We start from the raw sequence: 284,355 nt of genomic DNA, 5'->3' as shown, positions 1-284,355 counted from the left end.
TCAGGAGCTACTTTACAGTCATTTCTGTTGGATTAATGAGTGTGTTCATAGTACTTTCGTGTTCATCATACAATGTCAGTGATTTAAGAACAGACCCCCATTTGGGTGAGATTCTTGGGCTGGTACAATGATTTATACACAGACAAAATAGTCATCAGGGGTGCATGCATCAGAGGGATATGTAGTTTGCATATTTGTGTAACTAATCACTAGAATAGACATGGCCTGAAATCCCCAGGGTGAAATTCACTTGTGGTGGAGAGGGGAGACTTCAGGCAGACGTCTCTCATGTGTGAGGTGCTGCACTACCTGAATGCCTCCGAGGACTGCATGCCAGCTCTGAACAGGCTGGCACATAAGGCAATATTGAGTTGGGGCAGGGACACAGGATTCATGAATACACACATCTAGAGTGTCCCTAATGCCTAGCAGCCACTCGTACAATCTATGAACTGGAATGACTGTGCAGGAGCTGCCCCGCCCAGCCACTCGTGCCTGTTGGGCTGTGGAGGTGGTTGCCAGACTCCCAATGTAGTTATTTGTTTAGGTTCTCTTGTTGTCAGCCCAGCCCAGCCGTAGTTTCCCCAGTACTACTTAGCCACCAGCCGTTCTTACCCCCCATGATATAGTCTCCACAGGCTGGAGCTCCTTCGCACATGGGGGAACTGAGTCAGGTCTTTAAGTCCAAGAAGTCTGGCTTGGACACCTTGCCTAGTCTCTCCTCTTTTTCTTAAGACTCTCATTAGGCTGGAATTTGACTTCTGATCAGTGGGTACTTGTCGTTGAACACCACAGAATTAGCCCTTGTCCCCAGAATCTGTGCTATTTTACAGAGTGTAAGAGTCTGGAATTCAAACCCAGACACCCCTCTTTTGTAGTACACAGTGTCTCCACCAGGCTCTTATGTTCAGGCATGATGCCTGTTAACCCTTTCAGACACATTTGTTGCTAGTTTTATTCCGTTGTCTCTCACTTTGGGACTAGGGAGAGAGGCCACGAGAATCTTTGAATTCCCTCTTCTTTTGGGTCTCTACCCTTTAGGCTCTGCTTTTGGCTCCCAACCTTCTGGCCAAGGACAGCTGCATCAAATGAGCTGCTTCTTCAGCGCCAATTCGGCCGCGGGTCCTTCACTCTCTCTCCTCTTCTTCGGCGGCACTTTGGCGGCAGCTCAAAGAGGAAGAGAGGGAATGAGGGTCCTACCACCGAATTCCTGCCGAAGAACTGGACATGCCGCCCCTTTGAATTGGCCGCCTCAAGCACCTGCTTCCTTAGTTGGTGCCTGGAGCTGGTCCTGCTGTTAAGAGCTCCATTTGTAGCAGTCTCACCTCCAGCAGCATGGGACTGCTACAAGAGGAGACTGGGATTCCAGTACAGGATTCATCTAAAGGCACTGGTGAGCATTAGCGACTTTGGCTACTCAAATGTTGGTCTGGATCTAGCTTTATTACCTCTCAGATCAGCTGGGAGTTGAAGTGTCTGGTAAAGGCATATCTGTACTTCTGTAATTCGTTGGATTCCTTGTGATTTTATTTGTTTAGACTGAAGCCTGTAAGAAGACTGGGTGTCAAAACCCTGACCTCTGCAAGTCTCCTTTCCCTCAAAGAACGGCAAAGGAAAGGAAGAGATCTTGACATGGTGACCTTCTTGACGGTTTGCTGGTGGACTAGCCATGTGCCCAGCCAAGTGCTGTACTGCAGGGATGCAAACAGACTACTGTAAAATGGGCAAATGCTTGTGCCTTCTGGGAGTGAGGAGGGCTAAGGACTTTGCTTTTAGGGATAGCACACAAATGCCTCTGGGTATATAGTTCCCAGCTCATGGATGGATAGAGGGTGGTGGAGGGAGGGTGCTCACTCAGCCCCAGGAAGAGAGGTATTGCTTCATGTTGCTCCACAGCAAATGACCAAGCAGCAGCATTGCCATATTCCAAAGATGTCCCATTCTGCTGGGACGAAGACGCGAATGGGGATAGGGTTAAAGGCAGGATAGTGGGGGGTGTAGGAAATCCCAACTAATCCACTGTGCCTCATCAGCTCTCCTTACTGCACACAATGGTATTTAACTGGCAGCTTGCTTTTTTAAAAACATGTGTTCCGCAATAGTTCCCTTTGAGGAGGCACTGTCTTCACTTTCTTCATGTTTCTGGTTGGATCACATGTGCATTACACCATCCTCTTACTTGATGGGGGTAAATGCCTCTTCTATTGGTTGAGAATCAAAGGCTCGTCCTCCTGGCTTCTCCCACTGGGAAACATTTCTACTAGAGAGAGGTCAGGAAGGGCTTTTAGACATGCCAGGAGAAAGGGCATCAGGGCATGTTTTACTCTTAGGTCTGTATTTCACTGTAACTATTCTGCTCCCCAGAAGAGAAAGAAGTCCAAGAAGGTCCCTTCAGGAGGTCAACCCTATCAACTACTTACAAACAGGAGTCAGAAAATTAACTTGGTGACCAAAAAAATAAAATCAATCCCAAGCCACAGAGGTGACAGGTAAGTCTTTTCAATTAGAGCACAAAGCCTGCCCCCAGGCCACTATCTCTAGCCCAGTGCGCAGCCATGCAGGCTGGCTGAGCTTCTGTCTCTTTCAGGCCACTGCTGTTGGCCCAGCACAGATGCAGGCATTGCCGAGGTGACACTGCTTTAGGGGAGGATCCACACTCCTCCACTAACAGCCCCTACTGCTCCCTTTGGGGTCAGAAGCAGAGTTCCAGCACTCTGTTTCGATTCTCTGTGCACTGGGGGAGGTTACATGTGAAAATCCAAAGAGAGATTTACAGTGGCTTCCACTAGCATGGCATCCTGGGGGCCAGGAAGACTGCAGGCTAAGGAGTGGTTAAAGGGGGAACAATGGCAGCTTTTCATGCTGGTCCTTTGCCCCAGCTCCAAGATCTTTGTTTTCTCTTGGGTATGGCCAGCTCAGAGGAGGCCCAGCTAGAGAAGGGAAAGGACACAGTAAGGTGGTAGGTATATGTAGTAGCAGAGGAGACCTCAAAGCTGCATAGGAAGGGTTGGTCAATCCCCCACCTCCTCAAATGGAGATTTATTTTATGAGTCTGTGGCTTTAATTGAGTACTAATATCTTTCCAGCTTTAGCAACATCAGCTACAAACTCTCCCCTCTGAAATGATGCAATATTGACCCTTTTGCCTTGTTTTGTCTTCAGTTCTGCAACCAAAGAAGGGAAGTCAAAGGATAGTCAGATAAAAAATAGGTATTCTTCCCCCAGACACCTGCAGACTGCTACAATAGTGGAGCTGCAAGATCAGGGTGCCCTGCAGCTGGGGAACTGGAGAGTGGATGTGCCTGATGCTACAGAGAAGCACACGCGTTCTTTGCTTGTGCAGAAGGTACCCAGTTTATACAAACAAATCAACACGATGAGAGCCTGACTGGCCCTAAGGCCAATGTAGATCAGAAAGCTACGGTAGCTGGTTTTCAGGCTGAGCCCCTCTTTGCTAGCAAAATGAAAGATGTGTCTCTGGAATGCCCGCTCCATCTCTACAAGGCCTCTGCCATTCATGTCACTCTTCCATAGGTCACTCTCTCCAGCTCATGGCTTGTCTGAAATGTCCTTCTCTTACAAAGGCTTCTGCTTCTCTACCACTACCTGTGTGCATCTGACTACTGGGATGCTGGGCTTCTCCTCTCCTGGTCCTCCTGCTTCCCCCTTCCTACTCTTTCTCCTCTTGACAGCAGCGTGGAGGGAGAGTCAGAGGCAGTGCTGTTCATCTACTCACTGCTGAACTGCTCCTCCTCAGCCTTCCTCTCGGCTTTCCACTCCTGGCTCTCCTCACCATCTCCCACACTCACTTATCCTTGGTGACTTCACTTTCTATGCTGAGGACCCAGCCGGCCACTTAGTTACCCATTTCCTCACCTCTGCATTTGACCTGCAGCCCTGGTTCATCTCTCCCACTTGCCAAAAGGGTGCTCACTTGACTTGGTCTTCAGCAAACACTGCTCTCTCTCTGTTGTGGCATTTCCCCTCTCTGACCATCACCTGGTACCACTCAGCATCGCCAGTTAGTCTCCTCCACTCCCACCCATGCCCTGTCACTTGGCCTTTCAGTGACTATTGCAGTGTTCTGTGCTCCTACAGCATCTAGCGCAGTAGGGTCCTGGTCCATGACTGGGGTGCCTAGGTACTATAGTAATTACCAATTAATTATTTATTTAATAATTTAAAAGTGTTTTCTCCAGTATCTCAGTGTCTAAAAGTTCTTTACGTGGGGGGGAAAGCTGGACAGCTGGGGCATTGGCAGGTGGATAAGGAGCCTTCCTATGGTTTCACTGACTCCTCAGCCTGGTTAGCTGAAGGGCAATGGTGATACTATTAATTTGATATTGATAATGTACAGACCATATGCTGTAAAGAGCTACAGCTCTAGGGAGGCGCTACTGGGTGTTGAAATGAAAGGAAGGATAATTAGATTTTGAGACATAAGTCCGTTCTCAACAGCCCACTTTTGAAATCCAGCGTAACTGCCCCTGGAAGAGGCCAGGGACCAGGTCCCATCTGGGCACTGCAGGGAGTTGAATCATGGCTGTGATGTCACCCATCAGCTAATCACGGCATGGCTTGGCAATGAGTGTCCCCAGCTGTACTCTAATGGGAAAGGCTTCCCCAGGCCACCTGGTATTTATAGCTGTACAACACTTCACAGCTTCCCCAGCATTTAGAGCCTAGGGGCTTGTCTACACTGAAAACACTGCAGCTGTACCACTGCAGCGCTTCAGGGACAACACCGCCTGCACCAATGGGTGGGGTTCTTCCATAGGTGTAGGTACTCCACTTCCCCGGGAGGGAGGTCTGGGGCAGCGTGGTGTGGATTTGTCACACCCCTGAGCTGCATAGTTAATAGACTAAATTTGCTAGGATAGACCAGGCCTTACAGCTTTCTTCCCAGCATCCCCCTACTACAGCATGCAGCTGCCCTGCTGGAGAGAGGCTGATATTGCCCCAAGCAATTTCCACAACTGTTAGTGCTTTAAAGCTGCAAGCCTCCCTCCGCATGTGCACTTGGGCTTCCTTGCACATTAACTCATACACCTTCTATTCAAATAATAACGAGATAAACACTCCTGGCTGTGAAGGCTGAAAGGGGCAGATGTGGGATGGGGAAGAGCATGTGTTAGGTAGGAGGGGTGAATAAACTGATTCTTTATTAAAAATGCTGATTGAAGCTACCAGGTTAAACTGTGATATTTGGGCTGTTTCTTTAGATTCCAGTAATGAGTTTGAAAGAACAAGGCCTGGAAAGAACGAGCAACAGACCTTATCTGAGGAAACCATTTGAAGGTGAAACTGGACTGGATGTTAAAACTAAAGCTTGCCTTTAAACCCTTCCAGGTGCATTTCGCCACTGTAACAGGGTTCACTCACCATTGATGAGGCCTCCTCCTTGCAGCTCTGGGATTCGTTCTCTACCAGTCTGACACTCCCTTCTGTCAGTTCCTTGCCCTCTTTCTCTAGGGCTCAGGATGCCCCTATTCGTGACTCAGCTCTCTGGCCAGGTCACTATAGTTCCCCCCTTCCCAGGTATGAAAGTCCCACTGGATCAGTGACCTGCTTGCCCTTCCCATCAACCTTCCAGTCCCAGGTCAGATCCAGTGCCGCTTTCCCAGCAGCTGGTAAGGGAATCTGGGCTGGCCCAGTTCTCTGTGTTCCAGTCCAGGAACTCTATATCTGGCAACTATAGCTTCCAGACTCTGTTGCTATTTCCCTGGTCTCCTCCCTAACTTCTGGGCCTCCTCTGAGTTTAGCGGCCCAAACTGCATTCAAAAATAAATCAATGTAAATTTTTAGAGCCTGCAGTACATTCAGTCCTACTAGTTCAGCCAGTCACTCAGACAAACAAGTTCGTTTATATTTGCAGGAGTGAGACAGAACAGGACTCACCCCTGCAGCACCTCCTGCTGGTCTCTCAGGAAATTAGCTCATGCAGCCTCCAGAGCACCCTCTGCAGGCCAGTGGCCCACTGCTGCTGGCTCCCATGTCCCTCCCAGGACCCAGTGCCCCCTGTCTTTGAAGTGCTACCCCCTGGCAATACCCCCACAGTCTCAGGGTCTCTCCACTCAGGGGAACCCCCAACCCTCTATCCCCATCTTGCCTCAGACATGGGCTACTGCCAGTCACCAACTAACCCCCACTCCCTAGGGCAGACTGCAGTATAAGCCACTCATCATAGGCAAGGGGGGTTTGGACCTGCTGCCCCTGCCTAAGCTTGGGCTGCCTTTCTGCAACCCCAGTACCTGCCTTAGGCCTTCTGTTAGGCCCACAGCCTGAGGGTTTTCCAGGCTGGAGCTCCCCAGCTCCTCTAGCCTTCCCCCAGCCCTGTTCAGCTCCCCAGCAGCCAGGCCCTTCTTTCTTGACAGAGATAGACTGTGTCAGCTCCTGGCTCATTGGCCTTTTATAGGGCCAGGTGTGGCCTGATTGGGGTGTGGCCCAGCTGCAGCTGCTTTCCCAATCAGCCTAGTAGCTGCTTTCTCCCAGCCATAGCCCTCTCCCGCGCTGCTTTAAGTCCTTCCAGGCAGAGAGATAATGCTGCCCTCTTCTTGTTTACAATGTCACCTGAAAGTGAGAACAGATGTTCGCATGGTACTGTTGTAACTGGTATCACAAGATATTTACATGCTAGATGCACTAAAGATTCATATGTCCTTTCATGCTTCAGAGGACATGTGTCTATGCTGATGACGAATTCTGCTTGATAACAATTCAAAGCAGAGTGGACTGATGCATGTTCACTTTCATCATCTGAGTCAGATGCCGCCAGCAGAAGGTGGATTTTCTATTTTGGTGGTTTGGGTTCTGTAGTTTCCACATCGGAGCATTGCTCTTTTAAGACTTCTGAAAGCATGCTCCACACCTTGTCCCTCTCAGATTTTGGAAGGCACTTCAGATTCTTAAACCTTGGGTTGAGTGCTGTAGCTATCTTTAGAAATCTCACGTTGGTACCTTCTTTGCATTTTGTCAAATCTGCAGTGAAATCTGCATGGACAACATGTGCTGGGTCATCATTTTACACCACTGTAACATGATCTATATGGCAGAATGTGGGTAAAACAGAACAGGACACATACTATTCTCCTCCAAGGGGTTCAGTCAAAATTTAATTAACACATTATTTTTTTAACAATCACCATCAGCATGGAAGCATGACCTCTGGAATGGTGGCTGAAGTATGAAGAGGCATACGCATGTTTAGCATATCTGGTAGGTAAATACCTTGCAATGCCGGCTACAAAAGTGCCATGCAAATGCCTATTCTCACTTTCAGGTGACGTAAATAAGAGGGCAGCATTTCTCCTGTAAATGTAAACAAACTTGTTTGTCTCAGCGATTGGCTGAACAAGAATGAGAACAAGAAAGAGTGCAATTATATAACAAAAAAAAATCTACCTTTGTAAACTGCACTTTCACAATAAAGAGATTGCATTATGGTACTTGTATGAGGTGAACTGAAAAGTATGATTTATTTTGTTTATCATTTTTACAGTGCAAATATTTGTAGTAAAGATAATAATATAAAGTAAGCACTGTATTCTGTGTTGTAATTTAAATCAATATATTTGAAAATGTAGAAAAATATCAAAAATATTTAATAAATGTCAATTGGTATTCTATTGTTTAACAGTGTGATTAAAACTGTGATTAATCACGAATAATTTTTTTGAGTTAATCGCGTGAATTAACTGCGATTAATTGACAGCCGTAATACTAATACACGTAACTCTTTGATGTTCACCCACAAGTGGATTGACCTATGGCACTGGCCTGAGCTAGTCTGTTGGCGTCACAGTGTTCATGTATGAAAGTGTTGTTAACTTAAAAAAAAGAAGTTCCAAAACTCATAACTATGTTAAAATTGAGTTAAAGTTGAGAGTAATTTATCAGTAATTTAAGGGTGAAAAACAATACACAAATGCTATAATTATCCCAAAACCAAGAGTAACAAATCCAGCAATTTCAGAGTTGTGGTTACACTTAAACATGTTAAGAGCTACAGATGCATTTAAGGCTCCCAAGTAACATTAATTCTGTCCTGTAGCAACACCACAAGGGGGCAAAATAATCTAACATCTTTGAAATTCAGTGTCCCTTCATGCAGGATTAGAGACGCTAAGCTGCTTTCCTCATAATGGTATGGTAATTGTCTGGTGTCACTGCAGGGTGGAGTTCAGGTTGGGTGCCTTAACTGTATTTCCAGATCTTAATATGTGTGGATTTTTTCAACGTAATCTTAACTCTCTATTTCCTTAGCTTATTATGTATGTTTGGGCATAATCACAACAACAATTTGCCCTTAAATGACTAATATTTATTCTCAGCCTTAACTTGATTTTACCATAGATTTTTGTCTGGGTTCTTATGTCCTACAGTGATGGATGCTATAGAAATCCTTGAGAGATGCATATACATTTTGGGGCTCAACCATGGCTGACAGACACCACCCTGAGTAAATGGTGTGGATCTGCATACCCCAGTGGGAGCACCAGGAGGACCGTGCCTTCCAGACCACAGGCTGCTGTGCCTTTCCAGGGATGCAGAACATACTTGCATGTTTGTCCAGCTAGCTCAGCAGCTGGGTGGTGTGGGGGAAGGAACTGAACTGTGGCTGCAAGGCCGGCTTTAGGCCAATTCCACCAATTCCCCTGAATAGGGCCCCGCGCCTAAGAGGCTCCTGCGCCCAGTGGCAGGGCCACCCAGTGTGAGGGGCAAGTGGCCAAGAATCCCTTCCCTGGCTAGAGGCGCCTTTTTAATTTTTACTCACCCGGCAGCGCTCCGGGTCTTCGGTGCCATTTCGGCAGCGGGTCCGTCACTCGCTCTGGGTCTTTGGTGGCACTTTGGCGGCGGGTCTTTCAGTGCTGCTGAAGACCCGGAGCAAGTGAAGGACCCGCTGCCGAAGACTCGGAGCGCTGCCCGGTGAGTACAAGCCCCACGTTTTTTTACATGATTTTTTTAGTCATCCCTGCTGGGGCCCTGTCAAAACTGTTCAAATTGGGCCCCACACTTCCTAAAGCCGGCCCGCATGGCTGCACCTCCTGTCCATCCCCTTAGTACTGGCTAGTGTACAGAGTGGTAGCAGGAGGGAGAAGTGCTTGTGCTTGAGGAGCGTGGAGACTGCCATGGTGCTTGGCTGTTGTACAGGGGTGCAAGTGCTCTTGTGCTCTCCAGATGCATCTGCTGCAGGGCAGTGCAAGGGCATTTTCTGTCCCTTAACTCACAGGTCACCTTTAAGACTGTACTGTATTCAGGCTGTACACTTGTCTCCTTCTCTCCAGTTTTTCCAGGCTGAGAGCTCTGACAGCCTGTTGTTCAGATGGTTTTGTAGAAAGGCTAAGTTGTCTGCTCTGTACCCTCCTGTTGTAGGTTCCTTAGGTATGAAGAGCCATGAGACCAAACTAGAACAGCAACCTGGCTATGCTGAAGCAGGGCCAATAGTACTCACCACCCAGTCTCTGGAGTCCTGCATGCTAGATGGCACAGAGGAAGCATCTACAAACAAAAAACAACTGTCACAAAAACCCGTAAGTCTGGGTAATTCAATGTCTAGCAACAGGTCAGAAAGACTAGGCTTCCCTGCCAGGAAAGGGACCCTGGCACTATGGTTAACAACAGTCGTCACCTCAGCCCTGCATAGGATGTGCCACAGATCCCCTGCCTGTGTGCATTTCCTCTGCCAAGCAGCAGCAAGTGCAGGAAAAGAGCCAACCCTTCAAACCATCAACAAAACCCTCTGTCTGCACTGAGTCTTCTGAGCATATTCACTGTCTGCTCTCTTTGAGGTCCCAGGCCCCTCCTTAGGTTACATCCTCTCTGCTGGGATAAATGGCAGGGTGACAAGGGTTAACTGCCAAGCAAAGCCTCTTGTTTATCCCCTGAAACAGATTCCAGTGCAGGGGTAGCATGTTTTTCTTTCCATTAACCAGCACAGAAGAATTCTTCTCCAAAGGCCAACTGTACAACAGAGCCCAGAGAACAGCTCTGTGGCTCCAGCATTCATCCGTACACAGTCACAGACTTGAGGAGTATCACTGAGAAGATCCAAAACCAGGAACATGGATAGTCCATGTTCTCTGTTCCCTGATAATCACATCATGCTGCACAAAGCAAGCTCCTGGCTGTGGGTGACCAATGAGGTTTCATTTGTCTCTGTCTTGATCACTTGCATGCTCAGTAATTATACTATTGTAGAGATGCAAATGTTGACATTAATCTATCACAGTGGTTCCCAAACTTTAACAACCTGTGAACCCCTTTCACTAAAACGTCAAGTCTCACGAACCCCCTCCTAAAAATGAATATTTCCAGGGATTTTCTCCTTTACCTGAGTATAAATTATAAAAGCAGTGATCTTGCAAATATAACATTTGTTTTTATGACTTGCTTATTACACACTATTTATTATTAATTATTATTTATCATTACAGTATTTTTATTACATTATGAAAATGGCAGCACTCATCCAAGATCTCACATTCATAGCTTGTATCACTTTGAATAAGCCTGTTATAAGACAAGGCTCCCATGTTTCATCAAGGAGTATCAGATGTGAAATAGCAGGAAGGTATTTAAGAAGCCAACTCAAAGAGTTCCTCCTACACAAGCATTCAAGTCTTGAGCAGTCCAGGCAAACAACGCACATTACAACAAAGCTTAAACTTGTTTTTCATAGTAATTTTAAAAACAACACTAGCTGCCTGTTTAATTTTGAAAACAGCAAAAAATATCCACTTCCCTTTCCATTTCTTATAAGGAGTCTTTAAAGTTTGATAGATATGCTTGCTTGGATCTGCTTAGCTTTGGGAAGTCCAGGGGCTCCGGGCTGCTGGCCCCGTGCTGCACAGGGTCCCTAGGGACAGCTGTGTCCGCCATTAGGGAGTTTTTTCCTGAGAACCCCCTGTAACATTTTGCAAACCCCCAGGGGTTCACAAACCCCAGTTTGGGAACCACTGATCTAGCATCAGACTCCACCTGGTCACTTGTATTGATCATGAAGGGGTCAGCACAGTGGCTTTGCTGAGGGAGACGGGTTTTGGATCAGCCTTGACACTCTCCAGAACACAGGTCTCCCTCAGCCTTGACACTCCCCTTGCAGTAAAGAACATATATGCAGAAGCCTTCTTGTTTGTAAAGAGTAGGGTTAGTTGAAGCTACCCTAGGCAAGCTGGCGAGCTGTAGGGATGCTCTGTGTGCAGGGACAAGAGGGAAATGAAGAGTGTTATGGGGGGAAATGAAAACTGATTCTCCTTTTGATTGACATGATCTTCTGGGATCCTGACTCACTGAGCCTAAAGCCTATTACCATAGGTCCTGGCTGCTGCTGAATGAGTGAGGAGCAGAAGTGTGCTCAGCTGCTGAAATGAAATAATCATAGAAGGTTAGGGTTGGAAGGGACCCCAGAAGGTCATCTAGTCCAACCCACTGCTCAAAGCAGGGCCATCCCCAGATTGATTTTTACCCAGGTTCCCTAAGTGACCCCCCCTCAAGGATTGAACTCACAACCCTTGGTTTAGCAGGCCAATGCTCAAACCATTGAACTATCCCTCCCCCTCTAAAGGGGATGGGCCCTCAGCCCCTCTTGAGAGCGGGGCGAGCATTTTGTAGGGGAACTAACCACCTCGTGAGACAGGGACACAGCCCCCACCGCGAGCCCCCAGGTGCGTGCGCTGGGGGGGGGAGGGCATCTTGAGAATCTCCCCTTTTATTTGATATCCTCGTAACCCATCTGCATTGTCTGTGAACCTTTTCAGTCTGCAGAACAGGAATTCCAGGAAGGGGAAGGCCCCACACAGCAACATGTGGGACTTGGGAAAAGAAGGTCTTCGAGGATGTATGTGCTGCACAGGAGCAGCCCGGCAAGCCTAGTCCTTGAGGGTGAGTGATGAGAACGTCTCCACTGTACTGTAATGACAGCGCATTAGCCATTTCTTTGCAGTGTTGTTATGCATTCACCATGTCAGAATAGTGCAGATGGGCGTAGCAGGGAAGGCACTTTAAATACATGTGCCAAGGGGACTGCCCCATTGCTGATTAGCTGCATTCCAATTGGCTTAGTGAGAAGAATGTTGTAGTTAGGATTGTAAGAGTTGCCACAGCATCTCAGACTGTTGGGCCACCTAGTCTGATATCTGCCTCTGGAAATGGCCATGCTGGATGCACCAGAGGGAAGCGAAGCACAGCTTATGGATCGAAGCACATTTGTTCTTAAAACACACTAAACTTTTACGAATAACCAATTGTTTGCAAATTCACTCCAGAAAATGCAGTGAAACCCCTATTTAAGAGACCTCTCAGAGGACTATAAAAAAGGGGACACCGAAGGGAGGTTACTCTCTGAATGAAGGTGTTTAAGGCTTGCTCTTTAAAATCTGAGGTGAATACCATAGATGACTCAGTTTTTACCTATCTGATACCCAGGACTGGCGCCAGTGCTTTTGGCGCCCTAGGCACACGGCCATTTCGCCGCCCTGCGCGCAGCACCTGCGGCTCCGGTGGACCTGCTGCAGGCGTGCCTGCGGAGGGTCCGCTGGAGCTGCGGGACCAACGGACCCTCCACAGGCACGCCTGCGGCAGGTCCACCGGAGCCGCCTGCCGCCCCCCAATAATCCTGGCACCCTAGGCGATTGCCTAGGTCGCCTAAATGGAAGCGCCGGCCCTGCTGATACCCAGCATAATCCGATTGGTTATCACAATGTTCAAAATAGAAACATGCCATTTCAAAAATAAAATACTTGAAATACAAATATTTAAACAGATTTTTAATGTCTAAAAGATCATCTGTAGCTGGAGGGCACCAGACACAGGTGGAATAACAGTGTAACATTTATTCTATTGAATGACTGTTGAGTGTTTGAGTGTAAGAGGCAGTGGCAGAAAGACATGGAATTGGAGCTGGGAGACGTCACCATAGGATAATAGACTGTTCTACCACATGGGGCCAAACCCACCAGTCCTGACTCAAGCAAAACACGTGTTGAATTCAGTGAGTGTTTTGCCTGAAGAAGAGACTGTGACATTTGTCCCATGGTGTTTTGTTTTGGCATATATCCCTCAGAGACGTGTTCCTGGGCACTGTTTGTCAGAACCCAATGGAGAAAACCAAAATACAGAGCAATGCTACAAATGGTATGTCCTTATCTCTCATTCTCTGCTCAGGTGTTGGAGAAAATGGGTACCTGCTGTCAAGGCCAGAAACACAGTATGAAATGTACTGCAAGCATCTAGCAAGCAAGAAGGAAGCAGCACAGGCACTGGGCTATCTTCAGGGAGGGAGCAGCCAGCGGCAGCCAAGCCCAGCTTCTCTGACACCAGACAATGATAAACATGAAGCTGACTCTTACCCTAACCCTCCTCCCCCTTCCCCTTCTCCTTTCCCATTGAGGGACAATGACAAGCCTTCCCCAGACATAGAATCCCGTCTCTTCAGAGAGGACAGCACTCTAAGGGCGTCCAGTGAAGAAGGCCACGGTTTTGATTAACCCTTCATTAGACAAATGCAGTGGAAACCTGATCCTGTAATGTGTGGCGATTGTAAATGAATGTGCAGGTTAAGGCACAGTATGATTGATGCCAGGTGCTCTCCATGGGTGCCTGCTCTTGCCATCGACAGCTGCGTCAAAAGACCAAGAAGGAGGGCAAGTGAAGTAACCTGCCTGCTCCAGGGACCTTTGAATGTACAGGACAGGTTGAATGCTCTGTGCTTTGTAATTAAAACCACAGCTTTCCATCCTCCTGCCTGGGTGTCTGTCTATCCTGGCTAGTCTCTCCAGGAGAGGGGCCAATTTGTGGGAAGAAAAGAAGGTTCCCCACCCAGCTCTGCATTGCAGCACTCCCCTGTGGCTCCTGTAACCTTATACATGTGTGTTCCCAATGAAATAGTTACAATAAGGAATAAAACCAAACTGAATTCTTTACAGTTCCAGCCTCCAGCGTGGTTCCAGGTCATCTAAATTAGTGGAGGAGTGTGAATAACATGATGAGTGATGCAATGAAAGAGTTTATTTAATAGAAAATAGTAACGCAAACAGACATTACACTATAACCTACACTGAACTGATATTTAGTCTAACGTGAACTGATACATTTAGGGGTGATCAGTCCCTAAATCAGAAGTGTGGGTATAAAACGTTCTCTACGGTGCCTTGAGGGTGAATGGCTGCACCTAATCTAAAATTAGCCTGCTACCCTTTTTATAATCAATTATAATTATGCCCTTTAATTAATGTTAAACCCATCTGTTACCATATCTATATTTCCACAACCATAATTAAATATTTTCTACTTTCTCATTGGCTGTTCAACATTAAACATCCTCTTAATTAACGTTTACATAAATGCCATGTCAATAACTATCAATACAGATAGCATTTTCCAAAACATGAACATTTTATCGAAAACATTTGTAAAAACTAATTAGGACTAATTACAACACGGATCTGTCCTGACTTATCTTCAACTTGCCTCTGAATTGTCACTTTACTCATATTTTTCCAGACCTCGTGTGACTATTTTTAAGAAATAGATTTTGGGCCTATTTACATTTCAACCCTTGTCTACATAAACATGAGCCACTCTCCTTATGGCACTTCTGCCCCTGCCAGCCAAGGGCCCAGCTGTGGTTCCCTCAGGCGGCAGGGAGCACCAAGGCAGTAACCGAGGGACAGTATTTATCCTGGAGGGGTGTAAAGCTCCGAGTTTGTTAATGTTTCTGCATAGTAAAGAGCTCTCCTGAGCTCTGCTCCTAGACCAGCCCCACTGCCCTGGCATAGGGGATGGCATCACCCCTGCCTCTCACTAGAATGCCCAGTCTGTCACCAAGCAGCTGGCAGATGCTGAAGGCTTTAACTTCCCATATATACAGGGCCTGGGGTCTCTGCAGAGAGAGAGAGACACACTTCACAAGAAGTAAAATTTGGGCAAAAAAACCTGCTCTGGACACTGTAGGCTTCTGTGACTCCAGAACAACTAATGCAGGCCAAAGCCTGGCAATACTTCCCCAATGTGGAGAGCCATAGTCCAGATTCAGCAACCAAAACAAATCCAGGTCCTGTTCCAACTAATTAGCACCAGAAACCACCCAGGACAGATCTGCTTGTCTGTCTGTTGGAGAAGTGCTGCTTTCATGGTTCATCAGAATTGGCCTTGCTAAGTTGAGAAGGTCACCTCCACTGTCTAGGTGAGTCACCACTGAGGTTCAGCTGCTTTCCATCAGCCCTAGATAAGATGAAGAGGGAGGGATTCCCTCCCTACTCATGAGACCTGTCTAAACTATGGTCAGGAGTCAACGGGGATTCGTCTGGTCCCCTGGGAACATTGGCTGGCTTCCTGCTGAATGGCTTATAAAATAACCATTTTAAGCTCTCTTGCAAGCCTTGTGCCAATTTGACCCGGACTGTCCCTGCATGGGTGTGCAAAGTGGGGAGGATGCCCATAGGCTGGCTACAGCTGCAGTCCTTGGGGCACTGGCCAACCCAAAGAGAACACAGAGGAGGGAAGGCCATGGAGAGGAGTGTGCTCCCCTGGCAAGCAAGGGAGCTTCTTTCTCAGGCACCACAAAACCCTGAGCTGGAGTCCTTTTGGCCTATGGTTCCTAGGCAGGCCTTGACTTAAACCCCAGTGTTTGTTGGGAATTGGGGTGAGTGAGGTCTCAGTTTCCCCAGAATGTCCTGCAAGGTGGCCATGGCTTTAGAATGAAGAGCCGCCCCTTTTACTCTTCTCCCGCTCAGTGGGGAGTGCCCCTTCTGTGACCTCTGTTCTGTTCTCATACACTCGCCTCTTCTCTCAGGTGCAGCATTGCCAGCCCCAAGCATTCAAAACTCACAGGACAGATCCCCCAAAACAACAGGTTTTAAATAACGAGAAGAAATGCTGGGTTCTTTGCTTTGCCTTCGGGGGTTTGAATTGGTAGATTGCACTTGGGTCACATTTTGAAGCTTTTCTCTGCAAATCATGAGGGCTGGAACCTTTTTCTTTTTTGTGAGGAAAGCTGAAATTCTTACCTAGTCACAGATGCTGGGGCTTTAAGAAAACTACTGAAGAGTAAGAGATTTGTGATAAAAGGGTGAGAGTTAGCAACATTGTAGCAGTGTGTTAAAGGCTGCTCGCTACCCCCCCCCAAACACCAGCTCTGCAGGTCTCAGTTGGCTGGGAATCATGGCCAATGGGAGCTGCGGGGGTGGCACCTGTGGACAGGGCAGCTCGCAGAGCCGCCTGGCTGCACCTCCATGTAGGAGCCGGAGGGAGGACATGCTGCTGCTTCTGGGAGCTGCCTGAGGTAATCGCTGCCTAGAGTCTGCACCTCTGGCCCCCTCCCATGTCCCAGCCCCCTGTCCCAGCCCTGATCCCCCTCCCGCCCTCCAAACACCTTGATACCAGCGCGAAGCACGCTCCCACACCCCAAACTCCTCATCCCCAACCCCACCCCAGAGCCTGCATCCACAGCTGGAGCCCTCACACCCCTCCTGCACTCTGAACCCTCAGCCCCAGCCTGGAGCCCCCTCCTTCCCCTCAAATCCCTCATCCCCAGCCCCATACCAGAGCTCACACCCCTACCCCAGCCTGGAGACTCCTCCAGTACCCTGAACCCCTGATTTCTGACCCACCCCGGAACCAGCAACCCCTGCCCAGAGCCCATACCCAGTGGCATAGCCAGGTGGAGGAAACGGGGAGCAATCAAAAAAAAGGCGCCACCTGCTGCAGCACTTTTACTGATGGGGTGGTGCTTTTACTCACCCGGCGGTGCTCCGGGACTTCAGCGGCACCTTGGCAGCGGGACTGCCACTTGCCCCGCGGGTCTTTGGCGGCATTTTGGAGAGTGAAGAGCGACAGGCCCGGAGCGAGTGAAGGGCCCACCACCAAAGTGCCACCAAAGACCCGGAGCGCCGCCGGGTGAATAAAAATTATAAAGGCGCCAAGAAATTGACAAGGTACTGTTACGGAGTATGGGGGAGTCAGGCCCTGCACCCCTCTTCCTGGGACTCACAGTGACTCTCAGCCAGCCAGTAAAACAGATGGTTTATTGGACAATAGGAACGCAGGTTACAGCAGAGCTTGTAGGCACAGCCAGGACCGCTCAGTCAAGTCCTTCTGGGGGTTCAGGAAGCTTAGCTCCCAGCTTGGGATTCCCTGAATTCCAACCACCCAGCCCAAAACTGAAACTGAACTAACTCCTTCCAGTTGACCCCTTCCTTTGTCCAGCTTCCCAGGCAAAGGTGCTGACCCCTTCCCCCCGCCTAGCTCAGGTTACAGGCTCAGCTCCTGTCCCTCACCTAAAGTCATCCCCGGCTTTCCCATCCCCCACACAGATAGTCCCTACTCCATCACATCTCTCCCCCCTTCTAGACTGAACTGAGCAGGGTCAGTCTTGAAGGGGAAGTTCAGGGCCCCCTCTCCGGGACAACGCGTCCGCTATCAGGTTGGCACTTCCCTTCACATGGACCACATTCATGTCACAGTCCTGCAGGAGCAGGCTCCACCTCAGGAGCTTGGCATTGGCTCCTTTCATCTGGTGCAGCCAGGTCAGGGGAGAGTGGGCGGTGTATACGGTGAAGTGTCACCCAAAGAGATATGGCTCCAGTTTCTTAAGGACCCACACCATGGCCAGGCATTCCTTCTCGATGGCCGTGTAGTTCTGCTCCCAGGGTAGCAAGTTCTGGCTCAGGTACACGATGGGGCGTCTCTCCGCCTTTTCATCCTCCTGCATTAACACCGCCCCCAGTCCCGTGTCTGAGGCGTCGGTGAACACCATAAAGGGTTTGTCAAAATCTGGGTTTGCCAGAACTGGGCCACTAACCAGAGCCTCCTTCAGCGCCCGGAGAGCCTGCTGGCACTGCTCTGTCCAGACCACCTTGTCTGGCTTCCCCTTCTTGCACAACTCAGTGATGGGGGTGGCTATGGCGCTAAAGTGGGGCACGAACCTTCGATAGTACCCCGCCATCCCAATAAAGGCCTGGACCCGCTTTTTGGTTTGGGGAGCGGGCTAGTCTCTGATCACCTCCACCTTGGCTGGTTCCAGCTTTAGGCAGCCACTCCCCACCCGATGGCCCAGATAAGATACTTCAGCCATCCCCACCTTGCCCTGCTCAGCCTTTACGGTTAACCCAGCCTCCCGGAGTCGGTCCAGGACTTGTTTAACCTGGGACACGTGGTCCTCCCAGGTCTGGCTAAAGACGCAGATGTCGTCAATATACGCCACGGCAAAACTCTCCATCCCCCTCAGTAGCTGATCCACCAGGCGCTGGAAGGTGGCCTGCGCTCCCTTGAGGCCGAAAGCAGGGTCAGAAACTCGTAGAGCCCCAGAGGGGTGATAAAGGCCGATTTCAGCCTGGCATCTGCGTTCAGCGGCACTTGCCAGTAGCCCTTTGTAAGATCCATAGTGGTGAGGTACCAAGCGCCTCCCAGCTTGTCTAGGAGCTCGTCAGGCCTGGGCATGGGGTAGGCATCAGATACGGTGATGGCATTGAGCTTTCGATAGTCCACACAGAACCGGATTGACCCATCCTTCTTGGGGACCAGCACCACTGGCGAGGCCCAAGGGCTGGAAGACGGCTGGATCACCCCCAAAGCCAGCATGTCCCTGACCTCTCTTTCAAGATCCTGGGCAGTTTTTTCAGTGACCCAAAAAGGGGAGCATCTTATAGGAGGATGTGACCCGGTCTCCACCCGGTGGACAGTCAAATTAGTGCGTCTGGGCTGCTTGGAAAACAGCTGTCAGTATAGATGTAGCACCCCTCTGATCTCAGCGTGCTGGGCCAGGGTCAGGTGATCAGAGAAGGGAATTGCCTCCAGGGGGGAACCATCTTTTGTCCCAGGGAATAGATCCACTAAGGGGTCATCTCCCTGCCCCTCCCAATGTCCACACACGGCCAACACCACATTCCCCCTGTTATAGTATGGCTTCATCATATTCACATAGTACACAAGGCGGTGGTGCACCTGGTTCGACAGCTCCACCACATAGTTTACCTCATTTAGTTGCTTAACAACCTTGAAGGGCCCTTCCCAGGCAGCCTGGAGTTTGTTTTTCCGCACGGGGATGAGAACCATCACCTGATCCCCGGTGGCGAAGGCGCGGGCCTGCGCCGTGCGGTCATACCAGACCTTCTGCTTCCTCTGGGCTCGGGCCAGATTCTCCCTGGCCAGGCCCATGAGCTCAGCAAGTCTTTCCCGGAAGGTCAGGACATACTCCACCACTGACTCTCCCTTGGGAGCGGCCTTCTCCTCCCATTCATCTCTCATCAGGTCCAGGGGCCCCCTTACCCGCCTTCCATATAACAGTTTGAAAGGCGAAAACCTGGTAGATTCCTGGGGTACCTGCCTGTACGTGAACAGCAGGTGAGGTAAGTACTTGTCCCAGTCCTGCGAGTGCTGGTTCATAAATGTTTTTAGCATCATCTTCAGCGTCCCGTTGAACCTTTCCACCAGCCCGTTGGACTGGGGGTGATACGCTGAGGCCCAGTTGTGCTGGACCCCACATTTCTCCCACAAGCACCGGAGCAGCGCCGACATGAAGTTGGACCCCTGGTCCATTAAGACTTCCCTGGGGAACCCCACCCGGCTGAAAATTGTCAGCAGCACATCTGCCACTGTGTCTGCTTCGATAGAGGACAAGGCCACCGCCTCGGGGTAGCAAGTGGCGAAATCTACCACCACCAGAATGTATTTCTTCCCCAACCAAGTCATCTTGCTGAGAGGTCCCACTATGTCCATGGGCACCTTCTGGAAAGGTTCTTCTGTGATGGGTAAAGGCCTCAAAGCCGCTTTCCCCTTGTCCCGGGCCTTCCCCACTCTCTGGCAGGGGTCACAGGATTGGCAGTACTGTCGGACATGGGTAAAGACCCCAGGCCAGTAAAAGTTATCTAGCAGCCTTTGCCTGGTGCGCCGTATCCCTTTGTGCCCTGCGAGAGGGATGTCATGGGCCAGGTACAGTAGCTTGTGGTAAAACTTCTGGGGAACCACCAGCTTCCTCCTGATCCCCATGACTTTACTTCCCCTGGGGGAGCCCATTCTCGGTACAGGAACCCCTTCTCCCACAAGAACCTCTCCTTGTAACCTCTCCTCATGGTCTGTACTGCACTGAGGTCAGCCCGGTCCCTGGGCTTCCGCAAGGAGGGATCTTTCTGTTACTCGGCCTGGAACTCAGCAGCTGGGACAGGGATGGGGTCCTGCTCTCTCTCACTGGCTGGGTCTGAGGCCGCAGCCTCTCTGAGCCGTGTTCCTGGGCGTTCCCTCCCCACCAGGTTAGGGTCCTGCGCCTTAGGCAAAGTACCTTCTCTGCTGTCAGGGCGCAGTGCCCTTCGCTGACTCTGACTACGGGTCACGACCAGGGCATCCCAGGCATTGCTTGGCCAGATCTCCAGGTCTCCCTCATTAACACCTCCGTGGGCAAATGTGGGTGTACCCCCACATCCTTAGGGCCCTCCTTGGCCCCCCACTTCAGGTGTACCCTCGCCACAGGCACCTTGAATGGGGTCCCGCCCATGCCCATCAGGGTCAGGTAGGTGTCAGGCACTATTCGATCTGAGGCCACCACCTCGGGCCGGGCCAGCGTCACCTCTGCGCCCGTGTACCAGTACCCAGTGACCTTCCTCCCATTTACCTCCAGGGGAACGAGGCACTCTGTCCGGAGGGGCAGCCCTGCACGCACCCTGTAAACCAAAACCCGGAGTCTGGAGCATCCAGTCCCCTGGAGGAGCTGACCTGGGGCCCTCCTCCCTCCTTCACAGGAGGTACGCGGCCAGCCCCCCTTTCCTGCGAACGCTGCCCCTCGTCCAGCTGGGTCTCTACCAAGTTAACCCTGTGTGGGGTCGGTCTGCTCAGTCTGTCCTTGAGCCTGGGGCACTGGGATCATACGTGGCCCCTCTGGCCACATTGATAGCAGCTCATGTCCCGTTGGTCCTCTCTAACCAGTCGGTTGTCCCTGATGCTGGGCATTCCCCTTGGGAGGGGGTTCTCCCTATTCCCCCTTTGGGAGGTCCCAGGATGACTCTCTCTCTGCATCGCAATGGGCCTGTTCCTTTGGGGCTCCTCCCTGCCACCCCTCGTCCGGCTCTTCACAAACTCATCAGCCAGCCGCCCTGCATTTCACAGGTTCTCTGGCTTTTGGTCCCTCAACCACAGCCTCAGGTCGGATGGGCACCGCTCATACAGTTGCTCCAGTACCAGCAGTTTAACCACGTCCCCCTTTGTCTGGGCCCCATCTGCCCACTTGCTGGGGTATCCCTCCATGCGGACGGCTAGTTGCAGATATGAGACCTCAGGGGTTTTATACTGACTCCGGAACCTCTCCCGGTACATCTCAGGAGTCAGCTCAAACTCGCGCAGCAGGGCCTGCTTGAATAGTTCATAGTCCCCTTTCTCCACCTCTTCCAGTTGGCGGTACAATGCCACGGCTTTGGGGTCCAGTAAGGGGCTGAGAACCCAGAGCCTGTCTGCCGGAGCTCCCTGGTGCAGCTCGCAGGCTGTCTCAAAGGCATCCAGGAAGTCATCCATGTCCTCCCCCTCCTTATGCTGGGCCAGGATGCACTTATCAAAGCTCTGCACAGTCCTGGGCCCCCCCTCACTCCCTGCAGCCGGGGGCACGCAGCTCCTCAGCCTCGCCAGTTCCAGCTCATGATGGTGCTGTCGCTCTTTCTCCTCCAGTTCCCGCTGTCTTTGTCTCTCCTCATGTTCCCTCTGTCGCTCAATTCTCTCAGTTTTAGCTCTCTCTCTCATTCCAGTCACTTCCGCTCCACGGATGCCGAGCATCGCCAGGACGATCCCCTGCTGGGGGGACGAGCTGCGCTGGGAGGATCCCCTCCTGGCCGGGGGTGTCACGGTGCCCTCGGCATTCGCTGGGCTCCTCCCCGCCCTTCCCCAGGCGTAGGAATGGGGGGTCTCAGGAAGCCCTCAGCCACTTGCTGCCCACTCCCAGCAGGGACAGACACTATTGCCTGCGCTGCATCTGCCAGGCTGCTTCCCTCAGAGACAGGGATTAGTTCGTTCGAGCAATCTCCCTCCTCCAGCTGGGCAATCAGCTGGTCTTTGGTGAGCCTCCCTCTGCGCAGCCCCTTCTGCTTGCACAGCTCCATCAGGTCACACTTACGCCACCTGGCATACATCTTCCTGCTGGCCACTCACAGGCTGGGGTGCTTGCCGCTCCCCACAGTTTCCAGGGGGCCCCTAGTGCACCAGCCCTTCTTGAGCTCACCACCTGTCTGCCAGGGTCGAGCTGCAGACTCCTCCACCCCTGGGACCGCTCGCTGCAATCCCCCGGGGGACCCTAGTACTGCAAAGTCCTTCTCACTGGGCACACACTCCCAGGGGTTAATCACCCCTAAAATCATCCCTTCGTTTTACTGCTCCCCAGTCACTTACTGCAGGAAGCGCCGTCCACGGGGTGCAGTATCTCCCGCCGCTGCCACCAGTTGTCACGGAGTGTGGGGGAGTCCGGCCCTGCACCCCTCTTCCTGGTACCCACAGTGACTCTCAGCCAGCCAGTAAAGCAGAAGGTTTATTGCACAACAGGAACACAGGTTACAGCAGAGCTTGTAGGCACAACCAGGACCCCTCAATCGAGTCCTTCTGGGGTTCAGGAAGCTTAGTCCCCAGCTTGGGATTCCCTGAATTCCAACCACCCAGCCCAAAACTGAAACTGAACTAACTCCCTCCAGCTGACCCCTTCCTTTGTCCAGCTTCCCGGGCAAAGGTGCTGACCCCTTCCCCCCGCCTAGCTCAGGTTTCAGGCTCAGCTCCTGTCTCTCACCTAAAGTCATCCCCGGCTCTCCCATCCCCACACAGACAGTCCCTACTGCCTCACAGCCGCCACTTGTGCTCAGTGGGGTAGCGGGCGATGCCCCGCTCCCCCCCCAGCTACACTACTGCCCATACCCCCTCCCACACCCCTGCCTCAGCCTGGGGCTCCCTCCCATACTCCCAACCCCTCGGCTCCATCCCAGAGCCCCCTCCTGCACCCCAACCGTCTTGACCCCAGAGCCCAAACCCCGAGCTGGAGCCCTCACCCGCTCCCACATCCCAACCCACTGCCTCATCCTGGAGCCCCCTCCTGCAGCCCTCACCCCTTCCCAGCCCCCACCCCCCTGAGCCAGCCTGGTGAAAACGAGTGTGTGAGTGAAAGAGGAGAAAGCAAGCGACAGGGGCAGGGGAATGGAGTGAGTGGGGGTGGGGCCTCAGAGAAGGGGCGGAGCCTCAGCATAGGGGCGGGTAGAGGGCAGGGCAAGAGAGTTCATCAGTTTGGTGGGAGTAGAAAGCTGGCAACTCTAACCAGAACTGGCAGCTCGTATTCAGCTGATTATCCACCATGACCCCTAAGTCCCTTTCAGAGTAACTGCTTCCAGGATAGACACCCTCAGCCTGTCAGTGTGGCCCATGGTCCTTTCATGTATTTATGTAACACCCAGCAAGGTCCTCTCCTCAGACCAGGGTGGACATGGCCCTTGTTGAGCGCAGGCTAGCAGCCCTGCTGGGGCTCAGAGGGGCAGGAAGCAGGGTCTGCTCCAGAGGGAGGCCTGGAAGCAGAGGTCCATGCAGGCAAGGGAGAAGCTGGGAGACCCCTGGAGCCCCAAATCTGTTTCTCTTACCTGGAAGAGAACTGAGTCTGGGGGATTGCTGGCTCCTGTGGCCCCCTTATAGGGTGTCATCCTTCTGCACCTTGAGGAGAGAGCTCTCGTGCTTCTGGTATCTCTCACCTCACCCCAGCAGTGGGTCCCTCCTGCCCTGGAGGGCTGGGACTCTGCTGGCTCCTGAGTCACCTGGGGTTTACACAGTACCCAGCACTACCATGTCAGAGCCCCTTCCAGACTCCAGGGCTGGGATTCTCCTGAATCCTGGCTCACTCCTCTCTACCCCACTGCTGGTTCTCTCTCCTGCCTACCTCAGCGACTCAGGGTTTGTCTCTAGGAGGCTGGGGTAGTCAATTATTTGTTGTCAAAGGCCAAATTTCTTGGCCAAGGTATAGTCAAGGTCTGGACTCCAAAGAAACATTTTTCATACCGCAAGTGCCGCTGTTCAACAAGCACATACAATGCTGTGAAATGTACCTGGGGACTATTGCTTATCTTTTTAGTGCATTAAATGAAAATTAAATCAAACCACTGTACAACCGAAAAATAAGCTCCAAGAAAGATGTAATAAATTACATCTAAGAGTTTGAGAAAGTACTTAGACAAAATGTCAAAGAGATGCAAATATTAGCATTAGAACACTTTCAGACAATTGTTTTAATTTTGAATGAGTTTTGTCAAATACAATTGTTGGCATATCTGTATATAGATAGATAAACATTCAAAACTTTTCAGTCTTTTGTGGTTTATTTAACATAATTATCAGAGTTTGAAAGAAAATAACACTCAGTACACATGAAGTCTTTATCTTTTGTGATTCAAGTCTTTCCAATAACAAATACACACCCACTTACGTGTAGAAAGCAAAAGAATCATGAATAATTACTGTGAAATGCCTGTTATTACTGTAGTATTACTACTGCAAATGTAATTTTATACAGCAATACACATTTAAAATAAAATATGCGTGAATAATATATAATTATACTACTCGCCATCAGTGGGAAAAGTGACAGGTCCTTTGCTGGACAAGGGTCTGGAGGTTTTGAGTGAGTTCAGTCAAGACAAGACAGAGGCAGTTGCACATGAGAACGGCCATACTGGGTCAGACCAAGGTCCATCTAGCCCAGTATCCTGTCTACCGACAGTGGCCAATTCCAGGTGCTTCAGACAGAATGAGCAGAACAGGTAATCAAGTGATCAGCCCTGTTGTCCATTCCCAGCTTCTGCACAGATGATTATCAGTCAGAATGGAGCGATTATGCGATTTAATGTTGTTCATTATTGAGAATGCTGACTCACACACAATCAAGCCAAACATAGTCAAAATGTTAAATGCCATCTTCCTCAAGTGTGGATAAGTGGAGTCCAGCACAAGGGTTGTCCAGAAAGTTTCAAATGTAGTTTCAGTGTGTCTCATCTCAAGCACTCCATCTGATTGTAAATCAGTAAGCTCCAGTTGTAGTTTTGCTTTTTCATCATCTGGAACGAATGCTTTTGCTGGATCACACCAAGTGCCATTTGGTGGTACCACAAATGGGTTCCTTACAAACAGGAAGATGTCGTTAACACTTGCAAATTCTTGAAATCTCTGCTGGAAGTTTTGAAGGAGCCTATTCAGAGATGATGCCATCTGGTTCACATGTGCAGTGTCCTGGCAGCTTAGCAGTGTTGGGAAAAGCAGTATCTCTCCAGTTTCCAAATAACTTTTGTAAAGACTCAGTTTGGTTTGAAATGAAGTGACACTGCTGTGGAGATCAACTACGTGATTTTACCTCTGTAGCTTTAAGTTGAAATCATTTAAGTACATAAGAACAAAAGAATGGTTGTGTTGGGTCAGACGAAAGGTCCATTTAGCCCAGTATCCTGTCTTCCACCAATGGTCAATGTCAGGTACTTCATAAGGAATGAACAGAACAGGTAATCATCAAGTGATCCATCCCCTGTCACCCATTCCCAACTTCAGGCAAACAGAGGCTAGGGACACCATTCCTATCCTCCATGAACTTATCTAGTTCTAGTAAATCAACAAAGAAATCCAGGATGCTCATATCTGTGAACCTCTCAAAAATGCATGCAACTCTTCTGCCTTTTTCCATGGAATGTTATGTTGATATTCTTCACATGAACTTGAATTTCCCACAGCCTTCTTAGTACCTGCCTGTGCTATGAACCAACAGGCCATTGTAATTGGCAGATACTGCTGAAAGAAAGCTTTTGAACTCTCTGTGTTGCAGTGATGACTTGAACTGACGGAAGTTGACAAGTTTAATCACCATTAACATTGCATCATGAAGCTTTGCGCAAAGTGCAGTTTGGAGGATTACAGAGTGATACACACAATCAAATTGGGGTCCAGATCTTGCAGAACCCAGCCATGGCAGTGAGAGCGCGGAAACCTGACCACTAAACCACCAGGGAGGAGGGGGCAAGAGGCTCCCTCTGCGCCCAGGTCCGAGACTAACTAGGAACATGTGTGAGACAGATGGCAGCATGAAGAGAGGCAAGAGGACAAGTCAAAGGCCCTTCAAAAGTAGGCCCTGGAAGATGGAGTTTGAAAGGAACGATGAAGGAAGGAGAACGAAGGAGAAACAACAAAGACACTTGAAAAGGGGAGACAACAAACTGGGTTCCCCTGGCCCCAGTAGTGAAAACACCAAAACCTGACCCCTAGACCATCTGGGATAAATCCCAGCAATGTTTTGGGCACCTTCTACTCATCCATGTGGGCCATGCCCACCCCCAAGCACCATAAATGAACCTCTGCACTCCAACTAACCACAGGGGACAGTCAGTCAGCTGGGGCCAGAGCCATGACCTCAGCTCACCTTCTCTGAGGATTGAACTTGGAATCATCTGATTATGAGACTGATATGCTGCCGGATATGCCAAGAAGGTGCCTTGCAAAAGCTCCTGCCACTGCCAGCTCCCTCTTCTCTGCCACCTTACAGGGCCATGAGTGAGACAGCTGGCAGTGCCAGGAGCGGCCAGAGGACAGGTCAAAGGCCCTTTGAGAGCAGGCCCTGGAGGACATTGGAGTTTGAAAGGAAGGCCGGGGGAAGGAGAAAAGAAAGAGACACTTGAAAAGGAGAAAGAAGACTTTAGAATACACTAAATTGAAAGGACTGGGCAGTGCATGAAAATGGGCTCTAGGCTGCCAAAGGGGTAAAGGTTCCCTGATGGGGAATTAAACCTGGGTTACAGAATCCTGACCACTAGACTATCAGGTAGAAGCCAGGTATAGGCCCTTGGCACTTGCTGCTCAAACGTTTGGGACTCACCCTGCCCACCATGTGGTAAAGTGCAGCACAGGCACCTCTGCACTCCATCTGACTGCAGGGGATGGTCAGCCAGAAGGGCCAAGGCAAAAGGCTCAGCCTGCCTTCTCTGAGGATCAAACTCAGGACCTCCAGATTACAAGACTAACACTGTGCTGGCTGCACTAAGAAGGTTCTTCACAAAAACCCCTACCCCTGCCAGCTCCCTGTTCTCTGTCACCTCAGAGCACACTTCAGTTCATCTGCAGGACAGCGCGTCACATCACCTGCCTGAAGGCAGAAACAGCCCACCTGGCTACCCCTGCCATCGGCCCCTCCAGAGAGGGGACAAAGTGGGTCAGACCAGTGCTCCACCTGCTGCAAGAGCCTCTCTTCTCACAGTGTCCAGTGCCAGAGACCCACGAGGGGACAAAGAGAAGAGGGCAGTTTTGACTGAGTTGCCCCCTCCCCCATCTTCTGGCAGCTAGAGGTTTTGGGACCCACAGAGTATGGGGTCCCGCCCCTGACCTTCTTCACTAACAGCCATTGAGGGACCGATCCTCCATGAACTCATCTTCTTTTGGGAACCCACTTATGGGGTTGATATAGTGGCGTTCTGTTCATTTCTCCTTTATTCTCTATCCTTCTCCTAATGCTTCCTAACATGCTTCTCTGAGCTGTTTCTGCTGCCGCTGCCCATCGAGCGGATGTTTCGGAGAAGTAGCCACAGTGCTCCAAAACCTCTTTCTCGAGCGGGAACAGCTAATTTAGACCCCATCCTTAATTGGGAGGCGCGCTGGGACTCGCGGGCTTAGCCCTGTGGGTAAGGGAGAAAGGAGCTTCAGTCCCAGTATACCTGCCATGGGGCTGAGTCCCAGCAGGGCTGATGCTCTGAGTCCTGGCATGCCCAGCTGTCCACTAAAAAGGCTCTGGTGGTCCTGATTTGGACTTCCCCTGGCGTAGGCTCTGTATCTGCCATGCAAGTTTCTTTGGGCAGCTTTTTCCACAGTGGGTTAGTTCAGGGGCCTCAGCAAGCCCTTGGGCGATAGCTGGATACATGCAGCCTCCACACATGACCATGGATTTGTCACTCCCTGGCATTCCCCGCTAAAGCTCCTAAGCCTGTGGCTAAGTATAGGATTTCCTTCCCCCTTAGGAGCTGGACTGAGCCGTTAAACTCAGAACCATTCAACTCTGTCTCCCCTGCCTGTCCCAGAGGGAACTCCAGGTTCCTTTATCCAAAGAGAGTTGGGCGCAGGCGTGGAAACAGCTCCTCTTTGCCATTTGATAGGGAAAGGGGGCCTGTACCTTTAAGACTGGTCGATTTCTTTCCAGACTTTCCCAGGCAAGTTCACAGAGCCTCTGAGCTGTCTGGCGTGTGCTGCTTGCAGGTGAGCACCAAGCTTTGCCATTGAATTTCGCCCGCTAGACCCTGTTAATTTAGGAGGTAACTGGTGCTGGTTACTGCATCTCCCACCCTGGGGATTGTCTGGACTAGTGCTGCTGAGATTTATTGTAAACTGACCCCCCGTTAAGGGTGGAAGGAGTGATCAGTGTAGAACGGCAGCAACTGGGGGCTGAATGGCCTTGCTGGGAAGGTGCCGAGACCCTGCCACGTTTTAGCTTGGAGGCTGGGGTGAATGGAAGTGGCTTTGCCTGGACCCAGGAGAAGGGAGGTCAGGGTTGCACATTTTGATAGTGGGCAGCAGCAAGTCACTAGTATTTGCAAACCCAGCATCAGTGCTGGTTTAAATCCCATCCCCAGAGGTAGCAGCATTCAGGGGCTAAGACTTCGCAGGTGTTAGGGGCTGCGGTTTGTCCAGGGTATGAGGTGAGACAGCAGCTGGTGGAACTGCCGCTGGGACACCATTGTTGGCATTTGGGTTTGGGGTCCATCGTGGACCCATACGTTCTCCATGGTCCAGTCTGTGGCAGGCCAGAGCAGTGGCACCAATGCTCCCTTGTGTTGAAAGACAGGGTATTTGTGTTGCATGGCTGAAGGGAGATGCATGAGCTTCTTCTCTCTGTCATGGCTTGGAGATGCCTTGTGCCAGTGGCACATTTAGGACTGACCCTGGGGTCCTGTCCATATCATGCCCCAGAGGACAGTGGCTGTGATTCTAAGTGACCAGGTGAGGCCAGAGCCACCTCTGGTGCCAGTTGTGGTGCAACTCAAGCTTCCCTGATAGAGGAAACGTGTCAACGATGCTCCCCATCATCAGAGCTCCTGGCAGGAACCACGTTCCACCAAGGCTGAGGATCTGTGGGAGCCCCAGGGGTGCAGTGGCTGAGAGGAGGGACCCAGTGTGCCTCCGGCCATACCCACTTCCCCTACCCCCTCCCTGCATGACAGACCTGTGCCAGGGCCTGCACCTGCAGAGGGGACAGCTTGGACTCTAGGCTGCAGTGGGTTGAACGCCTCCTTTGGGTCAAGCTAACCTGGCATCTTTCAGCTGCGTCCTGCCTGTGGCTGATTTTCAGTGTTTGCTGTGTCTGCTAAGGGCATCATGCTGGCAGCAGTGCAGAGCCCCTTCCCCCTCACTATGCTTAGGGGGTTACACCAGCAGTGAGCTTGGCCCAGTGTTGCTGTTCCAGGCTGAATGCCTTTACTTATAGATGTAATTTGATTTGATTAGAAACTAGAATGATCTCAAATCAACATGGCACATGTTAAATGGATTAAAACTTGGTGACTGATATATATGAAAATGTAATTGTAAGTGGGGAATCACCTCCCACTTAGAGCGGGTGTGTTTTTAGTGTGGTCCTGCAGGGTCCCATCAGTTCTTCGCTCTATGCTATTTAACATTTTTATCAATGACTTGGAAGAAAACATAAAATCATCGTGGATAAAATTTGCAGATGGCAAAAAGGTTGAGGTAGCGGTAAATGATGAAAAGGACAGGTCACTGCTACAGAGCGATCAGAGCCCAGCAGTGGGACTAGGGTCCCGTGGGCCACACAGGACCCAAGATCATAACAGTGGCAGTGGGTAAAATGAACTTTTCTGTGGGTGGGATGTGTGTGTGTGGGGGAGAACAGACTGCAGGGAAACACTGAATCTCTCATTGGTTTGTCATAAATCAAATTTCAGCACTGTCAAGCAAGTTTTTCTTTTTTTTAATAAAGGTTTTAATATTTACATTGAAGTGAGGGATAGAAAGAGGTTTGATGTCTATTATAACAAGAGTTAAAGTATTTTTACGTTATTTAAGCAAGTTTTGTATTCTTTTAGTAGTAAAATTGTGTCTGAATTCCATTTCTATACATAATATATTAACCAACTGTTTTTTGTTGGTTTTTTTAGTAACATGGGGGAATCTGTCTCTCAGGATTTGTGGAATCTAAGTTTTCTGTGGGTGGGAGCATGATAGAAATGCAAGAAACAATGAGGGAGCGGCTGGGAGTGGGTATTTTGGGAAGGGTGGGAGCAGGATTCTACTCTGAATTGCTTGGCAAACTGGGTGCAAGCAAAGGACATGCATTTTAATACAGCTAAATATAAATATATACCTCAAGGACCAAAGAATGCAGGCCATGCTTATAGGATGGGGGATTCTATCCTGGGAAGCTGGGACTCTGAGAAGGGGTAGAGGGTCATGGTGGAGAATCAACTGCAAATGAGCTCCCGGTGCAAGGATGTGGCCAAAAGAGTGAACAGGATCTTTGGATGCATAAACCGGGGAATCTCGAGTAGGAGGAGAAAGGTTGTTTTAGGGCTGTCAAGCGATTAAAAAAATTAATCGCAATTAATCGTGCGATTAATTGCGCTGTTAAACAATGATAGAATACCATTTATTTAAATATTTGTGGATGTTGTCTACATTTTCAAATATATTGATTTCAGTTACAACGCAGAATACAGAATGCACTTCAGATTTATTTTTTATTACAAATATTCGCACTATAAAAAAACAAAAAAAATAGTATTTTTCAGTTCAGCTGCTACAAGTACTGCAGTGATGACAGTCCTTTGTCATGAAAGCTAACTTACAAATGTAGAATTATGTACAAAAAATAACTGCATTCAAAAATAAAAGAATGTAAAATTTTAGAGCCTACAAGTCCACTCAGTCCTATTTCTTGTTCAGCCAGTCACTCAGACAAACAAGTGTGTTTACATTTGCGGTAGATAATGTTGCCAGTTTCTTATTTACAATATCACCTGAAAAGTGTTTGTATGGCACTGTTGTAGCCGGCATCGCAAGATATTTATGTTCCAGATGTGCTAAAGATTCATGCTTCAACCACCATTCCAGAAGACATGTGTCCATGCTGATGATGGATTCTTCTCAATAACAATCCAAAACAGTGCAGACCAATGCATGTTCATTTTCATCATTTGAGTCAGATGCCACCAGCAGAAGGTTGATTTTCTTTTTTGGTGGTTCAGGTTGTGTAGTTTCCACATTGGAAAGTTGCTGTTTTAAGACATCTGAAAGCATGCTCCACACCTTGTCCCTCTCAGATTTTGGAAGGCACTTCAGATTCTTAAACCTTGGATCGAGTGCTGTAGCTATCTTTAGAAATCTCACATTGGTACCTTCTTTATGTTTTGTCAAATCTACAGTGAAAGTGTTCTTAAAATGAACAAGGTGCTGGGTCATCATCTGAGACTGCTAGAACACGAAATATATGGCAGAATGCAGGTAAAATAGAGCTGGAGACATACAATTCTCCCCCGAGGAGTTCAGTCACAAATTTAATTAATGCGTTATTTTTTTAATGAGCATCATCAGCATGGAAGCATGTCCTCTATGAATGTTTAGCATATCTGGCATGTAAATACCTTGCAATGCTGGCTACAAAAGTGCCTGTTCTCACTTTCTGGTGACATTGTAAATAAGAAGAGGGCAGCATTATCTCCTGGAAATGTAAACAAACTTGTTTGTCTTAATGATTGGCTGAACAAGAAGTAGGACTGAGTGGATTTGTAGGCTCTGAAGTTTTACATTGTTTTGTTCTTGAGTGCAGTTATGTAACAAAAAAAAAATCTACATTTGTAAGTTGCACTTTCACGACAAACAGATCGCACTACAGTACTTGTATATGGTGAATTGAAAAATACTATTTATTTCGTTTATCATTCTTACAGTGCAAATACTTGTAATCAAAACTAATAATATAAAGTGAGCACTGGACAATTTGTATTTGTGTTGTAACTGAAGTCAATATATTAAATGTAGAAAAAATCCCAAAATATTTAATAAATTTCCATTGGGATTCTATTGTTTAACTGTGGTTAAAACTGTTTAGTCATGATTAATTTTTTTTGAATCAATCGCGTGAGTTAACTGTGATTAATCGACAGCCCGAGTTGTTTTACCTTTGTGTTTGGCACAAGTGTGACCGGGGCTGGGATCCTGTGTCCAATTCTGGTGTGCACAGTTCCAGAACGATGGGGATAAATTGGAGAGGGTTCAGGAAGAGCCACGGGAACGATGAAAGAGTTAGAAATCCTGCCTTAGAGTGATGGAGTTCCAGGAGTCTATCTATTGAACTTAACAAAGAGAAGGCTAAGGGGTGACTTGATCCCAGTCTGTGAGCACCTACATGGGGAACAAAGATTGAATACACCTGTACCTCGACAGAACGCTGTCAGAAAATCTTACCGCGTTATAGGTGAAACTGCGTTATATCGAACTTGCTTTGATCCGCCGGAGTGCGCAGCCCCACCCCCCTGGAGCGCTACTTTACTGCGTTATATCCGAATTCATGTTATATCGGGTTGCGTTATATCGAGGTAGAGGTGTATTGAGCTCTTCAACCTAGCAGAGACAGGTCTAACATGGTCCAGGATGTTGAAGTTAGAGAAATTCTGACCGGAACTAAGGCAGACATTTTTAACGGTGACAGTAATTAACCATTGGAACAACTCACCAAGGGTTGTGGTAGATTCTCCATCACTGGCAACTCTTAAATCAAGACTGGCTGTTTTTCTGAGCGATTTGCTGTAGGAATTATTTGGGGCAGTTCTCTGGTCTGTGTTACATAGGATGTCAGACCAGGTGATCATGATGGAATCTATGAACGAGCTCCTGCATGAGATGTGGCACATGCGACTTTAAACTGAAAGCACAGAGGCTTTGGCCGAGTTGCATGTCCCCTCTCTAGCCATCAGCCAGCTCGCTTAGGGGACTGCCATGTGTGGCCCCTTTCCAACTCCCCCACCTGCCTCCCTTTGGCCTAGGGGATTCCCAGGGGGTGGGATGGGAACTTGGTCTCCTGTGGCTCGTTCATTCCTGGGCCTTGCTGCTGAGACTGCTAGGGAAAGGCTGAACAGTGCCAGCTGGGACAGTAGCTTTGGGTGTGTCCACACAACATCTGGGAGGTCCAGTCTATGTAGATGTACTCTGCCGAGGCTAGTGCCTAAAATTGCAGTGTGGCTGTGGTGGCACATGCAGTGACTCAGGCTAGCCACCCAAACACCAACCCACCAGACCACCGGAGTACATACGCAGGCAGCTAGCCCAAGCAGCTATTCCTAGGTGCTGGTCGTGTCTGTCCACCTGTGCCAGGGATCACACCTCCCAGCCACTATGTAGACAGACACACTCTTTGGGATGTGGCCCCATCAGGAAACTGGCTGATGCCAACAAGCCATTCAGCATTGACCGCTGGGCACCCTTCCAGTCGGGATAATTTGGGGTGACATTGGTGGACAGGGTTTGACCTAGAGATCAGCCAATCCACTGTGCCAGCCAAGCCCCTCACTTGGCTTCTTCAGACGTGACAGTGCTGTCAAGATGTTTTTACACTATCTAGTTCTGTCGCTTTTGTTGACATATTAGATTCCCTGCAGTGTTGGAACTGTGCGTGGGGAGCTGGGACCCAACACATTCTCCGGACGTACATTGAAGGAGAGCAGAGGGTTTCGTATCTAGCCCAGCCTTCGGCATGATATCCTGCTGCGGCTGCAGCAGTTTTTGTGAATCTAGAGTAGGTGTCGTAATTAAGTCATTTTGAAAAGCTCTTTCTTCCCTTACAGAAGAATCGAGGACCCTCTCTGCAGCTAGAAATCCCTTTGCTCTTGGAACACCAGATGGTTAACGTAGCCAGATTTTGTTTCTAGTCATGGCAAGCTTCAAAAGCTTATTTTAGCCTGCAATATCCTTGCACATGGAATGACCATCCTAACTCAGTTAGACTTACATATTCCAGCCAAACAAGGAATTACCTACTGCTGGGAAACTGCAGAATTTACCTTGCAAACTATGTAAATAAATACTTCTTTAATAAATCTGAAAGGAAACTCATTAACCCGCACAGTAACGAGTGGAATGTGCAGGTCACTGCAGAAGTTAATGTAAAGTGAAGGTTAATTTCAGTGCCCAGGGGATTAAAGTAGCCAAATGGAATCTCCTGAGAACAGAGAGAGAGAGACACTTGTCCCCTGCCCACACTTGTCCTCTCCCCACCCCACACGATGGCTTTACTGTCTCAGGAAGGGGAAGTAGAGGGACTCCTGATTGCTTTGCCGGGCTGCTTGGTCTAAGGCTCTGGGCAGCTAAACCGGGAAATGAATGCAAAACCCTAGTGCTGACAGTGTTTGTGCCATTTTTCATTTCTTTCTCTGCACCCCCTTGTGGGGCCTGTGCTAATGCACAACATTCCTGGCTCAGAACTGTGGGGCAGATGTCAGGCTGGAGAGATCAAGCAGGGAAGTGGCAAGTGCTCTGGTCAGATTTCTCCAGTTAGTCTGGGTGATTTTCAGGGCTAAAGTTCATGTTGGCAAGAGCTGTGCAGGCTGTGCTAGGTAATGCCATGACTAGGCTGCTCCCTTCTGGCTGTTCTCCTTGTGTTAGGAAACCTCTTCGTTGCTGGTGGAAAATACCCAGCACGGGGCTGCTAGAACTGACCAGTATGGAGCTGGTTTGCTGCATCGATGCCTCTGACTGGATTCCTGGGTAATTATTACTAAGCAGGTGCCCTGTTGTTCCACAGACTTCCAAATGGATAGTGTTCAGGGCAAAGAGGTGCAGAGGGGAGGTGTCTCCAGTTCCCACTGCAAGGGGGCTGGAAGAGGCTTAGTGCTGTGTACAACTGGACCCAACACAATCCCGTCTCAGGTTCTTCCTCAGCATTTTGTGCTGGCTGGTTGCATAGGCCCAATCCTGCCAGGTGCTGGGAGACAGAGTTTGGGAAAGGGCTGATGAGTTGGGGTCCCTTGGTTCCTGGGTGCTGAACTGGAGATACCTTGAGCCTGATTTTCAAAGGCATTGAGCACCCATAATTCCCGCTGAGCTGAGGGTGCTTAGGACCTAGATGACTTGATTTTCGTTTCCTTGGCATCTCCACAGCAACTATTTCCTGACTTCTTGTTGGTTGGGTTGGGACCCCTCCTGGCATGACCCCCCCTTCAAAAGCTGCTAGGCAGGCTGGTTTAAAGAGACAGCGCCCTTTCGTGATTGTCCCATTCTTCCTTTCTTTTTCCTCTTAAAAAGAAGTTTTGCAGTAAAAAATGGAGCGAGGAGGCTTTGTCTGAGAACGAGGAGTTTCTAGGATACTGCTGGTGGCATGTGAGGCAAACATTGTCTTCTCTTTGGATTTAAATTAATCTGATTGGGGGGAGCCGCAAACTCACCCAAGCGGGAGACCAAATAATGCAGATTTGACAGAGCCAGGGCAAAGAAGGGACATTTTGGACCCCACTGTGCTGCAAAGCTGTCTGGGGCGTGTGGCTGTTTGTCTTGCTAAGAGCTCTTGGGATGGCAGCTTTGCCCTCAGTTGATGGAATTCCAGTGCCCAGAGGGGTTTCATGCAGATCTTAAGTCAGTTCAGCCCTCTCCAACCGAACTGCACAGCTCTGGGCTTGCGTTCCCTATAGACTGAGCCGCGTTACATTGTCCATTGATAGTTTTGCTTGCAAACTGGACAAGTGTGCACGGAAGACAATACGCTGAGACCACCAAGCTCGTTGTCCAGGCTGGGGCAGGAGGGATACAACTGTTCCTAGATGCACTGTTGAATGCCGGTTAGATGCAGCCTGATGCTTGGTGTGAACCCACGGGGTTTCTTGAGAATGGTAATGAAACATGTCAATGCTGCTGATGGCAAAATTGGAGCCATCAACACCTCCGGGCTAAGAGTAAAATCAGCCAGTGGACATAGCAGTCTAGGAGCTCTCAGCTTTAGCTGCCTTCCTTCGTTCTGGAAGTGCTCAGGTGAAGTGTGACTGTAATATCTGAAGGGTGCCTTGCTCAGAGCTCTGGAGACTGAACTCTTACCTCACTAGATTAGGGTAGCAATGCAAACTCCTCTGCACTAATGTACCCAATCCTGTCTGGCTGAGGAGAAAGTACTTCAGTGTCTACAGCCTTGTTGAAGTCAGTGGCAACCTTCCCATGAACTTCAATGGAGCCAGGATCTCAGCCCCAGTCTCTGGCCTCTCTGCTGAGATGCCAGGGAGGGTGTGGGCTCTTCTGGTGGCCTTGTCCTGGGATACCTGCCCCTAAGAATGGGACTTGACCCCTCCAGCTCATTCACACAACCCATCAGACAGCTGGAATGGCCAAAGGAGGAGCAGGGTCAGTAAGGCTGCCTGATACTTCCCATTCTAATCTCCTGTTTTCCATTGCTGATAATGCAGACAAGAGTTAACCTGCTAGGCTAAAAAAACCTGTGTGCTGTTTGGGGACTGCACTGAGCTGAATGCCTTCGGACAGTGTGGTCACTCCAACGGCTTTGGCTGGCCTTGAGACGGTAGTGCTGGCTAGATACAAACCTTGTTTTTACACAGCTCTAGCAACTCAGGGGGTTGGAAGAGGCCGTTGGAATTTGGCCAGGAGATCGTGCTGGGATCTGAGTGGTGCCTGTGAAACCACCCCCGTCTCTGAGTGATAGAGAATCGCTGCCTCTTGTGCCTCGTGGCCTCATTCTGTGTGTGTGGCGTCTGCCAGCTGTTGGGTGCTGCCCTGGCACAGAGCATAGAGAAGGCCCCTGCTCCATAGAGTTCACAAACTATGTCTTAAACAAACAAACAAACAAACAACACCAACAACAAAGACAAGTGGCTACAACCAGCCAGAGAGAGGATACACAAAACAATGAGGATGGGGTAAATGTGACAGGCAGTGGTCTTAGCTTTCCAGCTACTTGTATTTGCTGGCTATGAGTGTGTGTATTCTGGAGACTAAAGGCTGCGGAGAAAGGCTGCCTGCTGGGAAGAGAGGCTCTGTACGTCTGACTACAGACAGGGGTGGCAGGTTTGTATTTTTGGTGGTGCCCAGAACGGGTCCAAGTCCTGCACACACACACCTCCACCCCATACCTGCCTAAAGTTCTGAGAGGGAGTTTGGGTGCGGGAGTGGGTTTGGGGTCAGTCTGTATTAAGGTGACAATATACAGGGTCAATTGCTTAAGAAAAAAAGTGAATAAACAGCCTTATTCCAAAAGAATACAATTTAACACATTCCAGCAACTACACACATGTAAATACAAAAGAAAATAATATAAACCTATTGTCTTACTATCCTTGTACTTACAACTTGGAAACAGAAGATTAGAAAGCCAGGAGATAGAAAAATCACTCTCAGAGCCGAGAGGGCACAAACCCAAGACAAAGAACAAAGAACTCACACCCAAAACTTCCCTCCACCCAGATTTGAAAAAGTCTTGTTTCCTGATTGGTCCTCTGGTCAAGTGTTTCAGGTTACTGGTGTTACCCCTTTACAGGTAAAAGAACATTAACCCTTACCTATCTGTTTATGACAAGTGGTTTGAACTCTACTGCTCTGCCCTCAGGTGACCAACCGTCATCCCACCCCTTAAATTACTTGGGAATTTTGGAAGTCCCCTTCCTGTTTGTTCGATGATGTGTGCAGTGGCCTCGGCGCATCTTTCCAGGTGACCATGCCTGCGCCGCGGACCAGGCGATCCCCCACTTGGAGTAATGCCAATCTTACCAGATTGGCCAGTTACTTTGAGGTGCGCTCATTTATTAGAGTTACTCTTCTGGGTGGGGTCTGTAATTCTATTAATATTCTGCTTGTGTCACTTGTGTTTTCATATGGAGCTCTGCTTCTCCCTTCTGCATGTCCTCTCCCAGTGGAGCTGGCCTACAGGACTTCGGTTCCCCAGGGCTGGGTTCCTCCAGCCCCAGAACCAATGAATGAACACACACACACACACACACAAGTCTGAGTGGGCCGGGTCAATCAGCACTTTCAAGCTGACCCCTCATCTGCCACGGATACCGCACTGGAACAGAGTAAGCCTGAGCAGGCTGGTTGAACAGCACTTCCAGGCTGCCATCCTTATGTGCCCTGGACTCAGCAGACTGGGTCAAGCAGCACTTTCAAGCTGCCACTCTCGTATGTCCCACACTATTATCAACTTCCTGGCTCCAGCCTGTACCTGCTGCATTTCACACCGGCCCCGTCAGAGTCCAGCCCTGCAGACTCCCAGTACCCACTGCATTCAACACACGTCCCTCTGCACTTTAGCCCTGCTGAAGTACAGTACCCGCTGCACTGTGCTGCAAAGGAGAAGGTTAGATATATCTGGACGTATACAAATCTTTAACCATCCCAGGACCCCTCCTCCTCCTCCTGGGACCTTCCCTTCCCCCATCCCCCTCAGTGCCGATGTGTTTTTTTGTTTGTCTCTCTTCCAGTTGTTGTTTTTTAATAAAAGAATTGTTTTGGTTTGAAAGCAATCTTTATTCTATTAATTGAAAGTAAACAGATCCCTGCAAAGCAGCAGGCAATTTTCTTAAACTTTCATAGTGCATCCTCTGCATCAATCACAATTACCTCCTGGTGTTACAAGCACTGCACTCCTGAGCACAGCAATAAATATTAGTGACTTTCAGCTTTAAGTTGCTGCCTCAAGCATACCTGATCCTTATGGCCCCACGCTGTGCCCCTCTAATAGCCCTGGTCTCTGGCTGTTCAAAGTCAGCCTCCAGGTGCTGAGCCTCAGCGGTACAGCCCTAAGTGAAGCTTTCACCTTTCTCTTCAGAAATATGATAGAGCGCGCAACACACGACTATAAGCATAGGAATATTGTCATTGGCTAGGTCCAGCCTCCCATACAGGCAGTGCCAGCGGGCCTTTAAACGGCCAAAAGCACAGTCCACAGTCATTCTGCACTTGCTCAGCCTGTTGTTGAACCACTCCTTGCTGCTATCAAGATACCCTGTGTATGGTTCCTAAGCCATAGCGTTAAGGGGTAGGCGGAGTCTCCCAGGATCACAATGGGCATTTCGACTTCCCCTATGGTGATCTTCTGGTCCGGGAAGAAAGTCCTGGCTTGCAGCTTCCTGAACAGGCCAGTGTTCCAAGAGATGCACGTGTCATGCTCCTTTCCGGACCAGCCTGCGTTAATGTCCATGAAATGCCCACAGTGATCCACAAGCACCTGGAGAGCCATAGAGAAATACCCCTTCTGATTAATGTACTCAGTGGCTAGGTGGTTGGTGCCAGAATTGGAATATGCGTCCCATCTATCGTCCCTCCACAGTTAGGGAAGACCATTTGTGCAAAACCATCCACAATGTATGTTGCCTAGAGTCACGGTCTTAGAGAGCAGGATGCTACTAATGGCCCTGCACATTTCCATCAACATGGGTCGACTTTCCCACTCTGAATTGGTTACAGACCAATTGGTAGCAGTCTGGAGTAGCCAACTTCCACAGTGCAATTACCACACATTTCCCTAATGACAGGGCAACTCTCATTCTCATGTCACTGCGCAGCAGAGCTGGGGCAAGCTCATCACACAGTCCCATGAATGTGGCTTTCCTTATCCAAAGGTTCTGCAGCCACTGCTCATATTCCCAGATGTGCATGACAATGTGAACCCACCACTGAGTGTTTGTTTCCCGAGCCCCAAAGTGGCGTTCTGCTGTGGTCAGCACCCCCGTGAATGCCACAAGCAATCTCGTGTTGCAGCTAGTACACGTGGCGAGATCAATGTCTCACTCCTCTTTCTTTTGTAGTTTAATGAATAACTTTGCTGCCACTCATGATGTGTTAGTGAGAGCGAGCAGCATATTGGTCAGCAGTGCGGAATCCATTCCTGCAGCCTGAAGAGCCAGGGCGCACAGTACACAAACATTTGAAAGACGGCGCTAAATGCAGATGGAAGCACAGGGATTGCTGGGATGCAAAGCAATGCATCATGGGGCATTGGGACAGGACTCAGGATGCCCTGCGACCCCTCCACTTTCCCACAACTCTTAGCAGCAGACGAGAAAGAAACAACAAGGAGTCTGGTGGCACCTTAAAGACTAACAGATTTATTTGGGCATAAAATTTTGTGGGTAAAAACCCCACTTCTTCAGATGCATGGAGTGAAAATTACAGATGCAGGCATAAATATACTGGCACATGAAGAGAAGGGAGTTACCTTATGAGTGGAGAACCATTGTAAACAACACCAATTCAGTCAGGGTGGATGTGGTCCGCTCCCAATAATTGATGAGGAGGTGTCAATACCAAGAGAGGGAAAATAGCTTTTGTAGTGAGCCAGCCACTCCCAGCCCCTATTCAAGCCCAAATTAATGGTGTTAAGTTTGCAAATGAATTTTAGTTCTGCAGTTTCTCTTTGAAGTCTGTTTTTGAAGTTTTTTTGTTGAAGGATGGCTACTTTTAAATCTGTTACTGAATGTCAGGGAGATAGAAGTGTTCTCCTACCGGTTTCTGTATGTTACCATTCCTGATGTCTGATTTGTGTCCATTTATTCTTTTGCATAGAGACTGTCCGGTTTGGCCAACGTACATGGCAGAGGGGCATTGCTGGCACATGATGGCATATATCACATTGGTAGATGTGCAGATGAATGAGCCCCTGATGATGTGGCTGATGTGGTTGAGTCCTATGATGGTGTCACTAGAATAGATATGTGGACAGAGTTGGCACCGGGGTTTGTTACTGGGATTGGTTCATGGATTAGTGTTTCTGTGGTGTGGTGTGTGGTTGCTGGTGAGTATTTGCTTCAGGTTGGGGGGCTGTCTGTAAGAGGCCTGGCCTGTCTCCCAAGGTCTGTGAGAGTGAGGGATGGTTTCCAGGTTAAGTTGTCTATATCTGTGTGAGTTTTTTCATGACGTTGATGGATATCCATTTCATAAAGCTAAATGCAGTGCCTTGCATGGTACCAAGTATCAGAGGATAGCTGTGTTAGTCTGTATCCACAAAACCAGTGAGGAGTCCGGTGGCACCTTAAAGACTAACTGATTTATTTGGGCGTAAGCTTTCATAGATAAAAACCCCACTTCTTCAGATGCATGGAGTGAAAATTACAGATGCCAGCATAGATATACTGGCATATGAAGAGAAGGGAGTTACCTTATTATTGGGAGTGGGCTTCTCTAAAAACAGAACCTACCCAGCGGTCTCCAGGGGTCTGATTTTTACCCAGGTCCTGGAGCCATTTCTGCCTTTTTGAAATAGTTACCGGTGATTGTTTACTGTCTCTCTGCCATTGATCTACAGCCCGGGCCCCAAGGCCGCTCAGTTTCTAAATAAACAAGCAGCAATTAAAGAACAAATGCCTTTGTTAGGGTCTCCCCCCCCCCACTCCTTGTCTCCCAGGGCTTGTGGCTGGATCTGGCAGGACAGTTTGAGAGAGGCTGGGTGCTGAGGCTGGCCTGCTGTATCTCGCTCCCCCCACCCCCCCTGCCCATTCACTGGGCAGGTAGCGGAGCTGGCTCCTGGTTTCCAGTATCATGTTTGGGTTGAGCAGCTCGGCTCTGGGTATGGGACAGGGCAGAATTGCTCTTGGGGAATAGGAAAATGACTCCAATGGGTTGGGAGCCTGGCCTCATGCTTGAATTGCTCCTACGCTGTTGTTTTGAGGGGTGTATGTCCTAGTCCTCGTGCCAGCTTGGGGGTTTCTGTCCCTTCCTTTGTGTCCCGGTGGGGGGATGAGGAGGAAACTAACCAGTCACCCTGGAGGTTCGAGGCCCCTTTTAGATCTGGACCCAGCGCCTTGCTGAGCACTGAGTGTCACTGGCACATTCTGCAGGTGCTGGCGTCCGTCAGTACCTCCTGCAGCTCTGTCGGTCACTAGGCTGGGCCCCCTCCTCGATGGGCCCCCTCCCCCATGCTCCCTGTAGCTGAGTGAAGCAGGAGGGAGGCCTGTCCAAACAAAGCCGAGTTCTTTGTTCAGGGGCTGGTGCAGAATAATGGGTCAGTGTCTGTATTTGTCTCCTCAGCCACCCCAAGGGCCATGATTTACAGCGGCAGGACAATAGCCAGCCGTTGGGATCAGCGTCTCTCATGCTTTCCCTTGCCTGGTGACTTGGCGTCTGCCCTGCTGCTGTTGGGCTGCTGGTTTTCCAGCTTTGGAGCTAAACCCCCGTTTCTAGGGCCAGCAGCTGGGCTGAGATGGAGCCAGCGCCTGCTCCCAACGGGATCAAACAAACTCCTGGGGAAAGGCCAGTTTGCTACCAGGCAACTGTCCCTTCCAAGCAACTGCTGTGCAGTCATCTCCTGGCCTGCACTCCTGGCCAGGGCTGAACGAGGAGGATCAGTCCGAATCAGGGCCCCACTGCATTAGGGGTTGGACACACACACACTCACCGAGGCACAGGCACACACAGATGCGCACACAGAGATGCACACATACACATGTGCACGCACACACACACACAGAGGCACACACACACAGACACGCACATGCACACACACTCAGGCACTCAGGCATACACACATAGGAACTCATGCACGTGCACACACACACACAGGCACACACACACAGAGGCACGCACGTGCACACACATACAGGTGTGCACACACACAGAGGCACACAGATGTGCACACAGATGCACGCATGCGCACACACACACATGCACACAGAGAGGTGCACACACACAGAAGCACGCACAGGTGCATGCACACACAGAGGAACACACAGAGGCACCCAGGCACACATACACACCTCCAGGTGCACACCCACCCACCTACACAGGCATACACAGAGGCACACAGATGTGCACACAGAGAAGCACGCATGTGTGCGCACACACACACACAGAGGCACACACACAGGTGCACATACCCACACAGGCACACAGATGTGCACACAGATGCACACATGCCCACACACACACAGAGGTGCACACACACACAGGCACACACAGGTGCATGCACACGCAGAGGCGCCCAGGCACTCGCGCACACACACACGCGCACGCACACACACACACACACACACACACACACACACAGGTGCGTGCGCACACACACACACAGAGGCATACACAGTGGCACACAGATGCATGCACACACAGAGAAGCATGCATGCGCACACACACACACACAGGTGCACACACACACACATACAGAGGCACACACCCAGGCACCCAGGCATACACACCCAGGCATGCATACCAACACACACACACACAAAGGCACAGGTACACACACACACAGATGTGCACACAGAGATGCACACATGCGCACGTGCACACACACACACAGAGGCACACACAGGTGCATGCACACACAGAGGCACACAGACAGGCGCCCAGGCACATACACACAGACACGCACACACACAGGCATACACAGAGGCACACAGATGCGCGTGCAAACACACACATGGGTGCACACACACAGAAGCGCACACAGGTGCATGTACAGACAGGCGCCCAGGCACGCACACACGGGCACGCACACGCACACACAGAGGCGCACACACATTGCTTTACTATCCCCACAGTATGTTGCAGGATGTTTCTTCCTCAGAGGGACTTAGGAGAAAGTAAGGGCCAAACTAGGCCCTGCTGACCCTGCAGCCATTGATGTGGGTGGGTCTGGCTGGCTACACGAGTGCAGGCTCTGGTCAGAGCCCAGATACCCGGCTTTGCCTGGAGCTGTCTCCCTTGCAGAAGATGCAGGTGTGGCTGGGACTCAGCAGGAGCCCTGTGGCTCAGAGCGGGAGGAGTCCCTGGTGTCTGTGCTCTGGGCAGAGTTTGGAGAGTGGCTTCCTTCTGCATTGGAGTCTCTCAGGCAAACCCTCCTGGTGGTCCCAGCATCTAGCGCTCCCGTCTCCTGAGCACAGGCTGCCCTTGTTCCCCTTGCGAAGCCTAGTAGGACACAGAGGCTGCTTGGCTGAGCCTGGCCTGCCCGGGATGGATCCTGGGATCAGTAGCTTTCAGCCTCAGTGAAGAGTGGGGCAGTAGTGTCCTAGGGTCTGTGGGTGTCCTCTGTCCGTTCGGCTCCAGAATGAAATGAGCAGTGCTGAGGGCCCCGGACACCCTGCTGCAATCAGTGCAGAGCACAGTCCGTGTGAGGGGCACACGTGACACCCCTGGAGTTCGGAACACGGATCGAGGGCCCTGCACCTCACCCTCCTCAGGTGGGCAACCCTTTATTCCAGGTCCCAAACTGTGCATCCTTCCCTCCTCCATGGTGACACGCAGGATAGTTCGTGTGTGTGCTGAGCAGCTGCAGTGGTGGGGGGCAGAACCAGACGGCCTTTGATTTATGCTGTAATACCCCTGCCAATGCCTCGCGTCCCCGATCACTCTCTGTGGGCCCTATGGAGAAATGCTGCTCTGGCAGTGACACCTTCCCCTTGGGAACCTTAAGTGCTTCCTGGGTGAGGCCCCCCTCACTGGGTATCTGAGCACCTCACAGTCTTTAATGAACTCTGCTGTTCTCCTCACTGCCCTGCTGTGGAACTGAGCCCTGTAGCGGTTAATCTGCCCAACAGCACACACGTGCGAGTCTCTGGTCTGCCACAGACTCCCTGTGTGACTCTGGGCCAGCCACTTAGCCTCTGTGCATCAGTTCCCGTCTCTGCCATGGGGGACAGGAGTACCGAGAGGGAAACATTAAGGATTGTGAGGTGCTGAGAGACTGCAGAACTGGGGGTCATGTAAGTAGCTGTGTAATAACCACAGGGGTCAGGACTGTGCCTTTACACCTGACATGGAACAGAGCATCTCACCACCAGATCCTAGGGGCTGCTCTTGGCCCCCTTGCAGAGATGTCGACCTCTTCGTACTTTGTCTGCTTAAGGCCCCAGTCTGAGCCTGGCAGCAACAGCAGCACCTCCTGGGGTTCGACTGAGCCATCTGTGTGTCAGGCAGGTGCCTCTGCAGGAACTGAGAAGAATCCCCCCAGCCTCCCAGGTCTCACTTAACTCGTGCCTGAACCTCTACCTGGGCATTACAATCTGGCTAACTGACAGATCTCACAATGCCATTGTAATCAGGGAATTGTCATGGAGCGAGGATGTTTCTAATGGGATCCTGCGGGGATCAGTTCTTGAACCTATGCCACTTACATACACAAAAACATAAAGTCACCACTGGTGACGTTTGCAGAGGACACAAAGGCTGGCGGGGTGGTTAAAATGAAGAGAACTGGTCACTGATATAGAGTGATCTGATCATGTGATGAGCTGGGCACAAACAAACACTATGTGTTTTAATTCGGCTAAATGTAAATGTATTCATCCAGGAACAAGGAACGTCGGCCATACTGACAGGATGGGGACATTATGGAGGAAAGCAGAGACTCTGAAAAAGATTTGAGGTTTGTGGTAGAATAATCAGCTGAACATGAGTTCCCAGTGTGACACTGTGGTGAAAAGGGCTAATGCGATCCTTGGATGCATAAAGAGGGGATGCTGAAGTAGGAGCAGAGGGGTCATTTTACCTCTGTATTTGGCACTGGTGTGACTGCTGTTGGAATATTGTGTCCAGTTCTGGTGTCCACAGTTCAAGGATGGTGATAAATTGAGAGGGGTCAGAGAAGAGCCACAAGAATGATGAAAGGATTAGAAAACCTGCCTTCTAGTGGTCAACTCAAGGAGCTTAGCAAAGAGAAGGTCAAGGGGCGACTTGATCACAGTCTGTAGGTACCTACGCGGGGAACAAATATTTGATAACGGGCTCTTCGATCTAGCAAAGGTCTAACGTGATCCAATGGCTGGAAGTTGCAGCTACACAAGTTTGGACTGGAAATAAGGTGTACGTTTTTAACGGGGTAATTCACCACTGGATCAATTTACCAAGGGTCCTGGTGGATTCTCCATCACTGACAATTTTGAAATTAAGACTGGATGTTTTTCTAAAAGCTCTGCTCCAGGGATTGTTTTGGGGCAGTTCTCTGGCCTGGGTTACACAGGAATTCAGACTAGCTGAGCACAACGGTCTCTTCTGGCTTTGGAATCTATGAAAACCAGAGGCTTCCCAGGTAGAGCTCTGCCAAGCAACACCAACGGCTGTGTTACATATGCTCCCGGGCCATCAGGTGAACCTGGCCGGTGCTGCTGGGTGTTTCAGCAGCATTCTGGAGCTGGGCGTTACACCTCAACACAACAGTCACAGGACGCTCTTTAGGGAACAAAGTCAAGCAGTCCAAAGATAGGAAATGCTAGATTTACAGCAGCCATATCTCTGCTCCCTGGTGCATGTGCATTGATACAGCCTTCTCCTGCCTCCTGCCCCTCCCCCTTCCCTGTTCCTGCCCCAACTGCCTTCTGTTTTGCCCCCTCTGCTCCTGCCCCTTGCCCCTCCCAGATCCTAACCCCTTCACCCCCAGTCTCTCCTTCATCCAGGCTCCTGCTCCTGTCCCTCTGTTTTGCATCTCTCCACCCTCCCTTGTCATTTCTCCCCCCTCTGTACTGGAGTTTAGCAGCTTCATCCTTCCCCTCCGCTGAGAGTACCAGAGACACAGGCTCCGTTCCTCTGCCAGACCCACCACAGTCCCTGTCAGGCAAAGTCCTGCTCATCCCCTGCAACTCTGGGATTTGCACTTTCACTTCCTTTGTGGGCATGGTGCACATGCAGACCAGTCACATGTAGGAGTTGTGAGGGGCTGGAGCATGCTCGGTGCAGAGAGAATTTTCAGAGAATTTAGCTGCCAAATTCTAGCAAGTTTCTACTGAGCATGTGAAAACTGCAATCCCCTTGACAAATTGCAAGCCCCTGCCCCAAAGCAAGGAAGTGCTAGAACTTCTCAACTCTTCTGTAAGGCCACGTCCACACTACAGAGTAAAATCGAAATTAATAAAATCGATTTTATAAAACAGATTTTATAAAATCGATTTTACACGTCCACACTAGGGCACATTACTTCGGTGGTGTGCTTCCATGGACCCAGGCTACCATTGATTTCCGGAGAGGTGCACTCTGCGTAGCTCAGTAAAAGAATGGGACCAATAACTTCGATTTCCGTCCACACTAACCCTAAATCGATATAGTAATATCGATTTTAGGGTTACTCCTCTCGTTGAGCAGGAGTACAGAAATCGATTTTAAGACCCCTTAAAATCGATTTTAAGTGCCTTGTAGTGTGGACAGGTACAGCGTTAAATCGATTTAACGCTGTTTAAATTGATTTAACGCTGTAGTGTGGACCAGGCCTTAGATTTTACTCTCGGGGGAATTCTGTGCCAATGCGCAATGCAGAATTTTGCAGAAATTAAGGTTGGATGCACAGAATTACCTTCCCTGCCCATAGAAATAAGCTGCAGAGATGTTGACTACTACTAGGGGACACTGGACCCTGCAGAGCCCAGCTCACAAATAGAAGACAAGGCTGGGGGGAGAGGGAGGGAACTGGAGGTTTCCCAACAGCTGCAGTTCCCAGCATGCCCTGAAGGAAGCAGGCAGGGACACAGGAGAATCCATGTAAGCCTGGGACCTGGGCTCTGGGAGGGTAGAGTCTGAGTGTCTGGGCTGGTGGGAGGGGGTGTGCAGCTGGGCTCTGGGGGGATGGGGTGGGAGTGTCTGGGCTGGGGGAGGGGGCCCACAGCTGGCCTCTGTGGGGAGAGTGGGGTGAGTGTCTGCCCCCCTGGATGGGTTCGGGGGGGGGAGAGGGGGCAGAGAAGCAGGAACTGGGTTGTTCTAAGAGTTTCCTTAGCTCTCTACTCCTGGAGGAATTTGTATGTGTGTCTGTATTGTTACAGGTATTTTGAAATAAATTATTAAAATAATTGAAACTGGCCTGATTATATAGTGTTATTCTGACAAATAAAATTTGCAGAATTTTAAAATATTGTGCATGGAATTTTTAATTTTTTGGTGCAGGAGTAATCAGATTTTACCCCAGGAGTAATCAGATTTGTTCCAATATTGGCAAACAATGAATTTTCCACTAAACTTGTTCTTGGGAACAGATGAACTGTTTTAGCTGAAACTTTCCCAAAAAGTTCAACCTGAGCCAGATCAATCAATTAATCAATCAATCAATAAATAATAAGTCTCTTATGCTGGGAGCCATCAGGCAACCTTAGCGCACACAAAAATCCCACCAGGAGTTGAGAGTTAAAGAAATTCCTATGACAACCTAGTTCCTGTTTCTCTGCCCCCTCCCTCACAGAGCCCAGCCATGCCCTGCCCCAGACTATACACCCGATCCCCCGATCCCCCTCTCCCACAGAGCCCAGCCATGCCCTGCCCCAGACAATACACCCGAACCCCCTCTCCCCCAGAGCCCAGACACTCAGACACCCTCTCCCACCCAGAGCCCAGCCACATCCCCCTCAGCCCAGACACTCACCATCCCCAGTGCCCCGCCACAACCACCCCCAGCCCAGGCACTCACATCCTCTCCCCCCCGAGCCCAGTCAGATCCCCCCAACTGCCCAGACACTCACACCCCCTCCCCCTAGATGCCAGCTGTGGTTCCCCCCCCCTCATGCCCCCAGAGCCCAGGGATCCAGAGGGAGAAACAGCCTGATGCTGGATCCCAGGCTTGTATGGAGGTTCCTGCACACCACCTCCTTACTTCAGAATGTGCTGGGAACCCTCCAGCTCCCCCCACCCCTACACCCAGCCTTGTCTTCTATTTGCAAGCTGGGCTCTGCCACGTCCAGTGGCCACTAGTGGTCGCCAACATCTCTGCAGCCTATTTCTGTGGGGGGGAATGAAAATTCTATGCACCCCACATTAATTTCTGCAAAATTCTGCATTGTGCGGTGGTGCAGAATTCCCCCAGAAGTAAAAAATGCATCTTTGAGCAGTCCTCCATAGAATTTCTGGGGTTCATCCTGTCTCCTACTAGTATCAAAATGGACCCATGCAAGGTAAAGGCAGTCCTCGAGTGGGCAACGCCACAGCATGTTTGCATACTACAGTGTTTCCTGGGATTCGTGAACTTCTACCAGTGATTCATCCTAAAGTTCTCAAGGCGGATTGCCCCCTTGCTGACCTGCTCTGGAAAAACACCAGGTTCCTCTTGTCTCCTGAGGCCCAGCGGCCTTCAAGCAAGTAAAATTTGCATCTACTACTGCTCTGATATTGGTCCACCCCGACACCATGCAAGCCTTCACCATCAAAGCGAATGCTTCCAACTTGGTGACTTGGAGCAGTGCTTTCCCAAAGGTACGGTCCTCAACAGTTGCCACATCCAGGCACCTTTTATTCCAGGAAAGTCACACCTATGGAGAAAAATAACAACATTTTGCATAAAGAACTCTCGTGGACCAAGTCATCCACCTTCATGCCTCCTGAAGCACATTTTCTCTGACCACAGTGTGCAATTTACCTCCTACAGTTGGCAAGAAGCTCTTCAGATTTTGAGCGTCTGCTCTTGTCTCTCCTCTGCCTACCATCATCAGACAAGTGGTCAAGTGGAGAAAAACAACCAGATCCTGGAGCAGTAGCTTCAATGCTATATAAACTTCCCCCAGAATGACTGGTCCTTGTTGCTACCTCAAGCAGAGTTCACATACAATAATGCAGAACATGCTTCTATGGGGCAAAGCCCTTTTTTTCAAACTAAGGGTTCTACCCTTGATCATACCTGCAGCTACCTGCACAACCCACAACCCAGCAGCCCTGGACTGGATACAACAGAGACATCAAACCCAAGATGACCTAAAAGTTCACCTGGAGGCAGCTCACCTGACTCATTGAAAAAAGGGGCTAGCGAAGCTCTAATTTGCAAACAGCCTTTCCCAGAGAGCTCCTGATGGGGGAGACATCCAGCCACACCCACTGGCGGGGACGGACTCATTACACCAGAAAGAGGCACAGGAACAAGGTGATTCCTTGGCTGTTTGTTACTATGGCCCCTGCCTACTTGCCTTCAGCCTGTTCCTGGCCTCCTTAGTCCAGAGCCCCATCTGTTCCCAGTTCCTGCTCCTACACCCAGCCCCTGACACTGCCCGGCTTTGACTCCTGATGCCGACTCCAGCTCTGACCTCTGCTCCTGTTCCAGGCGGTTGCCTGTAACTATTAGGCATGACTGCCCACACCCTGTTTCCCTACAGCATGCCTGAAAGAGAAATCCTTACAGTACATGAAACAAGTGTAAGTCAGATGCATCTAGGGGGTTTTAATTCTTTGCTGCTTCTCCCCTGTGACATAGAACTGAGGTGTGGCTGTTTATGATCTTGTGGAAGAATTGGGTGTAGGGTGTGTTCATACAACACCTTTTCTTCTGTATATTTGTTTAGTGTATGTGTTTGGGGTGGCCAGGCAAAAGGGGATATTTAGAAAGGGCCCAAATCCCATTAAGGACCCATTTCCCCCCTAGTAATTGGATTTCTGTTCTCAGTGGTTTATAACCAACCCAAATGCAGTATTATGGTGACTGGGAAGCAGGTGATGTGAAATTAAACCTGTGCTCCAGAACTTCACTCTTATTTATACAAAGGGTTGACAAGGTCTGTGTGGGCCTGTAGACGTCCACAACACACAAGGAATTTAACAAGGCTAGATGGCTGTCAGACCCACAGCCGTGCTTATAAAGAATTAGACAAAAAAAGTTATTTGATCAGCAACCAAGGAATCTGAACTGCCCCGAAATTCTTTCTGTGCTATTAGAAGGAGATTGGACAATGCTGTGTCTAGAGTCCCTGACGGTGCCCGCCCCAGAGCAGTGCTCATGTGCTGGCTAAGCACATGCTGTCCTGGGTACGTAGCAGGGTGGATTGTGACATCACTAACAGCTGCTGTCTTAGGGTGGGACTTTCACAAGTGCTCTGAGGTGGCTTGTGTCTGTTCCCACTGACACCTGCTGACTCTGCAGTGCTGGGAACACACAAGCCCATGCTGAGCACTGATGAAAACCCTCCTGGGAACACATAGGGCTTCACTTTCTATTCTGGTGTCGATTGAGGCTAGGTTGGGTTTGTACATGAGTGTATACCTATGTGTCCCAAGGTGGCACAGGGAATTACTCTGACCAGTGGGAAACGATTCCCCCTCTGTGTGGCAGATCCACATCTAAACCAAGGGTGAGCTCACAGGTTGGTCTCTTGCAGTTCATGGAGCTGCTGCTACTTGCTGCTCTGAGTTACAGGTCAGGTGCGTGTTTGCAGAGCAGCCCTATGGGCAGCGATCTCCTTCCCAGCTCCTGGACTGATGAGGTTTAGTGGAGATTGCCATATCCATGATGCATCCAGAGTGGGAATGTGTCTGCTCCGTCCCAGCGTGTGAGGGCCCTGGCGGGTGTCTGGGGCAGAGCAGGGCTGGGCAGGGGAGTGATTGAACCTGGAGAAGGTGAGGTGGAGGATGCTGCACAGCCTGGCACGCACCATGTGGCCACCTCTCTGTCTGTGCCGTGTGCTGAGTGAGGCTGTTCTCAGCTGTGCTGTGTTTTCTCGGGCAGGGATGGAGCTGGCGTGCGCATTGTCCCCTGAGGTGAAGGTTGCCGTAGTCCCATCCTTGCCGTGGAAGCAGAGAGGGGCGCGTGTGAGCAGGCGGAGGAAGATCAGCCATTCCACAGTGAAACGAAAGGGTAGGTGGCTGCGGGAGGTCCCTGCCCAGCGCTGCAGGGGCTGCCCTGGGTTGGGGTGGCCAGGTGCTGTGTGGCTGGGGGGGAAGGGGAGATGACTGAGCATGGAGCAGCATGAGCACAGCAGGGTGGTGCAGTGCCAGGGGAGCATGCAGCAACTACCAGCTGACAATAGTGCCCATGCAGCCTGCGAGATCGGGCCTGGTGTCGCAGTACTAGGCAGCGGACTGGGCAGGCCTAACCCCGGCGTAGCCTCCTCTAGAAGGTGCTGTGAAATCATTCCCTCCCCCAGAGCTGGGGAGAAGCCACCCTGGCTACTGTCCAGGCCAGCGGCTTTGCTCTCCTGTGGGACTCTGCTGGCTCCCAGAGGGACTAGGCACTCTCTACCAGTGAGAACACTTGTGCCAGGGCACCCCGTGCCAGGGCACCCCGTGCCGGCTGCACAGAGATGGAGGAAATGAGCCTCTTTTGCCCAGGTGAGGCTGTCTGGTCCCGGTCCCAGTGAATTTGTAATGCCCAGTAGTACAGACATGACAAGGGGTGGGCTGCTCCTCTCCACACCCATGGAGCAGTGACAGCCTGGCTGGGGCAAGCCCCCTGCCCCCGGCAGGGCAGTGCCTCTCTTCCCCATCTTGGGGCATCTCTTCTAGGGCTGGGGGGGGAGTCCCTACTCCAGGCCTGTTGGGCTGTTGTCAGCGAGGGTTGCCGAATGGGATGGTGTTCCTGAGAGATGGGCACAGAGCAGGCTGCTGGGCTGGATCCGAGCCAGTACCAGGGTCACGTTGAGGAGCCTCTGAGCTGGCTGTCCCAGTCCCTGCTGAGTCTCTGCCTGCCATGTGGGGTAAGCATGGTGGGAGCCCAGGACTGGACCAAGCATTAATCCATGTGATTAAAGGCTCCCAGATGTGCAGTGGATCAGCCTGACTCAGCTTTGTCTCTCTGGGACACCCTTTCCACGTCTCGTGCAGCAGCATGTGACCAGTGGCGGATTAGCCACTGGGCCAATGGGGCCTGTACCCAGATCCCCTGGCCAATTGGGGCCTCCTGGAAAAATGGGCACCCCTCACACCCCAACCCTCCTCCCTGGAAGGAGCGCCAGTTGGGTGGGCAGACCGGGGCAAGCCCCCATGTCCTGACTCCATTTCCCTGGCAGGAGTGCTGGGGGAGGGAGCGAATGGGGGGATGGACTGCAGGCAGAAGGGGTGGGGAAAGGCCCCCACTTACTCTGGCCAGGAGCCCCACAAACCCTAATCTGCCCCTGTGATGGTAGTACATGCAGAGAAATCTGCTGGGGAATGCCCTAGAAATCAGTGGGGCAGCTGTGGGGCTACCCCAAAGGGTAGAGATTGGCCCATGGCTGGCAGAGCAGTTAGTGGTTCAGTCCCCAACTCCCAAAGAGCGGCAGTGAAATGATGGGGCTTCTCAGGGGGAGCTCCGTACCTGATTTACAAGCACTGGGAGTAATTACAGCTCTCGGACCAAATGGCAGAACAGAACTGGCGCTGCTAGGAGAGGGCTCTAGTGAACTGTGTTCCTAGGCACTGCAGGCGGGCAGCAGGGTGGCCGGCTCTGGGGGAGCTAAAGCCAAATTTCCAACCTATGATGATGTCACTGTGACGAACTGGGAAAGTTCTTAATGTTTTCTCTGAATACTGTGTTGGTGCCTCAGTGTCCCCATGGCAGTTCGTAAGTATCTGGCAGAGCAAAGGGCCAGTGCATCTAAATGCCTGACACTCTGTCTCCTAGCAACTGATGGCCTGGGCCCCTCCTCTGCAAAGGTGCCAGCTGAAGGTGTTGGAGACAAAGGGATCAGGTGACCTCCTGGCCCGGGAAAGGGGCTGAGGAGAGAGGAGGGGCTGGGAGGGGTTGTTAGTCTGGAGCTGGCTGGGGTCAAGGGTGGAGGGCAGACCTGGGGGTCTGGCTCACTGCCCCCAGAATGGACCCAGCTGAGGGGTCCGGTTCGCTGTATCTACAAGCTCTGTTTTAGACCCTGTTCCTGTCATCGAATAAACCTCTGTTTTACTGGCTGGCTGAGAGTCACGTCTGACTGCAAAGTGGGGGTGCAGAACCCGGTGGCTTCCCCAGGACCCCGCTGGGGTGGACTCGCTGTGGGAAGCGCACGGAGGGGCAGAGGATGCTAAATGCTCCAAGGAGAGACCCAGGAGGTGAAGCTGTGTGAGCTTCTTGCCCTGAACAAGTCTGCTCCAAGGGAGAGGAGGCTCCCCAAAGTCCTGACTGGCTTGGTGGGGAGCAGTTCCAGAGCATCGCCCGGTGACTCCGTGACAACTGGTGGCAGCGGTGGGATGTACTGCACCCCGTGAATGGCGCTGCTTGCAGTAAGTGACTGGGGAGCAGTAAAACAAAGGAGGGATAATGAGGACCAGGCGTGCTGAAGGCTCAGAGAGGGACGGTTTCAGGGGGCAGTTAACCTCTGGGAGTGTGTGACCAGCAAGAAGGACTGTTGGAGTAACGGGGTCCCCCTGAGGATTGCAGCGAGCAGTCTCAGGGGCGGAGGAGCTTGCCGCTCGACCCTGGGAGAGAGAAGGATCTTTGCAGTAGCAGGGTTCCCCTGGGGATTGCAGGAGCGGTCCCAGGGGCGGAGGAGTCTGCAGCTCGACCCTGGCAAAGAGGTGGTGATCACAAGAAGGGCTGGCACACCAGGGGTTCTTCCTGGAAACCGTGGGGGAGCCAAGAGCACACAGGCCTGTGAGTCCAGAGCCACTTGGGAATGGTGAAGTGATGGCCTATCACCATCTCCTTAAGAAGGACATTGTGATCCTGTGCACAAAGAGAGGGTTACGCATGGGGAAATTCACCAAGGCACAGTTAATCGTGCAGTTGGAGGAGAAGGACCGCTCTGAGGAGCAGATTCCTGGCCCAGATGGGGCTACAAGAGGATCTGAGAGCAGCTGGAGCATCAGCCAGGCATCCCCGGGAGTCTGGTCCCCAATCAGACGAGGGTCTTCACGATTGGGTTCCCTATCAGGAGATTGGAGACGGATGGGATGGGAGCAGAGCCCGAGAGAGCGAGAGGACCGTGAGAGAAAGCAAGAGCCCGAGGAACAGCTGCAGGAGAAGCAGCAGCAGCGTGGACTAGTGATGGTGGATCAGAGAGACATAGGGGGCTGCCCAGGGGTCAGTGGGGAAACACGCCTGCAGGGGCGAGACCCTGGGACAGAGAGAACTGTGGTGGTGCAGCCCCAGATGCTGAGGGACTGTGGGACCTGGGTGAAGTTCCCTGGGGTGAAGCCCCTCGCCCTGCCTATGGCCCAGATCCCTGTGCAGATCCAGGAGGGGTCGGGCTGGCTGGTCGTTGGAGTTCTCCAGGATATCGGCTGGGAGGCCCTGTTGGGGGGTGACTGTCTCCCCATGGGACAGGATCCAGGCCCTGCTCCTGTAACGGCCGAGGGTTTGAATTCAAATCCAGGGAACCAATTGGCTAGGATGGAAATGGTCAGTGAAAATGCAAATAACCTGGCTGGCAGGGGGGAGGGGCTGCAGGGCTCAGGATACCTGCCTACCTGTAACCAGCCCCCTGGGGCTGAGTGGGAGGGAGAGATGCTCCCTGCCCCCCTGCACACCCGAGAGGGGGCTCACACTGGCTCTGATGCTGTGACCAGAGCAAAGAGCTCGCTGCCTGGCCCCACTGGGACAGCAAGGGCAGTGCTGAGCACGGGGGCAGCTGAGACCCCAGCTGATTGGGGGGACACCCAGGCAGGGCAGGTCAGCTGCCAAACAGGTTTACCTGGTCCAGACGTGCTGCTGGGAAGTGATTACACAGCAGGGAGGGAGCTACCAGGGACAGGGCTCAAGGGGGCTGTGACTCCAGGCCCAGCCAGCGAGAGGGAGCAGGTCCCACTCCCTGCCCCAGCTGCTGAATCCCAGACCGAGCTGCAGAGGGATCCCTCCTTGGAGAAACTGAGGGAACTTGCTGGCCACAGCGCTGCAAACCCCCTTGGGGAAGGCTGCAGGGACAGAGTCCTGCAAGAGAAGGGATTCCTGTACCGGGAATGGGCTCCCCAAGGGGAAGTAGAACTGGGGGGAATCGGGAGACAGCTGGTGGTGCCCCAGGAATCCACAGGGTTCTTCCCGTTCGAGCTGCTGGATGGGAGGAGAGTGAGGGGACCCCTGAACCTGGAGAGAGAGGTCAGGGATATGCTGGCTTTAGATGGGATCCAGCCATTTTACAGCCCATGGGCCTCACCCGTGGGGCTGATCCCCAAGCGAGACAGGATGATCTGGTTTTATGGGGGCTATCAGAAGCTTAAAGCCATCACAGTGTCCAATGCCGACCCCATGCCTAGGCCTGGGGAGATTCTAGACAAGCAGAGGGCGATGGAGAACTTGGCCCTGGCAAACACTGATAACGTGTGCATCTTTAGCCAGACCTGGGAGAAACAGGTGTCCCAGGTAAAGAGGGGGCTGGGCTGCCTCAAGGAGGTGGAACTGACCTTAAAAGCTGGAAAGTGTAAGGGGGGACGGCAAAGGTGTTGTGTCTGGGCCACAAAGTGGGAAGCAGCTGCCCAAGCCCAAAGCTGGCCAAGGCCAAGAGGGGGGCTCTTAAGTGCTGGGAGAAGACCCCGTCCCAGTTTGAACCCCAGAGGTATTGGGGTAGCAAAAGGGTTCAAGCCGCATAAACCTTCCTACATGCGGCCCGACCTAAGGGAGGGCGTGAGACTGGACTGTCCTGGTGTAACTCACACCAAGGAATGGGAGAGATGCTGGGGCATCCATGGGAACGTTGGTGGGTTCGAACTTCCCCAGGTCACTGGCTGGAGTGACCTCGCTCAGTTCGGTCTCGAAGGGGGGAGAGATGTGACGAACTGGGAAAGTTCTTAATGTTTTCTCTGAATACTGTGTTGGTGCCTCAGTGTCCCCATGGCAGTTCGTAAGTATCTGGCAGAGCAAAGGGCTAGTGCATCTAAATGCCTGACACTCTGTCTCCTAGCAACTGATGGCCTGGGCCCCTCCTCTGCAAAGGTGCCAGCTGAAGGTGTTGGAGACAAAGGGATCAGGTGACCTCCTGGCCCGGGAAAGGGGCTGAGGAGAGAGGAGGGGCTGGGAGGGGTTGTTAGTCTGGAGCTGGCTGGGGTCAAGGGTGGAGGGCAGACCTGGGGGTCTGGCTCACTGCCCCCAGAATGGACCCAGCTGAGGGGTCCGGTTCGCTGTATCTACAAGCTCTGTTTTAGACCCTGTTCCTGTCATCGAATAAACCTCTGTTTTACTGGCTGGCTGAGAGTCACGTCTGACTGCAAAGTGGGGGTGCAGAACCCGGTGGCTTCCCCAGGACCCCGCTGGGGTGGACTCGCTGTGGGAAGCGCACGGAGGGGCAGAGGATGCTAAATGCTCCAAGGAGAGACCCAGGAGGTGAAGCTGTGTGAGCTTCTTGCCCTGAACAAGTCTGCTCCAAGGGAGAGGAGGCTCCCCAAAGTCCTGACTGGCTTGGTGGGGAGCAGTTCCAGAGCATCGCCCGGTGACAGTCACCATCTTGAAATTCAGCGCAGTGTCCTGGGCAGGGAGAGGCCGGGGCTGCGAGGTGCACCTGTACGGAAGCGATGCATGGGAGATCGGGGTCAGGCCTCTGAGGGAAGTTGGTTTGATGGTGACGTATCAACTTTCCAGACGTGTCTTGAGGTCCCATTGTGCTAGGTTCCATTCCAAAGAGCTTCCTGCTGACTAGCCAGGACAGCCAGGGGCTGGGACAGGCACAGTGAGCAGAGGTGACTTGCCCAAGGGCACCCAGCCGACTGTGGCAGAGGCAGGGACAGAATCCAGTGCATTGACTGGTCCACTGGACCATGCTGCCTAGAGACCCAGGTGCCTCCTGTCACCTGACATTGTAGAAATCAAAAGTTTTGTCACCTAAAACTTGAGACAACAAATGTATTTGATTAAACCCAGTTATCAGCAAATCGCACTCCCGTGTACAGCCATTGCAGAGCACCCTGGGAAGTGTCAGTATTTGCAGACAGGAATATAACAACTAACATTCCAAGCAGCGGCTCCCCATAAAGAGATGGAAACTTCCCTGCTTCTGCAACAAACCAGTGTTCAGAGACCGGTCGCTGTGACACTTTCGACCCCTCTGCCCCTCTTTTGTCTCTGAGAGCCCCCTTTGATGTCAGCCCTTGTGAGGGGTGAAAGTAACTTAAAGGACTTACCAATACACTGCAGTACTGAGTGGGGGCATGGCCTCAACTGAAAGAGGCAGGGCCTCTGCCAGAAGAGGTGGGGCCTTTAAATCAAGATTTAAAGGCCCTGGGCTCCAGCGGAGGCTGGGAGCCACAGGGCCTTTAAATCACCCTTGGAGCTACCAGCTGCAGAGTCAGCTGGGAGCCCTGGGGCTAAGAGGTGATTTAAACTGGGGCCCACAGCTACCCGGGGGCTCCGGCAGCTGGGCTCGGGCAGTGCTTTAAAGGGCCTGGGGCTCCCTGCAATGACAGGAGCCCTGGGCCCTTTAAAGCACTGCCTGAGCCCAGCTGCTGGAGCCTTGGGGTAGTGGCAGTAGGGCTCCGGAGGTGATTTAAAGGGCCTGGGGCTCCAGCCGCTGCAGGGAGCCATGGGCCCTTTAAAGCGCCAGCCTGGGGAAGCCAGTCCAGTCCAGCACACTGTACCTGCCAGTACCAACTTCCTTTCACCTCTGGTCCTTGTGCCTTTATCTCTCCTGAGGTGGGAATGCCATGATTCACCCACCACACTCAGAATGGGCTCTGGGCTACAGCAGTCTGTATAGCCACTGCACTTCCCCCACATCCAGCTGGGTTCAGCTCCTGTGGCCTTCCTTGCGGGAGTCTGTGACCAGTGTGGAGCAGTGTGACCTGGCAGGGCTTGCTTTGCAGTAGGAACAGAGCACTAGAGAAAGTGGATTTTAAAACAACTGCCTCCAGCTGTGTGCCTTGCCTTGCCTAGAGTCCTGCCATCCCCCACGAGCAACCTAGGCAGGCCTGACTTCGTCAGATGGCCTCAGAGGGGCTCTGCGTCTCAGCCTGGTCCCTCCTCGCTGCAGACAGGTCCCTTTTCATCCTGCCAGAGCTGTCTTGTTCTTTCTATGTTCCCTGGTATCTTCCGTCCTGGTGCAAACCAGGTTTGTGGGTTGGCTGGAGAGGAGGCAACATCATGAAAACGAATAGTTCTGGCATTGCCCCTAGAGAGTTTAGCGTTTGCTGAGAGGTGACTTACCTTGAGCCATTCATTCCCTTCCCAACAGCCCCCTATTAAACTAAATCAGTCTATCTATATGGTAGCAGCCCAGTCACCAGCCCCACAGACAGCGTTCCTGAGTTTGCCCGGAGCAGCTCCAGATCTGTCAGTTGCCAAAAAATCCTTACGATTGTTTTGATGCTTAAATGCAGCGGGATCAGTGTGTACCCCGTGTGCCCAGTAGAGGGAGCTCTCGAGGATGTCTGTGCACCATGCTCCTCTGGGCTGGTGTTGGCTCACTGCCCAAGCCGGCTGGGTGTGCTTGTCCTGCCCTGATCCTGGAGCCCATGGGATCCCAGCCCTCACTAAACAGGGGGGCTGGTGAGAAGAAACTGTTCTAGCTCCTGCCCATCTATATCCCAGGGACAGACTGGATGCTGGGTGGGACGCTGGGGGTGAGTGGGACAATGCTCCCAGGCAGAAAACAATGCCCCAGCCTGGGGCTGGTCCAGTCCCCTCAGTGCCAGCCCAGCTTCGCCAAAGGCTCCTTCACTCCAGCACAAAGGGAAGGGGCATCGGAGCTTGTTTCCCAGCAGCCAGGTAGCGCCCCAGCCTGGCACTCTTGCATGAAGATCAATGGTGCTTTTGCAGGCATAGTGTGACCTCAGAGCAGTGTCCCTTGGGCGGAGGCCAGCTCCTGGCAGAGCATGGGGTTTGCATGTGGGTGATGGCAGGATATCCATGCTGGGGTCACTGGGCAGCCAGGGAGCCAGAGCCGCCTCGCAGGGATTATTCCAGCAAATGGCATTTGCCTTGGGGCCCTGACTCCTTAATGCTCATAGCCACATTAACCACAAACTGAGTGCCAGGGCTGAGGCTGCTGCCCCCTGAAATCGGCGCTGTCCCTCCCTCTGTGCTGGGAGACGACCTGGCGCAGAGCCCACCCAGAGAGACTATATGGAGAAGACACCCCCCCCACAATGCCCCTGCCCTCCTTGTGCTGGCTTCTGCCCTGCTCTTGGGCCAGGGAGCCAGTGCTCCCCTAGGGGACATGCCTAAGTGCAGATTTTGGCATCTTTGGGCAGAAGCGCAGGGGCTTTCTGGCTGGGTCTGCTCCAGAGCAAGGGCTTGTCGCTCTGCATCCCACCGCTCCCTTGTGCTCTGTCTGTCTTCCCGGTTGTCTCTTGTCGGCTCCACTGAGAGTGTGAGCTGTCTGGGGCAGGGCCCACCTGGCTGGGTCTGTACAAGGGACCCTCTTGGCAGGCACTGGCGACAGCAACAACAGCTGGGGTCAGTATCTAGGTTTCCCTCTGAACAACACAAAACCGAACTGGCTTGAGCCCCCTCACCAATAGTTGGGGGGAAAAGTAAACGAAATATCCCTGGGCACCTCCAAGAGGCAAGACGTTCCTCTAGCAAGCACTGGGGCTGTGTATAACTAAAGAACACTCTGATTTCAAAGAAGACAACAAAGCAGTAATTTGGGAAAACACTGCAACAAGGACTTGAAAGTACACAAATGCCCCCGCCCCACAGTGTCCTGGGCAGTGTTCTTTGCCCCAGTTTCCCTCCTTGCAGTGTGAAGGTCTGGTGGATGAATGTCTCTTTAATCTGCCAGTCCTCTTTTCCCTCCGCTGCACACTACTCATGGCTTCTCACCACAACACCAGCTCTACAGCAGGTGTCAAGCTCAGTAGATGTGTAAGTTCTGCTGTAGTGATCACTGGAAAAGACCCAGGCCTCTGGTCAGCGCTGTCTTTAAACCCTGGAGGGGAAAGGGTCAACTGGCTCCTGGGGCCCTTAAAACAGATCCACTCCCTCACCTGGATAAGAACAGCTATGCTCACCTGTTATGTCTTTCACTGGGATTTGTCATACTATCCCCTGCATAGCGAGTGAGGGTCAGTTGAGGGTGACCCCCCCAATCAGGCAGGCTAAGCACAGGTCTGCTGCCATATAACAGCACTTCATTACTCCAGCATTCAAATTTTAGAAAAATTATTAAAGCTAATGTTAAAATGATCTAATACACAGGCTAAGGAAAGAATTTCTCTACCTCTGGGTATAATGCTTAAACTGTCCAAAAGTACAAAGTTTGGTTTCAAAGTAATAAAATACATATAGTACATAGTCTGCAATATTCCAAATTGAGGTTAATAAATTTAACAATGCAGTTAAAATATTAGCATCCAAATATTCTGGTACATCACTTACAAAAAGTTATATTAAGAGTAGCTTGTGGAAAGCAAATATAGCAATGAGTGTAGCTTGTCCCTCAGTAATTGAGAATTTAGGATAGGTTGTGCCTCAGTAAATACAATCTACCTGAGAAGTATTTCAGTTACTTTCCCGACTTAATTTCTAAATGGCTCTCCAGCTCATCTCTCCTGGTATTGCCGATGTCTGGTGATGTGTTCTAAATAGATGTCCCTCGACCACCTGATGGTATCTGATACCATGAGTTGCCTCATCAGCCAAGCACAGTGCTGACCGATTCTGCGTTCCTGCAATGCTCGCTTGTTAGTAGGATCCCATACGCCCAGGGGTCCGACAATCAGTGCGTGAGTTTGGACCTAGTAACCCCTAGCTCAGTGTCAGCCCTAGGGAGGTATTTCTCCAGCTTTTGAGCTCAGGTGTCATAGAAGGCCGGGGTCCTGTTCTCAAAAGGAACTGTGACATTGTCACGGAGTGTGGGGGAGTCCGGTCCGGCACCCCTCTTCCTGGGACCCACAGTGACTCTCAGCCAGCCAGTAAAACAGAAGGTTTATTGGACAACAGGAACGCAGGTTACAGCAGAGCTTGCAGGCACAGTCAGGACCCCTCAACTGAGTCCTTCTGGAGTTTCAGGGTGCTTGGATCCCAGCTTAGGATACCCTGAATTCCCCCCACACAGCCCAAAATGAAACTGAAACTAACCCCCTCCTGCCGGACCCTTACTTTTTCTAGCTTCCCGGGCAAAAGTGTTGACCTCCCATCCCCCTTGCCTAGATCAGGTTACAGGCTTAGGTCCTGGTCCCTCACCTAAAGTAATCCCCTGCTCTCCCATCCCCCACACAAACAGTCCCTACTCCATCACATCTCTCCCCCCTTCGAGACTGAACTGAGCGGGGTCACTCTGCCCAGTGACCTGGGGAAGTTCAGGCCCCCCCCCCGGGACAACGCGTCCGCTATCAGGTTGGCACTTCCCTTCACATGGACCACGTCCATGTCATAGTCCTGCAGGAGCAGGCTCCACCTCAGGAGCTTGGCGTTGGCTCCTTTCATCTGGTGCAGCCAGGTCAGGGGAGAGTGGTCGGTGTACACGGTGAAGTGTCGCCCAAAGAGATATGGCTCCAGTTTCTTAAGGGCCCACACCATGGCCAGGCATTCCTTCTCGATGGCCACGTAGTTCTGCTCCCGGGGTAGTAACTTCTTACTCAGGTACATGATAGGGTGTCTCTCCCCCTTTTCATCCTCCTGCATTAACACCGCCCCCAGTCCCGTGTCTGAGGCATCGGTGAACACCATAAAGGGCTTGTCAAAGTCTGGGTTTGCCAGAACTGGGCCACTAAACAGAGCCTCCTTCAGCGCCCGGAGAGCCTCTTGGCACTGCTCGGTCCAGACCACCTTGTTTGGCTTCCCCTTCTTGCACAGCTCAGTGATGGGGGCGGCTATGGCGCTAAAGTGGGGCACGAACCTTCGATAGTACCCCGCCATCCCAATAAAGGCCTGGACCTGCTTTTTGGTTTGGGGAGCAGGCCAGTCTCTGATCACCTCCCACCTTGGCTGGTTCCGGCTTCAGGCAGCCGCTCCACACCCAATGGCCCAGGTAAGATACTTCAGCCATCCCCACCTTGCACTTCTCAGCCTTTACGGTTAACCCAGCCTCCCGGAGTTGGTCCAGCACTCATTTAACCTGGGACATGTGGTCCTCCCAGGTCTGGCTGAAGACGCAGATGTCGTCAATATACGCCACGGCAAAACTCTCCATCCCCCTCAGTAGCTGATCCACCAGGCGCTGGAAGGTGGCTGGTGCTCCCTTGAGGCCAAAGGGCAGGTTCAGAAACTCGTAGGGCCCCAGAGGGGTGATAAAGGCTGATTTCAGCCTGGCATCTGCGTTCAGCGGCACTTGCCAGTAGCCCTTGGTAAGATCCATGGTGGTGACGTACTGAGCACCTCCCAGCTTGTCTAGGAGCTCGTCAGGCCTGGGCATGGGGTAGGCATCAGATATGGTGATGGCATTGAGCTTTCGATAGTCCACACAGAACCGGATCGACCCATCCCTTTTGGGGACCAGCACCACTGGCGAGGCGCAAGGGCTGGAAGATTGCTGGATCACCCCCCAAAGCCAGCATGTCCCTCTTTCTAGGTCCTGGGCAGTTTTCCCAGTGACCCGAAAAGGGGAGCATCTTATAGGAGGATGTGACCCGGTCTTCACCTGGTGGACAGTCAAATTGGTGCGTCCAGGCTGGTTGGAAAACAGCTGTCAGTATAGATGTAGCACCCCTCTAATCTCAGTGTGCTGGGCCAGGGTCAGCTGATCAGAGAGGGGAATCGCCTCCAGGGGGGAACCAGCTTTTGTCCCAGGGAATAGATCCACTAAGGGGTCATCTCCCTGCTCCTCCCAATGTCCACACACGGCCAACACCACATTCCCTCTGTCATAGTATGGCTTCATCATGTTCACATAGTACACCCGACGGTGATGTGCCCGGTTCGACAGCTCCACCACATAGTTTACCTCATTTAGTTGCTTGGTAACCTTGAAGGGCCCTTCCCAGGCAGCCTGGAGTTTGTTTTTCCTCACGGGGATGAGAACCATCACCTGATCCCCGGTGGCGAAGGCGCGGGCCTGCGCCGTGCGGTCATACCAGACCTTCTGCCTCCTCTGGGCTCGGGCCAGATTCTCCCTGGCCAGGCCCATGAGCACAACCAGTCTTTCCCGGAAGGTCAGGACATACTCCACCACCGACTCTCCCTCGGGAGTGGCCTTCCCCTCCCATTTGTCTCTCATCAGGTCTAGGGGCCCCCTTACCCGCCTTCCATACAACAGTTCGAAAGGCGAAAACCCGGTAGATTCCTGGGGTACCTGCCCGTACATGAACAGCAGGTGAGGTAAGTACTTGTCCCAGTCCTGCGGGTGCTGGTTCATAAATGTTTTTAGCATCATCTTCAGCGTCCCGTTGAACCTTTCCACCAGCCCATTGGACTGGGGGTGATAACACTGAGGCCCAGTTATGCCGGACCCCACATTTTTCCCACAAGCACCGGAGCAGGGTCGACATGAAGTTGGACCCCTGGTCTGTTAAGACTTCCTTGGGGAACCCCATGTGATGAACTAGGAATGTTCTTAATGTTTTCTCTGAATACTGTGTTGGAGCCTCAGTGTCCCCATGGCAGTTCTTAAGTATCTGGCAGAGCAAAGGGCCAGTGCACCTAAATGCCTGACACTCTGTCTCCTAGCAACTGATGGCCTGGGCCCCTCCTCTGCAAAGGTGCCAACTGAAGGTGTTGGAGACAAAGGGATCAGGTGACCTCCTGGCCCGGGGAAAGGAGCTGAGCAGAGAGGAGGGGCTGAAGGGGGTTGTTAGGCTGGAGCTGGCTGAGGGCAGACGTGGGGGTCTGGCTCACTGCCCCCAGAATGGACCCGGCTGAGGGGTCCGGTTTGCTGTATCTACAAGCTCTGTTTTAGACCCTGTTCCTGTCATCGAATAAACCTCTGTTTTACTGGCTGGCTGAAAGTCACGTCTGACTGCAAAGTGGGGGTGCAGGACCCTGTGGCTTCCCCAGGACCCCGCCTGGGTGGGCCCGCTGTGGGAAGTGCACGGAGGGGCAGAAGATGCTGAATGCTCCAAGGAGAGACCCAGGAGGTGAAGACATGTGAGCTTCTTGCCTGAACAAGTCTGCTCCAAGGGAGAGGAGACTCCCCAAAGTCCTAACTGGCTTTGTGGGGAGCTGTTCCAGAGCATCGCCCGGTGACTCCGTGACACCCCACCCGGCTGAAAATTGTCAGCAGCGCATCTGCCATGGTGTCTGCTTCGACAGAGGGCAAGGCCACAGCCTCGGGGTAGCGAGTGGCGAAATCCACCACCACCAGGATGTATTTCTTCCCTGACTGGGTCGTCTTGCTGAGAGGTCCCACTATGTCCATGGCCACCTTCTGGAAAGGTTCTTCTATGATGAGTAAAGGCCTCAAAGCCGCTTTTCCCTTGTCCCGGGCCTTCCCCATCCTCTGGCAGAGGTCACAGGATTGGCAGTACTGTCGGACCTGGGTAAAGACCCCAGGCCAGTAAAAGTTATCTAGCAGTCTCTGCCTGGTGCGCCGGATTCCCTGGTGCCCTGCGAGAGGGATGTCATGGGCCAGGTACAGCAGCTTGTGGCAAAACTTCTGGGGAACCACCAGCTGCCTCCTGATCCCCCATGACTCTACATCCCCTGGGGGAGCCCATTCTCGGTACAGGAACCCCTTCTCCCACAGGAACCTCTCCTTGCAACCTCTCCTCATGGTCTGTACCGCACTGAGGTTAGCCCGGTCCCTGGGCTTCCGCAAGGAGGGATCTTTCTGCAACTCGGCCTGGAACTCAGCAGCTGGGACAGGGATGGGGACCTGCTTTCTCTCGCTGGCTGGGTCTGAGGCCGCAGCCTCTCTGAGCCGTGTCCCTGAGCGTTCCCCCCCAACCAGGTTAGGGTCCTGCACCTCGGGCAGAGTCCCTTTCCTGTTGTCGGGGCTCAGCGCCCTTCGCTGACTCTGAGTACGAGTCACAACCAGGGCACTCTGGGTGTTACTAGGCCAGTCCTCGAGGTCCCCTCCCATTAACACGTCCATGGGCAAATGTGGGTGTACCCACACGTCCTTGGGGCCTTCCTTGGCCCCCCCTTCAGGTGTACCCTCGCCATGGGCACCTTGAATGGGGTCCCACCCACGCCCCTCAGGGTCAGGTAGGTGTCGGGCACCATCCGATCTGAGGCCACCACCTCAGGCCGGGCAAGCGTCACCTCTGCGCCTGTGTCCCAGTACCCAGTGACCTTCCTCCCATCTAGCTCCAGGGAAACAAGGCACTCTTTCCGGAGGGGCAGCCCTGCGCCCACCCTGTAAACCAAAAACCCAGAGCCTGGAGCATCCAGCCCCCCAGAGGAGCTGACCTGGGGACCTCCTCCCTCCTTCACAGGTTGTATGCTGCCAGCCCTCCTTTCCTGGGAATGTTGCCCCTCTTCCGACTGGGTCTTTACCCAGTCAACCCTCTGCGGATTGGGTCTGCTCGGTCTGTCCCTGAGCTTGGGGCACTGGGCCTGTATGTGGCCTCGTTGGCCACAGTGATAGCAGCCCATGTCTCGTGGGTCCCCTCGAGTGGGTCGGATGGACCTGACGCTGGATGTTCCCCTTTAGTGGGGGTTCTCCATAGGCCCCCGCTGGGAGGTCCCATGGTGACTCTCTCTCTGCGTTGAGGCAGGCCTGCTCCTTCGAGACTCCTCCCTGTTATCGCCTGCTCCACTGTCCACAGATTGGTTGGCCAGCTGGCCTGCGTGCTGCGGGTTCTCCGGCTTCTGGTCCATCAACCACAGCCTCAGGTCGGACGGGCACTGCTTGTACAGGTGCTCTAGTATGAATAGGTCAAGCAGGTCCTCTTTAGTTTGGGCCCCAGCTGTCCACTTGCGGGCATACCCCTGCACCCGGTTGATGAGTTGTAGATATGTGACCTCACGGGTTTTACGCTGACTCTGGAACCTTTTCCGGTACATCTCAGGAGTCAGCCCAAACTCACGGAGCAGGGCCTGTTTGAACAGTTCATAGTCCCCTGCCTCCGCCCCTTTCAGTCAACTGTACACCTCCATGGCTATGGAGTCCAGTAAGGGGGTGAGAAATGAGATCCTGTCTGCAGGGCCAACCCTGTGCAGCTCGCAGGCATTCTCAAAGGCCGTCAGGAAGGTGTCTATGTCCTCCCCCTCCTTACGCCGGGCCAGCAAGCACTTATCAAAGCTCTTTGTAGGCTTGGGTCCCCCCCTCACTCACCACAGCCGGGGCCCCACTGCTCGCCAGCCGGGCCAGCTCCAGCTCATGTTTACTCTGGTTCTCCTTCTCCTCCAGCTCACGCTGGTGCTGGTTCGCCTCATGTTTACGCTGGATCTCCCGTTCCTTCAGTTCTTGCCTCCTTAACTCGAGCTCTTCCCATCTCAGCTTCCTGTCATATTCCAGCCACATCCGCTCCATGGATGCCAAGCGCCGCCGGGACGATCCCCTGCTGGCCAGGGGTGTCACGGTGCCCTCGATATTCGCTAGGCTTCTCCCCGCCCTTCCCCTGGCATAGGAAAGGGGGGTCTCGGGAAGCCCTCAGCCACCGGCTGACCACTCCCAGCTGGGACAGACACTGGTGCCTGTGCTGCATCTGCCCGGCTGCTTCCCTCAGAGACAGGGCTCCATTCATTCAAGCGGTCTCCCTCCTCCAGCCGGGCAATCAGCTGGTCTTTGGTGAGCCTCGCTCTGCGCAGACCCCTCTGCTTTCACAGCTCCACCAGGTCGCACTTGCGCTGCTTGGCATACATCTTCCTGCTGGCCACTCACAGGCCGGGGTGCTCGCCGCTCCCCACGGTTTCCAGGGGGACCCCCAGTGCACTAGCCCTTCTTGAGGTCACCACCTCTCTGCCAGGGTCGAGCTGCAGACTCCTCTGCCCCTGGGACCACTCACTGCAATCCCCTGGGGGATCCTGTTACTGCAAAGTCCTTCTCACTGGGCACACACTCCCAGGGGTTAATCACCCCTTCGTTTTACTGCTCCCCAGTCACTTACTGCAGAAAGCGCCGTCCACAGGGTGCAGTATATCCCACCTCTGCCACCAGTTGTCACAGAGTGTGGGGTGGTCCGGTCTGGCACTCCTCTTCTTGGGACCCACAGTGACTCTCAGCCAGCCAGTAAAACAGAAGGTTTATTGGACAACAGGAACGCATGTTACAGCAGAGCTTGCAGGCACAGTCAGGACCCCTCAATTGAGTCCATCTGGAGTTTCAGGGTGCTTGGATCCCAGCTTAGGATACTCTGAATTCCCCCCACACTGCCCCAAAACGAAACTGAAACTAACCTCCTCCTGCCGGCCCCTTTCTTTTTCTAGCTTCCTGGGCAAAAGTGTTGACCTCCCACCCCACTTGGCTAGCTCAGGTTACAGGCTCAGGTATAGTCCATCCCCTAAAGTCCTCCCCTGCTCTCCCATCCCCCATGCAGACATCCCCTACTCCATCACAGACATCCACCATGATGAACTTCTTCTGTGCCTCATTAGTAATGACAGTGTCTGGTCGCAGTTGGCTGTCCGGAGGGATGGCAAAGTTCATGGACAGCTTCCCCACAAGTGGTGGGATGGCTCTGACTAGGCGATCCTGGAAGGCATTGTGGTGAGCTGCCAGGCTCTGGAATGGGGCTTGCAGATACACAGGACATGGGGTAGGGACTCACTGACATAGCCACACTTCCTGCATCACTTGTTCCAATTTCTGTGACAGACATCTCCTTTCAGCGGGACGCAGCTGAGACGGGCCCTGTGGATGAACCTCCAGTTGGCAAATTGGGTGAAGCTGCCCCTGGAAGTGATTGCTGGCGTCCCACTTGGATGTCACCTCGAAGGCCTTGTCCTGGTCCAGCTTCCGTTTCAGGTTTCCCACGTACTGGCAGCGGAGGGCATCCTTCAGGGTTGTCTCCAGCATGGTTCTAGCTCTTGGAGTGATGATTGTGTGCTCTTCACCTGTGGCACCAGGACTCCCAGCTCCTGGCGTTCCTCGTAGCACGTCCAATGGCAGCCAATACACTTCTCCAGTCATCGTGTAGCATTGCGAGTATGAGTCCAAAGCAAAGCCTCTCCCCTCTCTTCCAATTTCACTTTCCAGGGAGCTGCTCAGGTAGGTGGTGACATCTTGGTCGGAGGAGGTCCTGATGATTTGCTTCCTCATGACATCATGCATAGCACTCGCTGTGATGTTCCTCACCATAGCGTCCGGGCACGTCAGAAGGCGGAAGGCATAAGTGATCATGGCAATGTTGCACAGATCACCCATTCGAGGGACCTTGGTGCCGCCCTGCCTGTGCAAGATGTACACCAAGTTCATTGCTGGCCCTGTGGAGAAGAAACATCCACTTCTTCACTAGCTGCCTGATGGTGTTGTCCATCTTCTCGAGAGGTATCTTCACCATGGCAGATCCCCTCAGGACAAATGAAATACGGGATCAGGAAGGTGTTCAAGGCATTGATCTTCTGCCATGGTGGCAGTAGGGAGGAGTTGATCTTGGCCACATCCTATAGGATCTCTGAGATCGTATCCTCAGGTGTCTGCTGGACATGGAAACCGTGGGCGTGCCCAGATGTTGGTATGCTTTCCCGTCCTCAAGGAAGATCATGGGTTCACCCTGGATTTGGAATGGTGTCACCTGGACCAAGTCACTTCTACTGCCATCGATATGCAGGGATGTGCATTTCCTAGCATTGAAGCGAAGTCCCATCCAGTTAGCAGCCTGGCTGGTGACATTGAGCGTTTGTTGGAGACTCTCAGGGTTGTCTGTGATGAGGACCAGATCATCTCTATTGGCCAGGATATTCATTCGGTTGCTTTACAGGTCCAAACAGTCTAGACAACTGGAGATTGCTCGAATGAGTGGTTCCATGGCTAGGTTGAAAATTATGGGGCTGAGGGGACTGCCTTGCTTCACACTGCTATGGAGAGAGCAGCATATTGGTCAGCAGTGCGGAATCCATTCCTGCAGCCCGGAGAGGCAAGGCGCACAGTCTGTGATCCCGGCCGCGAGACAGCTGGTATAAAATTTGTACATGGTGGAACAGAGAGCTGGATCTCCAGTTGCTGGAGTCATCTCTCTTGCCTTTCTTTACCCAAAATAGCCAAAATTGATCACTTTGGCACAGAGGCGGCACACATGGATTTCTGCCAGCGTTTATATTTTTATTTCTTGGGGTTTTTTTTTGCAGGGAGTGGGTTCTGCATACTATCAAAACCTTTAAATTGTGCTCCCCCTCCATCAACAGTTACTTGTCGCCTCTGCTTGGCAAGCGGATCCGTTCACTGATCATCTAGGCAGAATTGATGTGTCTGTGCAAATAGAAGGCTCCTGAGGTCTTTTCTTCAGTTCATCACTAGATGGCAGGGGAGAACCTGTTCAGACGCTGTTTACACACAGGACCTAGCACAATGGATGCATGACGGGGGCCCCCCAAATGCAGGACAAATCTCATCTGACAACCTGCCCCCAAGTCCTGGCTGGTGGTGCAGCAGGGCTCAGGCAGGCTACCTACATTCTGTGGACAGTGTCCCCTCACCACTCTTGGAAGTGGCAAGCTGCTGGCACATCTCTGCATGCCCCTGGCCAGGGGGGAGGTGGCTCCACATGCTGCCCCCACCCCTGGCAATGCACAGAGACCTGCTGCCCCCCTCCCACCAAGGGGTGTGCAGAGATGTGCCTGCAGCAGGGATAAGGCAGCTCCCTACCCACAATGCCTCCCTCGTTCCCCGTCGCATCGCTCCCAGAAGTGGCCACCATGTCCCTGTGGCCCCTGGGGGGTGGGGGTGGTCTCTGCACATTGCCCCTGCCCCGAGCACTGACTCCACAGCTCCCATTGACCAGGAACTGCGGCCAATGGGAGCTGTGGGTGCGGCACCTGCAGGCAGTGGTGTGCAGAGACCCCCTGCCCCCCACCTAGGAGCCGCTGTCAGAGGGGTCTGTTTGCCAGTCGCTTTGGAAGCCATACCACCTGACCCCTCCCACCCCAACCCCCTGCCCCAGCCTAGAGCCCGCAATCAAACTCCCTCCCAGAGCCTGACCCCCGCCCCCCCTTCCACATGCCAACGCCCTGCCCCAGCCCAGAGCCCACACCCAAACTCCCTCTCAGAGTCTGACCCCCTTCCACACCCCAACCCCCTGCCCTAGCCCCAGCCCAGAGCCTGCACCCAAACTCCCTCCCAGAGCCTGACCCCTGCATCCCCTTCCACACCCCAACCCCCTGCCCCAATCAAGGTACCTCACTTTGTTTCCATGTACTTTCTACTACTTATAATATAGGAGGAGGATGAAGAAAAAAAGAATGAAAGGGGGTGGGTGGGAGATGAGAGAATATTTTTTCTTGGCTGGGTCCCAAGGCCCCCCCCCTCCCCAAAATAAAGCTGCACACAGGGCCCCACTAACTCTTAATCCACCACTGCCTCCCAGAATGTCTGGGGTCAGTGAATACACACTCTGGTATCACAAAACAATGAGGAGTCTGGTGGTACCTTAAAGACTAAGAGATTTGTTTGGGCATAAGCTTTTGTGGATAAAAAATCCACTTCTTCAGATGCATGGAGATGCATAAATCTGTTAGTCTTTAAGATGCCACCGGACTCCTTGTTGTTTTTGTGGATACAGACTAACACGGCTACCCCTCTGATACTTGGCACCCTAGTACCCTTTGTCGGCAGTGCTGCCCGACTTGTAAGCACGATGTCTGTGTGTGAACCCAGGAAATCAGAATGTGTGTGTGTCAGGGTTCCTTCCCCACTCTTAACTCAGGGGTACAGGTGTGGGAAGCTACATGAAAGACTCCCTAAGCTTATTTCTACCAGCGTAGGTTAAAACTTCCCCAATACTGTCCTTGTCCTTGGACTGTATTGCTGCCACCACCAAGTGATTTAGACGAAAATTCAGGAAAGGGACCACTTGGAGTTCCTATTTCCCCAAAATATCCCCCCAAGCCCCTTCACCCCTTTCCTGGGGAGGCTTGAGAATAATATACCAACCAATTGCCTTTAATAAAAGTACAGACCAGACCCTTTATTTTTAGGACACTAAAATCAATCAGGTTCTTAAAAGAAGAACTTTATTATAAAAAAAAAGTAAAAGAAGCACCTCTGTAAAATTAGGATGGAAGGTAATTTTACAGGGTGAATAAAAGATTTAGAACACAGAGAATTTTCTTCTGGGCTCAACTTCAAAGTTACAAAAACAGGAATAAACCTCCCTCTTAGCATAGGGAAAATTCACAAGCGAAAACAAAAGATAATCTAACACATTTCCTTGCTTTTACTTACAATTTCTGTAATTTTAGATGTATCATTTCAAGGTATCTTTTCAACAGATGGGTTACCTGCTTGGTCTCTCTCTCTCCCTGAGGGAACAAAAAAAAAAGAGCACAAACGCCCCTCCTCACCATTTGAAAGTATCATCTTTTCCCATTGGTCCTTCTGGTCAGGTGCCAACTAGGTTAATTGAACTGATTAACCCCTTACAGGTAAAATGATTCCGTACCTCTGTCTGTACCTCTGGCCAGGAGGGATTTTATGTTACTGCATACATAAAGCTTGTTACCTTTCCCTTTATATTTATGACAGTGTGTATGAGAGTGTCAGTGTATATGTATATATCAGGGATAGGCAACCTATGGCACGGGTGCTGAAGGCGGCACACAAGCCGATTTTCAGTGGCACTCACACTGCCTGGGTCCTGGCCACCGGTCCAGGGGGCTCTGCATTTTAATTTAATTTTAAATGAAACTTCTTAAACATTTTGAAAACCTTATTTACTTTTCATACAACACTAGTTTAGTTATGTATTATAGACTTATAGAAAGAGACCTTCTAAAAACATTAAAATGTATGACTGGCACGTGAAACCTTAAATTAGAGTGAATAAATGAAGATTCGGCACAGCACTTCTGAAAGGTTGCCAACCCCTAGTATATATCAAAAGGTCAGTGTAAATATGTGTGTGTATCAGAGTGTCTGTGTGTGTAGATCAGAGCATCAGTGTGTGTGTCTATCAGTGTCAATATGTATATCAGAGTGTGTGTGTATCAGTGTCAGTGTATGTGTAAAAAGTGACAAAGAGTCCTGTGGCAGTTGAGGTGTGAAAACCAAGGGAGGAGAAACTGCTTTTGTAGTTGGCTAGCCATTCACAGTCTTTGTTTAATCCTGAGCTGATGGTGTCAAATTTGCAGATGAACTGAAGCTCAGCAGTTTCTCTTTGAAGTCTGGTCCTGAAGTTTTTTTGCTGCACGATGGCTCCCTCAACTGCTAGAAGGGGCCTCATCCTCTCTGATTGACCTAACCTCGTTATCTCTAGCCTGTTTCTTGCTTGCATATATATACCTGCCCCTGAAAATTTCCACTACATGCATCCGATGAAGTGGGTATTCACCCACGAAAGCTCATGCTCCAATACGTCTGTTAGTCTATAAGGTGCCACAGGACTTCTTGCTGCTTTTACAGATCCAGACTAACACGGCTACCCCTCTGATATAGTGTATGTGTATATATCAAAGGGTCAGTGTGTAAATCTGTGTGTGTATTAGAGTATCTCTGTGTGTAGATCAGGGTGTCAGTGTATGTTCAGAGTGTCATGTGTATATATATCAGTGTCAGTGCATATATCAGAGTGTGTGTGTGTATGAGAATTTGTGTCTATATATTACTGTGTCAGTGTGTGTGTCTATCAGAGTGTCTGTGTGTATGTATATCAGTGGGTCAATGTGTGTAACAGTGTGTGTGTATGTGTCAGAATGTATGTGTATATGAGAGTCTGTGTATGTGTATATTAGAGGGTCAGTTTGTGTGTGTATGTCAGTGTATGTATCAGTCTCTCTGTATATTAGGGGGTCAGTGTGTGTATCTGTGTATCAGTGTCTGTGTATGTATATCAGTATGCTGTTGTGTGTATGAGAATTTGTGTATGTGAGTGTGTGTATCAGTATGTGTGTGTGGATGTGTATCAGAGTTTGTGTATGAAAGTGTCAGTTTCTGTGTGTGTATATCACTGTGTGTGTGTGCGTTTATCAGAGGGTCAGTGTGTGTATCAGAGTTTGTGTGAGAGTGTCAGTGTGTGTGTATATATATCAGAGTGTCAGTGTTTATTAGTGTCTCTGTGTATCAGTGAGTGTGTATCAGAATAGCTGTATGCATGTATCAGTGTGTGTATCAGTGTGTCTGTGTGCGTATCAGTGTTAGTGTATATTTGTGTGTGTTTGTGTATGTGTCAATGTGAGTCTGTATCAGAGTGTCTGTGTGTGTATCAGTGTCAGTGTATCAGTGTGTGTGTGTGTATTAGTGTGTGTATATCACTGCCATTTTGTATGTATATCAGCGTGTCACTGTGTGTGTATCAGAATAGCTATGTGTGTGTATCAGTGTGTGTATCAGTGTTTCTGTATCAGTCAGTATATATCTATGTGTGTTTGTGTATGAGTGTCAGTGTGTGTCTCTGTGTGTATATGTCAGTGTCTGTGTATCAGTATCAATATCTATATGTGTGTTTGTGTGTCTCTGTGTGTATCAGTGTCTGCATGTGTCACCAGTGTCAGTGTGTGCGTGCATCAGTGTCTCTGTGTGTGTATCAGAGTGTGTGTGTGTGTGTATGTATCGGTGTATCTCTGTGTGTACGTGTGTGTCTGTGTATGTGTGTGTGTGTATTAGTGTCTCTCTGTATTTATAAGAGTGTATCTCTGTGTGTCAGTGTCTGTGTATCAGAGTGTGTATGTGTGTCAGTTTCTCTCTGTGTGTATCAGTGTCTGCATGTGTCACCAGTGTCAGTGTGTGTGTATATATATCAGAGTGTCAGTGTTTATTAGTGTCTCTGTGTATCAGTGAGTGTGTATCAGAATAGCTGTATGCATGTATCAGTATGTGTATCAGTGTGTCTATGTGTGTATCAGTGTTAGTGTATATTTGTGTGTGTTTGTGTATGTGTCAATGTGAGTCTGTATCAGAGTGTCTGTGTGTGTGTCAGTGTATCAGTGTGTGTGTGTGTATTAGTGTGTGTATATCACTGCCATTTTGTATGTATATCAGCGTGTCACTGTGTGTGTATCAGAATAGCTATGTGTGTGTATCAGTGTGTGTATCAATGTTTCTGTATCAGTCAGTATATATCTATGTGTGTTTGTGTATGAGTGTCAGTGTGTGTCTCTGTGTGTATCAGTGTGTGTGTGTATGTGTCAGTGTCTCTGTATCAGTATCAATATCTATATGTGTGTTTGTGTGTCTCTGTGTGTTTCAGTGTCTGCATGTGTCACCAGTGTCAGTGTGTGCGTGCATCAGTGTCTCTGTGTGTGTATCAGAGTGTGTGTGTGTGTGTATGTATTGGTGTATCTCTGTGTGTACGTGTGTGTCTGTGTATGTGTGTGTGTGTATTAGTGTCTCTCTGTATTTATAAGAGTGTATCTCTGTGTGTCAGTGTCTGTGTATCAGAGTGTGTATGTGTGTCAGTTTCTCTCTGCGTATCAGTGTGTGCGTGTGTCAGTGTCTGTGTATCAGAGCGTGTGTATGTGTATATCAGTGTCTTTCTGTGTTTATGAGTGTGTCTCTGTGTGTCAGTGTCTCTGTGTATGTATCAATGTGTATGTGTGTCAGTTTCTCTCTATGCATATCAGAGTGTCTGTGTGTGTCAGTGTTTGTGTGTTGAGAGTGTCTGTGTGTATCAGAGGGTACGTGTGTCAGTTTCTCTCCGTGCGTATCAGAGTGTGTGTGTGTGTGTGTGTGTGTGGGGCCAGGGCCTTGTTTGTTCAGGCAGGTGCAGCTCTCCATTCACAGCGGCCCGGCCAATGGGCTGCCAGAGCCCTTTGTGCTATTCAAACGCGGGCGGGCAGTTGGACGCTGGGCTCTGTGCAGGCCGCGCGCTGCCGTGTTAACTGGCTGCTGAGGCTCCTGCCAAGCGCCCCCAGCTCTCCCACCACAGGCCGGCTGGGCCCGGCAGCCATGGAGCCCGGCGACGTCCGCAAAGTCTCACTCTGTGCCGGCCAGGCCGACCCGCTGGACTCTTCCTTCTACCTCACGACCTTCGGTGAGTGCCGAGGCTGGGGCGGGCTGGGCCTGTGGGGCTCAGTCCTGGGGGTCAGTCGGTCTGGGCCCAGGCTGGGGGCGGCTCCCTGGGCCGTGCCACGGGGCTGCCGCTGTGCGGGGGCACAGACAGGTGGCTGGCCTGCAGACTCGGTCCTGGGGCGGCTCCCCGGAGGCAGATTTAACCCCCTCACCCATACTCTGCTGGCCATGCCAAGGAGCCAGGTGGGCAGCGATCCTTTCCTCTCTGCCTCGCTGGGCAAGACTAGCCAGTCTTCCCATCGCAGAGCACGGGTGAACTCTGGGCCTCCGCTGGTACCTGCACCTCAGCAATCAGCCCTGAGCACGAAGGGGCCGGGGCTCCTCTGAGGCTAGTTTTACTCTGGTATCGCTGGACAGATTCAGACGGGGTCAGCAAGTGCAGAGTGAACCCCTAGCTGCATGATATTATTGTTGCATCGTCACAAGTTGTCACACTCTGAGTGCAGAGGTTTGCAGGGGTCTATCGTGCAAACATCTCGCTTGTGGTAGGGGCTCCTGCAGTGGGACCTGTCACACACCATTGAGCATACGAATCCCAGGGGTGGAGGAGGAAGTTGGGAAAGTCACAGTAACAGCAGCTTTGCTCCCTGCTCACCTGCTTTGTCAGATTAGCTGGGTTTGGATCAAGCAGTTTCTTGGGTAGGTTGGAATATCCCATCGCTGGTGGCTGCACATCCCTGGTGTTTGGAGAAGGCCCAGCACTGCTACAGCTCCTGAGTGGAGATTAGGAAATGTGCCCCCCCGGCACTGATTTATACCTGGGTTCCCACCTCTCTTCAGCAGTATGTGATGCTTTGTCACTCTGATGCCCTTTACTCGTGTCTTAGAAGTGCTGTGATTTCATGCTTGGGGGCAGAGGTTTGTATGTAGGTGGGAGACACTTGTGCGCTGCATCTCTAACGACCCTAGTGTGATTGGTGGCTATGGGGCTGTAATGGGAGTGGGGCATGCTGGTCTCTCGCATACAGTGTGATGGGGAGTTTGGGACTTTACAGGTTAGGTTCAGCTGTGCAGTGCTAAGGGTCACTCTGGCAAGGTGCAGTGTGTGGTCACAGAGGAGCTGAAAGTGCTGGAGAAAGTGGTTTGAGGGGCTGGTTTTCCTTCAGCGGCTGCTACAGGCAGAGATCCTCTTGGCTGGCGACTTTTGTTGTGCATTTCCACATGTCAGGTGGCTGGTCCCTTTTATGCACCTTCGCTCTGGAGTCCCTGGGTTTCTACTGATGCGGTGTTCAGATCAATAGCCTTCCTGGAAGGAGTTTTACCCTTGCAGCCTAATCTCCATTCTCAGCTCTAGTTTAACCCAGGAGCAGCTTGTGGGGGCATATCAGGCAGAGTCTGAGGGTCTTTCCAGGGACCAGAGGAGGCTTTTCAGTACTGTCCACTGTGTGGGCCAGGGAAGCATTGGCTGAGGGGAAAGGCTAGACAAACTCCTATCACGCAGATGCCATGTTGGGCTGGGATCTAAGCTTCATATAGCAGCTCTGCAGCGCACGAAGTGCAGCCGCGTCCTGTGTCTGGATCAGGGCCACGAGGCTGTTGGTTCACGTGCCCCTGCAAGCTGCAGTCCTGTGCCCAGTGCTGCCCTGCAGTCCCAGGTGAGCTGTTTGGGGCCCACTTGGCTAGGGGTTCTTCTGCCCTTCCTAACCGGTGCTCCCGCTGCATGGTGGGGTGAGAACTAAAGATCCTGTGGAAAAGAATTGCAGGGCACTGCTCTGATTCCCCCTGAGTTACCTAATCCCTGAGCCACATGTGTACTCAGTCAGTGCACTGCCAGAGGGCTGCTTTGTAAAGGGACACAGGGCCCTCCACTTCCGGGTCACTGGGCTTCGGGGCGCCTGGCTGGCAGTGGTTTGTAGCTTTTGACAGCAGGGTGCTTTGTGATGTCATCTGCCCAGTGCCTTGCATCCACCAGAATTAAATACACAAACACATGTTGTCTGTGTCCCTCTGCCTCCAGCCAGCGCCTCACCTGGGCCGTGGGTCAGCCACTCCTCACCCATGCCGTGGTTCCAGTCCAACCCTGGCATAGCTGGTGACTCTGGGCAAAGCCCACTGAATTCCCAGGAATAACTTCCAGTGACTTCCCAGGCCTCTGTGGCTAGTGCGGGCGGGGAGTGAAGGAAAGGGCTGGGCACGCTCTGCATGCTGGTGTTGGAGCACTTGGCGTCGCCCATTCTCCTAGCAGTGGCAAGTGACTATTGAACAGGCCCAGGGAGAGAGCAGAGCCCTGTGAGGCTGCATAGGGGAGGGGCCAGGGCACCGGTGGCACAGGAGCAGCTTCCTCTCACCAACCTCTGGGCACAGCCCTTGAAGACGGTTTCCTGCATTGCCTGGGCCATGCCATCGCTCCCGGGCAGAACAGCAGCTGCCTGCAATCGACTGGGAATTTCAGCTTTCAGTGTGGCCCGGGATGGAGGAGATCACCTGTCAATCACATTGTACGCGGGCCCCACAGACTCGTGTTCTGCCAGTCCAGAGCCGCTGCCGAGTGGATGGCTGGAGCTGTACTAAGCACGCAGCGCGCTGTGTCGGCACTGGCGTTTGCAAGACAGCAAGGATCTAAATGTGAAAGCTGCTAAACACAACCCGTCTCCTGTGTGTGTGGGGGGGTGCTTAGCATCTCTGGAGATCAGGCCCCAGGTGACTTCACAAAGCAGCAGGTTGTCACTGCCACTCCCTGGATCCTAATCAGATCAGTAAGTGGGGAGTGCGTGCATGTGCGTGGGTGTGGTTTTTAAAGCTCCATGCGCCACAGCTAGTGAGAGCTGTGGCCCTGGGATGTCCAGGGTGGCTGTGCAGCAGGGCCATCATGGCTTCAGGTCCCTGGGTTCAGCTGCCCACACTAGGGCCACCTGGCTGCTCCGAACAGGCCCAGAAATGCTCAGAGCCAAGCAGCAGAAGGAACTGAGCAAAACGTTCCTACCCCCCCGCACCGGAACCAGGGAGGGCGAGTGACACTCCCACGCTGGGTCCCTCAGCTTTGCTGGGCCCTGGCCTTGGGATGGAGAGTGCCTGGCAGCGTCGTGATTCTCTGTGGCGGGGAGAATGTTCTGTGATGTTCCCTGCAGCTCCTCCCCTGGGTTCAGTCCCTGCAATTGTACGATGCCTGTGCGAATGCATCTGCGCGTCTGTGTTTGTGACAAACCTGACGCTGATTCTTGGTTTCCATGGGGGCTAGTGGACTATTCTGTGTTGATGGAGGTTGTTTTCCACGTTCCTTCATGCTGCTAGCACACAACGTTGGCATTTACTGGTGCAGTTTCCTTTTCTCTTCAAAGCTGCAACGTCTTACTTACAGTTCTGTTTTACTTCTCTCCAAGGCCCGCTGCCGTAAATCAGCTGATAATAAAAGTGACAAGGTATAAAAGGCTGCTGGAAGCAGGCAGGGAATCGCACCCCTTACCTGACAAGGGTATCCCTTCCTGGGGCCTCTGCTTCCGTAACATCACAGCCACTTTCCTTCCCCACACCAATCCTGGGCCAGGCGCAGTAAGGGAGGGCTGTGCTCTGCCTGTGTGCCCAGAATTGCCTCAGTTGAGACCCAAGCATGAGCCAGCCCCCCAAAATCAGGATTGGCTTAAAAACATAAGACTAAAAATAGTAAGTTTGGGCTCTTTTTTTGTCGGCCTTCTGGGTTTGGAGCCTTTAGGTTGCACCTGCATCACCCAACTTGGCTTTCCTCAGCCTGGAGGCCAGAAATGTCCCCTTTTGAAATGAGAGCTGAAATTCTCACTTAATCACTGGACTCCAGGAGCTGGGACTTGAAGGACAGAGACCTGTGAGTGGGTATTGCGAGCATTGTGGTGCCAGTCAGAATTCTTACCTCATTCAGTACAGGGCAACTCCTCCTCCCCCAGTAGAGCATAGCCTAAGTGGTATAATGAGAGCACTAGAGTAGAAGAAAGATGGAGTGTTGGTAGGAAATCCCTGCTACCGGGATCCAGCATGAGACAGCAATGGACATACACCCAACTCATTGCTCTTATGTACAGGTGGGAATACCCAGACTGCCCAGGGCTCCTTGGATGGCTCGGAGGAGTGGCAGGAGAGCTCTCAGCCCTTAACTGACCATCATGGGGGGCAGGATCCTTCGCCAACAGACCTCTGCTCCCAAGGGTTTTAGTTAAACAGGAGGTACAAACAAGAACAAAGCCCAGGGTTTAATGCATCAGAGTAGGGATCATTGCCCTTGGTAGTGAGCTGGCTCTCTGACATCCCCGATCGCTGAGGTAAAAATCCCCCTGCCCTGTCTCCACTAGGAGTTTACAAGGAGATCGTTATCTCGTGCTCACTTGTCTTGTAAAATTCCACCTTTATCCCTAGTGGAGACACAGCCTTGGTGGGCCTCACTTACTGCTTCTCTGGTGCCAAGAGAGACTTTCCACTGCCACAAGACCAGCATTTCTCAAATGCAGCCCTCAGCCTACCCTCTTCGTCTGGGGAAACTCAGAAAGCCAGCAGCTCCTTGGTCCAGATGTTGAATAGAGTTTTTGCTGATTGTTCTACATAAGGCGAGGCTGGTGTGGGGCTGCCTTTCCTGCCAGCCGTGGGAGGAGGCCAGCACTCCGTTTGTCTGAGAAATTCTGAATGCCTCAGCTGGACCCATATTGCCATGTGGCTGCAGTTTGTTTATTTAACTCTCCCCTCCTCAGCCTCCTGTCCCAGCCACAATGCATCCTTACATGTCTCTCAGGCTGTGGTTAAGCTTCACTGTCTTGTGTTCTTTGTATTACCGGAGTGCTTAGGAGCCTAGTCAGGACCAGGACCCCCGTGTGCTCAGTGCTGTACAAACACACCACACTACTAATGCCAGCTCTTTGCACGTAGCTAGAGAAAGGCAGGGGCAAGTCTGTTTCCAGTTGGCTTTCTGAGCCAGCACCGTCATCCGTTTCCTACAGGAAGATGCGGTTTTTCATACTGGATCAGTCTTCTAGTCTAGGACCCTCTCTCTTGGCACCAGTGGCCAATCCCTAGTGGTTCAGAGATGGTCAGAACACCCCATAAAGTTCTCTGGTTTCACTAGGTGGTTTTTTTCCCTCCTCCCATCTTTTTGTAAGCATTTGTACAGCACCTAGCACCCAGGGGCCCTAATTCATGGCCTGCTGGCGCTACTGCTGTGCATAGTAAATACTAAACCAATCCTATGCCTCAGTGCTAATGACCCTGATCAGTGTCCAGTCCGAACACGCCTTCAGATTGAGTTATGCTGTCATAAAATAGCCTCACATCACTCAATTATTTTAACCTCAGCTGCAGCCTTCTGTCCTGCTTCTGCTGTTCTCGCTCTGCTTAATCTCAGCCCGCTGTGTTTAGGGATCACCATGTGCTGCCTCCCAGAGCCAGGGCTCCCCTGCCACTCCTGGCGCAGATTCGATCCATGCTTTTCCTCGCCCCGCTCCTCAAATAACCCTGGCACAAAAGCTCTCTGTCCCCTCACGCTCCTGTTCATTAGCAGGCTGACTCCAGGTCATGCTTGGCTGGATCTCATCCTTTTGCTTTCCCAGGGTCACCATTGTCAGATGTTAATGGTGGGATAATGAGAGCATTCCCACGGCTTCAGAAATGGGAAGATGGCAAAAGGGTTAAAGTCCTGGCTCCAAATGCTGAGTTTGTTCTGGGAGCATGTTAAACACCAAGGGCCAAATCACCACTGGTGGAAATTGACACAGACTTCAGTGGAGCTGCACTGACTTACACCAGCTGAGGGTGAAATGACCCTCCCCCAGCCTTGTTATTAGGGCAGAGCTGTGAGCCGTCTGCTGTCTGCCGCTAAGGTGATGTGCCAGGACTTAGAGCCCAGCTGTGCCCCGGTTCGGCCAGCTGGAAATCTGGACTTCCTCATATTGCTGAGGATCTCCAGCAATACCTCATGCGAATGTAACTAGCTGGACTCTGCTTCCTGCCCCACGGCCCGCCCCCAGCGATGCAAACAGCCACACTAGCTTAACTAACTGGCTGGGGATGGGTTCCCTGGCACATGGGAATCTGTGTGGCATGGAGCCAGGGCAGAAGATCTTTCTCGAGTCTCAGGGCTTAGAAGTAGCAGCCGTCACTCCCAGACATTGTCTCACTAATGCTACCTAGTCATTGCATTGAGCAGCCCAGCCCTAGAGCTCCAAGCACTGCGCACAGGATGGGGAGTTTCGTTATCCCCGTTTTCGGGAGGGGGACATCACGGCCCACAGAGGAGAAAGGACTTGCTCCAGCAGCTCAGTAGCAGAGCCAGAATTAGCAGCCAGGCTCCTAGCCCGGCACCCCGCACTCACTGCCATGGGGATCTTTCTTTGCTTCCTCCAGGTGCACTATAGGTCACTGTCCCAGTGAGGGGCTTTCTGCTGCCCGCACGTGGGACGTCACAGCCCTTAGCAAAGCAGGAAATGCCCAGTGAAGGTGTTGCTTCCCCACAGTGCTGGCATCGCACCAGAGCCCTGTCCCCCTGAGAGGCCAGCAGCCTGGCCCCTGCCAGGAGCGTCTCTGCGGCATGGGGACTAGTTACCTGAACTCCTGGTAGAGAATCCCCTCTTCTGCTGTCCATCCCTGGGGTTGTGCCTGGGCAGCTCAGTGTTAGCTCTGCCAACCAGCAGCAATTCCCTCTGGGTCAGGGCACCGCAGAGGGGTTGCTGATGCCTCTGGGATAGGCACAGAGACAGTGGCTGTGTGAGGGAAGGGTAAAGTGCTGGGCTCTTCGCCATTCCCCGTTGGGCTGGGGGGGATAGGCGCCCCGGCCATGGCAGGTCCAGGCTGAGGCTGGATTCAAGGCGCCCCTTCCCTGGGGCTGAGTTGGGGCCGGGGGAGGGGTGCCTCTCCTCCGGCAGTGGCAGATCCCGGCCAGGTGTTCCCTGAGCGCCTGCACGGTACTAAATAGGCTGCTGAGTGGCCGTGTGGGTAGCTCCTGCTCCACTGAGCTTCCAGGCTGCTGATTACCAGTGCAGTGCTCCATCCACTAGGACACACTGCCTCCCTGCCTTTACATGTTGCTAATGTCCCTGCTTCCAGGAGCATACACTGTGTGTGGAATTATACTCAGCACTTCCCCAGTGTTCCTCTGTCAGACCACCCTCCCTGAGGCTAACTGCCCCTTACAGCCTGCTAGTGGGGGCAGGTTGGTGTTAGCCCAGGTTTGTGGACAGGAAAGCTTTGGCAGAGGGGCTGAGGGACCTTCCAAGGCCACCCAGAGGGAGGATGGAGAGCTGGGGGTTGGGTTGTTGTATTAATTTTGTTGGACTATATGGGCCGAAGGTGTTAACATAACCTGATCACTGTCCAGTGTTAAACAAGGTCCAGGTTTCAGTGTACAGAGCCCTCAGCCTGCTCAGTACCAAGGAAAAACAGCTAAAGTGTTTGAAATGTGAAGTATTGAATAAGGCTTTCATTTGAACTACATCCCTTGTTCCTTTTGCTTTCAGCTGGAGAGAGTTTTCAGAAGGAACCCCCCACCCCACCCTTGTTTGACAGGTTACACTGCAAAGAAAATCTCACAGTACCGAGTCTCAGAGCCCAAGTCATGCTATGGGGCTAAAACCAGCAGTGTAGATGTTTCTGCTCTGGCAGGAGCCCTGGCTCTGAAATGTGATGAGGGGGAGGTGTGACATTACTCAGGGTACAATCTGGACAGCTGCGTCCCCTCAGTTCTCCAACCTGGCGTACCTTTTACACTGCTTTGCTGTGAGAACAACCACTCCTGTTCTGCCCACACACAGCCTCCAGCACGTAAATCCCCCCCCCAGCCATACTGTATGCCACAGAACACATTTTATATAGTAGAATTTTATAACTTTACATACAATGTGACCACACAGATTTTTACCAGGACAGTAATGTTCAGCAAATTATGAGTTTTCAGATGATACCTTACAAGGCATATTTTCTACAAAATTTATCATAGTGTTGTAAAAAGGGTGAACTCAAGGGTACATATTGTCTCAGGAGGGTCTCAGAATCTGGGCTCCAGCCTAAGTGGGAACATCTACGCTGTTGTTTTTAGCCCTGCAGCCTGAGCCCCGTGCACCCAAGTCAGCTGACCCAGGGTCTGAGACTTGGTGCCGTGGGTTTCTCTCTGCAGTGTAGATGTACCCTTAGATGGTATTGAAGATGGTAATAGCTGCCCTTTTGGGGAGAAGAGAAGAAGTTTGTTGAGACAGGCTGGAGCTGGTGTTGTTAAAGTCTAATTCTGTTTCATCCCAGGGTTGTCTGGGGTTTGGCTAGACCCGGTGGAGGTGGTGATGTCATCTAGGTCCCTCTCTGTGTCCGCTCAGGTCAGGATCAGGATGACGACGGCCCCGGGGTCCCAGGAGCCAGTAGGGGTGGCAGCCATGATGGTGAAGCTTGCTCAGTAGCCAGTTTTTCTCCCCAAATCTCTTTCCTTAAGGACCCCAAAAGGGAGTGGGGGGGTGGACTAGTCCATCTTCCCATTATTTTGTCCACCAACTAGGCCTAGTTTCTGACATATCAATTTTGGTTCATTGATACTCGCTCCCACACTGTTGCTGTTTACCAGGCATGATCTTAACACAGCCCTTGAGTTTTATCACAGGCCGTTTTGTCTGGGCTAAGCCAGTCTTTCTGCCTCCTTCTTGTTCCTTTTCCTGTCACGATTTGTTGGGACAGGTCATTGTGACACTTTAGTTACTGTCACTTACATTGAACAGCTGAATTCCCATTAGGGCATGTCTGTAGGCCCAGTGATCATGCCAGGGTTCAGGAGTCTCCCATGCCCCGTCTCTGTGGCCACATATCACTCAGCCCTGGGAGGCGTGTTAAAGTGAGACAGATCCTTTCCAGGAGCCACGTTTTCCCAGCCCTTCCCCACTGCCACAGGCTCCTCTACATGGGCAGCATCTCGCCGAGCAGCAGCCCCTGAAATGCTGTTAGAGCAGGGAAGGGAGCCAGGGTGTTTAGTGGCTGGAGTGAAGCTGGCAGAAGGACAGAGCCATGGGTACTGGGGGGTCCCTCTGCACCCAGCTGGGCTGGCTTGTGGGGCATAGTCGGCAGGGAATCTCCCTGAATGAGTTCCGCACCAGTTGCTCATCTGCTCTTTCTCCTGTTGTTTGCCCAGGTCAGCTGAAGCTGTCCATCGACATGCAGGGCAGGCTCCTCGTGTTACACGGTAAGTATCACCGAGGGGGGCCAGGATACAGTCCATGTCACCAGGAGGGCAGGGGCAGCTCATGATAAGGGCACTTTGCCTAGCACCTGTTGTAGTATGTTAGCCCCAGAGAGGCTGGCCCAGCAGTGGGGCTTGACCGTGGGGCAGCTGGTGTGGAAAGAGCAGGCTCTGCTAGCAGTGGCCACCGCAAGCTCACCAGCCATGCTAGAGGGGAGCAGAGCACCACCCCACGTGCATGTGCTCACATGTGCAAAGGGTGATCTGTGTCGCCTCACCTGCGAGGCTCTGCGGTGACTCTGGTGCCGGTCCCGCTGCCCTGACTTAACCCAGGCAGAGGGAGAGGAGGGCTTGGCTCTGCCTCTCGGGACCCAGCTCCAGCCAGATCTCTTAACAAACCCAGGCAGGCTGCTCGCTGGCAGGAGCCTCACTCCTCCTGTGGTGTCCTTGAGTGAGTCAACAGCGATGCTGCCACAAGCTGCACCCAGCGTAGCCCCTGCTGTAGGCGGCCCAGCCTGTCCAGCCCACTCTGCATCACATTGGGGGCAGGGCTGTGCTTTGCACGCCAGGCTGCACCGAGCACTTTAGCAGGCACAGGACAAATCTCCAATAACAGTGACTCTGAGTGCCCTTGACTGGCTCCTGAGCGCAGCATGGGAATCCCTCCCGTCACTCCCTCCAGGCCCCATTGCTGGGGTTGATCTCCCACGATGCCCAGCAATCTGGCTCGGCAGCACAGGGGCCTGCAATGTCCAGAGCATGATAATGGAGCCCATGGGTCAGCCTGAGCTCACTCGTGATTGGCTGAAGTCCCCAAGGCAGCTGGACACCTGGACTTTCAATGCGGGGGAGGTGCCTCACCTGTGTGGGCACTTCGGAAAATCCCAGTGGGTGCCTACCTGCATGGTTAGATGCCGAAAAACCTTAGTGAACAGGGTCTCATCAAATTAAATGCACAGCAACGCCCCCAGCGACTGAGAGCTGCAGGGTTGGAGCCTCTGCTGTGATGTGAGCTCACCTAGCTCGTATGGCCCGTACTTCTGGTGGATACATGTTCCGACACAGACAGCGGTGTCTAAAGCCTCACACTTCCCAGGGAAGCAACTGCTCCCAGAAGCCCGGGGATGAGCGCAGGTTGCTGTAGAACCTTAAAGGTGACCTGGAGCTTGTGTCATTGATGCTTCGTCATGTGGCATAAAGGACAGAAAGATTTGTCACAAATGGCCGTTGCTGGTGTCACTGGAGGTCTCAGATATGTGTACTGGGAGCTTTGGTGAGTGCATTGCCCTGTTACCCCTGTGGGGAGCTTGGTTTCTGGGGGGTACAAGGCTTGAGTGTCTCATCTAACCCCCAATGCTTTGTGTACCACAGCAAGTGACAGGCTCTCTGTGGCTCATAAACAGCCAAAAGGTCACGTATTGACCTAATTTATCTCCTTTGGCCTGCTGCATTTCCTGACCTTGTGTGGTCTTGTGTGGTGATGCATTTAACTTTTACATTTAACTTCTGAAGAGCAGAGGAGAAAAGGCGCAGGGGTCAGGGAAAGGAACAGGAGACCCAACCCTTCTTCCCTTCTGTGATGGTAACAGTGGCCTGTGGCTAGCTGAGGCTCCTCAGAACCTATGGGAGGGCCTGGGGCAGTTAATAGCACACACGGAGACATGCCCACTGATCTGAACGTGCACGTGCAGGCAGAGCAGACGCAGTAGGAGGGCCGGGGTCCGGCCCACTGGGGCACACAGCGCTCCTGATAGCAGACAGGAGGGTGGATGGTCTATGGTAAAGGGGCTAGTTTGAGTTCAGGCCAATGGGCTCAGTCTTGTTCATGCCACGGACTCGCTGCGTGCGCTTCGGGGAGCCACTGAACCATTCTTCGCCCCAGACCCCCATCTGCAAAATAGGGGCAATACATTCTGGCCTTCGTGTGCTTCAGCTTCCTAGCTTTGTGGGCAGGCGCTGGGCAGCTGTGCGGGGCTGAGCTGTGCAGCAGTCTGAATGGAGCCAGGAAACACCCATCTGTTCTGCAGGGGGTATCTCTGTGACCAAGGAGAAGCTGCCCTCGACGGCAGGACAGTTAGGGGAGCTGGGGAGCAGTGACTGGGAACTCCCTGAGCCAGCAGTGAGCCCAGGGCCATGCTGGGATGACGTGGGGCTGGGGAACCCCAGAGCTCCAGTGGGCTGGGCAGTTAGGAGAGAGGAAATGCTGCCTGGGTACCTGGCCAGTGCCAGGGTGAGTTGTATCTGTTAGCAGAACTGGCTCCCCAAGGGGCCTGGCCGAAGCTCCATTGCTTATAGCTGGTGCTGGCCCTAGCAAAGGTGCTGCATGACCCAGCACATAAGGCTGGCCTGAGTCCGTGCTCCTCATCCTTTTCCAGGCTGGCATTCCCTGGAATGTGCAGGGCCGGTGTCCAGCCTCCTTCCAAGGGTGGAGTTCGGGTTTACAGAACAACGGAGAAGGGATGGTTTGGACCCTAAAAATGGCTGTAAGAGTCTGGCACAAACTTTAACCCGGTGTTTTATTTGACTGGGGGCTGGCCCGGAGTGAGTCTGTTACTGGGAACTTGCTCCACACCTTAGAAAGGATGGTAACAAATCGGAAAAGGTTCTGAAAAGAGCTGCAAGGATGGTTTGAGGTCTGGAAACCTGCCTGACAGTGAGAGGTTAAAGCAGCTCAATCTATGTGGTTAGCCAAGAGGAGGTTAGCCTGTGATGTGACCCAATGTATAAATCCCCACGGGGGAGGAGCTTTCTGAGATGAGAGAGCTCTTTAACTAGCAGACACAGAAGGACACCCAGTGGCTGGAAGCTGAAGCTGGGTAAATTTAAGCTACAAATAAGAGAGGTGTTTTACCAGAGGAGGTGATTCACCTTTGAAACAACTCACCTCAGGGTGGGGTGGATTCTCCACCCCTTGAAGTCTTTAAACCAAGGTGGGTGTCTCTTTCAGAGAGATCTGCCCTAGCATAATCAGGTTGATGCAGGAATCCCTGGGGGAGATTCTCTGGCCTGTGCTTTGCAGGTCAGATGGGATGATCATAATGGTCCCTCTAGGCCTTCACATCTGGAAAAGGGTCAGCCCCAAATATTGTAGTGGAAAACTAGGAGTGTGTGCAACAGAGGGGTCTTACTGCAAGCCCTTCGCTCCTGTGCTGTTTGTGACAGCCTGATCCGGACCTAGAGGAACCCAGGCCTCCCCCAGCAGGTGCAAAGCTCCTGCTGTCTGATAGCAGGCCGGGTTCTGAATGGTAGCTCCTGGCTTGCACAGCTCAGACAACGCGTCATGTACAGAACAGTCTAGTTACTATCTCTGTGTGCTGGGGCCAGATTCTCATTTCACTCACACGGCTGGAAAGAACGGTGCATTGCCACTGCAGTCAGTGCAGGGAGGCTGGCTTTGCAGAGGCGGAGCAGAGATGGAGTGCTGGCCTTTGCTATTTGTCCCGCGCCTGGCGCCAGTAGCCCCTGTGTTGTGTGAAGTCAAGCGGGTGAAATGCAATTTGTCAGCTGGATGCTGGGCTGCATCTGCTCCAAGCTCCCCCGCAGATGCATGTGTTCATAGGACAGTTTTACTTCAAAATAAAACCCTCAACCATTTCTCTCTGCAATCCCCCTTGTACCCCACGAGCCCTCAGGGGCAGGGAGGTGCACGTGCGAGGAGCCTGCCAGGCGCAGAGGCTGCCAGCCCGTGTCCTGTAAGCCAGCTCTGGTTTAATCCTGCCAGTCAAGCTTGACAGGGAGGAGCCCGGCTTTCAGTGCCTGGCACCAGGGCATGAGCGCAGTGCTGTGGGAAGACGCCTTCCCTGTCTCTTTTCAACCACGTTTCATTTTCTTTCCAGTTATGGAAGCAAAGGGCCTGCTGGGAAAAGAGTACCGGACATGCAACTCCTATGTGAAGGTGGGTTCTTAAGCTGCCCCAGGGGCTTTGGGTTCAGCTGGGGATGAGGATGTGACCGCTTTGTACCCCTTCTGGTTTTGGGGTGAATTCCTCCAGGCATGCAGCTGGGCTCCCATCTTCTCCCTGTCCCTCTTCTGGGGCTCCACAGAAATTGGAGCAGAACCTTTGCTTTGTGCCTGCCCATTTGTCCTGAACTCCTCTGCCCCCATCCCTGCATTTACCAGCTGCTGAGTAACTTCCCTGCACCAGGTAAGCTAAGACAGCCAGTCTCCTGTCAGGTGCTGGGTGCATCACTGTGCTAACTGCACCTGGGGGCTATGGCACCCTCCAATGGAGAATTTGTTGTCACAGAATCATTACTAGCAGAGAATGTGGGAGCCAGAGGAGAAAGCTCTGTCTGTGGCTGTCAGCGCTCATCATGCAGACTAAGGAAAGGGATGAGAATGAATGATCAGCATTAGGCAAACTCCAGTAACTGCACTGTAGGGCACAGGGCTCGGCAGCTCTGGTTAAACTGATAGCACCTTAGTAGGTCATTTCCATCTCTACGTACTCTGATTCTAACCGAAAATATGTCCTCCCTCAGCGGATCTCAGGGCTGTGTGTGTACATGTGTGCGTGCGTGTGTGTGTTTACATGGCCAGAGACTGGCTAGGAATATTTGCGCAGATCAAACCCTGGGGTCTCTGACTCGCTAAGGAAGATTTTCTCCTGTTCACGTTGCCCAGAGGAGCTTTGTAATGTTGTGGCTAGACCTGGTCAATGCAAAGAGACCTAAACACCTGGCTAGCACAAACTAGATCTTTGCGACTTGGCCATCCACAGAGCTGACTGGTGGGTCTCCTGATGAGCTGAGCACGAGACAGTTGCTGGGTTTGTGGCGAGTTTGTGTTTGCTTAAAGATGGCTAATGTGCTGTTTGTTTCTCGACATCAAGATGTCTGTAGTACCAGATACTGATCGGAAATGCAGGCAAAAAACCAAGACTGTTCCAGACAGCAAAAATCCCATCTTCCACGAGCACTTCCTCTTGTGAGTATGCAGGGTCCGAGGTGGCACCATCCCGTCCTTCCACTGGTTTATGTTCCAAATGGGGCATGTGTTCGGAATGGAGCTGGAAGAGAGTCTGAACTGTAGCAAATGCTGCCTTAGCCTCTTGTGGCCAAGATCCCGTTTACTCACTTATCAGAGGGGAGCCGTGTTAGTCTGGATCTGTAAAAGCAGCAAAGAGTCCTGTGGCACCTTATAGACTAACAGACGTATTGGAGCAAGAGCTTTTGTGGGTAAATCCCCACCTCGTAGCTTCAATAAACATGCCTCATGCATGATGAGGTTTCGTACTGAAATGAGGAGTGGCAGACATTATTTTGCTATTTCTTGTGGTTGAAATGCCTTGAACTATTGAACAGAGCTTTGCTGAAGCTCACAAAGCTGTGACTACACAGCATGACAGCAATACTCCTGCACATTTGGAGTTTCTTATTTGGTAGCTTCTATGCATCTGTATGGAGTCGGGGAAAACAGTCCATTTTCTAGGCCCTGGGCCTGCCACAATCTGGTGGATCAGCATGAACAAGGAAGGTAAAAGGATTTCCCAAAGCTCTAGCATGTCCTTGCATGGGAAGGGGGCTGGCAGCTTGCAGCGTTTTGGTGGAGTTAATTATTTCTAGCAGACCTGCCTGTGTTGGATCTCTATACTCATGAAATATTCACAGAGTGATTATTTAGGAGTATGAATGATAGTGTTTTTGTGCTGTTCTTCCTTTGATGTTTAACATGTGTCTGTCCTTATGCAACCTGAGCTGTGTTTCAGCACCTGCTCAGGAGAGTTCACCTCCCCTTGCAACAGCTTGTCAATAACAAATGTCTCCTTTGTTTAACCATGCAAGCAGCATGGCCCTCAAGTTCTTCCTTATGTAACAAACATGGATTGGAGCTTGCAGCCTCGTTAATTTTAGTAAATTACTGCACAGTAGCTTGTTTGAGAAGACTGCCATTTATGGCAATTGCTGGGAAGCTCCATGTAGGAATCAGTGGGGCCGGGAGTGGGGGATGCGGCATAGCTGGAGCATTAAAGGAACACTAAACCCACTCCTTGCTGTGTGTCCTGGTGGCGATGGGTGCTCTCATCCTGTCCTTTCTGGCTTCTGTTACAGCCCCATTCAAGAAGAAGATGAACACAAGCGTCTTCTGGTTACAGTTTGGAACCAAGAGAGGAATTCCAGGTAAAGCCACTGCCAGGACGGGGCTGGGATTGGAATGCTGCTGAGCCGTCTTTTTAACAAGGTTTGGAAAGGCTGGAGAAGGGAAAAAAATACCATCGGCTCTTGCCACTTTCACGTGAGTTCCTGCAGAGCCTCGGTCCCGTGGCCCAGCCTGGCATCAGTGGGTGTCACGTGGGTAGATCGAGAGTGTGATGTGGCTGCTTGATCTGAGCAGTGGCACTGGGCTAAGCCCCTTTGTGAGGGGTAGGTGAAGCACGTCTGCACCCCCGGCCTCAGCACACCCCTCGGCTCAGGGTGCTCTGTCGCACGCTGGGCCCCGAGAGCTGCTGGGAAGCTGTGGATGCTGACTGCTCTCTGCACTCTGGCCATGATCTCGAGTGATCCAGGGCTGCTGCTGCGCTGACATTGAAGCAAACTGCAGTTCCAAGAGCAGACTCTGCTGGGGCCGGGGAGCATTTTGCACAGTTGCAGAGAGGTCAGTTAGCCTAGGGGAAGCCTGCACAGTGTCTGCTCACACCGATGCCTGGTGGTAGCCCAGGAATGGCTCAGTGCCCACCCTAGATGCTGCATGCAGCTTCACATGCATGGCACATGGGCAGCCTGTTTCAAGTTGTGCTGGCCATAGGTGCAACCATTCCAGATGTTCAGCATGCTACATCCAGCTCCGAGGCCACTGAGTGGCATCCCTCACCAGAGTCATGTTGGGTGATGTTGGCACAAAGGGGCAGGATCAGACATCACATTGGGGGCAGCCAATGCTGGAGCCCATGCTAATGCCACACTGACATAGGTGCATGTACATTCTGCCCATATGCAAACGTGGTGCAGCCCTCCAAGTATCCGAGAAACTAAAGAAGGAAAAGTCCTGGTGTATCATTTACGCTCCATCTCAGGTCTCAGGTCCCTGCATGGCAGCTGTCAGCAAATGCCAGTATTGTAAAGGGCCGGGAGAGCTTCGGTCTCCGAGCAAATCCACTTAGTGCCCAAGCCGGTATGCCAGACGGGCTCTCCAGGGCCCGTCTGCTGTGCAGGGACGGACGCCCAAGCATGCAGAACTGCCTCCGTCTCCACAGCTAATGTCCAGCAGGTGTCGAGCAGCAACGCTGCATGCTGGTGCAGCCAGGCTGCAGAGGATCGTTAGCTTTTTTAACTATCTAACTAACCTCCAAGCCCCTGCCCCTCTGTGTCAGTCTGGGGTGGGAATCCAGCCACGACCATCTGTGGAGTGACACCACGATCGGAGTGGAGCAAACACAGGAGGAGCCGGACCAAAGTGCAGGATGACCTGGCGAGATCAGCGCAGTGGGGGCGCCTGCTGCCTGCAAAGCCCTGCCCTCAGAGAGAGGACAGAAAGCCCAAAGGTGCATGTGTGGGGGAGAGGAGATGTGTAGCGCTGTGTCTCCTTAACCCTGTGCTAACATCACTTCTACAGGAGCCAGGCCCTCCTGGCAGAGGGAAGGGGCGGGAGCTGTGCTAATGGGGAAGCTGCCCTGGGCCTCGGGGGTAAGGAGGGTTTAAGGGGAGATGCTAACCCTGCTCTCTGAATCCTTCTCCAGACAGAGCCAGCTAATTGGCTGTATGAGCTTTGGCGTGAAGTCGCTCCTGACCCCAGACAAGGTACAGTCCCTTGTGGGTATGGAGCACACACTGAGTTCGGGTCCTTCCTATGCGCCAGGTGGGAGGAGGCGATATCCTCCCGTCCGAGGCACAGTGCCCTTGGCAGAGCCTCCTGGGTGAAGCGCCCTGTGGCTGGGACTGAGGGCGCCAGGGCCTCTGCGGGAGGCTGGCAGGAGAGTGGATTGGAAGTGACAGCTGGGGGTTGTTTTCCAGTGGAGAGAGCATTTCCGACAGTGTGGTGAGCACGTACCCAGCTCTGCGGCGGGCGGGGGAAGTTGCTCTCTTTGGTCTGGGTCTGCGGGGAAGGCAGAGAAGTCCTGACAACGGCCTCCCTGCCCTGCAGGCGCCTCCTTGCCCTCTTGACCGAGGAGAGCGCAGTGAGGCTGCTGAGATGGGGAGCCGGAGGGCCTGGGGAGTGAGGGAGTCATGGTGACTCTCGTCCAGTGGCGCCTGCTCACCTTGGAGGCACAGGCCATCGGCTGACAGGGACCCCATCTGCTCCTTGCTGGCACTGACATCAGGCTGCTCTGGCCAAACACCAGTCCAGGTTCAAGGCTGCACAAGGCCTCCCGGTCTTGTTTGCGTGAGGCCCATCTGGATGGCCCAGCAGCCCCGGAGTGGAGTGCCAGGCTGCGCACTGGCCTGTGACTGGTGAATGCAAGTACTGCCCATCCTGCCCAGAATGGGGCAGTGTGCAGCACCCAGGGAGAAGAGGCGCTCTGCTTTCCCGTCCTGCAGCACCCAAAACCCTGGGCTCCTCCCTGCTGGGGTCGGCCTGAGGCATCTTGCTGCCTTTGTGTCACTGATCTGCAGATCAGGGACTGTGTTCACCCTGGCTGGAGCTGCCACAGCACTGGCGATGGTGGGGAGAACAATACCTGTCTCCCCACCTCCTGGAAGCCCTGGGAACGCTATGACCTGCCCCCAGGTGGACCGGCCCTTCCCTTTCCCAGCTGGCGAAAGCTCCTTCCCAGCCCTTTGCTGAGACTACCGTCTTTGAGCCTTGTTCCAGACACATGGGAAGGGCCATTCCTTCTCACGGGACCTGGAGTTCCCTGACCCTTCTGCCCACACCCAAGCATGATTCAACCCAGGGGGTAGCCCAGAGATGGTGCTGGCTTGGCGTTTCTCCATCGGTTCTGGGCAATGGACATAGCTCAGTGGCCAAGGCTGGTCGTTCCCGACGTGCCACCAGCCTGGGGCCCTGCAGACTGTGTGTAGCTGTCGACCGGCCGGGGGAGCGGATGGGGGGCGGGAGGGGGAGCTGTATTTCAGTGGCTCCCAGCCCCCTCATGCTGGGCCCAGCGGGTGCTCTCCTGCTGCCCTCCAGGCTGCTGTGCCATCAGCCTGCAGAGAACACTGCTCTGCTGGGGCTGGCCCAGGCAGGGGTGAGGCGAGAGGTGCTGGCTTCTAACTGTGGCAGCTTGTTTGCTCAGTGGCATAAGCCATTCCCGAGCACACTGCCCCTGCTCGGTAGCGCTGTCTGAGGCCAGGTGTCCAGTCGAGGCACTGATTTAACCCTCTGAAGCCCAACAATAACACTTTCATGGTGCGTTCTGCCCCTCGGTCCCCAAGGGCTCTGCAGAACTCACCGCCCATGGAGCTCCATTTTACAGGTGAGGAAAGTGAGGGTGAGAATTCTCTTTCCAGGAGTGGCACCGATTTGGGGTGCCCAGCTGTGGGGAGCAGGCAAGGCGAGGGGCAGAGTGAATGGGGCACCGTGGCTAGTCCGAGGGGGGTAGGGGGGCCTCAGGTGTGTGAGTGCGCTGGTTCCAGTGAGGTGCTTACAGCAGGGCATGGCAGATGGGGGGAGCCTTCCAAGCCCCAGCTGAGGATGCAGCATTGTGCAGCCTGGGGAGGAGAGGGAGCAGGTGTTCCTAGCTGGGAGAGCCCCGTCTCTAGCTAACAGTTAAGGTGAAAAGAAGAGTATTGGAACAAGGGGGATACACCCTCCTGGTTCCATGTTTAACCTAATCCCTAACTAGGGACCATGCTACCACCTGGGATAGATTGTCTCCCATCTGCTGCTGTGGGACAGGACGGACAGGACACTGGGCTAAACTGGCCTCGGATTTGAGCCATTCTGTGTTCGATCCCCCATCTTGTCCCCTTCGGCTCCCCACCCCGGCTGTCCTTGCTGTTAGCTGCTCTGTATCCCTTGCGGTAACTTGTGGCTGCATCAGGGCGTGGTACTGCAGAGTTACTGTGGCACTAACCCGCCCTTCGCAACCAGCGATGCCCCTGCTGGTGAGAACTCACTCACCTTAATCCTGTTACCAGACTGGGTTAGGCACCTGCTGCCCCTCTCAGCTGCTGCTTTTTGTCATTCAGTGTCTTGGAGAAAATACGTGAATGGCTGGGCCAGTGCCTGCCCTTCCCAGCATTGCCCACTCCTGTCAAGCCAGTGCTGCCACCTGTTGGCATTTTCATGGTAACACAGCTTTAAAATCTACTGGGTTTTTCTTCCTCAAATAAACCAGCAACTCTGCTAAAGTAAATGGCTTCCACAGATCCCCACTTCTGGGTCTTGAGAAACAGGCATCCCAGCAGCTGCCAGACTGGATCAGGCTGAGTTCCATCCAGCCCGATGTCCTGCCACTGACAGTGGCCAGCACCAGCAAGGTGCAAGAATCCTGCAACAGGTGGCTCTGGAATAACCTGCCCACAACAGGGTGACCAGATGTCCCATTTTTAAAGGGACAGTCCTGTTTTTTGGGACTTTTTCTTATGTAGGCACCTATTACTCCCCACCCCCGTCACGGTTGCTAGCTGGTAACCCTAGCCCACAAGGAAATGTCATCTGAACCCCCTCAGCTAGAGACTGATTCCTGGTGTTGGTGTCCAGGGCTGGGGTTCACACTTCAGACAGGGCGTTGAGAAATCCAAAGGGTTCAGAAAAGATCTACAAGAAGGTCTGAAGGTCTGGAAACCTGCCTTGTAGCAAGAGACCAAACCAGCTCAGTCTATTAAGAGAAGGTTCAGAGGTGACTTGATCACAGTCTTTAAGTCCCTGTACAGGGAGAAGATTTGAGAGCAGATTTAGTCTAGATCAAGTGAAGCAGACAAAGGCAGAACAAGATCCAGTGGCTGGAAGCTGAAGCCAGACGAATTCACACTAGGAGTGGGGTCTACATTTTGAACACAAGGGGCCATTCATCACTGGAAAAGCCTTGCCAAGGGATGTGATGGATTGTCTGTCTCTTGGCATCTTTAAACTAAGACTGGGCATGTCTTTGTGTTCTAGCTCCATTGGAAGGGAAGAGTTTGATGCAGGAATCCCTGGCCTGTGTTATGCAAGAGATCAGACTGGATGATCATGTCTGGTCTTAACATCTATGAATCTATTCATCTGCTTGCTCATTGAAACAGGGGGCTCATGTCCCTTCTAAAACTCATGTTTTAGTCTTTAAGAGTTACTATTGTGACTCTGGTACTTTGAGCCATATCAATGTCCAATCTTTTTTTGAATCTTGCTAAGCTGTGGCAATGAGTTCCACAGGCTAATTGTGACTTCCAGACTGTATGGGTAGAGGCAGGAGGCAGGTGTGCACACACAAACACACACACATCCTGGAGTCACAGAGGCAGGGTCTGGAGGCTGATGTTGTGAACACACAGCTGTCCCTCGCGTGGTTGGCATGAGCTGTCTTCAGGGTTCTGCATGGTAATTCAGGAAACTCTCAGCGACAGTTTCCTGCCCACTGATTTGAGACTCTTCTTTAACCAAACCCTTTGTCCATGGTGTATGGAATGCCCTGCCCAGCCTGGCCCGCAGCATGCGTTGGTTGTGGTGAAAGAACCCTGACATTGCCCGTCCTGCACTGCTGAAGGCGCCCAGTGTGGATTGCAGATGACCTCTCTGGTGATAGGGCTAGAATACTGGCCACCTGCTGAGCCTGCCAGCATGGGGCACATGCAATGTAGACACATTTCAGCAAGGGACTGGGCTGGAACAACTGGTTAATTTCACATAGGCCACACCGCAGCACGTTCGGTCAGCACTTCCTGGTGACAGAGTTGTAGCAGTGACCTAGTCCTGCTCCTCATTCTGATATGGTCCTTTTGCACAATGAGGCTAGAAACCCACCTGGGAATACCACTTTCTCACCAGACTCCCTGGATGACAGTGAAGTGGCAAAATACAGTGGCTCCAGGCCCTACCCCCATAGCAGCCCCTGATGCTGGCAGCGTAGCTAGGAGACTGGGGTGTGTGGCCAGACAGCCTCTGTGCTCCAGCTATTTCCAGCGGCTGGAATGGCCCTTTGGGGCTATGGGCAGTGGGGGGGCCCTGCCTCCCGGAAGGAAGGCCAGCAAGTGAGTCCCTATCTTGGGCTTGCTGTGATAGTGCTAGTGTGCACTGGAGCTGATGCCTTTCCATGCTAATGGCTGGAGCCCTGCAAATGGCTGAGCACAAGCATTGCATCTGTTCCTGAGTCAAAGCAGGTGCAAAATCAGCTCTTCCTGTCACCAAACTGCACCTGTGTCCAGCAACCGGCAGGCCGGGGAGGAACAGAGTGGGGAAATAGCCCCAGTGAGGAGAGGGGTCTGAGCAAGGGATGTGGGGCCCTGTCACCCCCACCACAGCTGCCCCTTGTACCCTCAGCTCCCAGTCTCTTGTGCTCTCGTGCACCTGCTGCATCCTGCTGCTCCTTCACTCTGAGGAATCCCTCCTCCCGTCTCACACGCTCTCCTTCCACTGTGCTCCCGCTGCCTGGCACTCCTTGCGTCAGTGAGCCAGGCAAGCGCCCTCCCTTCTGCTGCAGTGCCTGGCTCACATGTCAGCCCCTGAGCTCAGCCAGCGCAGACACAGGGCGCCTGGGCCCTGTCTGCTCTGGGACACGCACCTGTGCTGGGGCAGGTTCAGCCTTGGGAATCAATGGTGCTGCTGGTGGCCCCTCTGGCAGCACTGTGGATGCAGGGCCCCAGGGCCACCAAATTTGCTGACACTGGGCTGGGGCGTGCTGGGTGTAGAGGGTGGCTTTCGTTCCTGCTCTGTGTTTTCCCCGGGCAGGCACTGTGCAGCCAGCACCCTGCACTCACAGCCCTTGCACAGATGCACTCTCCTGTGGGGTTGGAGGGCAGCTGCCCCGCTGAGCATGAGCTCTGCGGCTCTCACCCCCTCTCTCTGCCCCAGGAGGTCAGCGGCTGGTACTATCTCCTTGGTGAGGACCTGGGCAGGACCAAGCACCTGAAGGTGGCCACGCAGCGTCTGAAGCAGAGCAGAGGTGGGTCCCCTTCAGCAGCATGCTCTGGGGAGTGGTACGTCCCAAGAGCTAGCAGAGCATGGGAGCGGCTTGGGTTCTCGTGCCCTGCCTCCTCCCCACTGTCAGTGTGTGGAGACAGGCTCTAGTGGAGAGCGGATTAGCAGAGGCCCCCATCCTATAGCTGGCCTCCAGGTCTATGTGGGCCTTCAGGGGAGACTTCCTGCCTGTGCTGCGTGGAGCTGGGCCTGGCTGGCAGCCTCCGGTTGCCGTGCTCCAGGCAGTACTGCCAGTTCAGTAAGAAGAACAGGAGTCCTTGTGGCACCTTAAAGACTAAGAAATTTATTTGAGCATAAGCTTTCATGGGCTAAAACTCACTTCATCGGATGCATGCAGTGGAAAATACAGTAGGAAGATATATATATACACAGAGGACATTAAAAACAACATTTTTTTTTTCAAAAACAGACTCCAACGAGAAACTGCAGAATTGGAATTAATTTGCAAACTTGACACCATTAAATTAGGCTTGACTGGGAGTGGATGCATCATTAAACAAAGTAAAACCTATTTCCCCATGCTAATTTTTCCCCTACTGTTACTCACACCTTCTTGTCAACTGTTGGAAATGGGCCATCCTGATTATCACTACAAATGATTTTTTTTCCTCCTGCTGATAATAGCCCAGCTTAACTAATTACCCTCATTATAGTCAGTATGGCAACAACCCTTTTCATGTCAACCCCACCCCTGCCAGCTCCTCCTCCCCTACTAGGGGGAAGGCAGAGGAACTGTTCACACCTCAATTGCTCTCAGCTCTCCTGTGGAAAGTCCAGCCCTCCAGCCCAAGGCCACTTCAAGGGAGGAGGAGGGGCCTGGCCTGTCAGCCATATTGTCTTTACACAGCCTGGATTTCCCGACCCAGCAACACTCAGACATTGTGGTAATGAGGCCATGTTAGCACATACACAGGAGCGATCCTGGGTGACCCATAGAGAGGGGGCATCTCCCCTCTCCTTCGGGACACAAGCCCTTCTTTCCTCCCTGTCTCTCCCACTTGCTGTGCCTGTCACCACACGCTGCTGCATCTCACGTGCTCTCCAGCTTTGGGCCAGCAGCCGCCAGCCTTGGGGCCACTGAAATCAATGGATTCCCTCCTGTTGCCTCCAGTGAGCTTTGGATCAGGCCCTTGCTGAGTTCTCCTTCCTGTCTGGCTCTAACCCGGGGCTGCCCAGTGTCTGCAGGAGTGGAGCCGACCTGGGACCAAAGATGTGCTACGGGGGTGTTGTGTCCACCGTGGGGTCTGGGCTGGGACTCTGTTGCAGGGCAATGTGTGTGAAGGGCATGTGGCAGCTGCCCATCATGCCACCCTCAGTGGATCAACAAGGAATTTCTGGGTCTTCGAATAACGACAGGAAATGCCACCATGTTCCAGTCTGGAGCTGACGCCCCCATAGATTTCATGGTGCTTGGCCTTTGTGCAGAGGGAGAAGATGCTGTTAAAGGCAGAAGCGTCTGCGTGGTGCCTAAGAGCAGCCTATATGACATGCTCTTTCTGTTGCCTTCTAGAGCCACCACGGGCGAGCCAGCGGGCTGAACTGGGAAACCAGGAGGCTGAGAACATGGAGCAGCTCAAGGTAGGTGTGCCAGGGCCAGTGCTGCCCTCTCAAGCTGAGCCCAGTGGCTGCAGCACAGCACTAGTGACTCAGGAGCAGGGGCGGGAGAAGACATTCATCTGCACAGTAGCAGGGCTGAGTGAAAGGGCAGAGACCAGTAGGGAGGAGAGGAAAGTCTGGCGTTGCTGAGCAGGGGATTCAGAATGGGACTGTGAAATGAGTGGGCCTGTGATGGTTCTCATACGCAGAGACGAGCCAGAATTACATTTGCTGTATACAACAAAGCACAATGGGCAAGTCTTCATGAGAGAGAGCGTAGTGTGTGTGGCTCTTCTTTGGCAGGTTGTGTCTGAACGCAGCAGGGTTGCTTTTTTTGCATCCAGGAAGGGGGTCTCCCCTCCATTTAGGCCCTGTCCACACTCCAGCATAGAGGCTGATTTTGTAAGCAGTTAGTGACTCTAAACACAATTGGTGTCCTCATGCAGCATGGTCAGTAGCCAGGACCCATGGCAGCTGCAGGCCTAGGCTGCCCCATGGCTCTCTTCTGGCACCTGGGTCAGCCCTCTATTTTGTTGCTGTGTGAACTGGACCCCTGGCCATGTAAGCAGGCTGGTTGGCCCCCCTAATTCCATTCTCTGTGTAGTAGGACATCCCAGGGTGCACTGTTACTGCTGCGGTATGTGCATCTCCTGGGCACTCTGTTCCCTGCTGGGGCCTTAGGAGGATAGGGTCCAAATTTCCCAGAATGCACTGGTGTGTACCTAGCTGGGTGGCGTGGCAGCACCCCACCCCTTGTGACCAGGTCAGATGGGAGAATTGCAGCTGGTTAGAGCGGCTGGAGCTGCAGTGTGGATTGGGCCATGACGGTGAGATCTGTGGGAAACAGGCCATGAGCGACATGCACCCCATGGGGAAGCTACCTGACAATGTGGGGATGTGCCTGTGCTTCCCTGCACGTGTGTTATGGGGTGGTGCTGGAGAGCCCGGAGGCCATGGCGAGGCTTTGCTCTAGCTCGGGGAGAGGAGTGATTCGTTCCAAAGACTTTCAAAGGAGCCAGAGCTGTGTGACTAGACTCGGGGTGGGCAAACTTTTTGGCCTGAGGGCCACACCTGGGTATGGAAATTGTACAGCGGGCCATGAATTCTCATGAAATTGGGAGTTGGGGTGCAGGACGGGGTAAGGGCTCTGGCTGGGGGTGTGGGCTCTGTGGTGGGTCCAGAAATGAGGAGTTCAGTGTGTGAGAGAGGGCTCCGGGATGGGGCAGGGAGTTGAGGTGCAGGGGGGTGAGGGCTCTGGCTGGAGGTCTGGGCTGGATGAGGGTTTGGGGTGCAGGAGGGGCGGTGGTGGGGTCAGGGCTGGGGCAGGAGGTTGGGACGTTGAGGGGGTCAGAGGTGCAGGCTCTGGGGTGCAGGCTCTGGGAGGCGCTTACCTCAAGCAGCTCCCAGAAGCAGAAGCATGTCCCCCCTCCAGCTCCTATGTGGATGCAAGGCCAGGTGGCTCTGCACGCTGGCCCTACCGCCTGCAGCTCCCATTGGCTGTGGTTCCTGGCCAATGGGAGCTATGGGGGCGGCGCTTGGGGCACAGGCAGTGTGTGGAGCCTCTTGGCTGCCCCTACATGTAGGAGGTGAAGAGGGGACAGGCCGCTTCCTCCGGGAGCTATGTGGAGCAAGCCCCTGACCCCGCTCCCCAGTGGGAGCTCGAGGGCTGGATTAAAATGTCTGAAGGGCCGGATGTGGACTCCGGGCCGTAGTTTGCCACCCTGGACTAGACCGTGCTACGCTGCACTGAGAGGGCCCTTCCTGTGGACACCTGCTGATCTATCTGAACATGCTGCGTTTTCACCCTGCGTCTTTCCAGTGGATGTTACGTTAAATCCTTTGCCATCTGAATGGGGCACTTGAGACCGAGGCCTCTGTGATTCATAGGAGAGGCAAGGATGGGAAACAGCAACAGAAACACAGGGCCCACGTCAGAAACTGGGCCCAACCGGCCCTGTGATTGATCTGTGCCAAATTTGCCTCGCTGCTTCCCTCAGCTGCATTCTCAGTTATTTGTTTTAAACCGTAGGGTTGAGCTAGACTGACCAACCTAGCGCCCTTATCCCTCCCTTCCTCTCACATAGGCAGGGTTTACATTCAGCTGGCGCTGGCCGGAGTGAAGCTCCCTCCTGTAAATATTTTCACCCCCCCGGAGCTTTTATTGCATCGTGGGGGGGATGGGGGCTCCAGGAAATACCCTGTAAGAATGAACACCACTGACCTCAAAGATGGCAAACTGGGGGAGGCAGAATGGCAGCCTGTCAGCTCAGTGCAGCCCCAGGCTGGCAGGGCTAGACACTGTCGAGCCAGTTTGGTTAGTGACTTCAAAGCAAGCCCTTTGTGTCCTCTGCTAGTTAAAATCCCTCTCACCCCCAGCCACCAGACCGTGCTGCAGTGACAGTGACTCCGGGGCCTAGGTTTGGTTGGGGTTGGAAGCCTTGCCTCATTTCTGCCCTGTGGAGGAAGCTGAAAGGAGCTTTCTTCATGTTTTGTTTAACTGCATTCTGCAAGGGTTCCCCTGTGACTTGGCATTCCTGGGAGCTGCTGCTGCAGTGTGCAAAGAGGCCATGTCACACAATCCAGCTTTGCACTGTACATCTGACTTGAGTCAGAGTTTTGCTGTGCCTTTAATTCTGAAATTAAACCATGGGTGCCACTGACCTCCAAGCTTTGGGTTGTGCTTCCCCACGCCCCCTGTAAACACAAAGCAGTATTGTGCGGGTGTGTTCTGTGAAAACAAATTCTTCCTTGGTTTCCTAAAGCCGAATCACTTTTCCTCCCGTATCTTTAAACTAGCGTACGGAGTCTTTTTACTGAAGTGAAGCTTGTGCAGCCGAGGCCTGTGAAATGCTGCTTACACGTCCTCAAAGTGTTTGTGAGAACCTTGCAATAACAAAGTGCTCTGTGCCGCTGAAGAATGCAGCAGGAACAAAAGCCACATCAACAGAGAGGGGACTAGGGAATACTGAATAGTTGACAGGAATTTTAATATAAAACTCTCTCTCTTCCTTGTCACTTGGAGTTTTCAGGAAGCCCTCTGTCTTATCGTAAAGCGGCATACAGCGCAGACAGGGGCTTGGGAGGTGAAAGGTGGCTTCCTGCCATTCTTCTCTAGCGCTGGGTTCCCATGGGCGGTCATGCCAGTTTCACTGTGGCTTGTTCCATGCTGTTGTGATACAAGGAGACCAGGATTCCTGCTCCTTTGAGGGATTTAATTTCCATGGGCTAGCGGCACGTTGAGAGCCTGCAATCATGAATCGCTTCAATGGACTCTGCAAGGTGTGCTCAGAGCGGAGATACAGACAGGTCTGTGGAACCTAACCCTAATCCGAATGCAAAGTGAATCCATCTGGGGGGGCATGTCTATTTCAGAGTCTGAGTTAGGCATATGTGTGTGTGTGTGTTCTCCCCCTGCTGCTCTGGCTGTGTGGTGTGTCAGGTTATTTCTCGTGTATTGGTTTGCAAATGCCGTTACAGCAAAGATCGGGGAAATGCTTGACAAGGCGGCTGTGTATAGATGATCTCTGTCTGTGTACGGGCTGATCTGCAGAAGTGTGGATGGTCCCATGGTGGGAACGAGCATTCAGCTTGTGCTAATGGCCTGAGTGTTAGTGCTCTAAGGACCTGGTGTGTCCCGAGGAAGTTCTAAGCTGAGCGGTAGTGTCCAATTTACCGTTCATTAGTGGAGAGGAGGGCACTGCAGACTGTTAAGCAGATTCTTCCTTGTGTTTATCAGGAATGCACTAGGGAGACACTGATGGCTGCTAGGAAAGAGTCTTGCTGAGGTTATAAAGAAAAGTTCCAAGTTCTGTCTGACAGTGTTTTCCATGGCTCTGTCTGTCGCAGGGTATTTTTAATGGTGTAAATGTGGCTGTGTAGATGAAGCTGCCTTGGCATTTCTGACACCAGCTCCCCATTGCTCTGCAGTGGGGTCATGGCTCACTCCCAGGCATACTAGGGTCCCAGCCCCTTTGTTGAGTTCTCCTGTTTACCCTAGTTCTGAGGCTAGGGCTGGGACTGCGGGGTCGGGTATATGTGGCACTGCACTCCCTTCAGTGCAGTGAATTAGTTTCACAATGTAGATACGAAGAAGACAGAGCAGAAGCAGTCTCCTTGGTTAAACATGCCCCATCCAGTCTCTGGGCTGGACAAAGGCAACTCCACTCCGCTCTGCATGTGGAAATGGTTTACTGTGACTCTCGTCTTGGGCCATGTTAATTCTTGGTCTCCCAAAACCATTGAAATCTGCCCTGGCTCCTCCCTCCACACCAGGGGTGTAGAGTTCTGATAACTCGGTGCCCTCTAGGGTGCTGAAGTCACATGCCATCTCTGCACCCACCTTCCCTGTCTGGGTTCACACTTCCCAGCCCATGTCTGCAGGGGCAGAAACACAGCATTGGTGCCAGCTGGGAGCTGTATCCCAGAGCCCGAGCTCCAGTGTTTTGATCACTCCATCGTGAAGAGCAGAGCTGGGTTCCCTTATCAGTAACGAAGATCTGGGCTCAGCTGCTGGTTCTCTTGATGCTGCATGAGCAGATCTGACGCCAGCTCACGCTCCTGTTGCCGGGCTGGCTCTTCAGGGCCAGCAGGAGAAATAACATGTCTCTGCGAGGGAAAGCTGCAGATCTGACATGCAGACCCTGAAGACAGAGTAAGACGGTGCTCTTTTCACCCTGTCCCTTTGTGTCACCATCCCCACGTTTGAATGGGCTAGTGACATAAACCCCCTTCTCCCTTCAGGGCTAAGAGTGTCTCTGTCAGTGGTCAAGGGGCAGAGGTGGGGATGGGGAGCCAGTGCTGGGGTTCTGTGGCGTGGGGCTGTCCCAAAGAGCTGCTCACCGACCTCTGGTCATGACTCCCAGGCCTAGAAACCCCCTCTGCTCCTCTGGTCCTGTGTTAGAGCTACATGTAGAGAAAAGTCAAAACTGCAGAGCCACCACCAGCATTTTGGCCTGTTTGTGACCGACCAACCCCCAAAGCTACCCGTGGTGGTGGGACTGGGCGTGCTCTTGATGATGGCAGTGGAAGGAAGTTTGGGTTCGGAAGCCCACTGCCATGCTAGGGAAATGCTGGGAGACAGGGTGTGGAGCTCGGCAACCGGATACTATTGTGATTTCATCTTCGCTTTATTAGAGCAAAAGATAGAAAGAGGCTTGGATTAAATTCTTCTCAGCCAGGATCTGTGGTTGCTTATACTGGGTCCCTCAATGGGATCCATCCTTCTGGCTGTTTATTTCCAGAAATCATATGGGTCAGTTGGTTCCCCCCACCCTCCTTCTTTTCAGTCAACCAGGAAATGTGACAAACTTCTCTGAAATAACATTTATAGGAACTGTGACTCTGCCTTCAACAAATGAACTTCACTCTGTTCACGAGAGCTCATAGCCTCCAGGGGCAGCGTGACGAGGGGAGCCTTTAGCTTGTTCCCTGAATGCTGATGGAAAAACCCCATTAACCCTCCATCCCTTCCCTTCAGAACTCCTTTCAGCCGTATCCTACTTAATGAAAATACTTTAGCACAAAATTATGTGTGAGGCTTTCGGAGCGTCTTCATTCCAACTGCTTTACAAATATTGATATACTAAGTCTTGCCACAATCCTGCAAGGTAGGGAAACGTCATTATTTATATATTACATAAGGGAAACCGAGGCACAGAGAGTCGCTCAAAGAAGTCACACTGGAAGTCTTTGTCAAAGCCAGGAATAAAATCATATCTCCTGGTTCCCAATCTTATCCTTTAACACATCCTTCATCGCACCTCTAGAAGACTCCATTGGTTATCAAGAGAAATTCAGGGGTGGAGAATTGTGTTATCTGCCTGTAGTACAGGATACACAGCTCACCTGCTCACAGATTGCAATGCCAAATTTTATGTGATTTGTAAATGCCCTTTTAAATGCCCTTGGCTGCAGTCCAGCATCAGATGTGTCAGCTATGTCCTGGCCGTCTGCAGTAGTTTATGTCCTCCTACAAAGGGAGGACTTTTATACTGACAGCTGTTTGTTGTCTCTGAACAGTCCATCCATCCCTCTCCAGTTGGCTGTATAGACGCTGTTTTAATGTAGGCATAAAAGTCCTGAGGCTATGCATGAGCAGAGTGCTGGGTTCGTAGTGGTCACACACAGTAGCTGCCTTCCTGTGTAACAGGATGACTCTGATGTCTGTTTTCAGATTACAATCCCTCGAGGAAGGGATGGGTTTGGCTTCACAATCTGCTGCGACTCTCCAGTCCGTGTGCAGGCTGTAGACTCTGGTAAGAGAACAACCCATTTTTATACATCTTTTATTGTTGGACTGATCTGAAAGGGACTCCCCGGCCCCCTTTGCTTCCCTGTGTTTGATCCTGTCTTAGGAGCCTCTCAAACCTCACAGAATTTTCCTTTTCTCTTGAACAGTTTCTTTTAAATGTCCCCTTTTTGCCTCTAATGAGGCCAGAGGCCAGCATGGCTGTCTCATTACAGCACTGTCTGTGCTCAGCGCTGTATGCTCAGCAAGAAGGCATTTCGGTGTGACTGCTGGGCACAGGGCAGCGGTGGGGACTCCTGTGCCATTTCTTGGTGTTTGACACAAAAATGGTGGCAACTAGTTTTTTCCTAATTGCTCATCGAGTGAGTAAAATTTGATTATGTAACGAGTGCTCCAGATAGCCAGATATTGGGAGAGAGCATTAATGGCTTGGTCTAAAGCCCATGGAAATCACTAGGAGCCTTGCTATTGACTTCAGTTGGCTTTGTATCAGTCCCTTCAGTTCCACAGCAAAAGTCAGGAAATGCAAACGTTAAGTGGAAAAGCCACCTTAACTCTGCCCCTTGTGCTTATGCCTCACAATACAGTGTTTAATGCTGGGATCCCATGCAGGTTCTCAAATAGGACAATATACCATTTGTGCTATGTGTGGCATTCTGCAGTGTTTTGGTGTCAGTCTAATATATATACTAGCAGTGGCTGAGAAAGGTTCCCCCCCGCCCCCGCATAAAACATTTAGACAAAAACTATTTTATATGTTTTTGTTGACATATTTCGACAGAATTTTTCATTTTTTTGCCAGGAAAAAAAAAACTCTCAACAAAACCATGAACACTGAAAATTGTTTGGTTTTCAACAACTGAAAAATTTCAGTAGGTCAGGTAAAATGTTTTGGCTTTACTGAAAATGTTTGCCAAACAGGCCAAAATATTACACATTTCAGTTGTCCAAAACTGACAACATTTCACAAACCGTGGGATTTTAAAACGGATGCACTTTGGGTTCTTTTTAGTTGCGGTCTTATTGTTGAGCATTTATGGGATGTGTTTTCAAGCTTTTCTCCAGAATCATCAGGGTGAGAAATGGATTTGTCTCTCCCACAAAACTGACCTGGAAATCTAGTTTGCTATCCTGTACCTGCCTACTGAGGTAATGAGGAACCCAAATCTCATCTGCTTTTCCCGCTTGTGAGTAATTGGGTCCTTGGTGTGCCTGAGGAAGTGAAAGCGCATCGCTGCCCCAATCTCAGGCCAGGGACAGTCTCCTGCAGCTGGGATGCAGCTTGCATCTCCTCCATGACACGGCTCAGCAGGGGGGCTGCAGGAGCTGTGTAAATCCAGATCCCGAGGTGCACTCCTTGCTGCATGCTGGTCTCTGCAGGGCTGTCAAGATTCCTTCCCCACTCTGAACTCTAGGGTACAGATGTAGGGACCTGCATGAGAACCTCTAAGCTTAATTACCAGCTTAGATCAGTTTTACGGCCATCGCCCAAATCCTTTAAGAGTTATTTGGGAAACTCTGTCTACCTCCCAGTAGCCTTGAGAGACTTCTCCACCAAGTTCCTGATGGACACAGATCCAAACCCCTGGATCTTAAAACAAGGATAAATTAACCATTCCCCCTCCTTTTCCCCCACCAATTCCTGGTGAGTGCAGATCCAATCCCCTTACATCTTAAAACAAGGAAAAATCAATCAGGTTCTTAAAAAGAAGGCTTTTAATTAAAGAAAGAAAGGTAAAAATCATCTCTGTAAAATCAGGATGGAAAATAACTTTACAGGGTAATCAGATTAATAGAGCCCAGAGGACCCCCTCTAGGCTTAGGTTCAAAGTTACAGCAAACAGAGGTAAAATCCTCTTAGCCAAAAGGAACATTTACAAGTTGAGAAAATAAAGATAAAACTAACACGTCTTGCCTGGCTGTTACTTACAAGTTTGAAATATGAGAGACTTGTTCAGAAAGATTTGGAGAGCATGGAGTGATGTCTGGTCCCTCTTAGTCCCAAGAGCGAACAACACCCAAAACAAAGAGCACACAAACAAAAGCCTTCCCCCTCCCCCAGGATTTGAAAGTATCTTGTCCCCTTATTGGTCTTTTGGGTCAGGTGTCAGCCAGGTTACCTGAGCTTCTTAACCCTTTACAGGTAAAAGGATTTTGGTGCCTCTGGCCAGGAGGGATTTTATAGTATTGTACACAGGAGGGCTGTTCCCTTCCCTTTATAGTTATGACAAAGGCTGATATGGAGACTGGAGCACTGGGGGTTCAGAGGCACCCCAAATGAGTGCTCTGCCTGTGGTCCCCACCCTAGTGCAGGCATGAGATGGTGCTGAGGGCATGCTGCTGGCGCTCCCAGTCACAGGGGAGTTCCCCCCGCGAGAAGAGCCATTCCTGTCCCGGCTGGGGAAAGCTGGCAAAAAACGATGACTGCTTCTGATGGAAATAATCAACACCTGCTTGTGAGAAGCTAACCTGCCAGCCCACCCTGAGGAATGCCATAGGCCACAAATAATCAGGAAGCCAACACTTGATGCAGGAAACCACCTGGCACTGCCCCACCTGTAACTTCCCATTCCTTGGCAAAGTAACTGAGAAGCTAGCAGCAGCCATGCTTCAACAGCAAGTCTGCTGCATCCTGATGCTTTGTCATTGGGCGTCAGGACAGGGACAGCCACACTGGCGCTAAAGAGAGGCTGTTCTCCTGGCCTTGGGTGTAGGTCCCATGTTGGTGCTTCCATGTTGTGACTTCCCTGCAGCTTTCAAACCAGTTACCACAATGGTCCGGTCAGTGTGGGGTGCAAATCCAGACCAGTGCATGGTTGTGTAATCACCTGCCCTGTAACCCTGGGCACCTCACAGTGCTTTGTTGCTGTAGCTCTCAGACTGGGCTACTCTCAGCCAAGCTAGCCTGCAAGTCACCCCCTGACTGTCCATGTGCTAGACAGCCCTGGTTCAGCAGCTCTGACCTCTGTCTACAGCCCCACAGCGACTTCCACCAGCCTTGGTTACATCTGGCAGGGAGACCCTCACGCACTCCGAGTCCCGAATTTGCCCACGGCCACATGCCCTGGGCAGATCAGAGCTTTAATATGGCTTAATTGTTCCTCTAAAGAGACAAAACCACATCACAGCTTATGAACCTAATTGGGGTGAACACAGTGCTGTTGGTTTATAGTAAAATAAAATATTATTAATAATTAGCCGTAGGTTAAGTGCTACTAAGTAAAAGAATAAAGTCAGAAAAGGTAACAAGCAAATACAAGTAAAAACATGCATCTAAGAGTCTAAAACTTCACCTAGCAAGATACAGGCTTTGTTCTCTCACCTGTCGTTCTTCTTCCCTGCCATGGCTGACTTTCTCTCAGTCAGGACCTTCCACAAAAGCACCAGGGGCTGGTTTCCCTTGTCATCTTAGGTGAATCATCTCTTTCTAAGCAGGTTTCTCACCTGCATTCAGTTCCAGAGACTTCAGGCCCCCCCTCCCCTCTTGGTTGAAGGACCAATCTTTCTCAGAGCTCTAGCCTCTCATGTTTCTCTAGTGATGGCTGCCTTCTCTCCCAACTTATATCTCCCAAAGGTCAATGACCTCGTGCTGTTCTTCCCTTCCTGTGGGCTTCTCATCCCCCATATGATTTCGCTATAAATGAGGCTTCCATTGTTTGAGTCCATGATGCTTGATTTACATAGGAGACAAGTAAGTAGCTGTGTCTGGGCAGACTGGGCAGCAGAATCTCAATGAGCATCCATAATTCCTCCCCTAGTATCAATACAGCCATTTTACCACCAGCGTGCTACAGGCATACATAAAAGACCTTCCATGATGCACTAATATTGTATTCAATGAGTTGATTCAATTGCTTATTATTTGAGATTTAGACTCCCCTGTCTTTAGAGCTCCGATAAAGTGTCTCTGCCTGGGGCCTAGCCAGGCAGTCTCTTCCTCACACTTGTTAGCTGGAGAGCTTTGTTTAGCTGGTATATCAATACATTCTCATTGTCTTTCAAGGTATTTGGGAAGTAACTGCCCAGTGGAGAAAGCTTGGGACTTTGTTTAGAGTGCACTAACTCCTGGGTGACTGGCAAACACATTTTAAGAATTATAATTTCAGTTTATGTCCGTAACTTTGCATCAGTTGCTTGCACCTGTATGACATGATGCTGTGAATACCCAGTGAGTGATGTGCTTTCCCGTGACAGATCACATGACACCTCCTAGCTACAGATGATAACAATAGTGAGTTGGGATCAGGTCAGCTGATATCAGGGGGCCCTTTGCCCTCTGCCCTCGAGCTCTTCAGAATGTCCCAGGCTGCTAACCTGCCTGTATGACATAGTGGGACGGATGGCATTGCACTACAGTGGCTCCACTTATTGCTCCAACAGCCCCAGAGAATGGAAATGGGCAACTGCTCCTCTTCTACAACCCCCCCCCCCCCCGCGCAGGTCTCCCAGAGTAGCCAAGGGCAGCTGGTACAAACTCCATCCGGGCAAGTCCAGAGTGGTGGGGGTTGGAAAGGAGAAGTGCTTAGTCCTGGCTGACTTGCCGTCCTCCCCTTCCATTGAGAACATCTGCCTCCATTCATCCAAGTAGTATGGAACCACGGTGCCCTGTTTGACTCAGCCGGAGTCTAAGAGAGAAGGTGGTGTCAGTGCATCGTCCACTTCCAGCTGGTGGTCATTCCAATATTTAGATCCACCAAGCTAGCCACAAAACAGCTTCTATAATACCTTACTGGTTATCCAGGAGCCAAAACACAGTTCCCTTAAAGCAACCCATCCTTGGGCTTCCACCCAGACACCCAAGTCAAATATGAGGAGGATTACGGAAAATCTTATTCATCATTTAAGAAAGTTCTATCAATCCCAAAAGATTGGGCACATTACCCACCAGGTCAATGAATATTTCAGATCTTACCCAATACATGTGTACAGCCAATTCCTATTAACTAAATTAAAATTTATTTAAAAAGGAAAGAGAGAGAGTATTGGTTAAAAGATCACTATACATGCAGATATGAATACAGTTTTGAGGTCAGTTTTATAGTAGAGATGGGAGATTTAGTATTGCAAAGAGTTTTTGGATCAGGCTTGAAGCAGTGATGAAATAAACTGCTGGCTTGTTAAGTTGGTTGCTCCCAAATAATTGGAAAGTCCTCAGTTCCTTGGATAGATGCTCCCATTAGTATACGTCCATAGTCCAGAGGTTTGAGCAGGAAAGTGGCAAAATGGAGGTGTTTCCAGGGCCTTGTATAGCTTCTGCCATGTGGAGGGAAACCCATTGTTCTAGTGTGTGGAAAATTACAGGTAAGATGGAGTTTGGAGTCATATAGGCAAGTCACATGTCCATGCCTGCTTTGCTTTGTCATGGGGGAGGGATAGTTCAGTGGTTTGAGCATTGGCATGCTAAACCCAGGGTTGTGAGTTCAGTCATGGAGGGGGCCATTTAGGGATCTCAGACAAAAATCTGTCTGGGGATTGGTCCTGCTTTGAGCAGAGAGTTGGACTAGATACCTCCTGAGGTTCCTTCCAACCTTGATATTCTATAGCAGAGGCTATTACCTGTACTCTAGTTAGAACATTCATATGAAAGTCTATCAGGTGTGGATAGGCTTCTTCCATGATTCATTGTGTTTGCTGATGAGCAATTAACAATATGCTGGCCAGACTGGATGCAAATTGCCCTGTGGGTGCTATCACAGGAGCAGACACATTTGAGATACAGATACATGGTCAATATTCATAACTTCAGATACAAAAATGATACCTGCATACAAACAGGATAATCATATTCAGCAAACTGTAACTTCTCCATTGGTGCCTTACTTGACACAATTTGTACAAGATTTGTTGCAATTATAGAACAGTGGTAGCAACAAAGATCTACATGGTTACCTTTAATCAATGTCACAGGTTGGAACTGTAGTGAGACTGTAGGATGTATATTTTACAGGGGCGTGGTGTTTGACTTAAACAGGCATCCATAAATGACACTAACCTCATGGTATGCTTCATCCCTAGTTGGGCCTGTTGCACACACAGTTCAGGCTAGCAATGACTGTCAGTTATTACAATCTGGTGGCTTGGTCTGGCTTCTATGTTTAAGAGATTGAAGGTCTCAGAAAAGTTCCTAGTGGACATATATTTTTATCACATCAGCAAGCACTGCCATTGACATTATTAACTCTCATTGGGAGTGGCCGAGAGAGGAACCAGTAGGTCAGACTCGATGCTCACAGGGTGAGAACAGAATCTGGGCAGTAGAGAGGGAAGGGATGGGGTCAGTACGGGATCTGGGTGGTTTGGAGGGTAGGGACGTGGTCAGTATGGAATGTGGGTGGTAGGGAGGGAAGGCATGGGGTCAGTATGGGATCCTGGTGGTTCGGAGGGAAGGGATGTGGTTAGTACAGGATCTGGGCATTTGGGAGGGAAGGGACAGGATGAAAATGGGATCCAAGCGGTAGGAAAGGAAGGTACGGAGGGAATGCAGGATCCGGGCGGTAGGGAGGGAAGGGACGGGGTGACTACGGGATCCGGGTGGTAGGGAGGGAAGGTACGGGGTGAGTATGGGATCTGGGAGGTAGGGAGGGAAGGAATGGGATGAGTACGTGATCCAGACAGTAGGGAGGGAAGGTACGGGGTAAGTATGGGATCCGGGCGTTAGGGAGGGAAGTGATGGGGTCCTTAGAAGATCCAGGCAGTAGAGAGGGAAGGGATGGGATGAGTATGTGATCCGGGCAGTAGAGAGGGAAGGGATGGGATGAGTATGTGATCCGGGTGGTAGGGAGGGAAGGTATGGGGTGAATACGGGATCTGGGAGGTAGGAAGGGAAGGGATGGGATGAGTATGGGATCCGGGCAGTAGGGAGGGAAGGTACAGGGTGAGTACGGGATCCGGGTGATAGGGAGGGAAGTGACGGGGTCCTTAGAAGATCCGGGCAGTAGAGAGGGAAGGGATGGGATGAGTATGTGATCTGGGCGGTAGGGAGGGGGATCTGGGGCGAAGGAGCGAATGCCCCAGATGCAAAGCTGACCCCTGTACCTGTGTTCATCCCCTGCCAGGGGCACTGTCGCTGCGCTTGGCTCTGTCCTGGGGCAGATTGTTGGCACGGCTCCTTCTCTCCATTAGGTGGCCCAGCGGAGAAGGCCGGCCTGCAGCAGCTGGACACCGTGGTGCAGCTGAACCAGCAGCCTGTGGAGCACTGGAAATGCGTGGAGTTGGCACATGAAATCCGGTGACTGTTCACACTGCAGTACCCGTCGGGCTGGGAGTGGGCCGCCACATGGGATACAGAAAACGGGGCCCCGGGGCGATCCTGAGCCCCAAGAGCTGGCCAGCTGAAGTGTGCACTGAGCTGGCGGGCAGGTTTCCCTGCACAGCCACCTCAGGGGTGGAGTGATCCCAGGAAAACCTGGACAGGCGGTACCCCCAGACTGGGCTGAGGCGGGAGCCTTCGTATGGGGCCCATGTGCTGCAGAGGGGAGTGGCAGGTGGAGAGCGGGCCCAGCTGAGTGTTGCAGATTTGTGGGACTGCCTGGGGGAGGGAGGGGGTACCAGTGTTTCTGTGTGGAGTGAGTGGGGCTCGGGGGGAGCTGGAGGGGAGAGGAGGAGATAGAGCCTCAGAGGGGCAGAGGGGTTTGGGGAGGGAGGGTCTCAGAGGAGGTGCAGGGGGCTGGGAAAGGGAGTTGGGGAGGGGGAGGAGAAGTCTCTGATTAGGGGTGTGAGGGAGGGGAGGCAAGAGTCTCTCGAGTGGAGCAGGAGGCTGGAAGGGAGAGGGTCTGAGGGGGTGCAGGGAGCTGGGAGGGGGAGTCCATTAAGCAGAGAAGGGGGGGGAGGTGTCCCTGAGGTGGGGCAGGTGAAGGGAGGGGCAGTCTGGGGTGGGGGAGGGAAGCGAGAGGGATTCTTGGGTGGAGATGGTAAGGGAAGGGAGAGGGAATCTGTGGAGGAGGGAAGTGAAGGGAGAGAGACCCTCGGGGTGTGGGGGAGGGAAGGGAGAGGGACTCGGGACAGGAGGATGGGAAGTGAAGGGAGAGGGACTCTTGGGGTGGGGGAGAAGGGAAGAGAGAGGGAATCTGAGAGGGAGAGAAGTGATGGGAGAGGAAGTCGGGAGGAGGGAAGTGAAGGGAGAGGGACTCTCGAGGTGAGGGGAAGGGAAGGGAGAGAGACTCAGGGCAGGAGAGTGGGAAGAGAAGAGAGAGGGAATCTTGGGGTGGGGGGGAAGGGAAGGGAGAGGGAATCTGGGGGGGAGGGAAGTGAAGGGAGAGGGACTTTCAGAGTGTGGGGGAAGGGAAGGGAGAGAGACTCTCCGGGTGGGGGGAAGGGAAGGGAGAGGAAGTCGGGGGGAGGGAAGTGAAGGGAGAGGGACTCTCGAGGTGGGGGGAAGGGAAGGGAGAGGGAGTCGGGGAGAGGGAAGTGAAGGGAGAGGGACTCTCGGGGTGGGGGGAAGGGAAGGGACAGGGACTCACGAGGTGGGGGGAAGGGAAGGGAGAGGGAGTCGGGGGGAGGGAAGTGAAGGGAGAGGGACTCTCGGGGTGGGGGGAAGGGAAGGGAGAGGGAGTCGGGGGCGAGGGAAGTGAAGAGAGAGGGACTCTTGGGGTGGGGAGGAAGGCAAGGGAGAGGGACTCTCTGGTGGTGGGGGATGTCTGTGTGGCTCTGAAGTTGCGTGGCTTGGGGCACTCTGTGGCTAGTGTCGCCTGCCAAGCGTGTTGTTTGCTGTGCTGGAGCTGGGCTTGCCCATGGGGCTGGCTCTGAGCTGCATTCGTCTGACCCTTCCCCACGGTGTCTCTTTCAGGAACTGTCCCAGTGAGATCATCCTGCTGGTGTGGAGGATTGTGCCGCAGATCAAGCCGGGCCTTGAAGGCATGATACGGAGGTCGTCCTGCAAATCTACCTATGACCTCCAGTCGCCTCCAAACAAGCGGGAGAAAAACAGCACGGTGCCCTCGCGCCCCGAGCAGCGCCAGAGCTGCCACATTGTGTACGATGGCAGCGACAGGCTGGTGCTGAACAACTGGGCGCGATACACGGAGGTTGGGAAGCGGAGCCAGCACACGATGCCACCTTTGTCCCGGGCATCCTCTGACGGGGACAAGAACTACATCCTCTTAGCCCCTCTGAATCCTGGGAGTCAGGTACGGCCCCCCTCCAGCACTAGCAACGCCTGTCCTTGGGCACTGGTTGAGCCCCTCACGCTGGCCAGGCCTTCGCCTCTTGACAGGGCCATGTCTGGACCAGCTCGCCAGTCAGCCCTGCCTCCAGGGAACACCTATCCTAAGCCACCTTCACCTGAAGGGGGATCAGCCAAAGCCGAGGCCCCAGGCCATGTGCAGGGCTCTGCTGATCCCTAGATCCAGTGCTTCCTTGGCTGTGACATGCTCTGGCTTTCCGGAGCTGCTGGGCCCAGGGCTGCACTGGAGGGCTTCAGGAGTAGCCACTCTGAGCTCACCTGAGTCAGCAAGGAGGGTCCTTTCAGGAGGAGTGGGGTACAGATTGAGGAGCTGCCAGAAATGAGGTGTTCAAAGCTCTTTGGTCCTCCAAGGGCAGCACTGAGCTCTGAGTGCTCATGGGCTTTGACTCCTCACAGCTCCAGCTAGCCTGTGATCCTGCCTCCAGCCTCAGCCTCTCTGATGCTCCTAGGCAGGCCCTCTTCCGCCCCAGCCTGCATCGGCACAAGCTGGACTTCATGCATGGAGCAGACACTGCTTCTTGCTGTATCTTGGTGTCTGCAGATGCCCTGGCTTTGGCCGTTTGCAAGGAGCAGGCAATCAGCCCACAGCTGTGGGGTCCCTGGCTCCTGGTCCTGTGCACCAAGAAATGTCACAGTGGCATGATGCAAACTGACCCCAACGAGCCCCTTCCGCCCCCCAAGATGTCACTGAGGACAACTGTTGTATCTGTGACTGCTGGGTACGGTGTGGTTAGCTAGGAGGGGAAGGGAAGGGAACAGTACAGCCCTGTGGGGTTAGTCTAGGCTGCTGCCTGTCTGAAGTGATGCCTCCCCAGCCCACCCAGCCACAGGGGAAGGGGAAGCGTTTGTGGTCTTTGCTTATTTTCAGCACAGTAAATTAGGCTTCCAAGCTAGTGCTGTCCCCCAAAGGCCTCTTCCCAGCCCCGGCAGCACTCACCATTGTACGGTGTGTGCTGATACTGTCCTGCTAAGGGGCATGGCAGCTGGCTGTGCTGAACCTGTTTATCAGCAGGGTTGTGCCAAGTGCTGGGGGAAACCGGGAGGCTTTCCAGTGGGTAGGACACAGGGCTGGAGTTGTTGCCATCAGTGCAATATGCCTCCCTCTGCGAAGTGCTTGGGGATGTCTGGAATTCGAGTGCTGAGGGTTGCTGGTGTGCAGGAGCTGCAGGGAGTAACCGTGTCCTGCCTGCTCTGTGTCTTCCAGCTGCTGAGGCCGGTGTATCAGGAGCACAGTGCCGCTGTGGGTAAGTGTCCATTCCTAACAGCCCACGGCTTGGCAGACTCAGGAACTTTGCTGCCTAGGCAGTTGCTGTGGCGCCCCCCTCAGCGGAGGGGGCACTAGCCTGGGAGGGAAGCTGGGCTGGGTTCCCCTTGGCTATGAACTTGTGCAGTCACTAAGCTGCACCAGCCCTGGCTAACAGAGCCAGCCTGAGGCCCCAGGAGGGAAAGCCTCTGGCTTTGTGCTTTGCGAGGACCTAAGCCTGGAAACATCACTGCAAGGGCTTGAGGAGACAAGCTGCTGGGCTGCCCTCCTTTGGCAGGAGGCGGGGGACCCAGCGTTGCCCCCACACCATTCTTAGGGTTTGTCTCACAGCTTCACCTCTCTGGTCTTTCCCAGCGTCCTCAGGCCAGCCCTGTGCATATCACCTGCTGGTGAGTGGGACCTGGTGATGTTCGGTCGGGGCAAGCAGTGGTTTCTCAGACCCACCTGCAGACGTCCTCTTTGGGGCTGGGACTGACCTTTCTGCTGCTCACAGAGGCGGCGGCTGCCCTGCAGTGCCCCATCCTTGCCAGAGCAGCAGCTGCAAGGGACCTCCACTCCTCAGCAGTGCATCACACATGGAGGAAGTGCCATGTACTCTCCTCCTGGAGCCTGTCAGCTGTTCCAGCTGGGCATGGAGAGGAGCAGGTTGTGGGGTCGGGCTGCTGTTCCACTGAGTGGACGTCCCTGCCATGCCTGCCTGCCCACCCCTGCACCCCACCCCAGCCAACTCCTCCCTAGAAACTCCCCACACAAGCCAGGGAAGACTCTCCCCGATTGAGCCCCTCTCAGCAGTCAGAGGAGACCAGGCCATCTCGGGAAACAAAGGGGATCCATTCTGCAGCCGACCATGAGCCAGCACCAGAAGGATGTTTTCCACGTCCAGCCAAGCACCACACAGCCGCAGGGCTGGAAACAACCCACTTGCCACCACAGCTTCCTGGTAGGGGAGACCCCTAGAGGAGCTGTTGGAGGGGTGGGGAAGCATGGCTGAGGTGTAAGGGCAGATGGATCTGGTGAGGGTCTTGTGGAAGGGTTGGTGAAGATTATGGGAGGAAGATGGTGGAATTACTGGGTTGTTTTGTTGTGTGAAGGACAGCAAATCACGCTAGGAGCATGCTGCATTTAGCTGAACGAAGGGGAGCCTTCTTTGAGAGCTCTGTTCAAATCTGGAAGCACATCACGGCACTTCTCCCTCCCCCACCAGTGTGCCTCAGTTTCCCCATCTCTAAAATGGGGATAATGCTACGTGCTTTGCTTTGCAAAGTGCACTAAGATCCTGGGATGAAAAGCACTGAGGGTGGATATTCTGGCAGGTCCCTGAATATGTCCGTGGGCCTGTCTGCTATTCATTGCCTGGGTCTGCTCTCCTCAGGCTTGGGGAAAGGAGCTCTCTAGATGCTGGTGTTGCTCCTCACATAGGACATCCCCTAGCACTTCTCCAGTGGGTTCATTTTATTACTGAGCAATTGGAACTGGCCCTGGATCTGATCCTTGCAGTTAGTGCGGTCAAAGTTACATGACTGTCTGAGGCTGCTGCAGACACTGTGCCAGCTTTCCTTGAAATCTCGTTGGCTCACTCATCCATTCAGCTCTGGTGGGTCTCTTTGCTGTGGGGTGAGGAGCTAGACGGATAACAGCAAGTCCTGCCCTTCAGAGCTGTGGGAACTGATGCCAGTCTGGCTCCAGAGAAACATGTACTTCTGGTACCCCCTGCTGGGAGAGCGGCTTCCATGTGCTCTGGTGGTGACATGTCCCGTGACTCAACATATTGTCTGGGGAAAGGGCGTGTGGTTCCTGTGCACAGACTGCTCCAGAGCCGTGGGAACGGCAGCTCGTTTGATCGTGGGAAATCCTCCCTGTGCAGCGTCAGCTCCGAACAGGGCAGCCAGCTGCCGAGGTGCGTGCCAGTCGGCGGAAGGAAAGGGGGGCTTTTGCTGCAGAGTGAAGGGTTAAGTGAGAAGCGGTAGAGGGAAGGTGAATGAAGTGGAGGGTGACAGGGTTTTCTGTGACAATATGTGTGTTTGGATTTTGGTGGATTAGATGAAGCAGGGCCCTGAGCTCTGAGCCTTTTGGCCATTAAGTGCTCTTCTGAGGTGTGGGACGTTTGTTTCAAATCAGTCTTTCTGAAGCAGTGTCAGGTGTGCAGAGTCCTGGGCCGCGGAGTCTGGACAGGCTTGCTTGATGCAGGCCCACTTTAGTGCATCCAGTCTAGTTTTAATGCAAAACCACTTGTAGACATGGGCCAATGGGGCAGATGTAGCTCCAGCGTTTAGCTTGGGCTTGCTAACAGGTTGTACTAAAGACGTGGTTTTCTAGAGCCAGCATTTGTGAGAAGCTGGAAAAGTCTTATTGTCTTCTTAGCAATCAGCCCTGTAGTCCCAGTGTGTTTGGCTGATTGTAGCATGCTCTGCAGCCCTGAGTTCCTCTTTCTGCACTGCTGTCTGCAATACAGGAGGCCAACGACTTGCTTGCCAATGGACTCATGAAAAGTGTCTGCTTTCTCCCACTTCGCCTCTCTCCTCTGTATCATAACAGAACAAATCCCAGAGCCAGAGGATATTCATATAAGATACACCTAATATGGGAACAGAGAGGCTCTTTGCTGAGAAATTATCTCTCTGCCTGTCCTTTGTGCATGGGTGTGCGGCTTCTCCTTGTGTTTGGTTTATTTAATACCTCAGGCAGCCAAGCTACTGGGTGATCTGTGCTGCTCGTGGCCTTGAAATGCCTGGGTTCTGTTGGGAGACCAGACTTCACATTATGGCAGCTCAATAAAATGTTCCCGAAGCAATGGAAAAAGCTAGCCAATACCAAGGGATGGAGGGTTTATCCTCGAGAATTCCAAATGCAGACCTCAAGCTGCTGCTGGGGTTGGGAGAAGAAGAGGGTGGATGGACAGCGGTTGCAGGGGGAAGGTGTGCGTCTCAGTGAAGGACTTTGGTTAGTGGAGCTCAGACCTGCAGACTCAGCTTCTCCTTTCGCTGGGGCTGGGTGAGCAATGCCATACTAGCTGTTCTCTGTGGGCACTAGCCCCTTGCTTGAATCCCCCCGGTCCTGCAGCTCTGTAGCCGCATCAGCAACTCCTTCAGGCAGCCACTGAACCCTGAAGCTGGCGGCCAAAGGGGTTAACTGCATGCGTGTGAGCTCCCTGCTGGACCTCAGACTCCAGTACAGCAAGGACAGGCATGCCTTCAAGAGCCCCCTGGCCTGGGGGCGGAGGGAGGCCAGGAACCCGGCCTGTGCAGGGGGGTGGACGAGTTTGGATGAGTGTTGGTGAGGACAGATGTTGCTGAGCTAAAGAGAGTTTCTCCTGAGCTTGCTGAGCTGAAAGGACCAGTGTAAACACGGGGACTCAGGGAGGGGCTCTCGGCGCAGAGCAGTCCCAAGCATGTGTGTTTCAGACTAAGCCCAGCACAGGTAAGAGAATTGGAAGTGCTCAGCTGGGTACAGACTGGATGCTGGAAATCACCGTTTTCAGCCCGGAGAGCTTCACAAAGCTGCCATTGCCGGGGAGCAGCAGGCCTTGCACTCTGGCTTCTCCCAATGATCTGGATAGACGGTGGGGTTGTTATCTGCTTGGCTCCAGGGTAGCTTGAGAGCTCAGCTCTGGGGGTGTCATGGGGCTGCGGCTCTAGGTGTGGCCTAGGACGAGAAGTTCTCTATGCTTCTCTAATTGAACAGTCTCCTCCTGGCACTGGGGCAACTGTCCATGCAAGTTTTCCAGCTGTATAATTTTGTACTGAGTGTAGTTATTGGCCAGCCCCCTTAATAGATACAATGTGGCAGCTGGAAAGCTCTGCAGTGGAAAAGCTGGGTGACAGCTGGAGAATTCAGCATGGGTCCCAAGTTTCCAAGACCCTGTGCAGGTTTCCCCAAGCTCTGAATTCCTTCAGATGGGAGATTTCACTTAGCTGAAACCTGAGCAGGCAGCGGGACACTTGTCTTGTGGGTTATTAACCATTCTGCCACTGCTGACCCTGTGAAGAGAGTGTCCTTGCTATGGGGGCCTCCCTGTTCCAACAGGAGCCTGGTTAGGAAGAACCAGGATTTTCCCCATAGTGTTTATTTTTAATTAGCATCTGCAATTTGTTTACCGAGCAGGGGAGAGAAAACGCCAGTTAATCTGAACAGAGTTTAAACAAGCAAACACTGGAGCTGTTGTCACCCGTCATATTGCAAGGGTAACATTGCTTTGGGCATGTTGGCTGCCTTCCCAGATCAGACCAGAGACAATTAGGAAACTACTTTTGACGGGTGAAGAATTTTTGAAGTGAAATGAGGAGATTTAGCAATACGGGGTAAGAGCCAGCTGCCAGCCTGTAGTCTCCTTGCCCTTCAGTGCCCGGCCTTGAGCCCATCTCTCATTGTTTGTTTTGATCTGGCAGTCAGACTGTTAGCAAAGGGAACATGGAATGAATTAGAGAATCTCTGTAGTTAGAGCTGGGAACAACCTGGCAGGTAACTGAGCCCACCGCCCCCATCAGGGCAAGGTACTGGACGAAGAGGAACAGTGGGTGCTGCGAATACAGTGCAGTCAGTCTCTCCTGGCATTTATCTAAAAGCAAACACACTACTGCCTAATGGTTAAGGGAATATGTAATCGTAGAACCAGAGGGTTAGAAGGGATCACAAGGGTCAGCTACTCTAACCCCCTGCCAAGATGCAGGATTTGTTGTGTCTACACCAGTGGCTCTCAACCTTTCCAGATGACTCTCCCCCTTTCAAGAGGCTGATTTATCTTGCGTGCCCTCAAGTTTCACTACACTTAAAAACTACTTGCTTATAAAATCAGATATAAAAATAGAGAAGTGTCAGAGCCACACTGTTACTGAAACATTGCTGACTTCTCATTTTGCCTTATGAAATTTTAGTTTGTACTGATCTTACTAGTGCTTTTTATGTAGCCTGTGATAAAACTAGGCAAATATCTAGATAAGTTGATGTACCCCCTGGAAGACCTCTGTCTGTGTACCCCCAGGGGTATGCATACCCCTAGTTGAGAACCACTGGCCTAACCCATCCAAGGCAGATGTCTGTCTGGCCTCCTTTTGAAAACCTCCAGTGAAGGAGCTTCCACAACCTTTCTGGGCGTCTGAGCCATTGTCCTGCTGTTCTGACAGTAGAACGTTTTTCTTGAGATTTCATCTATGGCCATGTCTACACTACAAATATTACAGTGGCACAGCTGTACTGCTGCAGCTTCACCTCCGTAAGGTCTCCCATGTAGCCACTCTCCTGTCAGCATAATTAAACCATCCCAACAAGCGGAGTTAGCTATGTCGGCAGGAGAGTGTCTCCCGCTGGCATAGGGCTGTGCATACCTGCACTTCTGTCGGTGAAACTTATGTCGGTCGGGGTGTGTGTGTTTTTTCACACCCCTAATTGACAAAAGTGCTAGTGTACTATCTTCTGTGCTGTAGTTTGAATCTACTGCCTCTTGTCCTGCCCTCTGTGGCAAGAGAGAACAACTTTTCTCCATCTGTTTTATGGCAGCCTTTCAAGTATTTGAAGATTGCTATCATGTCCCCCCTTAATCTCCTCTTCTCCAAACTAAACATACCCAGCTCCTTCAGCCTTTCTTGTATGGCTTGTGTTCCATCTCTTTGGTCATCTTTGTCGCTCGTCTCTGGATCTCCTCCAGTTGCTCCACACCCTTTTTATAATGTTGGTTAGACTAGTATTTAGTTTGGAAAAGGTCCTACTTACTCCATGGCCTTATGCAGGAGTGTTTTGGCCTGTTTATGTACAGGATGGTTATCATAGAATATCAGGGTTGGAAAGGACCTCAGGAGGTCATCTAGTCCAACCCCCTGCTCAAAGCAGGACCAATCCCCAACTAAATCATCCCAGCCAGGACTTTGTCAAGCCTGACCTTAGAAACCTCTAAGGAAGGAGATTCCACCACCTCCCTAAGTAACTCATTCCAATGCTTCACCACCCTCCTAGTGAAAAAGTTTTTCCTACTATCCAACCTAAATCTCCCCCACTGCAACTTGAGACCGTTACTCCTTGTACTGTCATCTGGTACCACTGAGAACAGTCTAGATCCATCCTCTTTGGAGCCCCCTTTCAGGCAGTTGAAAGCAGCTATCAACCCCTCCCCCCATTCTTCTCTTCCGCAGACTAAACAATCCCAGTTCCCTCAGCCTCTCCTCATAACTCACATGCTCCATCCCCCTAATCATTTTTGTTGCCCTCCGCTGGACTCTTTCCAACTCAGTACTCCAGATGAGGCCTCACCAATGTCGAATAGAGGGGAATGATCACGTCCCTCAATCTACTGGCAATGCCCCTACTTATACAGCCCAAAATGCCATTAGCCTTCTTGGCAACAAGGGCACACTGACTCATATCCAGCTTCTCATCCACTGTAACCCCTGCGTCCTTTTCTGCAGAACTGCTGCCTAGCCATTCAGTCCCTAGTCTGTAGCAGTGCATGGGATTCTTCCGTCCTAAGTGCAGGACTCTGCACTTGTCCTTGTTGAACCTCATCAGATTTCTTTTGGCCCAGTCCTCTAATTTGTCTAGGTCCCTCTGTATCCTATCCCTACCCTCCAGTGTATCTACCACTCCTCCCAGTTTGGTGTCATATGCAAACTTGCTGAGGGTGCAGTCCACACCATCCTCCAGATCATTAATGAAGATACTGAACAAAACCAGCCCCAGAACCAACCTTTGATACCAGCTGCCAACTAGACATGGAGCCATTGATCACTACCTGTTGAGCCCGACAATCTAGCCACTTTCTATCCACCTTTTAGTCCATTCATCCAGTCCATACTTCTTTAACTTGCCAGCAAGAATACTGTGGGACACAGTATCAAAAGCTTTACTAAAGTTAAGGAATAACACATTCAGTGCTTTCCCCTCAGCCACAGAGCCAGTTATCTCATCGTAGAAGACATTTAGGTTAGTGAGGCTTGATTTGTCATTGGTGAATCCATGCTGACTGTTCCTGATCACTTTCCTCTCCTCTAAGTGCTTCAGAATTGATTCCTTGAGGACCTGCTCCATGATTTTTCCAGGGACTGAGATGAGCTTGACTGGCCTGTAGTTCCCCAGATCCTCCTCCTTCCCTTTTTTAAAGATGGGCACTACATTAGCCTTTTTCCAGTCATCCGGGACCTCCCCCGATCGCCATGAGTTTTCAGAGATAATGGCCAATGGCTCTGCAATCACATCCGCCAACTCCTTTAGCACCCTCGGATGCAGTGCATCCGGCCCCATGGACTTGTGCTCATCCAGCTTTTCTAAATAGTCCTGAACCACTTCTTTCTCCACAGAAGGCTTGTCACCTCCTCCCCATACTGTGCTGCCCAGTGCAGCAGTCTGGGAGCTGACCTTGTTGATGAAGATAGAAGCAAAAAATTCATTGAGTACATTAGCTTGTTCCACATCCTCTGTCACTAGGTTGCCTCCCCCATTCAGTAAGGGGCCCACATTTTCCTTGACCTTCTTCTTGTTGCTAACATACCTGAAGAAACCCTTCTTGTTACTCTTAACATCTCTTGCTAGCTGCAACTTCAAGTGTGATTTGGCTTTCCTGATTTCACTCCTGCATGCCTGAGTAATATTTTTATACTCCTCCCTGGTCATTTGTCCAATCTTCCACTTCTAGTAAGCTTCTTTTTTTGTGTTTAAGATCAGCGAGGATTTCACTGTTAAGCCAAGCTGGTCACCTGCCATATTTACTATTCTTTCTACCCATCAGGATGGTTTGTTCCTGCAACCTCAATAAGGATTCTTTAAAATACAGCCAGCTCTCCTGGACTCCTTTCCCCCTCGTGTTATTCTCCCAGGGAATCCTGCCCATCAGTTCCCTGAGGGAGTCAGCCTGCTTTTCTGAAGTCCGGGGTCTGTATTCTGCTGCTCTCCTTTCTTCCTTGTGTCAGGATCCTGAACTCAACCATCTCATGCCCACTGCTTCCCAAGTTCCCATCCACTTTTGCTTCCCCAACTAATTCTTCCTGGTTTGTGAGCAGCAAGTCAAGATGAGCTCTGCCCCTAGTTGGTTCCTCCAGCACTTGCACCAGGAAATTGTCCCCTACACTTTCCAAAAACTTCCTGGATTGTCTGTGCACTGCTGTATTGCTCTCCCAGCTGATATCGGGGTGAATGAAGTCCCCCATGAGAACCAGGGCCTGTGATCTAGTAACTTCTGCTAGTTGCCTGAAGAAAGCCTCATCCACCTCACCCCCCTGGTCTGGTGGTCTATAGCAGACTCCCACCACGACATCACCCTTGTTGCTCACACTTCTAAACTTAATCCAGAGACTCTCAGGTTTTTCTGCAGTTTCATACCGGAGCTCTGAGCAGTCATACTGCTCTCTTACATACAATGCAACTCCCCCATCTTTTCTGCCCTGCCTGTCCTTCCTGAACAGTTTATATCCATCCATCCAGTGCTCCAGTTATGTGATTTATCCCACCAGGTCTCTGTTATTCCAATCACATCATAATTCCTTGACCATGCCAGGACTTCCAGTTCTCCCTGCTTGTTTCACAGGCTTCTTGCATTTGTGTATAGACACTTAAGATAACTCGCTGATCATCCTGCTTTCTCAGTATGAGGCAAGAGTCCTCCTCTCTTGTGCTCTCCTGCTCATGCTTCCTCCCGGCATCCCACTTCCCCACTTACCTCAGGGCTTTGGTCTCCTTCCCCCAGAGAACTTGGTTTAAAGCCCTCCTCACTAGGTTAGCCAGCCTGCTTGCGAAGATGCTCTTCCCTCTCTTCATTAAGTGGAGCCGGTCTCTGCCTAGCACTCCTCCTTCTTGGAACTCATCCCATGGTCTAGCACCACTTGCGCCTCAAACTCCTTTATCCTTCTTCCCAGAGCCACGTAGTCTGCAGTGATCTGCTCAAGGTCATTCTTGGCAGTATCATTGGTGCCCACGTGGAGAAGCAAGACGGGGTAGCTATCCGAGGGCTTGATGAGTCTCGGCAGTCTCTTTGTCACATCGTGAATCCTAGCTCCTGGCAAGCAGCAGACCTCTCGGTTTTCTTGGTCGGGGCAGCAGATAGATGACTCAGTCCCCCTGAGGAGGGAGTCCCTGACCACCACCACCCGCCTCCTTCTCTTGGGAGTGGTGGTCATGGAACCCCCATCCCTAGGACAGTGCGTCTCATGCCTTCCAATCGGTGGAGTCTCCTTCTGCTCCTTTCCCTCAGATGTATCATCTAGTCCACTCTCCGCATTAGTACCTGTGGAGAGAACATGAAAACAGTTGCTCACCTGTATCTGCATTGCTGGTACATGGGCACTCCTCTTTTTTCTTATGGGTTTCAGCTGCAATGCAAAGGTAGGAGCAGAAAATGCAGTGCGCTCTGTGATGGTCATAACAGAAATGGCTGGATTCATGAAGTGGCAACTGGAGGGACTGCAGCCTATGCAGCCACTTAGCACTGACGCTGCTGCACCCAAGCACTAGGCACTAGCAGAGGGACATTGCTTTAGGCAAGATTCCTTTGCTAGTAGCTCCCTGGAGTCTCATTTGACCTAAGTCCTAATGGCTGACCTGGGAGATTTCTGCCTGCTTGGTCCTCTCCCTGGTCTATGTGGAACACCAGCCACAGAAGGGGCAGCATCCACAGGGACTAGGGGACAGCTTTTGGCTGACAGAGAGATGCAGTCAGATCCCTTTGGCAATGGTTTTGCCCTGAAATCTCGACACAGAACTTAGATTCCCAGCCCCAAAGGCCCTGCATCTGGGCCCTTCTCTGGGGTACAGAGGCTGCTTTGGCTCCTTGAGGTGACAGGGGGTGACAGCTCCTGCACTCTGTCCAGTTATGGTGCTGCAGCTGTGATGAGGATTCAATTCTGGCAGGCTGAGACCCCTGGGATGGGTCTGGGTCCGGGTCCCCCTATACCTCCTCAGTGCTTTCAGTGGCCCCACTTCATAGGAAGGCTCTCTCTGTAGTCAGCCCCCACCCCGGGCCAGGGGGACAGCAAACAACATGTTAAATAGGAAATATTTTACAACTTCCCCCATCTTGACAGCCCTGCTTTAATCTCCCCTCTGACACTAACTATGGGCCAGATGGACTGGCAGTCTCCTCCCTCCCCAGACAGGCGGCACTCTGGCATTGCATTTTCAGAGCTACCTGCTTCTTGGTAGGCAGGAACTCCCCTGCCTCACATCCTTGGCACACGCCAGTTTGCTGGGGGTAGTTAGGGCTGATCAGAAGGGAGGAAGCTGGTACAAATTACCGGGGCTCGGTGGTCTGGAAGGGGGCCCGGGGCCCTGCTTTGTCGGCTCTGTTTAGCTGGTCATCTCTTGCTGGGGGGCCTGAAAAATTTTTTTCACTGGGGCCTGAACCTGCTCTTGGCGTCCCTGGGGGTAGTTCTGAGAAGGCTCTGAAGTGGGAGGGCTGACAGCTCTTAAGGAGGGTTCATTGTCCCCCAAAAGCAGCACTTAGGCCACTAGCTATTTCTGCAGCCTTAGGCCTTTGACCGGGTAAGCGGAGTTCTCTGCTGTGCAGTACCTGAGCACATCTGTTCAGTGACACGTTGAGAGTGCCACCTACAGTAACAGCTGTCTCTGATATCCTGCCGCCAACACGCTACAGCTGCATGGCATATGCACTTCACCATAACATTTGTCCCACGTGCACTCACGCTGCTTTCCAGGCTGAGTCACCTGCACAGTGTCTCCTGCTGACAGATTAACTAATCTGGCAGCTGGCCACTCTGAAACATTTGAGAATGCAGCTGTTATGAAAGCTGGGTGCGTTGCTCTGCGGCTGGTAGAGTCTCACTTAGGTATAACTGTGACAGGATTTGAGTTGACTGAAAAAAGCAGCTTCCCCCAGAAGTCACCTGTCATTCATCTAACACTGTCCACCTCTGGATCCCAAAGTGCTTTACAGAGAAAGAAGCAAGTTGTTAGTCCCATTTTACAAAAGGGGAAACTGAGGAACTGGAGGCTGTGACCTGCCCCAAGGTCACTCATGAGTCAGAGGCAGGCTGGCATTAAAGGACAGCTCTCTTGACCCCCAGTTCTGTGGGGTCAGTCACTTTAGACTGGACTGACACTTGAGGCAGAGGAAGGGGGTTACATTCTCCCATCTTCATGTGGTTTGCACACAGGTGGAAGGTGTGTCCAAGGCAGAGCCCATAGATGTAATTGACTAGAAGGCTGTGTTACTAGCTATGCCCATTGCAGCTGCTATCATTAGTGTTATTAAGGGCATTAGTTTAATCTGTAACAAGACATAGAGCTTTGCAACCAGCAACCATGCTAAATGAAAGCAAACCAGCTGACCTCCAGTGCTTCTATATTGTGATGCCAACTTTTCCCAACCTAGCGCTAAAAATTTCCCAAATCTGGTGAAAAATTCCCAGATAAAGTTTTTTTACAGTGCTTCTGTATCCTGGGAAATTTCCCAAAATCTGGGAATTTGTGAGTAAAATGTTTTGAATGAAAATTCCCAATTTCCCAAGTTGAAACATTTTACTCACAAATTCCCAGGTTTTGGGAAATTTCCCAGGATATAGAAGCACTGCTGACCTCTACAGCTGGCATTCTGAAGGCAATTAACTCATTCTCCAGCCAGTGCAGCTACTGCTAGGATGGAAGCACAGGAGAGAGCCACACCTAAAAATGCCAGAGTGCTGCACGCCAGTAAAAGATCCATGAAACTCCATCAGTTAGTGATCCCAGCACTGTACCCCAGGCTGTGTGTAAGCTCCCCCATGCAATGGACTGCACGCAGTTCTGACTATCACCTTCTAAAGAGGCTCCTGTCTCTATGAGGAAGGCTCAGCTGGGGAGTTTGGGATGCTGCCAGCTCTCGGCCAGTTGAAAGAGCGTGTGTAGGACACAGTCTTGCAGGGATTAGGGAAATGTGATGAGATAGTTTGGGTGAGTTTAGATTGCGGGCTCTGGTATGTGCCTGTTTTTGGCTAATTGAGAATGATCCGCTCCCCTCCCTGCCACTGTCCCTGCTCCTCTTGGGCATCCTGGGGGTAACCAAAAGGAAGAGCTGTAAAATGAGTATCAGAAGGAAAAGTTATATGGGTTTGTGATGGAGTAAGGACTGTCTGTGTGGTGGATGGGAGAGCTGGGGTTTACTTTAGGTGAGGGGCCAGGACCTAAGCCTGTAACCTGAGCCAGGGAGCAGGGAGGTGTGTCAGCACCTTTGCCCGGGAAACTGGACAAAGGAAGGGGCCGGCTGGAGGGAGTGGAGTTTAGTTTCGGTTTTTGGGCTGGGTGGTTGGAATTCAGGGGACTAAGCTTCCTGAGACCCAGACGGACTTGATTGAGGGGTCCTGGCTGTGTCTACAAGCTCTGCTGTAACCTGCATTCCTGTTGTCAAATAAACCTTCTGTTTTACTGGCTGGCTGAGAGTCACTGTGAGTCCCAGGAAGAGGGGTGCAGGGCCGGACTCCCCCACACTCTGTGACAACTGGTGGCAGTGGCGGGAGATACTGCACCCCGTGGACGGCGCTTCCTGCAGTAAGTGACTGGGGAGCAGTAAAATGAAGGGACAACTTCAGGGGTGATTAACCCCTGGGAGTGTGTGCCCAGTGAGAAGGACTTTGCAGTAACAGGGTCCCCCGGGGGATTGCAGCGAGTGGTCCCAGGGGCGGAGGAGTCTGCAGTTCGACCCTGGCAGGGAGGTGGTGACCTCAAGAAGGGCTGGTGCACTAGGAGTCCCCCTGAAAACCATGGGGAGCAGTGAGCACCCCGGCCTGTGAGTGGCCAGCAGAAAGATGTATGCCAAGTGGCTTAAGTGTGACCTGGTAGAGCTGTGCAAGCAGAGGGGGCTGCGCAGTGGGAGGCTCACCAAAGACCAGCTGATTGCCCAGCTGGAGGAGGGAGATCACTCGAATGAACTGATCCCTGTCTCTGAGGGAAGCAGCCTGGCTGATGCAGCGCAGGCACCAGTGTCTGTCCCTGCTGGGCGTGGGCAGCCAGCGCTGAGGGCTTCCTGAAACCCCCATTCCTATGTCTAGGGGAAGGGCGGGGAGGAGCCCAGTGAATATCGAGGGCACCGTGACACCCCTGGCCAGCAGGGGATCCTCCTGGCGCAGTTCACCCCCCAGCAGAGGATCGTCCCGGCGATGCTCGGCTTCCGTGGAGTGGAAGTGGCTGGAATGGGAGAGAGAGCTAAAAATGAAAGAGCTAGAGGATCGTGAGCGACAGAGAGAACATGACCGGGAGGAGAAAGAGAGACAGAGAGAACATGAGGAGAGACAAAGACAGTGGGAACTGGAGGAGAAAGAGGGACAGAGAGAACATGACTGGGAGGAGAAAGAGAGACTGCGTCAGCTTGAGCTGGAACTGGCGAGGCTGAGGAGCAACGGGTCCCCGGCTGCAGTGAGTGAGGGGGGGCCCAGGACTGCACAGAGCTTTGATAAGTGCATCCTGGCCCAGCGTAAGGAGTGGGAGGACATGGATGACTTCCTGGGTGCCTTTGACACGGCTTGCGAGCTGCACCAGGTAGATCCTGCGGACAGGTTCCAGGTTCTCACCCCCTTACTGGACCCCAAGGCCGTGGCATTGTACCGCCAGCTGGAAGAGGAGGAGAAAGGGAACTACTAACTATTCAAGCAGGCCCTGCTGTGCGAGTTTGAGCTGACTCCTGAGATGTACCGGGAGAGGTTCCGGAGTCAGTATAAAACCCCTGAGGTCTCATATCTGCAACTAGCCGTCCGCATGGAGGGATATGCCAGCAAGTGGGCAGATGGGGCCCAGACGAAGTGGGACGTGGTTAAACTGCTGGTACTGGAGCAACTGTATGAGCGGTGCCCATCCGACTTGAGGCTGTGGTTGAGGGAACAAAAGCCAGAGAACCCATGACATGCAGGGCGGCTGGCCGATGAGTTTGTGAAGAGCTGGTCGGGAGTGGCAGGGAGGAGCCCCAAAGGAACAGGTCCGCCGTGAGGCAGAAAGAAAGTCATCCTGGGACCTCCCAAAGGGGGAATAGGGGGAACCCCCTCCCAAGGGGAACGCCAAGCATCAGGGAAAACCGACCAGTTCGAGGGGACCCACGGGACACGAGCTGCTATCAATGTGGCCAGAGGGGCCACATACGGTCCCAGTGCCCCAGGCTCAAGGACAGACTGAGCAGACCGACCCCACACCGGGTTAACTTGTTAGAGACCCAGCTGGACGAGGGGCAGCGTTCGCAGGAAAGGGGGGCTGGCCACGTACTGCCTGTGAAGGAGGGTGGAGGGCCCCAGGTCAACTCCTCTGGGGGGCTGGATGCTCCAGACTCCAGATTTTTTGGTTTACAGGGTGGGCATGGGGCTGTCCCTCCGGAGAGAGTGCCTTGTTCCCTTGGAGGTAGATGGGAGGAAGGTCACTGGGTACTGGGACATGGGCACAGAGGTAACACTGGCCCGGCCCGAGGTGGTGGCCTCAGATCGGATGGTGCCCAACACCTACCTGACCCTGATGGGCATGGGTGGGACCCCATTCAAGGTGCCCATGGCGAGGGTACACCTGAAGTGGGGGGCCAAGGAGGGCCCCAAGGATGTGGGGGTACACCCATATTTGCCCATGGAGGTGTTAATGGGGCGGGACCTGGAGGTCTAGCCAAGCAATGCCCGGGGTGCCCTGGTCGTGACCCGTAGTCAGAGTTGGCGAAGGGCACTGCTCCCTGACAACGGGGAAGGTACTCTAACCTGGTGGGGAGGGAACGCCCAGGGACATGGCTCAGAGAGGCTGTGGCCTCAGACCCAGCCAGTGAGAGAGAGCAGGTCCCCATCCCTGTCCCAGCTGCTGAGTTCCAGGCCGAATTGCAGAAAAATCCCTCCTTGCGGAAGCCCAGGGACCGGGTTAACCTCAGTGCGGTACAGACCATGAGGAGAGGTTGCAGGGAGAGGTTTCTGTGGGAGAAGGGGTTCCTGTACCGAGAATGGGCTCCCCCAGGGGAAGTAGAGTCATGGGGGATCAGGAGGCAGCTGGTGGTTCCCCAGAAGTTTCGCCACAAGCTACTGTACCTGGCCCATGACATCCCTCTTGCAGGGCACCAGGGAATCTGGCGCACCAGGCAGAGGCTGCTAGAGAACTTTTACTGGCCTGGGGTCTCTACCCATGTCCGACAGTACTGCCAAACCTGTGACCCCTGCCAGAGGGTGGGGAAGGCCCGGGACAAGGGGAAAGCGGCTTTGAGGCCTTTTCCCATCATAGAAAAACCTTTCCAGAAGGTGCCCATGGACATAGTGGGACCTCTCAGCAAGGCGACCTGGTCGGGGAAGAAATACATTCTGGTGGTGGTAGATTTCGCCACTCGCTACCCCGAGGCAGCGGCCTTGTCCTCTATCGAAGCAGACACAGTGGCAGATGCGCTGCTGACCATTTTCAGCCAGGTGGGGTTCCCCAAGGAAGTCTTAACAGACTAGGGGTCCAACTTCATGTCGACGATGCTCCGGTGCTTGTGGGAAAAATGTGGGCTCCAGCACAACTGGGCCTCAGCATATCACCCCCAGTCCAACAAGCTGGTGGAAAGGTTCAACAGGATGCTAAAGATGATGCTAAAAACATTTATGAACCAGCACCCACAGGACTGGGACAAGTACTTACCTCACCTGCTGTTCGTGTACAGGCAGGTACCCCAGGAATCTACCGGGTTTTCGCCTTTCGAACTGTTATATGGAAGGCGGGTAAGGGGGCTCCTGGACCTGATGAGAGACGAATGGGAGGAGAAGGCCGCTCCCGAGGGAGAGTCGGTGGTGGAGTATGTCCTGACCTTCCGGGAAAGACTTGCTGAGCTCATGGGCCTGGCCAGGGAGAATCTGGCCCGAGCCCAGAGGAAGCAGAAGGTCTGGTATGACCGCATGGCGCAGGCCCATGCCTGCGCCACCGGGGATCAAGTGATGGTTCTCATCCCCGTGAGGAAAAACAAACTCCTGGCTGCCTGGAAAGGACCCTTCAAGGTTATCAAGCAACTAAATGAGGTAAACTATGTGGTGGAGCTGTCGAACCGGTCACATCACCGTCGGGTGTACCACGTGAACATGATGAAGCCATACTATGACAGGGGGAATGTGGTGTTGGCCGTGTGTTGACATTGGGAGGAGCAGGGAGATGACCCCTTAGTGGATCTATTCCCTGGGACAAAAGCTGGTTCCCCCCTGGAGGCAATTCCCCTCTCTGATCAGCTGACCCTGGCCCAGCACGCTGAGATCAGAGGGGTGCTACATCTATACCGACAACTTTTTTCCAGGCAGCCTGGATGCACTAATTTGACTGTTCACCGGATGGAGACCGGGTCACATCCCCTTATAAGATGCTCCCCTTTTCGGGTCACTGGGAAATCTGCCCAGGACCTAGAAAGAGAGGTCAGGGACATACTGGCCTTAGGGGTGATCCAGCCGTCTTCCATCCCTTGGGCCTCGCCAGTGGTGCTGGTGCCCAAAAGGGATGAGTCGATCGGTTCTGTGTGGACTATTGAAAGCTCAGTGCCAGCACCGTATCTGATGCCTACCCCATGCCCAGGCCTGACAAGCTCCTAGACAAGCTGGGAGGCGCTCGGTACCTCACCACCATGGATCTTGCAAAGGGCTACTGGCAAGTGCCGCTGGACGCAGATGCCAGGCTGAAATCAGCCTTTATCACCCCTCTGGGGCTCTACGAGTTTCTGACCCTGCCCTTCGGCCTCAAGGGAGCGCCGACCATCTTCCAGAGCCTGGTGGATCAGCTACTGAGGGGGATTTTTGCCGTGGCGTATATTGACATCTGCATCTTTAGCCGGACCTGGGAGGACCACATGTCCCAGGTTAGACAAGTGCTGGACCGACTCCAGGAGGCTGGGCTGACCGTAAAAGCTGAGAAGTGCAAGGTGGGGATGGCTGAAGTATATTATCTGGGCCATTGGGTGGGGAGCGGCTGCCTAAAGCAGGAACCAGCCAAGGTGGAGGTGATCAGAGACTGGCCCGCTCCCCAAACCAAAAAGCAGTTCCAGGCCTTTATTGGGATGATGGGGTACTATCGAAGGTTCGTGCCCCACTTTAGCACCATAGCCGCCCCTATCACTGAGCTGTGCAAGAAGGGGACAGCTCAGTGATAGGAGCCATTAGTGAGGAAAGAGTGGGTTGATATCCAAGCAAAGCAGCCCCCAAACCATCTTCACAGTACACACAGAGTACCACCGACTCCGCTACCTGTCCGGAAAGAAAACTAATGAAGTTGGTCAGATTTCCTGAGCATGACAGTGAAATACGACGCTTAAAAACCAAACCTGTGTGGTCTGGGTGCTGCCACTCTCACTCACAACGAGTCGTCACTGACGTGTACATTCGCCATGTCTGAGCAGCTGTAATAGCCACGTGGTCGCTTTGGAGAGGCCTGGGGTCATTCAGATACTTACAGAGAGATTTACAAATCCATTTTTCTGACATTTATTCTGGCGTCTCCCACCCCGAGCAGCTTCTCAGAGTTGCAGTTAAAAGAGTGACCTGCCTGAGAATGTTTTCTTCTCCTGATAATGTGAAATCTGCTCCCCAGGCCCCAAATACCCTAGGACTGGGCAAGATTCAGTTCTGGACCAGGGACAGGATTTCTGTATGAAAAAATGTCACAGCTTTGACATCCATCTGGGCTAGGCCTGGGTGCTTCCTCTGAAGCATCAGGACTGGCCCCAGCCAGAGACGGTACATTGGACGGGGTGGCACCAAGGATTCTCTCTCTGAGGGGTGTGGCTGGCTGGTTCTTGTTCATATGCTCCTGGTCTAACTGATCACCATACGTCGAGTTGGCAGTGACCTGTGGGGGTGTGATTGGCTTCCTCTGCAGCATGTGGATGTGGGTCACCTGCCAGGATTATCTCACGTAATCATTTCATAGCCAGAAGTCCAGTCTCCTGCAGGCTGTGATACTTTGGTCTCAGTTCGGGTGTTGGGTTGAGTGTGTGGGTGCTGAATGGTATTGGTGGGCCGGGATATACAGGATATCAGACTACACGATCTGATGGTCCCTTCTGGCCTTAAACTCTATGACTCTTTATCCTATTGAGAAGGGGAGTGTCCATGCTTAGCAATGGGAAGAAGGTCCGAAGGTAGGGGACAGTTGTGGGTCTGTTTACACTCATGTTTAGAGCTGTTTTGCATCTGTTAGTTTTTATGAGTTTGAGCCCTGCTCTGTTGGATACATACAGCAAATAATGCCAATTACATTCTTTAAAACTCGAAAACATTTGCAAAATATGTTTGACAACATATGGTGTGTACAAAATACAAGATGGGTGCTGAGCTACTGACTGGGTTTTATTGGCATTTAGCTGGGATTTTGCAGTTCACGAGTAATGTGACCATTTCACATCAGTGCTGATAAAACCCTTGTACAAACCACCCACTGTGCTGTGCGTGTGAGTGTAAGTCATAGAGCCAGATCCTCAGCTGGTGTAAATCTGTTTGTGCCAGGTGAGGATTTGGCCCCATGTTTTGATTAATCTTTGGCTCACTCACTCAGCAGCTCCATGCACTACAATGCTGAGTGGTTATGATAGCACAGACACTGATTCCCTGCAGTTCTCAGTTTGAGTTACTCCCCTTTGCATTATCAGCGATGTCAGGAATTATAATGACAGAGTGGACTAGACCCTTGCAAATTCAGTTCTCGCTCTCTCTCCTTTGCTTTCTTTTGGCTTCTCACGATCCCAGGAAATGCAGGAAAAGGCAAATCTCATACGGGATCCGGACGGAAATCCAGGCTGATGAAGACAGTGCAAACTATGAAGAGCTATGGGAACTACCAGAACTGCACCATTGTGAGGCCTCATATCCCGCACTCCAGCTACGGCACCTATGTGACACTGGCCCCCAAAGTCCTCGTGTTCCCTGTCTTTGTGCAGGTAAGCTGGCCCTTCCCGGCACATCTGGAAACCAGGCTGTATGGCCAGGGGGGACTGACTGAAATCAGGGTGATTTAAATCACCAAGTGCAAAGCCTGGATTTAAATCATCAATTTTAATCAGCTTTTCCAGTTATTGTCTAAAGAAAGGTGCTTTCTCTCTGACTGCTATAACTGATCAAACATGTTGATTTATAACCAAAGAGTGCCTTTACACTCGAGTTGATGCATCTTTTTGCAACCTAGCGGGGGACACAATAACACTATAGCAAGGTACACAGTTATTTATATAACCTAATATTGTCAGATTCTTATCAATTGTACATTTAGTATGTTAGAAATGGGGAATGATGTACTGCTTATTTATGAGACAATAAACTTTTGGCTCATGATTTGTGCTAAACTGCATTAGGATGGTAACAGGGATTTAATTAAACACACAAAACCACATATAACATTTATTTTGATTAAACAAAACAATCTTAAATATTTTGGATACGTACATTTCTCTTATCAAAACCTGTTTCACATTCACAACTGAGTTATAAGAAGTTCAAGCCTTAACATATTTTGTATTAAATTCAGATTTCATTTAAACAGGTTTATTTAAAAAAAAGAAAAACGTAATTTAAATAACTAAATTAAACAATCAGATTTTCCCCTGTTTACCCAGCCTGGTGTGGCCCAAAGGCAGCCTGTGTATCACAGACTCTCCCTGCACGTGCTAACTTAAAGTTCTCTAACAAACTGCAGTGCTGCCTGCTCTTTGTGCCAGGGAATGTGCCTCACATCTCTGTCCCATTGTGGAAACTACTTTTCCTTTAATCTCTTCATTCACCTCAGTGCCTCAAAGACCCACTCGTAAGCCACCATGTACCACTAGAATCGACTTTCATCGAAAGTCTTTGGTCAGGGAACTGAGCTGTTGGCTGTAGGAAAAGACCCTTGTCCATGTGCTGTGCTGCACTCCGGGGATGGCACCTGCCAAGCGCAGCCTCTTGGCAGGAAGCGCAGAGTTCGCCGCCAGAGCTTGAGTCATGACTGTAGATACTGTCATAGAAGGGAAAGAAATCCTCCATGCAATGTGTAGCAAAGAGCTGGATCCCTCATCATGTTCAGCTTCCCCCTCCTAGTATTGTCTAGCATTCAGTGCAGAGCCTCTCTAGGGAACTATGTCCTGCTCTTGTAAGGGGATGGACTTGCTGTTGCAATGGACTTCCCCATCTCTAGCTTCTGTGGTTTTCATTGTAAAAAGGCAGCTTTCCACCTTTGGTGCTTGGCTGCTTCAGCCATTTGAGGGAATCCTGACCAGTCAAGCCTGGGTTTCGACCACCGAGTTCTCATTACGGAAGGTACCGAATGACATAGCTGCTCATGGCTGCAAGGTTAGGGTGACCAGACAGCAAGTGTGAAAAATTGGGACGGGGGTGGGGGGTAATCAGGGCTGGCTTTAGCCTATTCCCTCAATTCCCCAGAATCGGGCCCCGTGCCTAAGAGGGCCCCACTCTGGGGGGTCTTCGGCGGCATTTCGGTGGCGGGGGGTCCTTCAGTGCTGCGGGATGTCCGCTGGTAACGCGGATTTGGCGGCACGCCTGCGGGAGGTCTGCTGGTCCCACGCCTTCGGTGTATCCGCCGCTGAGTTGCCGCCGAAACTGCGGGACCGGCAGACCTCCCACAGGCGTGCCGCCAAAAGCCGCCTGCCTGCCGCCCTCCCAGCAACCAGCAGGCCAACCCCCACAGCTTGCCGCCCCAGGCACGCGCTTGGTGTGCTGGTGCCTGGAGCTGCCCCTGATGCTGACTCAGTTTGCAGCTTCTGGGATGAGCCAAGCCAGTTCCATAATCTGGTTCTCAAAACAAGTTCGCTTCCCTATCATTGTCTTCCACAGCACAACTACTGCATGTGTATTGCATGTGTTATCTGAACTCACCGTGCCCAGGCAATGGGTGCATTCATGGTTTGTCTTTAAGGGTATGTCTACACTACGGGATTATTCCGATTTTACAGAAACTGATTTTTGGAAACAGATTGTTCAAAGTTGAGTGCACGCGGCCACACTAAGCACATTAATTCGGCGGTGTGTGTCCATGTACCAAGACTAGTGTCGATTTCCGGAACGTTGCACTGTGAGTAGCTATCCCATAGCTATCCCATAGTTCCCGCAGTCTCCCCCGCTCATTGGAATTCTGGATTGAGATCCCAATGCCTCATGGGGCAAAAACAGTGTCGTGGGTGATTCTGGGTAAATGTCGTCACTCAATCTTCCCTCCGTGAAAGCAATGACAGACAATCATTTCGTACCCTTTTCCCTGGATAGCCCGGGCAGACGCCATAGCACAGCAACCATGGAGCCCCTTCGGCCTTTTTTCACTGTCACCATATGTCTACTGGATGCAGCTGGCAGACGCAGTACTGCAGCGCCACACAGCAGCATCCCCTTGCCTTTGCAAGTTAGCAGAGAGGGTTACCAGCTCTACTGTACCATCTGCTGCTTTGCAAGTTGACAAAGACAGTTACCAGTCATACTGTACTGACTGCTGCTGTCATGGGTGCTCCTGGCCAGCCTTGGTGAGGTCAGTTGGGGTCGTCTGGACAAAAATGAGAATGATGCCCCAGGTCATTCTCTTCTTTAAGTTTTGTCTAATGGAGAGTCAGTCCTGCCTAAAATATCAGGCAAGCCTACTAAAGAACCAGAGAGGCAAACGGCTGCTCCAGGTCAGAGCCCCAGACATCCCGCAGAAATGATGAGCTGCATGCTATTCTAGGGGTGCCCCTACAACAGCCCCACCCGTTGCTTCCCTCCTCCCCCACCCCTCCTGCGCTACCATGGCAGTATCCCCCCATCTGTGTGATGAAGCAATAAAGAATGCATGAATAAGAAGCAACACTGACTTTATTGCCTCTGCAAGCAGAGATCAAAGGGGAGAGGGGAGGGTGGTTGGCTTACAGCGAAGTAGAGTGAACCACCATTCTACACTTGCTCAGCCTGTAACTGAAAATGGGAATCTGTGACAAGCACTAGGATAGAAGCACAGGCAGGACTGAATCTTCATTTGTGTGTGGGCCTTTGGCTGACACTGGTAAAATGCAAAATGTCCCAGGATATGTATGTTGGGGGTCAGTTCTGAATGGCAGCTTAATTTTTTTATTTCCAGCAAAATGTAGAGGTCTAAATATCTGATTGTGAGCCCTGGTAGCAAGGGTGCTGCTGACTGCAGAGAGCAGCCTGAGGCAGAATCCTCCAATTGGCATGATATTCCAGACAGGACTGAATCTCCATTAGACAAAACTTAAAGAAGAGAATGACCTGGAGTCATTCCCATTTTTGCCCAGGTGCCCCGGGCTGACCTCACCGAGACCAGCCAGGAGCACCCACGGGACGATGACGACGGATACCAGTCCTACTGTACTGTCTGCCGTCCGCAAGGCAAGGGAAGAGGATGCTGCTGTGTAGCGCTGCAGCACAGCGTCTGCCAGCAGCATCCAGTAGACTTACGGTGACATTGAAAAAAGGCGAGAAATGATTTTTTTCCCTTTGCTTTCACATGGTGGGGGCGTTGACGACGTATACCCTGAACCACCCGCGACAATGTTTTTGACCCTTCAGTGTTTGGGAGCTCAGCCAAGAATTCAAATGGTTTTCGGATAGTGCGAAAGCTGTGGGATAGCTACAGTCATCAGTCGCCCCTTCCTCCATGAGCGTCCATTTGATTCTTTGGCTTTCTGGTACGCTTGTCTCAGCTCTTTAAGTTTCAAGCAGCACTGTGTTGAGTCCCTGTTGTGGCCTCTGTCCATCATGGCCTTGGAGATTTTTTCAAATGCTTTGTCATTTCATCTATTGGAACGGAGTTCTGATAGAACAAATTCATCTCCTCATACAGAGATCAGATTCAGCATCTCCCATGTGGTCCATGCTGGAGCTCTTCTTTGATTCTGGGACTGCATGGTCACCTGTGCTGATCAGCACTCCGCGCTGGGCAAACAGGAAATGAAATTCAAAAGTTCGTGGGGCTTTTCCTATCTACCTGGCCAGTGCATCTGAGTTCAGATTGCTGTCCAGAGTGGTCACAATGGTGCACTGTGGGATCGCTCCCGGAGGCCAATACCATCGAATTGCGGCCACACTAACCCTAATTCAAAATGGCAATATCGATTTCAGCGCTACTCCCCTCGTCGGGGAGGAGTACAGATATCGGTATTAAGAGACCTTTATATCGAAATAAAGGGCTGCGTCGTGTGGATGGGTGCAGGGTTAATTTGGTTTAACGCTGCTAAATTCGAGATAAACTCGTAGTGTAGACCAGGCCCAAGTAAGAACACAACTGGGGCTTAATCAGAGGGGTAGCTGTGTTAGTCTGGATCTGTAAAAAGCAACAAAGAGTCCTGTGGCACCTCATAGACTAACTGGGGCTTTGTTACTGTTTTATTGTCTTTCCAAGTCAGTGACTCTTGGTTTCACTCTGAAATGTTCCCACACTTTTAAAACTGATATTAACGACAGTGTCTTTCAGTGAGTTCAGACTTTGCCTCTGTGCTTTGCAGTATTTCATCTTGTAGGCTTTGCAGAGCAAAGTCCCATTGCAGGCAGCAGTTACACTGCTCTGAATGCTCTTCTGCATGATATTGTCTCAGAAGCTGGTTTTGTCAGCATTGTGCAGGAGTCAGAGCAACTGATTTTTTTTTTTTGTTAGTTCTTGGCTTATCCGATGTCAAAGCAAGTTGCCCCTGCAAAGCTGGCTATGTAGCCCAAAGTCTACTGCAGCATAGAAGGCACCTGCCCAGAGGCTCTTCATCTTGCTAATTAAGTTAATCAGTTAAAAATGTGTAGCTCCCCATATTCGTGTTGAATCTAGATGAGACTGGGGTGGGCTAGTGCTGTGGTTGTGCTTCCTGCTCTCCGAGCCGCCGCAGGCAAGCCCACGCTTTGCAGAAGAAGTAATGTACAGAGAAGCAGAAGCTGCTGATAATCTTTTTATAGCTTCACATGACATAGGTGTTAAATGTGAGGGTTTTTTTTCCCTTTTATCACTTCGCTGGACTGCAGAGTTTCCATCCTTGAGAGATGTGCTGTCGCGGGGCAGCTCACGGCTGCTTCGCTTGCAGTGGTTTACAACTTAAACCAAAGGCGAGGAGCTTCTAGGGGGTGGAGAGTTAATACGTTTCATGGGAAACTTTCTCATTTTGAGTTGATGTTCTGGATCCTTTTTTTGTTTGTTTGTTTTAAATGTTTAGCCTCTAGACCTTTGCAACCTGGTCCGGACTCTCCTTTTGTCAGAGGAGCTGCTGCTTCACGAAGGCAGAAGCAGGACTGTAAAGGTGAGAATTTCAGTCGCTCCTAACATTGTTATTGTGTTCGTGCTTTTTAAACACATTCCTACGCATCTAACATGCTAGATTGAAAAGGTCAATGTTTGACTTTTAAAATGCTTCATTCCAGTGGAATTCAAAACCAGTTGTAGCCAGTTCATCTTGGGATAGACTAACTGCCACAGCAGTTGCTGGAGTCTTCTCTTCTTTGGATCCTCTTTGATGGCACCAGATAGAGAGAATTCCACACGTGGCAAACACATGCCAGTCATTTGCCTAATAGCCATGAAGGTTTGTTTCTGCTTAACTGTTGGCTCAGGACCTGATCCCAGGGGCAGGGTTGGAAACCTTTGTGCACTGTGGAAGCTCCCAAAACTGGAGAAACCAAAACAGGCTTCAAGGGAAACCATACCTAGGTTTCACCAGGGTTTGGTTTTTGGTAAGTGTAGGTCCTGAAAGAGGAAATATGCCCTCTCCTAACCCCTGGCCCCTCCTCACTTGCTGTGTTTTGTGCCTGCGGCATTATCAGGAGGGGTGTGCAAACCCCTGACAACCAGACCAGGGCTGGTTACATGCTTGAGCCAGACTGTGTACATCAGAAGTTTAACAGCCAAACCCAGGGAATCTGATGATTTCATCTGAATTTTGCTTTGGCTTCATTTGGAGCCAAAATGTAGGTGTTGCAACCCCCAAGTATTTGACGCTGAAGAAGAGGTTTGTCTAAGCTCCATTGGGCTCTACCCACCTGTCTCTGCCTGACATGAACGCATGGGACAAAGTGTAGTTTGTCTTAGATGATTTTGCTTGAAACACTGTCATGCGGCGCACCCTCCTTTTGCTGTCCAGTTACCATAATGCGTAGAGGTGGGAGAAAGGTTTCCGTCAAAATCTTTAATTGCCAAAAAATGTAGATTTGGGTTGACTGAAACATTTTACAAATTTGTGTCAATTTTGAAATGAAAATTATAATTATAATGAAATTGATAAAACAATAATTTTAAATTGGAAATGCTGAAATGAACCATTTTGACATTAACAAAACATCTCACTTCAATTTTTTGGGCTAGATTTCTATATCAGCCTCCCCAGAGGAAGAGGTACCTGGGCACCTCCACGTCCCCTAACCTTCAGCCCAGTGGTTAGAGCACTCACCTGGTGTATGGAGACCCACGTGCAAATCTCTGCTCTGGAGAAGGGACATGAATCCAGGTCTCCTCCTTCTGCCAGGCGAGTGCCCTAGCCACTGGCTATAGGCTCCTCTGGGGATGGGTCTTTCTCAATATGTCTCGTTGAAACTGTTCTGTTTGTATAAATACTCCCTGGAGTAGGGACTGGACCCAGGTACCCCCCAGATGGAGCACCCTACCCACCAAGTCAGAGTCATTCTCATGCTGTCTGACCAGTGACTAGTCCTGCTTTTCTACAAAGTGGGACAGCATCAACAGGAGAGAATGAGAGCCCCTGCCGCAATACTCAGCAGCCTGGGGTTGAGGTGCTCACCAGGTGGGAGGGGGGGAACCTGGGTTCTGGTTCCTGCTAGCTGGGATTAGAATCTGGATCTCCCATATCCCAGGTGAGTGTCCTCACTATTGGGCTAAAGGGGGCACTAGCATCCGTGCCATCGCCTTGAGCTGGGTTTTGTGAATCCAGCCCTTCAGTCCCTTTGCTTTATTAAAAATCAATTCCTTCGACCCAAAATGAAATGTCACGGGTCACTTGCTGGAGGATTCTCTGCACCTTGAAGTCTTTAAACCATGATCTGAGGACTTCAATGGCTCAGACATAGGTCTGATACAGGAGTGAGTGGGTGGGTGAGATTCTGTGGCCTGCGTTGTGCAGGAGGTCAGACTAGATGATTATAATGGTCCCTTCTGACCTTAAAGTCTATGATTCCATGAAATGTTTTTGGCTTCTTAGGCCTGGGGTACACTAGCAGGGGGGTTCGAACTAAGATACGCAACTTCAGCTACGCTATTTGCTATTCACATAGTTGAAGTCGAAGTATCTTAGTTTGACTTACCTGGCCATCCTTACGGCGGTGAGTCAACTGCCACGGCTTCCCCGTCGACTCCGCTTACTCCTCCTGCTGAGGTGGAATAGGGGCATCGATTAGCGGATCGATTTTATCGCGTCCAGACGAGACGGGATAAATCGATCCCTGATACATCGAACACTACCCGCTGATCCGGCGGGTAGTATAGATATACCCTTAGATTCACTGAAAACTCCAAAAGTTTTGGTTTCAGTTCAGCCTAAACTAAAATTATGTTTTCATTTTTTTGGAACTGCCACGAACGGAAAAGCTCGGCTGATATGTGTGTAGTCGTTCGGATGCTCGGTAACCTGTTTGGCTGCACAAAATTCTGTGTCATGTCCATGTAGCCACGGAGGGACCTTGTCATTTACTATTCAGAACCTTTTGTATTTCATGTTTTTGGATGGCTGGTTGCGGAGTCTCAGAAAACCACCACCTTGCTCCTGGCCAATGGCATACAAGCATCTGTGTGGTTCAGCTCTGTTAAATTGCTCCTGTTTTTCTCTGTGGTGTTCAAAATATAATTCCGCCATCTTTCTGATCTGATTCATTGGTCTTTCTATGAAAGTCATTCGAAAATTGTATCATTAACTTGGGAAACTCATCACTGATTTGCAACTAGACTCTTGCCCTGCCTGTGCCTCAAATGTCCTTCACTGTCATGGCTCTTCTAGGGCTACAAAGCCCCCCAGGTAAGTATAGGTACACCTCTACCCCGATACACCGCTAGCCCCAATACACCTCTTCCCCAATATAACGCCATACAATGCGAATTCTGAAATAACGTGGTAAAGCAGTGCTCCGGGGTGGGGGGCGGAGACTGTGCACTCCGGCGGATCAAAGCCAGTTCGATATAACGTGGTTTCACCTATAACGCGCTAAGATTTTTTGGCTCCCGAGAACAGCGTTATATCGGGGTAGAGGTGTATATGCAGCATCAGCGGAGTACTCAGCTGTGGGAGTGCAGCTCCTGTATGGGTGTGGAGGCAGTGTCGTAATATTTACCTCCCCCCTACCCCTCTGTGGGGCAATGAGTTAGTACAGCCCTGATGCCCACTCTGGGTTGATTGGAGTTGCCTGTCTCCGGTTCCGTTACAAAGGTCTACACAAGAGCAAAATGTTAGCTCACCCTGTGTCACTGAGCTGCCGTTTCTGGCTGGCCAAGGTGAGGGGGGCAGGAAGTGGACGTAGATGGGAACATGAAGAGGGTCATGCTGAGGCTTTTCTAGCTAGAAGAAATATGCTGCCCTGTCACTATAGCCAAGTGGCTCTGGTTAGCCATTTTGGGGCCCCTGCTGTAGACGTCCAAGCTCGGTCAGAGTGAGGGCGCCAGAGAACAAATGGATCCTGTTGGTCTATCACGTCTAGGGGATGAGAGTGGGATCTCCATGTTGGAGTTACCTCCTTCAAAGAAGTGTGCCCTGGGTGTGAGTGCGAGAGAGATGGTTGGGAATCATGTTGCACTTGGGGCCGTGCTATCTGCTAAATCTGGCAAGGGGGAAGAGAGAAGAATATGTCGCTGAGGGCCGTGGAGCCTGGCTCTGGATATGATTAATGAGGTGGGAGGGGACAGGCTGGCAGCAGCTGCCTTGGAAGACTGAGCTGCCATGTTGGGCACAGTGCGCAGCAGCATCCAGGAGCAGCTCTGAGCCTAGCTAGCTGCACTGTGGAGAGAGGAGGATCGTAACTAATAACATTTTTACATCACTCAGTGTTCAATCGAACTCAGCAACATCCCCACTCTAAGGTCTGATAAGAACATAAGAACGGCCAGACTGGGTCAGACCTTAGGTCCATCTAGCCCAGTATCCTGTCTACTGACAGTGGCCAGTGCCAGGTGCCCCAGAGGGAATGAACAGAACAGGAAATCGTCAAGTGATCCATCCCCTGTCGCTCATTCCCAGCTTCTGGCAAACAGAGGTTAGGGACACCCTCCCTGCCCATCCTGGCTAATAGCCATTGATGAACCTGTCCTCCATGAACTTATCTAGATCTCATGGAACCTGGCAGGACAGGAGGCAAGTGCAGTGCATTCCTTCAGAAAGCTGGAGACTTCCCTTCTCCAGTGGAACTGAGAGCACCTGCTTGTCGTCCTTAAACCTTTCATGTCCGATTTACAGTGGCATGCCCAAGAGCAGAGTCTCACCCTATACTATAGAGTCTTGTGATGGGATCCACCCGGGGTGCAGCCTGAGACTGTGGGACTGCTGTGCCCTCTGAACTCTCCCCAGCCTGGGAGTGACCAGCAGCAAGCCCCTCCAGGCACTGTGATCATTCAGCACAACAGACGTGGAGCCCCACACCCAGCTAGAGATTGCATAAATGCTCCCAGAGCCACTCATGAATCACACAGAGAAAGGCACCAGCCAAATCCCCCCAGCTCCTAGCACTGTACCCCAGCAATATACCATTTTGTACTGCTCAAGATGGGCAGTGCACATTTATTAATTGGTTCACAACTTCAGCAATGGAAAATGGACATACACCAGCCTTTGTCAAACAAGAGCAGATTTGCCCAACACTTCATACAAACTCATTGGTAAAGATAAACAATTAAATAAATGTATTGACTATAAAAAGTAGATTTTAAGTGATAGGCAAAAAGTCAGAGTTAGTTACCAAAAGAAAGAAAATATAAGCAGGCAGTCTAACCTCTCAACCCTATTAGACTGGGCAACAACTAGATTAAGCAGGTTTTCTTACCCCACTGGATATTGCAGTCCTTAGTATACAGATTTCACCCTTGAAATCTGGGCCAATCTCCTCTGTTGGAGACTTGTTGTCTTCTCAGTGTCTTAGTTGCTTGCAGCGTAGGTGGGGGCAGGATAAAAAGTCCAGCATGTGGCCACACCATGCGCTTGGGGAGCACAAGTCCAGGCATGTCTGGGGGGCACTGCTGAGTCTCCAGGCAAGGTTGAGCAATTCCCTGGTGTGGCCTCATGCAGGTGAGTCATTGCATTGTAGCTCCCTTGCTGGACAATGGCTGGTGATGGGTTGTTTAATGCCCCACCTGGGTGTTAGTTACTTTCCTTGTTGTTGCCTCTGGGGAGCTAATATCTGGCTGATTCCCTAACTTACAGCATGTTTTAGTGACAACCACACAACACAATTCTCATAACTTCACATGCATTAATGATACACATCTGTGATAGAGAAATGACTTTCAGCAGATCATAACCTTTCCCCTGATCCCTTACAAGGCCTGCTTTATATGTAAGATCATGATTCTATGAAAATGAGGATTATGGGGGTTCTAGGATGCTCCCCCAAGGTAGAGAATGTCACACCTCTCTTCTCACCTGGCTTGATCTCAAGGTAGCCCTCGGCCTTCTCTATCTCGCTCTCTCGTCTGCTTTCATTTCCCGGATAATCCCCTTTCCTCTCTGCAGTGTGCTAGTGCCCTCTGCCCTCTTTCTCTTCTAACCCTGACCTGTGTCAGCCTAGGACACCAGTTCTGAGTGGCAGATGCCTGGCACTGGTGTGGGCATTGCTCTCTGATCCCTCTGTTTGCTTGGGCTCTGAATCATTCAGGAGCGGGAAGCCATGGGGCAGCTGGCAGAGACTGAATTCCTGCATCTTGATTTCAAAATGAACTCTTTGCCTTTCCTCCTGAACTCCATTATCTTCCCCTTCACTTGGACCATAACTTGGCACTTCCAGAGCCAGGAACCCGAAGCTCTTTGTCCTCCATCTCCTGTAGGAGGGAATTGGTCTCCATCTCTGGAGCCCTGCCAGAATCTATCCTTTCTCTGGCCCTACCTCTGGTGCAATCCTTATTCAGGCCTCACACACATCCTGTCTAGACTGTATTGCAATTCCCGCTTTTATGGTCTTCCGAAATCCCCCCAACAAGCCTCTAGCCAGAGGATCCAGAATGCTGCAGCCTGTTTTGCAGAGGAACCTAGATGTACTTTGCCTTTGTCTGGCCCATTTCCTAATGTCCTTGAAGGCAGCCACTGAAGCTACAACAAATTCCACCCACCCCGCTCTTCTCCCTGCTCCCTCTTTTCCCTGCCTTCCCAGCCATCGGGAATTCCATTCGGGGCAGCCAGAAACCCTGCACTGGGAGTGCCAGCATGCCCCGATCCCCACCTCGGAGACACAAGCAAGACTTTCTCTTCAGATCGTTCCTTGCTGCCTTGTGCTGCAAGATCCCAGCACTTGGGGTGCCAGGTCCAGCTGGGAGTGGAGTAGCTGGGCCCGGCTGGGACAAAGGGTCAGACAGACCCACTGAACTCCAGGGGAGGTTTCAAAAGCAAACTCTCAGTAACTGCAACTCATGGCAATTCCCTCCAGCCTAACAAGTCCAATTGGGCCAGAGACTCAATCGCTCTATACCTTCCCCTCCCCACCCCCACCCAGCCATCATGTCTCCTTGACACCCCCCAACCTCCTCTGCACCCCTCACCATCCCTTCCCTCCCCAGTGACACCCCTCATTCCCCTCCCCACCTCCACTCTGTTATCCCACCCCAGTGACACCCCCATTCCCCTCCCTTCCCCCACATTGTCATCATGTCTCCTTGACACTCCCCACCTTCTCCTCTTCACCCCTCCCTCTCCCATCCTGCCCCAGTGACATCCTTCATTCCCCTCCCCATCCTGCCATCCCGCCCCAGTGACACCCCCATTCCTCTCCCTTCCCCCACATTGCCATCACGTCTCCTCTCCACCCCCTCATCTTCCCTTCTCCACCCCCACCCTGCCATCCTGCCCCAGTGACACCCACTCCACCTTCCTCTCCCTACCCCAGACCCCTCTCTTACCCGTCCCCATCCCTGACCCTCCCATCCCCCTCACTGAGACTATAGCTCAGTCAGTACAAACCTGTGTTTAGATCATCCTCGCAATTGGATGTGCTGTTCTCAGAGCTCCGCTCTAGCTCCGCCGGAACACATGGCCACGCTGCAGGAAGCCCTGGGTGGAATTCTCTGGCCTGTGTTCTGCAGGCTGCATTCTCATCATGGTCTTGTCTGCCCTGAAATCTCTACGAATGTGTGAAAAGGACCTTTCCCAGGAAACTCTCTGTGCCTCCGTGCCCTGCTACCACACAGGAGGCTGCTAGCTTGAGCAGTGACAGCACCCTTCGGGAGAGATGGGTGGGTACCCTCCCCAGGGCCTCTCTGGACCAGTTGGGTAGCTCTTCTGGTGACCCACCTTGTTAGCAGTTAGAATCCTGCATGAAACTGCCGAGTCAGTCCCAGAAGCGGCTGCTCAGCGAACCCTCGGCTTGCTGAACCGAGGGACAGCACCCCCGGTCAGAGGATCAATAGGAAATGCTTTGCTTGTGCTCCAGGGCTGGCTTATTTCTCTACATGCTCCAGAAAAGAACAAGCCCAAATGCAGCCACCTTGTACAGAGGTATGTAATGATCTAACCCCTAACTTCTGGAATGCTCCCTCCTCCAAGTGTTTGCCATTCTCCTAGCTCTGCAGGAGGAACCTCTTCCAGGTGCCCATGCTTTCCTAGTCACTTGGGGGGTTCACCCTCCCTTGCTTTGCCATGGGGTTTGCGAGGAAGATGGAGGGAACCATTCCTCTGTGACAGGTGTGGCCTTTGGTGTAAAGTAGAATACCACCTTCTGACAACCACCTGGACACTTGCACCCTGGTATATCGCCTCCTGTGTAATCTGCACTGGATCCCACTCCTGTCTGGTATAAACACCTCCTGTGTAACCTGCGCTGGATTCCGCTCCTGTTTGGTATAAACACCTCCTGTATAATCTGCACTGGATTCCGCTCCTGTTTGGTATAAACACCTCCTGTGTAACCTGCGCTGGATTCCGCTCCTGTTTGGTATAAACACCTCGTGTGTAACCTGCGCTGGATTCCACTCCTGTTTGGTATAAACGCCTCCCGTGTAACCTGTGCTGGATTCCACTCCTGTTTGGTATAAACACCTTGTGTGTAATCTGCACTGGATTCCGCTCCTGTTTGGTATAAACACCTCGTGTGTAACCTGTGCTGGATTCCGCTCCTGTTTGGTATAAATGGCTCCTGTGTAACCTGCGCTGGATTCCTCTCCTGTTTGGTATAAATGCCTCCCATGTAACCTGCGCTGGATTCCGCTCCTGTTTGGTATAAACGCCTCCCGTGTAACCTGCGCTGGATTCCACTCCTGTTTGGTATAAACACCTTGTGTGTAATCTGCGCTGGATTCCGCTCCTGTTTGGTATAAATGCCTCCTGTGTAACCTGCACTGGATTCCACTCCTGTTTGGTATAAACGCCTCCCGTGTAACCTGCGCTGGATTCCGCTCCTGTTTGGTATAAACACCTTGTGTGTAATCTGCGCTGGATTCCGCGCCTGTTTGGTATAAACACTTTGTGTGTAATCTGCGCTGGATTCCGCGCCTGTTTGGTATAAATGCCTCCTGTGTAATCTGCACTGGATTCTACTCCTGTTTGGTATAAACGCCTCCTGTAGAATCTGCACTGGATTCCACTCCTGTTTGGTATAAACACCTCGTGTGTAACCTGTGCTGGATTCCACTCCTGTTTGGTATAAACACCTCGTGTGTAACCTGCGCTGGATTCTGCTCCTGTTTGGTATAAACATGTCCTGTGTAACCTGCGCTGGATTCCACTCCTGTTTGGTATAAACGCCTCCTGTGTAACCTGCGCTGGATTCTACTCCTGTTTGGTATAAACGCCTCCTGTATAATCTGCACTGGATTCCACTCCTGTTTGGTATAAACACCTCCTGTATAATCTGCGCTGGATTCCGCTTCTGTTTGGTATAAACACCTCCTGTGTAATCTGCGCTGGATTCCACTCCTGTTTGGTATAATCACCTCCTGTGTAACCTGCACTGGATTCCGCTCCTGTTTGGTATAAACACCTCCTGTATAATCTGCACTGGACCCTGCTCCTGTTTGGTATAAACCAGGGGTTCTCAAACTGGGGTCAGGACCTCTCAGGAGGTCACAAAATTATTACATGGGGGGTCGCTAGCTGTCAGCCTCCACCCCAAACCCCGCTTTCCCTCTAGCATTTATAGTGGTGTTAAATAGATAAAATGTGTTTTTAATTTATGGGGGGTGGGGGAGTCGCATTCAGAGACTTGCTGTGTGAAAGGCGTCATCAGCACAAAAGTTTGAGAGCCACTTGGATAAATGCCTCCTGTGTAGTCTGCACTGGTCTCTACTCTTGTTTTCTCTACATGCTGAATTTTAATTTTTCCATGTTCCCAGTAGGTCTGCTCAGAAAAGTGACTGTGAAATGGCATTTTATGTTCTGTGTTTGTGCCTCTTGATCTTCAGTTCAAATCTGCTTGGCTTCTGCCTCTAGCTTTACCCTACTTGTTTCTCCATTTACTGCCCCATCTCCCTTTCCCTTTCAGATCCTTGATCGCACTGTCTGCAGCCTGTGGCTGGAGATCCCCTGTGGTTTCTTCCCAGCCCCTCTCCAGTCCAGCTTCCACCCCTGCACCCCATTGAAACAGCTCTGACCAAAGGCTCTGCTGGTCTCTGCCTGGCCAGAGCTCAGAGGCAGTGCTCTGCCCTCCTGCACCTCCACCTGGCAGGGCATTTTCCACAGAAAAAGATGAAATGTTTCATGTCGACTATTGTCATTTTCAATACAGTTAAACCATTTTGTGTTGAGTTTATTGTTTCAATTCATTTTGATTAGACACTAATATAATTAAAATCATAATTTTATTATATTTTGTTATATTTAATACAACAGAGAAAATATACTTCATATTTTAATAAAATAGTTGAAAGGAAAAGAGTCAACATGATCAAACTGAAACATTTTGATGGGTTCGAATTTGAATTTTTTTGAAATTTTGTTTTGTGGGAAATTTAAAAATTGCAGGTTTTCATTCCGATTTGGAAGAAAAAATAAATATTTCAAATGCTGGAGTTTCCCACGGATGGAAAGTTCAGTGTGTGAGCAGATCTACTTTAAAGGAAGCACTTTTCTGTTTTTGTGTTCACTGGGCTTAAAGGGATGTGTGTTTGCAAAATAACTAATATTTTTCTTGGGGAGTGTGACAGACTCTTGGTCCTAGGATGATGATGATAATGCCGAGGGGCCTGAAAAACTTCCAGGAAGAGAGATTGAAAAGATTGAGATTGTTTACTTTGAAGAGGAGATGGCTAGGAGGCAGCATGATAAAAGCATGTAAAGTAACGAATGGTCTAGAGAAGGGAGATTGCGAACTTCTGTTCTCAGTCTCATAACACAAGAACAAGGGGCATTCAATGAAATGAAAGAGTGACAAATTAAAAATTGACAAACAGAAACCCTTCTTCATATAACACAATATTGGACTGTGGAACTCCTTACCACAGGAACTTGCTGAGGCCAAAAATTTAACAAGATTCAAAAAGAGGTTGGACATTTATATGGATAACAAGAATATCCAGAGTTGTTATAATTAATGACAATAAATTTTGGAAGGGACATCAAATCTCAAGCTTCAGGGTTTGAGCCAGTTTCTAACTATTAAAGTTTAGACTGCAATTAACCACCTGCCCCTGGCCTGGGCCAGTTGACTCGGGCTTGTGGGGCTTGGGTTGCGAGGCTGTAAAACTGCTGTGTAGATGTTCAGGCTCGGGCCCGAGCTTTGGGACCTCTTGAGGAGGCGGGTCCCAGAGCCCAGGGTCCAGCCTGAGCCCAAATGTCTCTACAGCAATTTTTAGCCCTGCAGCCTGAGCCCCATGAGCCTGAGTTAGCTGACCTGAGCCAGCCATGGCCATGCCTTGCAGATGTATCCTTAGAGACCTAATGCAAAGGTCACATTATCCCCCGTCTGACCACTGCTGGGTTTTCACAGCTGGTACTGCCACTGCCAGAGACAGGAGACTGGATGGACCAGGTGGATCATGAGTCTGATCCAGTCTGGAGATTCCTATGTCCTATGACCCCCCCCATGGAGCTAGAGTGATTTTGCTGACATTTCCTGGTCTCCGTTGTTTCCTGTTAGCACCCGTTGGCAAGTACAGCAGTGCTGGAGTATTTCCTTACCAGGCAGAGTGAACTAGGGCCAGGGCTGGAGGGATCCTCCAGGGAGTGACTCTTGAAAAAAGCCAAATTCAGAAGCAGGCTTAAGGTGAGGTTTGTACTGTGTTGGTCTTGAAGTTAATAATTAAGCCAAACCCTGAGCGGGTGAGCATGGGCAGCAGGGCCGGGCCTCTGGCTGTTCAGTAAGAGAAGCAAACACAATGCTAGTTTTATTTGTAAGCTAAAGCGAGGTTCATAGTTCTTCACTCCTGAGAACTCCACAAAACCAAACCTGTGGGCAGGAAGGAAAACTGACTGTAGCAAGGCCACTCATTTCAGCGTCAGAGCCAAACACTGACACAACATACGGGAGTTCTGTTAGAACCTGAAATCTGGTCCCTCGGCCTAGTGAAATCTGCCTCTTCTTCTCTGCCTCCTCTCGGAACGGCACTGACTGAGTCAGTGCCGTGGCTGAAGGCTGGTCCAGGGAATGGTGGCGACAGAGCAGTAGTGAAGCCAGCAAGTGGATTCTCTCTTACAACCCTAGCAAAGAGCATTCAGGTTTTTTAATTTTCTGCTTTTGGAAATAAGTTGCCACAAGTTTGGTCACAGAGACGTTGGAGTAGTTACTCAGTATTGTATCGTTCAGCGGCAGTGCCAGCAATCCTGGAGGTGCAGTACAACTGCTGGCACTGAGCTGGGGGTGATCAGGGAGAACAGCAGCAGATTGGCTCTCTCCTGTTACACTTCATCCCTCACACAGCATGCCTATTGGCTGTCTAGGGAAGCACCCACTTTTAGAGGAGAAAGAAATTCAAAAGGTTCCCAAGGGTTTGTCCTGTCCCCTTTTCAGTCTAGATTTGGATGTAGGCTTTGGGCATCTGGCTGAGACTTGGGCAAGCTCAGAGTCCAGCGAGTGCCTTTCGTAACCAAGCCGAGTCATACACTGGCTGGCAGGACAGAACTGCTAACATCTGAGTCATGGAGTCCCACGTGGTGGATGAGTTGATTCTTTTGCTTGTTATTTATTATTATTATTGCAGTAGCACTTAGGAGCCATAGTCAGGACCACACTGTGCTAGGAGTTGTACAAACCATTAACAAACAGTTAATGCCATGAATATATAGTAGGTTCCCTCGCCTGAGTTTCAGGGGAATTAAGTCGCTAAGGCTTGTAGCTTATGTATTTTGTAATATTTGCATCTCAATTGCAGCCAAAATAATTATTGTTTTTAAGTATCATTGTTTGTCCCCATTACATGCCTGCAAACATTCTCCTTTAGCATGGCTCCTTCAGAGCCAACCGGTTGTTTACTTGAGGGGAGCAGGACAGTGTGTGATGGCTTAAAACAGAGTCAAAGCCCCTCATCCTCACCAAAATGGGTTCTCCTGCAATCTGAGCGAGTAAATGTGCTCCCGGACTGGAACTTCCACAACTCAAATCTTTTCTTGTCCTTCATCTGGGGGTATGAAAACCTTGGAAAAGAGGGTTGGAGAGAGAGCGGTGTGGTGTATTCATGTGGGCACAACAACTGCATCTATTACATTCTGGATACATTGATTCATCCCATCACAGGGCTCCGGAAATCCCCTGTAAATAACAGACTGCAAGGTAGGAGTGATGGGTAATAACTTGTTGATTCTAGCAAGCTTCTGTCATTTGGAGTAGTCTGAGTTTTGCAGTGTTTGAAATGCTCTCTTCATTGCCAGTGTGTCTCCAGAGGCCTCTGTGGTGCTGGAATGGAGGTCCTGGCTAACTCTTGGGGCTGATGACTGTCTAGACTGGAAGGAGGCTCTTTGGCTATGGCTCCTGATGCCTTCTGTGTTGTCATCTTACCCTCCAGGTGACCGTCTTCATCTACTCGGACTTGCTGCTCTTCACTAAGGAAGATGAGCCCGGGCGCTGCAATGTGCTGAGGAATCCTCTCTATCTCCAGAGTGTCAAACTCCAGGAGGGTGAGTGTGTCAGCAGGCAGAAGCTTCTTCGTGCCTGGCTTTTGTGGACATTTTCTGGCTGTTGATTCTCAATGGCTCGCTGAGATCGCTGGCCCATCAAGGCCCAGTGGGCAAGTGGGGCAGCCCAGGCAGCATGCCGTCACCCACCATTGTTTCCTGCTGTTGCAGGGGTTTCAGAAGTACATGATTTCCCCTCCTGCTTCTCCTGCTGAATGTACCCCCATGGGAGGAGCTCAGGACCCACAGTGAGCCTTCCTTCCTAGCCACCCTTCCCTGGGGGTTCCAGCCAGTCCTGCCCACCATCATCCAACACAGGCTCCAGTCTGGTCATATTCCAGGGCACATAGGCAGAACTCTGGTTGCCAGGGAACTGCAGGCCTCTTGCAGAGACAGTCCCTTGCTGTTGTGGGAGTGGACAGGGCTCTTCTCCAGGGATGACAGGCCAGCCCTTCCAAGGCCGCTGTGTGCTGTGCAGTCACCATGCTGAGCTGCCCTTCCCCATCCCGCTGGTGCCCTATTGTTTGCAGCAGTGGCTAGCTGAGACAATGAGGGAAATGAAGTCTTGAGGTTTCCCCTCTGGTGCTTTAACAGAGCACAGCAGCTTCTTCTGCAGGTCTCTGACTAAGCTCTAGTGACCTTTGCTTACTCCACTTCCTCCTTCAACCACCTACGGTTTCCCTTCACAGCCAGCCAGGGCCGTTTCTCCCATCTATGCCTTGACACACCGATGACTGCTGGGTCGGGCTGGGAGCCTTCCTCTCACGCTGCCTGCCTGGCATGGCTGCTACACCCTGCTGGTGGGCTGGCTGCAGGGACTGTTACCAGCAGAGATGGCTCCAGCGGTGGGGAGCAATCTGAAGCAATTGATTCAGTTGGGATGCTAGGAGGGGGTGGAGAGGCTTCTCAGATACAAATAAGGAACATCCCTTCCGTGACCCCGGTTCCCTGCCTCTACTTCCCTGGGGCAGCCAGCATACCTGGGAACATGTGCAAATCCTCTCTGAACAGCCGTCTAGCCTGCAGCCCCCAAGAGGCAGCTACTGAGGCTGGAGATGACGTGGGCGGTGGGTAGCGAGCAGGAGGCAATGGAGGTGAGATGGAGAACTGAGGAGTGGATGGTAGACATGGCACTGAAGGACTAGCCTGCTCATTAGTTCATGTTCCTGGTTTGCATTGGTGGGTTGTGCAGACTGGCTCACAGCCCACAGCTACTCCAGACCTTAGCCAGGCGAGTCTAGCACTCATCCTGCTATGTGACTGGTGCAGGTGATGTTAACCCATTGATGGGAGACCTGCTTGGGCAGGGCAGAGGAGTGGAGTAGCTGACATTCTGTGTGGGTGGAGTCGTGAGGTGCTGCAGACATGGTGCATTGCCCGGATCTCCCCACCCTATTTCCTTCCCCAGCCCCAGGCCTGAAGTTGCTGTGGAATAGGGCTGCCCACCCTCCAGGATTGTCCTGGAGTCTCCAGGAATTACAAATTAATCTTTAATTAAAGATTATGTCATGTGATTAAGCCTCGAGGAATACGTCTAACCAAAACTGGCACCGTCCTGTGGAACCAGGCTCTGCTATTTGGTATCCCAGTGTAAATGGCACTAGGAGTCCACATCTACTGCTAGAGGGCACTCTCTGGAGCGGGGCTGTCCTTCCCAACTGATGATTTACCGAGTGTTTCCTGTTCTGGAATTTCCCATCACTCCTTCAGCTGATTGGAACTCTCTGGGAGTGAGTTTTGGCTGTCAGCTTCCTCCCGTTCCTTGTAAGCTCTGGATAGTGAATATATGAGCTGTTTGTGACACGGTTATGTCTGGTTCTTTTACAAGAGTCACTTAGCATTGCATGTTTCCAGGATCTTTCTGCCAGTGAGCTCATTCACTAGACTATATGGGGAGAGCAGACACAATGAGAGATGACACAGGAAAAGCAAACTCATTTAGAAAGAAGATTGAATATGCGTGAGAATGGTTTTGGAACTCTTCCCCCAGCGCAGGCAGGTTGTTTCTAAAGAACGGGTACAGAAATGTTGCCCCTGAGAGTACGTCGGCACTTGGAGCTGGGGTTTGAGTCTCAGCTCAAGGAGAAATGCTCACATGAGCTCGCATGCTAGGGAGAGTGTAGCCGCAGCCACAGGAGGGGCTAGCAGCCCCGGCCCAGCCCATTGGGATGTCCTTGGGACAGCTGGTCGCACTGCCAAGGCTGTGCTGTGGCTTTAGCTCACTAGCTGTATTTCCCCTCGAGCTGCGAATCACACCCCAGCTCAAAGTGTGGCCGTCCCCTGAGGGAAGTACGTTTCTGTGGGCATCAGGTGCATGTTTGATTTCCCAGCTGGGCCCTCTGGCCAAGCTGTTCAGTGGCCCTCGGAATGGTAACTGCTGCCAGATGGCTGCTTTCTCCTGCACCTGCTCAGGTCCTGCACTGGGATGTGCCGTCTGCTCCTTCATGCCAGCTGCATTTCTCAGGAAGCTGTCTGTTATTTATGGCCTGAGCAAGCCCAGGGAACCCCTCCAGAAAGGGATGTTTCTTTCTGCCTTTCCTAACCTTTAGCGTGACCTTCCCCAGGAATCCAGCTCAGTGCTGTTTGCTGCCAGAAAGTTGCCTGCTTATGGATCACACAAGTCTGGTGCAAAAACGTGTCATTGAGCCAGAGCCAAAGTCAAAAGCTGTCAGTCCCTTTTGGCAGTGACTTTCTGCTGCTCTCCTAAATAACTGAATGGCACGTTAATAGGAACGGGCGTATTGCTGAGTGTAACAATTGAGACATCTCCGGTGCACTGAAGACCATTGTGATGTTTCCTGTTTCTGCTGCTCGCTGCGCTGTGCTAAAGCAAATCTGTATAATCGGCTTCACAATGCACTGTCTTCCTGCTTTAGAAGCCCAGCATGGCTGATGAGCATCGCGTCAGCCAGGGTTTCCAATGTAATGGAGTGAGCGTCCTTGGTTAGATACTATGGGAACTTCCATCCCAAACTTACTGACTTGCTGGGACCACACCCCTACTGGGGTGGGGAAGCTTCAGATCGGGAATGGAAAGGGGCAACAATACATAATAGCCCAAATCAGGGATTCCGCTGAGATCTGCCCCAGCCGTGCTCCTTGTCCCCACCCTTTTCGCACTTCAGAGTAGGAACAGAGGCTTCGCCGTTTGCATGCTCCTCTGCTGGCCCAGTGCTCAGGGTACTGAGGAGGCACCATGCTTAAAGCAGCCTCTTGTATGGTAATTAGCCCCAGGATTTCAACACTGTCCCACTCTCTCTGCTGGGCCGGTCCCATATTGCTGCTGGTTGCTGGAGCCGAAGTGGCTGCTAGCCATTACTCGGTACCTTTGCTCTGTTCGGAGGTGCCCCTGGAGGCTAGTCTCCCTGTAGATGAGTGGCCTCCTCCAGGACACCCCATTGGGGCAGCCCTGCCAGTGGCTTCTCGCCTCAGTGTCCCTCGTGGGTAACCCAAAGGACTTCACGTCAGGTTCTTACTTAAACAGCATCATCCCTCCTGGGGGCCAGCTGATTCCAGCACAAGTCTCTACCTGAGTCCCGAACTAGTCCATATCCCCCAGGCACACAGTCTTTGTTCTCAGCACACCTCAGCTCTCCAGCAAGGGGACAGTAGCGAGTACATCTCTCCGCTGCTCCCCTGCCTCTGCCCCTGGGCACTAACTGCAGCTTAGAGCCTGCAGACATCTCCCTCTGCTGCTTCTCCTGCCTTCGGCCCTCTCCAGCCCGCCTGGCCCTGGGGACCCCCGTCAGCAAACCCCTCTTTCTTCTCTCCTGCCTTTAACCTGCCCCCAGGAACCACCGTCTGTCTCTGGCAGCTCCCATCTCCTACCCTCGCCTGGCTGACTCCTGACTGATCTTTTGTAGCCCCCAGGTACTGTCCCACTTTCTTAATTAGCCCAACAGGGAGCCCCTGGTCTGAACCAGGAGTGCTGAGCCCCGCTTCATGTAATGGGCCAGCTGCAGGGACCTGGGAACGGCAGTTGTTGCAGTGCACTGCCAGCCCACCCCCTTTCCCATGCCCGTGGCCTGACAGCAGCCTCCCTGATCTGCACCAGCGGGTACCTCCAGGCCGCAAGGGGCTGAGCAGCTCTTTCCTTTGCTCCTGGGTTCTTGTCGTCTGCTCATCTGCCTCTGAAAAGGGAGTGGGGGTGGGGGTACTGAACAGCTGCTGTGTACAGGGACCCACATTACACACAGTGATTGTTGGCTCTGTGGGGACATGACTGGCCTGCAGGGGCTTAATCTGTGCTGGGTGGTTCTGTGTACAAGCCATTTGTTCCCCTTCAGTGCTTTACAGCATATGCCCAGCAGGTCAGAGAGAGACACTGCCTGCCTTATGTGCTTATGCAAAGAATCTTAAGCATTTGGTCCTTGGCTTTTTGTGCTGCTTTCTCTCTTGTAGCATTTCCCTGAGCGTGGCTGATAACAGCCTGTGTCTCTGTCACAGCAGAGCCGGGATGGCATTTGACAGACCGTTATTACTCATTATTGGTTAGTGCTGAGGGCGGTACAAGAGGGCAGAAGCAGGCGTGCCCGAACCCTGTTATTATGTAACCTTTCCATTGCAATAGCATCTAGCGACGCCGACCAGTGCGGAGCCCCACAGACACATTCAAGGGCAGTTCCTGCCGCCATGGCTCACCTCTGAGCGAGAGACACGGAGGCAGCAGACCCGCTGGGGAGTGACTAGTTTTTGCACAGCTGATATTATATTTGACTCTCATGCTGTGGGCATTTGCCGGAATGAGCACACAGAAAGGCCAGGGTCCTGCCCTAGAGAGGATGAGCAGATGCACCCGGTTCCTGCCCTAGAGAGTTTCCAGCATAAGAGCCCAGATACAAAGGGTGAGGAGTGAGGGCACCAACGACTTTCCTTTCAGTCCCTCTTTTCCTTGCTCCTTGGTTTTTAACCCTGGCCAGTTCTTCTTCGAGTGCTTGCTCGGGTGTATTCCACAGCAGGTGTGCGTGCTGGGGTTACAGAGCACAGGGAGGGATCGAGGGGAGACGCTGAACTACAAACACCACAGAAAGGACAGTTACCTATTCTGTAACTGGCGTTCTTCGAGTGCTTGCTCGGGTGTATTCCACAGCAGGTGTGCGTGCTCGCCATGTGCGGGTGCCGAAGTTTTTCCCTTAGCAGTACCCGTAGGGGAGGGAGCACCGGTGCGATCCCTGGAGAGGGATCTGTATATCACGCTATAAGGGGAGCTGCGCACTCCCCCCACCCTCGGTTCCTTCTTGCCGCCAGTGAAGTTAGTTCGAACTTCGTGCTCCAGCCTTGCTGCAGCTTTTCTAGTTAGCCTTAGTCGTACAGTTCTTCAGTAGTTTCCCAGTTAGTCGTCTGGGCTTGGGGCATGCCCCATTCCCCAGGCTTCAAGTCGTGTGACTCCTGCCACAGTTCTATGCCAAGAAGTGATCCGCACACGCAGTGTCTCCCCTGCTTGGGCGAGACCCACGTAAGTGAGCACTATAGGAGCTGTAGATCTTTCAAACCATGGACTACGAAGGAGAGGGACGTTAGACTTCACACTCTCCTAATGGAATCAGCACTGACCCTGGCACTGGCACACCGAACGGATTCGGCGCCCAGCACCGCGTCTTTGGTATGGAGCAAAGTCCCCTCCACTAGCTGGCACCGCTCCCCTTCAAAGAAGCAAGGGAAGACTCAGCGGCGCCGAGAGAAAGATGGGGTGAGACCTTACCAGAGCTGGGCAGCCTGCGATCCCCCTCAGGACCCGGGCCTCCAACTCGTGTTGAGCGGAGCCGCCCAGTCCCATCTGCGCGTGCCTCCCCTGTGGTGAGGCTGCTGTTGGCCCCTAGTCTTGAGGGAAGCTGCCACTGGGAGCACAACAACCCTCCCTGATGCGGCACAGTCCCCGCTCCAAGGGCTGTTTGCTGCCTCGCTCGACGTGGTCTTCCCGCAGCTCATGCCAGCCCTCTACCCCGCTTAGGCTGACCAGCTCACCACCCGCGAGGGAGCCTTGGGGCTCCTCTACGCCCTGCGGCTGGGGACACAGGCACCGGGATAAGTGGCACCGACGCTCCTCCTCGCTTCGAAGCTACCAAAGCCGATCCCGACCCACCGATGTAGATGCTCCAACTTGAGTTCCTGCTCTACCAGACTTCGCGCACGGGACTCCTCTCCAGCCGCCGGGGGGAGTACAGGAACAGCACCTTGGACGGGTACCAATCTTCGTCCTTGAGGTCTCGGTCATGTGGACGGCACTGTCACAGGCACCATCACTCATGTTGCTCCTGCAGTACCGTGCAGTTGGCGGTGGCCTCCGCATCGGTACCCAGCCAAGTCTGTCAGTGGCACGGAACACCATGGCAAGGGCAGTGGTGTCAATGGGCTCCGTGGCTGCAGATCACCGCCCAGGCGAGACCCTGCTCGGTGGCTGGAGCATCTCAGGCTCCTTCGGCCTCCCCTCCACGACAGAGGGAGAAATCAACAGGTCCCAAGCCGACAGCACCGCGCCCGGACTCTGACCAGGGATCGACCAACCGACTCCCTAGGCTCCGTGTCGGTCCCCTCGCCATCACCGGAGGATGCCATAGTGGCACCACCGCCTGTCCCACAAGAGGGGGAGGCCTGGCCCCTCAAAGGGCAAAAGGCAGGGAAGAGTCGGTTTTGACTCTTTGCGGGGGACCACCAGGCCTGTTGCCAGGGAGACCCCCCAGTTAATAAAGTTTGTGTTCTGCAACCATTTATTTGCCTTCCGAGTGGAGTGGAGTGGTCCCGGATAACGTTGACCAGTGGGTCCTCAACACTATTTCCAAGAGCTACACGCTGCAGTTCACTTCACCCCCCTATCACCACCACTCTCCCTGCGCTGGGTGAGCCTCGGGGACCCGGAGCATGGCTGCCTCCTAGGACAGGAGGTGGCGCACCTCCTCCACCTGGGGGCGATGGAAAAGGAACTGGTAGAATTCCAGAACAAGGGCTTCTATTCCCGATACTTCCTGATCCCGAAGGCGAAAGGGAGCTCAGGCCCATCTTAGACCTCTGGAATCTCAACAGTTTCATGGTTTGCTACAGGCTCCGTATGGTATCCCTGGCCTCTATCATCCGCTCCCTGGACCCGGGGGATTGGACCTCCAGGACGCGTACTTCCATATCCATATTTTCGAGGGACACAGGCGTTTTCTCCGATTCCTGGTACGGGGGGGGACCATTACCAGTTCACGGTCCTCCCGTTTGTCCCTTCTGCGGCCCCCAGAGTTTTCACCAAATGCATGGTAGTTGTAGCAGCCTATCTCCGGAGGAAAGGGGAACAAATTTTCTCTTACCTGGACGATTGGCTTCTCAAGGGCAATTCTCGGTCCTAGGTACAGGCCCAGGTGAGACTTCTGTCCACATGCGCAGATCTCGGCCTAGTGGTAAACGAGGCCAAGTCTACGTTAGTCCCGGTTCAACGCATACAGTTCATAGGGGCTCTACTGGACTCGTTAGAGGCCACAGCCTCTCTTCCCCAGATAGGTTCGAGACCCTAAAAGGTCTCATTGCCTCAGTCACGGCCTTCCCAGTGTCAACAGCGAGGGTGTGCCTTCAGATCCTCGGTAACAGGGCGGCATGCACATCCGTGATGTGCCATGCCAGCAGGACCGGTGCTAGGGGTTTGAGCGCCCTAGGCGGACGGCAATTTCGCCACCCCGCGCGCTGGTCCCGCGGCTCCGCTGGAGCTGCCGCAGTGATGCCTGCGGGCGGTCCACCGGAGCCGCGCGAGCAGCCGACCGTCTGCAGGCACGACTGCGGCAGCTCCACCGGAGCCGCAGAGCACTGGACCCTCCGCAGGCACCACTGTGGCAGCTCCAGCGGAGCCGCCTGCCGCCCGCTCCAGCAAAACGGCGCCCACCAATTATTCTGGCACCCTAGGTGATTGCCTAGGCTGCCTAAATGGTAGCGCCGGTCCTGCATATCATGCTCAGAATGAGGCCTCTCCAGCTCTGGCTGGCCTCCCAGTATTCCCAGGCCTGGGACAGGCTGGACAAGGTTGTCATGATACCGTCCCAAGTAGTTGCTGCCCTACAATGGTGGTCCCTCCTGTGCAACATGCTACATGGGGTCCCCTTCCGAGAAATCTCCCCTTCACTAGACCGGGTGTTGGATGCCTCGGACCTGGCCTGGGGAGCCCATAAAGGGAACATTCAAACCCAAGGGAAATGGTCAGCCTCAGAGTTATCCCTACACATAAACGTCAGGAACTCAGGGCGATACGGCTGGCATGGGTGGCCTTCAGGGGGCACCTTCACAGGAAGGTGATCAGAGTCCTTACAGACAATACGGCTGTGATGTATTACATCAAGAGACAGGGAGGAATGCGCTCCTCAGCCCTATGCCTGGAAGCCCTGAGCCTATGGGTGTTCTGTATAGCCCACGATATCTCCCTGCGAGACTTCCACCTTCCTGGCATTCACAGTGTGCGAGCCGATCACCTCAGCAGGGTTTTTTCCCACCAGTGTGAGTGGTCACTACACTGGGAGGTCGCCCTACAGCTCTTCCGAGACTGGGGAGTTCTCCGGGTCAACCTCTTTGCAACCGACTAGAACCGACACTGCCCCCAGTTCTACTCCAGGGGAGGGGCAGGAAGGGGTGCGATCTTGGACGCCTTCCTCCTTTGGTGGTCAGGCCAACTTTTCTATGCCTTCCCACCTTTTCCCCTGATAGGCAAAGTCCTGCAAAAAGTAAAAGCAGACAGGACGCGGGTAAACCTTATAGCCCGAGATTGGCCCATCAACACTGGTACAGGACCCTCCTGCAACTCTTAGTGCCGGGGTAGGCAACCTATGGCACATGTGCCAAAGGCGGCATGTAGGCTGACTTTCAGTGGCACTCGCACTGCCCGGGTCCTGGCCACCAGTCTGGGGGGGCTCTGCATTTTAACTTAATTTTAAATGAAGCTTCTTAAACATTTTAAAAACCTTATTTGCTTTACATACAACAATAGTTTAGTTATATATTATAGACTTATAGAAAGAGACCTTCTAAAAACGTTAAAATGTATGACTGGCACGCGAAACCTTAAATTAAGGTGAATAAATGAAGACTTGGCACAGCACTTCTGAAAGGTTGCCAACCCCTGTCTTAGGGGCTCCTCCGCAGAGGCTGCCACTTCGCCCAGATCTCCTCTCGCAGGAAGGGGGATACCTCCTCCATCCCAACCTGGCCGCGCTTCACCTGACAGTGTGGTTGCTCCGTGGTTAGATGAGGAGGAGGGGAGGTGTTCGGAGAACGTCAATCAAGTTCTGTTGGAAAGCAGAAAGCCGTCCACACGACGGACGTACCTGGTCAAATGGTCTAGGTGGGCAGGGGAGCAGGGAACTTCCCCATTGTCCGCATCACTGTGACTCATTCTCGATTACCTCCTATCCCTTAGGACCCAAGGGCTAATGCCCGCCTCCGTCAGGGTGCCTTTGGTGGCCATATTGTCCTTCCACCCGCCGATACAGGGCCACTCGGTCTTTTCCCACAGTGTGACCTCCCACTTTCTAAAGGGCCTGGATCGTTCATTCCTGTATGCTAGCCCCCCCTGTGCCGCAATGGGATCTAAACCTAGTGTTATCCCGCCTCACGGGTCCTCTCTTTGAACCCTTGGCCATGTGTTCCTGGTCTCACCTGTCATGGAAGGTAGCATTCCTTGTTGCTATCCCATCAGCCCTACTTGTCTTGGAGCTTAGGGCCTTGACCTCGGAACTCCCGTATACCGTCTTCCACAAGGATAAGGTCCAGCTTTGCCCACACCCTGCTTTTCTCCTGAAGGTGGTCTCCGCCTTCCTATAGGTCAGGACATTTTCCTACTGGTACTCTGTCCTAAGCCCCATTCCTCCAACAAGGAGCGCTGCCTACACACACTAGATGTGCGTAGGACGCTGGCTTTTTTCCTGGACTGAACTAGGCCATTCCAGAAATCCTCGCAGCTGTTCGTTGCATCAGCTGGATCACCTTTCCTGCTGGATCACCTCGTGCATACGCATGTGTTATGGCCTGGCAGGGGTTTCCCCACTGCCTGTCGTTAAGGTGCATTCTACGAGAGCTCAGGCCTCGTTGGCCACCTGTGTAGCTCTCATCCCTATCCAGGACATATGCAGAGCTGTCACGTGGTCCTCTGTCCACACCTTTTCTTCGTATTATGCAATCGTCTCCCAAGCTTGGGATGATGCCGGGTTTGGTATGGTGGTACTGCATCTCGGAAACCCGGAAACTCCTACCCACCTCCATCAGACATAGCTTGGAGTCACCTACTGTGGAATACACAGGAGAAATCACTCGAAGAAGAAAGGACAGTTACTTGTTTCCGTAACTGGTGTTTTTCGAGATGTGTTGCTCAGGTGTATTCCACATCCCACCCTCCTTCCCCTCTGTTGGAGTTGTCTGGCAAGAAGGAACCAAGGGTTGGGGGAGTGTGCAGCTCCCCTTATAGCGTGATATAGAGGCCCCACTCCAGGGGTCACACCAGTGCTCCCCCCCCCACGGGTACTGCTAAGGGGAAAACTTCTGACACCGGTGCATGTGGCGAGCACGCACACCTACTGTGGAATACACCTGAGCAACACATCTCGAAGAACGCCAGTTACAGAACAGGTAACTGTCCTTTCTGTGGTGTTTGTTATTCAGCGTCTCCGCCTGATCCCTCCCTGTGCTCTGTAACCCCAGCATATAAACAACCATTGTCACAGGCAGCTCTGCTGAGGTTGGGGCTGTGGGGAAGTTTGTAGATGGGGCAGGTGCTCAGATACCATGCTGATGGGTGCAGTGTTAAATCCTGACTAGACAGAGAGCTGGCTGTCATCTCCAGGGCGCTGGGCTGGGACACTCCTGGGGGTTGAGGCTTTTCAAGCAGCAAAGAGGGAAGAAAAAAAAAAGAGAAGATAAAGCCGCGACTGGCAGCACTTCAGCGGCTGCTTTATTGCGCCGCTTCATTCTTCGGCGGCAATTCGGCGGCGGGTCCTTCCCTCCAAGAGGGACCGAAGGACTTGCCACCGAATTGCCGCCGAAGACGTGGATGGGCCGCCCCTTCCCATTGGCCACCCCAAGCACCTGCTTCCTGCACTGGTGCCTGGAGTTGGCCCTGTTTGGAAGGCGTTGGGTCTGTCCCTCCCTTTCACACTGTGCACCAGCCTGCCTGCAATATCCAGTGCTTCCTCCCTTGCCCCGTGCCATGAACAGGCGCATGCACACAGTGCGGTCAGCTCTCAGGATTTGACTGAGAGTCTGTTGAGATTTGGTGTTTTTCTCAAGGCCTTGGCACCGAGAGTCAAGTGAATATGGGAGAATCTCAGCTTCCATTTGTTTCTACCAAGAAAGGTTCATAAAAGAAATCAAATGAAGAACCCAAAGTGGGGTTTTTTTTAACTCATGATTTTTAAGCCAATCCCTTGATTCTGGGTGGTCAGTTGCATGGTTTTTGAATGCTTGACATGAGCAGCTGGTGATCCAGCCATGGGGGGAGGCTAGTCCCGGCCCCTATCCTTGTGCCTGAAGTCCCTCATCTCCCCTTCTCCTTCTGTCCCCCCTCCCCCGCAGAAGCCCAGAGCATCTCACCATGGCCCCAGTGACATGGCAGTGGTGCTGGAACATTTTTAATAGTGGGGGTGCTGAAAACCAGCCCCCTTACCCCTATTCACCCCCTCACCCCAGAGCTGAGGCCGGGACTCCAGGCAGCCAGGAGTGCTGCAGCACTCCCCTCACCTCTAGTTCCCATGCCTGTGTGGCACGGCTGCAGCGCCTCCATCTCTGGATCACCAGGCAGCCATCTCCGGAGCGCTGGGCGGTGCGGCCCTAGTGCCAGCCACCCTGAGTACCCGTGGCAGGTTGGCCAGCCTCAGCGCCAGCCAGCCTGGGCCAGGGCAGAGCATGGGTGGGGTCACGCCATGCTGTTTGGGGAGGCACAGCCTCTTCCAGCCTATGATACCTGCCGCCCATGAAGCTTGGGGTTGGTGGTACTCATGTGCGCACACACACCAGGCTGCCATGTGAGTGTAGCTTAGTGACACCAGAGGAGCACAGGCAAGCTGGTTTCGATCTTCCTCACCACCTGGGAGCTGTGTCTCCGTGGGAACCCCCAGTGTTACTGGTGGCTGGGCTGCAGTAAAGACTCTGTTTTCCCCTCTCATTCTGTGTCAGTGCAGTGAACGATCAGAAATCCCAGCAGGGCCTGAGCTTGACGGTTTCCTGTTGCTCCAGCTGCTCTCAGTGCTGGTCACAGATCACCTGTCCCTGTGGGAGAGAGAGTGTGTTGTAAATGGTCCAGGGAGTGATGGGCAGGTGATTCAGAGGCCTCATTAGTTTTGCCTTGTGGTTCTAATTACTGTTTATTGAGCCTGGACTCCAGAGGCAATCCTAGCATTACAAGCCAGTAGCCTAACTTCAGTACCAGGCAAATTGGCTGAAACTCTAGGAAAGAACAGAATTCTTAGACACAGAGATGAACACGATATGTTGGGGAAGGGTCAACATGGCTTTTGTCAAGGGAAATCATGCCTCACCAATCTCTTAGAATTCTTTGAGGGAGTCAATGAGCATATGGACAAGTGTGATCCACTGGATATAGTGTACTGGACTTTCAGAAAGTCTTTGACAAGATCCCTCACCAAAGGCTTTTAAGCAAAGTGAGCAGTCCTGGGAGAAGAAGGAAGGTCCTCTCTTGGATCAGCAACTGGCTAAAAAGATAGAAAACAAAGGGTAGGAATAAATAGTCAGTTTTCACAATGGAGAGAGGTAAATAGCAGGGTCCCTCGAAGATCTGTACTGGGACCTGTACGATCAACAGATTCATAAATAATCTGCAAGAGGGGTGAGCAGTGAGATGGCAAAGTTTACAGATGATACAAAGTTACTCAAGATAATTAAGTCCCAAGCAGACCGCAAAGAGCTATAAAAGGATCTCACAAAGGATCTCTGGGTGACTGGGCAAGAAAATGGGAGATGAAATTCAATGCTGATAAATGCAAAGAGATGCACATTGGAAAACATAATCCCAACTCTACATATAAAATGATGGGATCTAAACTGGCTGTTACGACTCAAAGAAGAGAGCGTGGAGTCATTGTGGATAGTTCTCTGACTACATCTTCTCAGTGTGCAGCAGCAGTCAAAAAAGCGAACAGAATGTTAGGAACCATTAGGAAAGTAAACCAGAAAAATTCATGAAGCCACTATATAAATGCATGGTTCGCCCACATCTTGAATACTGCGTGCAGTTCTGGTCACCCTCTCTCAAAAATGTTACATTAGAATTGGAAAAGGAACATGTAACGCCCCCTCTCCACCTGGTTACCTTCTTTAATACCAATCTGCTTACAGGTTTTGATGGACCGGTCTGGGTTCTTCTGGAGCCCACCACCCACTCAGCAGGATGAATCTTCTTTATTTTTTCCTATGAATTTATTTGGCGGTGCCGCCACTCCCCTTGCTCCTTCCTGGCAGGGTCACCAGGGCAGCTTGGAAGGAAAATTCTAACCTCAGGGTAACCCCCACTTACCTGCCAGATAGTTGGAGAGCCCAGGCTGATAATACTCGTGATTTTCCCCAGTCACGTGACTGGAGGTAGCAAACGTAAGATCAGTGTTCCGTTGGTATGCGTACTTTGTTGGGGCCCTTGGTGACCTATGACCACGATATCGTCTCTGCCGTGGTTTAGCAGTGTGGCTGACTGGGTTCAGTTCAGCCCAAAGGACTCACAAGTGGGAGAAGGTGGTAAATCCCTTCACAGGTTTAATATGCAGCAGGTTATAAGATCCCGAAACCCTCACTCCCTGGCTTGAGGACACAGTCCAGGGAGTAGAGGGTCCCCAAACAAGTTCTCTGACTAACTAACTAAAAATTTGCACTCACAAACTCCATGAATGATCCTCAGGTTCAGAGCTGACTCTGGACTCCTCAGTCACTGCAGAGAGGCTGATCTCTGCTGCCCGGGACCCTCTTCAGGCAGGAGTCAGGCTGCTTCGGTCTCAGGATTTCCCCTCATCACAAAGGGGTGCAGGACTCAAGGTGCAGGTTACACAACAGTACCAAAATCCAAACTGTCATCTCCTAGCCCAGCCTCCAGACACACACACAGCAGGCAGCAGCCCTGGACTAGCAGCAGAGCAGAGCTGACCTGGTGGTGACTGGTCTCACCTAGGGAGCTGGAGGGTGAACTCATCCTGGCTGGGGAAGTTTCCCAGCAAAGCTCTACAAACTGGGAACCATCAGTGGAGATGGAAAAGCCCAGCTGAGGATCTTGCTTTCAGGTCCCTAGAGGCCAGTTCTCGGGGGAAACCCTGCCTGCAGGCCTGGGACTCACCAGCTCTCCACACAGCCAGTCCTGCCCTTGCCCTGGCCTGCTCCAGACTGACTCAAAAAATAGCTTCTCCCCTTTCCTGAGCTCCCTGGGACAGGCATCTCACTCCCTGTTGGTTGCCGGGCAAACTCTGAGTCTGCCTTGGCTCTCCCTCCCTACCTGGGACAGTGCCTCACCCTGAGCTGCCAGGAGACAGATCCCCAGGAATCTATGTCATCTCCTTGGGGGTTACAAACAGAAAAATGCAACAAACATTATTAGGGCTATGGAACAGCTTCCATACAAGGAAAGATTTAAAAGACTGGGATTGTTCATCTTAGAAAAGAGACGACGAAGGGGGGATCTGATAGAGGCTATAAAATCATGACTAGTGTGGAGAAAGTGACTATGGAAGTGTTATTTACCCCTTCACATAACACGAGAACCAGGGGGTCACTCAATGAAATTACTAGGCAGCAAGTTTAAGACAAACAAAAGGAAGTATTTCTTCACACAACGCCCAGTCACCCTGTGGAACTCATTGCCTGGGGATGTTGTGAAGGCTAAAAGTATAACTGGGTTCAAAAAAGAACTAGGTAAGTTCATGGAGGAGAAGTTCATCAATGGCTGTTAGCTAAGATGGTCAGGCTGTGAGTGTCCCTAAATCTCCAATTGCCAGAAGCTGGGAGTGGATGGCAAGGGATGGATCACTGGAAAGTGCCCTGTTCTGTTCATTCCCTCTGAAGAATCTGGCACCAGCCACTGTCAGAGCACAGGATACTGGGTTAGATGGACTATTGGTCTGACCCAGTGTGGCCATTCTTATGTTCCTGTGACTCCTCTTATCCCATGTAGTGGGTATAAAATGTCAGAGGTAGACTTTTGGCTCCTCTGTACTTCCTCACCCCATAATAGGTGATTAGTCACCTGACCAGTGTGTTCTTCCAGCCCCAGAACTGCCTACTTGTGTACATTGCCCAGCAATGACCCTGCCACGGGGTCTGGGAAGGAGGGAGGTGCTCTGCAGAGATAGGGTTCTTGCTTATGTCTGTAACTTTCCAGAAGGGCATTGGCCGCTCAGAAGGGAAATCAGTCCCAGGGGCCATGTGTTGTGTCCTCCCATATTAAGCAGCCATCTGTTATGACGTATTACTGTAGGAACCCAAATACAGTGTCTCAAGACTGTAACTTTCCCAAAGCAGCTACTAGCCAGTGTCACGTTCCTCTTATTGGGCCGGGGGATGCTTGTGACTGAGCTTAGCCAGCCCCTCGGGGAGCTGGATTATCAACCTTGTAAATGGGCTGTGGTGGCGGTTTGTGCGGCCAGTCTCCTGCCTGATACCGACATTGTGCTAAGCAGGGCCCTAGTTTCATCTCTCTGTTCTTCAGAAAGAAGGAAGTAACGAAAGGCCACATTTGGGAGGAGGGGAGAAGTGGGAGTTTTGTACACTAAGGAAGAGTAAAGGAAAGTGGCCATGAAACCTCAGTATCAAGTAACTGGCCTGGCCTCCTAATCTCCACCCACCCTAGCTGGAGGCATCTGCAGGGTCGCCCAGAATACTGGCTTTGGCCGTGCAAGGCAGCCCTGATGACTGTCTTGGTTAAGATGCTGTGGGGGTCCTGGCACAGCCTGCGTAGGAACTATCAGCAGGTTTAAAACAAATAAAAGAAAGTTCTTCACGCAGCGCATGGTCAACCTGTGGAACTCCTTACCTGAGGAGGTTGTGAAGGCTAGGACTGTAACAGTGTTTAAAAGAGAACTGGATAAATTCATGGTGGTTAAGTCCATTAATGGCTGTTAGCCAGGATGGGTAAGGAATGGTGTCCCTAGCCTCTGTTTGTCAGAGGATGGAGATGGATGGCAGGAGAGAGATCACTTGATCATTGCCTGTTAGGTTCACTCCCTCTGGGTCACCTGGCATTGGCCACTGTTGGTAGACAGATACTGGGCTAGATGGACCTTTGGTCTGACCCGGTACGGCTGTTCTTATGTTCTTATGTCTTGGGGTGCTGGTGGGATGCCCGGGCATGTGGGAGTGGTAAGTCGAGAGGTGGTGTGTGGGCTCTTGAACAGCCCCTAGTGGCCACTTTGGAACCTTTGGGGGGGGATGGAGGAAGCCATGGGCCCTTTCAGGTGCAGGAACGTACTTCTTCGCTTTTGTAAGGATATAAAGCAGGCCCTGGACTCCCAGTCCCATTACTTAGTTACAGTAGCACAGGAGTATGAGGGCATTTTCCAGACCCTAACTAACCCAGCATGGGATGTGGCAGAGCAGAGCTCAGGATGCCTGCAGATATGCATTGTGCTAAAGTGTTCTTTATCTGACACCTCTCCAACAGCATTCCCAGCATATCGGGATGTCACCAGCATGTCCTGGGATTTGGGCACAACTGTCCCTGCAAAGGGGACATTGTGCCCTTTAAAACCCAAGGCCCTGCAGCGTCCTCAGTCTGCCCCAGCCCTGTTAGTTGGAGTGGGGGAAGCCTGTGATCCCCCAGACTGTGCTCACCAAAGGCCAGCAGAAAGTCACTGTAAGGAGAAAGCTGAGCATGTTGCATTGCTGTGTGCACTGTCTTTGCTGCTCAGGGATAGCCTTGGAAGGATTAGAGTTTTATCAGTCAAAGCTGGTAAACATTGATTTCAGCACACCTGCAAAAACTGATCAAAATCAAAATGTGCAGAGAGGCAAAGTAGGGAAAACACTGCTTGAGAATGTGGTAGGTATCTGGAGGATATTGACTTGGTATATTTTGACATGTGATGTTGACAGTTTCTGTTTTAATGGCTACAAAGCTTTAATATTTGGAATCTCAGCACCTACTGTCATTAAATAATTATTGTCTGATCCCCCAAATTTCCTGCAATATGAAAATTTACATCAATAAAAATAATAAAAATGTTTTTAAATATCCCCTGATATTATCCATCACAATTCTAAAAAAATAAAAATTGAATTTTGCCCATCTCCTCCTGGCGAAGGCAATGGTGGCATCAGCCTCTCGTGCCAGCTGGGAACTCCAGGGCTGCTGACTGCACTGGGATGATTAGTCTGCAGTTCTCTGGAGAGCGTGAGGCAGCCTGGTTCCATCATTAGCGCTACACACGCTGTGAGAATGAGACTGACTTGTACTCACTTTGCCATTAGCAAGAATCGCACCTGAGCATGAATTGCAGCCCCAGCCTGCTCCACACAGGAGATAACATTTTAAAAGCCACCTTCCCCTGGGAGCAGGGGGCCATGGCGCCCCAGGGGAACATCCTGCAGTAGGTTGAATGTCCTTCTGTAAAGTCCAAGTGGCCCTGCGGTGTGTTGACTAAATCTCCTTGAGTGAGCCTGGGCTCAGGTGCCTGCCGCGGGCTGGTTTTCCCAGGGCTTGGCACTGTCGGAGTTTCTCCTTCCCTCCAACAGATCCCATATGGAGGGCAAGGGGGCATCACTCTCAGCAAAGTCTGTCAGTGGAAAACACCAGCCAGTCTGTTTGCTTAGCTGGTCCCTAGTGCTGCGGCAACTGTCTGGACTGCAGCGAGGCCTAGCAGTCTTCCTCAGCCACGCTGTGCTGAACGGGGTTAGGAGATGAGGAAGCTCCAGGCTTCACAAAGGCTTCACTGTCGCTTTGGAATGACTCCTGCTCTCTCATCACCTCCCTTTCCAAGGGCCACGCAGGGTGCCAGCTACATGGAGACAGGTCTCCTGGAGAGCCTGTTCTGGCAGTGGCTCTGCAGGATAAAAGACCCTGCGGTACAGCCACAGCTGGCCCAGGTTGGCTGACTCGGGCTTGCAGGGCTCCGGCTGTAGGGCTAAAAATTGCAGTGCAGACGCTCGGCCTGGAGCCTGTGCTCTGGGACCTCCCTCCTCGCAGGGTCCTAGAGCTCGGCTCCAGCCCAAGCCTGAACCCCTACACAGCGATTTTTCAGCCCTGCAGCCCGAGTCGGCTAACCTGGGCCAGCCGCGGGGTTTTTATCCCTGTGTAGATGTAGCCACAGAATGCAGGGGAAGTGTTACGCCTCCGCTTCCTGAGCAGCGGCGCCTTCCGCCCCCTCAGGTCAGAGGCCTCCCTGCCTGCCGGGGCTGGGGGCAGGGCTAGGAGGAGTCAGGTCCCTGGGGCTGTTCCAGAGGGAGGGGTGCACACATGGAGCTGGCTCATGGGGCCCTTGTCAAGGTGACAGGCTTTTGGGTTGCTTCCCTTTTCCCTGCACTGGAGAGTAGGAAATGGGGCAGCATGGCAGGGCTGGGAGTGCCGAGAGGCAGAAGCCCTCTGCCTCCTTTGGCATGTTCCTGCCTCCTCTGCTCTGATTGTCTTTCCCCACAGCCTCCTTTGGCTCAGGTATGTGGCCCTCTTCTGCATGTGCTGTGCAGAGGGGAGGGATGTGAAGGCAGCCTCGCTAAGACGGGTGGCTCCAGGCACTAGCTAGCGCACCAAGCACATGCCTGGGGTTGCAGGGGGTGCAGCCTATCGGTCACCATGAGGGCGTCAGTCAGGCTGCCTTCGGCGGCACACCTGCAGGAGGTCCGCCGGTCCCACGGCTTCGGCGGCAATTTCGGCAGCAGGTACGCCGAAGGCATGGGACCGGCGGACCTCCTGCAGGCGTGCCGCTGAAAGCCGCCTGACTGCTGTTCTTGGGGTGGCAAAATACATAGAGCCGCCCCTGGCTACAGAGGATCTTTCCGTCTCACAAAGGACTTTGCAGAAATCCAGGAGGCTCAGAGACAGGCGATGGGAATGACCAGGGACAGACTCCCAGACCACGAGAGATTGGGAAGATTGGGGCTGTACCTTACAGAGGAGACAAATACAATGCTAACAGAATACAGAGTAATGCATGCACAGAGAAGGTATTTCAGGAGCCTCTGTTCAGCCTGTCTTATCACACAGGAACAAGGGGGCGTTCAACAAAATGGAAGAGCAGTAAATTCAGAACCCATAAAAGGAAATGCTTTTTCACACATTGTGTAATAAGACAGCAGAACTCCCTGCCACATGAAATTATTGAGCAAAAGAGCTTAGAAGGCTTCAAATGAGACTGCGCATTTATACCGATAACATATCCAGAGCTACGGTAGTAATAGCCAAGAGTTTGTCAGGGCTCTTGGGGGTCAGGAACTGCCCCTGGGGACAGGTTATCCCACAGCTGCCTCCCTAGACCTGTTTCCCACACCTCCTCTGACGTAGCTGGTGCTGGCCACTGCCAGAGACAGGACACTGTGCTAGATGGACCTTGGGTTTCTGATCCAGTCAGGCAATTCCTGTGTCCCGATGTGAATTTAGGAGATTCCTTTCCCTAAAGCCCTAGGGTGGAGAGATGTTCAGTGATCAATGTGGAGACCAGGGGTGAGTGGGTGTGTCTGTGTGTAATGACAATTGCCTGTACTAGCTCCAGCCTTCTAATTCCCAGAGACCCCAGTCTGCAGCCTGCCAGGAGGGCAGCCAGTTCTGAGCGACATTCCCCTCTGATCTCAGTGCTGGCCCAGCCCATGTGCTGCACAGCTTCCAGTGGACCAAGGCCGTAAGCGGCCTCTTGCTTTGTTTCTGCATCAGGTTGGCCCTTGCCTGCACAGTGCATTGACCAACCCCACCAGGCTACAGCTATGACAGAGAGAGAGAGAGAGAGACCCTTTTTCAGGAAAATGAGCCTGGAGAAAAAGCCGTAATTGTGCAGTGAGTAAATGGAAAGCACCTCCACTTTCCAGACCAGCGCCAGTTTGCCTGCTTCATCAGCCCTAATCCATCCCCTTGGAAGCCAGCTGCAGCAGACATCGCTCCCAGCTGACAACCTGCCATGCAGAACTTCAACCTTTGCTCATTAAATGCAACCCCACAGCTGATTCTGCTGCTGGTGCCAGAGATCTTTGCTTGTGGAGGCCCAGATGCAGCCAAAGCCTGATTTCGGCCTTGTTTTTTCCCTTATAGGTTCTTCTGAAGATCTGAAATTCTGCATCCTCTACCTTGCAGAGGTGAGTGTAGCGCTTTGGGAGTTGAACTCCACAGAGCCTAAAATGTACTGTACACAAACCAGTTCTTTGTAGTGGGGAGAGAGAGCGAGGACTGGCTCAATTACACTTCTCTTTTGAATTAGTTTGCCAGTTGTCGGGAAAGGAAACATAAATGGCTCCAGCCAGCATATCTTGAGTAAGAAGCTGTTAAGTGGAATCTGTGACTCGGGAGGCAGTGAAGAGTTGATGCCTGTACCCTTTCCTCCCCTCCCCCCCACTCCAATCAGGGGGCAGCTCTTTCCCCACTGCTCTGACTTTCGATTGGTGCTTCTGGGTTCTTTAGCCCACTCATGGATTTCTTTGCCAGTTTATTTCGATTTGAGTTTACAGGTGGTTTTCTGTTCTTGCCTTCAAAATCAGACTTTTAAACAAGTAGGAACAACCAAACTCAACACATAGTAAGTTCCTATTTATCCAAATGGCCTTAGGGTCACTGGACATTGGGGTAGATGGAAGTGCTATTTTGAGCTGCATATAATCCTATCAGGTTTCTTTTACTGCTGAAATGGGATTAGGTCTCAGAGACTGCAGGTGACAGCTCAGAACAGCTGTACAAACAAAGTCATTGATTAGCACTAAGAGGCTAATTGAAAAGTTATTAGCTGGTGATTAACATACATAAGGTTTCAGGGAGGGCACACAGTGGATTCATGTAACTAGGATTTTCGGGTAAAGGGCATTTGCATAACTGGAATTACACTGTAAAACACAGATCTAAAAGCATACGGATAGGAGATGACTGAATATCACATACATGTTTATAATTACTTGTATTTTAGCTAAGTTCCCTTTGTCAGAAATGAGTTGAGAGAGCTGCAGAACTTGTTCTTTGTGAAATGAACCTACCCAATTACCAGATCTTGTGCCTGCCCTTTTTTTTTTTTTTTTTTTTTGCAAGTAACTTCATGTGGTTCCTGATTTCAAGGCCTGGCATTTAGAGGGCAGGCTTTGGGTCTAAAACAGAGGCAGGCAACCTATGGCACGCGTGCCAAAGGCAGCACGTGAGCTGATTTTCAGCGGCACTCAGACTGCCTGGGTTCTGGCCACCAGTCCGGGGGGCTCTGCATTTTAATTTAATTTTAAAAAGAAGCGTCTTAAACATTTTAAAAATCTTATTTACTTTACATACAACACTATTTAGTTATATATTATAGACTTACAGAAAAAGACCTTCTAAAAACATTAAAATGTATGACTGGCATGCAAAACCTTAAATTAGAGTGAATAAATAAAGACTCAGCACAGCACTTCTGAAAGGTTGCCGACCCTGGTCTAGAGCTTGCTGCGTGACCCTCTCTCTTTGCCCTCCCACTCTCTGTTTGTCTATTTCAATTATAAGATCTGTGGGGCAGGAACGCTCTGTCCCTATGCTACGTACAGCACCTAGCAGAACAGAGCCCCAACCTCGTTTGAAACCTCTTGACACTACCATAATACAAATCAATAATAATCATGTTGTGACCCTAAAATGTAGCATTTTGCCCAATTGTCAGTTTCCCCTTGAAGCAGAGAGCATGTCAGTGGGAAAGTGCAACCCTTGTCCAAGGCTATGGCTACACTACAGCTTCAGTGGACATGTCTCTCTGAGGTGTGAATTAGCCACCCCACAGCAACAGAATTCGTGCTCGGGGGGGAGAGAGGGGCTGGAGGAATAGAGCGGAGGGGAGAGCTTTCTCCTGTTGGCTTAGAGTGGCTACACAGAACTTACAATGCATCACTGGCAGAACCTCCCTATAAGTGTGTGGGGGGGGGAGCGCATGCACCGTTGCCTGAACTGTGGCCCCACCCCCACACCACTCCTTCTCCCCGAGGCCCAGCCCTCCACCCCTCCTTCCTCATTGCTTGCCATTGCAGCTGGTAAAAAGTAGGAGGGCATAGCCCCCTGCCCCGCCCAGTTCCACCACCCCAGATTGGTGCAGCTGTGCCACTGCAAGCTCTCTAGTGGAGCCCTAGCCTAAACTCCATTCTGGATTCCAGCATACCATGTTTGGAGGTTTAGATCCAATAAACAGAACATTTTGCAGTAGTTTTTTGTGCAGAGCTGGCTTGTTCTTGCCAAGCGGTAGTGAAATGCCAAGCTCTGTCCTTGTGCTGGGTTTGAATGTCACTGTGAATCTGTCCCACAGCTCTGCTCCCTGGTAGCCGCAACTGATACCCGGCTAACGTGATAGTTGGATCAAAAGTCAGAAACATTCACTTCTTGCTCTTCCCCAGCATTAATTTCTGCAGCCCTGCTGCTGAGGCCTGGAGCTCTGGAGAGTGGGCAGAGTTTGGGCCAGTGATGCAGGATTTAGGAAGCCCTTCTTCTCCTTCTTTCCACTTCCCTAAGTTATGTCTAGCCTTGCGATTTCCTGTGTTCATCTTAGCCCACGTCCAGACTAACCCGTGGCATCGGTGGGTTAAAATCGATTGCTCGGGGATCGATATATCGCGTCTAGTCTGGACGCGATGTATCGACCCCCGAGCGCGCTTACATCGATTCCGGAACTCCATCAACCCGAACGGAGTTCCGGAATCGACACGGAGAGCCGCGGACATCGATGCCACGCCGTCTAGACGGGTGAGTACCTCGATTTTAGAAATCCGACTTCAGCTACGTTATTCACGTAGCTGAAGTTGCGTATCTAAAATCGATTTTAATACCCTAGTCTGGACGTGGCCTTAGTCTGAAGCCAAGGGCATGCTTTCAGCTGTGTACCGTGGCTCATCTGCCAACAGGGGGTGCTCATGCTTTGATCAGTGAAAGCCTCTAGACACAAAGATGCCATCACCCTAACAGTGCATCTCATCTCTGCTGAAAAGCTGTGGCCTCTCTCAGACTTGGGGGATCGCTGCCATCCCAGCCAGGATATCGTTAATCTTCCCCTTCCATCAGTGCCACCCGCTCTCCACCCAGTCACCCACTGCTGCTGGAAAAAACACAGAGCCTTCATGCCTGGTTCAGGTGGGTGCAGAACAAGAGTAGACTCCCTGCCCCGTGCAGTGCGAGAACTGGTTGAGGGTGTCCAAGGGACCTGTACAAATTGCACTCTTGCCTGAAAATGCTGGATCTGACCTGCCTCAGGGAGGGCTGGAGCTGGCAGAGGGAAGGGGAAATATTCTGTCTCTGTTTTTTTCAGTCTGCTTCCTTTGTGTGTTTCCCACCTGCTGTATATCTAGCCAGCATCACTTCCCGTCCAGGCAGGCAGCTACGCCTGCTTTGCTGCTTTGGGGGAGCCCTTCATGCAGCACTGGGTGGGGGGAGAGGAAAGGATTCTAAACAATAAGACAAAGTGGTTGTGAAGACACAAGAACAGGCAGGAGGCTCGGGGAGGGCAGGCGAGGGGAGAGAGGTAATGACGAAGCATCTTCCTTTAACCAAGCTCAGTGAGCATAACAGAGACATGTCATTCCAACTGTACAGAGGGGAAACTGAGGTGCAGAGAGGGGAAATGACTCGCCCAACATCAAATAGGTCCTATCATATTCACACTCCATTTTGTAAATTTCACAGTCATAGCATTTAAAACACCTTGAATTTCATGGGTTTAGATATTTAAACCTTAAATTTCATGGTGTAACAAAGCATGAATATGTATTAAGAACAGCAAAATATAAACAGCATCTCTCAAGCTGGGGGGCCTGACCCGAGAAAGGGGTGCAAGGCTGTTGTTGGGAGGGGAGTCTCAGTATTGCCACCCTTACATTTCACTGCTTTCGGAGCTTGGCAGTTGTAGAGCAGCTGTCTGGGCAGTGCTGCCACGAGCCACAGCACAGAAGTAAGGGTGGCAGTAACGTGACCTCCCTTGAACAGCCCTGCAGTCTTTGGGTCAGGACCCACAGTTTGAGAAACACTCTGTACTTTTGTATACTTTTACCTGGCCTTTAGTTTAATATAGGGTAAAAGTACACAAAAGACCAGATTTCACGGGGGAGACCAGATTCCATGGTCTGTGACGCACTTTTCACGGCCATGAATTTGGTAGGGCCCTAATCATACCTGTGAGTTAGTGGCAGAGACAGGAAAAGAGCTTGTGAATCTTGACTCACTCATCTCCTCCCAGTTGACATGCTGTCTCACTGCCATGACCAAGAGGTTACTGTCCTGGGAGCTAAGAAGAATAATGCAGCTGTTGCCAGTGCTAGACGAAAGCATGAAGGAGGGTTGATCGGTAATGTACAGGCCTGGGAGAGAGGACAGCTGGGTTCCAGTCTTAGCTCTGCCACTGACTTACTTGGTGACCAAGAGTGAGCCACTTAAACTCACTGTGCATTGGTGGGGTAAAAGCCTTACATGCCATCTGCAGTGGATGAGGGTTCTGGGGCTGAATTCGTTGTCTGCTGAGTACATGGAGATCCGTAGATGTACAGTGCTATCGAAATGCAAAGTGCTGCTGTTAGCAGGAAGGAAGGCGAATGAGAGTTCTAATGGTTAAATTGTGGTGGGGTGGGCTCAGTCCAGCTTTCCTCACAAACCCAGCTGTGTCCACTTGAGGTGGCAGAAGGAGGCTATGACTCACATTAAGTTATGAGATGATCACAATCAGCTCCTCCATCTTCTTTCATGCACAGATCAGCAATGAAATATCAGCCCAGCTTCGATACATGACAAAGTACTGGAACAAATTCTTAATTGATTTGTAAGCACCCAGAGGACAACAGGGTTATGAAGAATAGACAAGATGGATTTTTTAAGGAAAAATCATGCCAAACCAACCTGATTACCTTGTTTGACAGGGATACTGGCCTAGTGGATTGGGGGAAGCAGTAGTTGTGATATATTTTGATTTTAGGAAGGTTTTTTACACAGTCCCACATGACAGTCTCCTAAGCAAACTAGGGAAATGTGGTTTAGATGAAATTACTACAAGGTGGGTGCACAATTGATTGAAAGACCTTACTCCAAGAGTAGCGATCAATAGCTCACTGTCAAACGGGAAGATGTATCTAGTCGAGTCCTGGAAGGATCAGTCCTGGGTCCAGTACTGTTCCATATTTTCATTAATGACTTGGACAATGGAGTATAGAGTATGTGTATAAAATCTGTGGATGACACTGTCACAGTTTTGGGGTAACTGCACCTGTATTCCCCTTTTGTGATCTCTCAAGAGCACATATTGAAAGGTTTATGGCTCCCAGCTATCAGCCACATCTCTCTCCTTCCAGACCAGGGTTTTAAGGCTGCATAGTTCCATGAATTACACTATGATATCCCCAGCAAGCCAGTCTGCCTAGCGGACAATGCCTGCACTTTGCTTTCTCTCTGAGAACTATGACCAGTGTATTGCCAACAGTCACAAGTGACCACGCAGCTCCTTCCAAGCAAGCACCTTTTATTCTTAAGGTAAAAGCATCACAAAGAAAACATATTAAGACAATAAAGTTTCCTATATGCAGGCTAAAAGCTTACCATAGGTCAGCCCTCAGTCTCATGGGCCCCTGATAGGTTCGATTTTTCCAGCCCTTCCATGAGGACTGGGGCACCCTTTGGAAGGAGGTCCTGGCTGTTTACTGGATCAGAACAAACAGCCTGAGTCAGTTTGAACTCTGGCTATTTATCCTATAGTCCTTTTTTCATCTGCTGGTCTCTGGAAAGCCAGTTTGAACCAGTATGCATGAGCCTCCCCAGGAGGTGGTTTGTCTGGTGGGTTCCAATCTGGCTGATTTGCCTTAATCTCCACCCACTGTTCACAGTTCCTGGAGGAGCTGTGCAGCCCTGCCCCATGGAGCAGGACAGAATCATACAGGAACCATTCATTGGAAGCAGTGGACCCCAAAGATATTACAGGCATTGTCCTAGCCCTCCCAGATGCCAGGTTGGGAGGGTTGCTGCTCTTTGGAGGACAGAATTAGAATCAAAATGGCCTTGATTAATTGAATAATTGGTCTGAAATGAACAAGGTGAAATTCAATGAAGACAGGTTCAAAGTACTACAAAGTACTTAGGAAGGGAAAACCAAAGCTTAGCTACAAAATGGAGACTAACTGGCCAGGGCTCATAATGCTGGGAAGGATCTGGGGGGTTAGAGTGGCTCACAAAGTGAGCCTGAGCCAATAATGCAATGTAGTCCTAGGATGTATTCACAGAAGTGTTGGGAGGTAACTGTCCTGCTCCACTCAGCACCAGTGAGGCCCAGCTGTAGTCCTGTGTGCAGTTCTGGGGCCACACTTTAGAAAAGATGTGGACAAATTGGAGAGTCAAGAGGAGAGGAACAAACATGATAAAAGGTTTAGAGAACCTGATCTATGAGCAAAGGTTAAAAAACTGAGCACGTTTAGTCTTGAGAAATGAACACTGGGGGGGGGGGGGCTGATAACAGGCTTCAAATATGCTAAGGGCTGTTATAAAGATCAGTGTCCACGAAGGCAGGAGAAGAAGGAATTGGAGGGCGGGGGGTAAGCTGCAGCAAGGGAGATTTAGGTTAAATATTAAGAAGAAAGTTCTAACTCTCAGGGGGTTAAGCAGAGGAACTGATTCCCAAGGGAGGTAGTGGTATCCCTGTCACTGGGGGGGTTTCAGACAAACATCTGTGTGGGATGGTCTGTGTTTACTTGGCCCCACCCCGGGTGAGGGGTGGGAAATGGACTAGAGAACTTCTCAAGGTCCCTTCCAGCCCTACAGTACTGTGGTTAGTGCCAATGGTGTTTTAGTTTTCATCTTTGGGCTTCAGAGCACCTGCCCCTCAGGACAAGTAGGGGCAGAGCTTACCTTTGTGAGCTATTGTTTCAACCTGACCACAGAATCAAGCAGGCATCACTCCATTCATTGGTTATACTAGGTCACATTTTCAAGGTTATCTTCAGAGTTGTGTGGGCTAGAGACTCTGTCTGTTTTAAATGAAAGCTGAGATTCTGGAGCACAAGTTGGCAGCCTTAGAAAAAGAAAGTCCCAGGTGTCCATGCCTCCCGGAGCCAGCAGCGTGTGCCCCTCAGAGGGGCTGTCCCTGTCATCTTGATGGATGTGCTGGTCAGTCTGGGTAATAGCTGCATAACTTCCCTTTTTGTCTGGGCACAAAGCTCAGCCTCCCTGCAGGCTGTGGAAACAGAGCCTGCTTCCTTTTGTAAACAGTGCTTTCCCGCTGAGTGTGGCTGGCTCCAGGATAGAGCCGAGGGAGGGAGGCCAGGCCAGCAACGAGACAGCCACGGCTTGCGACAGGAATGCGCCAGCGCCTCAGTGAGAGAGAATCTTCTGTACTGACAGTGGGGTTACACAGTCAGATCCCTGGGCACCTTTGGCCACACTGGGCTGTCTCAGTCCTGCAGAGCTGCTAGGACCTGCTGGCAAACCTGGCCCATGAATTACTGCAGGATGCACTCATCAACTGCTTCCCACCCTCCAAAGCCCAGCCACATGCAAGAATGCAAGGTGGGGAGACTGGTTCCATTGGACCCTCCCATTGCTCTCTTCTCACTGTCCCTGTGGGGATAGCACCACTGGATTTCCCGTCCCTCACTGGCACTGCACCCCCTCTTCCTCTTCCTCCTCTTTGCCAACAAATGGTCAATTCAGCACAAAATGCTTCTGCCTGAGGCCTGCAGGAGCTCCAGCAGGAGGCGAATTTCAAATAGGAGGTGATCTGCAAAGCTGAGTAAAGAGTCTCGTGCCCCTCTTGCTCCTGAGGGAATTCTGCGCCTAAAAATTCCATATACAATATTTTAAAATTCAGCATATTTTGTTTGTCAAAATAATGCAATATAATTATGGTTTTAGTGTAGCAGCCGTGCTAGTCCGTATCCACAAAAAGAACAGGAGTACTTGTGGCACCTTAGAGACTAGCAAATTTATTTGAGCATTAGCTTTTGTGGGCCACAGCCCACTTCATCAGATGCATAGAATGGAACATAGAATATAATCATGCTGATTTCAATTATTTTGGTAATTTCTTTAAACTAGAATACAGTGGATGGGGAATGGGAGTGGGCAGCGTTGGAGGAAATCCCCAACTCCCTCTGTCTAACAGTAATGTCGCTAGGTTTGACCCTTTATTTCTAGTTATTAGTCAACAAATATATGCAGCCGTATGCTCATAGGCAACTGAAGAGCAAGTGAAGGCTGGGGAGTCAAATTCACAATTTATATTGACTACTGAGCACCTCCAGCACATTGAGATATGAAACTTTTTCAGTCCAAAAATTTAGATCAGTTCTAATCACTGAAGCACCATATGCATTTATAAGCCATACTGTGCTTTACAGCACAATGGCAATGTAAAGGAGCCATACAACTTTAACACCTGTTTTATGCTCCTGGGGGAATTCACTAAGAACAATGGGAACAATTCAGTAAGCAGGCAGGCTAGAACTAGATAACTTCATGGAGGATAGCTCCATCAATAACTATTATGACTTCTTTGTTTCGGTCTTCGGTCTGAGAAGTCTTAAGGAGTGCCTAACATAGTGAATGCTTATGGAAAGGGGGTAGATTTAGAAGATAAAATAAAAAAAGAGCAAGTAAAACATCACTTAGAAAAGTTAGATGCCTGCAAGTCACCAGGGCCTGATGGAATGCATCCTAGAATACTCAAGGAGCTAATAGAGGAGGTGTCTGAACCTCTAGCTATTATCTTTGGAAAATCATGGGAGACGGGAGAGATTCCAAAAGACTGGAAAAGGGCAAATATAGTGCCCATCTATAAAAGGGGAAATAAAAACAACCCAGGAAACTACAGACCAGTTAATTTAACTTCTGTACCAGGGAAGATATGGAGCAAGTAATTAAGGAAATCATCTGCAAACACTTGAAAGGTGGTAAGGTGATAGGGAATAGCCAGCATGGATTTGTAAAGAACAAATCGTATCAAACCAATCTGATAGCTTTCTTTGATAGGATAACAAGTCTTGTGGATAAGGGAGAAGCAGTGGATGTGGTATACCTAGACTTTAGTAAGGCATTTGATACGGTCTCGCATGATATTCTTATCAATAAACTAGGCAAATACAATTTAGATGGGGCTACTTTAAGGTGGGTGCATAACTGGCTGGATAACCGTACTCAGAAAGTAGTTGTTAATGGTTCCCAATCCTGCTGGAAAGGTATAACAAGTGGGGTTCCGCAGTGGTCTGTTTTGGGACCGGCTCTGTTCAATATCTTCATCAACGACTTAGATGTTGGCATAGAAAGGACGCTTATTAAGTTTGCAGATGATACCAAACTGGGAGGGATTGCAACTGCTTTGGAGGACAGGGTCATAATTCAAAATGTTCTGGACAAATTCGAGAAATGGTCTGAGATAAACCGGATGAAGTTTAATAAAGACAAATGCAAAGTGCTCCACTTAGGAAGGAACAATCAGTTTCACACATACAGAATGGGAAGAGACTGTCTAGGAAGGAGTACGGCAGAAAGGGATCTAGGGGTTATAGTGGACCACAAGCTAAATATGAGTCAACAGTGTGATGCTGTTGCAAAAAAAGCAAACGTGATTCTGGGATGCATTAATAGATGTGTTGTGAGCAAGACACGAGAAGTCATTCTTCCGCTCTACTCTGCACTGGATAGGCCTCAACTGGAGTATTGTGTCCAGTTCTGGGCACCGCATTTCAAGAAGGATGTGGAGAAATTGGAGAGGGTCCAGAGAAGAGCAACAAGAATGATTAAAGGTCTTGAGAACATGATCTACGAAGGAAGGCTGAAAGAATTGGGTTTGTTTAGTTTGGAAAAGAGAAGACTGAGAGGGGACATGATAGCGGTTTTCAGGTATCTAAAAGGGTGTCATCAGGAGGAGGGAGATAACTTGTTCACCTTTGCCTCTAATGTTAGAACAAGAAGCAATGGGCTTAAACTGCAGCAAGAGAGATTTAGGTTGGACATTAGGAAAAAGTTCCTAACTGTCAGGGTGGTTAAACATGAATAAATTGCCCAGGGAGGTTGTGGAATCTCTATCTCTGGAGATATTTAAGAGTAGGTTAGATAAATGTCTATCTGGGATAGTCTAGACAGTATTTGGTCCTGCCATGAGGGCAGGGGACTGGACTCGATGACCTCTCGAGGTCCCTTCCAGTCCTGGAATCTATGAATCAATAGCTATTAGCCACGATGGGCAGGGATGGTGTCTCTAGCCTCTGTTTGCCAGAAAACAGGGGACGGGTCGCTTGATGATTCCTTGCTCTGTTCATTCCCTCTGGGGCACCTGGCACTGGCCACTGTCAGAAGACAGGATACTGGGCTAGATGGACCTTTGGTCTGACCCAGTAGGGCCGTTCTTATGTACATTCTGCTCAACCTGAGGGGACAAAGCCTGCCCCATGCCTACCTCTGCAGAAATACCCCAAAGCCCTGCCCCTCCATGCCAAGCATGCTGCAGTGGTGAGCGAGAAGGATAGAGTGTCTCTCGCACACTATGATTGCCCAGCCCCCCACGCCCACTGGTCATTTACCTCTCTACCGGCTGTTCCAGGCACCCGACTGGCCAGCCTGCACTGCTGGGGAGGGGCATGCGATCACTCTTGTGGCTTCCCTTTGCTTCATTTTTCTGCAGGGAAGCAAAGAAATCTGCAGGGGACATGAATTCTGTGCATGCACAGTGATGCAGAATTCCTCAGGAGTAGCCTCTGTGCTTACTTAAGATGGCTAAAGAGGGCTGGGAGGTTGTCCCCTGTTTGGGATGCTCTGTGATTAGAGCTCTGCCCTTAGCTGTGTGAGAGAGGCCTGCAGTCTCCAGTGGTGCACAGCATTGGTATGGAATCTCATTCCAGGAGGCAGCGGGCCAGCCACTAGCAGTAATTACGCTTTGCGGCATATACAGAATGGTGATGGAGGTTGTTGTTGTTGTTACACTTGTTTACAGCATACCCATCACCATGGCTTCTGGGCGCAGAGACCTGAGACCTAACAGCCGCTGTGGTGGCTTTGTGTGATTGAGGCAGCTGCTGGTGGAAGCTCTTATCTCATTATTTATTATCTGCATGTCATCTGTAATGAAACCTTTAATTTCTTTAATAGCTTTGTAAGTAGAGAAGGATTCCATCGTGCCTAGCACGCTGCGCTCTCACTCCGAGAAGAGCATTTCTCTATAGACTGTTGCTCTCCAGGGGCCTGATGTTCTTGAGATGGTTTATGAGTAAATATTGATTTTCTCCAGTAATGTAGGAGTTTTAGTAATAGCATCAAGTGTGTTCTGGATATTGAAATACTTTTAGCTGTGTATCAGTTGCTTTATTTGTTTTTAACAGAGTGGAGATTTCAAACTTCAATGAATGCTGCAGTGTAACAGAAAAGCTGCAATTAGTCATTGCTCTTATTACTCAGAGAAAGATCACTCTGCATAGGTTTAAAGGTCTCCTGACTATAATGATTATTTACAGTCGAGTACCAAACTGCCACTGACTGTCAGACAACTACAGGTTGTGATGGAGGTAAGCATTTGGGCTCTTAGGACACAAGAGTGCATCTTCCTATGTGTTTGTACCATGCCTGGCACAGAGAGGTCCCAGTCTGACTGCAGTCTGGGAGTGCAGACTGCAATGTCCCTGGTAATGCTCGTTCTGTGCTGGAATGTGTGTGAAGGGGCGGGCAGGCTTTTCAGAGTGTTGTCATTGTCCTTTTTTAAAATAAAGTGTGTTAATGTTAAAATCACTTCAGTGAACACATTCCTGCTACACAATGCAGGATGTCCCTTCTTGACCAGGCATTCAAACAGGAGTGCCACTGCCTGAGTCCTACACTAGGCATTGCACTGGAGGGTCTGCTGGCCCGCGGCACTGGTCTCTAGTCAGGTCCCATCCTGCCATCGGCTCTGCATCGGTGGATCCCTGAGCCCATGCAGAGCCCTGGTAGGCAGAAGGCTTCACACGGTACATTCAGTTGCCGCATCAAGGCCTTATGCAAACAGGATCAACTTGTGTCCTGACTGCTAGTGTAACTCTCAAGGACCCCTTGAACTCCCAAGGAGTTCCCTTGGACTTACACTGGCCGCATAGGTCAGTGTTTGGCCCCATATGGCACCAGAAAGAGACACGTTTGACAGTTTATTTGAATATAATCATATTTCCCAGATATTGTGTTAACTCTTCGAGAGCCTAGTTCAGGCCTGGTTTTTAAACCACAGATAAATACATATGCTCATAGAATTAGTCACTGCCCTTTTCTATCTGAGGCAGTTGAACAAAAAATTTGTTGGTAAGTTTTAGTCCAAACACAAATTTAGGTTGACTGCTACTTAATTGGCAGCTTAAGGTATCGAGACCTAGCCCCACAGCTGGTGTAAATCAGCCTAGCTCCATAGTCTCCCTGGACATATGCCATCTTACCCCAGCTGAGGATCTGGCCCCCAGAGTATCCCATATGCTTCACAAGATGAAGTGTTCTTAATCTAACAGCCTGATGAGAGTGGTATTGTTACATTCCGTTATACTGATGCTTGTGAGGAGGAGAGATTGACGAGTTCTGTCTCCTCCCCACGCCCAGGGGATTTGCATACTCTCCTATGAAGGGAGGCTGAAAAGAGTGAGATGAATGAGAGGAGACATTTTAAATGCATGTAAAATAATGAACAGCCTAGAGAAGGTAGATTGTGGAAAATTCACAGCCAATAAAAGGAAATACCTTTTCACACAATGTATAATTAGACTGTAAAAGCAGCAAAGAGTCTTGTGGCACCTTATAGACTAACAGACGTTTTGGAGCATGAGCTTTCGTGGGTGAATACCCACTTCATCGGATGCATGCAGTGGAAATTTCCAGGGGCAGGTATATATAAGCAAGCCAGAAGCAGGCTAGAGATAACAAGGTTAGTTCAGTCAGGGAGGATGAGGCCCTCTTCTAGCAGCTGAGGTGTGAAAACCAAGAGAGGAGAAACTGGATTTGTAGTTGGCAAGCCATTCACAGTCTTTGTTTAATCCTGAGCTGATGGTGTCAAACTTGCAGATGAACTGAAGCTCAGCAGTTTCTCTTTGAAGTCTGGTCCTGAAGTTTTTTTGCTGCAGGATGGCCACCTTAAGATCTGCTATTGTGTGGCCAGGGAGGTTGAAGTGTTCTCCTACAGGTTTTTGTATATTGCCATTCCTAATATCTGATTTATGTCCATTTATCCTTTTCCATAGAGACTGTCCAGTTTAGCTGATGTACATAGCAGAGGGGCATTGCTGGCATATGATAGCGTATATTACATTGGTGGATGTGCAGGTGAATGAACCAGTGATGGTGTGGCTGATCTGGTTAGGTCCTGTGATGGTGTCGCTGGTGTAGATATGTGGGCAGAGCTGGCATTGAGGTTTGTTGCATGGATTGGTTCCTGAGTTAGAGTTACTATGGTGCGGTGTGCAGTTACTGGTGAGAATATGCTTCAGGTTGGCGGGTTGTCTGTGGGCGAGGACTGGCCTGCCACCCAAAGCCTGTGAAAGTGTGGGATCATTGTCCAGGATGGGTTGTAGATCCCTGATGATGCGTTGGAGAGGTTTTAGCTGGGGACTGTATGTGATGGCCAGTGGAGTCCTGTTGGTTTCTTTCTTGCGTTTGGCTTGCAGTAGGAGGCTTCTGGGTACATGTCTGGCTCTGTTGATCTGTTTCCTTATTTCCTCGTGTGGGTATTGTAGTTTTGAGAATGCTTGATGGAGATTTTGTAGGTGTTGGTCTCTGTCTGAGGGGTTAGAGCAGATACGGTTGTACCTCAGTGCTTGGCTGTAGACAATGGATCGTGTGGTGTGCCCGGGATGGAAGCTGGAGGCATGAAGGTAGGCATAGCAGTCAGTAGGTTTTTGGTATAGGGTGGTGTTAATGTGACCATCACTTATTTCCACTAGAAAGTGGACCTCCTGTGTAGATTGGTCCAGGCTGAGGTTGATGGTGGGATGGAAGCTGTTGAAATAGTGGTGGAATTTTTCCAGAGACTCCTTCCCATGGGTCCAGATGATGAAGATGTTATCAATGTAGCGTAGGTAGAGAAGGAGCATGAGTGGACGAGATCTGAGGAAGCGTTGTTCCAGGTCAGCCATAAAAATGTTGGCATATTGTGGGGCCATGCAGGTGTCCATAGCGGTGCCACTGATCTGGAGATATATATTGTCATCAAATTTGAAATAGTTGTGTGTGAGGATGAAGGCACAGAGCTCAGCAACCAGTTGTGCTGTGGCATCATCAGGGATACTGTTCCTGACAGCTTGTATTCCATCAGTGTGTGAGATGTTTGTGTAGAGAGTCTCTACATCCATGGTGACTAGGATGGTGTTTTCCAGAAGGTCACCAATGCATTGTAGTTTCCTCAGGAAATTAGTGGTGTCACGGAGATAGCTGGGAGTGCTGGTGGAGTAGGGTCTGAGTAGAGAGTCCACATATCCAGACAGTCCTTCAGTGAGAGTGCCAATGCCCGAGATGATGGGGCGTCCAGGATTTCCGGGTTTGTGAATCTTGGGTAGTAGATAGAATAACCCTGGTTGGGGCTCTAACTGTATGTTGATTTGTTCCGGTGTTAGTGTAGGGAGTGTCCTGAGCAGATGGTGCAGTTTCTTAGTGTATTCCTCAGTGGGATCTGAGGGAAGTGGCCTGTAGAATTTGGTATTGGAGAGTTGTCTGGCTGCCTCCTTTTGGTAGTCAGACCTGTTCATGGTGACAACAGCACCTCCTGTATCAGCCTGTGGAACTCACAGCCACCAGATACTGTTTAGGCAAAGAACTTAGTGAAATTCAAAAAGGGCTTGGTTGTTCATGTGGATAAGAAGAATGGCCAGAAAGGTAACAGCAGTGCTACCCAACGTTTTGGAATGGATGCTTACACCTCATACTTCAGGGCTTCAGTTACTTTCAAACTATTTGAGATCAGGATGAGACCTAATGTGGGAGGGTTCTTAGACCTTCCTCTGCAGCAGCTGGTGCTGGTCGTTGCCAGAGACTAGGCTAGATGGACCCTGGGTCTGATCCAGCCTGGCCATTCCTGTGCGCACATACTGGGCCAGCTTTAGGGAAAGTCATGCCCTGGACGGATTTCTATTTTGGCACCCCCGGCCCCCGTGGGCACAACACCCCCCCATTACCCCGGCCCCCCTGAGCACAGCACCCCCCATTGCCCCGGCCCCCATGGGTGCCTCCTCATTGCCACTGGACCCTGCGAGCTCCCCACCTCCCCTTTGCACCAGTCCTTGCACCCCTAATCCCTCCACTCTGCCCCCTCCTGTACCCCTAACTCCTGCCCTCTTGCATCCTAAACCCTACACTGTGCCCCCTTTGCCCCAATCTCTGCACCCCTGACCCCTGCACCCCTACACCCCTAATACCTACACTGTGCCCCTCCTGTACCCCTAACTCCTGCCCTCTTGCACCCTAAACCCTACACTGTGCCCCCTTTGCCCCAATCTCTGCACCCCTGACCCCTGCACCCCCTCCTGCACCCCCTCCTGCACCCCTAACCCCTACACCCCTAATCCCTACACTGTGCCCCTCCTGTACCCCTAACTCCTGACCTCTCTTGCACTCTAAGCCCTGCACTGTGCCCCCTTTGCCCCTAATCCCTGCACCCCTGACCCTTGCACCCTCTCTGCACCCCTAATCCCTCATGTGGCCCCCTCCTGCACCCATATGGGGAAACTGACCTGGATGCATGGAGCAGCTGGCATTGCTGCTCGCTCTCTCACTCCAATGCTGCTCCTCTATACACCCCTAGGGTGCCATTAGGGGGGAAGAAGGAGCGTGGTCGGGGCTCCCTGCATCCAAGTCACTTTCCCTACCTGGGCTGCATAAGGGGAGGGCAGGAGAACAGCAGCCTCTGATGCCTCACAGCCCAGCCCAGGTGGGGAAAGTGACCTGGGTGCACCATGGAGCACTTGATGTTGCTCCTTGCTCCCTTCCTTGTAGCCCCCCAGCAGGGCACAGAGGAACATTGGGGGAGGAACAGTATCTGTGGGTCACCGTTTGCCTCCCTGCCCCCATGTTCCTCCGCTGGGAGGAAGTAGGGAGCAATCTGGGCACCCCGACATGACACTCCCTTGCCAGTCAGGAGCTGTTTCTGACTACGCTGGCAGTGTGCACCTCTGTGCTGCCGCCCGGCACCCCCCTGACTATGGCGCCCTAGGCAGTTGCCCAAGTGGCCCACTCCTGAGGCCGGCGCTATGCACATCTCCCTCCCAAGGGGGCGGCGAGTCTGCCAGTGTGCAGTGGTGTGTCTTGTGTGACACAGATCAAGTGCACGGTACATAGATTTACTCAATGCAAACTCTCCATGCTGCCAGTTAACACTGGCACCTTTCTGTGATCAGCCTTGGCCGGGAGGGTGAGCCTCAGGCACAGATCCAGGGCACACAAGCTCTGCCTGTATGTGCTGCCACTCCCTGGGAGAGGCCCAGCATGGGGAGGTGGGGACAGGGCAGCCTCTGCCAGACGGTTTCTAATTTAGTTCCACTCTCTGGGCCATTTCTTTCTGAAAGTCTGCGGCGTCAGTGTGGGCCTGAATCTGCTCCAAGGTTCCCTGAGGCTGCTGGGCATCGAAATGAAGGAGCTTGGGGGCGGAGGCTGGAAGGAGCCTAGCAGGCCTGGAGGGGATGGGTGCATACTGGAGGAGGGCGTTCAGCTGGCTGCCTAGGAGGAGTCTCTGGGAAAGGCAGAGAGTGGACTTCCTCCTGAAGGGAGGGGCTCAGCCTTCCTGGGAGAGGAGGGGCAGCTTGCCCTGGACTAGAGCCCAGGGTGGGAGGAGAGGCCAGGTAAAGAGAGAACGTCCCCTCCATTGTGTCAGCAAACAGGCACTGTTCCCATTGACACCCGCAGGGAAGCCAGGCCCAGCAACTCTCACCCTCAGCTTTTGTAAGCAGCCTGCCTGGAGGAGAAATGAGCTCTCCTCTCTTTCTCGACCAGCTGGCATGTGTAGGCTTGCCACTCCCAGTCAGAAAGAGACTCTGGAGGGTCCAGTTGGCACTGCCAATCGGGCCTTTAAAAGTCCAGTTGGCGGCACAGGGGGCCCAGGGCTAAGGCAGGTTCCCTGTGTGCCCTCGCTCCACGCGGCTCCAGGAAGCAGCCACCAGGTCCTTGCAGCCCCTAGGCTCATGGGCAGCCAGGGAGGCTCCGCGCACTGCTCCTGCCTCGAGGGCCGGCTCTGCAGTTCCCATTGGTCGTGGTTCTTGACCAATGGGAGCTGCAGGGGCAGCGCCTAGGAGCGTGAGGGCAGTGCACAGAGCCTCCCTGGCCACCCATGCGCCTAGGAGCTGCACTGCAGGGACCTGCCAGCCGCTTCCCAGGAGCTGTGGTAAGCGCCACTGGGACCCTGAACCCTCTCCTGCACTCCAACCCCCACCACATCCCAGAGTCCCCTCCCGCACCCACACTCCATCCCGGAGCCGGCACTCCAGCCCCCTCCACCAGCCTCCTCCTGTACTCCAACCCCTGCCACATCCCAGAGTCCCCTCCTGCACCCACGCTCCCTCCAGGAGCCCGCACCCCCTACCACACTCCAACCTCCTCACCCCAGTCAGGAGCCTGCTCCTTCACCCCAAAACACACATCCCCTGCCTCACCCCAGAGCCCTCACCACCTTCCTGCACCCTAACCTGCTGCCCCAGCCTGGTGAGAGCAAGTGAGGGTGGGGGAGAGCGAGTGACGGAGGAATGGAGCGAGCGAGGCGGGGTCTCAGTGAAGGGGTGGGGCCTCAGCAAAGGGGCGGGGTGGGGTGTTCGGTTTTGTGCGATTAGGAAGTTGGCAACCCCAGGCATGTGGCTTGGCAGCAGCTCTCACTAGGAACAGGTCTCTTGGCTAGGGAAGGGGACACCAGCAGCTGCTGGCATGTCTGGGGAGGAAGAGCCAATGGATGAAGTCTCCTGGCCCAGATTTCAAGGTCACAAAATTGGGTCCAGAGGGGCTGTGGCTGCTGCCCTAAGAGGTGCCCCACAGGCAAGGAGGATCTGTGCTGGCATGGAGGGATCTTAGGAAGGCTGTGAGTACCCAGCCTAGCAGCTGGTACCCTGTATTCCCTTGGCAGTCTGGGACTGGGAACTGTGCTGTGTCTAGGAGGGAAGGAAGGAGATCATGTTGCAGGTACTTGGAGGGGAAGGGCAGGAGGGTGTGAGGACAGTGGTATTTCAGGCAGGCAATACTGGTTATGCCCTGTCTGATTAGCAGCCATAGCTTAGGGGACTGCTGCCAGGGCTGTGTGAATTTTGCATTCTCTGTCCGTGGGAGGGATGGAGTGTTTGCACAGTGGGCCTGGCTCTTGGCTTGCCAGAAAGGTGTTTGCACAGGGCCTGTGGCCTGAAGACAGGTTTGGTGTTTGTCTGGACAGTCCCAGGGCTGGGAAATTCCCATGCTCATTAAAGACACCTGGCTGGTTTGTAGAAGCAAGAGGAGCTGTGCACACAGGTGAAACAAACCCTTCAGAATGGCTCCCCCTAGTCCGGGGCTCCCAGTACTGCCTGCCGTCCAGTGAGACGTCCTGGAATCCGGAGCCCTCAAGAACTCGCCCGCAGGGGCACTGCTCATGATCTTCCATGGCAGCTGCATTCATCAGGGCAGCAGGGGCTGAATGATGCCGGGGGAGACTAGCTAGCCAAGGTGGGGCTCCCAATGCTTAATTTGTAATAAAAGAGGTGCCGGGGCTCAAGCGATTGTTTTACTTTTATAACTGATATGGCAAGTCCAGAGGTGCCGGGGCTCTGCCCTGGCACAAATCAAGCACTGGGGGCTCCCTTCCCCCAGTGATCAGGGGCCAGCCCTCCAGAATGAATGGTGACCTGGTCTCACTACATTATCCTCGCTCCAGGAACACATCACACCCTCCATGCTTACAGGTGGCTGTGGGGAGGAAAGGGGCAGAGAAAAATCTCTCCCCCCAAGGTCTTTCCCGGATGTCACAAGAGGAAAAGGCGGTAAGGGAGGCAGATCCTCTCAGCCCAGCACAGGCAGCAGCAGTGCAAACTGCTCACACTTCCCCCAAAGCATGGCACACCTCCCCCAGGTGCAGCACCACCGCGGCCTGTCTGCAGAGAGTCCAGCCAGGGAGCCCAGCAAGTGCCAGCTGGTGGTGATTTTGATCCACAGGGTTCCTGCCCCAACACAGCCTCCAGAAGATGCTGCCTTTTGGTCAGCCCTGCACTGGTTTGCATTTGAACAGTACCTGGAAATGGTTCACCGTCAGTGGCGGCTCCAGGCACCAGTGCTCCAAGCGTGTTCCTGGGGTGGCAAGCCATGGGGGGCGCCCTGCGAGGGTGGCAGTCAGGCAGCCTTCAGGGGCGCACCTGCGGGAGGTCCACTGGTCCCACAGATTCGGTGGCAATTCAGCACCGGGTACGCCAAAGCTGTGGGACCGGGGACCTCCCACAGGCAAGCCGCCAAAGTCGCGGGACTGGCGGACCTCCTGCAGGCGCACCGCTGAAGCCACGGGACTGACGGACCTCCCGCAGGCAAGCCACTGAAGCCACGGGACTGGGAACCTCCCGCAGGCGTGCCGCCAAAGGCAGCCTGCCTGCCGTGCTTGGGGCGACAAAAAAGCTAGAGCTGCCCCTGTTCACAGTGAAATCACTTTGTATTCAGAGTCCAGTTCCTACTATCAGCACTGGGGCCCTGAGTGCAGGTCTATGGACGCATTGGAGCAAGGGTCATTGCTGTCACTAGCTATTTATTTGCTGAGTATAATGCCTTTGCCCAGCACGCTAGATAACAGGAAAAAGCAGCAGCCTCTGCCCAGACCAACTTACTGTTCACAGCTCGTGCAAGCAGTGTGGTCCCAGCAGGCCGGACAGCTGGCCAGGAACAAACCTGCAGGCTGTGGCCCTCGTCTGGCTGACCGGATGTGTTCAGGGCTCGTTGGGTTACTACGGGAACACCTGCCCCAGCCCCATGATCTAGAGTCCACATCCGAGAGCTGGGAGACTGCCTTGGTCTCAGTCCAGGGCTGAATGCCTCAATGCTTTGCGGCCTTGGGAAAGCTGGTTCCTTGTCTTGAACAGCTGGTAAAATTGGAGTCAAACCTTAGGAACCTCTCAGAGTGCTGGAGCTGAGCAGAATTGAGGTGTGCTGACAGGTGGGGGCCTACTATTCTGGGATTGTGTTCCTAGGTGCCCTTCAGGGCAGTGGCCAGGCTACATCCCTCTGTCTTTGGTCCCAGATCTCAGTCCCCTGGCTGGGCCCCACTGGTATATGGGGGAAGTTGCTCTGGCACTTCCACTCCATGCCAGTTTTGCTGCTCTGGGGCAGTAGGTCTCGGAAGCATGAGGGAGCACGACCTTTGCTCAGTGAAGACAGAGCTGATTGAGATCGCTACTGTGTGAGCAGCGGAGAGGCACTCCTTCCCCGGCTGCATTTCCCGTTCTTTGTTACTGGCGCTGCAGCTGTGGCCAGCCAGCCACAGAGAATCTATGCCAGAGGGAACAGATAGTGCAGGGTGCAGCACCCCCCAGGCTTCTCATTCCCCACTGCCCACAGCAGAGAAGTGGGGTGATTTGGGCTAGCGACCGTTCCTCTCTGTCCTGGCTCAGGCCCAGGTCGATCTGGCTGATCCAAGCCCATCCACAGAGCCCAGCTTTACTGGAGTAGCAGAATCCATCTGTGGCGGGTGTGAGTGGGCAGCGGGGAGGGAGGCGGGCCAGGCTCTCTGTGCTTGCTTCCCTTTGCAGCAGCATCTCCAAGGAGCATCCTTTTCCCTCTGTGTGGGGGAGCTCTGTAAACAGCCTTCTCAGCGTCACCTGGGGCAGGAGCAGTGGGGCCAGGGTACCGGCAGGGAGAGGGGAATGGCCCCACTGCGGACAGACTCTAAAGATTTCTTTTCAAAAAGACCTGCTCGCCTCACGCGGTGGTTGTTATTTGTTGTCCCTGTTTGTTGTTTGTATAGCCCCAGTCACACACCCGGAGCCCATGTGCTGGGGGTGCGTAACACAGAAAAAGAGCTATGATCTGCCTCAGGTAGCTCACTGTTTGTAAGACAGGTGGGGACAATATTGGGATGGGGCCCACCGGCCCCTGAGTATTGCCAAGGCAGAGAAGAGTGCCTGAGTCTGCAGCAGGGTCCGGGGCCCATTGCCCTAGCTCAGTGCAGGTCTCCAGCATGCCCTCCCGCCCCAGTGCCATTGGATACCACAACCTGACCCCTGTTCCCACTGCTTAGTGTATTCGAGGCCTTCATGCAATCCTGCCCTCCTCCCCAGTAAGCAGGGAGTGAGGCTCTGATGCCTATGCGGGGTTAACTGGCCTCACTGCCCCAGAGAGGGCTGGGCCAGGCTGTGGGCAGGGCTCCTAAAGGTCTGAGATTTTGGCTGCTTATCCAAATGGTGCCTGTTGGGGCGGCTCCAGGCACCAGCGCAGCAAGGGCGTGCCTGGAGCAGCAAGCCGCGGGGGGCAGTCAGGCAGGCTTCAGCTGCGCGCCTGCGGGAGGTCCGCCAATCGCAGATTTGGCAGATCACCCGCAGAAACGCCGTCGAATTTGCGTAACCAGCAAAGGCCACTCGACGGCCATGCTTGGGGCAGCAAAAAACACGGAGCCGCCTCTGGTGCCTGTGTCCACTCTGGGGTCCCCTGAGCCCAAGAGGAATGGTCTGACTCCTGGTGGCTCCCCAGCTTGGTGGCCAGCCCTGCCCTGCGTGTGTCAGCCTCACACGAGGGAGTGTCCCACATCGGCCCACCCTGAGCACCTGCAATAACATGTTTTTCGAAACCTCCATGTAAACAGCCAGTTAGAACGCGGCTGGCAGTGCTCCTGTCAGGCACTTTATCTGGTTGCAAATGTCCCTCTCCCACCATCTGCATCCTCCTTCCCCAGCACTGCGAGATTAAACCACGTTTTCTCTTTGCAAACATTGGCAGGGGAAGCAGCAGCTCCCTGAATGGAAACAATTGCAGGGCGGCTGGTTGCCTGAACTCACAGGCGGTCTCTGTGCAGTGTGCTTGTCTGGGCTGCATTTCAGTGCAGAGGGGAGGTGGGATCAGCTGGCTGCTGTACATTCTGCCTGCCCACTACATCCGAGGGTCCCAGACTGAGTCGGGGGCTTCTGGGGTTCCAGATTCCTCGCAGGTACCTGCTGGGTATGAGTTGGAAGCCCTGGGAGAAGCCCCCAGGGTACTGCTGCCTGAGGAATGGAGACCTGGGGGTCCCTGATTAGGAAGGTTCTTAAAGTGGAGGACAATATTGTGTTCATCTGAGCAGACGCTGTCTGTGCGTCTGCTGCTGTTCCACACTGGGATACCAGCTAGGTGGGCACTGAGCTTGACCCAGTCTGGCAATGCTCATGGGCCTCAACACACAGGCAGGGAACTAGCTGAGGGGAGAAGCACTGTGTGTGAGCAGATTGGCTTATGGTTAACCTCTCATGTATCTGCCCTCTGCCGTCTGCTGTGCAAACGGGCTGATTTTCAGAGGGGGGTGTTGGTGCTTGATTGATTTTCACTGCACACACTCAAACCGATGAAAAAATATTTCCATCAATAATATCTAACATTGACAGACTGGCAAAGTGAGGAAAAGTGCTGCTTGAGAACTTACTAGAGTTTGATTTAAGAATATTTATTTGATGTATTTTGACATGTCATGTTGTCAATTTGTTCTTAGCTTTAACTTCTTGAATCCCAGCACCCACCATTCTCTAAATTATTGTTGTCTGGCATTTTCTGGCACCCCCATAATTTCCTGCAGCTGTGAAAATTGAAATCAATTAAAATAATAAAAAGCTTAAAAATAAACCTTGATATTGTCTGTCTGATTATACAAAAGCAATTGAATTCTGCCAAGCCTAGCTATCATCTAATTAGCAAGGGGCTGTAGCGTGGGATTAGGTGAGCCCTGAATCGCTCTCAGTAAAGTGGAGATGAAATGTACTTGGAATCTCTAAGCCTTGCTCCAGGGGAATTGCTGAAGCTCTGTATAGACTGTGGAAGATGCATTAGTTACAGTATCTGGGCAGTCACATGACTCCCCCTAGCTACACTTACACCTATTAGGCTCTATTGATTTCTTTGAAATCAGTCACTTCCGCTGCTGCAGACCCCAGAGGGCAGGGTAGAGTCTCGCTCCATGCCGGGATTTTGGGACTGGCACTCATCTTATTTCAGAAATCTCCAAAGATTGTGTATCAGCCTGGTATAGTGAATATCAGATTGATCTACCTGATTGGAATTTGGGCCTGCGCACTGCAGGATGGCGGAGGCTGGGCGTGCTGGGCAAGGGAAGGGGCATTGTGTCACTCTCACTCTAGCAGATGTTCAGAACAGCACTGGTAGACTTCAGTGACAGGGAGGGTGGGGCTGGGACCATCAGGACAGGACGCCTCTGGGCAGAATGGGAAGAAGCAGGCAAGGGAATTCTGGCATTTCCCCGGCCAAAGAGGACTGGTCTGGTTTATGGAGTGTGTCGAAATGCCCCCTCCAGCTCCCAACTCATTGACAATTTGGCCTTATTAAAAATACACAGAAAGGGACTTAGGCCCCCAGTGACTGTCACTGGGAACTGTGCACTCAACTCTCTTAGGCATGTTGGAAATCCCCCCTTCACCCAAAGAGAATTGAAGCTGACAGTGTCAATAAACATTATTCCCAATGCCCAGCCCAGCAGCTGACAGCCCTCCAGGTTTCACAGCCTGAGTGAACTCTTGCAGCTTTTACTGCCCCTGTGATAGCTGAAGCCACAAATGATGCTTTTAAAAGTAACTTGCAAATGGGACTGTGATGCTGGCAGATCAGGGGCTAGCTCACGCCAGGGCCCCTGTCTCATCCGAACATGGACAAATACCTAGCTGGAGCTAGTCTGGCTTGCCTGTGTGTTAGGATTCTTAAAGCAGGTATTAGAATGATAGGAATGTGTTTAGGGTTTAGACTTTATTGAATGCTTGTGAGTGGCTGCCGGCATTAATCTCACTTATAGCATTTGTACCCCATATAGTAAGGTAACATTTGAGCATTTGTGTTGTGAGCTTCTGTAACTGTATAAATCACCAGACAGGAGAGAGACATTAACTAATGTGAATTGCTGGTTTCTAACAGAAAGTCCTGCCCAACCGAGAAGGTCCATTGACACCAGATGGACTATTGTGGGATATTAAAGAGGATAACATACTTTGTTGTTCTCTAATTTCCCCCATGAAGATGAGTCATGCAAATGGACTCCTCCCATCAGTTTGCAGCTCAGAGCACATGGGAGGAGGGGAATAAAAGCCGCTGACAAGAAGGAACTGATCTTCTCTCTGCTGCTTGGACTCTGGGGAGACAGTTTGTAGGCACAAGCAAGAGGTCTGCAGTGCTTAGCCTGGATTAGCCCTAAAGGTCATATAGAGCTTGCTTGTTATAGAAGTTTCTCTTATCTTTTGAAACTTAACATTTAACCTTGTAAATAACTCTCATTTCCTTTTCCTATTAATAAATCTGTGTCTAGTTTATCATAGGATTGGCTACAAGTGTTGTCATTGGTGTGAGATCTGCACTTGATAATTGGTTGATGAAATCTAAGTATAAAACTTTCAGGGTTTGTGCCCTGGTTCTTCACAGCCTGCCGTGATGCTGATACTCACAATCTCAAGTCACTGTAGGCAGCTTGACAGGAGTTATTGGTTTTGTGCTTTTATTTTCTTATGATGAGGGATTAGAAGGCCCAAGGAGGCCTCAAAACCTCACTTGTTTTTATATCAGGTCTTCCCTGTGTTTTCTGGTGGTCCCCTTGGAGGAGGAGAAAACTAGAACGGGGGCTTTTTCTTAGTTAAAATAGAGGTGTTGCTCTTTAACTCAATGAGCTTTTCTCCCAACAGTTTGTAGTGCATATGAATTAAATGAGTTTTAAAAATCAAACAAAAATTAGAGCGTTTGACATACTCATGGGGGAATTCTGTGCTAAAAACATAAAAATTATTTGCACAATATTTAAACATTCTGCATATTTTATTTGTCAAAATAGTGAATAGAATCATGCTGGTTTCAATTATTTTGGCAATTTATTTAAACTACAATACAATGGATGGAGAATGGGAGTGGGGAGTATTGGAGGAAATCTCCAACCCCCCTCTTTCTAAGAGTAATGTAGCTAGGTTTTACTCTTTATATCTAGTTATTTGTCAACAAATATATGCAGCCGTATGCTCAGTGTTACATCATAGGCAACTGAAGAGCAAGTGAAGGCTGGAGAATCAAATTCACAATTTATATTGGCTACTGACCATCTCCAGAAAGGTCAGTTGCAAGCAGTTCATGGAGCACATTGTGACAGGAAAATGTTTTAGTCCAAAAATTTAGATCAGTTCTAATCACTGAAGCACCATATGCATTTATAAGCCATACTGTCCTTTACAGCACAATGGCAATGTAAAGGAGCCATACAACTTTAACACCTGTTTTATACTCCTGGGGAAATTCACTAAGCACAATGGGAACAATTCACTAAGCAGGCAGGCTGCTACATTCTGCTCTGCCTTAGGAGACAGAGCCTGCCGCACGCTTGCCTCCTCGGAAATACCTCGAAGCCCTGCCCCTCCACACTGAGCATGCCACAATAGTGAGCAAGAGGGACAGAGTGTGTGTGTGTGTGTGTGTGTGTGTGTGTGTGTCTCCCTCTCTCTCTCTCTCTCTCTCTCTGTCTCTCTCTCATGCATGGCAGTCGAGCCCCCACTTTTGGTGGTAATTTACTTCTCTGCTAGCTGCTCCTGTCGCCCAAACTGCTGTCCGTGCTGCCGGGGAGGGGCTCGTGACCACTCTTATGGCTTCCCTTTGCTTCCCCATCAGAAGTCATTTTTCTGTGGGGAAGCAAAGAAATCTGTGGGGAACATGAATTCTGTATGCGTGCAGTGGTACAGAATTCCCCCAGGAGCATTTAAACAATCTGACTAAAAAGAATTTCCCCTCCCAGCTGCATACTGTCTGTGATGTCACAAACCTCCAAGTTCCCAAATTGCCCACAGAGCCTTCCAGTAAAACAGAAAAGCTAAGACCTCACCTTTCTGATAGAAAAACCCATTAGGCAAAAAACACAGTCAGGCTTTTTTTATGCCTCATAAGGAATTTAAAAGGCCTATGACCAGCATTTTATTACTTGCAGGTCACTCTTAAAATCCTGTTTTGCAAAATTAACCACAGCCTGAAATCATCCAGCTGCAGGTCCTTCTAGGCCATATGTGAAGGGAGATCTGCCAGGATCCAAGCAGACCCCACGTAGCTGCTTAGCATGTAACTTTTGGGGTGAGAGGGTGGCAGTTCAGAGGCCGGAAGATGTTTCCTGTTGGGGATGTGCAGGAGGGTTTCACCAGCTCCTGGGGTGAGACCTGACCCAGGGAATAGGCCAAGGGAGAGCAGAGCAGTTTGTTCCCACGCACATATTACAAAGTCACATGTCACTGAGGAGTCACAGCAGATGGGAGAGGCTGAAATATGTTCTAGGATGGGGGTGCGCCAGGCAGATGCCCATGAAGCTTAGGATGAGTTCCATCATTTCTTTTCATCAGCACATGCTGTTCCTGGTGGCTCTTCCCCATGTGACCCAGAGACCTCTTGGTGCCCACTGGAAAAGGAACAGGGGTGCGTAAGGGTTACAGCAATCCCCTTGGTCTGATCTCTACATCATAACTTGCCAAGGGCATCGTGTGAGGTCTCTGTTGTCAAACTGGTCACCATAGCCAGTGTGAGTGGAACATATAATAAGGAGTTATGTATCTGTGCTCTTAAGGGCTGTGAGTTGGAGGTGGTCACCAGAAGGTGATAAATAAGTTTCTTTCAGGCAGGAAACACTTAACTATCAGTCTGACTGTATGTTAAATTGAGTATTGTATACTTCACCCATGGCCGCCTATTTACAGTCTGAGCAAAATGCTAATCAATGAAGAGATTACAGAGCCTCCCTCTCCTGGAGAACACAAGCAGCAGAGGGTGCAAGTGAAGACAATAAGGGCAGAAAGTTGGAACAGTCTGGAGTGCAGAGGGACATCGTCACCTGGGGACAAGCGGCCAGCTGGTTGTCTGATGTCACAGCCGGTCTGGTTGTTCAATGCTGGGTGAGGTGGTCTGGGGGAGCTAACCTTTCTGAGACCAGAGAATGGCTTGTTAGTTCAGGCTCTAGAAAGCTCTTGTGATTTTAGTTTATATGTAACCATTTGTTTCTGTTAATTCTACTTGCTACTTCTCTGTCCTGTGTTCTGGAACCGTGTGCCTGTTTTCACTGAAATGTACCTATGTGCTGTGAGTGGAGGGGAGCAGGATCCTGAGGTGTACCGGGGAAGCTGGGGGCACTGTCCCTTTGGGACCAGCAGATCTGTGAATTCTGTGTCTCCAGCAGAGCAGGGGCCAGGCACTCCAGGGCCATGCTTGGAGGGTGGGATGTGCCTGCCCAGGGACAGCAGGGCCTGCGTAGGCTGATAGGGTCGGGCTTGTGTTGCCCGTGGCTGGTGTAGTCAGGAGCTGACCCCAGGCAGGCACAGACAAGGCTCTGCCATGCTGAGGGTGGGGCGCAGCAAGGTGCCTCACAATCCTGGGTACTTCCAGGAAGCATCACGCCCAATCTCTCATGCAGACTTTGCCCGATCACAGATACAGCGCGCTGTGTGCATGGACCTGCTGCCCCTGCCCCTAAGCCAAGCTGCTGTGCCACCCGGGCCCCTTGTGCAGGACTGATGGTTCCCGCTTCCCCCTCGATTGGCCCTGGCCCTGCACAGCTTGGCTTGGCTGCTTTCGTTGTGCAGGCTCTGGAGTCTCGAGCTGTTTGCATACAGCAAAGAGCAATTTCCATCCTCTGAATTAGCTCAGTAGCCACATTTGCGTTGTGGTGTCACGTGATGCAATATTGCCGACATTCTGTCCAGCTCTCACCACCCAGCTCCCACTTATTGGCACCAGAAACTCCATTGCTCCGCATTACAGCCAGCGTGTCACTTCCGAACTGATCTTACCCTTTGTTTTGCTCTCTCCTGGCTCCTTAGTGCCTGAAGTGATGGGCACTTACTCAGAGCGAGCTCTCCACTCGTACTTACATTCATCGGAGGTGGGGTTTGGGAAGCTTGTACTTTGCAAACAAAGCCAGGGCCCTGTGACATGCCGCTAATGACCTCGCTCTCTGCCTGTGTTTCCTTTACGTCAGAAGTCGGAGTGCTTATTAAGTTTGGAGGCTTACTCCCAGGAGCAGAAGAAGAGGATCTGCTGGTGTCTGGCTGAGAACATCACTAAGCAGCAGCATCCGGCAGCGGCTCCTGCTGAGAACAAGGTAAGGAGCTGGTGGGCTGGCCAGCTGGGCAGACAGGGCACCCTCCTGGCACCACAGGGCTGGGGCCTTCCCTGTCACAGGGGCTTTGCTCATCTCACATTCCTGCAAGGACCCACTCTCTCAAAAACCAGCTTGAGCCAGGGGTGCTGCCAGCTCACATCAAGGGGCTGCTGGGACTGCAGCTTCCGAGACTGCACTGGAGAGCGTGTCACTGGATTTACAGCCACTGACCCAAGCTGAGCCAGACTTTGGCAAACTGGCCCCTTTCCATGCTCCCTGGGTATGTATTTGGAGAGCGGAGGCTGCACAACTCCAGCACACGGACTGTCCCCAGAGATAATACCTGGCTGCAGGGCAGGGATGATCACAGAGGGAAGCAGCGCCTGGCAATGCACACAAGGTTCAGGCTGTGAACTCTGGGCCCTATTGAAAGGCCAGAGCCAGGAGGGCCCTGCATAGCTGCACTGCAGGGACCCGGCCTGCTTTCCCCAGCAGGGTGGCCTCAGGCTGGCCCCGGCGGCCTGGTGTCGTGGCACGGAGAGGCCCTGTTTATCCTACACATTGAGGTGGCAACACCTGCTCTCCTGCATTAAAGAGATTCAGTTGTCTTGTGAGCCAGGGAGCCTGGAGTGCTCCGTGCGGAGAAGGAGCAGAGTGTGGGAAGCTGCTAACGTGTCCAGTCCCTGCTCTGGCAAGAGACCCCAGGTCTCCTTGGGCACTGCTGAACCTGCCAGCAAAGGGCCTTCTAGTGCCAGGGGCTTTCCGTGCTGGGGCCCTGGCTTCTCTCAGGAGCTGGGCTCACTCCCCGGTTTCAGTGGGAGCAAAGAGGGGTTGTCTGGTATTTCTACCATCAGGGGCTCGCAGCCATTCACTCAGCCCTGCTGAGGACTTGAGCAGCTGGCCACGGTGGCAGTGCTCGTACAGAGGAGCTCAGTCTAAACCCCTAGAGATGCCGTGGTGGGGGGAATACCTGGGTCCTGTCCACACAAGCGTGTCCCCGTGGCTCTGCTAGTGGAGCTGCACCGCTCCTAGAGCAGTGCTGGGAGAAGAGTTAAAGCTTTGCCCGGGAGAACAGTTAAAGCTTTGCCCAGACACCCCTGGCCAGCTCATGTTCGGCCTTGCTAGCGGCGCAGCCTGAGGCTCTCATTCGTGCTGCGTTTGCAGACACAAGGTGAGTGCTGAGGGACAGAAGGTCTCAGCTGCCTGCCTGACTCATGTGCAGAGAGAATGTGGCATTTACTTTGCAGCGTCCCAAACTGGGTCAGCACAAACTGACTCTGCAGGAGACAGAGCTTCTAGACGCCGTCTCCCTCGGATTTCAAAGGAGCTGGAATAGCTTTGTGAGGCAACAACAAACAAGTCTGAGACCCCCGATTAGTAACTAACCCCCCAGGAAATGTAAATAACCTGGGGTCAGCTAATGGCCTTCCCCTCCTCCGTCAGATGACAGGGCTCTGTATCCATCCATCCCGTGGGGCTTAGCTGACCCCTACTTGGAACGAGACCTGCCGTGTGTTTGTGGTATTGCAGGGTAGGCTATTGCCAGGACAATGTGTGAACCTGAGCAGCCCAGCTGAGGTCTCAGCAGGGACGAGTGGTGCAGCTCCACTTCCTGATGTGCCAACGGGTTTGTGGGTGATTCGGGAGGCTTGGCCCGTTTTCAGTCCTTTTCCTCCTTTCATCTTCAAACACCATGTCCGTGGCTAGGGCATGCAAGCTATGGGGCATCCCCTGATCCCATACAGTCCCTTCCACCATTGCAGAGCTCAGCACAATGATAGGGTGTGCCTGTGTAACCAGTGTTCCTAGGGAAGACTTTAGATCCTAGCTGTGCATAGTCTGGTGTTTGCGTCATTCCTCAGACCAGGGGAAGAGTGAGGCTGAGTCTGTGCGGAAAGGACTGGAGCAGGTGCCGTTCCTGGGAATAGGGTAGAGGAAATGATCTGAGAGACTAAATGCCAACAGGAACCCTGGCAGGAGCTCTTATACTGAAGTGCCAGTGGGTTGTGTGATCTGGCCTCTGAGTGCTGATGACACAGGCAGTTTGCTCTGGCACTGAGGGCTTTGGCTGTGCAGGGGGATACACACAGCTAGGGGCTGTGCAAGAACTCACCTGACAGCACTCAGATGAGATGAATCGGTCACTGATCTTAGCCAAGGTGTAAGGATTTTCTGTGGTTTATGTGCTGAGTCAGCAGGGATCCTGTCAACAGTTCTAGAGCCAGTGTTCAAATCATTTCCCTCAAAAAGCTCTGCTCAGTCTGGCTTGGCTCTAAGATTCATCAGGGGATTCCTCTAGAGTCAGCATTTGCAGTGAGTCCAAATCAGGGGAGTGATGGTGGCGGCTTTTGTGCCCTGAGAATGAACCGATCTCATAAAAGAGGCTCTTTGTTGAGTCCAATCACAGAGGAAGCTGCAAGGTCTTGTGTGTCTGTCCTGCAGCTGGCAGAGCTGGTGCTGGGGAGCTGGTGCTCAGAATATGGACTGGCCACCTCTCGCCATCTCCCATGGCTTCGGAATGGGTGGACTAAATGCCAAGTAAATTCCTTGCCAAACCCATTGGAATATGCTCATGCAGTCCCGGGGTCAGTGGGGATTGTCTCTTCCACAGTGCTGTGTATTGTTCCCACTGGCTCAGAGGCAGCAGGCGAGGAGGAGGCTGGGACATGATGAGAATGTTGCAGCTGAAGACACTGTTGGTGCTATTTTATTAAATGAACTGAGGCACAGAAAGGGCAGGCGGCTTGCCCTGTGGCACCCAGGGAATTGCTTCAGACCTAGAGCCCACGGGCTGCCTTCTCTGCTGGGAGAACACCCTGGGCATGGCGGGAGGAGGTGACACCACTGAGCTCTGATTCTGGGATCAGCCCTAGCACAAATGAGAGTAGCCTGGGGCTCTTCTAGTCTCCTCTGACTGACTCTGGCCATGGGGCCAGAGTAACTGAAGTGCCACCTCTGTCCTGCCCTGACACACCCAAGCAGACCAGCTGGGGAGATCCAGCAGCTTTCTGGCTTCTTTGTGCTGCTGGAACAAAGATGAGATTCTAACCTGTATCTGCCAGACCCCCACCTTACCCCTGCCTATCTTCATTCCTTGCAGACCCCAGCGGCAGTGGGCAGGATTGAACTGGGGACCTCTGGAGCTTAGTGCACAAGCCTCTACCACATGAGCTAAAAGCCAGCTGCCTGTTACCTAAGGCTGTAGAGCAGACTTATTAATTGCTCCCTAAGTGGTCTCAGTGCCACTACATGGGCCAGAACACCACACCCCAGAGGTGTGGGGGTTACACAGGCACTCCCATTAGGCATTAGCACTGACTCCTGGTGCTCCTGGCTCTTTGGGCCCAGTCCCTCCTTTATGGCTGGAGTACATCGAATTTTCTAGCCAAATAGCATCCGCTTCCAGATGTGTGTGGACTCTGGTATTTCCCGGCATGCTAACTGCAGTGGAAATCTGCACTTCATGTACTGTGCTGGTAGAGAGCCTGTCAGTGGGGTACAGCTGGTATTGGCTCCTGATCCAACCCCGGTCCCTCCCATAGAGAAGGTTTGGAGGGAGCAGCAGGGGTTCGTGAGGCAGAGTCCTCAGCCTTCTATCTTGCTGCTAGGACTCTTCTGCTTTTTGTTTTAGTGCTGGCAGCTGAGAGGGCCACTTGCAGCAGGGTTGTGGGAGTGGGAAGTGGGGTGGCTTGCAGTCAGCTGAGGCACAGCTGGGCAGCTGCACAGCACACCTGGGCTGCCCATGTGAGGCTGGCACACTTGGTGCAGGCCATGCTGCCCCTCCTGCTTTTGGCAGCCTCCTGTGCTGCAGCTGCCTATGTGGACCAGTGGTGAGACCGTGGGTGGTTGGAAAGCTTGGTCACATGTGATGTAAAAAGCCACTTCAAGGTCACCTCGATTGGCAGGACAGTGTCTCCTGAGGGTAGTTCTGACCTTGGGCTGTAGGACTGCAGATGACAGCAACCGTCTCCCATGCAGACTGGGGACTAAGCTATGGGCAGTGCATCTCAGCTCAGAGAATCCAGGGCCCACGCTCCCTACTGCACTGAGACATGGGGCAGGTTGAATAGTTGTGGAGGGTCTTTGTTTCAGGAGAAGGGTGTTGCGTGATGCAATCCCCGAGTGACATGTGTGAGCTTTTTAATGGTTGTATGAACATGCTGTAGCAGTGGTCACACTAGTGCCAAAGATAGAGGTAAAATCACCTCCCTTCTCTTACTCGAGATTCCCCTCTTCATGCATCCAAGGATGGCATTAGCCCCTTTGGCCCAGAGCATTGCACTGGGGATTCATGTTCAGCTGATTCTCCACGATGACCCCTTATCCCTTCTGAGAGCCACTTCTTCCCAGGATAGAGTAAGTACGGCCTATATTGTCCCAGGTTAGTGTAAGGAAGTTTCCCATACTGTCAGAATGGCCTACCTTTTGTTCCTAGACGTATGACTTAAAGTTTGGCCGTACTGAAAAGCATGATGCTTACTTGCGCTCAGCTCACCAAGCGAGTGACCTGTCCTCCTCTTTATTTACCACTCCCCCAGTCTTTGTGTCCTCTGTAAACTTTATCAGTGATTTTATTATTTTCTTCCGTGCCATTGATAAAAATGTTAATAGCATAGAGCCAACCAATCCCTGTAGGACCTCACTAGAAACACACCGCTTGAAGATGATTGCCTGTTTACACTTACATTTTGAGACCTATCAGTTAGCCAGTTTTAAATCCATTTAATGTGTGCCATGTTGATTTTGTATTATTCTAGTTTCTTAATCAAAATACGTGTGGTACCGCGGTAGTCAAACGTCTTACAGCAGTATAAGTATATTGCATCAACACTATTCCCTTTATCCACCCAACTTGTAATCTGATAAAAAAAAATGTCAGGTTAGTGTGACAGGATCTGATTTCCATAAACCCATGTGATTGGTATTAATTTAATGCTTTATTAATTAAGTCTTGTATCAGCAGCTCCATTATTTTGTCTGGGATCAATGTCAGGCTGACAGGCCTTTTAACTATCTAGTTTATCCTGTTTAAACAGTGGCACAACATTAGCTTTCTTCTAGAATTTCCCCAGTGTTTCAACAGTTATTGAAAATCAAAATTCATAGTCCAGCAAGCTCCTCAGCCAACTCTTTTTAAAACTGCTGAATGCAAGTTATCCAGACTTGCTGATTTAAAAGTGTTTAAATTTAGCGACAAGATGGGTGAGGTAATATCTTTTATTGGATCAACTCATGTTGGTGAGAGAAACAAGTTTCGAGCTTACACACAAAGCTTTTCTTTCTCACCAACAGAAGTTTGTTCAGTATTACCTCACTTATCTTGTCTCTTTAATATCCTGGGACCAACACAGCTACAACAACACTGCATATAACTTTCATAGCTGCTGTTTAACATCCTCCTCACTTACAGTTGGAATGGAAAGTGTTTTATACTTATGTAGTCATACGATATGAGTACATCATATGGTCCCCCCCAAATGCAGAACAGAAATAGTTATTGAACACTTCTGCCTCTTCTGCATTTTTTATTGACAATTCTACCATTTCCATCTAGTAATGGACCAATACTGTTACTAGGATTCTTTCTGATCCTAGTATGCTTAAATAATTCCTTCTTATTGTTCTTAACTCTGCTGGCCATAGAGGGCTTCTTGTGTCCTTTTGCTTCCCTGATCAGTCTGCTGCAGTTCTGGCATCTGATTTATATTCATTGCTATCAATTTCCCCTTCTTCCATTTGTTATCTATTTTTTGTTGTTGTTATTATTTATAGTTGCCTTCATTTCCCCTCTAAGCCAGGTTGTTGATTTTAACCAATGAGGCCTTCTTTCTCAGTTGTGGCTTTTTGGGCATCTAGTAAAGTGTTCTTAAGTGAGTCCCAATTATCATTCATGTTTTTCTGTTTAAATTCATCCTTCCAGCTGATTTGGCTTTTAATTGTTTTCAGCTTTGTGAAAAACTGACCCTTGAAAACACCAAGTATATATATTATACTTGGTGCTTTCAAAGGGGAAAGACAATAACAGAAAATGTGGAAATGGCAGCAGTGCTAAATGACTATTTTTTTGTTTCAGTTTTCACCAAAAAGGTTAGTAGGGATTGGACATCTAACCGTGAACACCAGTAAAAATGAGGTAGAGTTGAGGCTAAAATAGGGAAAGAATAAGTTAAAAAAATAGATAAATTAGACATCTTCAAATCAGCAAGGCCTGATAAATGCATCCTAGAATACTCAAGCAGCTAACTGAGGAGATATATGAGCCATTAGCAATTATCTTCAGAAACTCATGGACAACAGGAGAGATTCCAGAGGACTGGAAGAGGGCAAATCTAATGCTAATCTATGAAAAGGCGAATTAGGACAACCCAGGGAATTACAGACCAGTCAGCTAAATTTCAGTGCCCAGAAAGATAAGGGAGGAAATTCTCAAGCAGTCAATTTGCAAACACCTAGAAGGTAATAAGCGTGGATTTGTCAAGAACAAATCATGTTAAAGCAACCTAACTACTTTCTTTTACAGGGTACACAATAACAAGCCTTGTGGATGGGGAGTGGCGGGGGAGCAATAAACGTGGCATATCTTGACTTTAGTAAGGCTTTCGATACTGTCTTGCATGATCTTCTCATAAACAAACTAGGGAAATACAAGCTAGATGGAGCTACTATAAGGTGGGTGCAAAACTGGTTGGAAAACGGTTCCCAGACAGTAGTTATCAGTGGTTCACAGTAAAGCTGGAAGGGTTTGAACTGTATTGGGTTTGCAGATAACAAATGCGATCAAGTCAAAATAAGTAATTGCTTATTTTTAGGTCTGTGATCAATTCTTCATTGTCCATCAAAACAAAGTTGCCAGCAGCAGCACAGAAGTAAGAGCATCAGTACCACAACCCCCCTCCTATCCTAAAATAACCTTGCAACCCCCGCCCCCAGCTCCTTTTTGGGTCAGGACCCTACAGTTACAACAAAGACTGCTGCACTAGGCAGCACAGTATGGGGAGGAGGTGACCAGCCCTCTGTGGAGAAAGAAGTGGTTCAGGACTATTTAGAAAAACTGGAGGAGCACAGGGCCAGTGCAACCGTTTAGGCGAACTACGTGGTCGCCTAGGGTGCTGGGATTTGGAGGGCGCCATTTTCTTCAGCAGTGATTGCGGTGGCTGGCTCTTGGGAGGTGCCTCAGGGTGGGGGGGGGCTGCCAGGTGGGGGATGCTTCAGGGCGGGGGGGCACAAGGCGGAAGTTTCGCCTAGGGTGCAAAACATCCTTGCACCGGCCCTGGACAAGCACAAGTCCATGGGGCCGGATGCACTGCATCCAAGGGTGCTAAAGGAGTTGGCGGATGTGATTGCAGAGCCATTGGCCATTATCTTTGAAAACTCATGGCAATCAGGGGAGGACCCGGATGACTAGAAAAAGGCTAATGTAGTGCCCATCTTTAAAAAAGGGAAGGAGGAGGATCTGGGGAACTACAGGCCAGTCAGCCTCATCTCAGTCCCTGGAAAAATCATGGAACAGGTCCTCAAGGAATCAATTCTGAAGCACTTAGAGGAGAGGAAAGTGATCAGGAACAGTCAGCATGGATTCACCAAGGGCAAGTCATGCCTGACTAACCTAATTGCCTCCTATGAGGAGATAACTGGGTCTGTGGATGAGGGGAAAGCAGTGAACGTGTTATCCCTTGACTTTTTAGCAAAGCTTTTGATATGGTCTCCCACAGTATTCTTGCCAGCAAATTAAAGAAGTATGGGCTGGATGAATGGACTATAAGGTGGATAGAAAGCTGGCTAGATTGTCGGGCTCAACGGGTAGTGATCAATGGCTCCATGTCTCGTTGGCAGCCGATATTAAGTGGAGTGCCCCAAGGGTCGGTCCTGGGGCCGGTTTTGTTCAATATCTTCATTAATGATCTGGAGGATGGTGTGGACTGCACTCTCAGCAAGTTTGAGATGACACTAAAGTGGGAGGAGTGGTAGATATGCTGGAGGGTAGGGATAGGATACGGAGGGACCTAGACAAATTAGAGGATTGGGCCAAAAGAAACCTGATGAGGTTCAACAAGGACAAGTGCAGAGTCCTGTACTTAGGACGGAAGAACCCCATTCACTGTTACGAACTAGGGACCGAGTGGCTAGGCAGCAGTTCTGCAGAAAAGGACCTAGGGGTTACAGTGGACGAGAATTTGGACATGAGTCAACAGTGTGTCCTTGTTGCCAAAAAGGCTAATGGCATTTTGGGCTGTATAAGTAGGGGCATTGCCAGCAGATGGAGGGACGTGAATTTTCCCCTCTATTTGACGTTGGTGAGGCCTCATCTGGAGTACTGTGTCCAGTTTTGGGCCTCATACTACAAGAAGGATGTGGAAAAATTGGCAAGAGTCCAGCGGAGGGCAACACAAATGATTAGGGGGCTGGAGCACATGACTTATGAGGAGAGGCTGAGGGAACTGGGATTGTTTAGTCTGCAGAAGAGAAGAATGAGGGGGGATTTGATAGCTGCTTTCAAGTACCTGAAAGGGGGTTCCAAAGAGGATGGATCTAGACTGTTCTCAGTGGTACCCGATGACAGAACAAGGAGTAATGGTCTCAAGTTGCAGTGGGGGAGGTTTAGGTTGGATATTAGGAAACACTATTTCACTAGGAGGGTGGTGAAGCACTGGAATGGGTTCCCTAGGGAGGTGGTGGAATCTCCTTCCTTAGAGGTTTCTAAGGTCAGGCTTGACAAAGCCCTGGCTGGGATGATTTAGTTGGGGATTGGTCCTGCTTTGAGCACAGGGCCGGTGCAATCCAGTAGGCGACCTAGGCGGTTGCCTAGGGCACTAGCATTTGGGAGGTGGCATTTCGGGTCCTTTGGTGGCGATCGCGGCAGCCGGATCTTCGGCCACCCTGGTCGTCATCGGCATTTAGGCAAAGGGAGCTGGGGCAGGGGGCTGCGGGGAGGGCCTCCTGCAGCAAGTAAGGGGGTCGCGACCTGCAGGGGAACTGCTTCCCGCCCCAGCTCATCTCCGCTCCGCCTCCTCCCCTGAGCACGCCGTCTCGCTCTGCTTCTCTCCCTCCCAGGCTTGCGGCTCCAAACAGCTGATTGGCGCCGCAAGCCTGGGAGGTGGGAGAAGTGGAGCGGCGACAGCGTGCTTGGGGAGCAGGCAGAGCAGGGGTGAACTGGGGTGAGGAGCTGCTGTGTGGGGGGTGCCTCAGAGCGGAGGGGTGGGGTGGGGAGCTGCCTGGCGGGGGCGCCTTAGGGCGGAGGGATGGGGTGGGGAGCTGCCTGGCGGGGGCGCCTTAGGGCGGAGGGGTGGGATGGGGAGCTGCCTGGGGGGGCTGCCTTAGGGCGGAGGGGTGGGGTGGGGAGCTGCCTGGGGGGGGCGCCTAAGGGCAGAGGGATGAGGTGGGGAGCTGCCTGGGGGGGGCGCCTTAGGGCGGAGGGGTGGGGTGGGGAGCTGCCTGGGGGGGGTGCCTTAGGGCGGAGGGGTGGGGAGCTGCCTGGGGGGGGCACCTAAGGGCAGAGGGATGAGGTGGGGAGCTGCCTGGGGGGGCGCCTTAGGGCGGAGGGGTGGGGTGGGGAGCTGCCTGGGGGGGCGCCTTAGGGCGGAGGGATGGGGTGGGGAGCTGCCTGGGGGGGGGCGCCTTAGGGCGGAGGGCTGCCACAGGGCTCAGGGGAGGGAGGAATGCAAAGTGGAAGTTTCACCGAGGGCACGAAATAGTCTTGCACCCGCCCTGTGTGAGCAGGGGGTGGGACTCGATACCTCCTGAGGTCCCTTCCAACCCTGTGATTCTATGAACACTGTGAAATTTCAGATTTAAATAGCTGAACTCATGAAATTTACAATATTTAAAATCCTATGACTGTGAAATTGACCAGCATGGACTGTGAATTTGGTAGGGCCCTACTCCAGCCAAGCGGCAGCAGACCAGCAGGTAGGGGCAGCCTGATCAGCTAGCCCCACAGGAGAATCAACTGCATCCCAAACCCTCCTGCTTGTCCAGAGCCCAGCTCAGCGTGTGCCCGTGGGGCCTGAAGGGGGCTGCAGGTTGTGATGGGACAGGCAGAAAGGCTACCGAGCGTTGGGGTGCTCAGGCAGCGCCAGTTCAGCACACCTACAGAACATATGCACCTGGACCAGGGGAGCTCACCACTGGAAAGGAGGAAGTTTGCCCAGAGGAGAGGCTGCTGGGGACAGCCAGTGAGCTCCAGTAGAGTAGTGCTTGGCCTCCCCTCCCCCTCCCTTGTTTTGGGGGGGGCAGATGGCTATTGCAAGCCTGACATGGGCGAGAGGCCCTGTAAGGCTGCTCCCATCCAAGAGCCGGGGGCAGGACCCAGGCAGTGCACGAGGGCGTGGAGATAGTTAGACTCAGAAAGAAACCCAGGAGATCGCCTCGAGTTGTGCGCGGGGTGGGGGGCTCTGGTAGGGGACCCAGAGTCAAGAGACAGAAAGAGACTATGGCCGAGCCCAAGCAGCGGGTCGGCTGACCATGCGGGGGTGTGTCCTGCAAAGTGCCTGACCCGTGCAGCACTGCAGGGGTAGGTCCGCCACACAGCTGCTGCCGCCCCCGCTGCAGCCTGGAACTTGCCCCATTTAAGAGGTGACATGAGTCTGGCCTGCCCAGAGTCTGGTGGGCACAGCCACAGTGTCACCCTGTGGTACCCTCGTGGGCCCCTCTAACCCTCTCTTTGTGCTCCTAAATCAGCTCTCATGGCAGGGGCCAGTGGCCACGCCTGACTGTGCGTTTCCCTGTTCTCTATCTCTGCTGGTCCCGAGAAACCTTCCTGGCCAGCAGGGAGGAAAGGCAGCTCTCTGGATGGCAGGAGGCAGAGTAATTCCGTGCTTTCTTCTAGGCAGCAGAGATGGTGCCACCTTCAGCGCTGCTGGACTCACCAGTTCCCATCACTGGCACTGACTGGTTCCCTTCCTGGCAGCCCAGGCCCTCGGGACACTGACCGTGCTAGCCCCTTGCAGGCTGGATCTGTGGCTGTGAAGGGCAATGTCTCACTCTCACCATTTACAGCCCCTTTGGCAAGTGCTAGTCCATGGAATGTCAACACAAGCAAACTGTGTGTAATGGGGCACGGTCCAAACCAGGGCAGCCCTGGGGATGGGACAGCCTGGTCCCCTACAAAGACCAAGCTGCTTGGATGGTGCAGTCATGGAGAGGAGCAGCCAGGGGAGCCTGTGCGCCCCAGGTATCCAGGACAGGGAGTTCAGCTCCTTACAGTCTCAGAGAATGTCCAATAGATAACTCCCTGCCTGCCCCCCGGCTTGCCTCAGCTCCCGATCCCCCTTCGCCTGGCCCCCGCCTTGGCTCCTGATCCCCCTTCGCCAGGCTCCTGTCTCCACTCACCCACTCCACTTCCACCTGGCCCCACCTCAGCTCCCAGGACCCCATCTCCGCTCACTTGATCTCCCCTCACCTGGCCCCCCCGTCTGGTCCTGATTCCCCCTTCACCAGGCCCCCACCTCTGCTCCTGCTCCCCATCAACCAACTCCAGCAGATCTCAGGTGTGTAGAAGTTGTGACGCAACCCTGGCACGTGGTTTCTCTGCTCAGTGACAGATTGCAGACGTGATGCAAGCTCCTGGGACGGTTCCTGTTACACCTTCCCCCTTATCGAGGCTCAGAGTGCAAAGCTCAAAGTTCTGCAAGTGGAGCTGAGCTTTGGCGTGTGAATGACAGAGCCCTGGAATGGCCAGGCTGTGCACCCCGAATCGCTTGGACACACTGGCTGGGGCTGGACGCAGCTGGCTCTTGCTGATTCCCAAGGTATGCTGTGGTGTACATTGTGAGAGAGAATGCAGCCTGCTGTACAGATCCTGGAGCAGCCAGGGGCTGGAGAATTCTGTCTCCAGTTCCATTTGTGTGTTTTTTTAGGCTGGTTCTAAAGTCGTCCTGAAACCCGTTCTTTCCCCTCCGGCAAATGACCGTGCTGTTTCCTTGGCACTGTCTGCCAAGCTTGTGTCCACGTCTGGAGCAGCACTGCTCCCTCACACACTCCATATGTGGGCTTGTTCTCGCCACAGGAAGAAATGAAGCCTAATGGAGACTGGAGCAGTCTCCGGCCCTTTCCGTTTCAGCTCTGAAGGAGGCATTTTTAAAAGCTCAGGTTTGCTCCTATGAGTCCTGGGAAGGGCTGGTGCTAGCGAGCCGGAGAAAGTGGTGCCTGCCGCACAGGGGGACTGAGCTGCTCCGGAGCGCTGAGCATCATTTGAATTGGCTGGTTTCTGGCACAGGCTGGACTGGTTTAATCCAATGATGTGATTTAATGAAGACAATAAAATCCTGCTTAAGTGCAGCCCTCCCAGTGAAGGGGAAATGCTCGCCGCACAAAGGAGGGCTGGTCCCGGAAGCTCTCTCCTTTTGCTGCCCTCTGAGACCCTTCTGAGATATTTGCCAATGCTTCGTTCTTTCCAGCATGCTGGTGAGGCAGCGGCATGAGACTGGCCTGGCTCTGCTGCCAGCGGGGATGTCCCCCGCCTCTCTCCCGCTTTCTGCGGCAGTGACTCTCTCACGTGCACGAATGCCAGGCAGTGCCAGGGAGCTGCTCGACGCTGGAGACAGCAGGGTGGCTGTGGACAGCGGGACAGGGGTCCCTAGGCCAAGCCTTGCAAGCATCCTCAGCTGTGTCCTGTCCCCTTTCTCCTGTACTCTGGGAAGGTGGCGGCAGATGCTGGTATGTATCCCAGCATGAGCAGTTTTGATGAGGGATTATTCCCAGGAGCAAGAGGAGGGTGGGATGTTGTCCGCTCGGTTGCCTGAAGGATGGGAAGCTAATGAGCCACCTCTCTGTCTAACTGTCAGAACAGGGGCTGGGGTGGGGTACAGCTATGAGCAGCAGGATTTGCTAGAGCCATTCAGCACTTCAGCATGAACTCATGCTCGGTTCCCCATCAGGGCACGTCCCGGTGGTACAGGACTGTTGGAGCAGGCTGCAGAATCCACATGATGGGCTGGGTTTGCTTTGCCCACTCTGGGGAGCAGCCCAGCAGCTGGTGCCAGCGCTCTGACGGTGACGAGGAAACGAGGCAGTACAGGAGCCTTGGGGGCGCCCTGCTCTCCTCTGCAAGACTAACTGGGACCCCAGGGTCCTGGTGGGGCTTGACCGGAGAGCTGGAGGGTGGAGAGGGCAGCGTGCAGGGTGGGAGCCAGAGACCTGACTCTCACGGATTTCCTGTGTGCCTTGGGGCAAGACATTTCACTTCCATGTGCCAGAGCTTTCTGCTCTGTAAGAGCAGGCACCTCGGCGACGTGCTTTGGGAACATGGCTTTAGGGCACGTGCCAAGCACCAGGCTTTCAGTAGCTTTGTCCTTAGCCAGATGTGGACCCTGCCCTTGTTCTTTTTGCATGGTATTGGCTCCCTGTATTCTGTGCGGTGATGGGGTGAGGTCCCTTTGACCACGGCTGCACTGAGAGCTCGGGGCTCTTCCCTGCTTCAAGATGGTTGTGTCCTTGTTTTTCCTTGCTGCGCTCTGCACTGGCTGTTGTCCCAGCGCTCTCCTGGTGCCATACCTGCACCTCGTGAATAAAGCTCAGGGCGTGACGCTGCATCGCTGCCCAATGGCAGTGTATTGTAACACACTGACACGGCATCCTGCCCTGCCTATGGGAGCTGCACTACTAAACGCTGTGACCTCTACACCTTTCCCACCCAGCCTCATGCAGCTCCTGTGCCAGACAGAGCAAGTGGAGCAGTGGCAGTGTGCTGGCAGCCAAGTAGCATAGGCTGAAAGGTGTTTGAGGGAGTTGAGCTTGGCAGTCTCTGTGTGCCCCAGGGCGGGTCAGACATGGCGCCTGGATAGACAGTAGGGTGACCACACATCTCGATAAAATTGGGACTGTCCCGATTTTGAGGAGTTTGTCCTGCGTCCCGACTAGAGTATGGCTGGGACGCCATTTGTCCCAATATTTTATTTCCTGGTCTTTGGCGGCAATTCGGCGGAGAGTCCTTCAGTCGCGGACGGTCTTTGGTGGTATTCCGGTGGTGGGTGCTTCTGTCTTTGGCGGCAAGGTTTATTAACCGCCGCCGAAATACCGCCGAAGACCATCTGCGACTGAAGGACTCTCCACCGAATTGCCACCGAAATCCCGGACAGGTGAGTGTAAAAAACAAACAAACAAAAAAAACGCGCCCCCCCGCGGCGGTCCCGATATTTTCCCCTTAACATCCGGTCACCGTAATGGACAGGCTAGTGTAGTCAGCCTGAAAGGGACAGACTCTCCTATGTCTCAGTCTGTGTGCGCGTGTGCACACGTGTGCATTTCCCTGGCTCTGTGCATGCTTTTGCATTTCCCTGTGTGTACACATGTGCATTTCACAGTATGTATGCGCTTGCGTGTTTCCCTGTGTGTGTGTCCATGCATATGGGTGTGTGTTTATGTATTTCTCTGGGTGTAGATACATATGTACCTTTTGCTGTGTGCGTACACATTTGTTTATTTTTCTGTGTGCACACGTGTGTGTTTACGCATGTTCCTGCGTATTCACATGCACATTTCTCTGTGTGTGCATGGGTGCACTATGCATTTCTGTATGTGCGCATTTCCCCGTTCATGCGTTTCTCTATTTGCATGTACATGTGCATTTCTCTGTGTACACGCGTGTGTGCATTTCCCTCTGTGCATGTGTGAGTATTTCCATATGTGCATATGTGGGGACTTACCACACACACACGCACTATTATCTAGTATACAGAACGTGTTGGGTGTGCAATGAGTCTGTTGTAAACATGTACTTGTTATTCAGCCAGAGGGGCTGGTCCATCTGTGCTCATGCAGTGTCAGTTCTGGCACTTACAACCCAAAGCTTGGAAGGGACTAGGGTTTGCTTTGGGATCAGGGCTGGAACATTCAAAGCCACAGTAGTTGCTCCAGTTCATGCCTTGAATGCCCTAAGAGCAAAGCCAGCTTGGAATCCTGTACCTTGCTCAGCTCAGGTTACGGCCTCCAGCTTGCAGTGGGAGCAGCAAGTCCCTGTTACGGCCCCCCAACACCAACCCCTTGCTCTTCCTTCCATGGAGACTTCCACGCTCCCCCAGTCCCGAGGGGTGAGCTGACTTTGATTACTGACGATAGGGCTACCCACTCTCCAGTGCCCACCTGCACGGAGCAGCTAGCATGGGTGGCAAGTTTGTAGAAATTTTGGTGTTGCCCATAACCTGCCCCCCCAAACTCCTCCCTCACCTGCCTAAGGCTCTGGGAGAGGTTTGAGGGGGAGGTCTGGGGTGCAGGTCCTGGGCTGGGGATTAGGGTGCAGGAGGGGTGCAGGGTGCAGGCTTTGGGATGGAGTTTGGGTGCTGGGTGCAGGCTCTGGGCTGGGGCAGGGGTGGGTGTGCAGGAGGGGGTGAGGGGTGCAGGCTTTGGGACGGAGTTTGGGTGCAGGTTCTGGGCTGGGGTGGGGGTGTAGGAAGGGGTAAGGGGTGCAGGCTCTGGGAGGGAGTTTGGAGGTGGGAAGGGGTGTATGGGAAAGGGGAGGTGGTGCATGCGCTCTGGGAGGGGGTGCATGCTCTGGGAGGTAGTTTGGGGATAGAAGGGAGTGCAGAGGTGAGGGCTGTGGAGCTGAGGATGAGGTATTCATGATGCAGGAGGGGGCTCAGGGCTGGGGCAGAGGATTAGGGTGCGGGGGGATGATGGCTCTGGCTGGGGCTGGGGGATGAGGGGTTCATGATGCAGGAGGGGGCTCAGGGCTAGGGCAGAGGGTTGGGGTGTGGGGTGAGGGCTGTGGGGCTGAGGATGAGAGGTTCATGATGTGGGGGACTCAGGACTGGGACAGAGGATTAGGGCGTGGAGGGATGAGGGTTGGGGCTGAGGATGAGGGGTTCATGCTGCAGGGGGGCTCAGGGCTGGGGCAGAGGATCAGGGTGTGGAGGGATGAGGGTTGGGGTTGAGGATGAGGGGTTCATGACGTGGGGGGCTCAGGGCTGGGGAAGAGGATTAAGGTGCGAGGGGATGAGGGCTCTGGCTGGGGCTGGGGGATGAGGGGTTCATGATGCGGGGGGGCTCAAGGCTGGGGCAGAGGATTAGGGTGCAGGGGGATAAGGGCTCTGGCTGGGGCTGGAGGATGAGGGGTTCATGATGCGGGGGGGCTCGAGGCTGGGGCAGAGGATTAGGGTGCAGGGGGATGAGGGCTCTGGCTGGGGATGAGCGGTTTGGGGCTTTGGAAGGGCTCAGGGCTAGGGGGTAAGGGCCTGCCTTGCCATTAGGGGGTGGCAGGCGCTAGGACCCTGAGGCGGCAGACAGCAGTTCTGCCCGGAGCCCTTCTACTCCGGCAGCAGAAGCAGGCAGGGGAGAGGCGCTGCGCTGCTTTCTGTCAGGCAGGGACGTGGCGGGGCGCGTGGGGGGGGAGACCCGCGGGGGCTGGGGCCCGATCTAGGCAGGGCCGGGGGAGAGACCCAGCTCCAAATATTGCTGGAGCAGGGCCCCCAGCCCTGAATATTCCTGGTGCTCGAGCACCGCAAACATATAGAACCTGCCGCCTATGGCAGCTGGGGATATTTATCACCCAGTCATTGTGTTCATTAGCACCAGCTTTCAGACCTAAGGCAGTCGCCACAGCAGGGCCAGGTTAGCCAGATCAGGAATCGGTTTGTGGATGGTTGCTAGCTGCCTAGCTTTGGCAGAACTCCCAGGAATGTCTCCAAAAGTGCGCTAAGAAGAGGAAAGCGGGACCGGAACTGATCCTGGACTGGGGCTAGACTCATGTGAGCTTTCTAATGGCAGGTCTCTAGTCTGTGCTGTGACTAACAGACCTATGGGCAACTCCTGCACGGGGTGTGTGTCAAGCTGTCCTGCAGTGGCTCAAGAGCATGAACACCAACCTCAGGGCAGACTGTTAAGAATTGGGGCACAATCCCCAAACAGATTGAGTTCTATACTTGTAGTTCACCAACAAATTATCATGTGTAAACTCCTCAGGCAACACAACAGCCTAAAAGTGGGGTCACAGGCAGTCCCCTTGGGCACTGTGGTCTGTTGCACCACCCAGGGGAGCCTGCCTTTGTGATGGATGGGCCTTTACACCACCAATCACAGCAATATTCAGGTTACTTCCAATGCCAAAGGACCTGTCACTTACCCCAAGTCAATTGCATCTTCGATCTCACACCAAAGACAAGGCTGGGAACCAATCCTGCAATGAACTACATCCAGGTTTAGGAATAGGAAAAGGAAAGAAGGGAGCTAGTTATGAGGTTAAAGCAGGTAAATGTACATGTACAAATGAGTTACAATCTGCAGTTTCAAAAGGTAATAGGAGTTTCTATAAGGAACAAGCTCTAGATGACCTTTAGGGCTAACCCAGGCTAGGCACTTGGGATCCTTTGCTTATGCATAGAAACCTTTCCCCAGAGTCCAAGCAGCAATAAGATTCAGTTGCCTCTTGTTAGGGGTTTTCATTCCCTTTCCCCCTTATGCTTTGAGCTGCAAACTCAGCTGATGGGAGGAATCCACTTGCAAGACTCATCTTTTGGGGGAGGGGGGCAGAAGTAAACAACCAAGTATTTTGTCCTCCCCAACGTTTCACTCTAGTCTGCCTGGCGTCAATAGGCCTTCCGTGTCAGGCAGAGCGTAACCCTTCTGTTGGAGCTCAGCGTGTCACATCCCTCTTCTGTCTGGTAATTTACACAACCCAAGTCTACAGGACAAAATTAAGTTGACCTGAGTTACGTCGATGTACAGCCACCGCATGTCCACACTCCGCTCCTTGTGTCAGCTGTGTGTGCATCCTCACTAGCAGCGCTAGCATCAGTGCAGAGAGCAGGGCACCCTGGCAGCTATCCCACTATGCAGCTTGCCACCATCTCGCGCAGTGTTTTGGGAAGGGTTTGCAATGCCTCCTGGGGGCAAACAAGTTGCGCAGGGGTGGCTGGGAACATGGTTTCAACATCTCTTGATGCAGTTTTTTCCATCCCATAATTTTATCTACGTCCCATAACGTTTCGCGCCTCTTTTCAAAAGCCCTGCAAACCCACCCATCTGCCATCTCCATGTGAAGCGTGAATCCTGCACAGCTGCGCACTGGTGTGATGAGTGTTGCAAGCACGGGGCACCTGAGCTTGCAGTATTTGCAGAGCCACCAGAGGAGGCGCAGGGAACTTGACGATTCCTTGGAGGCTAGCTTGCTGTAGGGCATAGAAAGAAACAATTCAAGATTGCTGTTGGCATTCATGGAGCAGCTGCAGACGGAGGATTGCTGGCTTTAGGCCCAAGAAATGAGCGCCAACTGGTGGGATTGCATCATTATGCAGGTTTGGGATGACAAGCAGTGGCTGCAGAACTTTTAGATGTGCAAGGCTACATTTCTGGATGTGTATGTGCTGAGCTCGCCCCAGCCCTCTGGCCCAATGACACCAAAGTGAGAGCTGTACTGACAATGGAGAGGCAAGTGGTGATCACTGTGTGGAAGCTTGCAACACCAGACTGCTCCCAGTCAGTTGGGAATCAATTTGGAGTTGGGAAATCCACCGTTAGGGTTGCTGTGATACAAGTGTGCAGGGCTATTAATCACATCCTGCTACGAAGGACTGTGAGTCTGGGCAATGTGCAGGACAGAATGGATGGTTTTGCGGCAGTGGGGCAATAGATGTCACACACATCTCTATTTTGGCACCAGACCACCTCACCACAGAATAATCAGCAGAAAGAGCCACTTCTCTGTGGTAATGCAAAAGCCTTGGTGGATCACCAGGGATGTTTTACTGACATCAGCGTGGGATGGTCAGGGAAGGTGCATGATGCACGGATGTTTGAGGACACAGGCTTGTTCAGAAAGCTGCAAGCAGGGACTTTCTTTTCAGACCAGAGGATTACCATTGGAGATGGTGAAATGCCAATAGTGATCCAGCCTACTCCTGACTCCTGTGGCTCACAAAGCCCTACACCACCACCTTGACAGCAGCTGGGAGAGCTTCAAATACAGGGTGAGCAGGTGCAGAATGACAGCTGAATTCCTTTTGAAATGCCACTGGCACTGTCCACTCACAAGATTAGACCTCAGTGAAAAAAAAATCCCAATGGTTATAGCTGCCTGTTGTGGGCCTCATAATATCTGTGAAGCAAAGGGGGAGACGTTTCCGCCGGCATGGAGGGTGGAAGTGGAACAGCGGGCTGCTGATTATGAGCAGCCAGATAGCAGGGCCATAAGAAGAGCTCAGCAGGAACCAATATGGCTCAGGGAGGCTTTGAAAGGCCATTTGAATAGTGAGCCACGGTAATGTGTGTTGCTGTAGCATGCTGTGCCTGGCATTGGTTTTTTGCACTCCAGTATGAACCTTGTAATGAGTGTGTGTGTGTGTGTGTGTGTAGTCACAGAAAATTGCAAATGCACCTCTTCCTATTATCTGTGAATGACGTCAGCCCCAGCCACCATATGTTGTGAACTAATAAAGATGAATTAAGTTTCCATAAATAGACTTTTATTCCAAACCCAGGTAAACAGACATATTTATAATGTAATGAAACTTTATAAATACAGGGAAAAGCACCTTTAAAGGGGAAAGAACAGTCATGTCCATTTCACCAGCACATACACCAAGTGTGCCTCTGTGATTGCCTGTCGTGTAGCGGCCTTAGAAACCACATGGAATGGGGGGGGGGGGAAGGAAGTCCCAAAATGCAGTTCTCTATGGGCTGCAGAGGGAGGCGAGCACAGGTCTGTTGAACCTGAAGATCAACAAGAGTCCCCAGCATGTGTGTCTGCTGCTTGAGACCTGCTAGTATCTCCTATCGGGGGGTAGCCGTGTTAGTCTGTATCCACAAAAACAACAAGGAGGCCGGTGGCATCTTAAAAAGTAACAGATTTATTTGGGCATAAGCTTTCGTGGGTAAAAACCCACTTCGACCTCGTTGTTGTTTTTGTAAATCCTGCTGCACATCCCTCTCCTTTTCCTGTGCCTTTCTCCTCTCTGCTCTATCCCTGGCCATTCTGTCCACGAGGGTGACCCCCCCAAGCCCTGTACTCGGTGTCTGAAGCACCAGAGACTTCCAGGATCTCTTGGAACATGTCATCCCATGTCCTCTTCCTTAGCTGGCTGAGCTGCTCTGCTGGGGTGGTTGGAGAGACCCTCAAGACCACATTTCCAGCTGAAAAAGATACAGTGCACAGAGGTGCATCTGTGAGTGCGTTCACAAGGCACACAGAAACTTGGTACACCTGACTCAACTTACTCCACTTGATACACACAAGTCACAAGCAGTACAGTCTCACTTCTCCTTGGGATTCCTAGAGCATGGCAGCAGTCCCAGCCATGATGAGCACGGCTCAGGGTGGGGGCGAGTTGGGACAGTAAGGGGGGGTAGCTCACAGGAGTGAGTTTATGCAGATAGGGCAGTTGAACTGAATATGGGCACTGCTTCCCACAGATAGTGGTGGTTTTAGCTGATTTCTGACTCCTGAGGGTACCGAAGGCTTAAAGGGAACAGCTCCTGCACGCGTCTGGCTGCAGACTGGGTCCGTACGCTGCTAGCCTGTGTGCTGCAGTGCTGCCTGCTGAGTAACTGCTGAGTGGCCTGGGAAAGGGTCCTACCACGGTGGAAGAAACCTTTGGCAGAGGATTGCAGAGTACCTCCAGGAAAGTTTCCTAGAGATCTCTCTGGAGGATTCACGGGACTCTTGGGGGTGGGGAGTCTGCTGAGGATGGCCTGGAGCTTGTTGTAAAAGTGGCATGCCTGCAGCTCTGCACCAGAGTCGCCATTGGCCTCCTTGGCCGTCTGGTCTGCCTGTCGCAGCTCCTTGGCTTTCATGCGGCCCTGCTGCAGCGCCCTCTTGTAGCCCTTCTTTCCCATGCTGTGAGTGATCTGCTCATAGATAGGAACATGTCTATGGCTGTGCCCCCACAGCCTCTTCTCCCCACAGACCCAGGAGATCCACCACCTCCTGAGTGCTCCAGGCAGGTGTATGTCTGCATCGTAGAACCAGCATAGTCATCTGGGCAGTTGCTAGGGGAGCTCTCCACATTGAGCAAACAGGAAATGGAATTTCAATAGTTCGTGAGGCTTTAGAGGGGAGGGGCATACACAGCTGCCAGCCAGAGGAGTTCCAAACGGTGACCAGAGTGGTCACCATGGAGCATTGTGGGACATCTCCTGGAGACTGCTAGAGTCGACGTTAGTGTCTACACTGACCGTGCATCGACCTAACTATGTCGACCTAAGCGCTACAACTCTTGCGGAGGTGGAGTGGGTGATTTACATCGCCGGGAGCAACGTTTCAGTGCAGATGCTTTCAGTGTTAGGTCGATGTAAGCTGCCTTGCACTGACCAACCTCTGTAGTCTAGATCAGGCCCCAGTCACAGAGGCTTACCATGCAGATGTGCCAATATTCCCTTACAGGATGGGATACAGATGTTAGAAGTGACATTAATACCGACAGCAACTCACAAGCATTCAATAAAGTCTAAACACATTTTTACAGTTCTCGCAACTGACAGGGGAGCCCGTCTGGGTCCAGCGGGGTGTTTGTCAATGGTCAGTGAAGGCAGAAGGACCTTGGTGTAAGCTGGCACCTTGTTGGCCAGCGTCACAGAGGGTCCTTGCACTCTGCCCAGGGTGTGAGCCGTTCCTGGTGCCAGCCAGCCCAGGTTGCAGGAAAGGAGCATAGCGCTGTGGGCAGGACCGGCTCCAGGCACCAGCTTAGCAAGCAGGTGCTTGGGGCGGCCACTCTGGAGAGGGGCAGCACGTCCGGCTATTCAGCGGCAATTCGGTGGAGGGTCCCTCACTCCCGGTCGGAGTGAAGGATCTCCCACTGAATTGCCGCACATCATGATCGCGGCTTTTTTTTTTTTTTTTTTTTTTTTTGTCTGCTTGGGGCATCAAAACCCCTGGAGCCGGCCTGGCTGTGGGAACCGGTCCCTGTCAGTAGAAGTGCTCCTGAAATGAGTTTGCAACCAGAGTTTCTTGCTGTCCAGATTTGCTATGGACACTGCAGCACAGCCCTGAGCTTGGCCCTGGGTTCCTTGCCTATGGATCACAAGGAACCTGGGGCAGCTCTCCAGTGTGAATGGGAGTAGCTCCCACTGGCTGCAGGGCTTCAAATCATTTGGGGCCTTAGAGCCAGGACCATGCAGAACCCAGGCACAGCTCAAGGCGCTCCTGCCCTGGGGCCAGATTCTGCCCATGGCCCATGCCCGTCCGCTGCCAGGGAGTGTGTGTGAAGGTGGGTATGGCGCTTTGCCCCAGCTGGCAGACACCAGACTTACTGAGCTAATGAGATTTCCTGTTGGTAACAAGAGGAAGCCAGAGCTGCATGTGAGGTGCTGGACCAGGCTTGGCAGCGAGGCATTTCATGCCCTGCTCTGCCACGCCACCGCATGGAGCATCCCCGCCGGGCGTTGTATGTACAGGCCGAGGTCTGTGTAATGAGCTGAGTTTCAAGCCCCTTTCCAAGACTGGAAATGTATTTACACTCAAGTCTGGCTTCATGATAGCTGAGCGCATTGTGTAATCAGCTCAGCCAGGGAGGAGCAAGGAGCTAATGGTAATGATGGCTCTTGTGCAGAGTACTGGGTAAACAGCTGGAGTGGAGTGGCCTGTTGATAGCTGTGGTCTCAGTCCACAGCCTGGAGGGCAAGGTGCCTATCCAAGTCAATTCAAGGTAATGCCGAGGGAGGGAGATTTAGCAGAAGCATCTGAAATCTGGCCTTGCTGTTAACCAAACCTGAACAGCACTTAGCAGCAGGGCTTGGGAGGGGAAGGACAGTTCATCAGAGTGAGGGCTCCGCTCAGATAGCAATCACCCACTGCCTGAGCTGAGCTGGCTGGGCTGAGCTGGGCTGGGCTCTGCCGCTTTCTCTGCCTGCCCAGCCAGCCAGAAATAACTGTACTGCAGAAGGCTATGGAGGAGCACTAGCAAACTGGAGGAGTTGGCGAGGTGCCAACTCCAGTGGGCGCTGATGCACAGTGTCAGTGCCACACCCTGTGCTTGTGCTCTGGGCGTGCTCAGAGTGGCAGTTCTAGCAGGATTGGGGGAGGGGGGGATATGCATGTGTACCTGGGCATGTGTACGGGTGTGCAGAGTAGAAGGGGACTGGGCCCTGCCAGCCGAAGGGAAACAGGCACCTTGTTTGGCAGCTGTGGCTCTGGGGCACATTAGCAAATGCGAATGTACTTGGCACTATAGCTCTTTTCTCTCTTTGTCGCTTGTTGATTCTCTTGGGAATGGTGCTGGCTCGAGGGGGCCTCGAGTGAAGAGCTGTGAGCAGGGCAGCAGTTGCACAATGCAGGGACTGCTGGGGTTAAGGACGTTCTGTTTGAGACATCACACATTTTCCAGCAGAAAGTAGTTTGGAAACATAGCGGCAGAGTTTCTATTTGCAGGAAGCATTAAAACTGGTGTCTTGCTTAGTGTCGCCTGAGGACAGGGCAAGCTGGAAAAGCTGATGCAAGGAGTTTAAATCTGATCTATAGGTTTGCCTGGTGGCACCGTGGTCACCCACCTGCCTTTTCGTAGCAGGTAATGGTGCCTCTGGGGAACTCCAGCAGAGCCTGCAATAGAACAATGGGCACAAAGGCGCGCGCTGTCTGGGGAGAGGCTGGTGCGTCTTCAGCTAGCATTTGACATGGACATTAATAACTGCAGGAGCAGAGGCTGGCTGCTGCGCTAGCATCCCACTGAAGCTCTGATGTGGATGTATATAGGGCACGGGTGCTGCTAGTTCTCATGCAGCGGGCGGAGCTGCAGGTTGGGTGTTGTTGCAGGTGGACGTGGATGCTGCTAACTGGGATTCAGTTCCTCATGGAGAGAGCAGACTTGGTATGTGTTTCACTGAAAGTTTTGTGGTGTGTGGTTTGTGCCTTTGATCTGTTGTGAGCTGGCTGGGGCTGCCGAAGAGGCAGCATGTACCCAGAGATTGGGGCAGAAATGTCTTTTTAAATCAAAAGGCGTCTTCAGTTTCCAGGACTGCCTGCTCCAGTTCTGGCTTTGCTCTCTGCTGGGGGAATCTGCTCTGTTTCACCATTGCTCTGTAACCTTGCAGAGTGATGCTGAAAGGTATCTTCTTTCACAGGATTAAAAAAAAGTGATGGCATTAAAGGGAGAAATGAGCTGGGTTTGTAGGGAGTGCAGCTGGTTGCAGTTTCCCCTCAAGTGCTGGGCTGTTCCAGCAGGGCCTTTTGGAGAAACCATCCTGTGGCGAAAGCAACATTTACCATGTGAGCTGCAGACGATGGGCTTTCTGCTGAAAGTGGTGCTGCCGCTCGCTGCTTTTGCAGCCATTTATCAAATGGGTGTGTGATCTAGCAGCCAGCTTTAAACTGACCACTTCAGCAAACTCCCTAATCTCAGCTGGGAGAGGGGGGAGGGTGGAAGAGTTGGACACAGGACAAATGTAGCAGGCAGGGCCGTCATTAGGATTTATGGTGCCCTAGGCGGGATTATTAAAGTGGTGCCCCTGTGCCTGTCTTGCTCTTAGCAACACAAACATAAGCTTACAGTATTGGAAAACTTGCCACATGCATGTTATTAAAACCAGTTTAAGTTATTTAAGCACACTGTAATGCTGATGGACTAGCACTAAAAAGTAGCACTATAGAAAAAATTCTGATTTGACAGAATAATGCAAATAATATAATTTTTTAAATTTGTCAACATTTTATTGGAAATTTCTATGAAGAGGTATTGAAACAAGGATTAGTTTTTAACTAAAAGCAATCTTTCTGGCTTTTTTGGCTGCAAAATCAGTAATAATGTCATCGTATGACAAAGACAAAGTGATGTCTTGTTTGATTGCAAGAATAGCAAGACCAGTCAAGTGTTCCTGACTTCTTGTAGAGCAGAGAGAGTTTTTAATGAGCTTTAGTTTTGAGAAACTCCGTTCTCCTGATGCTACTGTTACAGGATTGTCAGTAGAATATGAGTGGCAATGTACACATTAGGATATATGTCAACAAGTTTGCTGGTATGAATAAACTGTACAATGTCCATCATCGATTTTGCATGTGGCAACAACTCAATTCTTCATACAGTTCAAGTCCATTTAAATCAAAATGATCACCGTGCTTCAGGAGGCTCTCTAGGTCAGGGGTCCCCAATGTGGTGCCTGCAGGCGCCATGGCGCCCACAGGGGCCTCTCAGTGCAGCCGCGTACTGGCCGGAGGACGAGCATCTGCCGAAATGCCGCCGAAATTCGGCGGCATTTTGGCGCTGATGCCTCTGGATGACACTGCTTGCTGCTGACAGCATTTCGGCAGCATTTCAGCGGCTGCACGCCCGTCTCCGCGGTCCTTTGTCTATCGCCTGCCAGACGAAAAAGGTTGGGGGCCACTGCTCTAGGTTCTTGCACTTCGTCATTAGTTGCTCTTGATTTCCTATTTCATTGAATTTAGTCCTGCTCAGCCCACTTCCAGTTGAGTGAATGGAACCCCAGGCCGACAGCGGGTTGAGTGGCTCAGCCGGGGTCTCAGCCGCCGGCCTGCTCAGCCCGCTGCCAGCCTGGAGTTCCTTGGGGGTCCCAAGGACAGCAGCAGGTGCTGAGTGGGGCTGGCAGCCAGGACCCCGGATGGCAATGGGGCAGCAGGTGGAACCCCAGAGCAGCAGCGGGCTGAGCTGCTCAGCCCACCGCTGCATGCCATGAAAAATCAGCTCACATGCCACCTTTGGCACATGTGCTGTAGGTTGCTGACCCCTGCTCTATACACTAGTAAGGAGATGGGCATATTACAGTTGTTGGAGGGCTCTATTTAGCAGTAACATGGCTATAGGAAAGTGAGTCAACATTTTTTGTTTCTCTGATGAAAACTGGCCCACTCCCTTCCTCATACCAAACTTGTCACAAATAATTGTCAACAACTTAATTTTCTGTTTTTGGCTAAGATATTGATTTAAATAAATATTGAAATTGAATTCAGGATTGTTAGCAAGCATTTTTGGCGAACAAATTTGTTAAATGACAATCTAAATGGCAACGCAGTACTGCTTTCATGCTTGGCTCACCCCTTAGTCTGCTGGTCCAACAGCTGCAGTAGAGGAGGAGATAGGTGGAAAACTGCAGGACCCCAAAATCCACCTCTTGGGTTGCAGAATGGCAACAGCAGCAGCAAACCTTCAGGTCCGATCACACGCCAGTGGGCACCACCACCAGCCCAATGGATCATGGTGAAGTTAGCACAGCATCTGATCTCAGGGACGGGGCACCCATGGAGCCACAGCAGCTCATCCTGCCCTGTGCAGCTCCCCCCGGATGAGATGGATCACTGCCAGCCTGCAAGAGAGACACGCTCCCCAGGTAGGGTGATCAGATCCAGATGTCCTGATTTTATAGGGCCAGTCCCGAAATTTGGGGCTTTGTCTTATATAGGCACCAATTACCCCCACTTAGGGTGACCAGACAGCAAGTGTGAAAAATCAGGACGGGAGGTCGGGGGGAATAGGAGCCTATATAAGAAAAAGACCCAAAAATTGGGACTGTCTCTATTAAAGTGGGACATCTGCTCACCCTACCCCAACCCCCTGTCCTGATTTTTCACACATGCTATCTGGCTATCCCCAGCCCAGCCGTGTGTGACCATTCCAATCCTGGCTGCCTGCAAGGAAGTGAGTTACTTTCACTGTCGTTCCTCAGCAGGTAGGCAGCCAGCCTCCCCCCCCTCCGGCCCCAGCACCTCACCCAACCCAGCCCTGACGCCAGAGGAAAGAGTCACACTCACAGTTGACAAGTATCAGAGGGGTAGCCGTGTTAGTCTGGATTTGTAAAAGCAGCAAAGAATCCTGTGGCACCTTGTAGACTAACAGACATTTTGGAGCATGAGCTTTCGTGGGTGAATACCCACTTCGTCAGATGCATGCAGGTGAGTTCCTTCCCCTACCCCTTCCCAGAGACTTCCCAGCAGCCAATCTCCTTCCTCAGACTGTGCTGCATTCGGCTCTTTCTAGGACCCAGCAGCCCTGCTCTTACATGCTCCATTGCTTCCCGTCTGTCCATGCTCCCAGCAGAGCAGTGCCCCCAGACCTAGTGGTTCCCTGGGCAGCTGTCTGTTCTGCCTATGGCTAAGGACGGCCCTGGTAGCAGGGACCAATAATCCATTTTCTTGGCAGTGTGTATGAAGCCAGTGGTTTGGGGAGGGCGGCCTCAGTGCTGTGACTGTAGGTGACTGCACATGGGGAGATTTCTTCCTCTTCGTGTGTGTCTCTGATTGCTAGGAGGTGCTGCATGCAGTTAGAGCTCCCCTCTGCTCTGCTCTGTGCTGGGAGGGGGTTTGTACCCTGCTCTAGTGTGTCCTGACACTTTCAGAAGGCTGACACAGTCTTGTCTGCTTGGGGTGCTTCCTTTGCTTTGGGGTTTCCAACTCCTGGCGCCTTCATGCCCTGTGAACTCCAGCATCATGATTTGTGGGCATGTGCGTGCAGCAGTTCTGTGCATCCCCTTCTGGGGTCCACCGAGATGGTTACCTGGTTCACGGAGGCTACCCTCCCCTAGTTGCTTGTTTTCAAGGCTGGTTGAGACGCTCTATCTCCTGGGCAGCAGTGTGCGGTTGCAGTTCTGGGAGATGAGAAAGGCCTGGACTCTGTCTCAGGAGCCTGTCTAATCTGGAATATGCTGCCCTTGTGATGGTCTCACCAGATGGATCAGTGCTTTGAGGGCATAGGCGATGGGCACCCAGGCCACGGGGCTTGGAGCCTGGCTGCTCCCCAGGCACATGCACCAGGTGAGAGTTCACTGATTAAAACCAGTTGCCATGGCTACTGAAGAGTAACATGGCGAAAGCAAAGAGGAAAGGAAATGGCTGAGAAACATGGCCCCTCTGAGCCCCAGGGCTCACAGCGGGCTGAGCCGAGCAGCACGATGCGTGCCCTGCGAGTGGCAAGCAGTGAGGCTGCTGGGGTTAGCACACTGACCTGGCAGAGAGCGTGCTCCAAGGCAGCCAAGCACACAAGTGCCACGAGCTCGCTGGTTTTAATCTAGTTCGCATTATTTCATCACATCACCCCCCACATGGGACAGCATTTGCATGGTGCCCCCGGCATGACAGGACAGGTGGGTGGCCGTGTAGGAAGGCGGCAGAGCTCTGCAGAAGCTCTGTGCCTGTTCTCTGCATGGTGCTGCACTGGCTGTCATGGGCTTGCTGAGGTTGCTGAGCATACAGCCCCCTGAATCTACCCAGAGAAATCCAAGGCAAACCCCTCTTTCCAGGGACGGAGTGGAGTGGAATGTAGGCAACAAGGGCTTGTGTCATAAACCATTGCAGCTTTCGCACACTCAGTCCCTCTTCCTGACACAGACACCCAGCCATGCTCACTGCCCCCGCTCCCAGCTTGAGATCTGACTGCCAGCGACTGTCTCCTGGGGGCCTGGGAAGCTCTGGCGGGCTGGCCGCTCAGGGAAGGTCTGTTGTTGCTGTTTGGCTGCTGCCGTCTCCAAGATGCCATCACTACGGGAAAGCATATTATTCCGGAGTTGAACAAACAAGCTTGTTTACAGTTCATTTCTAGAGCGTGCGGAGCCTGGTCCTGACATGTGGTGTGGTCACTGCAGCAGTGAGGGCTGTGTGATACCCTGTTAAGACTTAGTTTATCCAGAGCTATCAATTGGGGATGACAGTAATGGGGTAATGGGATTATTCCAGGCTGCTGACATAGGATCATTTCCTTCTGCAAATGCCTTTGTCTCCTTCCAGGGCTCGGAGACATTTCAAGTAAGGCTGGGGTTTCGTTTTGTTTGCTTTTCAAGATCCAGACGGTTACAATGGCACCCACTGTCGTCCTTTATACATGCACTAGGAAAGCCCCCCAGCCAATTAGATAATCCTGCTGGCTCTGATTCTACAGCACAGGCTGGTGTTGCTGATACATGTATTGTTCTTCGCCAGTTCAATAGAGTCAGTGCTGCCTTGATTCAATAGTTAAGCAGAGAGTTGCTGTGAATGGGGCCAGCGCCTCATGCTGGCCTCTGCACAGGTGAGTCTCCCACTCTGGCCGTGCACAGGGCAGCCCATCCCAGTGGAATCCAGTGCCTGGATGGCAATCCCTCCAGGTCAGCAGCCAAGGGAATCCCTTTCAGCATCCTGTCGTGGCTGCCCCCGCTAACCAGGCTACGGAGACAGCACACAAACAACCCCGCTTACTTTGGCCTGCCATGTTCTGGGGTTTGCTGTCCCAGTCACAATCCCAGAGTCAATGCTCAGTGCACAGAACGAGCAGAGGGAGGAGGGAGACCTCTTCTGTTGGAATTTATTGCAGAGATTGGTGGGGCCAGGTGCCTCCTTGGCCTGGGAAGTGGGGGGCCAGGTGCTGCTGTTGACCTGCGTAGCTTCAGCAGGTTTCTGCAGTAGAAGTCCCTGTCGTATCCCCTTTGCTGTCTCCCTTTCCCCCTCCCCATGGTGGTGCAGCCCTGGGCCTGGCAGGGGCACTTTTCTACCCACAGAGGAGATGCCAGTTTGGATGGCAAGCCCTCCCCTTTAAATCACAGCTCTGGATAACTTGCACCCCAGAGTTGTGGTGCTGTGGATTTTCAATAAGCCTTGGAACCCTGGGAAGTGCCAGAGGACAGTAAGAAAGCGAATGTCGTGCCAACAGTTAAAAGGGTAAACAGGGTAGCCTGGGTATTTATAGGCCTGTCAGTCTGACATCGATCCCGGGCAAGATACGTGGAGTGACTGATGCAGGACTTGATTATTAAAGAATTAAAGGAGGGTAACAGGGTAGTTGGCCCATTAGAGGAGCCTGGGCTCAGCTGTCCTGTTCCAGTCCAGGTGCGGCGAACTGGGCGAGTGAAGAGCGTGGAGGACTAGAAGAGGCCAGGTGAGATCCAGTGGTTCAGTCAGGAGGAGCAGGCAATGAGAGCTGCCACAGAGAGAAGATGTTTCCTGGGAGAGGGCGGAAGGCAGGAGAGCCTCAAGGCGGTGCTGGCTGGTGTCCCCAGGCCAGAGAGCCAGGGCCAGAGGGCTGCAGGAAGGCAGCTGCAGAGGGGCTCACCCCCTGGCGTCTTGTTGCCAGAGAGCTGGGTCCTAGAGGAACCATGAGAGGCTCCCTGCAGAGAGGCTGTGGGAGCTCTGGCTGGGAAGAGCAGGGTTGTGCCCAGAAGGAAAGCCTGGGGTGGCTGTTCTGGCTGGGGGTCAGAGGATGACTGTTAAAGAGTCCAGGTCTGGTGTAGGACACCAGAATGGTGGGAATGAAGCCCAGGGTTTAAAGCTGACTTGCACAGGTTGATATGGACTGTTGTGGGACAATTGGTTTGGGACTTTGGTACTGGGTTTTGGTTAATAAACTGTTGATGAACTAGAGAATAAGCTTGTATGGACTTCGTGGGAACCTAAGAGGGAAACTGAGGTGAGGGCCACTTGCAGGGCTGCCACAAGGGAGCACCTGAGAGGAAGCCGTTCATTTGCAGAGGGTAATATAATTAATGCCAATCAACATGATTTATGGAAAATACAGCAAATCAGACTAACTTGTCATCCTTTTTTTCTATGAGCTTAGAAGCTTGGTTGATAAAAGTAATAGTGTGGATGTAATTGAGACTTCTGTAAGGTACCGCATGACATGATTAGAATGATATAAAATTAACATAGTAAATGGATTACAAATCGGCTAACTAATGGGCCTCCAAATATACTTATAAACAGGGAATCGTCATTGAGTGGGTGTGTTTCTATTGGGGTCCTGCCGGTATCAGGTCCTGGCTCCAGGCTATTTAATGTGTTTATAAATCAGTGGCCCTCAGCCTTTCCAGGTGACCATGTGCTGGAGGCTGATTTGTCTCGTGTCCCCCAAGTTTCACCTCGCTTAAAAACAACTTGCTTCCAAAATCAGATATAAAAATACAAAAGTGTCACAGCCACACTAATACTGAAAATTTGCTGACTTTCTCATTTTTACCAAATAATTATAAAATAAATCAATTGGAATATAAATATCGTACTTACATTTCAGTGTATAGTACATAGAACAGTATAAACAAGTCCTTGTATGAAATTTTAGTTTGTACTGACTTGGCTAGTGCTTTTTATGTAGCCTGTTGTAAAAGCAGGCAAATATCTGAATGAGTTGATGTATCCCTTGAAAGACCTGTGTGTGTACCCCCGGAGTACACGCACCCCTGGTTGAGAACCACTGTTGTAAATGACCTGGAATACAACGTAAAATCATCATGGTTAAAGTCTGCAGATGAAACAAAAATTGGGGGCATGGTTATGAAGAGAACAGGTGACTGACACCAAGCAATCTGGATCACTTGGCAAACTGGGTGCAAGCAAACAATATGCATTGTAATGCAGCTAAATGCAAATGTATCATTCTATGAACAAAGGATGTCTGCCATACTTTGAGAATGGGGGACTCTGCTGGGGAGCAGTGACTCTGAAAAAGATTTTGGCATTGGGGTGAATAATCATCTTCCAGTGTGATGCTGTGTCCAAAAGGGCTAATGCAATCCTGGGATGCATAAACAGGGAAATCTTGAGTAGGAGTCAAGATGTTTTGACCGCTGCTGGAATCTGTGTCCAGTTCTGGTGTCCACAATTTGAGAAGGATAGCGAAATATTGGAGAGGGTTCAGAGAAGAACCATGAGAATAATGAAAGGATTAGAAAACCTGCCTTACAGAGAGAGACTCAAGGAGCTCAATCTCTTTAGCTTAACAAAGAGAAGGTTAAGGGGTGATTTGATCACACTCTAAGTACCTACATGAGGAACAAATATTTCATAATGGGCTCTTCTGTCTAGCAGAGAAAGATCTAACACGAGCCAATGGCTGAATGCTGAAGCTAGATAAATTCAGATTGGAACTAAGGCGTAATTTTTTAACAATGAGAATAATTAACCACTGGATCAATTCTCTAAGGGGGGGGAGGGATAGCTCAGTGGTTTGACCATTGGCCCACTAAATCAAGGGTTGTGAGTTCAATCCTTGAAGCAGCCACTTAAGGATTTGCGGCAAAATCAGTACCTGGCCCTCCTAGTGAAGGCAGGGGGCTGGACCCAGTGACCCCTTAGGGTCCCTTTCAGTTCTGTGAGATAAGTATATCTCCATTTCTTATTAAGAGTTGAGATGGATTCTCCATCACTGACAATTCTGAAATCAAGACTGGATGTTCTTCTGAAAGCACTGCTCTAGGAATTGTTTGGGGGCAATTCTCTGGCATGTGTCACACAGGGGGCAAGACTAGATGATCACATTGGCCCCTCTGGCCTCAGAATCTCTGAATTTCACACAGGCACCCGACAGACAGGGCTGACTTTCCACTACTCATACTCTGCTGAATTGAGCCCAGTGACCAGAGAGGAATTCTGCATGTTATCTTCTCAGGAGTCCCTGAGCTGCCCCGGCCACTGCATGTTTCATTTGGGGCCAATAAAGTTTCCTTTCAATTTGGTGCACACAGAGCCAGGTGAGCTAAAGGCTGCCCCTCTTCCAGAGATCTCTGCTATCTCTGAGCCATCCTCTGCCCTGCCCTTGCTCGTTACATTCCAGCAGGCCTCTCTTCGGGTGCTGACATCCCACTCTGCAGTGAACACTATGGCTGGAGTTCACACTGGAGAATCTTCAGATGGAAAACCTGCCGTGTGGCCCTGGAGAGGGGTGTCTGTTCATATCCTGCCTACAGCAGACCCTTTGATTGAATTTGCAGAGAGATTTAATTAATTCCAAAAATGTTTCTCATCTTAAAGGAGCTTGTTCATTTCCTGTTAGCCCTTATCTGATGCAGGCATCCAACAATATTAAATGTATGGGTTGATCTGATAGGCAGCCTTCAGGCGTGAGCAGAGTCTGGCACCGGGATTGCTGCAAATCAGGGAGCACTAGGACAAGTCACCTGTGTAGGTTTTCCCATCATTATTTCATGAAATGATAATACTAATGAATGTGATATAAATAATACCCAAGCTAGTATGGTTGCTGGGCACACTAGGTAGGATGAGCACCACACAGCAAGTTTGGAAACATGCAACATTTGTACAAGAAATTGTCCTGGGGGTGGGGCTGTGAAATGGCTTGTGGAACTGAGAGTATGGAGCATTTTAGCTCCAGGTCTCTGGTTTGACTCCAGATCAGTACTATTCAAAATCTGAATGTCATGACAGTTGTCTGGGGGCCTGGGTCTGAGGTGCTCCAGAGAACACCAACACAACTGACTCTCTGGGCTTGTCTACACTGCAGTCAGAGTGTGACTGCAGTATGTGTAGATGGACCCCAGCTAGTTGTGATCTAGCTAGTGTGAACAACAATAGTAGTGAAGCCGCAGCAGCAGCACAGACCACTCCAACATGTACCCTGGATCCTGGGTCGGAGGGGTTAGCTCATACAGCTGCCCATGCTGCTGCTGCTGCACTGTGATTGTTACTTGAGCTGACTTTGATCTAGCTGTGTCTACACATGCTGCAGTGTAGACACATCCCGTGTTTGCCAGCTGCAGCAGAGAGGCCAAGGAGTGGGTGGGTGTGTCTACTCCGTTCCCCTCTCATAGGAGAACCAGGCTGCCCTGGTCTGGGAGATGCAGGCTGGCAGTTTACCTGCTCTGGATAAAGAGAGGATTCTGGAGTGTCAGGCCAGTCTATTACTAACTTCCCTTCCTTGCACACATAAGCAAGGCCTTTGGCTGGCTTGCTGCATGGGGCAGTTATTGACCGGAGTGACTGTACCGCTGCCTGCAGTGACTCAGAAGCGTGAGCACCTACCTCAGAGCAGACTGGCAGGAACCAGGTCAAAAACCCCACCCTGGCTATGAGTTCCAACCAATTATCACTGGTAAATCCGCCAAGCACCATAACCGCCGGAATGTGGGGTCACAGGCAGTCCCCTTGGGTACCCTGATCAGTCACACCACCCAGGGGAGCCTCCCTTTGTGATGGATGGGCCCTTACACCACCAATCACAGCAATATTCAGGTTACTCCCAGACCCAAAGGAACAGTCACTTACCCAAGGTCAATTGCACCTTAGATCTCACACCAAAGACAAGGCTGGGAGCCAATCCTGCAATGAACTACATCCAGGTTTATGACTAGGAGAAGGAAAGAAGGGAGCTAGTTATGAGGTTAAAGCAGGTAAACATGAATAGGAAAAGGAAAGTTATTTATGAGGTTAAAGCAAGTAAACAGAGGGACACAACGGGTTGCAATCTTAAGTTTCAAAAGGTAATAAAAAGTTCTCTGACTGGCAAGCTCTAGATGTCCTTTGGGGGAACCCACGCTAGGTAGTTGGGGAATCTCTCGCTAGAGACTAGAAACACTAGAAACACTTTGCTCCCTAGAATCCCCCTGTAAACCAGCCTTATGACTTCCAGGACACTAAGAACATCTGTCCTGTTCAGGATTGGTCCATCCCAGGTGTTGCTGGATCGCTGCAATCTTCCACTAAGGGGGTAGCCATTCTAAGACTAGTCAGGGACTAGTGAAGGTTGGTGCCATTCTGGGATTCCCCAAGCTTCCGACAGGTGTAGGAATCTATAGGGGCTCTGGGTCCCTTGACTGCAAGATGTCTCCAGGGTGCACTGAGTCTGGCACGTGGGTTGCAGGAAAAGGCCCCAAAGTTCCTAGAAGACCTGGTTTTTCTAGGACAGAGCCTGCTGTCTGTGCGGTGCCCAGGGCCCCCTGTGGCATTGCCCAGTACTGGCAGCAGTTTTATTGTTTCATGTGAAATCTGATGTTGAGTGATAATCTATACAAACTGGATCTGTGGGCAGAAGGAGCACTTAGCCGCTGGTTCGTTAGCTCTGCAGGGAGAAGTTAACGATTTCCCCAGGGCGGGGAGTGCCCACACTGAGGGAATTGCTGCTGCTTGGCATTTGTTTTAGAACTACCTGGTTCTTGGCTTTGTGAAGCAAAGGAGTAAATGGACAAACTTCCCTGGGAGACTCGCCTCTCACAGGTGGTTGCTCGTCCTCCTCTGAGAGCAGGACACCTTACGGCCCAGCCTCTGCTTCCCCTCTGCCCCTGCTGCCCAAAGAGAGAGCGGAAGAGCAGCAGGGCACTCCAGGGCTCGTCAGCATTGCCTGGGGCTGTAGCACCGGGGCCCCAAGTGGAAAAGGAGGCTGTTCACATACATGCTCACTGGAGTCCCTGTGAAACAGCTGTGAAAGGACATAGCGCCTCAGACAGAGGGATGTGTGTAGACAGGTGTGTGTAGACACACACCTGTGTATTGTCCTATCCTGATTGTAACACATGGTTTAGGACTCAGGGGTGCCTGATGGAGGCAGGTGATACAGCAGACAGTCCTCCCCGAGCACATGCCTGTCCTCATGGGGTCAGGAAAAAGAAGGAAAGTCAGTGAAAGCCTTTGAAATGTCAAGTATGAATTAGAGCTTTCATTGGGACAACAGCTTGTCCTCCCTATGCCTTTGGCTGCAGAGAGCTTGTATCAGGAGAGCCCCGGTGGACAGAATGCTAGATGAGATTGAAGGTGGTGATAACTGCCCTGGTTGGGAAAAGAGAAAACCTAGTGCAGCTGGGCTGGAGCCACATTAAACACAGGCCCAGCCAAGGTCTGATGAGCTCCGAGACCTGGCAAACCTGCACCAGCCTCTAGCACAGTCATAGAATCATAGAATATCAGGGTTGGAAGGGACCTCAGGAGGTATCTAGTCCAACCCCCTGCTCAAAGCAGGACCAACGCCAACTAAATCATCCCAGCCAGGGCTTTGTCAAGCCTAACCTTAAAAACCTCCAAGGAAGGAGATTCCACCACCTCCCTAGGGAACCCATTCCAGTGCTTCACCACCCTCCTGGTGAAATAGTGTTTCCTAATATCCAACCTAGACCTCCCCCACTGCAACTTGAGACCATTACTCCTTGTTCTGTCATCAGGTACCACTGAGAACAGTCTAGAGCCATCCTCTTTGGAGCCCCCTTTCAGGTAGTTGAAAGCACATATCAACCCTCTCCCTCCATTCTTATCTTCTGCAGACTAAACAATCCCAGTTCCCTCAGCCTCTTCTCATAAATCATGTGCTCCAGCCCCCTAATCATTTTTGTTGCCCTCTGCTGGACCCTTTCCAATTTTTCCACATCCTTCTTGTAGTGTGGGGCCCAAAACTGGACACAGTACTCCAGATGAGGCCTCACCAATGTCGAATAGAAGGGAATGATCACGTCCCTCAATCTGCTGGCAATGCCCCTACTTATACAGGCCAAAATGCCATTAGCCTTCTTGGCAGCAAGGGCACACTGTTGACACATATCCAGCTTCTTGTCCACTGTAACCCCTAGGTCCTTTTCTGCAGAACTGCTGCCTAGCCATTCGGTCCCTAGTCTGTAGCATTTCATGGGATTCTTCCAACTTAAGTGCAGGACTCTGCACTTGTCCTTGTTGAACCTCATCAGGTTTCTTTTGGCCCAATCCTCTAATTTGTCTAGGTCCCTCTGTATCCTATCCCTACCTCCAGCGTATCTACCACTCATCCCAGTCACAAGCACCAGCTTCCTCCAGGTCCCAGGGGTGCTCAACCCCCCGCTTCGCCCCAGACCTCACCCCCACCCAGCCCTTCTCCCAAGCCCCACCCCCACCCTGCCTCTTCCTGCCCCATTGCTTTGAGACAGGGGGCTCCCAGCAGACTCGCCCAGCTGTGAGCTCCAAGGAGAGATGATTTCTTGGTGCCTGCAGGCTGGTAAGGGGCAAGCTGTGCCCTTTTCCAAGCAATGCCTCATCCCGTCCTGGAGCACTGCTGTGCCCAGGGAATGTGGCACCGACTGGCCCACGAGTGCTGGGCCCTGGCTCAGAGCTGCCTGCTCTCCTGATGTGGTCCCAGGTCTCACTCCATGGGGTGTTTGTCTCAAAACCCCAGCTCCGAGCTGTAGTTCCCTGAGAATCTCCCCTTCCCTGGGGGAAGAGCCCGGGGCTGGCCCTGCCGGCCGCAGAACTGGGGGCGGCCGAGGCTCAGACACCAGAAGGTGAAGAGCAAACCTGACAGAGATCATTTGCGAAGATCCCATGTTTTTCTGGGGCCTGGCTTACGGTGCTGCAGGGGGTGGGAACACGGACCCCCAGAGCAAGAGGAGCAGCAGGCAGCAGGGGCTGGGATCTGGGAGCCCCGAGTGAGTGGCCTGTGGCCAGCCCCAGGCAGGCTGGAAGCACAGGCCAGGCTGGGCTGAGCCTTGGGCAATCAGCAGATGAACAGGGGCCGGCACTTCCCCTTTGCTTTTTGTTCCTGTGGCGCAGGAGGGGCAGGAGCTGCCAGACGAGTGTGTCTGGTTTCACTGCCGGCTTCTCCCTGCTGCAGCCTGGCCCCAGTGCTCGGAGAGCTGGGCCCAGCTCCACCAGATCTCCGGGAGGCTGAGCCAAGCCACAGCGGGTGCTGGGGTGCCATGCAGGGTAAGGATGGTGCCTGTTGGTCACGGGCTCTGGCTGAGCCCATCTGTGTCTGGAACCTGTGCCGGGTGCCCATAGCCAGCCTGGCCTGGCCTCGTGCACTGCCAGTGCCTCGTCCCCACCACCCCAGGGACATGGCTGCCTGTGTTTGCAGCTCTGCGAGTGGGGCTGCCGTGCCCAGGGCTCTCAGAGCTAACTGCTCCTGGCACTCTGTGGGGACCCGTCAGAGAGCTGATTCAGGCGGACCCTGCCACGTGACACAAGGGGCTCCACTTGCAAGCAGCTCAAGCCCTATGGCGAAGTGGGGCTCATGGGACAGATTGGGAGGATGGTCAGTGGGCACAGACTGGGGCTGGCGGGAAGCCCTGGGTTCTGGGTGGGCTCTGCAAGAGTCCCTCCAGAGGGCACCCAGGCCACGCAGGCTGCCAGCAGCGGTCCCTGGCTTGCACCTGGTTCTGAGGCTGAGGGGGCGTGTGGGTAGTCCAGGCCTGGATGCAGTCCTGCCATCGTTTGTCCCTCCTCCGTGGCACCACGTGCCTCACCCGTGCCTGAGAGTCCTCGGCAGGGATGGGGTTGGGGGGGCCCGGGCTGGCTGTAATTAGGATAATAAAGCATCATGGTCCCTCGTTCTGTGGGTCGGTGGTTGGAGCTGGAAGGACATTGCCCAGTCCTGCCTGGGCAGCAGACAGGAAGCCTCCTCCGGGACCAGCACAGGGCAGCATGCCCCAATCCAGAGTTGGAAGAGCTGCGGCCTGGCCCAGCCTGTTGTGGGCAATGATCCAGCAATGGGGCTGAATCGACATATTGGGGGATTAGAAATAGAGAGAGACCTCGGTAAACACCCCCCGGGACACTGGGGGATGTTCCTGACTCCCTTGGCACAGGGCCCCCTGGGACTCTGGGGGATGTTCCTGACTCCCTTGGCATAGGGCCCCCTGGGACTCTGGGGGATGTTCCTGACTCTCCTTGGCTTATCGTTTCCCCCCTTTTATCCTGTCTTTCCCTGGCAGATGCTTGAGACGGACACTGAGGAGCTGAGGGTGATGGCCTCGGAGGAGGAGAAGGTGGCAGGGGGCGATGCCTGCCCGGCCGCAGAAGGGGCAGCAGAGGGGGCGTTGAAGGAGGCTGCCCTGGAGGCCCCACTGGAGGAGGAGAAGGTGGTGATTGCAACCAACTGTGTGGAGGAGCAGCCTGGCTCCAGCCCGGCCTTTGTGATCCCGGAGCTGCGGCTGGACAGCACAGCCGACAGCCTGACGGACGAGGAGGACGAGGAGGAAGACGAGGAGGAGGAGGACAGTGACCAGCACTATCTGGAGAGGAGCGAGGGGAAGCGCTGCAGCATGATCGAGCCGTCGAGCTGCGAACCGACCTACACCCTGACGGTGCAGGGCTCCCTGCGGCGCCGCACGCACAGCGAGGGCAGCCTGCTGCAGGAGACGAAGGGCCACTGCTTCACCTCCGACACCACCCTCAACTGCCTGGACATCCAGGGCCCCCAGGCCCGCTGGGCACTGCCCTCGCCTAGGACCCTCAAGAAGGAGCTCACCAAGAACGGGGGCTCCATCCACCAACTCGGCCTCCTCTTCTCTGGGCACAGGAAGGTACGTGAGCCAGAGCCCCCCGCTCCCTCCCCATGCCGGGGCTGCTCTCCCTCACAGTGGGGAGGAGCTGGGGGGTGCCCTCCCTGGCTGGGATGTCCTGCTGTCAGGAGGGCTGACAGCTATCTCGGCAGGGTCTGACCTCCTCTCCCCCACAGAGGGGTCCGTCTGTGCCCCAGGGGATACAGGCCTGGAGCCAGAGAGAGAATGGGGGAGGCTGGACTAATGCCTTCCTCATCTGCATGGCCCTGGGCTGATTCAGTCCCTGGCCGCGGAGGTTGCAGGGGGCACAGCTGAGGAGGTTGGCATGGGGCCCCAAGCACTGAGGCTTCAACCACTGGGCTGACAGGCCTGTGTCCCTGCAGCCCAGCCGCTGGGGGGTGCCGTGTGCCCGCCCGCCAGCCCTCATCCTGTGCCCAGCCTGCCCATGGAGGACAAGTCACTCGGTGAGCCTGAGTGCCAAGCCCCAGCCCAGCTGTCTCCAGAGCCCAGGCACTGTAGGACCCGCCGCCAGCATCCCCAAACTCCCACCCCCACTGCAGGGCTGAGGCGTCCTGCTACGCTCCAAGCTGCAGCATGGCAGATGGCAGCTCAATGCTGGTGGGGTGGGCGGGCGGCATTCATGGAGCTGCTGTGCCTCTCCTCCAGATTGGGCTGGTTTGGGGTGTGCTTTTGGTGACCCCTCCAGGCAGCCTAGTGCAAGTTCTGACCCAATGTCCAGCCCTGGGCTCATAGGACCCAGCCCCTCTGCCCCAGCATCAGTGCTACCAGCGCCTCTGCAAGGCAGGTGGAGATCCCCTCCTAGCTCTGGGAAACCAGAGACCCCAGCCTGGAGCCCCATCTCCCCAGCAGATCGATGGTGCCTGGCATGGGGGAGCTGAGCCCTCGCCCCACAGGGAAGGGCGACCCTGCCAATGATGTCATTGTCTGGCTCCTCTGGCAGCACCGTCTGATCCCCGTCCCTCGACAGCTTCCTCCCCAGCCGGTCGTTTAATGTTCAGTCCTGTGCTCACACAGCGAGCATGCCTGGGGGGAGGTGCCCCTGGCAGCCCCCCTGCTGCACCCGCCCAGGACTTCCTGCTCAGGGTTGCAGGGGCAGGCAAAGCCTTGCCAATGTGCCCTGCAGAAGTGCTCCTCCTTGATCGAAACCTGGGCAAGACCTGGGCCCTGTGCAGGGGACACATTACCTTCATATCGGTCACATAACAACAACTATGTGGTGGGGGTGGGGCCAAGTGGTTTGGAGTGTGGGAGGGGGCTCAGGGCTGGGGCAGAGGGTTGATTTGCGTCGGGGCTGAGGGCTCTGGCTGGGGGTGCGGGCTCGAGTGGGGCTGGGATAAGGGGTTTGGGGTGTTGGAAGGGGCTCAGGGCTGAGGCAGAGGGTTGGGGTCCGGGGGGAGTGGGGCTGGGGATGAGGGGTTTGGGGTGTTGGAGGGAGCTCAGGGCTGGGGCAGAAGGTTGGGGTCTGGAGGGTGTGGGGTGCGGCGGGGCTGAGGGCTCTGGCTGGGGGTGCGGGCTTGGAGGTGGGGCTGGAGATGAGGGGTTTGGGGTGTTGGAGGGGGCTCAGGGCTGGGGCAGAGGGTTGGGTCTGGGGGGTGGAGCTGGGGCCGGGGATGAGGGGTTGGGGGTGTTGGAGGGGACTCAGGGCTGGGGTAGAGGGTTGGAGTCTGGGGGGGCGGGGATGAGGGGTTTGGGGGGGCTGGAGGGGGCTCAGGGCTGAGGTAGAGGGTTGGGGTCTTGGGGGTGGGGCTGGGACCAGGGAGGAGGTGTTGGCAGTGTTGGAGAGGGCTCAGGCTGGGGTAGAGGGTTTGGGTCTGCGGGGGTGGGGATGAGGAGCTTGGGGTGTTGGAGGGGACTCAGGACTGGGGCAGAGGATTGGGGTCTGGGAGGTGGGGCCGGGGATTAGGGGTTCAGGGTATTGGAGGGGGCTCAGGGCTGACGCAGAGGGTTGGGTCTGGGGGGTGGAGCTGGGGCCGGGGATGAGGGGTTGGGGGTGTTGGAGGGGACTCAGGGCTGGGGTAGAGGGTTGGGGTCTGGGGGGGCAGGGATGAGGGGTTGGGGGGTTTGGAGGGGGCTCAGGGCTGGGGCAGAGGGTTGGGGTCTTGGGGGGCGGGGATGAGGTGGTTGGGGGGGTTGGAGGGGGCTCAGGGCTGGGGTAGAGGGTTGGGGTCTGGGGGTGGGGCTGGTGCTGGGGATGAGGGGTTGGGGGTTTTGGAGGGGGCTCAGGACTGGGTCAGAGGGTTGGGGTCTGGGGGGCAGGGGTGAGGGGTTCGGGGTTTTGGAGGGGGCTCGGGGCTGAGGCAGAGGGTTGGGATCTGTGGGGGGCGGGGATGAGGGATTTGGGGTGTTGGAGGGGGCTCAGGGCTGGGGCAGAGGGTTGGGGGCTGGAGGGTGGGGCTGGGGCCGAGGATGAGGGGTTTGCAGTGTTGAAGGGGACTCACGGCTGGGGCAGAGAGTTGGGGTCTGGGGGGGTGGGGATGAGGGATTTGGGGTGTTGGAGGGGGCTCACGGCTGGGGCAGAGGATTGGGGTCTGGAGGGCGGGGCTCAGGGGGTTGGAGTGTTTGAGGGGGCTCAGGGCTGGGGCAGAGGATTGGGGTCTGGGGGGCGGGGCTGAGGGGGTTGCAGTGTTGGAGGGGGCTGAGGGCTGGGGCAGAAGGTTGGGGTAGGGGGGCGGGGATGAGGGGGTTGGGGTGTTGGAGGGGGCTCAGGGCTGGGGCAGAGGGTTGGGGTCTGGGGGGCGGGGCTGAGGAGGTTGGCGTGTTGGAGGGGGCTCAGGGCTGGGGCAGAGGGTTAGGGTCTGGGATGAGGGGGTTGGGGTGTTGGTGGGGGCTCAGGGCTGGGGCAGAGGGTTGGGGTCTGGGGATGAGGTTGGGGTGTTGGAGGGGGCTCATGGCTGAGGCAGAGGGTTGGGGTCTGGGGATGAGGTTGGGGTGTTGGAGGGGGCTCATGGCTGGGGCAGAGGGTTGGGGTCTGGGGATGAGGTTGGGGTGTTGGAGGGGGCTCATGGCTGGGGCAGAGGGTTGGGGTTTGGGGATGAGGTTGGGGTATTGGAGGGGGCTCATGGCTGGGGCAGAGGGTTGGGGTCTGGGATGAGGTTGGGGTGTTGGAGGGGGCTCATGGCTGGGGCAGAGGGTTGGGGTCTGGGGGGTGGGGATGAGGGGGTCGGGGTACAGAACTCCCCCCAGTCCTGTCTCGCCACAGCAGCTGGGGTTAGGGGAGAGGCGCCTCCCCCCCGCCGCGCTGGGGCCCTGAGCCCTGCAGCTGGGCAGCTTAGAGGGAACTGAGCCTGGTGCCAAAGCGCCTCCTGGGGTGGAGCCTTTCAGCTTCCCCGCTGGATCGTCACAGGCGCTTGCTTCCCCCACTTCCCGGGCTCTCATCCTGCACCCGAGCCCCACCCTCGGTGGGGGCCATCAGTGTGTTGCCATGGCCACGAGGGTGATGTCAGCAGTATCTTATGCCTTCACTGCTAGATAAGTAGAAGGAAAGAGCATGTTCAAACAAATCCTCCCTATTGCCCCAGATAGAACAGTGGTTGGGAGTGAGGGGCACCAGCAGAGCCGTGGGTGGAAAGCCCAGAGCTGGGCTAGCAGGGGTGAGGGGCACTAGCAGAGCTGGGGGGGCAGGGCCGGGCTAGCAGGGGCTGCAGGTCGGGAGTGAGGGGCACTGGCAGAGTTGGGATGGGGGAGCTCAGGGCCAGGCTAGCAGGGGCTGCGGGTCGGGAGTGAGGGGCACTGGCAGAGCTGGGGGGGGGAGCACAGGGCCAGGCTAGCAGGGGCTGCGGGTCGGGAGTGAGGGGCACTGGCAGAGCTGGGGGGGCAGGGCCAGGCTAGCAGGGGCTGTGGGCCGGGAGTGAGGGGCACTGGCAGAGCTGGGAGGGGGGAGTGCAGGGCCAGGCTAGCAGGGGCTGCGGGTCGGGAGTCAGGGGCACTGGCAGAGCTGGGGGGGGGGAGCACAGGGCCAGGCTAGCAGGGGCTGCGGGTCGGGAGTGAGGGGCACTGGCAGAGCTGGGGGGGCAGGGCCAGGCTAGCAGGGGCTGTGGGTCGGGAGTGAGGGGCACTGGCAGAGCTGGGAGGGGGGAGTGCAGGCCCAGGCTAGCAGGAGCTGCGGGTTGGGATTGAGGGGCACAGGCTGAGCTGGGGGGGAGCGCAGGGCCACGCTAGCAGGGCCTGCGGGTCGGGATTGAGGTGCGCCGGCTGAGCTAGATTGGAGAGCATGCCCTGCGCCCATGGGAGTGGAGTGTGACAGTTGCTGTGTTCTGTTGCACAACAAATACTTATAGGAAAGAACCTGCCCTTGGCAAAGCTTTGTGCAGGGGCTGGCAGCCCTTCGCAGCGCTTCCCTGGGGGCACGTCCCGCTGGCAGCTGCCAGCAGGTGACTCACTCCGGGCCTCTCTCAGGTTAATCCTCAGAGGTTTAGTGCTGAGATGCTGCCCCTGCTCCAGCTCTCCTGGGTCCCTGTCAGGTGGGCCTGCCTGGGAATAGCCATGGTGCTGCCCTGTCCAGAGGGCAGTGGGGCGGGGTCCCAGGCCTGCAGCACTCGGCTCCTGTGGGCTGGCTCAGAGCAGAGCAGGGAGCCTGCCTGGGGGCTGGCAGGCAGCTGGACCCCTCTGGGCTGGGGCAGTGCCGTGCTCTCTGGAGGCTCTCCAGCCATTGAGACTCTCAGGCCAGAGGGTGAGCGTGGGCCTGGGTGCCGCGGGGGTTCAGGAGACGCAGCCTGTCCCAGGTCCCCCCTTTGCCAGCCAGCCCAGGAGCGGCTCTGCCTGGAGCCAGCCTTAGGGCACTGGCAGAAGGGGTGGGGCGCTGAGAAAGGTCCTGGTGTCACAGTGCCAGCTGCCCACAGGAGATGCACTGGCGCAGTGCAGTGAGAGCCTGCAGGGAGCCAGCCTGTGGCCAGCGTGACTCTGCTGCCCCCTTCTGGGAAAAATGAGGAGTGCTCCTCAGACAGGCCATTGGCCTGTGGCTCCAGTGATAGGGTCTGGGCTCCTAGAGCAGGAGGGGTGACACTCTGTCCCTGTAGTCACCAGGGCCACCAGTGAGCCCAGCACAACCATGGCCCCCCGGCACTGCTCGACACTGGGGGTTTGTTACAAGGTCCACCCTTGCCTGAGAGCTGCACCTTGTCCAACTGGGCAGGGCCCTGGTGTCACGTGCCTGAGCCGAGCTGCAGCTGTGACACCACTGGCTGCCGGAAATGGGCTCCCTGGGCAGTTACCAGGCCACCGCTGCTTTTGCAGGGCAGGATCATAGAATATCAGGGTTGGAAGGGACCTCAGGATGTATCTAGTCCAACCCCCTGCTCAAAGCAGGACCAATCCCCAGACAGATTTTTACCCCAGTTCCCTAAATGGCCCCCTCAAGGACTGAGCTCACAACCCTGGGTTTAGCTGGCCAAGGTTCAAACCACTGAGCTATCCCTCCCCCCAGAAGCTCCTAATGAAGCCTATTTAGTTTTCTTTGAATAGTGGGGAGGAACAGGTTAAACCAGACCAGGGGGAACCCTTGGGGAGGGTTTGCAATCCTTCTGGATGGGATCTCCCAGCCTGGCTCACACGGTTGCTCTGGTTTCTGTCATCCCGTTGTTTCCAGCCCAGCGCCCCCATTCTGTGTATGCCAGGGGAGATCAGCGTGGCTCTGACGCCACCTGCTTTACTGGGGGGCAGGCTGGAATCCCAGGCCAGCCCCAGCAGGGGTCTCCAGTGAAGTTGCTAGGAGCAGTGCAGAGGGGAGAGCCGGGGGTCAGCCTGGTGACTGGCTCCTCATGACCGGCTGGACCCAAGTGCCCCAAGAATGGGCTGTGCCAGGTAGTGCTGTGACCGGACAGTCTCGCGCTGGTGCTGTGGCCTGAACCCCCTGCTGCCCACCCACCACCCCATGCTCAGTGTGGGCAACAAACCCAGCCCGGTCCCAAAGGCCCTGCCTCTGACAGGCCACTCAGGAGAACTGCTGGGTCTGGGTCAGAGACCCCCGTCCTGCTTGCTCAATGCGAGAGCGCCCACTAGTGGGCAACTGTGCTGATCAGCATCGGCATCCTGGTTGGGGGCTATTTCCCAGGGTCTCCTCCCTTCAGCTCTTGGGTGCGGTGGGGCCTATGGCACATCGGGGCAGTGAGCCCTGTGCGTTAGCCAAGCTATCACCACAGCTTAGAGGGGGAGACACAGACAAAATAATAAATAAAAAAACAGAGCCGGGGCAGGGGGCACCATAAGCACCTTCTCCCCACAGCTGCTGCTCGTAGGGCACGACAGTCCCCCCTCCCCGCCGCACCGTTGAGATCTGTTTCTCACGGCTCACTCTGTGCTGTGGGTGCACATGGCAAGGTGAGCACTGCCTGCCCCCCACTGCACTCGCAGCACTGCAAGACCTCTCCCCTGGCTGCCCAGGAGGCGGTGGTGCACAGGCCTCAGCAGCAGCTGCTGCAGGCTGGTCAGTGCCCCTGTGCTCTGCCCCCACAGCTCCTTCCACACCAGATTTGCTCTGGGTGTGTCTGGAGGCAGGAATCAGGGTGGCCACTTGATCTTTCGGTGACTCAGTCAACTGGGCCGGGCAGCTTTTCTGCTGGCTCTGCCCCCTCTGCCTCAGTAGCTGCGTGACAAGGGGGAGAGAGGGGTGAAGGAAGGCAGGATGGCTGGGGCACTCCAAGGCACTCTCAAGAGCCTGAGGGTGACATTCCTTGCCCTGCCCAGATTCCCTGGCATGCCTGTTTATTTCATGGGTCAGTGCCAGCAGACAATAAAGGAAACTGCCCCACTCAGAGCATCTGTCCTTTCCCACCTTCTGATTCCAGCAGCAGCCCAGTTACCCTGCAGACCCCAGCCCAGGGCACCTGCCCCGATCTGACACCCGCCCAGTGGTTCCTGGGGGGGCTGAGGGAGGTCGTGGGGGTGCAGGCCAGGGAGCAGTAATGTAGTCGAGGGGAAATGCGGGGAAACAGAGTCTGCCCACTTCTTATTTGAGGACCATAGAGTTATGCTTGGGGTAGTTTACTCCCTTCTTTTCTTATCGCTGACCCTCCTGGGGACAGTGCAGGGCCTGGGGAACAGCCCCTCACCCTCCAGCTGCTAGCTGCCCCACAGCTCCCAGGCTGGTGTTCCCTGCCTCCAGGCCTCCCAGCTGCCTCCCAGGAGACCGTCAGTGGCTCTGGCCAGCTCCCCGAGCTCTGAGCTTGCTGTACACAGAGATACAGCAGGGTGGATGAGGCCTATCTCCAGCCAGGTGCATTGGCATGAGACGTCACTGCTGCCATGCCACCGGGGAAGCCACTCTTCCTATAGAAGCTGAAGCACATTGTGGTTCCTAATAGGGATGAATTGCTGTGAGGGGCTGACCAAGCCTGGGGCTCAGCCCTGAACGCTGCCGCTGGGGTGGGCACACTCCCCGTCTGAGGGGGCAGGTGTGCAGGAGAAAAGGGAAGAGAGACACCCAGGGCCCTTGTAGCAGCTTGTTTGGGGGTATCTCCTGCCCACTGCTGAGAGGTTTAACAGGGACTAGAAAACCCCATGTAACCTGCCTACGGAGTGCCCTGTAGTGGTAGTTCTAATTATACTACTACTAAGAACAGGAAATGCCTCTTGGACTGCACTACCCCGAATCCTCCACAGGGGGAGGGTGGGGTGTCCCTGTCTGCACATTGCTACCAGAAACCTCGAGGCGTTTTCCTCCCCAAACTCCCAAAGTTCCCTGTCTGCACAGTGTGCACAGGTCCTTTTAACCCTTTTGTGTCTGGTGCCGCAAAGCTCTGTCGCTCCCTTGCCTGCCTGGTGCTGCATTCAGAGGTGGTTGTTTTAAGGCCCCATGGTAGGTGGGAGCTGTGGGACGGTTGGGGCTGAGGTTAGGCTGCTGTCTGCCTTTTGTCTCCATGCGGAAGTGGAGGCTTTCCCGACAATGGAAGGAAACGTTCCCAGGGCTGCAAGTCGCCTGGGTTGCAGTCCCTCGCCAGCGCCGTGGTATTGGAGGGCTGCATTGTTCGGGGCTGATAAGCTCCGGAAGCCCCAGCTTAGAATGGAAGGAAGTCCCGGGGATGCTGGGCTGGGGAGCATGTTCCCACGGTAGGGTCAGACTGCCGGGAATCCTGGAAAGCGCGCACTAGTCCTGCATGGTGCTGCAGCTCTGCAAGCAGGGGATGCTGCTGGGGGAACTGGCTCAGCCAGCCCGCACTGCCCCTGGCCCCGAGGGGGCAGCCTCCATGGCACAGCCCTCGTGCCCAAGCCATGCTGTCTGTCAGTGCGGACGCAGGCATGGCTGAGGTTTGCAGTGTGCTGCAGGCAGTGCTGGAGCTGTGGGCACAGAAGGGCAGGAGACGGACAGCCTGCTTGCTGGGCATTGCCTCCCTCTGGCCCTGAGGCCACGTTTACCCGGTGGCGAGTGCTGCTGGGGCTGCCTTTGTGGGTGCCCAGGGCGAGGCAGCTGGATCCTGGTAGGAGGTCAGGGCTTCCGCAAAGCGAGCCGCCAGAACCAGGGGAAGGTCTGTTCACATGGCCAGGAGGAGCTGAATCCGGCTCAGAGACTGAGACAACTGGCAGGGCTCAGTGGGCCAGAGGCAGGGCAGCAGGGTTGCCAACCCTCCAGGATTGGCCTGGAGTCTCCCAGAATCAGCATCGATCTCCCGGTGACTGTTGAAAGCATTCAGGGAGACTTTAATAGGATATTTTAAGAAAATGAAATTACATCACGTTGGGGGGGAAAATCTCCCGGAATAGCTTCAGTCAGAGGTGGCAACCCTACGCAGGGGTCCACTGGGAGAGGCCAGCTCCCTGTCCCGCCTCTTCTGCCCACAGCCCCACCCACACTCTGCCTCTTCTGCCCACAGCCCCACCCAGGCCCTGCCCTCTCCCCCACTTGGCCCCCCTGCCACCACTTGCTCAGTCCCTTGTCTCCTCCTCCTCCCCTGCAAGCTCCCCCCATCCACCATGTCCAGGGGCGGCTCCAGACACCAGCATGCCAAGCGTGTGCTTGGGGCGGCAAGCCACTGGGGGCGCTCTGCTGGTCGTCGCGAGGGCGGCAGGCAGGCTGCCTTCGGCGGCTTGCCTGCAGAGGGTCCGCTGGTCCCGTGGCTTCGGCGGACCTCCCGCAGGCATGCCTGCGGAGGGTCTGCCAAAGCCGCGGGACCAGCGGACCCTCTGCCTGCCATGCTTGGGGTGGCAAAATGCCTAGAGCCACCCCTGGCCATGTCCCTCCACCCCCACAGGGTGGGGGAAGTGAGGAGGGACGCAGTGGGTGGGGGGGGGGTCTTGAAGGGTCGAGGGGGTGAGGAGGGAGGTAGTTGGTGTGGGGGGTCTCATGGGGATGGGGTGGAGGGAGGAGGGACATGATGAGTGGCAGGGACCTCCGGCGTGGGGGGTGGAGTGGAGGAGAGGAGGGATGGCTGGTGGTGGGGGCCTCGGGGAAAGGGTGGAGCAGGGATGGGAAGAGGCGGAGCGCAGGCCAGGCATACACCAGTGGAGATTTAGGCTCCCCTGGCCTGTTATACCCACCACCCATGTGCAGGGATGCTGCTCTGAAGCTGTTCCAAGATTTTTAGAAACTGCCAGGTCAGGTGCCCCCAGTTCAGTGTTCACTGGGTGGGGAAGGGCTGCACTGCCCCTTCGGAGCATGGGCTTCCCTGTGGCTTTCCGGGTCTACATTGTGAGACCCTCCCTGATGTGCCCACAGCTGTGGCCAGGATCAGGCCCTGGTTCCCAGACTGCCCTTTGGGAAGAGGAGCCACATGGCCCTCCCTGTAGCATGGATTAAGAGCTGCTTCCCAGCAGGGCATGCGGATTCCTAGATTTTCAAGGGCAGAACTGTGCTGTCATCTTTGAATTCGTTATCAATGTGTCCAACCCCAGGCCATCCCCCTCGCCCTGTTAAATATCGGCACGTTAGCTTTGCCTGTCCTCTGGGACTTGCCCCATGTTCCAAAGTCTATTAAAAGTTGCCTCCAGCGATTGGCAGGCAGCTGTTGGTGGGTCCTGCTTAGGCCACGCTGTGGTCCTGATGGCTGGAGCATGGTCAGGCCTCAGGGCTGCTACACTCCATCCCCTGCACCCGTCTGGGCACACACGTTGTTCCGAACGGGACGGCCGCACATTGGTGCTCTGCGCCAAGCTGACTTGCTGAGGGGAGAAAGGCAAAGCCAGCTCCCTGGGAAAGCCCAGCTGATCTTCAGAGAGATCCCCAGGACTTCCAGGGCCCTGAGTGACAGGAGCTCCTGCAGAGGCTGCTGACCCTCAGCAGCATGTGGCGGCTGGGACTTGCCCTAGGTCTGGCTTGGCTGACACCTCCAAGCTCTGCTAGCAGCTGGACCTGCCTCTCCAACCTCCTCACCTGATGCAGCTGCAGGCTCCCCAGGCCCATCTGTGCCCCTGCCTCAAGCTGGGCTGCTGCTGCCCAGGCTTCACATGGGAAGAGCTAAGTAACCAGAACCTGGCCTGGGGCTGAATGGATTTCGCTGGGGAGGAGCCTGCCGCCATGGGGAACCAGGCCCCTTTGATGTATGTGCCTCACTTTGAACACATGGGCCATTGCTTCAGTCTCAGGCAATGGTGCCCAGGCAGAAGAGAGCCCCACTTGGCTCCCCGAGCCCAGGGGAGACAGCAGAGCTGGCAGGTCCTTGTAAACGGAGCCCGTTTGCTCAGGAGTCAGAGATGCTGACCACGGAGCCCGCTCTGAGCAGAGCGCGCTTTGAGCAGCGGATGTGGCCGTGACTCTCTCCCTGTCCCCATGGTGAGCGGGATGGTGTGCATTACCCAGAGCTGGTTTTCTGGGGCAGGAGTTCGTTTCTATTGCAAGCACCCGCGCCAGGCAGAAATAGCCGAGCCGGAACAGGGTGCAGTGGTGAGTTCTCCAGGGTGCCTGCTTTGAAATCGCAGGAATTCTACAATTGGATCTCTTAGACTAGTGCCTGTGCAGCTGGGACCCTTCAGATAGAGACATGTACCAGGCCCCAGTCCTGCTTCTGTTGTCAGCAGTTTTGCCATTGACTCCAAGGGGAGCAGGATTGGGCCTCAGTGTGCTTATTCCAAGGCTAATTTCAATACACGCGATTTCCAGCGGCTGCTGCTCTTGCCTTTACCTCAAGGAGAGGGCAGCAGCACCAGCATCTCCTCTGTCCTTTCTGCCCAGGCTGGGATGAGAAGGGCCCTGCCTCTGGGCATGGTAACGCAGCAGCAGAAAGGATGAGTGGGCTGCTGACACATCTGGACTTCTGCTAGCTTGGCTATGTCTGCACAGACAAGGATGGGCTGAGTGCAAGCTCTGCTTCCGCCATCTCCTTAACACCGTGTACCTGCGGCTGTCACACAGGGCTGGACCTAGGTTCACTGGAGCTTTGGGGCCCCGTTACCCCACCCTGTGGCCATCCTTAACACAAGCCCAGTCCTCTACTTTGCCATGACTATTCGGTTGTTCTGATGGGGGTGAATCTGGCTGGCTGGCCTGTGCGAGACTTTGCAATGAGGCATCTTCTTGGAAAGCTTCGGGGAATGCATCCTTTAGGTTCGGGACCTTTCAGGGCAGAACTGACGGAGGCTGAGCCTGGGAAGCCTGGTTCCTTTGCTCTCCCTGCTCCCCAGTATTTGGATAAGATCAACACACATGGGACCTACAACTCTGCTCATCACGGCTCCCGGTGCTGAAAGGCTAGTCTGGCTGTATGTGATGAAGCTTCTCAGGGGTTAGATACACCTGGCCCAATACTGATACCACGTCCTCCCAGGACTGCAAGAAAGGCTGTCTCCACATATCACTCCAGGGACGGAATGACTCCAATATCTTGCTCATGCAGCAGCCAACCTGGTATCATCAGAAGCCCCCAGCGCTTCTAGGTATGCTGTGATCTTTGCAGCAGGTTCTTGCGGGGAGGAGACAGCAGTCCCTGGTGAGAGAGCAGTGTGGTGTGGAAAAGCCACAGACAGGGTGAAGGGCTGAGCCCCCGCCCAGCCCACAGGAGGTGCACAGACCCACAGAGTGCTTGGCTGTTCCCAGCAACTGTGTTTCAGTGGCTGTCAATTTACCCCTTACTGCAGAGCTGGGTTCGAAAATCTCAGCTTCATGACCCGAGCATACCTCTGAGTCTGCAGACAGCCTGTAACCACAGCACTGACAGCTGTGTCCTGCCCTATAGTGTCAATTGGAGTTAACCAGACCTAATGGCGACTGGTTAAATGTCAGCAATAACTGCTTCACCGCTGATCATTTTAGCAGCAACATCCAGCTAGCATGCTTCTCCCCGGCCTCCCCGGCTGCCCTCTCACAGCCATCTGAACCTCGCTCTCCAGGGGTTTCGGCACACCCAGCACAATCCCTGTGCTGGCTCCTCGGCCTCTCCGCAGAGCACCGGGAGCTGGCAGCATGGCCGGCTCTGGCCCACTAACGGGTCCATTCTGGAGGTAGGGAAGGACTGGCAGTGCCAGTGCCTGCTGGGTCATTCGCTCACTTCCACCTGCTCCTGCCCTTCCTTCCAACGGCAGGACCTGCCCCGGGGCCAGAGGGCTAGGAGGCCTGGCACTTCCCAGGGGGGCTGTTCCAACCTCTGAGGCCTCTCACCTCAGCCCCCCGGTGAAGTTCCTGTGCTGGGAGGTGTGCGTGAGAGATCTTGGGTCTGGCCTGCACCCCAGCTGGGGCCCCTGCGAGCTGGGAGAGGGCTCAGCACACCTGTTGGGGGGTGGGGAGGGAGAGGCCTGTGCCATGGGGAGGTGTCGGGAAGCTTGTTGTAGTGGTGGGATGTGGGGCAGGGACAGTTGTTGGGGGTGTGTGTGTGGCAGAGGCCTGTTGTGTGGGGGATTTCATTTGGGGGGAGGAGGCAGAGGCCTGTTGTGGTGGGGAGTGTCAGGAGGTCTGTTGTGGTGTGGGGGTGGGGCAGAGGCCTGTTGTGTTGGGGGGTGTCAGGAGGCCTGTTGTGGTGTGGGGGTGGGGCAGAGGCCTGTGGTGCAGGGAGGAGTGGGGGGCTCTCTGATGTGTTGTCCCTCCAGTGGCTGGCAGGGGCTGCTGCCATTTTTTGCTGCATGGTTGCCCCTCCCCAGACCAGTCAGTGGGGGCAGAGGGGCTGGTATCCCCAGCCCTGCTCCACCTCCACCCTCTGGGCGCTCCCTGCCAGCCAGCATCGCTCATGGGCAGCCCCTTCCCAGCATGGTGGAAAGGCCTGTGGAGCTGAATAGGGATGAAGCTGGCCGGGTCTGGGCCGGGACTGACCCTGAGAGCGTGACCAGATGAGCTGCGAGCTGTGCTTTGCACCGGCCCGGAGGATACTGGAGCTGGCAGGGACCCTCTCATTGTGCCTCGGACAGCCGTTGCCCCAGGCAGCCTGCACTGTGTGTTTGACCTTGCCCCAGTCCGTGGAGATGGCCCTTGGCCCAACAGCCTTTGCGGCTGGCCAGGGATCTGCACAGAACTCCTGCTCACCTCCCCATGCTCACACGGTCTCTGCTGGCAAAGGCTCCTTCCCCCTGCCTGGCTAGAGGAGCCTCCAGGCCCTGGACCACAGGCCCCAAAAGCCTTGTCAGTGGGAGCAGGAGGCACGTGGTGCCACTCGGGGGCACAGGCACACACTGGCACCATGATGCAGACAGTGTTTTTGTATTTCCCCCTGCAGCTCAGCGGAACAGACAACGAGTGCAGCTGTGAGGATGGGGACGAGGCCTCCTGCAAGAAAAGGAGCAAAAACTTGTAAGTGGCACGTGAGGTCAGGGTCAGAGCGTTGTCCCATCTGTGCTGTGTGGCTGCACTGTCCCCAGGATGCCACTCAGGTCTTACACTGTGATTGGGAAGGGAGCCTGGTCTGTCTGTGTTTGAAATAACGAGGCTGTGCTCTGTCCGGGCTGGATCACTGGTGGGCCAGACAGAACTCTGTGCAGTTGTATGACCATCGCTTCCTTGCCCTCAGTAACACGATAGGAAGAGAGTGGTAAGGACAGAACACAGTAAGATCTCCCTTTAGATTGGTAGCTAAAGTCTGACTATCCTTGAAGGAAACTGAACCTCCCCCAGGATGTGTATGGGAGTGCATACTGGAGGCAGCATGCAGGGCCAGTAGCAAACAGCTAGGGTAAGAATGGAAGATGTTAGGGGCTCATTTCTTTCTTGATGGGTTTCTTATAGGCCCTCTTGCTGCTGGGGCCCCTGGAACACAGGATTCCCTGGGCTGCAGGGAAGTGGAGGTCAGCAAGAGGACATTTAGAGTGAGTGAAACTTGAGCTGGGGGCCTCCTTCCTGCTGGCCCCATGCAGGGAGAGGAGCAAGGAAGCTTGCAGCTGCTGCTGTTTAATATCCCAGGAAGGATCCAAGCCTGTAAGAACTGCTAAGGAAGGACTCCCAGCCGTGAATCCTCTGACTGAACAGAAGAATGAGGCCAGCGAAGGAAGCTAACCAGGCTGGTCCTTTCTAACTGCTCAGATTTGGTCTGTGCTGACCCTCTCTCTTTTCCTTCCACGAATGGTTGAACTTGCGAGACTGTTCTAAACCAGATTTGGTCTGTGCTGACCTTTGGCTGTGTCTAGAACTGAAACCCAAACCCACCCCCTCCCCCCACCCACACACCTTCCTTTTCAGGTTTGCAGCCATGCTGCAAGCCGAGCTGTAAGTGTTACACGTCACACAGGTGTGCCCTGAGTGTGCACCCTTGCACAGAAACATTGGTTACAGATCTAGTTCTTACATGTGCAGACAGAGTGCTGTGGGAAAAGAAGCCTAGGAAGCACCTACGATCATCACTGTTACAGGTTTGCTTTGGGAAAACTGCCTTGCATTTGAAAAGCAAAGGTGTGACCAGAAGCACATCATAACAACAGCCTGGCAAATGGGCTCTGTCCTCCTTAACCATCACTTGAGGCAGCCACAGAAACCTGGGGGGCGAGCAGGGAGGTATTATTGTCCTATAAAAATAGGTGCCAAGTGTGGTGTGGATGGAAAGCTACTGTGTAAACAGCCACAGGTGGAGCAGTTATGTGCCTGGTTACAGGATGTGTGTACATCAGGTGGCTGACGCAGCCGTAAGGGATCACTTCATAATGGGCAGTGCACTTATCCCAGGGGTGCCCATCTCTTTGCAGGGCCCCCGGAGGTAGGGAAGCATCAACAGCCACCGGACACTGCTTCCTCCCATGCCGGCTTGGCTAGTTTGTGCAGCGTGGTTTAAATAGAGCGGTACAAGGGAGGGCCAGCAGGGGGCAATGTTGCCACATGGGCGGGCAAGCAGGCACTGCAGGGGAAGGGTTCAGGGTTTTGCATTTTTGATTCTTTCCTCCTGAGAGTTGAATTTAAAGCCAGTCCGTCCCAACCCGCTTTTCGTGCTCCCGCTCTGCGGGCAGAGCGACGGGACCTTGCACCGCCGCTCGCACAGGCTGCGACAGGCCAGCTCAGAGGAGCGCGGCTGGGAAGGAAGACGCGGATTCAGACTAGCGAAGTTCCCCGTTTGAGACGGGTCTCAAGGGCAGCTGCAGAGCCCTGTATCTGCTCCTCACCTTGGGACAATAGGGGACAGCGGCGGATTCATGGTAGAGCGGCTCAGCGCTGTGCTGCCCTGCTATTGGCTGAGCCACTTGTTTGCAGTCAGGCCATGTGGAGTATTTCTGGTGCCTGCAGCTGAGAGCTGGCACTCTGCTCTCTTCCCCAGACCAGGGCACACCTCCAGCCATCGCTCGCCCACTGACGCCTCCCAATGTACCACACCATGGTGGACTTTTCAGAAAAGTACCTGGAAAGGTAGGATTTCTTACCCGGTTGTGGGTGGTGGCCCAGAGCCCTGGAGGGCGGAGGAATTGATGTGATGCTGTTTGCTGTGGTCTTTGTGTGGGTGCTGGAGGTGGCATTGCAGCAGTGCCAGGCAGGCTGGCATGCAGTTGTGGCTGCACTGCATGGGCATTGAGAGATGGGTATAGAGCTGCTGTGAGGAGCTGAAAGGCGCCCAGGCAATGAGAATCTCCGACCTTCTCTCTTTTTCTTCCACGAATGGTTGAACTTGCGAGACTGTCCTGAACCAGAATATCCAGGGCATGGCTGCTTCTAGGCCCTCGTGGTTTTGAAAAGAGTTTTCTTACAAGTTGTCAGTTTTGCTGCTATGTTCCATAAGGAAAATAATCCACTGGGGACCGGCAGCTCAGTTCTGTGGATTTCTCCAGCTGATGCAGCCTTGGTGATGGTGAGGGCTGTTTCTGTTGTGTGTTTGCAGTTATGTGCAAGGAAAACAAAGGACAGTTGTCTCTTGCAGTTAATAAATGTGGAATCTCATCAGGTGTTGTTTCTTTGCATGTGATCGATAGAAAAGTCACCTGGAGCTGTCTGGAACTGCTTAGTCTCAGGCAGGAGATACAGAGCTGTTTATAGCCAGAGATTTGCACTATGCTGATATGTAGGTATTTGTGCATGGTTATGTTCACGTGCTCTCTGTATGTGTCCTTGTAAATACCAGAGTGCTTGTAACCTTCTCAAGTACACTGCCAGTGCAAACAGCAGGGGATGGTTTTGCAGAGGAATAACCACTGAGTTGCTAAGTTAAGAACATGGCTACAATTGTGGGTTTGAGATGTGTAGGGATGTGTGGCTCTCTCTTGGAAAACGGCACTCAGGCATTAGCATTCCTGGGAGTGCTGTAATAGGAGACAGATGGCATTTGAGGGCTAGATTCCTTGTTTAGACCCTGTTTTCCCACGTTGCTTTCTGACTGATACTTGGCAACGGACAACCAGCGTCCGAGTCACTGCCCAGCCTTGGCCACTGCGAGTTCCTTTCAGCAAGGCGCTGAGCACTCTAACCTCAATCCAGCAAAGTATTTAAACATGTGCCTAACTTTAGGTGCCTGACAAGGCGCTTTGAAGTCAATGGAACATCACAGGAGCTTAAAGCCAAGTATGCACGTACATGTGTGGCTGGCTCGGGGCCCGAATGCGCAGCACCTTGTAGGGCTGAGCGCTAAGCCACCTGTCATTCAGACAAGAGAACCATTTTCCAGGAGAGTCTCTTCTCCGAGCCCCTGTCCTGGGGTGGAGAGCCTGTGGATTGGATGGTGACCAGGTCCCCAGCAAGCCATTCTGCGCCATGGTGCCCTGAGCATTGGATTCTCTCTTCCATTGCCTAGCCACTCTCCGCAGTGACTGGGCAGATGTGCTGCTGCTTAGTGGCCACTGTCCTGCGCTGACCCATTCGCAGCCTGGGGAGTCCCCAACTGCACAGCTAGACGCCTGCGCCATAGTCAGGGCTTGGGAGACTCTGGGAAGAGGGAATGTGTCTAGGACAGCTCAGGAGATACGGTGCCGATGGGCACTGTGCAGAGCCCTCGGACAGAACACACAGCCCTGGCTCCAGCTTGTTATCTGCATGGGACAAAGACATACCTTGGGCCTTGTCAGGAGGGCAGGCAGGTGGCAGAGAAATGGATGGGGAAAGTGTCACAAGGGCCTGGATCTCCTCCACTGGCAGGGACAGCCATTGCTTCGGCCCAACAGTCCCCTCCTGGGCCACACTGCAAGTCAGACCCACCCCCAGGGCCGCGCAGTGTGCCACGTGACCGGGCTGTGCTGGTGCTGCTGGGCCTGGAGATCACCCACTCCATGCCCTACCCAGCATGGCTACGTGGGCCTGTCAGCTTTAAGCAGACAGCCCAGCAGTTGTTGGCTAAAGCCTGTTCAGCTGAAGGCAGCCTTGGCCTTAGTTTAGAAACTACCAATCAGTGGTTTGTGTAAATGGCTGCCGAAGTCCCCTCTGGCCTTCCCAGGGCAGAACATCTGTAAAGACCTGTGGCCCGTGCACAGCTTGGGGCTTTCCTTGGCTCTCTCCCATGGGGAGGTTGCACAGAATCAGAGAATATCAGAGTGGGAAGGGACCTCAGGAGGCGTCTGGTCCAACCCCCTGCTCAAAGCAGGACCAACCCCAACAAATCACATTGCACATGGAATGAACAGCTGGCAGGGTTAGCTGTTTTCCCTAGCCAAGTCCAGCAGTTCTGTCCTCCCTGTGATCAGCCCAGCACCACGGTGAGCCGAGCCCCTACCTGCCCTGAGGACTTGGGGCAAGTCGATATCTGAGTAAGGGCAGCAAGCTCAGGCCCTTTTACCCAGATCTTGGCTGCACCAAAGCCCTTGTGGTGCTCTCGCTGGAGGCTAACGCCACATCTACATCGATGTCTCTGCCTGTTCCGGTGCAGGGCCCTGTGCTTTGCCAGCTGTCTGGTGCCCCAGCATTCCTGAGGATGCCTGCACTCTATAAATAGCTCCTCGTAAATCCCTGACTGCCTTTCCCTGCTCCGGCAGAGCCCCACTGTCCTGTCCTGCTTCTGGGCTGCTTTCCACCTTCCTTTGGTTGCCACAGCAACCGGCTGCGGAGTCGCCAGGCAGAGCTGCAGCCCCGGTGCAGGGCTGTGCGCAGCTGGAGCGCGGCCGATGCCCTGACTCACACATGCCGCAGTCACTCCACGGAGCGCTCCCCGTTCCTCCAGCCCGGTCCCTCCCACTTCCTGACTCGCTGGCCCCGGGCGAGAGCGCAGCGCAGCTCAGCGCAGAGCTCCTGCAGCCTCTGGCCAGGCAGGTCACTGCGCTCCAGGCTCAGAGTCCCTCTGTGGGCTCGCTGCCTGGAGCAGGGGACACAGCCATGCCCTTCCTCCGAGACCTCTCCAAGCCCCAGCCCCTGGAATTCCACTCAGACATGCTGCTGGCCATGCCCCGGCCACGCAGTGGGAACCTGCCGCGCCGGCACACCATGAAGGAGTAGGTGGTGGCGTGCGCTGGGCGAGCGCAGGGACATGCTAAGGGAGGGCTGGCCCCTGGCTGCTCCGTCTCTCCTGCCTTGGGCCATGCGGGAAGCTCTCGCACTGTGCCCTAAAGTTGCTCAAGTTCTTGACCAGTCAGCCACCCTCTGGCAGCAGGCTCCCGAAACAACTGCCTTGCGTGAGAGCATGGGGCTGCTGCTGTCCCCAGCCCTCACCACCCTGGGCACTAAAACCTGCTCTTCTCTCTAGGGCCAAAGACATGAAGAACCGACTGGGGATATTTCGACGGCGAAACGAGTCTCCAGGAGCCAACCCCATCAGCAAGCTGGACAAAGCAATGAAATCCCTCAAGTAGGTACTGGTGGTGGGAGGCACTGGGCTGCCAGAGCTGCTCCGCTGGGCCCTCTGTGAGTGGGGGGGAGGGGGTGCCTGCAGGCAGCACTGTGACACCTCCACACCACAGGGGGTTAGAATCCAGGCTGCCATGGGAGCAGCCGCACTGACCAGGTGTCCCCAGGACACCCAGCACCCGGCCAGGAGGGCAGGAACAGCCCCACTGCCCCGAGTCCCAGGCCATATCCTGACCTAGAGGGCTGGATTTTTAACTTTTGTGCTCTGAGTGAAGCCACAAGGGCCGAGTGGGTGCCAGCTGCTGTCCCCCGCCCATGGCAGCAGGGGGCAGGCTGCCTTGGCTAGCGAAAAGCTCTAGATGTTAAGGCCCCAATGGACAAGTCTGACCATCGGGTCTGACCTCCTGCCTCACCCAGGCCAGAGAACCTCCCCCAGCGCATCCTGCTCCAAGCCCCATGACCTGTGGCTGAGCTACCACACAGTTTCCGAAAGCTTCGGCACAGCTGCCCCTCATGGATGATTGCCCAGCCATCAGCTCAGGGCATTACGCAGGATCTGTGAGCCGGGAGGGACCGTGGCCCCTGCACAGCGCCTCCTGGGTAACCCCTCAGAGAACAACTCCTTCTCCTGCCCTGCTCACTCATGGCAGGGCTCCCCAGGAGATACTGTCTGTGCTCAAAGCCCTGGCTTGGGAGGGCTGGTCCCTGCTGTCCCAGGCTCAGTGCAGAGTGACTGAGAGCTGGTCCAGCGGTTGCTAACACCTGGAATTGAGCTCCCTCGCTGAGCCCAGTCTGGGGCACGAGACACGCAGGAGGACCCAACCTGCCACCAGAGCACAATTGTGTCTGATTCTCTTCTGCCCTGCTCTGGGGGCAGAGCACCTCACCAGCAGCCCATTGTCTGAGCCTGAGGCTGGGCTGAGACAGGGCGGAGAGAGGCTGCTTAGCTCTCACCTGCTCAAAGCTATCGCCTGGCTGGGGGGTGCGGAGGCTGAGTCTCTGCATGCTGGGGACAGGGTGGTGATGTCTGGGTGTCAGTGCAGCTGCTGCTGTTCAGCCAGCGTGGGCAGCCCAGGAGCCAAGAGCACGAATTTGCCTTTCCAACAAACAGCCCCTTCCATTGCAGGCCGACCCCGGAGGAAGCTCTCAAGTGGGGGGAATCTCTCGAGAAACTGCTGCTGCACAAATGTAAGTGTTTGCTGCCCCTCTCCCCCCCAGGGTTCAGGGGGTCACGTGCCAGCCCTGAGCTCTCCGCTGGCAGAGCAGGATTGTCTGGCTCTGGCCTCATGCTTCAAGAGTGTGATTCCCTCTGGGGGTTCCCACACCAAGCGTTCGGCATGGGGCTGAGGCACTCCCCTTCCCTCTGGTCCCTGTGGGGCTGGGAAGCAGGCCAGGCCATGGGGGGCACCGTGTTCTCGAGGGACAGCACTCCAATTCCAGCCGAATGAGCCAAGTAATTTCTTTGGAGAAATGGCAGTGCTAGAAATTCCAACTCCTCCCTTCACAGGCCGGTCGGGCTGTGTCCCAGTGCTGGGGGAGATGGGTGTTACTGGATGGTTTGGGAGTGACAGGGTCTGTGGGTCCTGTGATCTGTGCCCAGCTCTGTCCCCCTCCACTCTGTGTCTCAGGTTCTCTTCCGGAACAGGAGACAGGGATATCTCTCCATCTCCTGTCGGAGTTGGGAGGGGAGGTCAGTAAAGTGTGAAAAGCACTTTGAGAAGCTTGGATGGAAGGTGCTCAAGGAATGCAAACTCCTGCCATTTCCTGCCCTAAAATGGTGTCACAGCCACAGAACAGTCCCTGCGTTCCACCCCAGAGGTGGCTGCATTTCCACATACACGCACCTACAGACACTGCACCTCCCGCCCCACAGTGCTGGCATGGGGTGGGCCCTCTCAGCTGAAGACACTGTCTGATGAAAGGAGGCCCCTCTCTCTGGGCTCAGAGGAGATGCTTGTTGCTGTGATACCTGGCTGAGAGCTGGCCATAGTGAATGTTACCGCCTGTGACCCAGCTCCCTGTCGACATGGAGCGGATCAGGCTGATGCTCAGACCCGTCTGCGGTTCTCCGCTCTGAGATGTTGCACTTGCCCCTGTGCAGCGTGGCAGCCTGATAGCACTAGTGAGGGGACTGCTCCAGGGACACGCAGCGTGCTTCTCACATTGGAGCAGCTGCAGCCGCAGCCTTCCTGTCCCTGGCAGAACTTTAGGGGGGCAGGAGACATTACAACTGACTCCCAGCCCTTCCCCAGTTCTCCGGCTGCAGTAGCATTTCCAGCTCAGAGTGTAGACATCAGGTGGAGGGACTGGAATGGAGCATGTCTCCCCAGGCATCTGTTTCCCTCAGGGCAGAGGGAAGAGTTTGACAGGAGGGGGTGTCAGTGGGATCCCAGAGGGGCTGTGCTTTCTGAGGGTGCCTGGCAGAGGCTGGCTGCTGGGGCCTGGCAGTAGAGCCATGTCTCTGCTCCCCACAGATGGGCTGGCTGCCTTCCGGGCTTTCCTGCGGACAGAGTTCAGCGAGGAGAACCTGGAGTTCTGGCTTGCGTGCGAGGAGTACAAGAAGATCAAATCCCAGTCCAAGATGGTATCCAAGGCCAAGAAGATCTTTGCTGAGTACATTGCTATCCAGTCATGCAAAGAGGTAACAGGGCGTGTCTGCTGCACCCGGGGAGGGGCGGTTCCCAGCTCTGTATTCTACACAGCACAGACGCTGCTCAGGGCCCTGGTGCAGCTCACTGCCATGCCGAGGCCCCATGATGCCAGCTGTCAGAAGGGCAGAGAACACAGGGGACCATGCAGTCGGGGGGACTGCATGCTGGGAGATGAAGAGGCGCCAGTTGGTGCCCGCTCTGATACTGGCCAGTGCCCCATGGCAGGCGTGAGGCCCTGAGGGAAGGAAATGGGCATTTGTGCAGTCTGAGGCTGTGGCTGGCTTCAGGGTGGACTTGAATTCCAGGGAGCCTCAGGTTGCCGATAAACACCCACACTGGCCAGAGGGTAGCGTCCAAAAACATCCATGGCCTGATGTCAGTGCTGCCAAGTCAGCTTGGGGGGGCTGGTCCTTAGTAGCACCTTGTCACCCTGTAAAGTGCTGCTGGTGGCTGGGAGGTGCCCTAATGACACCCATTAAATGATCGCTCATGGCTCCCGTTTCGGAGAGATCCAATGCCTGGTTTGTGCCTGGGTCTGCCCCTGCCGAAACCCTTCCCAAGTGGGTGATAGTGCCCTTTGGAACGGAGACTGGGTGATGCGTAGGCCAGGCTGGAAAGGCTGCAGCACCTGCTGTTGCTCACCAGTGAGAGCCAGGTGTCTGCTGTGCACGGCTATATGGGAATGTAGCTGACAGGGACTGTCCCTTGTTCCTCTGCAGGTAAACCTGGACTCCTACACACGGGAGCACACCAAAGAGAACCTGCAGACCATTACCCGGAGCTGCTTCGACCTCGCTCAGAAACGGATCTATGGGCTTATGGAGAAGGACTCTTACCCCCGCTTCCTCCGCTCGGAGTTGTATTTAGACATAATTAACCAGAAGAAATCCAGCCCCCCACTGTAGATCCCAAGGACTCTGTCTGGGGCAGACTGGGAGCTGTATGTTTACATGAATTCGACTGGGGCGGTCTTCCCTGAGCTGGACGAGGGGAGCATGCCTTTCTGCTGGGATTCACACCCATGGAAACCATATTTCTGTAGTGAACGGACGCGTGAACACGCAAAGGCAGAGAGCTAGAGGCCAAGGGGGCTGGAGAGCCGAGCAGTCTGGTACTGTTCCATTGTACCGTTCCTCAGGATCTCGCCATCTCACCGGTACGACGCCCTTTGCCGTGGCTCGGGGGTGAGTTTTAGCCAGGAGGGAAGCTCCCATGAGACTACTGTGAAGCACTGGCCTGAGCTTTGTCTTTTGTTTTTGGGGGTAATAAGTCGGTGGGCAGTGATGCTTTGGGGCAAGGGGAAACCAGCAAGAACCGGCTTCTTGCCTCAACAAGAGACACTGAACTGGACCAAACCCCTTTCCGTGGCGTTGCCGTGCTCCCCTGGTCCTGCAGAACTCACACTTGGCCCTGATCACGGGGCAGAACAGCACTTCCTTTGTCTGTGTGTGGCCATGCGCCCCTCAAGCAGCGAGAGCCAGTTCCTCCCCAACGCCACCTCTCGGTTTATTTATTGACCTCCTGTAGCTGGACACATTGCTGTGTGATAGGAACTCCTTGCATCCTTTCCTTTGTTAATTTACAAGTGCAATATTTCCACGTGTCTTGGAGTCCTGTGGTGGAATGGACGCCATCTCTTCTGAGTGTGTACAACATTTTCTAACTCGGTGGGTTTGATTTGAAAACTCAGTGCTCCTAGCAGCAGGCCGCTGGGAGAGCCTGGGTATATATATAGTTTCGTGACAACGGAGGGTTTGATTGTGTAGATAAACAACTGTGTGAATCAGACACTCTCACTGCTCTGATAACGATGTCGTGGTCCGGGAAATGCAGCTTAGTGCCGGATCTGACGGAGTTGGACAGAATGCCTTGCGTCTAAGTGCCCGGTTTACAATGCAAAGCATCTCTGCAGCTAACAAAAACATGTTGAGGTCATGGTTATAGTGTAAATAAAAGGAGAATATAATTTCTTGTACCTGCCTTTTCTTCATGGGTTGTTTCTTTAAGCAGCTGGCCAGTGTGATATGAACTGGGACCACAAACCCAGGCAAGCCTGCTCTCCTTGCCCAAACAATGGCTTCAAAGCCAGTAGGGCTGAGTTTCCTCAAACGAGAAGTTCCTCCAGGAAGGACCCACTAGTGTTTCCGCCCAAAGAAAAGTCAGCAAAAAATCTTGTTCCATAAAACTCAGCATCCTTTCCATAGGTGTGAAAAATGAATTCACACTGCAGGCTGATTACCACTCCACCTCTGCTTGGGCGTGGCCTAAATGGACCAATCGACCACTGCTTGGGCGTGGCCTAAAGGGACTAACCTGGTTCCAGATTTAACACAAGCTTTTCCTTCCAACCCCCAGGAGCAGTAGGGCCGTTTCCATGAATTTTTTAAAAACCAAACCACTCCCCTGCAGTGTTTGTAACCCGAACATTGCAGCACAGGGCCAGGACCTGAGACCAGGAAGGGAAACGACCAGTCACCCAAGGGGATTTTCATTATCCAGTGAAAAACCAAATGTGAACAAGCAGCACCAGCAGTGACAGGTAACTGTGGCTGGTTTGAAGCCTCGATTAGTCTTAGCGCCACAAAGAGCGTTTGTGTTTGAAAGTTCGATTTTTAACAGCCGTTTTCCTTTGATCTGGGTTGGTCCATTATATTCCTTGTGTCTGATGGTCTTACTAAAACCCAAGATCTCAACAGATCACGCCATCGGTTGGAGTCTTTAATTCAATTTATTTCAACACATCTCTGGCTAAGAGCTCTGCCAGAAGGTCTGTGCTCAAGGCAGGAATCGCTTGGTGGAATTCACAAGCCTGTGCTGTGCAGGAGGCCAGACTGGATGATCTAATGGTCCCTTCTGGCCTTAACACCTATAAATGTATTACAAATGATCCAGCTTTACAGACAGGCTCTGTTCCAATCCCTCACCTGTCTGGGCCTCTTACATTGACCATGCTGTTAAACTGGCGTCTGATTTAATTCAGTGACACCCGATTTTACCTTCCAATCATGCTCAGCTTTACACAGCACTACCAGTTCACTTTACAGGGCCCCCGCTCCTTTCCTGATCAATCCTGTGTATGCCGGGGTGCCTGCGGGCCAGCCGAAATGGGCCCCGTTGTGCTCGGCACTGCACAAACACAGATCACAGATGGTCTCTCCCCCAAAGAGCTGACAAGCTTAACAGCCCAGCCTGCCATGGCACAGGTGTGGAAGGAGTAGAGCAGAGTGACCCCTGGCATGGCAGTGCCATGTGTTGTGGGGCGGGGGAGTTGTTAGGAGGGACAAGCAGAAGGTAAAGGGGTGAGAGGGACAGGAAGGGGAGGAGATGGGTCAGTGTGGAGTGCTGGGGAGGGGAGGGAAGGGTCAGGAGGGTTGACGCAAACAACCCATCAGTGCAGGGCAGAGAAAGTCCAGTCACGGCTATGGCTGCTGGGCCCTGCTCTGGAGTCCCTGGCTGGCTCCTCTCTGTGTGGCTGGGGGGATGGGAGGCACTGCCTGGGTCCTTGTTTCCCCAGAGGGAGGTCCTGGGGAGTGGCCCCCCAACCGGGCCCCATTTTGCTCCCCCCAGTGCAACAGTCTTTTAGCCGGGGGTTGAATTGCTGCCAATGATCATTATGACACTGCTGCCCTGGGACAGCAAAGTGATCCAGCTACTCCATGAACACCTCCCCCTCACCAGGCCTGACTGGCTAGTGCCCACCATGTGCTGCCGACTGCAGGCTGACCTCCACGGCTCCTGGCCAGCGACGAAGCCAAGCATGGGCCCAGCACCCGCCTGGTGGACCTGCCTGCTCCAGCGAAGGGAAGAGGCCATTTCCTCCCAGTGTTGTCACCTGCCCCTCGCCCAGCCTACAACCCCAGCCCTGCCCGGGCCTTTCCAGCTGCCACAGCCAGGCTTTGCTGAGCAGGGCCCAGGCTTCCCAGGTGCTCAGGGCACCTGCCCTGGCTCGTTGCTGGCCAGGCAGTGCTCTGACCTCAGCAGCCCTCCAGCACCAGCCACGCACAGCAGGAGAGTCTCTGGGCCCTGTCCCAGAGGCGCTGCCCATGCTTCTGTGTGCCATGAGCTCCAGCAGACTGGCGCCATCAGCCCCCTCCCATGTGCAGGGAGCAGCCCTGGCAGGCACTGAGACCCTGTCTACACTGCAGCGGCCCAGCAATGGCGCTGGAGCTTTGCCGTGTCGTAGAGTGACAGTCGGGGTTCCCCGTCACCTCAGGCAATCCACCGCCCGGAGCGGCTCTCCCTAGGGCAATGGAACCATTCGGCCATAAACCTCGGGGGGGCACTTGGGTTAATGACTGGGCGCGCCCCCTGCCTGCTGTTGCTATGGTAACCTCATGTTAAGTTCTTGTCCTGTCCTCGGAGATTAAGAAGATTAAGAAGAACAATTTACCTCCCTCCTTGTAACGACCTTTTATGTACTTGAAAATTGTCATCACCTCCCCTCTGTCTTCTCCTCTCCAGACCAATCAAACCCATTTTTTTCAATGTTCCCTCACAGGCCAGGTTTTTCAGACCTTTAATCATTTTGTTGCTCTTCTCTGGACTTTCTCCACATCTTTATTGAAATGTGGTGCTCAGAACTGGACACAATACTCCAGTTGAGGCCTTATGAGCACAGAGTAGATTGGAAGAATTCTCGTGTCTTGCTTACAACGCTCCTGCTAATACTCCCAGAATTATGTTTGCTTTTTTTGCAGCACTGTTACTCTGTTGACTCATATTTAGCTTGTGATCCACTATGACCCCCAGATCCCTTTCCACAGTGCTCCTTCCTAGGCACTCATTGCCCATTTTGTATGTGTGCAACTGATTGTTCCTGCCTAAGTGGAGAACTTTGCATTTGTCCTTATGGAATTTCATCCTATTGACTTCAGACCATTTCTCCAGTTTGTTCAGATCATTTTGAATTATAATCCTATCCTCCAAAGCACTTGCAGCCCCTCCCATCTGCAAACTTTATAAGTGTACTCTCTATGCCAGGGATCGGCAACCTTCTGCACGCGGCCCATGAGGGTAATCCGCTGGTGGGCCGCAAGACGTTTTGTTTATGGGGACCGTTCGCTGGCATGGCCCCAGCATCTGTGGTTTGCCGTTCCTGGCCATTGGGAGCTGCAGGAAGTGGTGGGCAGCAGGGGCGTTCTGGCCGCTACTTCCCACAGTGAACTGAGGCCATTGGGAGCTGCGGGCGTGGAGGGGGGTCGTGCCTGCAGACAGTCAACATCAGCAGACTGTCTCGTGACCCACCAGCGGATTACCCTGATGGGCCACATGCCGAAGGTTCCTGACCCCGCCTCATTTTCACTGGCATTCACTATGTTAGACGTCCAATCGCTACTAATCTTTTTGGTGAAAACCAAAACAGAAAAGTCATTTTGCACATCTGCTATTTTCACATTTTCTGTTATTGTTTTCCACCCCGCATTGAGTAATGGGCCTATGCCACCATTTCTCAATGCGGCCACTAGGGGTTTTCCCTGTGGCCATGGCTGCTTTCTGGGCGGTGATGGGAGCGGGGGCGGCAAAACATGTCTCTGGAGACAGGCGGGGCACAACGCTGAAGGAGCAAGGTGAGTTCTCTACCTGTGGGGGGCTCCAAGGGGCTTAGTGGGGCTCAGACTTCAGCTCTGGGGTGGTTGGGCAGTGGGGACTTAGAGAGCCTGGCTGCAGACTAAGGCTCCAGCCGTGGGGCTTCAGACTCCAACCTCTGGCCCTGCGGCAGTGGGCTCTGATCTCCGGCTCTGGTGCTGACCGTGTGTATACATGCAGATGTATTTGTTTTTCCTAAAGTTAATTAAGTATTTTAGGAAAAAATTGTCGGAGCGGCCACCAGCAAGAGTTGGTGACCGCACTCAAAGGCCACCAAAATATGCATCGTGGGAACCTCTGGCCTGCACTGTCCTTGATCTTCCTCTTACTTCTTATGTATTTGTAGAATGTTTTCTTGTTACCTGGTATGCCTCTAGCTCATTTAATCTCATTTTGTTCCTTGGCCTTTCTAATTTTGTCCGTATATACTTGTGTAATTTTATTTTCGTCCTTTGTAATCTGGCCTAGTTTCCGCTTTTGATAGGACTCTTTTCTTCTTGGAGTGCTTGCTCATGTTGATTCATGTCTCGGCGTACGTGTGCCCACATGCACAGTTGTCGGAGACTTTTGCCTTAGCGGTATCTGTAGGCAGGGCCGGCTCCAGGCACCAGCTCAGCAAGCAGGTGCTTGGGGTGGCCAAGGGGAAAGGGACAGCACGTCGGGCTCTTTGGTGGCAATTTGGCAGCGGGTCCTTGGTCCCTCTCAGAGGGAAGGACCTGCCGCCAAAGTGCTGCTGAAGAAGAAAGTGGCTCTGTGGAGCTGCCGCTGATCACGACCGGCAAAACCCTGGAGCCGGCCCTGTCTGTAGGGTCATGTGGCACCCCCTTGAGTACTGCTCTCATGTGCCAATATATCACGCGCCACTGACCCCAAGCCCTCTTAGTTCCTTCTTACCTCCTGTGGTGGTTAGCCGGAGCGCCTTATCTTGCACTTCATAAGAGCATGAGCGATTCTTCATAGACCTTTGTTCTGCCTCATCTGTGCATAGTTACTAGTAGTTAGTTAGCTCAGTAGTGTTAAGTAGAGTACGTAGAGTCCCCGACTTTGTCCCTGAGCAGGGCATGCCCCACTCTCCTGGCTTCAAGCCATGTGCATCATGGAGCAGGCCGATGTGATTAGTGACCCCCATGACAGCTGCCTGAAGTGTTTGGGGGAAGCCCATAGAAAGGACAAGTCTTGCCTCGTCCTCGTACACCAAAGGAGAGGGATACCGACTTGAGGGCCCTTCTCATGGAGGCTGCGCTTCGCCCCGTGTCAGAGCCCTCCGCAGGAGAACCCACGCCAAGTACTTTGACTTTGGTGCGAAGCGCACCACCAGCGGCAGGCTCCACCCAGCACCGTTCCTCCTCGCCAGTGCCGAAAAAGAGCCAGAAGAGGAGCCCCTCAGCGCTGAATTGCAAGGGGGCTGTGGGCAAAGAACCTCTGTTCAGGCCATGCACCCACCATGGGGCTTCATGGGGGTACTGCTGAGGTTGGACCCCCAGCCTGGCCCAGGATCCACTCCGGGAAGTGACAAGGGTTCCCAGCTTCTCCCAGGGCCGTCAGTGCCTGAAGCAGTACCGGCAGCTAAAGAGCACAGTCAACCGGCTCCTCAGGCACCATGCCAGGTGGCTGACTTGGCTACGGACCCAGCACCGAAGGGCAAGCCTAGCAGACTGCAGCCATACAGGATGGTGGAGCACCCCTGGTCACCAGACCACAGGTGCAGGTGACCTCAGACCCTGGCACTGCACCCAGCTCTCCAGCTAGAAGGCCCAGATCCTCGGCACACTCCCAACCTACTAGGCATGGGACTCCAGAATCATAGAATCATAGAACATCAGGGTTGGAAGAGACCTCAGGAGGTATCTAGTCCAACCCCCTGCTCAGAGCAGGACCAATTCCCAACTAAATCATCCCAGCCAGGGCTTTGTCAAGCCTGACCTTAAAAACCTCTAAGGAAGGAGATTCCACCATCTCCCTAGGGAACCCATTCCAGTGCTTCACCACCCTCCTGGTGAAATAGTGTTTCCTAATATCCAACCTAAACTTCCCCCACTGCAACTTGAGACCATTACTCCTTGTTCTGTCATCTGCCACAACTGAGAACAGCCAAGCTCCATCCTCTTCGGAACCCCCCTTCAGGTAGTTGAAGGCTGCTATCAAATCCCCCCTCACTCTTCTCTTCTGCAGACTGAACAATCCCAGTTCCCTCAACCTCTCCTCATAAGTCATGTGCCTGAGCCGCCTAATCGTTTTCGTTGCCTTCCGCTGGACTGTCTCCAATTTGTCCACATCCTTTCTGTAGTGGGGGGCCCAAAACTGGACGCAATACTCCAGATGTGGCCTCACCAGTGCTGAATAGAGGGGAATAATCACTTCCCTCGATCTGCTAGCAATGCTTCTACTAATGCAGCCCAATATGCTGTTAGCCTTCTTGACAACAAGGGCACACTGCTGACTGATATCCAACTTCACATCCACTGTAATCCCCAGGTCCTTTTTTGCAGAACTGCCACTTAGCCAGTCAGTCCCCAGTCTGTAGCACTACATGGAATTCTTCCATCCTAAGTGCAGGACTCTGCAATTGTCCTTGTTGAACCTCATCAGATTTCTTTTGGTCCAATTCTCCAATTTGTCTAGGTCACTCTGAACCCTATCCCTATCCTCCAGCGTAACTACCTCTCCCCACAGCTTAGTGTCATCTGCAAAGTTGTTGAGGGTGCAATCCATCCCATCATCCAGATCACTAATGAAGATATTGAACAAAACCAACCCCAGGACCGACCCTTGGGGCACTCTGCTTGATACCGGCTGCCAACTAGATATGGAGTCATTGATCACTACCCGTTGAGCCCGATGACCTAGCCAGCTTTCTATCCATCTTATAGTCCATTCATCCAATCCATACTTTAACTTTCTGGCAAGAATACTATGGGAGACCATATCAAAAGCTTTGCTAAAGTCAAGGTATATCACATTCACTGCTTTACCCATATCCACAGAGCCAGTTATCTCACCATAGAAGGCAATCAGGTTGGTCAGGCATGACTTGCCCTTGGTGAATCCATGTTGACTGTTCCGGATCAGCTTCCTCTCCTTCAAGTGCTTCATAATGGATTCATTGGGAACCTGCTCCATGATTTTTCCAGGGACTGAGGTGAGTCTGTAGTTCCCTGGATTCTCCTTCTTTCCTATTTTAAATATGGGCACTATATTTGTCTATTTCCAATAGTCCAGGACCTCCCCCAATCACCACAAGTTTTCAAAGATAATGGCCAGTGGCTCTGCAATCACATCAGCCAACTCCTTCAGCACCCTCAGAGGAATTAAATCTAGCCCTATGGACTTGTGCATGTCGAGATGCCGTTCCCTGTACTGCCAGTACTGGCGAATTCCCAGCCACAGGTTGCCTAGACCCAGGTCACCCTCCCACAGGCGGTCTCCTAGACGTTGGCCACTGTCCTGGAGAGGCTTATCAGGATCATGGCGCTGGTCCCGGTCAGCCCAATACTGCTCCTATGGCAAGCATCACTACTCACCTTCACCTCGCTGGTCACCCACACTAGTCAGCAGGCAAACTCAGGCCTTGATGGCTCCACCGTGGTCGCCAGAGGGACAGTGGTCTCGGTCGGATCAGGAGTTTTGCCCTTCACGCCACAAGGGGAAATCTCCGCCTACGCGGGAGGCTGGCGTGGCATCGGTCATGGGGCCGTTACAGCAGGGACAGTGGCCCACCTAGTGGCCTTACTGGAACCCAGCAGGGGTGCCGCTGATTTCAGTCACATATTCCCAACCCTCCCTGGCCACCTCGGACTAGCTGGCCACGGCACTGCTGGCACCACAGCTGGAGCACAGCCCCGAGCCAGATGTGGGCACAGCACACCAGACCTTGGCACTGAAGGAGCCCTCCTCTGACCAAGAGAGGGAATATGTTCTTCTGTCAGCAGTACAGTCCTCGTCATCATCCCTGGATGAGGCAGTGACCGGGCCGTCCCATGCCAGTAGTCCCCCGGACGACTTGAAGGAGCACCAGGCCCTTTTTAAATGGGTGGCTGAGAACCTCAGCTTGCAGTTCAAGGAGGTTGTGGAGGAAACCGATGACCTCTTCAATGTGATTTCGGCCACCATCCCTGCCCGGGTTGCATTGCCCCTCTACCCAGGGGGCCTTAAGATGGCCAAGTCATTGTGACAAACACCCTCCTTTATTCCACCAACCTCTAAGAAGTGCTTCAAAATGGATTCCTTGAGGACCTGCTCCATGATTTTTCCAGGGACTGAGATGAGGCTGACTGGCCTGTAGTTCCCCAGATCCTCCTTCTTCCCTTTCTTAAAGATGGGCACTACATTAGCCTTTTTCCAGTCATCCAGGACCTCCCCCAATCAGCATGAGTTTTCAAAGATAATGGCCAATGGCTCTGCAATCACATCCACCAACTCCTTTAGCACCCTCGGATGCAGCGCATCCAGCCCCATGGACTTGTGCTTGTCCAGCTTTTCTAACTAGTCCTGAACCACTTCTTTCTCCACAGAGGGCTTGTCACCTCCTCCCCATACTGTGCTGCCCAGTGCAGCAGTCTGGGAGCTGACCTTGCTTGTGAAGACAGGGGCAAAAAAATCATTGAGTACATTAGCTTTTTCCATATCCTCTGTCACTAGGTTGCCTCCCTTATTCAGTAAGGGGCCCACGCTTCCCTTGACCTTCTTCTCGTTGCTAACACATCTGAAGAAACCCTTCTTGTTACTCTTAACATCTCTTGCTAGCTGCAACTCCAAGTATGATTTGGCCTTCCTGATTTCACTCCTGCATGCCTGAGCAATATTTTTATACTCCTCCCTGGCCATTTGTCCAATCTTCCACTTCTTGTAAGCTTCTTTTTTGTGTTTAAGATCAGTGAGGATTTCACTGTTAAGCCAAGCTGGTCACCTGCCGTATTTACTATTCTTTTTACACATCGGGATGGTTTGTTCCTGCAACCTCAATAAGGATTCTTTAAAACACAGCCAGCTCTCCTGGACTCCTTTCCCCCTCGTGTTATTCTCCCAGGGGATCCTGCCCATCAGCTCCCTGAGGGAGTCGACGTCTGCTTTTCTGAAGTCCAGGGTCCATATTCTGCTGCTCTCCTTTCTTCCTTGTGTCAGGATCCTGAACTCAACCTCTCGTGGTCACTGCCTCCCATTTCCTATCCACTCATCCCCGTGCAGCTTCACTGATCGTGTCTGCAGTGAATGAAAGGGACAGGCAGGGACAAGTTACTGGCACACTGAAGAACAAGGATGCCAAAAGACTGGACTTGCTTAGCAGAAAAAGTTTATTTGACTGCTAGTCTACAATTCAGGGTGTCTAATCATCAGGCCCTGCTTGGCAGATATAACTTCAATCTGTGGGACTCCCTGAATAAATTCAAGGAGGCCCTCCCACAGGATCATGTCCACAAGTTCATTGCTGTGGTGGACAAAGGCATGTCAGTCACCAGGGGAATCCTCCAAATGGCCTGGGATGCTACCGTTTCGGTGGCCAGGGTGGTTGCGTCTGCGGTGGCCATGAGACGCAACTCTTGGCTGCAGTCGTCTGGGTTGTCCCAGCAGACGCAGGCCACAATCCAGGACCTCCCTTTCAAGGGCACGGGGCTCTTCGCTGAGCTGATGGACTCAAGGCTCCATAACCTTAAAGACTCCTGTGCCACCCTCCGCTCACTGGACCTTCACACCCCTCAAGAGTCCAGGAAGACTTTCCGTCCTCCTCCTCCTCCCCTTCAGCAATCTGAGTCCTGGGGAACTCCCAAGGGGGGCTCCTACAGGAGGAAGGTCAAATACAAGGGGCATAAGTGGGGATATCTATTGTCTTCTCACCTGGCTGCTCAACCTGACCCTCCCAGAAACCAGGAAGACCAAAAGCAGCTGTTTTGAGGGTGCACCCAAGGATGATGCCCCAGTCAATCCACTGGATCCATCTCTATCTTTCCTCAACCACCTCTGCCCTTTCCAGTCGGCCTGGTCCCATATCACCTTGGACCATCGGGTGCTCGATACAGTCTCTTCGGGCTATACCCTACAGTTTATCACCAACCACCTCTCTCACCCTCCTTCCCTGTCTCTCTTCAAGGACCCTTCTCATGAGCAGCTCCTTGTTTAGAAGGTTGACAACTTCCTGTGCCTAGTGGCAGTAGAGGAGGTTCCTCGGAAGATGGAAGGAAGAGGGTTCTACTCCCATTTCTTCCTAATTCTGAAGGCAAAAGGGGGTCTCAGACCCATTCTGGACCTGCATGGCCTCATCAAGTCTCTCAAGAAATTGAAATTGTGCATGGTCTCCCTAGCTTCCATCATCCCTGTTGAGTATTTGGTTGCCATGGTTTTTGTTCCTATGGCAACTGAGTTAGATTATTAGGGATAGCCCAGCCAGATTCGGCCGGTTAGGCGAGCTCTGTGTCTGTAAATAAATGGTAGTTTTGTTAGCTGTCTGCTGTCTGGCCTCAAGTGATTTCTTCCTAAACCAGCTGCCCCTAAGGATATAACAATCCCCACCCTGGATCCGGGAGACTGGTACGCCATCCTCGATTTAAAGGATGCATATTTCCATTTTCCCAGGACATCAGCGCTTCCTCTGTTTCATGCTGGGCCAGTGCCATTTCCAATGCCCTCTGGTCTCTTGTCGGCCCGAGAGTGTTCACAAAGTGCATAGTGCCAGTGGCCACTTACCTGCGACATCGAGGAGTCCAACTTTACCTGCACCTCGACGACTGATTAATAAAGGGATGGTCCCTGGATCAGGTGCAATGCAGCCCAATATGCCGTTGGCCTTCTTGGCAACGAGGGCGCACTGCTGACTCATATAGAGCTTCTCGTCCACTTTAATCCCCAAGTCCTTTTCTGCAGAACTGCTGCTTAGCTAGTTGGTCCCCAGCCTGGCTAAGTCAGCAGTTTTCTTCTTTAAATGAAGCTGCACATCTCGTAAAATCACTTGACTCTAGGAGCTTCAAGAAATACATCAAAACCCCCTGAGGCTTGTGATAAAATAGCAAAAGTTAGCAACGATGGCCAAGCTAGTGCCCTGAGCTGCCAGATCAATCTTTGAAGTGTGTGCAAGAGAACTGTGGGGTTGTACTTCGAGGACGAGTTGCACTGTTGGAGCTTGCAGAGGCAAAATGCAAGCACAAGACTGGTGCTGATCCTATTGTTACAAGAACTTTTAAGGCTGAATGAAGTTTTGTTACGGGCATAGTAAAGGGTACAGAATCAGCTGTAGAGAAGACTATTGTTATCACTATTCCATGATCACTTAAAGAACTTGCAAGAAATTTGGCTTATTCTGTGTCCAGTTCCAAAGGGCCGTGTGTAACAAGAACTTCACAGCGCCTCACCCAGATTTACTGTCTGGGAAGCTCAGTCCTTATAGTCCCCAGTATCCACAGCTGTTGTGCCCTGTGCAAGGATCTGTTTGCTGCCCCCTCGCAGACCAGGTTTTGGGAAGGGCTTGGAGGGGGAAATGGGAAGCTTTGAGTGGAATTTTAATTCTCATCAGTAGCCTTTGCGGATCATAGAATCATAGAATCTCAGGGTTGGAAGGGACCTCAAAGCAAAGCCAATCCCCAACTAAGTCATCCCAGCCAGGGCTTTGTCAAGCCTGACCTTAAACACCTCTAAGGAAGGAGATTCCACCACCTCCCTAGGGAACCCATTCCAGTGCTTCACCACCCTCCTAGTGAAAAAGTGTTTCCTAATATCCAACCTAAACCTCCCCCACTGCAACTTGAGACCATTGCTCCTTGTTCCGTCATCAGGTACCACTGAGAACAGTCTAGATCCATCCTCTTGACGATGAAGGCCTGGATGTTCTGGCAACTCTCATGATTTTACCACCAGTCTCATTTGGTGTTTTTCTTAAAGCCCCAGTCCCTCAAGTCATGTTATTGTGCGAGAACTCCAGTATTCATAAATGAAAAGGAATTTTCTCAACTTCGTGGTTGTGGGAAAAGCCTAAAAACCTTCAAGTAAAGGCTCAAATACCAGATGCCAAATAAAAAGAATCTTAAATGTATTATAATGAAAATCTCAACTTTTTTTTAAAACCAATTTCATGAGTTTTCAGGGGCCTTGCCTGACTCCTGATTTGTGAACACTTGGGGCTGGGAACATGGTTTTGGTGCCCCTGTGAAAAAACACCTGAAGCATCAGCACTGCATTCAGATACAAACCAGTGCAGCAGGGGAGCTCCCTTTAGCAGTGCTGATTTGCAGCAGCTGAGGAGCAGGCCCATTCAATTGCAGCCTGACTCCTCTGAGCCTGTTCAATTAGAGCAGAATGAGGAGAGTTGCTTGGAGTCAGCAGGGGTTTTTTTGTGTTTTGGAGCCTCTCACAAACCAGAGATTCCTCCAGAATGAGAGACTCCCGGGGAGGGGAAGTTGGAGTTTTCCATGTGAACTCACCAGCTGGCACTTTGGATTCACTTCAGTAAGATTTGGTCTTTTGAAAGCAGCTGGGTTAGTAGCTAAAACTAAATCCTCTGTTTGAGTCAGTTAACTACTTCAGAGAACAAAGGGCAAATCTAACGGCCAGTAACACCCTCCAAGAGGGGAGACAAACGCCCATTTGGCAATGCAGGTTCCCCTTTCTTATCAGGCCCGTCAGGTATGTGACTAGTGCATAAAAGGCTAGGAGAAAGTTGCAAGCAGTACTGGAAGGACAAAGCAACTTTACAGAGGTATCAGGTATGCTTCTGTAATTACGGTTGGGTCTGCACGTCATTCTTTGTATATACATTTCATTAGTTCTGTTTTTAACTCCTTTAACTTTTGATTAAAGGAACCAAATTCCTTGCAAATCAGTACACTAGAAATAGGGTTGGCCTAGAATGTTTCTAGTGACTTTTTTCTGAAAGTTTACAATTAAATTGATACCTTTTATCATCTTCAAAACTCGCCTGTTTGGAAATGATTCCGTCTCCTTCTGTCTAGGCCCACACGTACTCTGCATAGACAGCACGTCAATCCTTCACATTCCACAAGTACACAGACATTTTCCTATGCTCAGACTTCAGCTAATTGTCTTAGACATTTGAAATATTATTGGAAAAATATTAATATTATTGGAAATATTACTGCAAATATTACTGGATTCAGAGATCATAAAGCCAGAAGGGATCATTGTGAGCATCTAACCTGACCTTCTGCATAACACAAGCCATAGGATGTCCCTGAATTAATTCCTGTTGGAACTAGAGCAGATCTTTGAGAAAAACATCCAATGTTGATTTAAAAATGGCCAGTGATAGAGAACCCTTGGTAAATTGTTCCAGTTGCTAATTCCCCTCCCTGCTAAAAACGTGTATCTGACGTCTAGTCTGAATTTGCCTAGTTTCAACTTCCAAATCGTGTTAGACCTTGGCCTGTTAGGCTGAAGGAGCCATTCTCAAATTTCTGTTCCCCATATAGGTACTTACAGACTGTGATCAACTCACACTTTAACCTTCTCTTTGTTAAGTTACATAGATTGAGCAAATTGGAAAACATGCCATATAGTGACAGACTCAATCCTTTAATCATTCTTGTCTCTGACCCCTCTCCAATGTATCACCATCCTTCTGGAACTGTAGACACCAGAATGGACACAAGATTCCAGCCCCAGTCACACCAGAGCCAACTGTGAGCTAATACAACCACCACAGAGTTGTTTTATCTTCATTACTCAGACTCCCATTTTTTTGCCACGTCCTTCAGGTCTCCAGGCAGCCTTTGTAACATATTCCCTATCTCTCCTCCAATCTCTAGGCGATCAGCATAGCCCAAGATTTGGTTTGGGCCATTTCAGTTCACCCATCCTGATTGTGGCAATGACTGTGTCACTTTTTCCACAGCTGCATGGGATAGTACTGAGGACAGGGCCTTTTCCTGCCTTCACCTAGTATTGATGTCAGAGGGGCAGAGGTTTCACTCCCTACTCGCAACCACAACCACCCATTTATACCATCCTAATAACTTTATCATGGATTCCAGCCTACTGCTACATGAGATTACCTTGTTTATGTAGCCAAGGATCACTTTAGCCCTTTTTGTCACAGTGTCACACTGGAAGCTCATGTTCAGCTGATTATCCACTATAACCCCCAAGTTTTTTCAGTGTCGCTGCTCTGCAGGACAGAGTCCCCCTTCTGTGAGCATGACCTACATTCTTTGTTCCTAGATGTATTAAAATGTATATTGTCTGTTTGCATCCACTTTACCATGCAGTCCTGATCCCTCTGTATCAATGACCTCTCCTCTCTGCTATTCACCACTCCCCCAATCTTTGTGTTATCTGCAAACTTCTTCAGCGGGGATTTTTGCTCAAAATGTTAAGCCATGTAGGGAGTGTTAAATACAATTCTTGAGGCACCCCAGTAGAAACACACCTGCTAGATAATAATTCTCCATTGACATTTTGAGACCTGTCAGCCAGTTTTTAATCCATTTAATATGTCTTGCCTTGTTAATTTTGTATTGTTCTGCACGACATTTTTATTAAAAACTAGTACCAGGCCAAATGTGTTACCAAAGTCTAAGTCTAATACATCAACACAATTCTCTTTATCAACCAAACCTGTAATCTCCTCATCCAAAAAAAAATCACATTAGTGTCCCAGACCAGGATGTAGGTGGTCAGACCTGGGGGTCAGACTAGGACTAAGAGTCAAGAATCAGCCAAGGGTTGGAGCTGGATTCAGTAGCATGGGGTGGGACAGAGAAGCAGGGGTCTGGAACAAGGCAAGGACAGGACAGGAAGACAGGAATCAAAAACGATACAGGGCTCAGGAGTCTGCCTAGGAGGCTGGGCCCAAAGCAGCAGCCACCCAGGGATTCACCTAGTTGCTCAAACAATTTTCTCTGCCTCCTTCTGGTTGAAATAATGAGTCTGAGCCAGCTGGTGAGGGCGGGTGTGTCCTCTGCTGGGAGCTTTGTGGGCAGTGCCAATGGTGAGCTAGGGCCCCGCAGCCCACACTCCCTACTGGTACCAGCTAGCTCCCAGGTGGTGGCTGCAGGCTGAAGCTAGCCTGGGGCTGCAGATCATGAGTTTCAAACCCAGGTCTCTCTCACTATTAGTTTGACAGGACCAATTTCACATAATCTCATATTCATTGGCATTAATTGTATTAACCTCCTTTAATTCTTTATAATCAGCTGCTCCATTATCTTGCCCAGGATCGATGTCTGGCTGACAGGGCTGTAATTACGAGCTCATCCAGGAATATTTTAAAAATATTGATGCCACATAGGAGGAAAGCTAATCTCTGGAATGTTCTCAGTGTTCCAAGAATGATTGAAAAATAATATTAATAGCACAGTCAGCTCCTTGGTCGGTTCTTTTAAAACTCTTGGATGCTGATTCTGGCCCCTTTGTGTGCAAAGCACAGCAGCCAGCACGGGGCGAATCTCCCCAGCACAGCAATGGCTGTACAGGGGTAGCACAGAGCCTCTCTCAGCCTCCAGTGCAGTGAGGCTGCCCCAGGGACTAGCAAACACTGGCACAGAGCTTTTCCTTTGGAGGTCTCAGTTAAGCAATGACGCTAGTCGCAAACACTGCAGAGCTCTACAATTGGCAATAGCAATACGTCATTCCTAGGAAAAGTCAGTGAAACTGAAAGACAAGAGAATAAAACACTCCTGTAATTAAAAGGAGTAAAAATAAACACTACTTCTCTCCAGTGTTGAATCAGGCTCCTTTGCTCGCAGTTGTCAAGGCCATAAGCCTGACTGGCCAGGCGCCAGGGCAGGAAATCAAGTGATGGTAGCAATCCCCAGAGCCTGGAGAACTAATTCCGGAAGCATTCCGGGCATCTCCCATTGCTCACTGTCTGTTTTGGCCTTGCATTAGGTCATTATGATTCCTTGGCCCATCCAACTCCTACAGTCCTTTGTCTTTGAGGGAAGAAGGCAAACAAACCCTTGACTCTCTTGGCTGGCCTCGGAGAGGTGGGTCAGTCTGGAAGGAGGGGAGCGAAACACGCCTTTCAGTGTTTCTAAGGAGCTCTGCAGTGTAATAACACCCCCAGCGTGGGCTGCACAAATGTGGGAGCATCTGGAAATGTAGGAACTGGTTCCAAAGCAGCACATGGCTCAGCAGTTTCCAAGGTTGTTCCTTTTAAGAAATGCAGTTTCTTACCAATCCCCGTATAGCAACTGGCTCCGAATCACCGATTCTTTTCCCAGCAGCTCAACGATTCCCAACCACGCACTGCTACAGCTCCAAGCTGTTGTGATCAGTTCTCCAGCCTCCTCCTCCCGAGGCTGGGCCATAGCTTGTGTCCTACCATGTGTTAACCCTGGAGCTGCCTAAGCCCCTGTGTGCTCAGGGTGGGGTCTGGTTGGTGCAGCCCTTGGGATGCTAAATGGGTTCACTTGCCTGACAAACTGAGGCTGAGTTTCCCAGCTCCCTGGTTCCTCTGCTGTGGCGTGTGCATGGCAGTACAAATCTGCTGTCGCTCTGGTCCCAGGAGCTCTTGGGATGGGAAGGACAAGAGCAAAGAGTAACATACTGGAAGAGAACCTGGCTCACATTTTAAAGGTGAACTGCAAAGTAAAATGAATGAGTTTGTTCTCTTTCCTGCCACCTGATGATGTGTTTCCCCCAAACCCAACCCCTCCATCTCATTTTTTTTCTTCCTGTTTTCTAAATTAGAACTATCAGGAGCTGACTGTGGCAGATTGACAATATCCTGCATGAACCATATGGAATTAAGATAAATTAAATTAAACCTTCTCGAATTAGGCTTAACCCCTTTGGAGTTCATGGTACTGCACCCCTAGTTACAGCACGCCTACTTACCCAAGTGAGTAACAGTCCTCTGGAGGTCAGTGGGACCGAGCTGAAGGTCTGGGCTCATGGGCTGTATTGGCAGGTATTGCCCTCTGGAGGTCAGTGAGACCGGGCGGAAGGTCTGGGCTCATGGGCTGTATTGGCAGGTATTGCCCTCTGGAGGTCAGTGGGACCGGGCGGAAGGTCTGGGCTCATGGGCTGTATTGGCAGGTATTGCCCTCTGGAGGTCAGTGGGACCGGGCGGAAGGTCTGGGCTCATGGGCTGTATTGGCAGGTATTGCCTTCTGGAGATTAGTGGCACCGGGCTGAAGGTCTGGGCTAATGGGCTGTCCTGGCAGGTGTTGCTGGACAGGTTTCCTTTAATTGGTCAGTTGTCTGAATGGCAACAAGTGCTTTATGCACTAAGCTACGGGGAAGGGGGGTTGTGGGGGGAGTGGAGGAGAGGGGGTTGGGGCAGCAGGCCTGTTAAGTCAGTCTAGCCCAGCCCTTCCTTTTATACAACAGACGCAGAGCAAGGGAGTTCGGAGCCACATTTCAGCTCGGTGTGATTTTTTTTTTTTATGGCTGAGCTATAATAAGCTCCTGAAATGCTGACGCAGCCTTAATTAGAGCAGAATTATGAACAGTCATTACAGGAGCTTCATTACAAGGTCTGCTGTGACTGTGCTAATCCGCAGCCTTGCTGCCTGTGTGGCTGGGAAGACACTAGCAGACTCCACAGTCGCTGTGCAGCAAATTCTCGCTAACAGCAGCTGGGGTTGCTGGCATATGCTGGAAGGAGCCATGCATGGAGTATCGGGGGGTCAGGAAGGGGGCTGCTGCAAGGTGCACATCAGCCCAAATGGCTGCACCAGGGATCTTTACCTGAGGCAGCTCTGTGGTACCTCCCCTGTAACCAGGAGCTGTACAGCAGTGAGGAGCCAGTGGTGCCCGTATTAGGGGTGCTCAGCATAGGAGTCAGTCATCCCCGTAGGCCAGTCTCTGACTCCCAGGGCCCCCTGTGGCATGGGCCTTGGGAAGCTAAGTTGCTCGGGCTTTGGCTTTCAGCCCTGGCCCCCGAGTCTAACGCCGGCCCTGCCCTCTAGTTTATTTTGGTTGACTCCCTGAAACTGACTCATGGCCCCCAGATCCCTGGTTGAGAACCACTGCCATACACCATTCTCCATAGGGGCTGAGTCCATGGGTGCTCCGGGACTGGAGCACCCACAGGGAAAAAATGGTGGGTGCTGAGCACTCACCGGCAGCCCCTCCCATCAGCTCTCCTCCACCCCCCAGCATCTCCCTGGCAGGGCCTGCAGAGCAGCGCCGCGCCTCCCCCTCCAGCCTCCTGCAATCAGCTGTTTCATGGCATGCAGGAGGCTGAGGGGGAGCGAGGATGCAACACACTTAGGGTAGGGGGAGGAACTGAGGGGGAAGAGGGTGGAGCGGGGGCAGGAAGAGACAGGATGGAGCTGGGGGGCGGGGCCTGGGGCAGGCCCTGGGGCAGAACTGGGGGTCAAGGACCCCCCAGCACTTTGGAAAGTCGGCGCTTCTGCCCTTCTCTGTTCTTCTGTGGCTGGACTGTCACACATCCCATATTTGCTCTTCAAAGAGTTCTGCCACCGGCCTCGTTTTCCTCTCCAGGAAGCTGCTGCACTGACACCTTTACCTGTTGGTTCTCCTGCTATATCAAATTGCAATTAGCTAACTCCAGAGTGCTTTGCAGGCAGCACTGGCTAATTCTGGAGGAAGTTACCCTGACTTGTGTGTGTTCCCAGGAGTCCTTTGTACTCAGCTAGATTATCATCAATAGTTTGTATTTAATTCCATTGTCTGGGGCTCTCAGCATAACAATGTCTCACTCAGAACTGCAGTTTCCCCTTGGATGAGCCCTGCTGGAAAAGGTGGGAGTAGGAGTGAGCCATGTTTGGGGAAAATGCAGATTTCTTCAGGTTCATGCTTCAAAGACCCCTTCAGGTTTCATGCTCCAGCTGCTACAAGCTGAACATTTTCTGCAGGTGCGATTTCAGGTTGGGCCCAGAATTAGGAAGCAAAGGCAGCAACTCCTGCAGTGGCGTTGAAGAAAGCAAAGCAAAGAACCTTGCAGCTGGGTGTTGTGCTGTGTCCGAATGGGCTGCAAGGCCTACAGAGTAGAGCAACCTCAGCAACACCACAGGTCTGTCAGGTGAAAAGTCTGCATGAAACAAATCAGCCACTGGGCTGTGATGTCTGCCGCTCGAAGGCACCTTCTGATTACACGTCCCTGTCATTGTTCCAGCTGACTCCTCTACTGCATCACTCTGTTGACAGATTGGACAGAAAGGTTTTTGCAACCCCATACAAGCAGTGGGAAGTGGAAACGCATTATTACAATGTGGTCTATCATACTAACGCCATTCAGCTCAGCTGTCTCTCTCGGGGGATGAGTAGTTACTCCTGAGGGAATTCTGCACCAAGAAATTAAAAATTCTGTACACAATATTTTAAAATTCTGCAAATTTTATTTCTCAGTAAATGAATGTAGGGAGCACAGGCCACACTGGCTGCATGGATGTGGGAAATCACCCTGCAGTGCCTCCTCCCCCAGGAGGTGGACTTGGCAGTAAGGCTGCACCTGACCCTGCCACAGCACATGGGTCAGGTGGGGTCTGTCCCAGAACCAGCCCAGGGCCCTGACCCTCTGTGCCAGGAGGACCAGGTGTGGGCAGGCAGGCTTCACCTGGCAGGATCCAAGTATGGGCAGCTCAATAGGGGGTCTGGGTGTGAGGGCAATGAGACACTGCAAGGTAAAGGTGGTTGGGGCTCAGCGGGGGGGCTGGGTGTGGAGGACTCAGTGGGGGGATCTGGGTGTGGGAGACTCAGTCGGGGAGGTCCAGGTGCTGAGAGAGTGGGTCTCAAGGGGATGGGGGTCTGGGTGTGCGGGGTTCATCAGAGTGGTCCAACTGCAAGGGTGTGGCTCTTCCGGGAGGTGGTTTGAGTATGGGGGGCTCAGTGGGGAGTGGTCTGGGTGCCGGGTTGGGGGTCTGGATGCAGGGAGGGTGGGGGAGTCTGGGTGCAGGTTGGGGGACTCGAGGTGGGGTTTTGGATGTAGGGGAGCTGAATGGGGGGATCTGGGTGTGTGGGGTCTGTGACTCTATGGGGGTGTCTTGTATGGGGTATTTGGATGCATGGGGGTCGGACGAATGGGGAAGTAGCTCCTCTACTGTGAGCCCTCCCCCTGTGGCTGAGGCGTGATGGGGACAGAAAGCAAGGAAGGGGGTTTGTGGAGCTTCCTGTAGCCAGGGGAAGGTTTTCGGGGTGGATCTGAGCCAGCCTCAGCCCCGCTTTTCAAGGGAAGAGGAAGTCCTGTCCTCAGCCCAGCCGGGACTAGCAGCTGAGCTCAGGGCAGGGCAGGAGACACCAGCTGGGGCATCCTCAGCCCCTTCCCTACGGTGATTTACATCTCTGCCAGCTGTTCCAGACACCTGAAATGACACGCCTGCACTGCTGGGGGTATGTCTACACTACAGGATAAATTCGAATTAGCTTAAACCGATTTTATAAAACAGATATTATAAAGTCGATTGTGTGCATCCACACTAGGCACATTAATTTAGTGGTGTGCGTCCGTGGTCCGAGGCTAGCGTCGATTTCTGGAGCGGTGCACTGTGGGTAGCTACTGTAAAAGAATGAGGCCAATAATGTCGATTTGCGTCCACACTAACCCTAAATCGATATAGTAATATCGATTTTAGCGTTACTCCTCTCGTTTTGTAAGAGTACAGAAATCGATTTAAAAAGCCCTTTAAATCGATAGAAAGAGCAGTGTAGTGTGGATGGGTGCAGCATTAAATCGATTTAACGCTGTTAAAATTGGTTTAACAGCGTAGTGTGGACCAGGCCTGAGAAGGGACACATGATCGCTTTTGTGGCTTCTCTTTGCTTCCCCGTCCGAAAGTCATTTTTCTGCAGAGAAGCAAAGAAATCTGTGGAAGACATGAATTCTGTATACGTGCAGTGGCATAGAATTCCCGCAGCAGTAGGTAGCGTACCCGTCACTGTGTTGTATAGACAGCTGAGAATACAGAACTGAGACACACCTATACTTGTTCTCCATAAAGGACCATATTCTCCACTATGTGGTTCATCAACAGTACTTGGGGTTGTTCGTTTTGCTTTTAATTCTAGGATGAGATTTTCAAAGGCTCTGAGTTTTTACCTAACTCCGCTCCCATTGAAGTCAGTGGTAAAACTCCCATTGATTGAAGCTTGAAGAAACTGGGTCTGTTTAGTCTGGAGAAGAGAAGCCTGAGAGGGGACATAAGAACAGTTTTCAAGTACATAACAGGTTGTTACAAGGAGGAGGGAGAAAAATGGTTCTCCTTAACCTCTGAGGACAGGGCAAGAAGC

The 284,355-nt window shown here is 52.4% G+C and overlaps 2 protein-coding genes across 13 annotated transcripts in view; both read left to right on the top strand.

The window, feature by feature from the left end:
• The window catches only part of C17H9orf43 (chromosome 17 C9orf43 homolog), a 27,849-nt gene extending 14,154 nt beyond the window's left edge, over nt 1-13,695 (top strand). Inside the window, exons 6-12 of the mRNA XM_050926359.1 lie at nt 1,539-1,635; nt 2,365-2,489; nt 3,163-3,346; nt 5,223-5,298; nt 9,373-9,530; nt 11,757-11,880; nt 13,162-13,695. Of these exons, the coding sequence (XP_050782316.1) occupies nt 1,539-1,635; nt 2,365-2,489; nt 3,163-3,346; nt 5,223-5,298; nt 9,373-9,530; nt 11,757-11,880; nt 13,162-13,484 (1,087 nt within the window). The 3' untranslated portion in view covers nt 13,485-13,695. The remainder of the gene's footprint in view (nt 1-1,538; nt 1,636-2,364; nt 2,490-3,162; nt 3,347-5,222; nt 5,299-9,372; nt 9,531-11,756; nt 11,881-13,161) is intronic.
• Nucleotides 13,696-51,342: 37,647 nt separating this feature from the next.
• Nucleotides 51,343-263,606, top strand: RGS3 (regulator of G protein signaling 3). Of its 12 annotated transcripts, XM_050926322.1 has the most exons (23): nt 51,343-51,469; nt 84,478-84,528; nt 88,362-88,420; nt 89,357-89,451; nt 90,576-90,644; nt 92,201-92,261; nt 97,396-97,486; nt 99,032-99,099; nt 105,290-105,371; nt 112,487-112,592; nt 114,150-114,489; nt 115,750-115,789; nt 134,418-134,608; nt 139,838-139,921; nt 152,743-152,854; nt 173,022-173,065; nt 201,025-201,147; nt 239,371-239,961; nt 253,527-253,600; nt 258,882-258,983; nt 260,109-260,170; nt 261,457-261,623; nt 262,353-263,606. In XM_050926322.1, the coding sequence occupies exons 1-23, from the start codon at nt 51,343-51,345 to the stop codon at nt 262,536-262,538; spliced, it is 2,925 nt and encodes a 974-aa protein (XP_050782279.1). In that variant the 3' UTR covers nt 262,539-263,606. The 12 variants fall into 12 exon arrangements, with proteins under 12 accessions (XP_050782279.1, XP_050782280.1, XP_050782281.1 ...); XM_050926323.1 differs by lacking the exons at nt 51,343-51,469; nt 84,478-84,528; nt 88,362-88,420; nt 89,357-89,451 and adding an exon at nt 89,953-90,000; XM_050926324.1 differs by lacking the exons at nt 51,343-51,469; nt 84,478-84,528; nt 88,362-88,420; ... (3 more) ...; nt 97,396-97,486; nt 99,032-99,099 and adding an exon at nt 102,234-102,423.
• Nucleotides 263,607-284,355: the final 20,749 nt, after the last annotated feature.

This window comes from Gopherus flavomarginatus, chromosome 17 (genome assembly GCF_025201925.1).
Source record: "Gopherus flavomarginatus isolate rGopFla2 chromosome 17, rGopFla2.mat.asm, whole genome shotgun sequence".
Classification (NCBI taxonomy): domain Eukaryota; kingdom Metazoa; phylum Chordata; order Testudines; family Testudinidae; genus Gopherus; species Gopherus flavomarginatus.
The sequence above is the reverse complement of the archived record's forward strand: the minus strand, read 5'-3'. Positions and strand labels throughout refer to the sequence as shown.

Coding starts and splice junctions, on each gene's coding strand:
- RGS3 (XM_050926322.1), top strand. CDS start 51,343: ATGGAGCTGGCGTGCGCATTGTCCCCTGAGGTGAAGGTTGCCGTAGTC. Junction 90,645..92,200: donor AACCAAGAGAGGAATTCCAG/GTAAAGCCACTG, acceptor ATCCTTCTCCAG/ACAGAGCCAGCTAATTGGCT. Junction 139,922..152,742: donor GCAGAAGCAGGACTGTAAAG/GTGAGAATTTCA, acceptor CTTACCCTCCAG/GTGACCGTCTTCATCTACTC.